The 288,358-nt window shown below is 43.9% G+C and overlaps 9 protein-coding genes across 16 annotated transcripts in view; 8 read left to right on the forward strand and 1 right to left on the reverse strand.

Moving 5' to 3' along the window:
• usp43a (ubiquitin specific peptidase 43a) overlaps window positions 1–7,118 on the forward strand; it is a 105,411-nt gene extending 98,293 nt beyond the window's left edge. Inside the window, exons 15-16 of the mRNA XM_079159432.1 lie at window positions 425–586; window positions 706–7,118. Coding sequence (XP_079015558.1) covers window positions 425–586; window positions 706–1,868 — 1,325 coding nt within the window. The 3' untranslated portion in view covers window positions 1,869–7,118. The remainder of the gene's footprint in view (window positions 1–424; window positions 587–705) is intronic.
• Window positions 7,119–13,550: 6,432 nt separating this feature from the next.
• On the reverse strand, window positions 13,551–15,465 carry mchr1a (melanin-concentrating hormone receptor 1a; the record flags this gene model as incomplete). The annotated part of the gene is made up of 2 exons (XM_079160240.1): window positions 13,551–14,566; window positions 15,390–15,465. 2 exons carry the CDS (start codon window positions 15,463–15,465, stop codon window positions 13,551–13,553), a joined length of 1,092 nt encoding a protein of 363 aa, XP_079016366.1.
• Window positions 15,466–45,221: 29,756 nt separating this feature from the next.
• On the forward strand, window positions 45,222–56,445 carry gga3a (golgi associated, gamma adaptin ear containing, ARF binding protein 3a). 3 transcript variants are annotated; one of them, XM_079159792.1, is made up of 17 exons: window positions 45,222–45,303; window positions 45,980–46,064; window positions 46,217–46,292; window positions 46,398–46,496; window positions 46,592–46,715; window positions 46,930–47,033; window positions 48,561–48,641; window positions 48,827–48,964; window positions 49,288–49,369; window positions 49,606–49,722; window positions 50,564–50,758; window positions 50,860–50,933; window positions 51,028–51,425; window positions 52,575–52,849; window positions 53,678–53,847; window positions 54,025–54,135; window positions 54,812–56,445. In XM_079159792.1, the coding sequence occupies exons 1-17, from the start codon at window positions 45,267–45,269 to the stop codon at window positions 54,920–54,922; spliced, it is 2,277 nt and encodes a 758-aa protein (XP_079015918.1). In that variant the 5' UTR covers window positions 45,222–45,266; the 3' UTR covers window positions 54,923–56,445. The 3 variants fall into 3 exon arrangements, with proteins under 3 accessions (XP_079015918.1, XP_079015917.1, XP_079015919.1); XM_079159791.1 differs by having other exon boundaries at window positions 46,217–46,496; XM_079159793.1 differs by lacking the exons at window positions 45,222–45,303; window positions 45,980–46,064 and having other exon boundaries at window positions 46,234–46,296.
• Window positions 56,446–57,005: 560 nt separating this feature from the next.
• On the forward strand, window positions 57,006–60,391 carry sumo2a (small ubiquitin like modifier 2a). Its single transcript, XM_079160338.1, has 4 exons — window positions 57,006–57,089; window positions 58,052–58,183; window positions 58,906–58,977; window positions 59,863–60,391. Exons 1-4 carry the CDS (start codon window positions 57,069–57,071, stop codon window positions 59,926–59,928), a joined length of 291 nt encoding a protein of 96 aa, XP_079016464.1. The 5' UTR covers window positions 57,006–57,068; the 3' UTR covers window positions 59,929–60,391.
• Window positions 60,392–61,326: 935 nt separating this feature from the next.
• jpt1a (Jupiter microtubule associated homolog 1a) lies at window positions 61,327–69,312 on the forward strand. Its single transcript, XM_079159007.1, has 5 exons — window positions 61,327–61,474; window positions 63,075–63,217; window positions 66,980–67,077; window positions 67,311–67,338; window positions 67,830–69,312. The coding sequence occupies exons 1-5, from the start codon at window positions 61,419–61,421 to the stop codon at window positions 67,961–67,963; spliced, it is 459 nt and encodes a 152-aa protein (XP_079015133.1). The 5' UTR covers window positions 61,327–61,418; the 3' UTR covers window positions 67,964–69,312.
• A 549-nt stretch (window positions 69,313–69,861) lies between these two features.
• Window positions 69,862–80,290, forward strand: LOC306695554 (CD276 antigen). Of its 2 annotated transcripts, XM_079158815.1 has the most exons (9): window positions 69,862–69,971; window positions 74,977–75,053; window positions 75,147–75,470; window positions 75,924–76,238; window positions 76,750–76,869; window positions 77,707–77,739; window positions 78,372–78,415; window positions 78,520–78,568; window positions 78,673–80,290. In XM_079158815.1, exons 2-8 carry the CDS (start codon window positions 74,981–74,983, stop codon window positions 78,538–78,540), a joined length of 930 nt encoding a protein of 309 aa, XP_079014941.1. In that variant the 5' UTR covers window positions 69,862–69,971; window positions 74,977–74,980; the 3' UTR covers window positions 78,541–78,568; window positions 78,673–80,290. The 2 variants fall into 2 exon arrangements, with proteins under 2 accessions (XP_079014941.1, XP_079014942.1); XM_079158816.1 differs by lacking the exon at window positions 77,707–77,739.
• Window positions 80,291–88,324: 8,034 nt separating this feature from the next.
• Window positions 88,325–92,089, forward strand: LOC306696394 (V-set and immunoglobulin domain-containing protein 1). Of its 2 annotated transcripts, none has more exons than XM_079159998.1 (4): window positions 88,325–88,402; window positions 88,547–88,885; window positions 90,625–90,777; window positions 91,735–92,089. In XM_079159998.1, the coding sequence occupies exons 1-4, from the start codon at window positions 88,351–88,353 to the stop codon at window positions 91,749–91,751; spliced, it is 561 nt and encodes a 186-aa protein (XP_079016124.1). In that variant the 5' UTR covers window positions 88,325–88,350; the 3' UTR covers window positions 91,752–92,089. The 2 variants fall into 2 exon arrangements, with proteins under 2 accessions (XP_079016124.1, XP_079016123.1); XM_079159997.1 differs by having other exon boundaries at window positions 90,625–90,767.
• Window positions 92,090–110,885: 18,796 nt separating this feature from the next.
• Window positions 110,886–172,245, forward strand: septin9b (septin 9b). Of its 3 annotated transcripts, XM_079159695.1 has the most exons (11): window positions 110,886–110,973; window positions 125,996–126,694; window positions 153,463–153,648; window positions 158,738–158,866; window positions 159,012–159,093; window positions 159,344–159,481; window positions 163,044–163,161; window positions 165,828–165,923; window positions 166,226–166,322; window positions 169,140–169,191; window positions 170,133–172,245. In XM_079159695.1, exons 1-11 carry the CDS (start codon window positions 110,952–110,954, stop codon window positions 170,350–170,352), a joined length of 1,839 nt encoding a protein of 612 aa, XP_079015821.1. In that variant the 5' UTR covers window positions 110,886–110,951; the 3' UTR covers window positions 170,353–172,245. The 3 variants fall into 3 exon arrangements, with proteins under 3 accessions (XP_079015821.1, XP_079015823.1, XP_079015822.1); XM_079159697.1 differs by lacking the exons at window positions 110,886–110,973; window positions 125,996–126,694 and adding an exon at window positions 142,048–142,094; XM_079159696.1 differs by lacking the exons at window positions 110,886–110,973; window positions 125,996–126,694 and adding an exon at window positions 152,679–152,798.
• Window positions 172,246–252,455: 80,210 nt separating this feature from the next.
• The window catches only part of tnrc6c2 (trinucleotide repeat containing adaptor 6C2), a 47,407-nt gene continuing 11,504 nt past the window's right edge, over window positions 252,456–288,358 (forward strand). Inside the window, exons 1-11 of one of the 2 annotated variants that reach the window (XM_079159102.1) lie at window positions 252,456–253,202; window positions 263,386–263,486; window positions 263,686–263,707; window positions 273,295–273,708; window positions 281,414–284,062; window positions 285,110–285,304; window positions 286,401–286,567; window positions 286,683–286,757; window positions 287,015–287,072; window positions 287,352–287,494; window positions 287,823–287,969. In XM_079159102.1, coding sequence (XP_079015228.1) covers window positions 263,424–263,486; window positions 263,686–263,707; window positions 273,295–273,708; window positions 281,414–284,062; window positions 285,110–285,304; window positions 286,401–286,567; window positions 286,683–286,757; window positions 287,015–287,072; window positions 287,352–287,494; window positions 287,823–287,969 — 3,933 coding nt within the window. In that variant the 5' untranslated portion in view covers window positions 252,456–253,202; window positions 263,386–263,423. The remainder of the gene's footprint in view (window positions 253,203–263,385; window positions 263,487–263,685; window positions 263,708–273,294; window positions 273,709–281,413; window positions 284,063–285,109; window positions 285,305–286,400; window positions 286,568–286,682; window positions 286,758–287,014; window positions 287,073–287,351; window positions 287,495–287,822; window positions 287,970–288,358) is intronic. The other variant, XM_079159103.1, reaches the window with a different exon arrangement.

Raw genomic sequence — 288,358 nt, forward strand, 5'->3', positions numbered from 1 at the left:
GAACAGTGAACGCTCCGAAAGTCTATGATTGCAACACAATTATGCCGCAAAGTGTGACGGTGGATACGTATTTGATGCAAAAATGTCCCCCGATATATTAAAAAGGGTCGTGGCATTGCTACATTTATTTACGTAAAGGATTTTAACAACTACTCCTCTGCCGGTGTAATGGAACTGGAGTAGCTATCTTACCTGTGTTTTTACAAACTTCCTTGAACTGTAATTATATCTGAACTTTCAGTTTTTGAAGAACTGTTTGATGAAAGACAAACTCCATCGATTTTACTCATCAAAGTTTGTTTGAAGGTCTTTGTTTTAAAATGAGTCCGCCAATGTTTTAGGAGTACAATGCCTAATTGGTTGAGTACTCTTATGGTTTGTATTCCTCCTCTGATCCCTCTCTTCCCTCTATCTTGTCTTACAGGATCCACAAGTTCATCAATGTCAGACCACTGGCTAATCCGGCTGACGGGGGACAGCAAGAGAGGCAGTCTGGTCTCTCGATCCTCCACCACCTGCCCATCTTCCTTACCCGACTCGCCTGAGTCTCCGGTCTTCCTTGAAAATGATTCTAAACAGGAAAGAGGTAAGGGGCCAAACTCAGTTTAGTGTCTCTTTAGTTGCTTATTTCAAGATTAATGCTGTGCAAAGGTGTCCCATTTAAGTGTAAACGCTAAAACGTTTTCCTCTCTATATTATTGTCAGGGGGTTTTGAGAGCAGGCCCTTTATCCGGGGTCTTCAGGGACGCAGCGTGAGCATGAGAGCCCCCAGCAAGACCAAGGACACCCTGAGCAAAGTGTTTCCCCTGCGCTGGTCCTTTGGTTCAAAGGACAGACGGAAACCTGACCCAGAGCCCCCGTCTGTCCAAGATCCGGGCCCTGTGGAGCTGGTACAGTACTTGGAATCCGGCCGGCGGCCCCGGTGCACAAAGGATCCAATAGTGTCATTGATGAGCGAACCGCGCAGGACGAAGGAAGCTGCCGAGGGCCGGGCTTCAACCAATGTCCGATCTGCCAGCGTTGGGAGCTTAAGTTGTATCAATAGGGCAGGGGAGGAGCTGCCGCCTGAGTCCACGCAGGTCCCGGAGGGCCAGAGGAAGGTGTCAGATAAGACAGCCAGCTTGAGACGCAGGAAGGGGACCCAGACAAGAGATGAGATGAGCAGTAGCTCTGGTAGTAACACCCTGACCAGCAGGAAGGATGCCGGGAGACAAAGCTCCGCCAAAGCCTCCCAGGACACTACTGAGACAAAGAGGAGTTCCAGTGCCGGAGTTCAGCCCAGCTACAGCACTCCTAGCCTTCACGATGGGACCCTGAGAAGACAAAAAGAGGAGAGGGCTGAAAGGGAACACCACGGTGCAAATGAAGGAAACTCTAAGACCAAGAAAGGAGAAGCGCCGAAGAACCACGAAGGACTGCTCTCCTTCTTTAAAGGTAACTTTCTGAAGAAGGATAAGGACTCGAGGAAGTCCAAGGAGGGTGAGTCAGGGAGAGGAGGAAGTGAGGAAGGAGGCAGAAGAACCCCATCTAGGCTGTCGTTGTCCAACGGAGCCGCTGGAGGGGGAACTGGGGTGGAAAGAGGCAAGTCTAACGGCCCGGGCCATCTGGGCGATGAGCTGGCAAACGGGAAGATGGGACGAACCACGGCGGACATCAAGCGCTCCCAGAGCTCCTGCAGTATCCCCACCAACAAAGCGGAGCACAGCATGCGCAGGACAGCGTCTCTGCATCGCAACGGGATGTCTGCGGCCCCGGCACCGTCACGCAGCCTGACGACGGACAAGCCGTCTTACGGCACCCTGCAGAGGACCCGCTACAGCACGACCTCGCTGGGTCGCAAAAGGACGGTTCCCGAGTCCAGCTTCTGACACGGAGACGCTCGACTCAACCACACGCGCGCACAAAGCCTTTTTTATCTGTCATAAAGTAAATGACGTCCAATCGTTGAGATCAAAGCAATAGAGCTCAGTTCCCAGTGCTTGTGTCTCCATAAAATGAAGTGGCTCAAAGTGGCCCGCACTGTGGAGTGGAGAGACACGTAGCAAATGAAGGGTCCTGTAACGCTGGGATATAATCAGCAGAATGAAAAACGTATTCTTTTTTTTTAGGACTTAAACAAGTGCCTGAGCAACTAATATGCAGTTTAGACCAATGAGTTTGTCTGTTTAGCACTGGAAGCACGATATTACACACACACACACACACACACACACCCATACAAGCACATTATCTGCATTTGTGTCTTATTGCTGTAGTGTGAGTGCTGGAACTCCTTTTTGAACGCTCATGGTTGTCCGCTTACAAGCACGAAGCACTGATTGTGTTCATTTATAGGAATGTAATGTGTCCACTAGATTAGGGGAGTCGATTTGAGGGCTCAGTTTCCCAATTTAAATCATTTATTCATCTTTAATCCCGTGTTTTAATGTTTGTTTCAAGCACACAATCCAGTGTGTCGATGAAGGGTTGACTTGTCCCCGTGCGACAGCAGACTGCAGTTACTGGTTATTTTCGTGTTAACCCTGCAGTGGTTAGACCGGGACCTCCAGCTGTAATAGCTCGCCGGGTAGGAGTGTTATTCTGTGGAGTCGCTGACCTGGGTCTCTTAAACATTAGTTGGCTTAGATGTTGAATCCCCACCAGGACCAGCAACACTTTATCTGTCTACTGTGAAGTGCAATATCGATGCAGTATCCACCCTTAGAAAACATTGTATATCCTTTATGTAACATCGATTAATCATATTGAATGCATTCCAAAGGTTTTTAGTTTTATTTTTTTTCTATCCCTCTATTTTGGTCAGGAAACGGTTGCTTTGTGGTATGTGAAGGCGGTGATTTAGCACAGCGTGTGAGTTTTTCTCCGGACTCGACATGCAGAATGTGGCTGCACCGCATGCTCTTCTGTTGAGGCCGCTTTCTCTTTTATCGAGAGGGATTGTCACTGGGATCTGACATTCGCTGGACATATTGCAGCCTAACGTTGACCACTTTTGGCCAGTTATCAGAGAGAAAAATACTCCACAAAACAGCAAAATGGATGCAGAAATGTAAGGTTAAATTATCCCTCGTCTGAACAATCTAATCCAAAGAAGATTTAAAAGGCCGAAATTAAAACAAATTTCAAAAAGAAATAAAGGGAAATATAATACACATTGTGATGTGTATTTTCTTTTTATTTATGCATTTACTGTGTTTCTTGTAAGCTAACTAACACTAATTAGCTGTCGACACTTGTTGAGACATGTGCCAAGAAGATCCCTCTGTGTCCGGTTGTACACCTGCTTGAAGAGTCCGTCACTTGAAACCGACGGTCAGACAGTCAATCCCAAATGCAATTAAATATACCGTCAATAATAGTGGACAGATGGATCTCAGTCTCCGAAAGGAAAACTTCTCACGGAAACTAAAACAGTTGCCGACATTCGTGTCATGATGAAAAATAATGAATTTGGTTATTAAAGACAAAAAGTTACATGTTGCATAATAATGACACAGTAGATGCAATCATAAAAAGGAAATGCATAGAACAATGTAATACAATTTGTATTTCACTTCATTTCTTTGTTCCACTTGTTTTAATTTTGACACTTTAAATCTTCTATACTAATCAGTGAGAACTTGAATTCAGCAGTTATTTTGTGAATCCAGCGTAGTGTTATGATAAATTATGGGGACACAGGCAAGCATATTTGGTAACACTGTATTTGCATACGAATGACATGACACAGTCAAGAACATGAAGGAGTATTTATGAATCTTAATGACTTTTTTTGAGTGCAAAGTTGACATTTTATGAGATGTCTTGATATCGTGATATTACCTATAAGACGCTGGAGCCGCTGGGAGTGAAGCGCTTCTTTCAAAATAACTTGCATAACTGGTGGAGGAAAGCAGAGCGTTGATTTCATTTTCCTGGCCTCCAGGGACTCCATTAATTAAAATGTGTGACCTCCCGGTCCCAAGTCTGCTTCAAAAATCTGGTGGTAATAACGGTATAACAGGCCGGCTGGATCCCCTCATTTGCACCTGCAGAGATGGTTTCGATGTTGTATGTGTAAGGAAATGTCCCATGATGCTCTACACATGTATAACCCGTCATTGATATTCGCTCTGTAGTTTGCAACTATGTAAAGAGGGAAGCAGAAGTTTATTGACATGAGCTGAATCTCACATTCAGTAGTATTCACATTTGAATATGAGCAAGTCGTGCTTTTTTTATGTTTTCAGACGCATCATATCAGCCTTAGAACTCTCCACTTACTCAGTGAAATATGAAATATATGAGATAAATATTGAGAAACTCTGCAAACGAAACCTTCAAATTGAAGTGTTATTTGTTGCAAATGCAGTATTTTCCTCAAAGCCTGTCATGAATTCCCTTCGCCTCTAGCTTCATTCTCGGCACCCATAGTGTACGAAAAAGTTCAAGAACAATCATAAAGTGGAATTACAACCATTTTCATCATTCATAGATGTTATTCCTATGGTCTAAGACAGTCCAAAAATAATCAGCTAACATGATCAACTCTCCTAAATCCAAAAACTGGAGCACTATATTTATAGAAGTAGAATAGGTCTAGAACGGACATTGCCATTCAAATCAAAGTAGCAGGATGCTCAGAGCGGCGGCCATTTTTATGTGTATAGATTGTATTGCTAACGTTGTAGCGGGTTAATTTCCATATAAACAAAACTGATTTATGGCAAGTAGCGAACTCACTAGGTGAGGTTTTGCAGTAACGACTAAAACAAACAGTGGAGTGCTAACGTAGTACTAACTTAGCTAGCTAGCTAACTAGCGGACAGTTGGCTAGTTCTCTACAAACGTGGAAAGAGACTCTTCTATTCATACTGTTTATGTGAGGTGTGTGCAGCCCTTTTACACAGAAATAAGTCATAAAAGTGTCTGTATATATATTTTTTTTTTATTAAACTAGCGATATACAGGAAATTGCCAGTGAGGGTATTGGCAGTTTGGTTTTGAGTTTTGTTTTTTCCGGTACCAGCTGGCCGTTACTCAGTAACATTAACCCTTACATAGCCTACTGTAGTCTGTAGATGTTCACTTACCCATATTAGGCTACACAAACTCTTGATAAAAAGCTGAAGTTTCACGGCGCTCTGCTAGCCAGTAAAAAGATACATTCCACAGCAAAAAACGCTCGTTAGGCGTTCTATGTCGCCCTCTCTGGTTTCTGTCTTTGAGAGAGAGTAGCTGCGGTTCACAAATATTGATTGAAGGCCATTTAAAAAAACAAACATATAGGAATTCTTAATTTAGGTGGTGTTCCCCTGGCTGAGGTTTCCACAAAAATGCACAGAAGGCATCATCGTTTTAAGGGTCATGCACTTTGACTCACTTTGAGGAGCAGAGAAAACATTTAGGCATCTCATGTTTCTAATCGTTTCTTGGCCAAAGGCGAAAACGTAAAAATCATACACTGTTTCTTTCTCTTTTTTTCAACCTATTTCTGCAACAGATGTGTCCCACACAACACACAACCTTCACACAATTACCAACACTTGAGGTAAGCTGTACGTTTGTTTAAGGCCGTCTCAAGTAACTAAGCAATAATAGTTGAATGTCTTCTTTATTCAAGTTGACCTTTTGCACATCATTGACGTGCTTTTTATGAAACTTGTTCTTTGGGCGAGTGCATGCGTTCAGGCCCAGCAGCTTCTGTTGAATATTAATAATAAACTTAACATGAAATGCACTATTAAAACCACATCTGACGCTTAGTTTTCACCTTGAAACGTCAAATGGAATTGACTTCAGCTACTTTATCGCCGTCCTCTATGATTTTACCAAACCCTATAATTAGATTCGCAAAGGCTGTCTCTCTCAATCAAAGACAATTCTACAAAAAAAGGCAGCTTTAATAACCAGTTGTTAAAATATCACACTGCAGCTGGAGATTTGTGCTCGTTAATAGCCACGTTCCCCTCAACTATCAGTGCCGTGATGACAGCCTTGGCTTTGCATTGAAGACAATAATCGGTCTATTGAGAATCTGCTCAGTACTGTTGCCCACACGGAAATGTAGAGCTTCTTATTGTTCTAAAAACCATAGTGTATTGTAACAGAGAGGAAAGAGCTATTTGACAGAGAACTAAAATCTCTTTGTATGGTTGCTTCAACTTATACATCTGAGCCACCTTTATGTTATCATGGCTGTGATCAGAACATGTTTTTACAAATGATTTTCTGGCCAAAACGTCCGTTTTCAGTAACTTTTCAGAATGAAATGAATTCACAAAGCATTATATTATAATTTATCTGAGAGATCAATTCTGAAAGTGGAGTTGAAATAGGGACACGAAGTCTGTATTGCGTTGTAGGTTTTAACTTTTGCATGGCTCAATCTACATGTGGCCACATACACACAATGTTTACTCTGCCAAACTGAGCACACCTGTGTTAACAACATTTTTTGTGAAATTTGGGTTGAAGATGTTTGTATATGCAATTTTTCTACATTTTATTAAAAGAAATCTGTATATATTTATGGATACACAGACAGAACTGTGTGCAGGTGTGTGTGTGAGAGAGAGTGAGAGAGAGAATAAATAAGCGTATTATTATTGACAGTCAACCTGTGGGGTGTAGTGATTATTGAACAAGATGCCACGGTATCCAACTGCAACCCAGTCGCCAGAAAGTATTTTGACATTGTATGTTTCTGTAAACCACGGTGAATGTTGACGAACCATGGATATGTTCCATAAAGAAGTTTCATAGAAATGCACACGTGGTTAACGTTTGTTAACAGAACTAAGAAAAAAAGCTTAATATAGATAACAACCACCTTTAGGGGACTTTTATTATGGAACAAAATGATGTAACAAGCGCAAAGTCCATGTTTGCCTTTGGTTTCTCGCAAGACACAAACAGCGGTCACTTACTCTGACCAAATGCAAAAACATTGATGTTCAACAAAACTGCGCTTTGCAGAAACGTACAATGGCAGCAATCTTTCCCTGGCAACTGGGTTGCCAACTGAACTCACATGCAATGTATTCCATGTTTTGCATAAGGGTGTATCTATATGCTTTCACTGTAAAACAACAGTTTCTGCCTGAATTGTCTTCTGTACATGATGGATCATTGTTTTATTTTTCAATACAACAAATAAAAATGTATTATTTATGAGTATGGCCTAGAGTCAATGTCGTTTAGACGCTTGATTATGAATTCTACTGAAAGGTGCAACATCTAAAATTGGGAGCATTTCTATTGCCTCTCAACGGCTCTCAACATGGCCGGCATCTCACAGCTAACGGCGCTAACAGTACCAACTACAGCTAAATGAGCTAACAGTTTTTATCTGAGGTAACGGAGGGTGGATGCTATGCCGTCAAACGGGACGATATTATCAGCTGTATCAATTAAAGAGGAGCAAATAAATAGCAGTAGAAGTACCTCAAAAATGTACATAAATGCCAGACAGTACTTGAGTTTATGTACTTACTTAGAGCTTAAGAGATTAGTTGATTGTTTGATTGACAGAAAAGGAATTTATTGAAGATAATTGCCATATTAAACTTGAAACAACTGTTTTTATACGCACTTGGGGACAGTAGAAATAAATTGTGAATAATACATTGACATTTCATCATCTTAGCGAACTTGTTAGCTTAACAGTTGCTTATTTACAAAGCCAGTAGTTAAACCTGTTTCTGGCATAGACTATATAATAATTCAACATTTCGGCCGGCCCCATCTTGGTTTTTTTGCCGCATGGTTTCTGTCCAAGTCCGAGATTCACTCTTTTATCGCTGTCTTTGGTCTCCACCAACTCAATATCTGCCTCTTTAGCTTCTAAATGCTCCCCTATGTTCACCAGCTATGGTGTCTGTCTGCTGTTTAGTGCTGAACAGGTAGTGTGCAGTGGAATTTTAGAGGTTTTTCAGTTAAACGAAAACAATACGATGCGAGCGGTGAGAACAAGGATGTAGAAGGTGGAAGTCACTACACCTGTGAGACATAGCGTCACTGTCACCCGGGCAGGATAGCACGCATCCTGCTTGTACACCCATAACAAATTGATTGGTTTTGCTCTGTCCAGTTCAAATGAGGTGAACTGAACAGGTGAGGGGAACCCCAGTCAGACCTGAATCGATTTACTGCTGGAGACAAATACTGGTGATTTGCCACAGTAAGTATAAAGATTCTTCATTTGGGAATTCACTTTTTTCCTGGTCAAAAGCTGCTGTTTGTCATTGTTTGTTAGCTTCCCGCGGTGTGCCTGTGGTTTTTGGTTTCTATTTGTCTGAGTCTCATTTTCGAGCCCGACTTTGTACTGCTCCAGTCCCTCGTCCAGTCAGTGAGGAGCAGCCCCTACAGAGCGATGGCAAGAAGAGTTCTCTGCCAAATGTGTATTTGGCTGGTATCTATAATGAACACCTACCAATCCATGAAGGCTTACAAGAACACAGTGCCTGTATTGACTTCACTCACATGCTGCCGTGAGCTGCATTCAAAGCAGAAATGATGAATGTTTGCCGTGTTTGCAGCGGTTTCCTTCTTTAACTTCCAGATTTGCCAGAAAATGGCGTCATCACTTGCGTCACATTCCTCTGCAGGGAGGATGATGAAGCCAATGACGGGCTGAGAGGATACAAGCGCCCCCTGTAGAGCCAGACCTCTCAGAGTGTCCTGCTGTTTCTCCTCATCCTGCTCATCTGCCCTCACCGTTGAAGGCTATTTGTGAAGAGAAGTAAGATCACTGAGTCATTCTATTATATCCCCAGTACACCTCCATCAACTGATAACGAAAAGAAAAAAATAACATGAAACTAGCTCTCTGGGTGTAGAATTTGCAACCGCATTATTCCAACTCAATAGGCCCAATAGTTGTTGTTTAATTGTTGTTTATTCACTGAAACATAATATTCTACGAATCAATCAAAGCATGAATTGGAAGTGAAAATTGAGGTGGTTACGGTGTCAGCGATAGCTGATGAGCTATCCTGAGTGGCACAAAGTACTTGTTCTTTGTGAGCAGCGCTCCTTAGAAACCAAATCCATTTCGATGGTTCGTCTTTGCAGAATCTTAACGAGCCAAGCATGCTCCCACCTAGTATCATCCAGACCCTTAAGTGCATGTTCTGTCATAAGACAGGAAGTAGTTTTTCATTACATGACACTCATTGTTCAGGTCTCTACCGGATCAATTATTTCAAACGTTTCAAGGCCACACTGTCAGAGATTGAGTGCCAAACACTCTTCCAGTAGCCCCGACACCCACGGGTCACTAGATATGCCCATAACTATCACTGTGGCGGCACTTAACACGATTGAGCAACTTTCTGAGGGATGCATGGATCAGGAGTACAAACACTGTTATATCTTGTTCTTCCACATTTTCTTTTATGCATCATCTTTGATGTGAGACACGATTTGTAGCCATGCTACCTGCATGGCTCTAAAGATGGGAATGTTTGCAGGTCAGTCGGTTGATCCTTCACTTTCGTCCAGACTGAAATATCTCGACAATGTCACAGAAAACTGTATACTTAACAAATAGTATGATTTACTAACCAAAAAGAAGGAATCTGTAAAGTCAGTAGTGTAGGGAGTGAATGTGAGGAAATGTCCCGGCCTGGGTGTTGTGCTGTAAAAACAAGGAAACACAGAGATATGTGTTGAGAGGAGGGCTGCCAACGAAGGACTTCTTTGTCAAAGGGGCACACCGGGCCAAGAGACAGAGGAATGTGGATGGGTTGTCAGGCACAGAGCTTACAGGAGATATAATGATGTCGAGATGGAATCTTTTGTCAAATGTGACATATTTGGCAGCCATATCTCTGTAAGTGCACACTGTGGTAGAAACAACAAATCTTAACTACAGTCTTGCTGTAAAAAGTAATGTCAAATTATGTTCCATTTTGTCGAGGTCACTCTGTGGTTTTTTTTGTTGTGTTCCCCCTTCCCCTCCCCTGTGTAGCCCTGTCTGTCTGTCCGTCTGTCCGTCTGTCCGTCCGTCCGTCCGTCCGTCTGTCTGTCTGTCTGTCCGTCTGTCTGTCCGTCCGTCCGTCTGTCTGTCTGTCTGTCCGTCTGTCTGTCCGTCTGGCCCGGTGCTGCTGTGGCTACCGCTGATTACCCACACCTGCCTTCCATTAGGCTCATCATGCTGCAGTACAGCTAGTCTTTCATCCACTCATCGCCAGATTCTTTTCACGCAGCTCCTCTGCGGTTGTAGTTTTTTGTGCATTATCTCCTCTCATGTTTGTTGCCCTGCTTGATCCCGTTGTCATCGTTTCTCCACGGATCACCGTCGACAGCCTGCCGCCTCATCTCGTCACCTTGCGTTCCAAGCAAACGTTTCCTTTCTTTCCTCGTCTTCAACATCTCATTCCTTCTGCCCAACTACCCCCCCCTCGTCTTTTCCCCTTATAACAAATTTTATTATCATCCAGGCGACTACAGAGTCCTCGTCACTCTGTGAAAATAACCCAGCATGCAACAGGCTAATGTTATGATTCTGACACCTCCGAGTCATCTTTGTGTTTTTGTAAGGCGAATGAGGGCCTATTGATAAAGCAGCATGGGTGTTGCCGCCCGGCCTCTCATATGCACTCTCTAAACTGCAACTTTTCTCCTCGAGCGCTGCCAAATTACACATCAAACAGAGATCATACAATACAGAAGGATTTTCAGTCACCTCATGCGTCAAATCCGGCAAAAGATCTCACGTGACAATATTTGAAAATATTTAACTGTGGTGAACATCAGAGAGTGAAATCCCAATGCAGACGAAAAAACAAGAGCGATCACTCATCAAGTATTTATTATTAGTATTTAGTATTTATTTATTTTCACAGTATTCATATTTATTTATCAAGCTTGTAATGCTCACAAACAGTTACGCAACGAATTGTTTTCGGCAACGATTAAGCAAAGCTGCTCACATTTCGACATGAGGCTTTATTTTTCTTCTTCTTCTTTTGCTTCGTAACGGACAAGAGCAACAGTTTCACCAGAGCGTTGTCATGTGCAAGGTGTGTTTTGATGAGCAGGTGGGGGTCACTTCTGTGCGCGATCCATTCAGAGCTTCCTTTGCCCTCTTATAAATACTTTACAAAAATAGGCTACTCTTACAACAAGTTCAACAACTCTAATTGCTGACATCAAGTCAGTTTTGACCAGAGTATGTCACCGGCCAAAGAAATGTTGGGAGCCCTGAGTTTTATATAATCAGAGACTAATACATTTTATATAACCCTTCCCAAACATACACTTTCACCATCATCATCAGTCATATTGAAAGATGCCCTGACTTCATTTCAGTACGGCAACATTAACAACACCTCATTTGCAAAATGACTCTCATTTACAGATTTGCCATGTCGGCTCATCCAGACCACACAGCTCTTCATTCATATTCCTGCTGTGAATTTCAGACTGAATCGATACTAAAAGTTCGCTTTGTCTCTGCTTGACAATTTTACTTATTCTGGAGGTTCTTCGCACAACTGTTGAATGTTTCCAGATAGAAAGCATTTTAATGTGTCCTCCTCTTTGGGTTTGTCGACATCGCTCTCTTTCTTTTTTTCTACACATGCTAAATGTGTTGAGTCGTCTTCACCAGCAGTGGTCCAATGGGATCATTTTGTGCGGAATTGCTGCAGGAAATTGTGATCACTAAATTGCAAACTCCTGTTGTGACTAATTTGCCAAACAGTCGTACGAGTTTTTAAAGGAACAGTTAATCCCAAAATCAAAAATATACATTTCTCCTCTTGGGTGTCGTGTTATTTATCAATCTAGATTGAAAGGACAAAAATTCCTAAATGAAACTGCTCACAACAAGGTCTGTGGATCATCTTGACTAGAAAGTCGTGATTTCTAAAGAGTAATTGCGGTTGAGTTTTTCAAATGTGTTTATTTGGCACGTTGAGCTCCAAAAGCAGAGTGCCATATCATCCTATTATATCGGGGAGAAGGCAGACATCTCTACGGCCGGTATTTCCACCACTAGGCAACTCACACCAAAACAATCTATCCTGATAAATAGCACTACAGGTAACACAAAAAATGTGTATTTTTGATTTTGGCGTGAACTGTCCCCTTTAAGATATAATGAACAGACAAACAAGCAAACGGGTAGATCCACAGAGTAACAAAATAAAAGCCTTTTTTTGCACACCTGTAGGCCTCTCACCTTTTGATGCTTAGTTAATGTGAAATCTTTTTTCACTGTTTGAACAACACACAAGTCAGAACACGACTCAAACAGTTCATCTTCCCTGATTGGAAGCCACGTCCTCCACGTTACAGCACTGTTACCATAGCGAGGAGTCATAAAAGCATCTAGGATGAAAGAAACACTTACATTACTTGCTGCTATCAGCATAGCTTTTTCAGTATATTACACCATATGATCCAAGGCATTACGTCCAGTCTCATTCTCCATTTGGGTTTTCAGAAGCTAGATATTCCATCAAAGAATAAATAAAAGAAATCACAGGACACAAGAACACAAAAGAAGACATTATCAAAACCTCAGTAAGATATCTGCCAGTGTTTAAGCACAAACTCTTTTACATGCGTCTCTTTCCAGTATTCGGTCATATACAGATGTCATATCCACCTGCAAGCCACCGCTCGTCAAACTGCATGGATGCACACAGTAGAAATAGACTCCCATCAACACACATAGTCAAGTACTATACCTTAAGCGATTCATATTTACAATGTAGTGTTTAGTCCACCTATTAGGATGTCAGCCAGGACCCGCTGGTATTTAGGTGTAGTTATTTTTACAACATTTTGACCAGACGATGATACAGTCTGGGAGAAAATGCCCCTTGTTGATGTGGTTAAAGGACAAGGTCGCTGTCATGGCCACTCAGGTTGCAAATGTCTCTTGTTTGACATAAATGTGTGATCGCTCAAGCTGCGAGAATCTGCCGGCACACGAGCGTGTGTCAGAATCATGTGGCGATCATGGATTGACTCTATGAACGATTCTCCTCTCTGTTGTTGTCCGCTGGCTGCTTGGTGTAAAGAAACGCAGCTGCGCAACGTATTCTGCTTTGCATTCAGTCTGAACACCTCTAGTGTCGAGAAACTAACCCTCTTAACAGTTGGAGTCTAACTGGTCTCAAACGCAGCCCAGTGGCGCAATTGTTGATACATATGTGTTTGGCGACATTTTCAAAAAGAAGATTACAGGATTGTCAGACATGTGATTATGTTCAACTGAGCAGAAAGGTGTATTGAGTGTTTTTATATATGTGCAAAATCAAGCCAATTTACAGTATGTTTTGAATTGACGGATTCAGCAAATAGGCCAATTTGACTTCGCTGTGAGCTTCCCATCTTTTGAAAATGTGTGTTTCTTTTTTTTGCAGGTGGAAATGAGTAAACTGAACAGTGTTCAAGCCCCGTAGCAGACCGGTATGATTATCAATGATGGGAAACAACGTTTCAATCCAGGTTCTAAGCTGAAGTAAAATGGTCGATTAGAGCTGATGCACAAACTGTTCCGAAACAGCATGTGTTCTTATGCTAATGTCCCATTAGTTTTTTTTTATTCCTATTCACTGTGGGGCCACGTGGGATGGCATCATCTCCCCAGACTCTGGCTCCTGCCGAGCACCTTCGGGTACCATTCTCACACTCACGCTGCCCCCATCCGTGGTGCTCGGATTCACGCGGAACTTTCTATTGACCGGGCGCACGGCCCTGAGAAACAGCCTCTTGAAGGTCTCACTGAGGACGATGTAGAGGAACGGGTTGATGCAGCTGTTGGCGTATCCCATGCTGATGGCTATGTTGTAGGCGTAGGAGAAAGCTAGGCTTGGCTTCTGCACCCCGAGGTGGACCAGCTGAAGGATGTAGTAAGGAGCCCAGCAGATGAAGAAGGCCAGGCAGATGGCCACTGCCATCCGGGTCACCTTCCTGGTGCGCACCCTCAAACTGCGCGGCGGCAGCGGCGCCACGCTGGTGGACATGTGTTGGAGGATCTTGAAGAACACCAGGCAGATGACGACCAAAGGTACGGCGAACGCCAAGAAGAACTGGTAGAGCGTGAACCAGTATATGTCAGTGACCTGGTCGGGCGGAAGGAGAGCGCAGGCCACCAGGCCATCTGACAGAGGCATCAGGCCTGCGTACATCCACACGGGGATGATGGTGAGCAACGACAGGCCCCACACCAGGCCGATGACCAGCGCTGCCACACAGGGCGTGCGGATGTAGTTGAAGCGGATCGGATGGACCGTAGCCAGGTAACGGTCGAGGGTCATTGCAGTGAGGATGTAAGTGCTGACAATTTGGCTGTTGTAGTCGAGCGCCGTGATGACCGTGCACATGGCAGCTCCGAAGTGCCAGGTGCCGTTGCCCAGCAGCTGGTGGATGAGGAACGGCATCCCGAGGAGGAACAGGAGATCGACGATGGACAGATTCAAGATAAAGATGTCCGGAACGGTTTGCTTGGCGCGGCCCTTGGTCTTCTTCATGATGGTGTAGATGACGATGCAGTTCCCCATGATACCCAGGAAGCAGATGATGCCGAAGATGACGGGGAGGATGGCACTGCAGTGAAGGGCCCCGTCTGCAGCTGGAGACAAGAAAAGGGGACGGAGCAGCAGTTGAATGTCAAGCAAATGCATGGAGTGATGTCATACTGCGTTGTGCATCGTGTTAAATCAGGTTGTATGACAAGAAAGCTTTTAATGTACTATCATGTCACGATGTTACATGAAAGAGCAAGAGCAGCAGAGTAATATATCAACAATTCTGGTTTGTTGGGATTATTATGTGGGCTTATCCATCATTGGATACCACAATTGTTCACTGACACATTTTCACCATTTTAATTTTAGGCTGCTGTATAATTTCAGGGTGGACATGATTGATTAAATGTGTGTGTGTGTGTGTGTGTGTGGGGGGGGGGGGGCTCTTTCAGCACAGTGCAAAGCAATGATGATGAGGGAAGAAGTCCATTGTTTGTAATACTCTATATGATGTTAGGAGAATAGACCTGAAAATAGATTGCTGTAAACATGCAATAAGTATAGGCTTTAAACAGGAAAAAAAGTCACAGAAATGTGTAAAATAAATCTTACCAGACCCAGTCATGATTATTTGAACACTATAATGAGGTGCATTCATCAATTATGTACAAATCCTGTTTTGGGGGAACTTGGGGAAGGGAATTCACTGCAGCCTGAATTTGTGCAATAGACAGTGAAGGCTTGTTTGAAGAAAAAAAAAAGAGGAATAAAGGCTATAAGGTAATTTTGGGGGAAAATAAAACTGAAACAAAACACACTTGATTTGTGTTGTTTTAGTTGCATGTTGAATGCAGTTATTGCGCTTATGAACAAGGCGTGTGTATAACGATAACTGGACGATGCGTTGGTTGCTCAACCTACCTGTTGTTGTCGAATTAAAGTATCCAAGATAAAAAATGGAATCGTTTGAGAAATCCATCGGTAATCCAAAGTGCATCCAAGTTTAAAAAAAAAAAAAAAAAGTATCACCAAGTGCGTGCAGTAAAATTCATCTGCGGCAGCTTGTGGACAAAATCCCCCATCCCTATTCTCAAAGAGTGAGTCCAAATATCATATTTTGAATAGTTAAATCATTTATTGTTTCCCCCCTGTCATCCTGCGAGCAGACCAGCGCGCTCTGTGCGGCCAGTGGTAATAAAGCCGTTCCTCGGTGAGCGGGTGAAGGAGAGCCTCTTCACTCGAGTCTGTGACGCTCTCAACGGAGTTGCGTGTCAGTCAAGTCGGCATGAAATCATGATTGAAAATGGATCTGATATTATCCCAGAAGATGTGAAGGTGTGTGTGAGTGAGTGAGTGAGTGAGATGCGTTAAAACGCGTCCCTGCGACGTCTGATCCTAATGTGTTTTTCAACTGTTTTCTCAAGTCAAGGTCGAATGTGTGTGTGCAGCAAATGCAATGAACACAGCCATGAAATAAACCGAAATGAAGAACGCGCCTTTAGGTTTCGAGATGTGCGTCCTGTGGGGTTAGAATACCAGTATGACACACGCACAAAGAGCGCAGATTAAGAAGACGCTTAGCCTATTTGTTTATTTGTATTTCTGCCACTACATGGTGCCTTTACGCGTCCTGTCTCGATAGGCATCAGCCACTCTTTTGTGGGCAACAGGTGTTCCCACTTAGCAACAAATGAATCCACGACTCCCTTGTACATTCCTGTCAGGTTTGAGCCGTTTGAACAGGTCGTTTCCCCCTATGAAAACACCAACGAAGGTCCGCACACCGTAGCTCCCTTTAGTGCACTTTATGGGCACATGGCTTGGTTTCTATTGGTGCGGCACTTGCCTTCAACGGTATTTGGCTGAGAGCGACCACACGCTGTCTGTCGTTTTCCACTATGAACCACTAGATGGTCTCGTTGCCTCCGATTTGGAGTCCCTTCACGTCTCCTTCATTATAGCTGGATGTGACACGGCGTTAAGGCTCATGAATATGCCCACTGAAGCTCCTCTGCATGTATGCGTTTATGCATTGTAGCGATTCCTTTGTCAACTTGGTGGTGACATACACTATTCTGAGGTCAAAACGTGGCTGAAGGTGGAGGATTTATCCTGTGTGTGTGTGTGTGTGTCCACGTGCTACACCTCGGGGAACATTTTGACATCCTGGGGAGTTATCTGTTGTAAACAGAACTAGAGACGGGCATCGACGCTCGTGCATCTTAAATGTGCTGGTTACTAATATGAGCACGAGATGCTACGGCAGCTATAGCAGAGAATGAAAACACAGTGAAGCCCTCCAGAATTAAAGGGCCATGATGTGGCATTTAGGGGGATCTGTTGGCTGGAATGGAATGTGGTATTAATATGTATGTTTCATTTAGTGTATAATCACTTGAAAATAAGAGTTGTAGTGTTTCCGTTACCTTAGAATGAGCCGTTTGGATCTACCTATGCCCGCCACGTTGCTATAAGAGCGAACAAATCAAACACTGGCTTGAGGCTATTTGCATTTCACATTTTCGCGTCCGCAATTGTATTTCTCTTACATGCTTGGCATTTGGGAGAGGTGACAGTTGGTTACAATCTGCAAGCACACCGTTGCACTGTCCCTTTAAGACTTGGATTCCTTTGCTGATAAACCGTTGTATTATTGTTGGACTGTAGTTATTAAGTTAATGAATACTGTGTAAACAAGAATCTGAGAATACACAATCTGCCACTAAATGCCACTAAATCCTACACACTCCTCCTTTAATTTCATGATTATCACTAAATCATATTCACTGTTGTGTGTGTGAGGGAATGTCGAAACTGTTTTCACCAGTAAACATTTTTGAATTAATGGTTTAAAACAGACTATACTGGAAAATTGTAGTATGTCGATTTTGTTATGACGTTATCACGATAAGATTTGTCTTTTCTCGCATCCAAACCCTGTTGCATATTGAAATAAGTTTGCTGTGATGTTTGACAGCATGCCACTGCTACTCTTCCTCTTCTTCTTCTTCTTCTTCTTCTTCTTCTTCTTCTTCTTCTTCTTCTTCTTCTTCTTCTTCTTCTTCTTCTTCTTCTTTTATTCTGGCAGGCTAGATGCAACAATGGCATATTGCTGCTGTATATTTTGGGAACCATCATCTCTGCTTTGACAATATTTGCTCATATTCCAAGCCAGGTATCATCCAGCGGCCTTTTAGTTTTCCAATCATGGCAAATTAATTACTTTCCGATTTCTGAGAGATACTGTGGTCTATTTGAGAAAAACACCCTCAAGCTCCCCGCACTCCCGCTTAACACGGGTACAGGTGTTTATCAACCATAGACTATTTTAAAAGCTAATCTCATTTTTGCCATTTTTACTGAAACCCATTGGTTTAAAGACTCTATTCAGAAATGAGTGCATTAAACTGCATGCCCTGCCCTTTCCCCCCATTCTCTCATGCCTTTAGTTCTTTCCTCGCTCCTTCCCCATGAAGCCAACTTTGCACCAACTTTACACATTTTCTATGTTGTCAGTGACACTTTGTCTCATTTGAGGTTTTCCTACACAATATCAGTAACCTGAGCAATGTACTGACATTTGGCCAGAAAGTCTTTTTGTAGATACGTAAATGCCACTGTCCCACTAAATGGATGCCTAGTGCCATCAGTATTCATAAGATGTCTGTCTTACACTCTTTTAAAAGAGGCTCTCGACCTCCTACACTGCGTCCTCCAACGCCCTTCACAGAATTTAAAATGCATACCGGTGGGCTCACAACTCCAGGTATGCTTGTCCTCCGCTTTTAAGATGCTGATTAACCTTCTCTTGCTTCTTTCCAATCCTCCCAGAACTTTCTAAATGCTGCTCAAGAAAAAAATCTTGTTGAACATTTGAATCTATGCTCATAATCTTTTGTGTGGGGATTTAGCTTCAATCGGTCCATCAGGAGATGAGAGCGGTTTTATGTATTGACCCTCTCTTCTCCCAAAAGCCTAAATGTTTTCACTCCATCAAATGGAAGTTCCAAAATGATGTAGAATATCACACATTTAGTTTTATCACATCATATTTTGAGAACCATTTGGGCAACTAAACCACCTGACCCAGCGCTTTTAGGATTTGCTCTAAGGCTAGATCATCAGAAAATGGGAGACCTGATCATGCTAGCCTTAAGCCCACAATGGGTTAACAAACAACATTTCTTCTCTAGCATCTATTAAGTAATCTAACTTTGAAGTTGTATTTTGCTTCTTCTTTGGCAACAGAATAAGGAGAAAGTGTGGGATACTGTGTGATGAAGTGATGTTTGGAAAAACTGGGATACAACATAATGCATAATGCTGCAGCAGTAGTTCTCTGCAAGGTGATTTTGACAAATGTTAAAAGCAGTTGAGGACTATGGCTTTTGAACTGTTGGGAAGAAATACCTGTGACATTCAGTTCTTCAGATTTTTTCCTGTGCCAATATTTTGACATATCTAAACCGTCATACACTGCTGAAACAGAATAGAATGAAATGATGTTTGTGCTGCCCAGAAAACTGGAAAATTACACCTAAAAAAAAAACACAAGACATTTGTTGTTGTAGAGTGAACTCACCAGAGCACACTGCAGTTTTCATCAGAACAATTTCAATAACTGGATGCACATGTCATCAGCATTCTTCCCCGAAAGCCTCCCTTTGGCAGTTTTCTGGCCACGTCTCACAGAGAAAGGACTCAGGGACGCAGCAGGAACACTGTTAATATGCATTCTTTGGTCATTTGCCATTTTTAGTAAATGGGCTCAAAGTTTGATTCATAATTGTTATTATCATTATCTCCGCAAGGAGGATCATGGAATCGGTTGCGAGTGCGTGAGTGTTCACCTTTTTGTCTGTCCACGGCTATTGCATTCTGCTGGAGCAAACAGCATAACATTTTGGGTGGCCAGTTATGGATGCATTCTCAAGGACCTCTCACAGTTGCGGTGGCTCACACTTTCTCAACACACCTTTTATTGCCTGTTTCATACCGCCATTGACTGCCTGCTGACTCCTCACTCACTATACTCTTAACTGGCCCCCGGCTTGGCTTGGCGCGTGTACATGCTAAGCCTGTGAAGCTCCCATGAATTTTGTTACATTCTTTGGTCTTAATTTGTTGTTTTATCGTGTTTTTTACTGGAGCATCTATTGGCATATGACAGAATACATTCATCAACATCGGAAATTGAAGCTTGGGGATTAAGTGCAGTTGACTTTGAGACGATCACCGGCCACGACCGACCGAGCGACCGACCAGCCAGACCTGCTTTACACCAAACTGCCCCAAGAAGGAGAGGGAGGACAGACGAGATGGAAGCTTATCTAACCCGGCTATAGGACCTAAGGCTACTCTACTACCCAACCTTTCTCCTAGCTGTCTGACGTCCGGTTGCAGAACCCAGCAACGGGAGGTCGGTGACAGTCGTGTCCACATCTTAACAAAGACCTGGCCTCATCGGTGCATCCCAGATCAAGCTGCACTCGACGGGCAGATCGCAGGACATAGCACAGGACTCTGGTTGGACAAGAGATGATGTGGAAAAACTGAACTTTCATCACGTGGCAAAGTAGTCCTTTAGTTGATGAATGTTGTTCATCAACCCCACCAGAGGGGCATATTTTTGTTATTTTGTGCCTGTAGAGGAAATAAATGGACTGGCAGCAACAGATTCTGCTTTTTAAATGGCAAGAGGCTTGTGTATCTCAATCTGTGGTTCACAGATCAGGCAGCTGTTCTTAGTGCTATTGATGTTTACGGGTTACGTTTTGTCTGACATACTTCAAAATAGTGCTTTGGTGTAAAGTGTTGAGCCCTGTTGGACATAGTTACAGTTTTTTAATCACAGTTGATTTCCAAGTTAGAATATCAGGCAGAAAGTTTTATTTCGCTACGTTGTCGGAGCCACCAAAACAGGACCAACTGGAAACTTTATTACCTCTGCACAAATATAACAAAACTGCGTCAGCCCACTGCTTGTCTTTCAGTTATCTTGCCTGTAGGATGCTTGATGCTGTAACACAAAACAAAGAAAAATATAGACACGGCTGAGCATATCTGTCTGATTTACTTACTTTTGCTACTAGAGACACCCACAGCAACAAAGCCAACACATCTCCAGCTGTCACTCCGTCTGTTAGTTGATCAATTATGGCCTCTGAATTAATTCCAGCTGACAAAACTCTTAATTGGAAGCTATTACAGCTACTTGAGAAAAGCACCGGACTGAATGTGTGTCTCCAGGGTCTGTGTGTGTGTGTGTGTGTGTGTGGTACATTTTTTAAAGATCTGCATATCCAGATCTTTAAAATATTATCATTATGGAGTGTGTGTTTTGGATGCAGCAACAATTAATTAGCTTATAATAGCAATTACTACTGAGGCCCTGATGTAAGCTGATATAAGATAAGAGTTTTCCTAAAGATAATGAATTCTGTTTAGGAATGGGTTTTTTGGGGAGTTTTCAGTACTCATTAGGCCAAAACCGTAAATAGCATTCACACACACACACACACACACACACACACACACACACACACACACAGTGTCACAAACACTTGGACCTCCATGGCAAAATGAATAAGGAACTTTCTGCTGAAACCAGTGATGCCTCCCACAAGTGTCTACGATGAACGGTTCTGAGTTATGAAAGGGAACGGGGCTAAACTGTAAGTGGGCAGGGCAAGCCTTCCCTAATGAGAAAGGAGCTCTCCAGAACAGCTCCCGAGTGGAACATAATGAGACAGAGAGCTCTGGAGACAAAGAGAGAGAGAGAGTAAAAGGAGAAATAATACAACTTTCTTGGCTGATGTTCAACTGGATGCTGCGTTTGCGTTTATTGTTTTCTAAAACAATCCAGTCAGGCCAACCTATAAAGAGTTACGTCATTCATGCCAAAAAAAGTTAGATGTAACGCTTCAACGCCGTCAGCTGAGGTTGCGGATGGGGGCTACTTTGTAATTTGCCAGAACATGTCTGACAACTTTAGTTTTGCGCCTTTTTGTTAAGGGCCACTCTCACTCCCACAACCCCTCTTTGTCACAAACGCACAAATCATACATAGATTTATCATTCAGTGCCACCAACAGGTTAATATTTGACTTTGTCGAACTTAATTCCCATGGTAGTCCAATTGACGCATCTTTTACTTGCATTATTACTTTGCACTGGACCACTTTCACCTAGGCTGGTATGACCAAACAAATTGTTAAATGCATAATGTTTCCAATGCTATAATGGAGCAGCCCCTAGTTAGCTTTATGTAGAAGGTGAGGAAATGCATCAAAAATCCATTTCAGGCATGTATCGAGTGTGTTGCAGATGTGGGAATCGATTTTAATCCCCCTCTCTGACAGACTCATGGCCTAATCTGTCCCTCAGACGAGAGCAAAAAACAAATACCGGGGAGGAAGCCGAGTGCATTTGACTACCAATTTTTGTACTGGTTTCTTTTTTACTGAGAAAGAGTAAAAGGAAATGTGATGCCTTGGACCTCTTGCATCTGCAGATTTTGTCCTCTTTTTGTCTCACAAACGGAGGGGCAGAGGAGTAAGTGAATGGACAGAAGAGATTAGTCAAACAAAACACACATCAGTTCATATAAAGACAGGCGACTCGGCCTCCTTGTCTCTCTATCACTATCTACATATTCCCAGCCTTTCAATCCTCTCTCCCAGCTTTCATTATCTGCAAGCACCCAAAACATACTCACATAACAGTCACCTCCATGTCGTGTCATGATAGCGAAGCCATCAATGCCTTCGCTATTGAGCTTTCGATTACAGAGATGGAGAGGACGCCATTAAAGTTGGCTGCTGCGTCCACAAAGAGGCTCAAGTACTGGGAGATGGTTTCTTTCACAAAAGATGAATGTGGCTTGAAACAAAAAAAAGAATGAAAAGCGGCACAAAAACAAAGTGGTTTGGAGATAAGAATGTATTCTTAGCTCTTTCTTCTGCTATTTGTTCTTTTATAGCTGGATGAGCCCGGGAACCCGGTGTTGTCTGGTTATTAGCACGAGTGAGTTTATTATTCTTCCCAGCGCAGTTCTGGACAAATCAATCGCCTGTTTGGTAAAGTGAGCAGCAGAGCTGTTTACTGCACACACAAAGGAAGGAGTGCATCATCAAGGAGAGGAGGAGAGGCGCCTCTTGAGTAGCATAGTTTTAGGGAAAGCATTGCACACTGAGGATACAAGGAAAGGTAACACTAGAGGATGCATAGAACAAGCAGATCAGTATTTTTCTGTGAACGTCAGGGATTTTTTCAATTGAACTGTTTGTGCATATTGTAGCAAATGCGGATCTGAGCAGTTTCTGGGTAAAAAGTAAATTACTTGAGGTGAATTGGGAGACTGTAACAAAGACTGCAGTCACAAACATACTTAGGAAAGGTATCATTTTCTTTGAGGCCCAAGAGCTGCAGGCCCAGTCCCATCATGCGCTTCACTAGATACTTGACAGCGTGGAAACATTCATTTTTTTCTGTCTTGTCAAATGCCTCTTTGCAGACACTGGGAACACTCTGGTTGAAGGGATACAGACTTGGATTTTTGGTTTTATAATGCATCCAAAAGTTAGGGTTTGAAGGTTTGGGGCGGTCCAGTGTGTGGTCCAGATGTACAGTCACACATTTTCTGCCACAGTTAGAACAGCTTTGCTGAGCTTTTAAGTGTGAAACTCTTGATATATAATAACTAGGAATATTTTTCTTCTTATACTATTCAGAAGAGGCATATTCCAACAGTTTTATCAGCCAAGGAATCTGAAATATCGAAGAATCTGAAATTTCAAAACATGCATGGCTGTTTGGGAACAGTGAAAAATTACAGATTTTATAATTTAGGGTATAGTGGTGTCTTTGTAGGTGTGTATGTTGCGGCTAATTTTAAATCACATTCAGACATTTTGGACACTTTTTTGTTCAGACTTTGGTTTGACAAAGTACGTTTTATTACATTATTTTTATTTTACATTCACGTTATCTTTGACAAAGCAAGCAATAATGAGGACATCTTAAAAACAATAGTTGATTTTTGCCAAGTGGAGTGAAGAAACATAATGCAGAAGTTATAGTGCGTATATTTGAGATACAGTTGTTTTTGGGGTTTGTGAGGCAAAAAGATGAACCTACAGACAGGTGAAGTGATGCGATAAACCAGCATTAATCTTATTTTTGTGTGTCTAATGCTTTAGAAAGGATGTCAAACGAAGCTGAAGGCTGGTTTTGCGGGTCCGTCCCGAAAATGCATTAAAGTGAGCTCCATCAACTGACTCAACTTCCTCTAGTGCATCAGCCTGTTCGTCAAACCAAAGACAGACAAGACAAAAAAAAAACTCCATCATCAGTCAAGAAGTGCTCCACTGCTTATTAGAACCATTTTTATCCTATTACTTCCCTCTCTGTGGCCCTGTCTTTATTATTATTATTATCTCAATTGCTTTTTATTTCTCTGGCTCTCTTCTCAAGCTACTTCCTGAATGTTAATTGCTTTCTGGTGAGTCCTCTGCTGTGCAGTGATTGGGTTTCCGATTCGTGAGACAGCAGATACAATTTTGAGACGAGACCTCCATCAGTGATGATTGTGACGATTGTAATCAGTGCTGATCAAGTGGCCGATGTGTTACAACTTACCCCTGTGGTGGCGTTAATTGTAACAAGCAGAGGGTTAGTTGTAACACTCGTTAAAAAAAAGTCTGTTGGAATGCAATTAATTCAATAGATTTCTATTTATATACTATATGGGGATCTGTCTTTGCACCCATATCATTGATTGATAGGCATCCATCCAGGTCTATTCATCCTTCCATCCATATATTCATCTATTATCGATGAATGTAGATAGATGGAGTATATACACATGTCAAAATATAGATAAATACACCGTGAACGGCTTACCTGTAACAAAGTGTCAAAGCTAACTAAGCAAGCTACACTTGCTATGAGTTGGTTGCATGTTTCAAAACGACGCCAGGACTGGCGCCTTGCTGATTTGCGACAAACTGAACTATGGGTACAAATTGTCCAAGTGCTGTGATACTCAACGCCATATGCGCGTGTGTTTTCTCTTGTGACAATCAATGTTATCGTGAATGACCCTGTGCGAACGTTACATGTACTCTTCAAGTATAAAGCCTAGCTCAGTGTTTAGAACTCGGGCAGCCTTGATGCATATATTCTGTGTGTGAATCAATTCTGTTCCATTCTTTTGTGAAGAATAAATGTCCTATGATAAATGATTTTACACCGGTCTTGAGTAGACATTTTTCTAACATAAAGACATTACTTGCGTACGCTATAAACACTCTTTGCCAGAGATCTGCTTGATAATGTGGTTGAGACTTTCTGCTGTTTGTGGTAAACGCGCTGCAGCATGAAGTCACATTGAGCTCTAACACTGTGTCGAGCGTCATCTCTTCAAAGACTACATTATGCTCATCAGATGCTCGCACACAAGAAACTGGCTGGGTGAGTCACCACCATGTGTATAGTTTGGCTGTGTGGCTGAAGCAGGGGTTTTGTGTGTGTGTGTGTGTGTGTGTGTGTGCAGACAAGAGAGAAAATGTTTATTTCTGTTTTTGGTTCCCTGTGTTTCGGCTTCCTTCTACCACTCATTCAATTTCTAGGTTGCTGATGGTTTTATTAAGGGTGTTCAGCATTTCTGCTCAGTCACACAAACCCTGAGAGGAAGCTGGACACACGCAAACACCCCTGCACACATTGAAATAGTCATACCAGTCCAAATGATCACATAAACTCAAGTGGTATGATCCATTTTAAGACACTGATTATAAATTACCCGGAGTCTTGCTTTGGAAACAAGCCACTCATTCTTGCAGGATCAGCTATTTTTGATCACAGGTGGCAAGCAACAAATATATATATGCGCTCATTTTAATCTACCCAGCTGTTTGCGCCGGCTCTGAGCAGGCTGTGCGTTTACACATAGGTCTAAAAGTATTTTTGGTTTCTTTTGAAACTGTGGAGGTGATGAAGGGGAAACACTGCACGGATTGTGACCGATTTCTTTTGCTCCACAGTCACCAAAGTAATTATTGGACCCATTTCTTACAAGCCACATATTTTCAGAATATTCTGTCACTAAAACGACATTTCTCAGACAGACAATTCAGGAGGAAATGAATTTTTTTCAAGACCATTTATCTGTCCAAGCAACAAACTCTCGCGAAATCTGGCCCTCGCTAACTCATTTTCATAATGCTAAATATGGCTGTTAGCTGTGTAAATATCTAATGTTAGCTAAATAAAATATAAATACATTTATGTAATACAACCCAATCTGCTTTCATCCATCCACAAGACGGTCACAACACTTCCGTACGAGGTTGGGGGAGACAGGAAGTGTATACACAGTCTATAACAGCTGACGCAACAATCATCTTGAAATTCTTGTGTGCGTTTTTCTGATCAACATTTTCCTGATCAACTGTTAACTTTTTTGACAGAGCTTCTGTATATTTTGTTATGGCGGAGCCTTTTTTACAAATGTCAGAGGGGCGTGTTGGCACTCGTTTTAAATGCATTTTATTCAAGAAAGGGAGAACTTGAGCTTGAGTACAAGCCTCAGGTTCATTTGTTTTTTGGAACAAGTACACATGTACATACGTAATAGGGAAAATGATTTGCGGGGACGCGTGTTATCATTGCCTGTTAGTCAACACCCACCTAAAATAGAACTACTCATACCTCTTCATTATTGATGCTTGTTAATCTACCTCGTGTGAATGTTGCAGTCGTACTTAGTACAAGTTATTAGCCCCCTGGAAAGCGGTGGGGCCACTTCAACAGGAGAACAAAACGCTTGTTTTGCTGAACCACATGCAGTATTCTCCAGTGATCTGAGTGGTCACTATTTACATCTCATGTTTCACTGTGAGTTATACTTTTAAAGTGCATCACGGCTGGTGGCAGATCACTCTAAGTGAGAGACTCCCTGCCAAACTGAAATGCATTGAAAGTTAGTCATTTGGATGTTGAGTGTTGACACACAGCATAGACTTAGTGTTCTCTTAGTGTTTCAAGATGATACTCTGCCATCTCTGTCTGTATATATTGCGTACTTAAGGCAATTTTGTATAGTCCTTTAACTCCAAAAATTGATTCAGAAATCTTAATGCGTTATTTCTTCAGGGGAGCCTCGGGCTATACCCTTAGGCCAGACATCGCTGCCTGCATTGCTGTATTCACTTTTCTTCGGGGGGGGGGGAGTTCAGGGACTAAAGATAAAGCCCCTCAGTTTATTTGATTTTTTTTTTGAAGGCCACACAGAGCCCGGACTTTCATCCTTTGCCTTCTTATCTCACAGACGCACACTCACCAAAACAACATAACATCTCAAGTCAACAGCAGTGATTTAAACTCCACCAGGGGACCTGGAGGGGGTATAGCTGACTGTGATTCTTCAAAATAGAATTTCCCATTACACAGTCTCTGTTTGTTTTTTGCAATGCCCGTGCGATATTAGAGTTCACTCAGTTCTTGACCACTTTTGAATGAGAATCATGGCAGCGACTGGTGCAAAGCAGAGCAATGTGGGAGAGAAGGCTGGAATCCCACGAACCACATCACAATAAGACAACGAAGGTAAGTCATGATTGAAGAAAATGAAGCATTTCTGTCGTGTTTCATCAACTGGTTGTGATTCTCATTACTGATTAATTTGCTAATTTCCTTTATGATTAATGGTTCTGTCTGTAAAATAGTCCAAGGTAACATGTTCAAATTGCTTGTTGTGTCCAACTAAGTCCAAAGAGTATCCATACAATGATATATCACACTATAAAGCAGCAAACGGGAACCAGCAAAAAAGCTTTCACAATACCATGTGACACATGGAATAACCCAAGACCCAAAGGACTGTTACTGTGGTATAGCTCTGGAAGTAAACAGACGGCTTAAAAGACCTTAGTTTGCACAGTTAGCACCATTGGCTGCTAGGAGGCAAATGCTCCCAATCTCGTGTTTAGCAACTTTAAAACATTATGTCTTTGAAAGATAAACACTTAATTTGTCTTACTCAGACTGCTGAAACCTCATAATAGCTTGAGCTGAATTTAAGAATGAATTTCCCCAAACCCAAATGTAAGTGACGGGGGATTTTATCCCCTGAGGGCAACTTCCAGGTACATTTGGACATTCTGTAATGAGCTGACGAGGACTGTCCACCGTTGCTTTGGTCTGTAGGGCGTCTCATTGGCACCGGTTCACACCTGGCTTTCGGGTCGTGGGAAGAACACACCTCAGCTTCGAAAAAGCTTTAATTGGAGAGCTTCATGGTGGAAAAAGAGAGAACATTGTCCTTTTGTGTGTGAGATTCTGAACTCTGGCTTTTTGTCACATAGTCTTGTTTTTAAAAATAGGACTCCCACTGCTTTTCTTGGCAAGACCCGTCCTGCGTAGCATTTAAGCACTGGAATTGGCCAGGCATCGATGCTCGCCAACTTACCGGTAACCTGATTTGCTCCAGTCCTATGCCCTGACCAATGGGCTATTCTGACCCTGACTACTTCAGGTCAATGCCTCACCTTAACCAATCGTCTCTGCCTCAGCTGGCTACACAGGCAGGTCTCGCCAGAAATGCATGAGTTCATAATTACGCCAGACGGAGAAGAGATCACGCTGCACACACCAATGATGTCATCAACAGGATGCAAATTTAGTGAAAAATGATGAACAAACCTTTTAAAGAAATGGGAAAAACCCAGACAACTGTACAATAATGACAACCTCAAATTAACAGGAATCTTAAGTGATTTTTTTCAAATATTCGTTACACTTTCATGACACTTGCCTCTCTCCACACGCTCCTAATAGAAATCTTAGATCAATGGTCCTGTCTTAGTTCCCTCTACTATTTGTCCATGCGTCCATTATGTGTTATGGTGAATTTCTTTTGTTTTGTGTGACTGGCCTGCCTTGGCCGGGGTGAACTCCTTCTGCCAATCTGACAGCTTGAGCGTTTATCTATTCAATGTTTTGTCAAAACAAGCTGTCACTCTCTCCTGCGTGTGTGCGCTGTAGGAATATGAAAAAGACATTTAATTTGAGCTCTGGCCTTTGCTGGGTCTTATGATGCAACTTGATGAAACTCACACAACCGGCAGCGCTTCATTTCCTCCGTCTCCTTTATATAGTGCAGCCAGAGTTTGAAAAGTTGCCTTCTGCATTTCAGTTGTAATGAATTAACCGAGCAATGTCTGTATTTCATGTGTTTTTATTGTGTCCGCATGTTTTTTATTGTATTCTATATATTTAACCTGTGGATCAATTAGATTACAATCTCAATTGGAGTTCAATACAGATCAATGATAATATTAAAATGCTAAAGTGACGCAACACTATTTTTAATCTATGATGTACAGCATATACATTAAATAACACTTTTGGGTGAATGGCTCATAAGAAGAACATTTTAATCTCTAAGGAACAGTAGCTGTTGCATGATTGCATTGCATTGTTTCACAGTTCTTATTCCTTTCCTGTCACACCCCAAAGGAGGCCCTCCGTGATGCCAGAGCAGCCTATTACTCATCATTAACAGAGAAAATAAGAACAACCCCATCAGACAAAGGACTTGTCTCTGTTATTGTCTTGTTAGACTTTGGTGCTGCGTTGAACACCATTGACCATGTGGAGATATTTGATATCTCCTATGTATATGAGTGTTAAGATTGATAACATTGTATGTAATATTATAGCGATTTATTAGTATATATTTCCTCTTTGTTGTAAAATGACACACACTCTGGTATTCACAAATGAACTCTGTGTAACTGGGAACACTTCAACAGGAGTAAGTGGAGTCAGCGCTTATCTAAAAAGAGACCTATGTCCTGCATGCCTGTGTTCTGACCATCTCCATATACAGAGATGGGCAAAAATACATCAAAATGTATTTTGATACAAAATACAAAATACCCCCAAATAAATGTATTACAACAAAATACAAAATACTGGTGCCAGAAAATGTAACAAAATACATGTATTTTGTATTTAAAATATAGGAAATACTTTTTTCTGGATTTTCTGTTTTCTCACAACTTGGTATAGCAGAGCATTCAGGTTTGGGCTATAATGTACACAAAGCTCTCGTGAACCGCACAAAAAGGAAGAACAGTCACGGAATGTCAGTGTAACTAAGCAAAGCTATTACAAGACAACAACTTGATTGATTATGTATATATATATTTGTATTAATGGGACTTAACAGCCCATAAACTTTGGCGTTGTATCAACAAGAAAATATTCATCACATATGACATACAAGCTCCCAATCTCCCTCTTCTTAAATGATTCTGGCAGTCCCTTCAAAATCATTGCTACTAACAGCCCGTCACTCAATGTCTCACCTGCGTTTCTCAATGCTGTGATGGCGGTCTCTGCGTGTAAAACATACTCCGTCACACTCTCACTGCTCGACTTTTGAAGCAAAGTCAGTTCTGTATACACACTAATTACGTGTGGCTTCCCTTTGCCAGCATAATAGTCTCTCAGAATCGTTAGTACTTTCCGCCCATCGTCTGCCGCTTCTCTCATTACTAGCGACAAACTTTTATCATCCAGAAACTGGATTAGCTCCGCGTATGCTTTGGCATTTTTCGTCTCGTAGGCTGCCGGTTCTTCATCCTCGGTGGGCTCATTTAAAATAGTATCCTTTAGCCCTTGCAACCGAAGATGGCCCAAAAATTTCGTCTCCCACAGTTCATAATTTCGCCTACTCATGGTGCTAGCATAGTATGCGAACTCTCACTGGACACGCGGTACGTTGCGACTTTTCTCTCGGTGGTACTTCGCTGGATAATTTTCTCTGGGTGACCCTGGGTAGCTCTGGATAACTCTGGGCCCATAACCTGTTAGCAGATGTAGATTGTACAGCGATGCTGGCGTGTATACCCAGTGCTAACCCGAATGTAATTACGGAGGAATAAAACAACGTGGGGCATCACTTCTGTTCAGTGGAACTCTTTTTTCAAAGTAAAACTTTATTGACACGTCACCTTCAGCACCTCTTATTGGCTGTTCTCTTTGTCCATCACACAGTATCTGAATTAACTCTATAAAGCCTGCATATGACAATACAAATAGATAACATATAATTGAGAACACATTTCTACGTGCAATGCCTACCCTGTGAACATTGGTTCCAGTGGCGGCTGGTCAATAGGGGGCCATGGGGCCTGACCCCACCTTGAGCCCCAAAAAAAAAGAAGAAAAGAAAATCCTGTGTTTTTATTTTGAAGGGGATTTTGTATGCAGCCTGTCTGCTCATCATCTCCGCTTGTGTGCACGGCTCAAAACGCGCAGCTAGTGGGGCTGGCCCCACCGAGGCGGGTCTATGAAGCAGTTTAGCCAATTGCTGATTAAAGATAGAAATGAGTGACATACAATTTACCCAATCAGCGTCCTCAAATAGATTCAGAGTGGGGCCAAAATGATTTGGCCCCAAGCTGCGCGTTCTCGTCAGGAGAAGTCTCCACAGGCGAGCGCGAGCGCTACTCCCCCAAGACCCGTTTGAGAGGAGAAGTTTTAGGAGAAACTACAGGCCAAAGAGCTGACCCCAGATAAGCCTGACCTCACAATCAGACAGCAGACTAGCGGGAAAAGGAAGCAGTACATGAAGCTTCTCTACTAGCTGTACCAGACAGGTTTGGCTAGCTGGATGCAGTCATGCTAATAACTTAAAACAACGGGAACAGATCCAGCACGGACAGTTACGGGAGTGCGGGATGAGGAGGTAAGGAAACATGAAAAAACCAGGTTTGGGAGTGAGGGATGAGGAGGTAAGGAATCATGAGAACACCAGGGCACACATGAGAACTCTGTCAAGCTACATATTAGGCAAAGTGAACATCTTCCTTCTACATAGTTGTCCTCAGTCTCATCTGCTTAACTTGGTCATGGAGGCATCAATATTTAATTGAGATGGTAAATTAACAGTGAAAACTCATCATAGCTTATATCTATATATGCATTTTATATTAATATATATATTGAATTGCCTGTGAGGGTGACAAAAATAAGATGTTATTTACTGCTTTTTTTCGTGTTGGAATAAATGTTAAATATTTAACTGCAAAGTAGTAATGCGTGTTTGATACCTTAATTTGTTTGCATTAAACCATACTGGGATTTTCCACCAGCCGCCACTGATGTCACAGTTCCGTTGTTCTCATACTGCACACTCACTAAGATAGCAAGCCTGCAGTTTAAGTACTTCAGAGATCCTACAGCATCGTCCTCCTTTACTGGGACCCCAAAAAGAGGAATTTTAGGAAGCTTTCAATTAAAAATGAATATTTATACTAAGATGAGAGTCCACAATACCTTTTACATTTTAAATATTAAGCAGAACATCCTTTGTCGCAAAATAATATGGACCAAGTCAAAGAAAAGTCTTATTACAGTATGTCTAAAAAGTTTAAGTATTGTATATTGAAAAAAGTCATATAAAGTATGTCCAAAACGTTTTTGCCAAATCCATGCAGCATAGCTAAATTGCAGCTAGCTGGCTAACCTTAGCTTGCTTGCTCGCTAACGTTGTAGCTAGAAAAATATGAATTACTTCACAAGCTAAAAAAGTCATAGTTTAGCTTTAGCATGTCGAATAAAGTAATAAATAAGTCACAGTATAGCATATTGAATAAAGTCATAGTAGGCCTATATTATGTCAAAAAAAGTCATAGTAGTAAAATGTAAATTGGGTAATAGAAAGACTTATTATTATTATTTGTCTTAATAACTATTAACCACCAAATACTTCAGTTCAAAACAGTTTTAAGGTCTTAAATCAACTGACTAATTCCCAAACTCAGGAGCAGGTGAGATTGGATGTTGCTATAGTTACCATCAAGTACACGGGATGCAATATATTAGCATTTGAATATGAATTTGCAAACATAGACAGCTTAACAATGTTAAAAGGAGAATTTGTTGAGTTACTTGCAACAGCTTAAACTTTTGTTCTGACTTGTGACTCTGCAAAGCAATAGACACATTTTATTTGTAATATACAGTGTTATTTCATTACTGCTAACAGGTCATAATGTGTGGAGTTTTGTGAAAACTGTGCCATGGAAAACATAGTGAACGCTGGACTAGCAAATAGTGAATTCATAAAAGAAGACATTATCTGCCCTTGAGAATAGAATAGAATGCTGGATGGAACACGCACTGTTCTCTGACTCGAATAAATTAGAATGTTGACGTGTCATCTTATGTATGAAGCCAGGTTAATATGCAAATTAAACTCAGTATCTTCCAAAACTTTACAGAGGACAGCCGGACAGCTCTGAGGCTCTGAGGTAGGCCGTGGGAAAACAACTGCTCATAATTTATAGTACAGTTTTATTTTATTTGACTGTGGTCAGACTTCCTGGGGGGCTCCCTGTTGACGTGAAGGTCTATCATCCGGCTAGTTGGCTGAGGCTTTTCAACCTATTACAGTCGGGTGTTGCCCTTTCATGTAAGCAGATTCATGCTCACTGTGTTGAGCTGTTTGGAGAGTGTCCTGCAGTATATGTTAACAACTACATTCTGGATAGTAGCCCATGGCTTCTCGGAACCAAAGGTGACGGTGAGCGTTCGAACTGTGGGGAAGACTCGGTAGCGCTCTGCCAACTGCAGTTGTAGAAATGTTGTATAGTATGGAAAAAAACAACTCCACAGAGGACAGCTGGATAGCTCTGAGGTAGGCCGCAGCATATTTTCAGAACTGCCCCCAGGTATTAGCTGGCTTCTCGGAGCCAATGCTGACAGTGAGTGTTTGAACTGGGGGGAAGACTCAGTCGCGCTCTTGAGTCCTGCCAATGATAGGTCACTGTGTGGCTTACTTCGCTGGGTGGGGCAAGCCGCAGGCTGCCGTCAGCAGAGTGTAAAGATGGTCGGCCAGTTTTCAGTGCTACCTGGGGGCAGGAAGTCTTTGTGCCAGTCTGCCTCAGAGCTCACTTCAAGCTTCCCGTGGGTCTGATGTAGGATGCTGTGGTGAGATACTTGCACCAAACTCCTGTCGTGTAAACCAGTAGCATATCTGACCTGTAACTTTGGATTCAGAATAGACTTTGACTGCTACCACTTTTTGTTATTTGGCTCAGGATGTTTGGTGCCAGACTGATTTTAGGATTACCAAATCCCTCCTTGAATATCAAATTGTTCACATTGATTATTAACTTAGTAGAATAAAAAAGAGCTTAGCTTACAGGAGAGAAAGGGAAATGTAGACATCTTTATTTAAAAAATATAGTAAAATTAAATGTATTATAGTCGTCATTATATACATATGAAATTCAAGCTCTGCATTTAACCAATCCCTAGCATATTGGGAGCAGTGGGCTGGGTTTAGTGTCTTGCTCAGGTATACTTCGGCACAGGACATGTAGCAGCCAAGGATGAAACCGCCGCCCTTGCGGTTACCGGACGACCCTCTCTACCCAATGAGCCACGGTATTTATAATCACACAGTTGTAGAAATGTTGTATAGTATGGAAAAAAACAACTCCACAGAGGACAGCTGGATAGCTCTGAGGTAGGCCGCAGCATATTTTCAGAACTGCCCCCAGGTAGTAGCTGGCTTCTCGGAGCCAATGCTGACGGTGAGTGTTTGAACTGGGGGGAAGACTCAGTCGCGCTCTTGAGTCCTGCCAATGATAGGTCACTGTGTGGCTTACTTCGCTGGGTGGGGCAAGCCGCAGGCTGCCGTCAGCAGAGTGTAAAGATGGTCGGCCAGTTTTCAGTGCTACCTGGGGGCAGGAAGTCTTTGCGCCAGTCTGCCTCAGAGCTCACTTAAAGCTTCCCGTGGGTCTGATGTAGGATGCTGTGGTAAGATACTTGCACCAAACTCCTGTCGTGTAAACCAGTAGCATATCTGACCTGTAACTTTGGATTCAGAATAGACTTTGACTGCTACCACTTTTTGTTATTTGGCTCAGGATGTTTGGTGCCACCAGACTGATTTTAGGATTACCAAATCCCTCCTTGAATATCAAATTGTTCACATTGATTATTAACTTAGTAGAATAAAAAAGAGCTTAGCTTACAGGAGAGAAAGGGAAATGTAGACATCTTTATTTAAAAAATATAGTGAAATTAAATGTATTATAGTCGTCATTATATACATATGAAATTCAAGCTCTGCATTTAACCAATCCCTAGCATATTGAGAGCAGTGGGCTGGGTTTAGTGTCTTGCTCAGGTATACTTCGGCACAGGACATGTAGCAGCCAAGGATGAAACCGCCGCCCTCGCGGTTACCGGACGACCCCCTCTACCCAATGAGCCACGGTATTTATAATCACACAGTTGTAGAAATGTTGTATAGTATGGAAAAAAAACAACTCCACAGAGGACAGCTGGATAGCTCTGAGGTAGGCCGCAGCATATTTTCAGAACTGCCCCCAGGTAGTAGCTGGCTTCTCGGAGCCAATGCTGACGGTGAGTGTTTGAACTGGGGGGAAGACTCAGTCGCGCTCTTGAGTCCTGCCAATGATAGGTCACTGTGTGGCTTACTTCGCTACGTGGGGCAAGCCGCAGGCTGCCGTCAGCAGAGTGTAAAGATGGTCGGCCAGTTTTCAGTGCTACCTGGGGGCAGGAAGTCTTTGCGCCAGTCTGCCTCAGAGCTCACTTAAAGCTTCCCGTGGGTCTGATGTAGGATGCTGTGGTAAGATACTTGCACCAAACTCCTGTCGTGTAAACCAGTAGCATATCTGACCTGTAACTTTGGATTCAGAATAGACTTTGACTGCTACCACTTTTTGTTATTTGGCTCAGGATGTTTGGTGCCACCAGACTGATTTTAGGATTACCAAATCCCTCCTTGAATATCAAATTGTTCACATTGATTATTTACTTAGTAGAATAAAAAAGAGCTTAGTTTACAGGAGAGAAAGGGAAATGTAGACATCTTTATTTAAAAAATATAATGAAATTAAATGTATTATAGTCGTTATTATTATTATATATATATATATTGAATTGCCTGTGAGGGTGACAAAAATAAGATGTTATTTACTGCTTTTTCTCGTGTTGGAATAATGTTAAATATTTAACTGCAAGGTAGTAATGCATGTTTGATACCTTAATTTGTTTGCATTAAATCATACTGGGAAGTTTGCTGAAATTGATTGGATGGCCCTACCTAGAACAGACGGCGGCGCAGAGCCTTGAGCCTTGACTGCGAAGCCTTGTGCCTTGACGCTGGAGCCTGAGTGTAGACGGCGAAGCCTTGAGCCTAGACGGCGGCCGCTTGAGCCTTGACGCCGGGAGCTTTGCCTTCATGGCTCCGCCGAGCCTGCTCGGCGGAGCAGCTCCACCAATCCGACAGGTTCCGCCGAGCATCAGGCTCGGCGGAGCGGCACCGCCGATCCGACAGTATCCGCGAGCGTCCGATGAGCGGCTCTGCTGATCCGACAGGTTCTGCCGAGCGTTAGCCTCGGCGGAGCAGCACCGCCGATCCGACATCGGCTCGGTGGAGCTTGTCGGCATTGGCGGAGCCTGTCGGCATCGGAGGAGCCTGTCGGCATCGGCGGAGTTTGTCGGATTCGGCGGAGTTTGTTGGCATTGGCAGAGGCCTGTCGGTTCAGTGGAGCTTGTGTGCCAGGCGGAGCTTGTGGCTCGGCGGAGCTTGTCGGCATGCCTGTCGGCCTAGACGGCGGAGCGGAGCCCGTCGAGCCTGTCTGCACTTGACGGCGGAGCGGGGCAGGGTGGGGCGGAGCAAGATGGGGCGGGGCGGAGCCTGTCGGCAGTTGACGGCGGAGCGAGCCTTGACTTGACGGCGAATGGTTTACACATTTGCTGTGTTGTGCTTTTTAGAGTGTATATTGCTCTTCTAATTGTGATATGTAGAAGTGCTTGACGTGTTAAAACCTGGCCACAGCTCACAAATATATATATATATATATGTAGCCAGGCGAAGTGGGGGTAGGAAGGTTTTTGTACTGTCACTTTAAGAACCGTGAAGCGTGAGCTACGCGAGAGGACTGAGTTCACGCGACATGTGTAAATAAAGAGCAGGAATCAGAGGCTGCTGAGGACTGAGCTGATTAGAAATACCTGAACTACGGGTCAGCGTAAGTTACGAATAAATGCAGAATCACCTTGAAATTGGGGTTAACTGTTTGTTGTTAACTGGTGTTAAGTTGTACGCATCTGGTGTTGAGTTGTGTACATCTGCCTCGTTTAGAGGGGAGACGGAAGCTGCCATCAGTTCCATGGGTGTGGATCAGAGCGCACAGGTCGATTGCTGATGAGGGAGTGAGGGAGTGATAAATTGTGTTCCTGTGTAAATGAATGTTATCTGCATATCTTGGAGAGTTGAACAGCATGGCCCAGATGCCGAGGTTCTTTGTTTCTGTTTGGCAGGAGGAAGCCACTACTGTTGTGTTTTATATGTAGCTATATGTATATCGTAACCTTAAATTCAGTAAAAAGCAATGGTTTAGGTTTGCTGTAAATTGTAAAGTGCCTTAAAATCTGACTAATTAACGCTGTACTCTGTGAGTGCAGTCGGGGGGAAATAAAAGACCTGTTATGTAAATACACTTAATCAGAGCGTTATGTGCTAATTAGCGGAGTTGCGAGTTACAGGTTATGAAGGGTTTAAAACTCCAGGCGGGGCGCTCTAGCACTCGCCTGTACAAAGGAATGAGAAAACTGTAACTCTGAAGGACACGCTTGGGCAACTATACACTGATATCAAATCTTGGAGTAAACTGCCAGCTGAGAACAGTACGTACCACAGCTTGAGATAGCAAAACGTAGACGTCACACTTTGGAGCCTGTTAGGCTAGGCTTTCACAACATACACACACACTGAAGACGCATCGAAGGAGGATCCCGGACGAGAGCCAGTGTGAGCGGATATGCTCAGTGCTCCAACCAGGCCGTCGCTCTGCTAAAATCGATCCCGCCTGCAACTTGACTTTGACCAATGGCTCCTCTAAGGAGAACCTACAAAACTTACCGCGCTGCCGTGTCCAAGCGCCTTTTCACGTTACTCTCACTCGGAGAGGAACTGTTAGGACCGTGCACGTTTAACTGCTCGGCTAATATCTCTGTGATAAATAAAACTATTGCTTGAATCTAAGTAAACGCCTCGAACTCGATTCGTTAACCTGTCTACACGACAGACCCACATAAAATCTAAATGGATCTGAGTGTTTGGTCTCATCCTTTTAATTAGGCCACATATATACAGAGGGGACGAGTCAGGGTGCAGGACCCTGGTAAATAACATTCTTGTCTACGGAGAAGAGAACAACCTCATCCTCAACACAGACAAAACCAAAGAAATAATAATAGACTTCAGGAAGAATCCTCCCCCTCTACCGCCTCTTATCATCAAGGGGACCGAGGTGGAGAGGACCGACGGCTACAGATTCTTGGGAATGCAGGTTACTTCGGACCTGAGCTGGACTCCTAACACCACAGCCACAGTAAAGAAAGCCCAGAAAAGGCTTTATTTCATCAGGCTGCTCAGGAAAGCTGGTCTGAGCCGTCGCCCTCTCACCCAGGCCTACAGAGGACTGGTAGAGAGCACCCTCACCACAGGCATCACTGTCTGGTATGGCATGATGACTTCCTGTACGAGCGCTATCGATTCTGCCGACACGGAATCATTTATTTACAAGACCTTCTCAAGCCATACATTTAACACCACACGCCGCATATGAAGGCAAATCACTGTCAAAATCCGAGAGCGCAAATGAGATCCATGCGCGCGCGAAAATCAAACAGCCGCGAGCGTATTTTACTTTGACGAGCAATTTTATATCACTCCGCGATCAAAATTCACTCTCGTGCGAGTGAAAGTCGCTCGCGAAGTTTAAACCTGTTCGCTCTCGAAACTTTAATCTGCTTGCTCGCGAGTCTTTTTCTTGCTCGCTCGTGAGTAGTTTTTCTTTTTGACAGTAAGTGGGCGGACCCAGTCTCACTTGTATCTCTACATATAATTGGTTAAATTCCTCGTCTTTGGATAAACCGGATATCACTCTGACGCAGATGCTAGGTCTGATAGAGGTGGTTTTCACATCAATTTAATCGCGTTATTAAATACAATAATACAAAATGTGTTAAAGTCAAGTTGCTCAGATTGGTTTAAATTCACTCCATCATTCTATTACAGACAATGTGTGTTTGATAGTCAAACCTCTTGTGACACTTTTTGATCTTAATTGATTAAAACATGATGATCATATTTAATCATACTGTTATGTTTACAGAAGTTAAGAGATATAATATGAGCAACAATTTGGACCCGCTCAAGGATCTGGAGCCGAGATTAGGGACCACTATTTGTATATTAACTGTTTGCCCAACTTAAATCACTGACAAGTAATTAGTGGATGAAAAAGTATTCAGATCCTCACTGCAGTAAACGTACTAATAACATACTGATGAAACAATAATCCACTACGAGTAAAATACCTGCAATCAAAACCTTAGTCAAGTATGTTATTATCAGCAAAATGTACTTTATGTGCAGAAAGTAAAAGTACCCGTGCAGTAAAATGTACATTATTTGCCCCTGACCTGTAGTGCAATCTGAAAATCTGAAAAGTCAGAGTGATATCCGGTTTATCCAAAGACGAGGTTTGTAACCAATTATATGTAGAGATACAAGGGAGACTGGGTCCGCCCACTTACTGTCAAAAAGAAAAACTACTCGCGAGCGAGCAGGAAAAAGACTCACGAGCGAGCAGGTTTAAACTTCGCGAGCGACTTTTGCTCACTGAGTGATATAAAAGCGCTCGTCAAAGTAACAGCGCGGCTGTTTGATTTTCGCTCGCGCATGGATCTCATTTGCGCTCTCGGATTTTGACAGTGATTTGCCTTCATATTGACTCACCATTCTGAATAATGTTTTAGTGCTTAGTTTTTACTCGCTCCCATGTCCTCTTGATAGCTGGGTTGCAACTACATGATGGTTGAAAGCACTCATAATTATATGACAGTATTATTAGTACACCATAGCATATCATTATTGTAGAAAATGATTAAGGTGGACTCATGATAAGAATAGAGAGAATCACACACAATTTATTTTCACTGCTTCAATTGATTGAATTACTGATTATGAATAATACATATACTGATACGCCCATACACAGATTCGCACACGCATATTCAAACTCCTAGTTGTATATGGTAAACTACACATACATGTATATACACATATATATAGTACATGATACATAAGCGCATACAGTACATATATCCTCATAAGTATCTATTAATTCGTATCAGTTAGATACTCTTTGGGCTTGTTTTTATCTACTTATTCTGAAAGAGTTGAGATAATAATTTTCACTATCAGATCTCATTGGATGATGCGTTCCATTAAGCCTACTGCCAGCAGTCACATTTAAAGAAATATCATCTGATTGATTGGGGTGATGAGGCACTTAAAATTAACCTATACATTTTCCCAACACTTACGCATTTAACTCCCTCATATGCGTTCATGATCATCTCCTGCTCATCAGCGGACAAAAAAGAGGCTCTTTCTTTGAGTTTATTGGCCGTTGTACTGTTAGAAAATCATGGTTTCTGGTTCGAATTAACGAGATTGTTTGAGCGCGGATCAGCCTTTGAGGACCCGAGATAGCCTGACATCAATCATCGGGTTAATTTAAGCTGGATGATAGGACATTTGATTGACTTAGTTGAACCACGTACGAGGAACGGGGCCCAAGCCAGAAGGGGGCGATAGCGGAGCAGCTGATGTCACCCACTCTGACCTCCAGCTGTTCTGCTTTAGGCAAACATTTCACACTTAAGTCCTTATAAGCCTCACAAATGTGCCTTCTGATACAAAATTGATAACTTAAAACAGATATTTAGTCCTTTTGCACGTTTAGGAAATACAACTTAGCTCCAAACACTAAGCGAGCCCTAAAGCTCTCTCATTCATTGTAATGTTATTTAGTTATTTCACATCTGAAAGTCTGTGACACATTCCCCTGCACCTCAGACAACAGTATGTTGGTTGATATATCTTCTCCTAAAGACATCTAACCAACATGTTTCATTACAACGGCTTACTGACACTATACTCATCTCTACATTTCAGGTTCTTTGGACTTTAGTTGGTGTTAATGAAAGAGGACACAGACAAGACTGAACTCAAAATACTTAAAATCGAACAAAGTGTTTATTCATAACAGGAGTATTCTGACGCAGCAGATCAATACGAGCTCGGACCTCATCAAAACTATCTGTGACAGCAAAGAAAAAGGCGCTCCCCAAGGGGGAGTCACAATGATTTATATGTTCTTAAGGGCATTTTGTGATTGGTTGACTATTGGTGGAGGCGGCTCTTGGTTTAAACTGTCTGAGGGCCTCATTGGTGCACAGGACGTCCGTCCCCACCGGCACACGGATAGCCAGCCGCTCCAGCGATGAGTCAGATCAGTGTGTGTGTGTGTGTGTGTTTGAGAGTTCATTCTAAAGCCAAGGTCGCTTAACTACTTCTTAGTCGAAACTGTTATTTTGTACCAGGCAGTGGCAAGACCGGGGAGTACCTGGTTCCTGTTTTGTATTAGATAATGAGGGGGCCCTGCACAGGTGGAATACACTGCCTCACTCTGTGACTTTACACTTAGAGACATATTATGATTACTGCACATAGCATATGGTTTAAGCTTCACTAAATGTGTTTACGAATATATAGCAGTGTTTACAAATATATAGCAGTGTGTGTTTACAAATATATAACATATTTATTTAAGCTTATTCTTAATGTTTACATTGGCCAAGACTAATATTTAAAGGCAGTTTAAGATTTTATTGTCATGAACACTTGTATACTAAAAGAAGAAAAGTTCTAAACAAGTTAACAAAAAGAAACATGTTTAATAAAAATAATTTGATGTAGATTAGTTCAGTAGACACATCATATGTTCTACAATAAGAACATTTCATATCATTATGCCTTCAACACAGAAGCAGATCCACTCTGCTCAGTTTCTGGAGATTCTCCACGTGAAGTTGCTTTGCTTAAATAGCTAGCTACTCGACTGATAAGTTAACTTGCTAAACACTGGCTATGCACTAGCCTAGACAGCATGCTAGCGTCATTAGCATATTAGCATCAATCGCTCGCATGTTAGCATCGATCGCTAGCTTGATATTATAACCATCACCATGTATATACAATAGGCTATGTAGCCAGACCCAGACATAAGTTATACATCAAGCTAGTTGACATCTGTCACACTCAGATACAATATTTAACTTGACAGACAATCCGTTGAACTTGAAGATCTGAAGACTGAACTCGTGAACTGTTTTTTTAAACGTGGAGAAAGTATTTTGAGTATTTTAAATACAAAATTACTCCACTCTAAAGTATTTTGTTACAAATTACATTAGATTTTTAATCGGCCCTATCAAATACAAATTACAAAATACTCAAAAGTAATTGAAATACGTATTTCAATTACAAGTAATAGAAATACTGCCCATCTCTGTCCATATATGGACTTATGTCTGACATGCGTTTGCCTCAGCATTTCTCCCTGAAAGAATAAATAACCTACCTCCAGGTGTGGACCTACGTTTAAACTGTCTAACATACACGTATGGGCATAAACTTGACACCCCTGTATGTTCCAACCCCCCCCCCCACACACACACACACACACACTCCTGTGTGACGGGAGGGTATAAAGGTTTTACGGTTCCTTCAGAAGAGTTGAAGAGATTCAGCAGTCCAGCAAACTATGCTTTCCTTCCCATGATTCATGTCCAATAAAGAATTCTGCAAAAATTGATCTTCGACTCCAACCTCACCTGTGACCAGTCTTTTCAAAGAAAATCAACCACCACAACCACCACATCCTGTTACAGAGACAAGAACGTTTGATTGGCATTAAAGGAACCGCACTAAGCTGGTTGAAGTCCTATTTATCAGATCGATCTCAGTTTGTATATGTAAACGATCAAACCTCGATGAACACCAACGTTAGTCATGGAGTTCCACAAGGTTCTGTCCTTGGACCAATTTTATTCACCTTATTTATGCTTCCTTTGGGCAAAATTGAATGAAACCAACCATGAAACCAACCAGCTCGCTCAACTTCAAGCATGTCTTCAGGACATAAAAACCTGGATGACCTGCAACTTCCTGATGTTAAACTCAGACAAACAGCAGCACTGTAAAGAATCTCAGAGTTATCTTTGATCAGGATATGTCCTTTACCGCCCAGATAAAACACAGTTCAAGGACTGCCTTTTGTCACCTGCGTAACATTTCAAAAATCAGGCACATCCTGTCTCAAAGCGATGCAGAGAAATGAGTTCATACCTTTGTTACTTCTAGACTAGATTACTGCAATTCCTTGTTGTGCTCCCTAGATTCAGGGTTACTTGTGGTTCCTAGAGTCTTATTAAAAAGTAGCATGGGAGCCAGAGCCTTCAGTTATCAAGCTCCTCTTCTGTGGAACCAGCTTCCCATTTCAGACACACTCACCACATTTAAGAATAAGCTTAAGGGCTGGCTCAGTTTTGCCTTAGACCAGCCCCTAGATATGCTGCTATAGGCCTAGACTGCCGGAGGACTTGATACACTGAGCTCCTCTCTCCTCTTCTCTCTCTCCTTCTGTATGAATTAATGTCCCATTAATGCACATTACTAACTTTGCTTCTTTCCCGGAGTCTTTGTGCTTTCTCGCCACGCAGGTTTCCATGGATCGTGGTTATATCTGGACCCTGGTCCTGCCTCCTGCCGTGGCCCTGCTGACACCTACTGCTACTACCATAATTATTATTAGTCACATTACTATTTCTATTACCGATACCATTAACGTACATTACTGACTTTGCTTCTTCACCAGGTCCTGGGACAGAGGATGTCGCATGTCTACAGATTGTAAAGCCCTTAGAGACAAATTTGTGATTTTGGGCTATACAAAATAAATTGAATTGAATTGAATTGAAAGGGTTCATAATGAAGTTGAAAGTCTGTGACATCCTGTGGGGTGGTTTTGAAGTTTTTCCGGAATCATCTTTGCCATTTCATAGATTTTATCAGCGGGTATAGTTTCCTCTGATGTCTTTACGTGTTTTTCATGTGGAGCATTGAACATATTAGACAGTAATTTCCCAGTGCAACTGCTTATTACTTTTTTTTTTTTTGCCCCAAAATGTGAATCAGTTCCACAGAAGCATTTTGTGATTTTGAAAATATGAAAACAATTTTTTTTATTTGGACTCACTGTACCCTGAACATAAGTTACAAAAGGCCCCCAAAGCTTTAAAAAATATGCAACTCGGCTGTATTCTGCTTACAGTGTACTTCTACTTCAAAGGAAAACATGTACACCGGACAGACAAATGTCCCATGGTTAGATTCAGATCCACAAAATCTAACTTTTAAATTATAATATGATGCATTATTATTCATCAAATTATCCAGCTTCATATTAGAATTGAAAGCTCCACCTTGAACAGACGTTCAGTAAAGTTGGGTACACTGTGCTCAGGTAATCATTGAAGGCAGGATTTTTACAGTGCTGTGTTAATACCTTTACTATTAACAGTCAATAGCTTTTCTTTCTGTCTGTCTCAGTAAGAGCTGAATAAACTGCGTTCGCCACATAAACCACACAAAGATCAAGAGATAAAGAATGCAGAGGACCACTGTGATACATTGTCGCACACACACACACACAAAATGCTGCTTTTTTCACTGTTTAACATGACAAAGCATATTAAATACACACCGGAGGTCCTCTCTGCCACCATGTGGCCACACAGTAAAGGGCTTTGGACTTCTTCTGGGACTTTTGGCGGGTTGTGAAAGCCAGATGTGTTTTGGATTTGGTACCAACGGTAGAGTAGGCCTACAGACGCATACACCTGTGAGTGTAATGACGTTTATTGGGCAAGCCACCTTGTAAATGTCCAATATTCACAGTTTACACATTATATCTACATTTCATTCACTGTTTGTTTACTCCTAAGTGATATATCTGGGTCTTTATATTTTGAAACTTTGAAGAAAAAAAATGAAAGAGAGTTCCAGATATCTACGTATCTCCAACAGGCTGTCCGTCCAAGTTATCAGTTGTTTACAGCAGAGATAGTGGCAACCATCTCTGGCTTGCAGTGGTTTGAGATCTGCTAGGGTGGGGGTTTGCTCAGAGTCAGCTATCTCTAAAACAGTCAACAATGAGGGATGATTTGCTCATTGAAATGTAAGACTGCACAGGTGGTGGAGATGTGCAGTTCTGTTGAGTACCAGCACACAAGTGGCTGAAAGAGAACAAGTGTGCTGATAAGCCAGCAGAAGGAAGCAGTGATTAAAGAGAAAGGAATGGAATTGGGATGAAGACAGAAAAGGAAGCAGGTGTCAAAAAATACAAAAGGCATCGAAAACTGCTCTTAAGAATGAAACAAAAGGGAGGACATCTTAAAATGTAGATCGGTCCACACATGTTGAACAGGCACTTTGTTTGTGTGGGAGAAAAGGAACAAGCGTTGAGTTAAATAACATGTAGAACTTAATTGATTTCACCGCACCGCGTATGGAGTGAACAAATTGCATTGTAAAGTTTTTCCTTTTTTCTTTTAGATAACACAGGTTTGGTGGGGAGGACATACGAAATATAGTGAAACACATTCCTGTTCAATAGGTGGCGGTATGCCGCTCGAAGCTGTTTGCGAGCCGCTGTTCAAACCCGGGAAAGATCATGAAGAAGAACTTGCAATCAGCGACTCCCATTTGTCCGACAGCAAGTGAAGGCAGCACGGGTCACGCGTTGTTTGTGTTAGAGTGGAAATATGGCGGACGATGGAGAATCGCTGGAGTCCTGGCTCAGTAAGTACATACTTAAACTCTTCTTTCACGGCGTTTATTCACATTAGAGGTGCGCACCAATGTGCTGTGTGCCCGCGAGTGTCCGAAACAAGAGTTGGACTGAAATGACATTGCTTGAAACTGAAAAGTATCGAGCTAATTCGCCTGTGTGGTCGGAAAAAGTGGCTAACGCAGACAGCTGCTGGGCAAACGGCGACTGATGCACGTCGCTAGCAGAAATATTGTCTCATGTTCGGTTTACACTTGTGTCCTGGACTTAGAGTCGGTGTGTTAAATGCTCGGGGGAAAAAAAACGTGATTGTTCTGTTAGGCTGCTGTTGTAAACATCTCCGGGCGCTAACGTCAACGTAACCGAGTTAAAACAGGTCTTGCATGAACAAACTGCATTAGTGAAGCGTCTGGAGGCTGTTGAAGAGAGAATCGATAACATGAAGTGAGCTGAAAACGTTGGATAACAGCTGTCTTGGTCGTTGTTGTTGTTGTAAGCTAGTCGAGGAAGCGACGCTTGATTTAAACCTTCATATAGTTCAGACATCACAAAGCTCCAGCCTTCATGAGCCTTAAAGGGGCCGCGTAGACTGTTTACCACAGGTGTATCTATGAAGAAGAGTTGTGCTATAAGAGCACAAAAAGATCACATCCTTATCCTTTTTTTTTTTTTTTTTTCTTTTTCTAGACAAAGCCACAAACCCTTCCAACAGACAGGAGGACTGGGAGTATATAATGGGATTCTGCGACCAAATCAATAAGGAACTGGAAGGGTATGGTCACACGGTTCACCCACATTATTGAATTAAGCCCATCATCTGTGTCTTCATTGTGCTAAACACGTGGAGCTTATTGCACAGGCTGCTCCAGCCCGGACTCTGGGGTGGCTTTTTCTCACCGAGTGTGTTTCTGTCATATTTTCCAGCCCACAAATATCCGTCAGGCTGCTGGCTCACAAGATTCAGTCCCCTCAGGAGTGGGAGGCGATACAGGCATTAACGGTCCGTAAGTGTGATTCCCTTCACTGTGTTTTATTTGTATTCACATATCCAACCCGCATGAAGTGGAAGACGATATTTACCTCAGGTCGCTCTCCTTTTTTGCAGGTTCTCGAGGCTTGTATGAAGAACTGCGGGCGACGGTTTCACAATGAAGTCGGGAAATTTAGGTTTTTAAATGAGTTGATCAAGGTGGTGTCACCCAAAGTAAGTCACATAGAAGTTCCTCTAATGGGGATATTGTTTCCTTGCATTTAGAAGTGTTGATGTTGTTCTAAACTGTGCATCTTGTTGTTTTTCAGTACCTCGGGGACAAAGTGTCGGAGGGAGTGAAGACCAAAGTGATCGAGATGCTGTTCAGCTGGACTGTGTCTCTACCGGATGAAGCAAAGATCTTTGAGGCGTATGAGATGCTGAAGTCACAGGGTGAGACACCAGCCGCGTAAAGACTGAGAGAATATGCGGATACCATTTGATACACGGTAAAACAACATGGTTGCATAATGGTGACATCCAAAAATAAACCGCCGAGCAGTCGGTTATGACAGTGTTGTGCTTTGGACTCTAATTGTGTTGCCACGAAGCCCTGAAACTGTCACTTCCACAGTATAATAGCCGCCCGTTGTCGTGTTTATTTTAGGTATTGTTTTAGCTGACCCAGAAGTCCCTCTTGATGCTACATTAATACCATCGCCTTCTCCGCGACCCAAGAATCCCGTGTTTGATGACGAGAAGAAGAGCAAGGTAAGAAGAGTTATTTCTGGACGTGACCGCCGCAGCTCACTCACTGCAAATACCCTCTCTTTCCCTTGTTTAATCTCTGTTAAACAAGCTGAAAGGTTTTGTTATTACAGTGAATTGTCTGAGTACCTGCATGTTTACTCAGATCCTCCTTGCCGATCACTATTAAAGGAACAGTATGACATTTCTGGAAGCGGTGTTATTCGAGTGAGGACGAGAAAATCAATACCACTCATGTCCAACTTCACATATGAACATGTGTATGTACATGCAAGCTGCCCCCTACAGGAAATAGTCCAGCACATGACTCCCCTTACAATCACAATGTGACGTCTTATTTTTCTTTTTTTTTGCATGAATTAAACAAACAAGATAAAACATGTTGATTTGTGAGCTTTAGGTTTTGTAACTTTTGGGCGGAGCCGAGCTATCTTTATGTAAACTGTGCTAACCATCTCCTGGCTGTAGCTTCACGTTTAACAGACAGACATGCAGCTGGTAACAGTCCTCCCTTCTGACTCTCAGTAAGAAAGCAAATAAGCGTAAAACCCCAAATGTTGAGTTGTTCTCTTTTAACATTTTTTTATGTGTGCGGCCCATTTTTATGAGAAATAAAATCTTTAAAATAAATAACGTAATTAACCAGCAAAACCAGTCTTTCATAGCAATATACCTTCATTTTCATTATTTAAATGCTAACTGTGGTGTTTTTCAACCTGAACCCTGTTTTCCCTCCATTTTTGTGTCCAGTGTTGAGGGATCGTGGTGCAGGCAATGATGGGCTCAATTTGTTAATATAAGTGCAGAGAAATAAGACTTTCTGCTTACATCTGTTTGCTATTGTGTGATGGGACAACAGGTGCCAGAGTTTGTCTTTTTTTTAATGTCATGGCTGAATAATAAGCAGATTTCGACAGTGTGGATGCGACGCGAGATTTCAGAACGAGAAGAACTGTCGGGTCCTTTCCATAATGTTATCCATAATGAGACTTACAATAAGCCCTGAGCTGGTCAGTGGCAAAAACGAGCACTTTTAGAGGACGGACGATAGCATTGCAGCCCTTTAGTGGCTACCGCCTGCAGTGTTCTCGCTCAATACTGGACCACTTTAAAAAAACAATGTTGCACACAAAAACATGGGAAAATATGGTCCAGGTTGAATGTATTGAAGTAACCCTTTAATGGCTGGATTTTCTCACCACATACTGTCCCTTTGAGAGGTTTTAATTGAGTCTCTTTCTTGCCCTCCCTCGCTGTTTCTTCACTGACTAAAGCCTCTAACATCCCACAGAGAAATTGGTCATACTTGACGTGGATTTACGACACTGTTTGTTTGTTTTCCCGCTCCAAATACCCCCCCCCCCCCCCCCCCCCCCCCCCCCCGGCTAGGACACACCGAAACAGGTCATGTTTACTCTGCGTTGACTGCAGTTGATCTCTGGATGGATTTAGTTTTTCCAGGGTCTGGGAGCTGGTGTAGTGGGGTGATCTGTGGGAAATGAGCTCCCAGTGTTTATTCTCTCTCTGCAGAGATTAGCAGAGCTGCTGAAGAGCAAAAAGCCCGAAGATCTGCAAGAGGCCAATCGGCTCATCAAGAACATGGTCAAGGAGGTGCGTCAAGTGAAACGCTTTGATTGTTTGAATTTGTTTTTGGTGGCTTTTCTGACCCTAAACCCCAGTTTGAAGCTAGTTACTGCACACCGTTCTCAGGATTCCTCTCAAAGCTTGTGTTTATACTGACACGGTCAAGCTGAATGAGTAAGTGCAACTCTGCTTTTTTTTTTTTCGTCCTCCAGGACGAGGTGAGAACACATAAAGCAAAAAAGCAACAAAGCACACTGGAGGCGGTCGACAGCAGCGTCAAACTCCTGAACGAGATGCTGGCTCACTTCAGCCCCGAAGACTCCACGGACGGAGACAAGGAGCTCATTAGGGTTCGTTCTCCTTTTAAGACGGGCCCCACATGACCGTTGGAAACAAATTCACTCCCGTCTTTGGCAATTATTGGCCTTTTTGCAAATAATTTGACTAAATAGTTCAGACTTCGGCTGTTCGGTCATTTGCTGCTGTTGCATTCTGAGACCAACCGGTTCGTCATTAAGTATAAAGTGTCTTTCAGAAAAACTCAGAAAGAAGAACATAAGTAATGGTAACATATTTAATATCATAGTCTAAAGTGACATTTATGAAATTTGTGATTCAGCAGTTTCTGAATGAGATTGATGATTGTTTGAAGAACTTTTTTTTTTTTTCCCAGGAGCTGTATGGGGATTGCGACAAGCTGAGACAAACTGTGTTTCAGCTGGCCACTGAGACGGAGGACAACGACGGCTGCTTGGGTAAGAGATCCTGTAATTTGTCCCCAGCTGACTCTGATGACGCGCTCTCGCTCTCCTAATTCAAGGAGGATACGTCTGAGTCATGGCCTCACGCTGACACAAAGGCCGACATCCCATCAACAACCACGTGACTCAAAAAAAAACATCCTGTTCACTGCTGGTTGTTTTTGTTGTTGTGGAAATGTTACAACGCCACTCTAACCTTTTTTTTTTTTTTTTTTAAATGCATTGATCAGGAGACATCCTGCAGGCCAGCGATGACCTCTCCCATGTCATTAATTCCTACAAGAAGATTGTGGAAGGACAGATCATCAATGAGGAAGCACAGCAAACACAATTATCTGTCAGACAAGGTACATTTCAACTGTTTCAAGCGGAGAACTGCATGTCCTCATTGTGTGCTTACAGCGTTGTAATATAATATGGCGATCGGCAATGTGGTTTTCATGAGAAGCCGTCATGGGAATGTGTGAATGAACGTCCCTGACCACTTTTACTGCCATTTCCACGTCACCTTATAGTATCATGAACAGGTTAACCAGCCTTTTATAAGCGATATACATTCATTAAAACACAACTTTTGTTTACACTTTATAAATGAGACCAAATAATTATAGTTTAGGCGGAGTTCACATTTGGGCTCCCTCATGTTGCTCAAAGATGTGCTGCACATTTAAGATGTACTGCACGTTTAATAAGATAAGAGATAATCAGGTATTCCTTTTTAATTGTTAAATATAAAAAGACTACGGGGACCGGGGGACCTCATAAAATCTCCTGCAACCCTCCTGTGTGTCCCGTGACTGCACACTGGGCAATCATGTACAGTAATCCTAAATAAATCCTAATGAAAGCTCATCGTCAGACAAACCTGGCCTAGACCATGACTGGAAATGTATTCTAAAAGTGCAAAGAACACAACACGCTAATGTTAAAAACAGAGATCCAGTCTAACAAGAATCCCTCTCTTAAGAGCATGTCATGTAAACATGGTGTGTTTTCAGACCAGAATGTCAACTAAGCACAGTTCATGTGTAACTAATAGAATAATAATTATACACAACAACCACAAGAAGAAATCACAAGTAAAAAACATTGTAACAAATTACCATAGTTGTTAATTTCTCAGCTTGGTGTGTTATTATTATTATTACAGTTTGTAAATGAGAGCATCTTTGGTTTTCTCACCACCAGGTCGCACCAACCAGTCGGAGGTCCTGATTGACCTGGTGGGTCTGGACACACAGGGCGTCTCTCAGCCCCCGGCATCGTCTCCGTCTCTCCCTGCTGACCTGCTGTGTGGGTCCGCTGCCAGGGGCCCTCAGTCCCCCAGCCCCGACGGTCCCTCTGCAGCACTCTCTCTGCTGGATGAAGAGCTACTATCTTTAGGTGACGTTTTTTTAAATTTATTTTTTCATAGTGACATTGGACATTAACTGTTGTTGTTGTTTTAAATGTAAACATGTTACATGATTTGTGGTCGTTTACAGGTCTTAATGAACCGGCTCCGGCTCCAAGTAAATCAGCACATGAACACCTGAACAATGGTTTGCCGTCTTTACAGGTATTTCAATAAATTGAAAGAATTTCTACTAACATAAAACGTTATCTTATTGGTAATAACAACGTTTTTTTTCTTCTATTCCCACGTATTCCAGGTTTCCAGTCACGACTTTGATTTTTTTGACACCACTTCGCTGTCGACATCGTCACTCTTTCCAGACGCCCTTTCTGTGACAGCAGACCCGGTTAACCCAGTCGGGTCTTCGGCAGCTGCCTCTGGCTTAAGCTTTCCTGGTCCCGTCTTCTCCACGCCTCCAGTTTCCACAGTGTCCGTTTCAACAACATCAGTCGTGTTCCCACAGCCCTTCGGCTCAGTATTGACCACCACGGCCTCTGCTGCTCCTGCCCAGTCATTCAGCGTGGCCTCGCCTGCTCCCTCAGCCCCCTCTCTCACTGCACAACAGGCCTCCGCTTCACCTGGAGCGTCCCACGCGACTTCTCTCAGTCACAATCTGCAAGACCTTGCCTTGCTGGATCTGGGCAGTCCTAAAATGTGAGTAATAATCGTGCTACAAGGTAAATATGGGGATGGAATATGGATCAGCGCAATATTTTAGATTTTAAATTATGTATGAAAGTGTTTTTTATTTCACTGATTGGCCTGATTGGGTGTCTAAGCACTTGAGTTTAAATGTTCCCCGTTCTATCATATGAAAAGTCAAGTACATCTCTTTGCGACAGGGAGCTGAAGTTGTTATCTATGCTTTTTTTTTCAAAGCCCCCAGACTCCTTTGACAAAACAGTACTTTTACCACGACAGAGTTGCTGCTCTGCCGCTCTATTTGTTTCTGTTTATTGTGTGAATTTAGTGCATCCAAACTTGCCCTTTTGAATCGCCCAAAGTACAAACTCACCGATCGAGGCAACTGTAGACCAGCAACTCCCGTGTTCTGCGAGGTGAAATTACATTTCTTGTCAATGGCGTCTGGTTGGCTTTGAAGAGAGCGTAGTTGAATATAACGGCTTCAGTTTCCTGTCGGAAAGGGCTGTCTGACAGCAAAGTAGAGCTGTGAAAATATTCTGAAAATAGCGTACACTTAAAATGACTGCTGCCGTTGTCCAAAGCAGTGCATTGCTTTGCTTCTGTGCGGTAACACTTGTCCGTTTCTCCAAACTGGGGCTGTGCTGACCGCCATCTACTGTAGGCAATACACAGACTACGAATAAGTACCTCAACCCCACTTCAAAAAGTCTTGAAATATATATTCTTGTTATTAATATGAATACGATGAATACAAGCTAAATCAAGTGCTATATAAAGGTTTTATCCGCCGTTTAACACGGAAACCTGGTCCACGTTGGTGCCTCCCATGATTAATGATCATAAGGAGGCGAGACAGTTGAGTCTCCTCAATGTCATGTGCCATATTAGATGTGACATGCTGAACATGACGCCCTGCAAATTCATCAACAAATCATGTTGTGAGCCGTTGTGAGAGGCAACAAAAATGTCCCCAATCTCATCTTTAAGTCCATGTGCTCAAACCTGACTGCACAGTGTTTTGTTTTGAAATTCCAGGTGCTGTCTGCCGCCCTGCTTCTGTTATCTTGTCGTCGTCGATGTTTATGTCTGTCATTGTACATCCGAGCGTTCCGGGAGCCTGTGATCTTTGTGACAAAGACTCTTGAATTCTCCACACAGCACACCTGCTGCGATGGACTTTGGCAGCTTCCTGGCCAAGAGCGAGGACCTGTTCGCTCCCGCTGCCCCGTCCACCACCACCACCACATCCACCTCACTGCGCCTAGGCGAGATGCAGGCCGGGTCCACGCCCCCGCCTGCCAAGAGCCAGGCAGATGACAGCCCTCTGTTACGCTCTCTGTCCCCCATCCTGCCTCTGAGCCAGGCCAGCCCAGGCAGAGGACAAGAGGTGTCCCTGGCCAATGTCTTTGTCCCTTTGGATGCCATCAAGCCAAGTGAGTTCCATGATATAGGCTGCATGTATTTTTGTGTGTGTGTCTTGTGAGTATTTTAGGGGATTTTGTTGCTTTTCATCGTAATTATACGTGGGAGAGGGTTGAAAGAAATGGCCAAGGGCACCACATCGAGTCAGATCTCATTTTATAAACTAATGTACATACTTTGGTTTAATTAAGAGTCCATTATGTTTAAGAAATAAACTCCCTCTATGCAGTAGCAGGGCAGACATACTGTACATACACTCTTTTAATCTCCTTTGCCAGAAATCTAATAAAGCAGATTACATTTCCGCACACATTACAGTGTTTATAAGAGGTGGACTGCCAAGTAGTTCAGTGCAATTCCACATGACAAACAGGCTTTGCGTTCTTATTGTCAACCACAAAGGATTTTAGAAATCGGTCGCCACTTCGACAACGTCTAGTATGAAACTTTTGCCTGACCTCCCATTCTTGAGAGAATTCCCTGTAGAGAGGATAATCACGAATGAGATTAAGTTGTTGTGTCCCTGTAGTGCAGGTAACGTAATAAACATCTGTTTTCTAATCAGAGAATAACACTTTTCTCCTCGTTTGAGAATCATTGGGCACTTTAGACATTACTGCCACTTATTGGTGAAAGTGGCTTAATAAAACTGGACGCTGGGTGATATTTTGTTCTTGGTCTTTTTTTTTTGCAAACATTTTCATTGTGGATCTGAAAGTGATTTTCACACCATCAAACCATGCTTCCAGCACAGAGTACATTGGGAGCAGTAAGAGCTGGTGATTCGACCTCTGTAATAATCACATTTTGCTTTTCCTCTCTGTGTGCCGTGTTTTAAGGTAAAGCGAGTCCTGTGACCGCCTATGACAAAAACGGAGTCCGCGTTCTGCTGCATTTCGCCACCGACTGTCCGGCAGGCCGACCCGATGTACTGGTGATGGTGGCGTCCATGCTCAACACGGCCCCGCAGCCTGTCAGGAACATCGCTCTGCAGGCTGCTGTGCCCAAGGTGAAAGCACCCTCGCTGCATAGGACGCTACAGAGTGCCTTTATTTAAAAAAAATTTAAAAAAAAGTATTGGCAGATGTTCGACTCATTAAATTAAATATTTCACTTCAAATGAAATCAAAGTGGGCTGCCGCTTCTGTTTCATGACCTCGGATATCTGTTCTGCTAAATTCACCAGACGATGAAAGTGAGACTGCAGGCGCCCACGGGGACGGAGCTGGCTCCTTTTAACCCAATCCTTCCCCCTGCTGCCGTCACTCAGGTCATGCTGCTTGCAAATCCTCTCAAGGTAAATCTCAGCCTGGAGCTGTTCTTGGTCTTCATATAATTTTTCGCATCAAGTAATGTATTTATTGACGTTAACACTTTCATACGCCAGCCGTGTTTTTAATGCGTCCACTCAAGCAAACAGCCTTGGCCAGAGACGGTATGTTTTTCGGGTGATCTGTCATTCCGTCCCGTCCGCGTCGTCTCAGGAAGGCCTGGAGGGAATTTCTCCCAAATTTGGCACAAACTTCCAATTAAACTTCAGCTTATTACCGAGTTAGAAGTTGGTGATCAAAGGCCTCTGTGACCTCACAAAACTCGTTTTTGGCCATAACGCATTAATTCACATGCTATCCATGACAATTTCACACAACTGTCTAATAGGATGAAATGATGAAATGATGACATTTTGGACAGAAATGGATGTAAAACTGCACCATGACGGGTTGGTGGGAGGCATACAACCACGACGCGGTAATTCTAGTCATCTATGTTTGAAGTCAGTACTGCACAGTATTGGCACTTCTTACAGTCGCACATGCCAACTAGTACGTTTTAAAGATATAGTGATCACTGGCATTGACAATGCATTAGATATTGTGTGTTCCAGCGAGCCAATGGAAGCCGTCAAGCTGAGTGTGTGTGTGTGTGTGTGCATGTGTGTGTGTGTGCATGTGTGTGTGTGTGTTTTTTTGCAGGAAAAGGTGCGGATGAGATACAAACTGACGTTCCTGCTGGGAGAGCAGCCACAATCAGAAGTTGGGGAGGTGAATGAGTTTCCGCCTGCTGACAGATGGGGGGCTCTATAGCCCGGCCTGCCGTCACTACAAGACAATTTAATTTGTCAGTGAAGCTCAGAGGTCAAAGGGCAGTATTAGAAGACTTCTAGGGAAGAAATTGAAGTTTTTTTCTGCTTGCGATGGCCCACTGAAGTAGCCAATGTCCTGTAGCGTACGTCCAACTTAAACTTTACTACAGTGCCAGAGGTAGTCAGTGTGGTGCAGTAACAAATGGAGTGAAGTTTCTGGTAATGTTAAATATTGCTAAGTTATTATCCGTTTATTATGAGTATTATTGTTGTTATTATTATTATTATTATTATTATTATAATAACCTTTTGTTCTTATTTTAATATTCATATTTACTGTCTCTCAATGCCGGACGGTGAGCAAAAAATAAAAGTTGAAGGAGATTGTGAAGCCAGGGTCTGAACATGTGACCATGACCTGCATTTCACATGATTTGCTGCTCACTATGTATGATAACAACGTTTAACGCTTAAGACATCGGACTGGAGCAGACAACAGCCCCTCTGTTGCTACATAAAAGGCACCCAAAGACTGGCCCATCAAGAATCAGCTACTTTCAATATGCCTCACAGCTACTACTGAATACTTTAACTTGTATTCTGAGTTCTATACTAACTCGTAGCTCAGACTCTTGTTACGCTTTTTACGTCTTTCAGTATTTATTGACATGAATGTATTATTTATTTGGGGTTTGGGAAGAAGGTGTCAGATCTGTGAACTTCCTGTTTGGTGTTGCAATCGACTGCTGCATTCCTTCTGCATACTCTTCTTAGGATGAGCACTTTCAGTATTGCAGTGTGATCGGCACAATTCAGACGGCTTATGTTACATTATGTAGCAACAGGGTGGTTTCTGGGGAATTACATGCATATACATGTCTAGGCTGTGCCCTCTGGATAGCATTTTAATGTAGAAAATGTAATTCATGCAAGATTAAACAGCGGCCTTGTGCCGGAGACCGTAGCTCCTTTTTACTTGGTAGGTGCAACACGAGCTGTTAAGGGCACGGATCAATTATGTGCATAAAGTGGATGTGCTTTAGGAAGTGCTGACCTGCTGGCAATTAATCCCCGGAGATAGAAAGGAATATTGTTTGACGTTAATTAAATGCAGCGCATAGCTTTGCTCTTGCTACCGTTGTTAGACAATGTAGTGGAAACGAAGCCAAGAGGTTAAGTTAATCGCCCTGAGTCCACTGTAAATCTTTAGCTTGTGTGGGACTTTCCTATATCAATTCAGGAAAATATTTCTTTGAGTAAGCCTTGAGAAAATACTGTATATCAATAGAAAGAACTTGATAGTTAATTCAAAGCCTCAGGCTTACCGTGTGTTCATCAAGAACTGTGACTTCTTTATTTTTCTCTTTCTGGGGCTGTTAGAGCTCGAAAGGAGATTCTCTACATATTTCTTATCAAACTGTTTGTCTTAGATTGTTAAATGAATGTGTCATTGCATATTTGGAAAAGCTATTTCTGTGCATGGAAAAATAAAGATGGAGATGAATCTATTTGTTTTACAATTTTCACATGTTTGGCCTCATTTTTCAGTGTCTACGGACTAATATCAATGCAGTAGCATATTAACCACATCATTGTTTAGGTGTGTTTTCATTTAATCAATAGATTAATAGCAGTAGCACACTGTTACTTTTACTTGCAATATTTTACAAAGTATCAAAAGTAAAAGTATTCATGCAGCAGAATGATCCCTGTCATTATTATATAGGTTTGTAATACTGGATTTGTATTCTTTTGGTAACATGTAAGCAGCATATTGATTATAACTACTTTATTGCTGTTGGGTTGGTAATAAGCACATCATAGTTGAACGTGTAAAATTAGAACCTGAAAAGTAACCAGTAACTATAGCACATAAATGTAGTTTAATAGAGCAATGAAATTTAAATTCTCGAAGTGCACGTGCCTCAAAGTACTCTCAGATACATATGCTATCAATTTGCAGGAATAAAATGTCTGTATGAACCAGTATTTAAATGAATTCTCTGGAAAGGTTGTGGGACGAGCGCTCAGTTGATGTGGCGCAGCCGTGTGCGCCTCAGCCCGCTACAGACAGCCCACGCAAAGTGGCGCGCCAGACAGCGCAGCCGCAGCAGAACAGGCGCAGGCAGACAGACGCAGTAGCAGCAATGGCCGACGAAAAACCCAAGGTGAGGAGCGGGTTTTGTACGGGGGTTTTTCATTACAGGGTGTACCAAATCCGCGTGCAATAATTTGTATAGACGAAAAGCCGCCTGTGAGACTTAATTCGTCAACGGTTGCATAATCACAAAGAAGGCTGTCGGCACAAACGGGAGCTAACGCTAACGGCGTTAGCTAGTTAGCAAGCGGGCGAAGTTAGCATAATAAGCTAACGTGGCTAACGCGCCTGAGAACCGGGTGTTATGAAAGAAATAATTCCCTGTCTTTTTAAATACAGTTAATCGACACCTGCTTAAATGAAGATGTCAGTTTAAACATTGTGCATGTCACATGTAGCGATATAACGCTAGTTATTGCATGTCCCATGTAACGTTAGCAAGAACTGCAGAAGTGAGTACCGTTGAGACCATAGTCTACAACAGGCCATAAAATGTATTGTTTGAGCTCGAACCGTTAACTGTTAACGGATATCTTATCAAATATTCATACCCGTCCGCACATGCCAGTGTGTCACAACATAAGAGGGATTGTTGATGCGTCCAACTTGAAATTCCCATTCTGACTAGGCCGCTGGGCATTGTTATAAGGAGTAGGCCATTGCCAATTGACTCGCTAAATGCTAATGCTAACTGCTAACGTTAGTTGTAATGTTGCTCCTTTTCTGTGCTCGGTAACCACCAGCCCTCCAATCTGTGCTCACCAGGGGCAGATGTCGGATTAATGTAACGGTGGAAACGACTTAATTTACACACGTGATGTAAATAGTTGTGTCTATACTTTTGTCATAGGTCATTGAGGTACACAATGTACATCCCCAATCTTAAATAGTGTCGAACCCGGGCGGAAGGGGGGTTTTGTTGTTGAGGAACAAATGCATTTCACATGTTGATTTACCAAGCGTCTTCTTTTGCTTTACATCACTTCATGCAATCAGCTCAACTTACTGCAAACATGTGTTTCTCTCTTTCAGGAGGGAGTGAAGACGGAGAACAATGAGCACATCAACCTGAAAGTGGCAGGGCAGGATGGCTCAGTGGTTCAATTCAAGATCAAAAGGCACACTCCTCTCAGCAAACTGATGAAAGCTTATTGTGAACGGCAGGTGAGACTGCCACACATTTACTACGACTCTTAATAAGAAGCCATCTTTGAGTTAATTGCATTGTTGGTAGCCCGAATGCTGGTTCTCCAACTGGAGACCAAGGACTCGGCTTAGGGGTCCTGGGTGTTCTAGTCAAATGAGAAATACACCTTAATAAGCCCTTCTCACAGCAGCCATTTTGACATGTCATTGCCGGGTAAACACAGGTGTAATGGATATAATTAAGTATGGCCCTGTTTCATTTAGGCCCTGCTATTGTGCATGATGGCTTACTGGACTGTGACACATATTAGAATGGGACCATAATTAACTTGATCTATTACACCTGTGTTTGCCTTTTATATTACACGTCTGTTACTTGTGTTATTTCTCATGAAATATTATTCCACATTGCATTTGTTCAATAAACCATATGCTCACACAATTCAGATATATTGTTATTGTGACCCCCATTTCTATTGTCTAAATTAGTGGAGTTGAATCAATAATTAAAGTGACCGCATATGCTGCCACTTATTATTTACATGGCGCTCTGGGGTCTCGTTTACCAAAATCTTGCCAATTCTTTACCGTTTGTCATATTAACTTGTTGCTGGTTGAAAACGGGTCTCTCTAAAAACATGACAGCTGTGCAGCAGGATGGTTATTTTTTGTTGTCGCGAGTGCCCCATAATGTTGCTTTTTCAATATTTTAAACATTATTTTTCTCTCTGTCCACATAGGGGCTGTCAATGAGGCAAATACGATTTCGATTTGACGGTCAGCCCATCAATGAAACAGACACACCCTCGCAGGTAAAGCTTCACCCTCTTCTGTTCTTTCAGCCTACCAACATCATAATATTTCTACTTTAGGTATTGCAGGACTCTGATTTTCCACATTGTTGTTATGTTATGGGCTATTCCTTTTAGAAATTCGAGAAAGTATGTGCTGTGACGAACAGGATTTACTAAAGTTAAAGGTCAAAAGTTTTTCTCAAACGATGTTATTCCTTATGTAAGATGTATTTTAATAGATTTTTTGTCAGTGCGAACCTGCATTTACAAGTTTGGTACACGATAGTCTGAATTCATGTTTAAATGATCATAATTGGATTTCAAATCCTTGGCAGTAGACCGTATTGAAACAGTCGTAGAAATATAAAGAGCTGCTCCACGCAAACAGTCTCCTCTGAGCACCTGCTGTGAAGCTACTCTTTAACTTGATACTTGAGACTGTCCTGAGGAAGGACGCGCTCACGTCAGCTTTGTCCAGTATGTAATTGGTTACAGTGCTGACTTCACAAACGGCACTGAGCAGCTGTGAACGGATCAGAGTCAGTGCTGTAGCCGTGCTGCTGTAGATCAGGTACATAAAGGAGAAGGTCTTGTTTACTAGTCTCTGGTCGGGAGAAACTCTCCTAAGCTTCTGTTCCTCTTCCTCTTAACATATTTTGTTCTTTTCCTCCCCTCTTTTTGTTTACAACTCGACTTTAACATTTAGTCAGTCTCTGACTCCTTTTATTGTTCTTGGGAGGAGATGCAATAAAAGAAATGTTCATGTTTCAAACTAACTTCCTGGTGAAACGCTTTTTATGAATTAGCTGACCTCACTGTTACTGTCAACACCTCCTAAGTGGCTCCACGGTAAAGACCTACCACTGCCTTCACATCAGCTGACATTTGAACTTTTTCTTACAGCTAGAAATGGAGGATGAAGATACGATTGACGTGTTCCAACAGCAAACCGGAGGCTCTTCTCTTTAAAGACTGTTTCCTACGAACATCCCTACCTCCCCTTTTCATCCCCGACCATCTTTGTTATGCCCAGTCTTCAAACGCTCATGACCAGTGTTGATACCATCCAATGGAATACTTTTACAAAATGTTCAAAGGCAGTGGCACAGTTGCTGTAGATAGGTTTAATCACACTGTCATTCGTATGTTAACATGTTTGAACTGCGCAGTGTAGACAACTTGTAAGCAGTACAGTGAGTCTAATGTGCTGAAGAAATTAAAACCTTGGCATGATCATTTTTTTTCCTTTCTTGAGGTTTTAGAGAAAACGTCTTGGTCCTTTTTTTTTATTTTATTTTTTTTTTTTATACTTATGTCATTATGGTTTTGATTCAGATGGAATTTTGTTATTGTTGTCAATTAAGCCTGCATTTTAAATTCACATCTGTTATGAAAATGTATTGTTGGAATAAATTGAGTCTTTTTTAACATATGTCCTTGCTGTTTGTTTTATAGTTATTAGTCTAAACCAGTAATGTAATATGCTAATTATATCAGTTTACTCTGAAACTATAAGCTGCTCGACCATAGATATGTAGAAAAGGGTCAATTAAGAGGGTTTTATTTGCAATGCATGGCTTCAAATATCTTATCAAAACTTCAGAGCCTTGCCCTTATACTACATTTGTGCAGGATTAAGTTTGTAAAAGGAGTTCCCCTTTACTCTGATGGCCCTTGTCTATATCACTGTCCCACTGTAGTAAAAATAATCTTACTTACAACTTTGAGCCAGACAAAAAAGTGAAATTCGAATTAAAACTGCCTCACTATAGTTACATTTTCAAGTCGTATATTTTATTTAAATGTATATTTTCTTAATACGATTAAAATAAACGGCTGTTTTAATACACGACGAAAACTGATGGTGAACGTCTGGGTCAACGTCACATGAAGTCGGATGCAGAATGTGCATGCCGGGTAAATCATAGGTTCTACATGTCTCTAGATCCAATCATAGTGATAGCTGTACTCTTGTGGGCGGTACGAAGGCTGTAGAAACGCCCTCTCCACAATGGATTCTGTGGCACCCGCACTTGTAGAGAACCGGACAGAAATAAGCAGAGAAAGACCGGAAATACGGCGGGTTTGCTACCAAAATACATACATTTTTGGCTATGTACACTATGGGATTATAAAGAAATTAATCTTTCCCGTAAGTCATACACTGTTTAAATAAATAGTTTGGATTCAAATGAATTGATGCACTTTGATATGATCTTAAAAATAGCCGTTAACTATATTTGTTAGGTTAGCGTGTTTTATTTTGAAAATTTGACCGGATGAGAGACGTCTCCTTCTGGTCACTTTGACGCTTGTCCGCTCAGATTTGAGGCAGGTTGATTATTGGGAACCACGGGCTGCGATAGACAATGATGAGGCGGTGAAGTGCAGCTAATGCAAGTGTAATTCGCGCGTATCCTGTCAGAAACATACATATTTTCCGACTTCTTGTGCAAAAAATGACGACGACCACGAACTATCAAGGGATGGAGCCCGGTTCTAAAAGCAGTTCCAGGTAAAACGCTATGTTCAGACCGCTCCGTTAGCCACCACGACGCCAACAAGTCCAGCATCCTTTTGACGTTAACCTCAACGCTAACGTTACACGGGTTTACCTCAAAATCTCAGACATGTTTGTCCCTCACCCCTGCACGTAATTATTACTTAACCGCTCGGAGATGCTCGAAACTAAGCATGGGGCGACGATGCTCGGAGAAAACTGGTACCACACCTTCCCGTGTTGTCTGATGGGATGGACCATTCCCATTTTTCTTTTAACGTTAGCTAGCAAGATAGCACTCATGTGCTCTCCCTTTTTGTAGAGAAGCTCCTGAGCTAGCATGTGCAGACTAGGCGGCTCAGCACCCAACATCAGGCCTTTTTATCACGTTTTCTCATTACTTTCTCGTCTTTATTGTCTAAATGCGAACGATTTATCACATCTGTCATTCCAGTTGGGTGCGGCCCCCACCCGTGAATTTCAGATCAGCTATCGGGATGATCAGTGAAGTACAACAAGGCATCTAGTCTTCCCTGCATATGGCCCCATTGAGGCGGGGGCCACGTTACAGCATGGCTACACCTGACCATGACCATATAAAGACTGGAATGATGCGGGTTTAACATTCACACTGTTTAGGTGAACGATTGAGCCTCCAGTACGTTATGTGGGTATTATGGGACATCCCATAATAATGTAAAATACAACGATACATAAGACCAATGTCATTTTATTCTTTCTACCACAGAGTTAAAAAATACTATATAGCATTACCTTTCAATTTACTAGAAAAGGACATAATCAATATTGATATAGAATCGTGTGAACTCTGCAATAAGTATTCCAAAGCATAAACAATGTATAGTTGACAGTTTAATATGCACATCTTGTTCAGAATTATAGTCTAATACAACAGCCACGCATTTCATCATATCCTCATAAACTGCATTGCATTTTACTGAGAGGTGTTCTTATTATTTAGTCTACCCTTGCTGATATATATAAATCTGTCCGACGACATATCAGAAAAGTACAGTAGTATAAACAGTAGCCTACATATAAAGTCCACATAGACACACAGGAAATGCTTTTGCATTGTGGTGCTTTATTATGATTTATTGGCAGTAACGGAATGTAATACAGATAAGTATATTTTCTTATGAAAATAAAGAGTTGGCATGTTTTCGTTGGCATAGAATGAGCTGTATACCTCTTCATACCGTCTCTTCGCGGAGTCCGCCGTGTTTCTACTGAAGCCCAGAACAGACAATCCAAACACGCGGGGCCGTTTGCTAGTTGTGTTGGCCCCTTGTGTGTGTGTGTGTGTGTGACGGCTGATGAGCTCAAACATCTGATTGACAGTTTTAAGTCATCACATTGTTATCCAAAGGGTAGCACATTGTTAAATGACGCACAACAGAATTTATATTTGACCTTTTTATTTGGTGAGTGAGCAATCACTTCTCACTCATTCATTCTTAAGTCTGAGCTGCAGCAGTCAGGTTGGTTATTTTACTTCGTTAACCCTTTTGAAATGGAGAGAAGACGCTTCGGAGAAACCAGCCGGTCTGATCCAGCTTTCAGTAACGGTGCTGACTGATCTCTCTCGTCTCAGGGTTCTGCGCCCTCCTGGCGGCGCCTCCAACTTCTCGCTTGGTGCAGATGAGGAGAAGCCTCCCGTCCGGAAAGACAAGATGGCCTCCAGTGTTTTCGCTGAGCCGGAGGACCCCTATGCTAATAGAAGGAACAATCCACCAGGTACAATCTAAACTCTTCTCCAAGCAGCTGTTGCTTCAGTGTGAAAGCTTATAACTCAACAGCTATCTTATTTTGACAGCTCACCACGACCTTTACGGATGGTGCCGCTTAAAAACAAAACCAGTGACCACGAGGAACAAGTTTGAGAATGTCGTTTCTTGCCTTTCGATACGAGTTTGTCACTGAAGGGTTTTTCTCTCTCGCTGCTCTCGCTGCTGGACCCAGCTGATCGTCTGCTGAATAACATTTACCGTCTCCGGTGGTGCTACCTGACATAACGGGTTCAGGTGCCCAATTAATTTCTCTACCAGGCTGTCATTAGATATTCAATCACTGGTGTTCGTGTATGCATTAGGATCGTCTCATGCCTGCAGAGATCTGAAATATTCATGGGGAATTGAGCTGCATCAAGTAAAAAGTATAATCTAAGAGGATTAATAAAACGCTGATAAACCGAAAACACAGTTTCATTGCCTTATATTTTGCCCAGTTTTCAAATACTTCTCTAAATGCAGAATGATAGACAGCAAAATGTGACCAAAAGAGGAAATAAAACACAATAGGAAGTAAAAGTGATGCTAGCCAGTTATGCAGTTTTGATATCGGGCATTGGTTCCTAATTTTCTCCAATAAATGCGGCAGTTTAAGCTAAAAACATCTATTACAAGAGGAATTTACCGTTCACGCCATTGCTGCGTTTTTATAGCGTTTCCCTTCCAGATGAGGCGTTCTGTAGGACCGGTTGTGAAAGCTCATAATCCAAGTAGCTCTCATTGTGCCTCGTGTTGGCCAGTTCGGGTCTGGTCTCAGACTTCCAGTGCTAAGAGGGATCAGCGATTCTTTTCAGTCTTATTTCCTATGACAGAACTCATTTTTCCCATTTGTACTAGTTTAAATTTGCAATATGAAAAATGTATATTAATTTAGTGTATTGTATATGCAGTAAAAGTTAGATATAGCCAACACAAAGTGGACAAATTTCATGGCAACCTACGCCAGCCATTACATCACACCCTTCTAGTAAACATTGAAATGGCTATAGTTAATGTAACCCCACCAATATGAGAACATGTGACGTGCGTATTACTTCGGGTTTGTTTGTCGGAGGCGGGACAAGGCCATACAGGTTGTTGTAAGTGTTTTTGTAGTAGCAGCTTTAACTACATCTGGCTTTCCCAGAATCTCATCAAAGGAGGGGGGGGGGAATGTAACACATCAGTCCCAGTAGACTTTCGGTCACTGGCGTGTGCAGAGTTGAGTTGTCAGTCTGGATTCTACATCAAAAAGGCGGAGGTTCATCAACCAGGAGGCCTCGGTCAAAGAGTTTTGAGTCGTCACCCAAATGGGAAAGTTGCCAGTTGAGGGATGTTTGTGTCATTTTTACCGATATAGACAAACCGTTTTTAGGAATGCAGGATAACTGAAATAACAAAAATAGACATTGTCGTTAAAGGACCAATTTCTGAATTCAAGCTAAAAGTGTAGCCTTACTTCAACAAGGAAGTTGCTAAAAGTAATAGCCTTAAAAAATATATAACATATGTATTGAGACAGTTCAGTGTATATCGTCTTCCTCCCTTTAATTCTCTTACACAGTAGCCTAACATGAACCAGCCTTTAGTCCTTTAACAGTACTAACAGTATTTGGAACCTTGATCTAATAGAGTCCGAATAGCTGTCTTCTTTGAACAGGATCAACGAGAAAAGAAAAGGAAAACAAGCCATCTCCTCGTAGTCACCGAATGCTTTTCTCCCCGTTTTGACCCTCGATGCCGTATCCGTGCTGCCATGGAGAGGCTAAGTGATTGTGTGTTTGTCCGCATGACGGAGCACAATACAGCCTGACAGGTATAGGAGCATCACGAGATCTGTTGGCAGCAAAGTGTCGTCCAAAAAAACCAAACGTCTCAAATTACTAGTTAAGTATAATATAAAAATCTCAAAATGGAAATAATGTTAATATAAAACATAATCACTCAAAAAAAGCACAGAGAAGTCTTACTGACGTGTGTGTGTGTTCGATCAAAAGCTCTTGGGCGAACACCAAACACAGTGTAAATATATAAATATAGCTTGGTTATAAACCACCCGTCAGACAGTGCCAGCAGCACCTACTGGCATCCATCCAAAGTCAAACCAACAGGCTTTTCCTTTTGTAAACAGACAGAGTCTGTTCAACTGTTAACAAAGAGAAACAAAATGACTGCCGGACGCATCCAAAAAAAACACAAGGAATTACTAAAAGAAAGCAGAAATGATCTGCTGCTGAGGCTGCAATGTGGAAGGAGAGAGAGAGAGTGAGCGGAAGCTTCTGCCACCTCTTTATCGGCTTTCCTCAGTCACAGGCTTGTAACCCCGGTACACCTGAGAGGACACGGAGGTAAAGCACGAGTTTAGAGCACATAGCAGCCAGCAGAGGGGGAGCATGCAACACAACAATGTCAAAGTGCGTCATCTGATAGACCCATTCGGTATCAACCAAATAGGTGCACTTACAAACCAGGGGGCATGAACCGGACAGGGCTGTGTCATACAGTTCCGATTTTAAATTGGTGCGGATTGGTGCAATGGAAACATATTTGTTCAGAGAGGCGTGCATATCATGAATAAAAGAAACAATTAAAAACATGTTGGCGGTGTCCATTGACCCCCAGACGCACTCATCTATCCGTCAGTGTAACAATAATCGGCGTGTGTGGAAACTTTTGGACAAGCTCAGAAAAATCCAAACTATTTTCCCCCCTCATTAAAGAGACGTAGCTCATGGATAGTCCCACTCACATGCCAGCGACGACAAAGATCCAAAGAGAAAATGCTTCCACAGCAGGACATGACTGCATGTTTGTAGTGTGAACCGACTTATTGTCAGAATGACATTAAGCATGAAAGTGAAACTTCCAAAGAATTCCCCACAGCTCGAAAGGAAGCTAAGAGGAGATGTAGGAGTAAACGTCAGAGCAACGTCCTTCCCAAGAAAAGTCCGGCATAATGAGGGTCATCGGGTCATCGGGTCAGGCCGTTGTGTCAGTGGACTGCAATGGTCAGCGTTGTTCTGCTCATTGGACCTTCACTTCCCCTTGTTGCCTTCCGATGTGGTCACTGACACACAAAATCCCCAGTTATGTTTAAATCCTTTCTGGGAAATTCCACACTTCCGACAAACACCCTGACGCGACGCTCTGGCATTTGATTCAATGTTTACATTGAGTATGAAGGCTGTGGGCAACGATACCTGTTTTCCCTGTGATCACATGATCAAAAAACATCAGCTCGTTGATGGAGGTAAAGCTGACATGTCATGTACGGCTTCTATTTGCTATCCAAATAAGAAGACTTATTGTGATGAAGAGATTGGCCTTTTGGACTTTTGATCTGTAAAACAAAACCGAGCAAAGGTCTTATGCTGCAGAAGTTCCTTTCTGAAACCTCAGCACCCGTTTCTTTATGATCTGGTCCATGAGTTTTATGATGAGTTAATTTGTTTCTTATCAGGCCAATTATGATCCAGCTACTCAATTAATAGTTTATCAGGAGAGGGAGATCAGATTCTAGTTGTCCTTGTTATCGTGCCCTGTGGACTACCTTCTCTGGCATTCACTCGCCATTTCTTAATTTCATAACTCAAGAATTAGTTAGCTAATTATGACAATTTCACACAAATGTCTAAATGGACGTTTGCGTAGCATTTATTGGATTTTGCCTTTGCACCTCCTGAGCGACGGCCTTATTTATTTGAGCCGGTGCGTCTCCTCGTTGTTCCAGGTGGGAAGCCCACCGGTGTGCTTTGCGGTGAGCCGTCAGCCCCCCGGAGGAGAGGAGGGAACCAGACCTCCGACCCCCCCGCAGACGCCCCCGCCGCGGTAAGATTGCACATCACATCACGAGCTGCGGTGGCAGGAAATGAAGTGAAACCTGAAGGCAGACACACATATGGGGAAGCAATCCAAAAGATTTAACTCTTATCTATTTTGTTTGTTTTCTAAATCTTCCCTTAATGTCTTAATCAGTAGCTTGTGTATCAATTACAGTGGAACATGAGCAAATTAAAGGAGCGCATGCTGATGAAGTACTGACCACCTTTCTGTTTTTGTAGGACGGAGAAAATTCTGTACGCGATTATGGTAAGTGCATGTTTTTTTTTCTGATCACATGACGCGCTTTGATCTTAAACCAGTGGTCCAATATTACAAAGAACAGATTTGTGATACGCCGTCATAAATCTTTCACATTCAACATCACAGATATACAAATGTACATGTGCATACCTGTATACATGCATACACACGTTTTCTGCACAATATTCATATAAGTTATTGTTACACTACCTCTATAATGCCCAGTCAATGTTGAAGATTTAGGTTATTTTGACTGAAGTAAGTCGGTGCTTTCCGCTGACTTTTAATAAGAACAAAGCAGGATGAAAATAAACATTTTTCTCAGTAGTTGATGATGAGATCCTTCCCCAAAACACTCCGACACATTCATGCGGACACACTGTGTCCTTCAATGTCTGCAATTAGAAACAATCTTCCGAGGGTGTGACGCATTCTTGTGGCTGCTTCCCTGTTAATGTTTCCAAATGATAGCCACATGCCTCCCTGCCTGTGTTCAGAAAACAGCGCTCCTGAGCCAGAAGCGGTCCCAGAGCAGAAGGAGGAGGCCCCTCCAGCCGACCATGCCGCTGCAGGAGTACCGTCCGGCCGCAGGAATCCCCCCGGGGGCAAGTCCAGCCTGATCCTGGGATGAATCCAAGCCAACCACCCCTCCCCTCCCTTCATCCCCTCATCTCTGAACTCGTCTTTTTTCATTTTATTTTTTTAACAATGAACCCCCCCGGCCCATTCGTCTGAACCGCAGGAATCCAATCTGGTGTGCAACAGACACCAGTCTCCTCCCCATCCCTTAAGTGCATTGTTTTGATACCTCTTTTCTGAAAGCCGTTTTGTACCGTTTGTTTGTTTTTAGTTTTTGACGGAAGCACTTTATGTATTTCTATGTGTACGGTTCAAAGTCTGCCTTTTCCCCCTGTAACACAGGGTACAAGGATCACATTTCTCATATCAAATAGCGATAAATGAATCTCCCCTAACTTTATTGCGACGGCTAAAGCGGTGTGTGATTGTACGAGCAGTTTCCAGAACACAAGCGGAAAAAGAAGAAAAGAAAGCTGTCACTTTTGCACCGTGTTCAGTTTTGACCCATCTTGCATGCACGTCTGGTCTGTAAACGTATGAATGTGAGAAGAAACATAACTGTGAAGATTTTTTTATTAATATTATTTAACCTGTTAGTTGTTTTTGTTTTTTTACTGTGGAATAATTGTCGTATTGTTGCATGAAGCTGGAATCTTTCTACTGATTATCTTATTATCTACTTATGAGTCCCATATATGACTGTCATTGTGATCTGAAGGGTGCAAACGTGTATTCAGAGGACTTCTGTAGGTCCCGTGTCAGGTGACAGAATTGGAAAAAGCCTTTTTTTATATTGCAGTCACTAACTTTAGATTATTGTAACCCCAGTGCCGGTTTTGAGTGTTTTTTACAGGTCAAATTTACCCTAAAATACAGTGTGCCTGTTAATGTGTGAGGCTACAACATCAAATAAGGTTGGGTTTTCTCAATTGCATGAAGGGGACCTTAGTTTCTCTAGTGCGAGTTAATGGAATGTTGTTGGTCCTGAAGTGTTGCTGGTAAACCCATCCTAGATTTGACAAGTGACCTTATGACAGCTCAGCCTTTTTTGCTATGTTTTTACCCCCCCCCCCCCCTCTCCCTCCTTATACATGTGTTTGTCATCCTGCTCACTAGAAAGATACAACAGCCTTTTTGTATATGTCATCGTCGCATTATTTAAAAACCAAAAGTCAAACTCCCTCCTGCTTCTGTCTTGTTGAGTCGCGTGCGGCGACTGCAGCCGTCACGCAGGAAGAGCTACATTTCAGCAATGTAGGTGTCTTGTTTTTGAACGTGTGATGATGCAAAGACGCGTCCGTTTTGCATCCTATGCGAATTCCCGTCGCTGGATGTTGAGACGCTGCAGAAAATTGAAATCATGAAAAATGGCACAAAGTGGAAATGATTATTAAAAATCAATTTTGACCATGGGTCCATGTGTTTGCTGTGTGTGTGTGTGTGTGTGTGTGTGTGTGTGTGTGTGTGTGTGTGTGTGTGTGTGTGTGTGTGTGTGTGTGTGTGTGTGTGTGTGTGTGTGTGTGTGTGTGTGTGTGTGTGTGTGTGTGTGTGTGTGTGTGTGTGTGTGTGTGTTTGATTTAGAATGATTACACTGTAGAGGTTATTGTTCCTCTGCAGCTCATGGGGAAAGAAACACAAAGAGGAAATGTTCTACTAAATAGATAAGTTTGTAACCTTGGAAGATATTTTAAAAACGTTTAAGCATTTTAATACTCTTTTGCACAAAACTGGATTTTGTATAAACAGATTTCAAACAAAGGTGAAACCTATCCTTCATGTATTTGTAGAGAAAAAGAGTAGAATAGGGAAAAGTAGTAAATCATACCTAAAGCATTTGTTCATAACGTTGTCAGTCTTCACTAACTCGTACAGTGAGTTTGGATTGGTTCCATACACGCAACCTATCAGCACAGCCAATCGCGCGCTTCTCATCATCCCACAGACTCACTCTGAAAGTGAAAGTAAGAAGGAACCTGGCTAACTACACGCTCGATGTCCAGTCGACATCAGACAATTGTTCCAACGCTGGAGAGACGTCGCCTTGTCGAGGAGCGTGTACGGTGAGTTTGACATATGACACATTTATTGTGGTGTGGGCAGCGTGGCGTGACGTATTGGAAGTCTACGTGTTGCACATGTATGTGTGTGTACATTAAGTTAGTGGAGCGGTGACGTAGCTCAAACTGATCCTACATACAATATGCCCAGTTTAATGAATGGCGTTATGTGAGCCTACTTTATTTTGTTAAGGTTACTGAAGCGGCAGTGGAAGGAGGCGAACTTTCAATGTATCTAATTCTCAAATCTATTTTTAAAGTCACGCTACGAGGAAATGGCTCGACTCGCGTTTATTGAAATTTAACCTCGCGAGCTCGACCTCGCTCCAAATATAGCTCCAGAACGTGTCGCCAACGGAGTTTTTTCAGCGCTTTCTCTTTCTATAGAATACACGTTGGGCTTGAGGTGTGTGCAGATAAAGTGTACACAACAGTGTCTGGGGCATAGGTCATAGACACGATAATAACACGGCCCCGGCCGCATTTATTTGCGCAAGGTTGGTTGAACTGTTTCTAAGAGTCGACAATGTGCAATCAATCATTTGCGTTGTGTTTTGGAAGTACGAAGAGACCACATTCAAATTCAACAAGTAAAATCTTGAGTCAGTTTTTATTTTGTTTATTTGTTATATAGGAAGTCTGTTTTGTCCTTAAATAGTATCTGACACACAGTTAGTAGTGCGGATGTTTCCCCCCTTTGGTTTAGCCATAATTAATGATTAGGTAAACGGTTAGTTATTGCTGCAGGTTTGCACCATGATGCAACAAAACTACATCAGATTGCTGCCAATTCAATTTAGACAATGGGAAACACACAATACATCCAGCATATTTTCAAACCCTTCCTTCGTGGGAAAGTCAGCCCAACGTTTCTTCTATAAATAAACATTCCACTTGCGGTGGCCACCCAACATTAAGGGTTGGTAATCTGGGTTTAACTTGAACTGTAATTGCAATGTGTCCGCAGCACAATTGAAGAGCACTTGCGAATGGCCAACTCGGCATGTGCTTATGGGTACGTCCACTCTGTCCTCCGTTGTTTGTGTTTAGTGTCAGTTGGTGTGAAGGTGATGCAACCATCCCGTGGGCCTTCACATGTGTTTCTGCAACCTCACTGGAGGAGTACAAAAGGCTTCTCATTTGACTGTGCGGTTGTAGAGTTCTGACTGAGTGGAAGGTGCACATGGGCATCATGGTGAAAGTGAGGACTTGACTCACTTGACCGACATGTTGACTTCAAAACACTCCTCAGCCAGAAGAGGAAAAGAGGTCGTTGGAAAAAGACAAGAGACCGACTCAATGTTGATGCCAACGTTCCTGAAGGCGCTCCAACACCTCCCCTTTCAGATTCAGGGGTTCCTAACAGTGGATGGGGTAGTCAGCTATAGTGTCGTGTCAGCCGGGCCGCTGTATCAGCTCATATTGTTTTATCACAGTTAGACTGGTATTGTCATATTTTTTGGGCTGATACACAACAAGAAATAGCAACAAAAAAAAAGAAAAGCTAAAGATATCTTTGGGGTATTTTACAAACAGTGACGATATTGCATTGACAGGTTTACTCAGTAGCCTACATGTCTTGAGATTTTTAAATATAATTGTACAGGGTGTCCTGGTGGTTATGTGGTTCAGATTTATGTCATATAGCCGGTTTGTCATACCCCTGTCTTTCCCCTCATAATAATCGTATTATAATTATTAATTTTACATGTAAAAAAAAAAAACCCTTCCCCTACATTTCCTTAACCTCGCAGTTATTAACCCCCTAGAGCTCCTGAGGAAGAGAGGCTGTCAGCTCGTTAACGCTGTTAATATCCAGACAGGAAGTGAAAGGCCACAGAAAGGTCTTAAATGGAGAAAAGGATTAACGCATACCTCGGGATCACTGAGTTTAAAACAACTCTACTGTATGTTTAGTATATTATATAATATGTTTAATTAAGGCAGATTCTGTTCATTAGAAATCAAGGTCGGAAGCTGATAACCGGTATTTGGAAGTGAAAAAATTTAAATGTTAATATAAAATTTAGAATATCACAAACTCCAACACAAAACTTTGTGTAAATGCCCTTTAAGCATATATGTTTAAGTAAATGCTGCAAAAGAGAACGTTTCAATGTTATCTTTAAAATGCAAGATGCAAGCTCCACGAGGCTACATCTTATCGGCTGGAAGTATTTAAACAAGCTGATAAAGGAGATAGACGCACACTAAGTATGCGTCCTTTTCCTCGCGGCAAACTGACATCCTCAAACGTTCTTGGCCCATCCTCGTCTGCGTAGTCAGAAAACGTTGGATGTGCACGTACAGGTGAAAATCCGCCGCGCGGAACGCACATAATTGCAATGGATGGCAGCATGTGACCTGTCCCTCATGACAGTGTCTATCCACAACTCCAGGGTTTGATGAGCAGGATGCGCTGTATATGTTCAGTCTGTTAACAATTCCCTTTCCTGTTTTTGTGGGAGAGCGCAGATGTGTTCTCTACTGTGTCCAAGAGTTTCAGACAGGCATCCGCCACCCCACAGCTGCAGTGGCTCGATTATCCTTTTGGGGAAAGCTCTTGCATGTGATACTCTTGTGCTCCATTTTCGATTCATTGTCCAGGTGGAATGTAGGAATTCCCCAATCACGTCCACAAAGACAGGTTGTTCAGGCAGGAGGAGTGAGTTCACACAGGTGAGGGGGAGGGATCAAAATAAACTCAAGTAAAGTAAGCAACAGTTTATTTTTTAAACGGCAGTGGGTGTGAGTGTGGGAGTGTGCAGCAATCATTCTTAAAGGAAAGAAAAAGGAGGATTGGGGTTGTCAGAGGTATTTGAAAATCCGGAGGATGTTGCCCAATCTCTGGCGACTCAGAAAAGCGGTTTGACAAAACAATCTCTCTGCTTTCTCTTTCAGTATGACCCCTTGTCTGTTTGAATGTGCGGGCTAAAGCGACATTTCAAGTGCAAGTAAATATACACACACTTTAAACAAGCGGGTTTCATGTTAGACCGCCAGTTACAATCTGAGAAACTTCTAGAAACAACAGAAGCGGACTGGGACCACATTTAGATGCATGATAACCACATTATGGGACAAATATGTAAGATCTCAAGAAACCCAAGCTGAAACAGATTTGCGAAAAGGGACCAGGCGAGCAGTAAAGTGTGATCAGAGGTTTTAACTTTGGCTATCATTTACTTTTATTTTATTAGGTCTTTTTTTTTTTAAACCACCTTCTGGAACAAATGTTTCAAATAAAGCATAGGCTGTAAAAAGCTATGACATGAGAAATGTGTTGTCAGTTACATTCTAGTGCTTATTTATCTGTTTCATAAACATCTATTTTTTGGTTTATTTGATAAGGAACAGAGCACATTAACAAACACATTTCTGTAAATGCGCCGGAGTTAGCCAAGAGGCTATTTTTCATCTGTAGTCCCAAGAGGCAGATGTTCCAATGTTCATAATCATAAACCAATGCACACCCACACAGAAGAATGTATGCTCTGGAGACCTCTGGCTTCTCCTTCGCTGCGCAGCTGCAACTGCATCTTTGCATCTTTGAAACCGACAAACCGGTTTAGTTTTGGGAGAACAGGTGTTGTGTCTTATTTCCATGAAATAGCATGAGACGGTTGTTTCACTCTTTTATTATGCAACAGGAAATAAAGGCTGTGCAAAGCTCAATCGTTTTTACCACACATGCTTGTTGTAATCTTCAGTACAGAAGATCCGTGGTTGTTTTCTACTTGGCAGTCGGGCCATTTTGGCTTCATGCGCGACTTTGCACAAACCCCCGCCTCCAACGCTGTATCCACTTCTCTCTATACATCCATGGGACCGTGAGGTCATGAAACAGTTAATAAAACAAAGCTGTATTAGTGCTTAATTCACCTACAGATAAGAACATCACATTTCTTCCCACTTATATTCCATGAAGCTTCACAGCACCGGTCTACCTTTTTTTCCCCCTGTGCGTCATGTCGGCCAGGTGCGTACAACACACCCTCTCTCGAACAAAATGACACATGCATGCAAAGTCTTCACCCAGTAGGCCAGATAAGGTCAAGTTACAAAAAGGCACAAAAGTGAAAATAAAGATCTAGAGATCAAATCAGGAGAAGCTTTCCAACTGCCGGAGGGGAATAAGGAATCCGTAATCCAATTTGAACTAGAAACCCTGATCTCGGTGCTGTGATAAAGTATCCCAGTGTTTCCGTTGTATACATTTTGCCAACAGAGCGAAAGCCAGGCTTAGAGGGAACCAAGCTTCATGCAGATGGTGTCATTATTCTTTCAAGACAAAATTGACAACGAGGGCTGCGCTTTGTCTCCGTAGTTTGTTTGCTCTGTTCCGAATCAGCTGGTGAGTTTGTGAACTTGGAGCGTTTTCCACTTGCTTTCGGTTCCCTTTCACGCAGAGAAAGATCCAACTGAACCAAAAATGCATCACTTCTAATCACTTGAGAACAGTGAACAGTGTGCGACTCACAATTGACCCGAGTCCTGTTTGAATCACTTTCAATACTGAAGGCCAACAAGTCACACAAACCCCTTTCTTTAATTCACATTTAGCTTATTTGTTCTACCTTTATCGTACCTTCTTAAACAAGTAGACATTTGTAATTGCATTTAAAAAAGAAATCTGATTGTCAGCAGATCTGTTATTATTACCAGCATCTGTCACAACAAAACAGCTAAAGGCCACATGCACAGTCATAATAAGGGCGGCAGTTCAGGGTTCCATCTGCAGAGTTACCTGCATTGTAAAACCACCACAGCGCCTGTAAAATCCTCTGGTAACATAATCAATCTTGTGCAACCAGCACAAGATTGTGGCAAAACACGCTGGCAGTACACGCTTTGTTTTTGCAGTACAAATATGTAAGTAAGTAGAACCTGGAGCACCACCCTTTTAAATTGCTCTCATCATGATGTGATTAATGTAATAATCAGACATCTTTGGTGATTACATTTGTCTTGATCAACACATAAAGAACAGTTTGTTCTGTCATTTCAGGTAAATGAACATGGCCTCAATGGATATCCTCCTTATGTTCACTGTCATGTCAATCAGCGTAGGAAACGCAAAGACAGGTAAATTCTGCCTAAATCAGAGAATTTGAAAGTATGAAAGACTGCTTCCTACTGATGTAACGTCTCATCCTCTCATATTTTCTTCCACAAAAGGATTTATAAGTCTGAAATGCGAGGCTGAAAATCTGGGACAGTATGGCCAGCAGTCGCTGCTGAAGTGTTTCATCAACGCCCCAGAAGACACGGATATCCTGGTGGTCACCTGGAAGAAAGCCTCACGTACCTTACTGATCTTTAACAGAGGGGATCTTAAAAAGGAGCAAGGCTATTCATTTGCTGAGCCGTCCTGGAATATCACAAACATGAACGTGTCCCTGCTCATCACCAACACTGCAGTGGAGCACGATGGACGTTACGAGTGCATGGTGGCGACAGACCGCGGTGTTGACAACGTAATCATCAGCCTTAAAGTCACAGGTGAGAGCCTCCAGCCTCGTGGTCGAAACATGTGTAACAAGTATTCGGCACGGAGAGGTGACCGATTTGAGTGTAGTGTTCATCTTCAAAACTAATCCCAACTCATTTCAAAGCTAAACCGTGAGCCAAGTTGATTAAAACAGAAAATGTGCTTGAAAAATTTAATTGTTGCCTTGAAGATTATTTCGAGATCCGGGGGACTTTCCTGACCTATCACATTGTTATTTCACTTTCTGTCTTTACGTACTTTTAGTTTCAGTGTTACAAATAATCACAGCCAGTGCAGGGGCCAGTTTTAATATTTGTCTTTCTTACCACATATTGTACTAGATAGCACTCTTCACATATAATGGTCAACTTAATTTTGCGATACTTAACTGGTGTTGTTTGGTTGACGTCACGGTGCAACGTTCAGCTTAATGATCGTGTGTTTTTTTCGTTTACTCTTTGCAGCCAAATACAGCAAACCAACTATCCTCTTCAACCCTGAGCCAAAAACTCAGGATACAGACGGTACCCTGACATGCGAGTCTGATGGCGGCTACCCAAAAGGCGAACTTCGCTGGTTCCATGAGCGCAACAGGGAGCTGATAGATGACTCTCCGATGGAGGCGAAGCAGACCGAAAGTGGTCTGTTTCAGCTCTCCAGCAAGCTGGTTTTGGGGCGAAGATCCAACGCCTCCGAATACACCTGCAGTGTGTTCAATGCCAGCGGAGGCAAAGAGGAAGAGGCCACATTCAAAGCACTAAACACACCAAAACCTGCAGGTATTTGCTTCACACAATAAAAATGTCACACAGCGATTTCGGCCACTGTCACATGTGAGGTCATGCTTTACTTGAAATTTAAATTACACAAATTACATGTGTTGTGTAGGCGCAGGAGGTCGTTTCTGGCAGAAACCAGAGAGTACAAATTGTTGTCGAATGGAGCTTGTTAAACATGAAAGAAGAAGAAAAAAAACCTCCCTATAACAAGACAGCAAGTTGTGTTGTACAGCGATCTTTGACAGTGGGAACTTGGCTTAAATCTGAAATCTTTGTCAAAACTTCAAAACAATGCTCCTCACAAGGGAAGAAAACTATGCAGCCCTCTGTGAGTAAAAGAGAAAGCGACTGTATTAAAAGAGAAAGCTGAAGTATTACAGGGGGGGACTTCCCATCAGTGCATGCACACCTCATTGGAATGCAGTGCACTTACAACTTTACTCTTTTTGGTCTTGACCTGAAGTATGAGAGCGTTAAAACAATCTTTTTTTGTTCAATTTGTTTCATTCAGAAACGGGGTTTCGGAAGGAGTTGGATCCAGCCACCAAAATAGTGGCTCCCGTGGTGGTCATCGGATCGCTGATCGCAGGGTTGCTGCTAGCGCTGCTGATTTACAGAAAACGATCTCGACGTGAGTACCTACACAGGCCTGGCTCAAAATGAACCGATACATATATTATTGAGTATTAACTCAACTAAAAAAGGTAGAAGGGAGATTAACAAACAGGATTTCATTTATTACTTCCTTCTTCCTCTAAGAAACAAGATTGCATCACATTCACCGTTTCAGACTACACATCATTAGCTGCAGTTTTCTTAAAAAAAAGAAATTAAATCACTGAGATATTCCAGAAGGAACGGTTTACTATTTTTCAAGTCTGTGTTAAAACAATAATCAGGTTCCCCTTAACATTGAAAGAGGTTTCAGGTTATTCTTCCTGTTCATACTTCCTTTAAACTCCGATAAACAGTAGTGCGTAGTGACTCGCAGCATTACTGATGTACGACCAGCGGAGGAAAGAGAGGCAAAAACGGAGCAAATATAACTTGAAGAGATGCCGCAGGCTGAGAGCTAATGTTGGGAAGTTTAGCAGCTCATAAATCCCTCTCAACTATCTATTTTATATTGCTGTGAAAACATACCCAACTGTATTCATTCCGGTGTCTTGCCAACAAACAACATTGTACTAGATTACATTTAACCATACAATAGATGGAGCTTGACATCACAATAGTAGGAGGTGGACAAACCTGTAGAACAACTGGCAAGTAGCCAATACGTGTACTTTCCCATCCTGAATAGTATTGGCTACTATTCAGGATGGGAAAGTACACGCTGCTACGTTGTTTTGTGAAATCAAGCAGTGTGGGTGCTGCAAACCTCTAATGAGGCCAGAACTAAATAGCTCACAAAGATTGGTTTGGTAGGACACGTCTGATTTTCATTCTCTCATCGTTTTCTTCACAGAGGCCCGAAGATACTCCACCACACCCCTTATGGGTACGTCCATCTTTGGACATACTATTGCTGCTGTTTTTGCTCCAAATGTGTCTCTTTTTAGAGGTGTAAATGAAAGGTTCTATCTATTGATTCTTCTACCTATCGACTAGTTTTAGCTGCCTGAAACACGACATATCTGCTGCAGACCTTCTGACAGAATAATGAGTGGTTTAATCGGCTAAAATGAATCGTCTTTTTTTAACTACTTTACTGGACATGTTGTTTGTGTTTCACTGATGAATAGTTGACTCGGTGGCCTCCGAGACAACATGAAACCAAACTCACTCCCCACATACACACACATTTTTTATCTCATTCCAAGCCTGTTGAGGCATGTACTCCCGCTGTGTTTTAGATGTTAGCCGGGAGCACATGTTAATCACTTATTAACTGGTCTGGGGAAGCACAGTGATATTAACTAGGATACACTGCAGATTATAGCCTTTTTCCGTGGCTTGTGGGGAAACATGGGCTCGGTCACTAATCACTTTTTAGAATCTAACCTGACTCTTGTTTCAGACGCTCACCGTACGGGGCCTGCCTCTGCTCGCTTGTCACAAACTTGCTCAATATGGTGATGGTTTGACGCCCTCCCTTTGTAAACCACATTAACACCTTTTGATATCTTCCAGGTGACCATCGCGAGTTCCTCAAATCAGATGTCGAGGAAGGGAAGGTATGTCAGCATGACAGTATTTTGACTCACTGTGTCTCAATAATAAAACTTCAAATACACTCTATAACAAATAATTCTGGCTTTGATATTAAATCTTTTTGCAGGTGATGATAAATGCTAAATAAACTTGCCGATAAAGAAACTTGGCCTGAGGTAATTATAATGCTCTCTATAATATTTGCAGTCTTCAATACAATATCAGATATCTGAAAGCTCTCTCTCTCTCTCTCTCTCTCTCTCTCTCTCTCTCTCCCCAGGAGTCACTGCGAGTCACATATGCTAATTTACTGGCAACCTCTGAAATCAACACTTCCTTGTTTGCTAATCTATCGTTGCACTTTGCCTTTTGCAAACAGCTGGGTCTATAAAACCAGGGATAACTTGTATTACTGTGATTCATCAGAGGAACTGTAAGTGCTTCATTCATCTACTATCACGTACTAAGAAAACACTCTAAAATCAATTGAAAGAAGGATCTCGACTGATTTTAAACCAGTGACGGACTTAAAACTCTGACAACCACATCGGGAGCAATGTGTAACATCACCGAAAAAAACAACCTGATAGTTTGGATGGCGGTGAATCTCGTTTTGGTTGTTGGAGGAACTGTTTTGTTTAATTGTGCTCACGCAGTAACTGTAGCCTTTGGCAGCTTGGCAGGAGTGGCCCTCCTACTCACTTCCTCTTGTCACGTCATGTCAATGTTACGAGGAAAATGTTGAATCATGTTAATATGATGGGGCAGAGGGTCGTGTGTGTGTGTGTGTGTGTGTGTGTGCGTGTTTTCTGGGGAAATGTAACCGAAGTTGCTAGTTTAGTAGTCTGATTTTACAGATTTTTATTTTTGACCTTTTTCACATTCCACAACTTGACAAGTAGCCCTAGTTTTGTGATTGTGTTCAACTATATTTGTCTTACTGTCAACAAATCCCATGAAAAAACATTGACTCAAAGTGTACACTGTTAGAAATACAGGTGCTAATTAGAACCATATAGGATCTTCAGTTCGTCCTCATAAAAGCACTCTTTTGGGTTGCTGGAAGAACCTTTCATAAAGGGTCCACCTGAACCCATTCAGAGGGTTCTACCTAGAACCATCTGTGAAAGGTTCCACCTTGAACCCTCTCAGGAGCTTCTGTAAATAATTCATTTATTTGAATAAAGAGTTCTCTGCATGAAAAGGGTTCTTGTAGAATATCACCAGCCTTTTTCTTTTTAAGGGTCCTTGTTCAGAAGTTTCTCATTGTTTGTTTCCTGCTTAAAGACATATAAGATCAACTGGACAACTTTGAGTGCAGTGTTGCCCCCTCACTGCCTGAGAATAGTCAACCCCAGCAAATCTCATATCCTTATTCTAACCACCGAGGAAGCACACAAGATAGATGCTGGACGCACTTCCGCATGTCACATGATCTTCACTTACTTGCTATTGGAAAATAGTGTGTGGTGGAAGAAAGCCAAAACACATGTTTATGTTCCTCTTACTGTCTTCAATGAAACTGTTGATGTAACTTTTAGCAGCAGTGAGCAACTTCATTTCCAAAGGCAAAGTTGAGAGTTAACAACAGAAGCACAAAATGTATAATCAATCTTGGTCCCTGACACAGAGTGAATCGTTCACTTTTTGGATCGAGAAAAATGCCATTAAAAGCTTTTATTTTGAAAGATCATTCTGGAAATAAAAAAAAAACGTAACAGTAGAGCATTGTTGTTGTTGTTTTTTGTATATACTGTTTTTTATAAATCTGTGAAATTGTAATGCTGTGTGTCTGTAATGGCTTTCACTGTTGTGTTTTTATGATTAACATTCACTGTCACAACTGATCTGTGATTTACTTCCATGTAATAAAACACATTTTGAATTGGAAAAGAGAACCGTGTGAATTATTCTTGTGTTGCTGTATTTCAGACATGGCTGTACTTGTCAACGGGTATTTGTACTGACATGATGAAAACCAAAGTCACTTTTCTGGTCATTCTCCTTCCTCTGTCTCATGTGAACACAGATATTATGACATCATTTCTGATGGAAAATGTTAACACATTGACATCCCCAGATGCATTGGCTGGTTTTCAAGTTTATCTTAATGATTTGATAACAGTGTAGTGTTCTCGTCCTCGTATCTCTTTCTCTTCTCTTTCTATTTAAAAAAAGAAATCTGTTGCATCTTTGCATGCCTACGAAAAGAAATGATCAACTGTCTTATTCCTGCTTCTCTATCAGGCTGAGATGTTTTCAGTCAATAAACACAAATTATATCAGATCATTTTCACAAAGATTTAAGGCGAATATTGGAGAATTCAATCCATCTCAATCCATTTCAATCCTGCCATCTATTGGACAAATAGCATTACAACATGTCGGGGCGGAGCAGCACAGATGGAACGACATTTCCATGCATTTCCACAGTTGACTTTTTCAAATCACAGCTAACATATGAGAACAAATAGATAAAATGCTAAACAAACAAACAAAAACCTTGCACTGACACAGAACAAACTGGCAATGAGCAACATATTGATGGTGCATGTATTGTACAATCATCATTGTATCATCCAGATGTGTTTCGTATTCCATTCCTCACCCGCGACATCTCTGCAGACACTCTCTCTCATCTTCAAAGTTGATCTGGTTACCCAAACACCCTCCGTCCTTGAAGAGTTCACCGCTCATTGAGGAGGAGGAGTTGAGTAGAAACACTGTTGCGTCCCAAAACATGGTCCTGGTATCCGGCGCTGCTTTACAGGCCTCTACGTGGAGAGTGAGGGGAGAGATGTAGCACGAGGAAGGATAGATAGTTGTAGCATCAGAATCAGGTTCTCTCATCTTCCATTCAACACACATACATCTCCATGAATGTGCTGAGATATTGTATCTTCTGCTGACAATATGTTAACTCATGTTCACAATATATTGAGCTAACCAATAGAAATGTCTGCAGTCAGTAAACGGTAGAACACATGTGAGCTCTTATAGTTTGATGCTCAGACAATCTGCTGCCCTTCATGAGTTGTTCGTAGAGGCAGACATTTTTCTGTTAGGGGATTTTTTAAATCTGTTTTATGGTGTTGATTTTGATATGTTATATTATATTAAAGCGTCAGTTTAAATTCAGAAATTACATTGTAACACTTCGTCAAGTTCCCGATATTATGTTTTCATTGTTTTCACATTTATATCTTTTTAAGGTTCACAGTTTTATTTTGTCCCTCACCTCTCGTTTCAGATAACTTCACTTCCTGACCTTGTCACCTTTCCCCGCCCTGATCAGCTTCACCTGTTCCCAATCCTCCTCCTAATCCTCTGTGAATTATTCAGTTGTGTGCTCCCGTTTGTCTGTGCCAGTTTGTCTTAGTACCTCCGTGTCTAACGTTCCAGCACTTTCTCCCTGTGATTTTTGTGACCTGAATTTAGTTTTTACCAAACCTCTGCCACTAAAGACTGTTTGTAGAAGAACAAAACCTTTCAAAAGCCTTTAGTTTTTTTCGATACCCCTACCCGAGGTAGAACAAAGCACAACCAGGTTTTTCCTAACTTTAATTTGTCTAGTTTTTTTTTTTTAAATGGACAGTTGTATAAAATATTTCAAAGCCAAATTAGGTGTTTTTGGTTGATTTGGTCGAGAAACTGCAAATAGTGAAAATGTAGGCTTCTCCAAAAGGGGCAGTGTCTGCCTTATCACATGTATCTCTGTAAATAATGATCAGAATGTCACCAAATTTGAAATGGATGTTCACAGACAGTTATTGCATCAAATAAATGTTTCATCGATACCTTTGTTCTTTGAAATGTATACAGTTAAGCAAACATTAATTATAAGCAGAAAGTGAACAGGAAACTAAAAATCCAAAAGCCATGACTGATTGACTAATTTAATTGACTTTTTAATTTGATTGACTAACTGATTTACTAATGAGCCATGATTTCATTTATATGTACCAAAGACTGTTGTCTTATCATAAAAGTAGGTTATCTGACTATTCACTTCACCCTCTGACGTCACCAGCCATCAACAGGGAACTAGTGCAGCATCTGTATCTATGTACATACCAGAGATGGGCAAAAATACATCAAAATGTATTTTGATACAAAATACAAAATACCGCCAAATAAATGTATTACAACAAAATACAAAATACTGGTGCCAGAAAAATGTAACAAAATACATGTATTTTGTATTTAAAATATAAGAAATACTTTTTTCTAGATTTTCTGTTTTCTCACAATTTGGTATAGCAGAGCATTCAGGTTTGGCCTATATAATGTACACAAAGCTCTGGTGAACCCCACAAAAAGGAAGAACAGTCACAGAATGTCAATGTAACTAAGCAAAGCTATTGAAAGACAACAACTTGATTATGTATATATATATATTTGTATTAATGGGACTTAACAGCCCATAAACTTTGGCTTTGTATCAACAAGAACATATTCATCACATATGACATACAAGCTCCCAATCTCCCTCTTCCTATAGCTAGCTACTCTACTGATAAATTAACTTGCTAAACACTGGCTATGCACTAGCCTAGACAGCATGCTAGCGTCATTAGCATGTTAGCATCGATCGCTAGCTTGATATTATAACCATCACCATGTATATACAATAGGCTATGTAGCCAGACCCAGCATAAGTTATACATCAAGCTAGTTGACATCTGTCACACTCAGATACAATATTTAACTTAATCCGTTGAACTTGAAGATCTGAAGACTGAACTCGTGAACTGTTTTTTGATTCGTGGAGAAAGTATTTTGAGTATTTTAAATACAAAATTTCTCCACTCTAAAGTATTTTGTTACAAATTACGTTAGATTTTGAATCGGCCCTATCAAATACAATTTACGAAATACTCAAAAGTAATTGAAATACATATTTCAAATACAAGTAATAGAAATACTGCCCATCTCTGAGCATGTGCCATCTTAGGAATCACTTTCAGGGACACTTTTGATGGAAAAAAGGGAACTTGCAGATTGACAATTTTATCCAGAGCAGATGCTACCTTTCAAGCATGTTTCCACACTTTTGAAGTGAACTAAGTGTGATTAATCAACATCATTTACATGAATTTGGCTGCTCAAATTTAAAATAAAAACTCCTGGGGGGGTTGAGGGTAGTGTCACAGAAGTCCTACTAATAAAATGCACTGACTTCACAGATATCACTTCAAACTAAATTGAGAACGTGGCGACCTGTATGACAAACATAGAAAAACAAACAGCTGTTGACTTGTATTAATATTGGTTTACTTTGTTTTTAGGTCTTGTTAAATCTTCACCAGCAATGTTTTCTATAAACAGGCACTGATGTCGTCTGGAGGGAGGGAAGCCTGTCAAACCAATCTAATTTGTGACTATAATCACAGCTTCCTGTTACTGACTGAAATAAAGTCAGTTTGTATGTCGAAAAAAGGTAAAAAAAGTTCCAGTATTTTGACAAATAAAATGATAGTATAGTATGTACAAAAATTGCAGTTTAGTATGTTAAAAAGCCATACATTAACCTGACAAACATTTTTTTGAATAAATAAAATAAAATAAATGCAAAGAATTTTGATTTAAATCAGGAACTAGTTGGACCAAAGAATGGATTCACATGATTAGCAGACACTTAAGGCCAGCTTTCTGTACTTCAATACTCTACTACTATTTACATTTGGCACCAAAAAGTATTGAAGTTCACTACTCGGCCATAGTAACTCTCAACTTTGATCCATCAGCAGGTTCAGCAGAAAAAGGGTACAAAGATGATGCTTAAAGATCAAGATCATGTGAAAGGGACCTCTCTGAGAACACAGAGCGGCAAGATGTGGGAGAGAGGATGTAAATGGTTGTGAGGCATTCATTATGAAAGTGCGATTGTGACCTAAACTGAATAAACCACCTGGTGTTGTGACATTTAAAGTGCGTCAGTCTGTTTGGTTTATATAGATCTGATCTCAGCTGAAAGAATCAGCCCGGAGAAATCCATCGTTTGAATATTGAATTTAGCTCGGAGTTATGCGATATACTGTACAAATTAAAAGCAAGACCTTGCTCTAAATTGAGTGCATACAGTAGAGTAGGATTAAGTCTAAATATATCATTTTAATCTAAGCATTTAAGCACACACACAAAAAACAACACGCTTTCTAAATTGTCTATCTTTTGGTACTATAACATCTTTCTGCATGAGCTGAATTAACATTTTGTGATACCGAACTTAAAAATGGGACTATTTTCATCCTCGTCATCTGTACTATTTCCTGACCCTGCTTTCCCACATCAACACCTTCCCTCCATCACTTTTCATAAGAGCACACTCAATGATGCTGTTATAAACGTTGCCACGACAACACCGGTAGTTGATATACGCGATTTGTATTATTATTAGTTTATTTCTGCAATTATAATACATTACGTTTGCTGTAATTTTGGGTACCTTGTGTTCGTGCTCGTAACCATTTTGCCCTTGTCTTACTCATGATAGACGAGCTTTTGTTGTTGTAACATGAACTTTAACCCGGAAGTTAAGCGGAGCTCAGAAAGACGAGACACGGCGGGTGAAAACAGCGAAACTTTTCTTACTCGTCTGTTATTCTACTGCTGGTCTATTAAAGTACTGTTATGCTTGTTGTAGTTGATGAGAGACAGAGTATTTGTTTCTTTGTTGTTTGTACATGAAGCTGTACTGAACATCAGTAACAAGCGTAGACTCTTTTATGACCAGTCTGGCTACAAATACAGCATTAGCATTAGCATTAGCATTACAGCCTGTGGTCAATTGGTCCTGATACTGTCCAGTAAGAAGTACTCAAATTACAGTGTGGAGTTCTCCTGTTAATAAACAAGAGTTCTGAATAGTTGTTCTTACCAAAATTCCCAAAACTCAGTTAATCAGAAAGAAAAATAATGTACAGTGACTTAAAAACTGAAAAATGTAATTTAAAAAAGTACTGCAATTCATCTTGCTATGTCATGTTCTGCAAGGTGTTGTTATATATTCTTGACAGGTAAATATTGTTTTAACCTGATTGTAATCCTTTACAGAACACGTTATTTTCCTGCTATAACAGATTAGCCAAACATTGCTTACACTTTTAACCAGAAGAGAGCAGCATCGTACATTGCTGATGTTAGACAGTTTATAGGTTTCAGATCATTAATGTCCAATGTGGATGTACATAAACTGAGTCAAGGCAAAATGTGTCCAACGTAAACTTTGTTGTGCACTGAGGGGTTTCTCTGGTCACACGCACGTTTATAATAGTAGATTTTATTTCAGACATGGTGGTTCTTGTTCATGGGTATTTGTACCGCCATGTTTGAAATATCATATTGTCTTTTTATAGAGGCTGCAGTTTACGGTGCTGTTGAATTCCATTAGTTTTTACTGACAGGTGCTTATATTATTTTGTTGACCCCAGTAATATCAAATTAGGGTTGGCTAAATAACAGATATTATACATACATACGTGTATATATATATATATGTTTTTGAAAGAAGATATTCCAAGTTTAGTTGTTATAGTTGGGGGCTGACTGCAGAGGGAGTTTGATGAGCCCCAGATCTGCGCAGTCAGATGAAAAGGAAATCTGTTTCTGCTGCTTTTATAGATAAACAAGTGCCAGATAAGCTCTCTTGTACACTGACAGGAATGCACTTTCAATGAGTTCCTCATTGTGAATCTGATTGCAGCGCAATAGGCAGAAGCAAGATGTTTTTAAGGGGTTGTTCCATGCAGATGACACCAGGGCCCAGAGAGAGTCTACTTCTGCTTGTCTATAGGCCCACAGTCTTCAGGGTTTTAATGTGGATGTGCAGATTGTCCACTTAGTGTGAGTACATCCAAACCCACGTACATCACATGTAAGTCCATGTCGGGTTTCAAATCTGCAGGCTACATCCAGCCAAGATCACTTCTGACCGTCACCATAGGCTCAGAACAGGGTCAGAATTCTGGTGTCTTTTCAAGGCAACATTTTAAAAAGTCCGCCCAGTGAACGTATGACCATAGACTTTCAAGTGTGGTCTCGAGAAAGAGGTTTGTCGAAGGCCACTGCTGACCATCTGTGGGAGTTCAGAGCAGAGTCGGGGGCGTTGATTACAGGTTGAGCAATAGATTAGTTGTCAGGACTATTTTTGAATGTAAGGGGATTCTGTCAGAACTTAATTATGTTAGTATTGTGATGTGTTGTAGTATACTGTAAGGTGTTCCTGTTATTTTGTCCACCACCATTATGTTGAAAGATTTAGTTGATGTTGCTGTTTTTCTGTTTTTTTAAGTTATAGTTGTTTATTGCTTTGTACCTGTTGTCTTAAGGTCAAGCCCCCAAACCCTCCACCAGGGGGTGATCTCACCTCATTCGTCATAGAAACTGGACAGATGCACAGCCATGTTATGACTGGCAGTCAGTAGTGGTATAAAAACAGGCAATAAAAGGTGTTTTAAGAAAGTGGGTTTCACCGCAACCACGAGAGGCATGCACGACTTAAACTGGCCACCCAAAAATATGAGGCAGTTTGCTGCAGCAGAATGCGAGTTTAGCCATGGACAGACACACGGAAACACACACACATGCTACCGATCGCATGATCCTCTGGGCGGAGAAAATAATCTCTATCTCTATCTATATTAATGTCAAATAATACGAGTTACCGGTGAGGTAGATATACTGTGGGGTTAATGAGGCAATGGACCTTTATTCCACAGCAGACATCTTGACTTGTCACTGCGGCATGAAGCACAGATTAATAGTGTCTCAGTAGCATCAAGTATCCCAGTAAGTCATGCCAGTGAGCCAGCATGAACAATACCAGAACCCTGGAACTATAGCTCACCTAAATGGAAGGCAGTAGTATTTAACACTTTATTTTTTATTGCCTTTTCATCTTAGACAGAATACGAAAAGGGAAAAACTAAAACATGAAAAGGATCCGGATTGCTCTGTCTCCTCAAAAACGTGATCATTCCTGAGACACATTCAGGGGTTCTTATCTTGTCCTATTATTGACACGTAAACATGGTCCATTCCTCCCACTTCTCCGATGATTTAACAGTTCCACACCGTATATTTTGTTCACAATTATCTGCCATCCATCTTGTGATGGTGGTTCTGCCTTGTGCCATCTCTTTGTAATAGACTTGTTCTTATGACTCCTGCCCTATTACCAAAGTAGAGTAACACATGACTTAGGTATCATAGCCCAGAATTTTGACTGTAACAATATGGACATTTCCCCAGAACTGTACAATTTCAGGACACGACCAAAATACATGTGAATGGTCTACATTGACCACCCCACATTTCCTCCAGCCATTGAACAACAGACAGATATTTGCTTCTAACTTGGGAGGTAATAAAGAATCATATTAAATTCTTCTAACAATGTTCTCTCAAAGTAGAACTGTTGTGTTCTCCAAATATACAACCATTCATCTTCTGTCATATTCACACCTAGTTCTTTTTCCCATTTCAGTTTTGCATAAAATGTTTGTGTTTCCAAATGTTCCATTAGGCGGTTGTTTTCAATGCTTTTCCTGCTATGAAAAGCCAAAATGCCTGCGGTGGCAAAGGTCTACGGACAGTGTGAGGATTAGGTGACTGGGAAAGGCAGGAACACCGTGAGGACCACTGGTGGGGAGGAATGGATCTGAAATGAGAGCAAAGTGAGTGCATTGGTATAATTCATCAGAGGCAGGTGACGTCTATATTTATCTACCACAGTCAAAATATACGCAATTGAAAGACCCTTTTCCACAGCAGACATTTTGACTTTGTCTTAAGTGTTCACTAACACTGGTGTCACCGCCTCTGCTTTTATTCAGTTGTACCAGTAAGACATGGCAGTGTGACACAGCATCACACCACATCAAACAGGAGAGGAAGCACCGTTTGCTGCACTGTCTATATGTGAGAGACAAACACAGCGTGCAGTCAGTGCTGCAAGATGAAGCTCCTCCATTGGTTCTCTCTGTCGCTCTGTGTTTGTGTCAATGCAGGTACACGACCATTTCATTCTCTTAAAACATTTAACGATTTTTTTTTTAAAGCTGTACAATTTTATTTGCCTGCTTCCAGAAATACTGCGTAAATGTTTTTCAAACCCTCTAATCAGACAGTTTGTCCCCCTTTTTTTATGACAGAGAACAACGTGGTGTGGCGGGAGTCTGGCGAGAACGTCACCTTGAGGTGTTCCTCCGCGGGATGTTCCAGCAGCATCGAAGGGTATGACGGGATGTATCTGTATCACGACCACAAGGAGCGGAGACAGGTGCTTTACTACCACCTCAATGAAGGGGGAACTGATCAAATTACACTGACTCCGAGCTTCAAAGACAGGACTCAGGCGGGGGGATCTCTGAAGAACCTCACCGCCACCATCAGCAAGCTGACTGTGAAGGACTCTGGCTTCTACAGCTGTGTCTTCCTCAAGTTTAAAGGTCGTGATGTGCAATGCAGCGTCTACACACTTTTTGTAAGAGGTGCGTTTTTTTGTTTTATCTTCTTAAAAACTCCACAAGGGCAGTGACCCAAGTACAGCACAGCGCAAACATGCAGCAAGGTACCCTTTTTCTGTTATTTAATTCAATACTTCCATCACTCTTCATAAGGAAATACTTTCAAGGGAAATTAACTTTTTACTCCATCAAGTTTGATGGCTACCAGTAGCTCATGAAGATTATACATAGAAAACATTTATAAAATATGATAAGTTCATAAAGATATTAAACTGGATATAAAATGGGTATTGCATTTGGGTTTTGTTGACTCCACTTCTGTATGCGTGAACATATTAATATTTGCCAATCTTGTTCCCTTTTCTTGAAATGTTTTCTCTCCTTTTCTCTGGAGCTTATAAATAGCCAAGACGTAGAAAAGTATGCAAGTGGTATCCCTTCCCTTTTCTACAAACTCAGCTATGCACATTGGAGGAAGGGGATGAAATACAGAAAAGTACCATATATTATCCTACAGAATAGTCCTCTAAGGCAAAAGAATAAATATAATTAGAGACTATTTAAAATAGACAGCATATGAAAAAACATTAGATTATTAATGTAGATACATATTGCTGATATTTCCATTGTGTTCTCACTACTTTCATTGAGTAAAGGATCTGAATTCTAAATACTTCTGAATACTCAACCACTGGAGGACCATGTCTGTTATTGTCCTGAGCCGTTTCCCATGTGCTCGTCTATCTATACCAGGGGTGGCCAACCAGTCAGAGACCAAGAGCCACATTTTTTACTGTGTTACTGCAAAGAGCCACATCATACACATGGGCACACATGAACATCACCCTATCCCTTCCTCACACACACACATACCTTTGCTCAGCCAGATTTATTGTAAATGTCACACACCAACATGATAATGACAGAAATTGACTCCTAAGACCACAGGCCAGTCATTTTCAACAATGAACATTGTGTACACTGTCTCACACAGACAAACTCTCAGTTCAACCAAGTCCACAAACAAAAATATAATAATTTACAATAGTGTTTTTCTTTTACTATGCATGTTACTTAGTGGGACTTCTGGCATTCCTTGCCTTGAACAATCCTCTTCAAATCTGGCTTGTATTCCGTTGTTGCCAGCAATTCTTTCACATGGGTGTCAGTCAGAACAGATCGATGCTTTGATTTCACGTGTTTCAGGGTAGAAAACACAGACTCGCAGACGTATGTTGACCCAAACATTGACAGTATCTTAAGCGCAGCCCGTTTGACATTGGGGTATTTTTTCATTGGCACACTTTTCCAGAACTCAATGGTCCCGTCCCTTAAAGCAGGTTTGAGTTGGTCCTCCTCACAAAGATCGATCATCTCCAACTCAGCCGCATCCTCATCTGTGACTAGCGGGGCTTTCAAACAGTCCGTCTCGGCGTTAAATGGGTCGACGAGGAACGTAATCTGTGGCCGCACATGCGCGTTTGACGAAAATACCGTATTTAACTCAAGCGAAGCGAACACGCACATTAAAAAAACAGAAATACAAACTTCGATATGAACGTAAGAGCCGCATGAAACCGGGCAAAGAGCCGCATGCGGCTCGGGAGCCGCGGGTTGGCCACCCCTGATCTATACAAAGAGAATATCTATCTACATAAGGTCTACGGAGAATTCCCCATCATTATGCTTGCACTTGATGGAATGCTATACAGGAGCATTTGCGTGAAGACATTTTAATTCGCCTTGTCATCCTTTTCACACAGGAGCAGCACAGTGTTCCAATTCAACAGAAGCACTTTGCGCCCTCTGCGATGAGAAAAGTCCAAGTCTGGTGTTGATCATCGTCGCCGCCTGCACCATCGGCACGCTGCTAACCATCATCTTCATCCTGCTGGTCGTCCCGAGAGTGAGTTCAGGTCTCTCACATTTATCTATCACTATTGTCTATCACTGCTGTAAACGTGAGGTTTCCCTCTTTGATTGTGGCAGTCCACGAGCCGGTCACGTAGAATGCTCCGTCGTACTTGCAGCTTCTGTGAGGCTTACTGCACGTCTGTTCACATTTTCTTCCAACGCTCAAGGAAAATATCTTTTCGTTTCCTTGATTTCATAAAGACATCAAACACATTTTTCACTTCGTTATGCTAAACACTCAAACAAGTGGCAACCTCTGCTGCTGGAAAAATAAAGTTTATGCAGAAGTGGCAAATGCACTTCCTCAAATGGACATTTGAGGCTGGTTCTAAAAGTGAGGCAACCCCCAACTTTACCAAAACAATCTAGATTGATAAATAGCACTACAGGTAAAAGGAAAAATATAGGTTATTAATTTTGGGTGGAGCTATCCACTATACAAATTAAACATTTGAATTCAGGAGACCTGTAAACTGTATTGTCCTATTGCATTTTATTACTTTTGTCAAAACAAATGTTTTCTCTCAGACAAATCCAAACTAATGCATTTACCTCTGGTGTTCTTAATATACTCAACTTTGACACAACTCCTCTTAACCTTACCCGCTTTACTTACCTGCAGAGAGAACTTCAATCTCTCTCTATATATACAAGGTTATAGTCTTATAGGAAGAAGTCTTATATACATTTACATTACATTACATTTCCACCAGTGTCACCAGTGACACAGTTATAGCCAGAGCCCTTGAGTTGGTTCCTTTTAACTCATTTTAGTCTGTGATGCGGGATCCCACATTTCCACATTTCTTGTACTGTTAACATTTGCACAAAAAAAGTTCAGTCTTCAGATTCCCAAAATGTGGTCTTCAGAAGGTCTTTAAAAGAATGACTGTTCCTGTTATCTGTACATACCTTCACACTATCAGACAATTTCTAAAGTGATATTTGACCACCAACAGGTGAGACGATGGACTAGCAGCAGAAGAAGCATGGCAGGCGTCCTGCACCAGGTCTCCAATGATAACGTGTATGAAGTTATGACCAAGAACGCAGCAGAAACGGCTCTGGTCGGCCCGCATGATTGTGCCTAGCATTGCTTACCTTGGCTTGGTGGCCATCTTCTTCTTCAGGGCTGGTTTGTTTTTTTTGACTGATTTCATCAACACACATGAGACAAAATGTGAAATACATGTTTAAACAATGGATCAATATTCAACCATTAATATTTGTGTGTTTTGGTGTTTAATAGCATTCTGATTAAATGCTTTAATCAGGTTCTTCATGGTCTCGTACCTTTTTATATACAAAATGGTTTAACTTAAATGATACATACAATACTTTAGGTATTATTGTAAATTACTGTATTTGCATCGATTTACTATTGAGTCTAAAATATTCAATACAATCGAGGAAACAAACCGAGCGAGCGCTATAACAGTAAATGATGGACAGATGAGAGAGGCAAAAGGAAGTATGATTGATACTGAGAGCAAATGTAGCTTTTGAAAAACAAATTTGGGCAGACATGTTTGAAGGTTGTGTGCAAACGCTGTGCGACAGCGCATGTGGGCACCAACCACGTACTTGGGGGGGATGTTTGTGTGGTTGGTTTGCAAGCGTCGAGTTCTCGTTAGAAATACATATGTAATGTGATCCACATATTCATAATGGGGTAGATTGGACACACATATGACAAATTGTTAATATAAAAAGGAGAATCCTGATAGTAAAGATGGTGATGATGCGAATGGTTATTGTAAATCAGTTTTAATGTTAATTTTAATTGTGTATCACCATCAGAATGGTAATACATGGAATAACATGATTTTCATAAATTGTGATAAGTCTGGTTTCTGGTTGTCTCTGTTAGTTGTTTATGCATTTGTTTATCTCATTTCTAACTTACTAAGACTCACGTGTTTGTCAGTAGAGGACAGGAAGTGCATGTCAAACGAAACCACAGGCATCACACAAACAAGAACTGACAGATGCCTCAATAATTTAATACTTACAATACAGTTTCATAGCTTAAAGTTGAGTTGCAACATGTTTACCCCTTGAATATTTTAATAGAATAAATGGTTGATGCTTTATTTATTAAAATGTTCAGCATGTGATGTAGTTTTTATGTCCTTCAGGCACATTCATAATCAGCCACGGATCCAAATAACACGGGGGGATTTGGTTTCACTGTGAGCGTTGATGTATTATTTAATTTACACAGAAACATTAACATGTATTTAAGATGGTAACATTAAAGCACATGAAATCAGAGGAATGCAAGCAGAGGCTATTTTACACACCTGGTTTATTCATCAACCATTTATTTTCATTTTGTTATTTAAGCTGTTAGAAATAGATTATTTGACATTTACCTCTAAGATGTACAGTAAAAACTCACAATGGTACTTAATGTGTTTGGGTGTCATCGAGGGAATGTGGAACATCGCAGCAAAGTCCTGTCCCACTTGATTTTACATCATTTGAAGCCATTGCAGCCTCTCACACTCTACCATTTACCAAGTGATGTCAGGTAAGTCCCTGAGGGTTCAGGGCTTAAGGCCGTAGGGGGGACATCAGTTAGTCAGCTAGCATGTGTACCTTCAGCTTGTTTAGCCCGCCTCTGCCTTTGTTGTATTAAAAAAAGCATTGCTTTGATAAAGTTGCAAAATTTGATAAAAGTGAATAAATCACAATATAACAAAAAGCAACTAGAAAAAGTATAGAAAGAAAAAGCCCAAACTAATGAAACTAAAACTTCTACATAGAAAGTACTAATTTCCAGTTTATGTAAACAAATCCAAACAAAAAGAGACTCTTTTGATATTTCTAAACTCAAGTCCCCCCCTTTTCCGTCTCCCTATTGGCTCCTTCCACTTCCTGTGGACGGTCCTTAAAAGGCCTTCTCAGCAGTATTCAGACCTTTTACCGGATGAGTTCGATAAGCTACAAAACAAAAGTAAGTGTTGCTTGCAAATTAAAGAAGCATGTGACAATGTTAACCAACGTGTGTGCACCCTTATTAGAAAATAAAGCAAGTTGAAATTGAATAAAGTGTGTAACATATGAATACAAAGGACTGTGTGTAGTGTAATTTATTTGGGAAATGTTGTGTTAAAATGTGACCAAATTTAAAGAAACACTGCTGCCACATCCACACTCAAATCACAGTAACACCAGACAAATGCTCCTAAATGCCAAAGCTGACATTTTTCAAGCTCACTTCCTCATATACACGGGCTCAAAATGACGACATGAAATCATTAAATTAAATAAAGGTGCAGTGTGTAGGATCTGGTGTCATCTAGCGGTAAAATAGCAGATTGCAACCAACTGAAATTTCTTCAGTGTGCCAATAGTGTAGGAGAACTACAGTGGTCGGTGTGATAATATTAAAGTCCCTATCTAGAGCCAGTGTTCTGGGTTACCTTAGAAACATGCAGCCGGCTCTCTGAAGAAGTCCCGCTCTGAATGTAGATATAGACGATGCATTAAGATAACAAAAACACGATTCTTATATTCAGGTGACTAGAGAAAACTCATTAATATTATATTTCTTTTCTGCCAATAGATCCCTCTAAATGATGCACAATGTTCCACTTTGAGGTTACTTTCTGACGTGGTCAATGTCACACTTGTCTAAAGATGGCACCATTTCACTAAATTAAATCTGATTTGTAGCCATCAAACTCTTGGATATGATGCTGGGGGCATCGGACGCAGTTGTAAAATCACCCCCCATCAACTTTCTTTTGCCTTTTGTAACTTATAATCAAGAGCTCGTGCTTCATACCAGAAGGTAGCAGCAATAGTCCAACTGACTCTGGACCAAAGGTGAGGAGTTGAATTATCTAAAATATCGCTTATCCATCGGGGTAAGTATTCTGTTTTATCTTTTAAAACCATTTACTCCAGGCATTTATGCTGTGTGCTAGATGTGACTGCTCACTTGTTACAGCCTATTATTTGACCAGGTAAAGATTGTTTTAGCCTGATTTGAATCCTTTACTAAATTTGCTTTTGAGCCGTTTCACATGCAACAATAAGGGTACTACGTTTAGAACTATCAGTCGTTATTGTGTATTTTTTATGAACATGTTTACTGTAAAATTTAATTCTAATGAAAACGAATTGAACCTGAAAGCATCATTAGAGTTATCAGTTCCATGCGTGCGTTTCCTGCTACAACAGATGGCCTGAGCGTTAGCCGCACATTGCTGTAGCACGACATCCATCTCTTTTTCCCCTTTCTTGCCTCAGAGTGAAACATATTGAAGTATTGCCAATCTCACTTTTAACCAGAAGAGGGCAGCATCGGACAGTCGTTTTACTGCAACATACTAGAAACAACGTGTCACTGATCATCTGATAGTCATTATTCAATCACAGGTGTGCACGGTTATAATTAGCAACAAAGTCCATCTGTACACTGTCCACATCTGACCACAGAGAATACTACCATGTGCTGAGCTGAATGCGAGTCTGCTTAGGTGTGTGTATCAAAGTAATGATGAAGGATGAATGACCATACGGAGTGAAGGTCTCTGACAGATTCCGTGTCATGAATTTGGAGCGGTTTCCATCGTTATTTGGTGCTTGAGTCCTCCCCCACATCACTTAATCAAAGTCGCTAGCACACTTATTTATAACAAGTTTACCACAGACATATTGAATAATCCAGAGTTATCCATGGGACGTTATCCGTAATGAACGCAGGATATATATATTGCAAAAATATTCCTCTGATGAGTCTATAGCAATTCATTCTTATTTCAAGGCACTGGCTGAATAAAACTTGTTTTTAATAGTTATTGTTTTTCTTTGCCTAAAAGCCCAACACTGGATATAATCTGTGCGATCTCCAATTGGTATCCGTGCGTAAAAAGCGCGTCATGGAACTCCCCCCTCCACCACCCCCCAGTGCGCTCACATATATTTGATCATGGTCGTGCGGTCTCGGGACTCACAACTTAAGTGCACATCGTCGAGCTGAGTGGATCACACGGCATTTCTGCATCTGCTCTGCCCGCAGTCACACAGTGTCGTCACGCACTGGGAGAGGGCCGCGCAGAAAACAAGTGCAGGGGAAAAACCGACACAACAGAGTCGACTCCGGCTTCCCTGGGACAACGGAACCACGCGAGTGAATAGGACGGTTGCAGGTTTCCTCTGAGGACCAAAGCGCTGCGTTGACTGACGACCGAGAGAACTGGACCAGCAGCAAACCCTGAGCATGAAGAAGACTCCAAATTCAGGTACAGAGGTTTTTAAAAAAAGAAAGAAACTATGCTAGAATACACTTAATTATGGGAACTAATTTAGTCAAATATCAAGTGATCTAAACTCTGCAGAAGAATAATTGTAATCAATTGTGCATAAACATGTGACCTACTTTCGATACAGTCTTAAATATAATTTTTTTTGATATTTTTGCATGTCAAAGTATCGCACACAAGCTTTGTCACAAAATATCTTTCTGTGTAAAAAAAAAAAAAAAAAAAGCACTGCTGAATGTTTTTTATCTCAACTTTATTTCTCTATCTGTTTTTTTTAAAATATCACTTTCCAACTTGCCAAACTCTGTCACTTAGTCGTCGCCCCCCTCTGTTGTTTTGGGCCAGTTTGTTTTTTCGGCTGAGTGTGCAGCACCCAGGGGAGCACCTCGGGGTCCCCTGGCTATTAAAGTCTGATGTGCATCATCATCTGTCCTTCTCAGCCTGACCTTCTGTATGGATGCACTGGCCCCTTCAGGCTGTGCTCTCTGCATGGAACTCACAGTGCTCAGTGCTTTAACAAACATTTTTGTCCGTTTGCTCGCTCACAATATCATTGCGAATGCTTTTTGCCTGCCCGTGTGTGCTTCTGCATTGTACATGCGTGACACAACATGCAAGTGTGTGTCATACAACACTTCTCTGGCTTTGCTCAGCCCCCATCTGTGCGTGCCCTCCCCCTCAACATTTGGAAACACCGGATGGGCTCTGGGGAGAAAAATAAAAGTGCTCGAGATTAAACAGACACAGAAATGTGGCACAAGCTGATGCTACGGACAGTTGTGTTGAACATACACTTATTTTGACTCTGCAGTTTGAAGAAAAAACTTCATATATGCTATAAAAGACTAAAATAGGACCACAATAGGACCATTAAAAAAAGCTTAAAATCCATATCTCATCCATCATCGTTGGAGAAACGCACAAGTCAAATCTTGGATGAGCAAGTTGTTGATTTGCGAGTTTTGGGACATTTAAGCATTTTCCTTTCATAGTTGTGTTATAAGGTTTTCTTTTGTGCAAAGCCTACACAGCCTACAACATCACAAAACGTGAATTGTTTCGCATTTTAGTCGAAAATAAGTTGAGTTATACTGCCAAGTTTCTTGTGACTGAAATTCAAATATTCTCTGCCTGCGCTGTTACATTACCCAACGTCCACATTTGATTTTCTGTTAAAATAAACAGCAAATTATCACAGTATCAACAATGTGCAAAGCAACTATCACAAACACAGCAGCAGTCTGGAGCCGTAAGGAGTCAGTGCTTGACCTTTCAGGGAATAGAAATACGGGAAAGATCATCCTTAGAGGCCAGAGACTGGCCCGCTGAAGAAGTCTTATCACCAACTGTCAGTTTCTATCTCTGGAGATCCTCACCGCTGCACCTGCATTGACGCAGCACTGCTGTGCAAACACCCTCAATCTATTTGCTGCTGTCTTTATAAAGTGGTAGATTGGTAGCTTGGCAGATGGTCAGACTGCTGGGGAGACTGGCAGAGGGCGACGACGGTGGCCTCGTCCCTTTAGGTGAGTGATGAGAACAGATTTCAGGGAACAAAGAAAGTCCAAATGCGACTAGAAAGGTGCAGTCTGCAGATCGTTACCGGGTGTGCCTGCAAAGACCACTGCTGTATGGTTTGATTGAATAAATACAACCTGCATTTAGTAACCCCTATCTAGACACCAATAGACTGTGAGCGTTGTAAAACACTCTTCATTCAAACACAAAAACAAGCAGCGATGTATGCAGCTAATCGGATCGAAGTCGTCGTATAAGATGTGTCGTACAATCTTACCAAAAACAAAACTAAGCTCACCTGGCTGTCTGCCCGCCTATCAGTGGCTGAATAGCGGCGATGTGTAGCAGTGTGGGTACTGGTAGTTGCTGTTAGCTGTTATCCAAACACACTGCAAACTGTTTTCCCTTCCTGTGTCTGAGAGCAGAGTAGCGGCTGGGGGGCAGCGAAGCACTCACTAGTGGCCCCTAGTGGTCAGCACACAGTCTAAGGCAAAACGGGTAATAAAAGACGTTGTGAGACAATTTAAGTCATTGCAACCACAAGAGGTCCTTAAGCATGCGTCCATAACCGGGCACCCAAAATATTAAGCAGTTTGCTGCTGTAGAATGTGAGATTAGCCGTGGACAGACACACAGGTACACACTCACTCACGGACACACAGGACTTATCGCATGATCCTCCCGGCGGAGATAATAATAATCCGTACAGGAGGCTTGGAGGAGCAAGTTGTCTGTCACTGTTGACTGAATAAGGCAGAGTATTTGAACCCTGAGGTCTTTATGTACTTTGATCTTTATTGACTGGCAGTCTGATCTCTCTGCAGGCAAAGCAAAACCATAAGACCGGGCAGCCACACTCAGCTCTCAGCTCGTAGTAGCTCCAGCAGCGTGTCCATGCACCATCTTGACCTCAAGGTGTCAAGTCATCTGTCAGGCTGGAGCATTTCATGGCTGAACTGAGAGAGAACCCAATTAGCACTAGCAAAATGTTTTTTGTTTTTTTTCCGAACAAAGACGCTTTAAATAGGCAGTCTTTTCTACATATCTGTCAACTTATGCGAAGCTAAAGTTCTTGTTTGGGAAGGCTTTCACAGAGTGGGATAATGCTGGAGAAAGCAGATGTTTGAAGTTGTGCAGAGGTGTAATCGAGAGCAGCTATCATCTGCTCAACTGGTCATAAAGAGCTAGAGCCTTGGTGTGAAAAACCTTTTCAAATTAAATCCCTATCAGCTTATGTTGTTGTAATGTCCTACTATCTGAATTGTTCTTTAATAAAGATATACCATAAAAGCAGCACAATACCTCAATGTGTCCAAACAACTACGACTTCAAAGCTCTGTTTTTACCCCAAATGCTTTTTGGGAAGAATGCATTAGATTCATGTTCTCTCCAGTCGCTCGTGCTTGATTTCACTCTCCCGAGTGGGAGCGTTGTGTCGTCCCTCGGATCACTGACAAAAAATATGTTGGCCCCTGTTTAGGAAAGTCCAGTGAGACCTGGAGCTTGTTGGGCTTAATGAACTGGATGTACCCACGTTGTTCTGTAGTTTCAAGTAATGTGACCCTGAATGAACAGGGAGACCCAGTGGAGTAAATGCACTGTTCCTTTTTTTCTCTCTCTGTCTTCCCACGCATGAGAGATCCCAGTCAGCTGTGCTATATATTCTCAGGGCTGGGTCATTTTTCAAAACAGGCTCGTCCTCAGCTTGAATAGACTCCTTTGTGGTGAACACTTGCTAGAGGCTGGTTAAGTGGCTTTGTTGGATTATTTTTTTACGTCTTTGATAGACGATTTGATACAAACCCAGGGAAGCGTTCTTGATGTTGACTCCGCGGAGGGAGCTGACGGATGTGGTATTTTTAGGTTGGTCATGTTAGAACCGTTGACTTCATATAGAACATGGACTGACTACCACAATGTCTTTGGGAAACATACTCATCTCTGTCAGTTTTACAAGGAAATGGCTAATTAATACAATGACTCAACGTCTCAGCGCTGTGCAGCACACTAGAGGGGGCGATGGCCAGGATTTAGCCTGCCGGATTAGATGTGCTGTAGTGGGTGACGTGCAGACTTTGGCCCACACACTACAATATTTGACTTGACTGAATTTTATTAGGGCACGTTAAATTGGGAATGTACTATGTCACTTATATAGTACAGGTCCGGAACTGAAAAGTGAAGCCAATGCTAAAGTGCTTTAAACTTTCTAACTTTCTTTCTAATGGCCATCAGGGGGCGACACCTCTGTTTGCAAAAATAAGCCTGATTGTATAGAAGTCTGTGAGAAAATGACCCTACTTATCACTTGATTTATTACCTCGAATATTTTTAAGTTAATATGTATACGTTTGACATTTCTATGATCAACAAGTATAAATATTAGGTAAATGTTTGTATTAATACCTTTTTTGTAAATATTTTGCAACCACATAACCCCAACATTGTTTTTATATTAATATCTCAAACAATCAATCAGTGTTCAGGGAAGAGTTTCCCAAGTCTTCACTGTGTTTTAAAGCACTTAAACCCCTGTAATGAATTATGTTATTGGCAATATGATTATCTTATATTACGTATTTGCAGGCAACAAAACCATTTACTAAGGTTTCGGACAAGAACATCATTAAAGTTTACTTGACTGACTAACGTCTCACTGACTGGCGAGTTACGATGATGTCATGGGACACTGCGGTTCAGTGGTTCGATCCCCGGCTCTGCTAGTCCATGTCGATGTGTCCTCGGGCAAGACACCTGACCCAAATGGCTCCCGTAGGCTGTGCCTCCGGTGTGTGAATGTTAGATAGTTCTGATGGGCCGGTGGCACCTTGCATGGTAGCCCCTGTCACCAGTGTATGGATTGGTGTTAATTGGTGAATGACATATAGTGTTAAAGAGCTTTTGAGTGGTCGTAAGACTAGAAAAGTGCTATACAAGTACAGTCCAATTACCATTTACTAGCGACTCACGGGAGTCATGTGACCAACGACAGTAACGACTCACATGACGATATGTCAACGTTCAACAACTTTTAGTTCGCATGCGACAGCGGTGTCCTGGACAATAGTCCTGCTGTTTTTTTTACCCACCTTCCTTGTGTGGACTTTTAGGAATCTGTATGCGTTGGAAGTAAGTACGAGTTGAAAGGCTTCAGCGTGGGCCAAAGAAGAACCCACAACATTTGTTTTGGAGAGTTTTGGAGGAATCTTCTAGTTGATTTTTCAAATTGTTGTCAATCAGTTTCTATCTACAGACTAACTGTGTAATGGATTCATTCCTTCAGAGCTTAATTCAAGCAGGTCACGAGAGTAGAAAGACTAATCTATGCCCACTGCCCATCGCTGTGAAAGTTACAACAACACATGACTGAGCTCCAGCTGGTCACAGATCAGCGCAGTCATTCAGTTCGACGAGCTACAGTACCGCTGGGTCATCGTGTCATCCATCCTCCCACTGAACCACACCAGTTAGGTCCCACAGAGAACGAGCAGATGAGGGGAGTCAATGCTGCTCTTTCTTTCCCTCCAACAATGGCTCTTCAGTGACAGCTGAGGTAGATTCCCCTCCGTCTGAGTCATGTATTGGCCCGGACTGCCACCACATTCACCACGACTCCCTGGGATGATCCAGCTGTCTTTATCGCATCGCTATTCATCGGTGAGCGTCTCATTTAATTCACTACCTTAAGAGTCAAGCTGCCAAGCTCTCCGCTCCATATAATCCCCATCACATTAAAACCCCTGCTTGAAAGCCTCCATGAGTATAATACTACCTTTTATCAGACTTCTTTTGTGAGTGCCAAGTACAAAAGCTCCCCGAGGGCTGCCTTAGATACCGGTTACTCTGCAGAAGTTTCTCTCATTGAAAGGACTGAACTTCTTTCCCCCTTTGATACACTTTCCTTCAGCAGCCTAATCCCTTTCTCTCCCACTACAGGAAGTGACACATCCATCTCTCGTGGTTTTATCTCTCAGTTTATCTCTCTCCTCGCAGCTGCAATTCCTATCTGATTAAACCTAACTTTGGGCTCTGAAAAGCTGACCCCATGCTTCATCCATGCAGGCGTACCATGCAGGAGACCTCTCTCCCTGCTGAATAGTCCCGTAGACCGCTCGTGCTGCACACGCACACACGAATGCAAAAGTATGACATCATCCGCCACTGTGTCAGAGTTTGGCTATAAATAGAGATGGCCGATGATGACGTTTTCAGCCTAACAAAGCCCCCTGTGAGTAACATAAGGATGAAAACGGGCCATGTCACTGCTGCTCATCATGATGAGCAGCCGGCCAGCCGTGAACGATTTCGCCCCATGTTCATTAAGGGAAAACACCTGATGTTACAAGCAGATGCCATTAGTAAAGCATCGGCTGATCACAACGAGAGCGTTTGCGCGTCAGTGATGACATGATGTAGTAAAAAGAACAACATTTATGCGTTCTGTCTCATGTGAGAGAGGTTTTGTTTGTGTATGGATGTACAGAGATGGAAAAGGATTCAGAGCAAAATAAAGCTTTCTAACCCTTTTCTAACCTTAACACTAAAGCCACTCATACCATTTAAATTCTAGAAGTTAGTTCACTGTACTTTTCCGACAATTTTGCCGAGGATTTTTACTTGAGCTTTTTGCATTTCCCCATTTATTAAAATGACTCACTTACTGGACTCCTTCAAAGTCATTCAGAGCTAAGCTGAGGGAAAATCCAGAGTCCTGGAGATACTGTAACGACAAAAGATTATGAAAATATTAAATTCATCGTCGGTGAGGATTCGACACGTACGTTTCGGTTAACTGAGGGCTGTAGCAGCATATCAGATATTGTCTCTCCGTCTTATTAACCGGGTGGAGAATTATGCTCAGAAATAGGGAAAATACCTGGACTTAGTGGAAGGTCAAAAATAAAGGCCACAAGCTCAACCCCTCTCAGATGTCGGATCATCTGCGATGACCCGATCGTTTGATGTATTTGGATACATGACCACGGCCAGTGTGACCTTATGTATGTTTCCTTTTATTATAGAATTAGGATCTATTATTGTCATATTGAATATTAGTTATGTATCTATAATAATAAATCAAATTGGTCTATTATTGGCTGGTATTAGCTTTATCACAGATATATTGACCACCCCATGTATGGGAGCCTCATCAAATATGTTTATGTATTTATGTTAAAAACTGAAAACATGGCCGATGTATCCTTATCTGAGTTTTTCTCAGATATCAATATCGGTATTGGCTGTAAAAAAAAATCCAGTTTGTCGGGCCCTGCTTTTTTAACACTACAAGAGAATAAAGCTCATATGGTTATGAAATAGAAAAGAAACATTCTGTCCCCCATTCATTGTCTATGGAGCAGCTCCGGACTTTATACTTACTTCTCTGATTTTGGGCTTTGAGAGAGTGAGTAGCTCATCTTCACAAATGTTAAGCTAACATTCCCAGGGCATGGAAATAACATGTTGGACTTCTTAAGCTCAGTCATCTAATTGGGAAATCAGTTGCTAATGAATTATAAATGCTATTGCATCATGGATCAGTGTAACACTGCATAGATGCAGCATGTTTTTCCACACTCGGTCGTCCATTTATTTGGGACGTGCACTCCGTCGCCAAACTCCACATGCACAGAGATCACCGCAGAGCTCATGCGTCAGGCGCTTGCAGCGTGTATTTGCATGTGCATGTGTGTCTTGTGCGTATGTGGAGTGTGTGTAGACTGTCTGGGTCCGACTTGTGGATTTAGACATCAGGAGCATGGCACGCTGATTACAGAGGTCCAAAGCCACAGGAAACCACAGGAACTCTCTTCCCGTTCTCCCTCCGTTCTCCTCTTTTCTCTCTTGCTCTGGCACCATCTCTCCATCGGTTCGGGCTAATTTGCAGAGATGGAGGTGAAACAGCGGGCCTCGGGCTAACGCTCTGCCTAATGATAATCAGCCAAATCGCATAGCTCTGCTTCTCTCGTCCATGCTCCGTCCAAGCTTACGTTTACTCAATTACCCCATGCACAGTTAAGCAGTGTGGGTTGTAACAGCACACAGCACAATGAGGTATATTACACACTGTAGCAAACGCTAAGCACTGCAGACAGGCTGTTATTGTTCCAGCTTAACTAATTTCATATGGATTTGTGAAGGCAACATTTCTTACTCTTGCCTCTATGCCACTCAAAAAAGGAGTTTTTACGCAAAATCCCGCAGAATGGAGAAAAGAGGCCGACAATTCCACGGCGGCTTCTAATCTATCAAAAATGTCCACATACGTACTTATCAATTGCTACAACAGACTCCTTCTTTCCTGTAAGGGATCTGGAAATTTGAGGGTATCCCATTTTTACGTATCCTGCAGCCAGCTCCCACTCACATCTAATGATTACCTTATGGTGAGGAGGAAATAGCCAGCAGTGTTACCACAGCCATGCTGGGACAGACAGACTGCACTACTAGCACTTTTACACCCTCTGACCGTCCAAATGACCCGCGAGTGGGATTGAAATTGTCAGAGACCTGGAATAGAGGAGCCGTCGTGACTTATAGATTAAAGGCATGGGGTATTTCTGTGAACTGTGAGTGTGCTTATCCATGTGTGTGTGTCTGTGTAATGTGTGTGTCATGAGTAACAGGGTCATGTATTGGTTATCGTCATGATTTTTTTTCTTCTTTTCTGGTTCTCGAAGGGGATTGGCTGAGTGCATCGCAGCGTTGACTGCCAGTTGCTGACTCAACATCAGTAATGAGTTCGGCCATGAATTTCGTTTTTCGAATTTGTTTTGACTACCGACTTTATGAGCTGTGAAACATCTTCAGCGGTTGTGAATTTGTGATAAGCTCTCATTAATTATAGAGGTCAGAGATTCTGTGTGGAGCTCTCGCTTTTCAGTGGATTATTCATGCCGCTCGAGGACATTTAGGTCAGCCTCATTTCAGACGTAGTTGTGTTTTTAACCATGCTAGTGGCAATGTCCCCTGACTTTTCTTCTATATGCCAGCAGGTGTAACCAATGAAGATCAGATCAGCTTCAGCTGATTGTGTTTCATGCTAATTATGAAATCTTAGCATGCTAATATGCTAAGCCTAAGATGGTGAGCATGGTAAATACATAGACTGTATAGATGAAGTGGACGTAGTCACCGTGACGTCACTAATTGGGTTTGTGGACTGCTGTTTTGAAGCCTCGAATTTGGCATGTTGGCAGTCGCCATCTTGTTTTTCTGCAACCAGATGTGACACCAGAGTGTGGAGCTATGTACAGCCAAAACGCTAAATAAGACATTTGTAGGCGACCCAAAAGGTTAAAATTTAACTGAAAACACACTGTCAATCTGTCTATAAGGTAACCACGTCCTAAAGCATACCCTGCTTTATGGTCTATTTTACCCTAAATGGACAATAATTTACTCAATGAACATCCTGCTTTATTGAAGAAGACTTGAAACCATAGCGATTGAGACCATAAACTCATCTTTATAATGTTTACTGAGGTAATAAATCAAGTGAGCGGTAGGGTCATTTTCTCATAGAGCTCTTTACAATCAGACTTCCTTTTGTGACCAGAGGAGTTGCCCCCTGATGTGCTATAATCACAAGGATATAACTGATTATAAGCATTATAAATATGATCAGACTGCAAATCCGTCACATGTTATGACGAATAACGATTCAACGGTAGAGACAGGACTGTACGAAAGCCCACTTAGTTTTTTACGAGCCACGACAGCATGCGGATGGTATTGTTTTCACCCTGTGAGTCTGTCTGTGTCATCATGGCAAAATGTGGTCCTGGAGAGACCTACTGTAGGAGGAGCTAACACGGAAGCGGGTTAGACTACTTTGCCAGGTGTTTATATGTCTGTCTGTGGACAGATTTTGTCCCCACGATAGCGTCACAACTGTGCAAGATGCAGTCACTAAACTTTACAGGCGTGTAGTTGAGATCAAAATGAAGGCAGAGTTAGAAGATGGGTGTGGTGCGGGCAATGCCACCGGACGTAAGAAGGTAGGTAAGCAGGGAAGGGGTCATTAGGCCCACCCTACTCTACGTCCCTGGCCCGATTTGGTGTTGCGGATGGTGTAATCCCATTGCAAAATGGTCTCTAGAATGACTTTATACTGTTACATTTCCCGGTATATGTTAATGAGTGCATGGGAATCGCAAGTGGGTTTCCCGACAAAGATTTACAAATTACATATAAATGATATGTTTACAATTCCCAGACGATCACTCATACCTTTTATTAACTCCAGGCTCACTTTGTTCACTTAACCCAGCAGGTCAGCAGTTCTAAAAATACCACACTCGTGACTGGGAAGCAGACTCAGCGATACGGCTTTCATTTTTACCTGAGATGCATTGAATATGTTTGACGCAATGTAAAACACACAAAACACATCAAGTCACTGAGTTTACATTGAAGAACAGCAGAAGAGCGTCTCTCTCTCTCTTCCGTTTCTCTCCCCTACACTTCCATTCAGGGGGAACCGTTGGTGGGACCATGTGGCTGCCATCAGGCCAGACTGTTTGGAAAATAGAGATACAGTCAGATCTTCAGTCGGTAATGATGTCTACTCACTATCTTACAATGTCTGAATAACTGCTGGACTTATTCTGGGTGGTGCATTGCTCTTAAGAGGACTGCTGGACAAAAACCTCACAGCTGTTACCGTAAACAAAATAGAAAAAATAAACAAAACCTCAAGTTTGCATGGGAACGCGGGGTCCGCTTTTAAATTTGGCTTGTGCGGATGAGTGATGTGAAGAGTTGTGTCGTCCCTGTACATGCCCCAGGTTGGATGTGTAGGCTGGAGCTGCAGCAGCAGCAGGGGACACAAATGAGGAGGACAGTGCCTCTCTCTCTTTCTTTTTGTCTCTCTTTCTCTCCCTCTCTCCCTCTCTCCCTCTCTTCCTCTTTCTCTTTCTGTCTCTTTCTGTCTCTTTCTCTCTCTCTCTCTTTCTGTCTCTCTCTCTCTCTCTCTCTTTCTCTTTCTGTCTCTCTCTCTCTCTCTCTGTGTGCATGTGTGAGGGCACGTTGATGATGAGGCATCGCATTGGGGAAGATGAGTGCCGCGTAGCGCTCTGGTGAGGTCATCAGACTGTGGCTAGCAGCTCCAACCACTCTCTTTTATGTTTTGGAGAAAGTAGGTTTTTTGTGGACTTGAGGGGATAAAGACAGTGTGCAGTGTGTGTGTGTGTGTGTGTGTGTGTGTGTGTGTAGTTAAGCATGCCTGTTAGGCCTATTAGAGCGCCTATTATTACTTGATAATTTGCAACACATCGATTCAGTGGTGTTGTGATAGATTTAATTTGACACCGAACCACAAATCAATACACCGAAGGCGTCTCCCGCAGCGCCATGGCACCCTTTCCAGTTCAGTTTGTGTAGATCCCCCTCGACATGCGTTTATTTCACGCCCGATGACACAAGCGGCTCCTCTTCCTCATCTCCTTCCTCACCTTATCTCCTTTCTTCTTCCCCTCCATTTACCTCTTTCACTACTTCCCCTGCTCGCTCCTCCTCCTCTCCTTTCATGTTTTATCGTCGTCCCACTGTTCTTTCTCCTTCATTGTGCATCGCTGCCCCGCAGGCATCCCTTTAGTGTTGGCTGGCATGCTGGTGAGTTTTTTTGTCTTTGTCTGTTGTATAACAAAATGTAGCATGTTTGAGTCACGCGTTTGGCCATAGGTCGTGCTCTGAAGTGACGGCTTACATTAATGTGCACCCCAAGGCTCACCATCCACCCGTAGTCAATGTGTGATACACTGTTTTTTTTTTGGGGTGTGTGTGTGTGTTGGAGTTTTTCTCGCATGAGTGAAGAAGCACACGTGTCCGTCTGTGCCTCATGACCATCTGCGTTGTCGGCTGCAAATATAGGTTATACGTTTGGTATATGTGAGTCAAAGAAAAAGGCGAGAGGCTGAGTGTGTGTGTGTGTGTGTGTGTGTGTGTAGGTGTGTGTGTGTGTGTATGCGTCTGTGCGTGTGTGCGTGTTTCTTTATATGTTTACAGGGTGTACTGTCATGCGAGAGGAATCTGCTCAGATAACCCATTGAGTTTGTGTGTGTGTCTGGTTTTAAGTGGATGTTCGAGTGTACGTATGCGTTTGTTTTCAGTTTGAGATGGTACGCATGTGTGTGTAGGTGTGTGTGTGTGTGTGTGTGTGTGTGTGTGTGTGTGTGTGTGTGTGTGTGTGTGTGTGTGTGTGTGTGTGGTGGGAGGGTCCGGCTGTATCTCGCCAGCAGGTTGAGATGATGGAGAGGGCAGGTGATGAAAGGTATGAGTAAGGGAGGCTCTCTCAGTCTGTTCTCTCTTGCATCAGTTTGTCTGAATTATGTCCTTTACAAGCTCAAACGGCTTCATTTACTGTAAAACAGCAGGGAACAGTGTGCTCTTGCATCAGGAAACAGGAGGAAGTCAAGTTTACTCATCGGATTAATATGTGGTTGCAAAACCAAAATACTTCCAAAAGATTTAATTCATACTTTGTAATTTATAGCACCGAAGTGACAAGAACAAGAACCCACCTAACATTTATGTTAAGTGTTTATACGAATACAAGTGTGTGTGTGTGTGTGTGTGTGTGTGTGTGTGTGTGTGTGTGCGTGCCCAGGTCACTGTTGTTCTGAGGCCAGAGGAGCACACTGCAGGGTGGACCCGGGGTTCAGGTTTCTGTGTGTGCGGAGATGCCGGGGCAGCAAAAGAGAAAAGAACCTTTTCACTAACAACTTTAAATAAGTCATGCAACAGTGCCACATGTGTCCACACACACATGGCGTACATGTGTTTACGTGTTCGTCGGAACAGTGAGTCAACAAATGCATAAGCACATGTTGTGTGTTTCATGTGTTTTTTTGACCCTGACCCTGTGATTAACTGAAGCGTTTTAAGTCTGGAAAATGATCGCGAGACGGCAGAACTACCCAGCGGCCAAAAAAGACACGTCTCTATTTTTAAAACCACTCTTTTGTCACAGCTCCGGCACATATGGAATTTTTTCTGATTTCATCACCTTGATCAGAATGTAGATGCCGGTTGCATGTGTGCACTTTGATTTACTTCAGCTGATTTTATTTTACAGGAATACAGTACAGAATATGGAAAACATATACCAGAATTAGTTTTGCAGTTTTGTTATCTTTCTTTGCCCTTCAAAATAAAACAATCTGGATTTGACTGTTGTAGGACTATATAGACATATAAATAGGCACCATAATCGCAATTATCTTAGCACTATTACATGTTTAATATGACATAAAATCAATCCAATTCCATCTTGACTCGCACCCTCAAATAGCCATTAAGACCAAAACGTTAACGTTCTGACTCAAACATTTAAAGAGATGGATAAATCTCTCGGCATAGGCTTATATAAATCCTGTTTTATTCTGATCTTTAGAGCTAGTCAGCCTAAATCTACTCACTGTGCAGCCACACTTGAACATCCCTAATCTGCCTCCTCTGCTCTGCTTCTCCTCACGGATGTCAGAAAAGGCCTCAGGACTGCAGGGTTGTGGGAGCTGTATGTATGTATGTATGTGTGTGTGTGGTGGCTTGTATCTCTCAGATTGCTCCACCCATCTACCATTTGTGTTTGTATTATAAATGTATATTTTGAACCGTAAAATCATGTAAAAGATCTTCCTCTTAGACTCTCTGAAATGTGAAAAGTACAAACAGAAACAAACTTCTGGCCGCTCAGCGCTGACTTCATACTAGAGCAGGTGAGATAGAGAGAGGCGTTTGTGATCACTGCATGAAGAAACACCAGGTCATATCGATACTTTATCCAAGTATTAGCCTCATCCCAGATCGATGTTCCTACGGGGTCGTTGGACTGCCTGTGTGTGCTGCTGTGTGAAACATTTAGAAGTGTCGAGGAGGGATGCTGCTTATAAGAAAGAGGAAGAGGAAGTGAGCTGTTGGGCTGTGCCTTCTCTCCCCGACACAAAAACAAAAGATGTGTGTGTGTGTGTGTGTCAGATTGTGTCAATGTGTTGTGTTTTCTTGGGAGTTTCTCACCAAGACGACGGCTCGCTGACCAACCTGACCTGACTCTCATCTCGCCCAAATACCAGCGAGGCTTGGTCAGTGTCCCCTGACATCCTCGTTGACCGGGCTTTCAGCTAACTAGACGGTCAGAGCAGCTGACGTAGTATAAAGGGCGAGATAGTAGAGGTGGATGGGTCAAGCAGACACAGAACTATTGTCCAGGAGGCCGCTATTCGTGTCCCGTGCGAAAGTAAAAGTAAACATTGATATTTTTTGTATATTAATTATAGTAAGTTTTGTTGAATGAAACGTGTCCCCTACACGCCCAAAACTGACGCTCGAGCGTCTTAGTTTGAAACGTGGGGCCGCTGATTGAGCGACTGCTTTTGACAAGTTAGACAACGTGTTGTACCATGTGACTCCTGACTTTGTCAAGTTTAGGGTTAGAGTCGTGTTGGATGACGTGTGTGTGTGTGTGTGTGTGTGTGTGTGTGTGTGTGTGTGTTGCTCTGGTAACAATGGTGATTTTTGCCGTGGACGTTAATTCTCTGAAATAATGATACACATAGATAGATGTCCTGTCATTTCCTGCAGAACTGAAACTGGGAGACGATCAGCTGATGTGCGGGAGGTCAATAAAGTTATTTTTATAAACAATACTTATTAAGAAGCACTATATGCACAAGGACCCTGGACTGAGCATACTCTTCATTTCACTCAGCACTTGTTCGGACGATAACTGTACGTGGGTTTCTACACCCTGATTAGAATGGTGATGATGACGTGTGTTGTTGGTATAGTGCAGGATGTCTTGGTGGACTGCTGGAGTTTTTCTCTGTTTTAAGTGGACTGAGTTTGTTTTCAGATTAGGACCTTTGGCCAAAGGGCCAAGGATCCATTTCAAAGACACAATAGGACTGTATTTGTTTGTGAGGGAGACGAGCTTCAGTATCAAGGGAATCATAAGAAAAACATCGGAGAAAGCGAAGAGAGAAAAAAGGTAAAAAAGTGTCAGCTTGAGTGTTTCTGGGATAAAAAGCCTGCATCGTGTGTGTGTGTGTGTGTGTGTGTGTGTGTGTGTGTGTGTGTGTGTGTGTGTGTAGGAAGGAGAGCGAGAGAGACAGCAAAGAAAGCAACTCCATATGACTCGCACATGGCTGCGGACGTCTGCTTCGTTCACTTGTTATCCTGACAGACTGAAGACATTATATCTTGGAGGAAGTAAGAGCAAGGGAGACGGGGGGGGGGGGGGGGGGGGGGTGACTAAGTCAGGAGAAAGGGGAAGTCTTCATGAAGAAGAAGAAGAAAAAAAAAGAAAAAAGGCTGAAGGGAAGGAAGCAGGGGAGAGGAAAAAGCAGAGGTTACATGTGGCTATTTGAGGTAGCCGTTGAGTTATGGAGAGAGACAGAATAGCTGGTAAGTTGTTGCTTTTTCCAACTCATTTCAATACTTTAACGCTGAGAAGGCTTCCTTTGAGAGGGTCTCTTACTCTTTGTCAGACTGCAGAGGAAGCCGCTATTTAGCAGTGCATGGCAGCAGTCAGCTAGAAGCCACCCTGGTAGTGTTTTCTTTACAGTTGGGGTGGGAGACGTCTGTCTGCGTGTGTGCATGTGTGTGTGTGTGTGTGTGTGTGTGTGTGTGTGTGTGTGTCTCCATGTTAACTTCACCCCTTCAATTTATTTCTCATATAAATATGTTGTCTGAGCTACAAACTGAGCTCCCCACACACGTTTTCTCTCATTCTCATTGAAAAGACAGTTTAGCTCGCGGAGCAAACCGTGAGTAAACCTCATGTGACGGGCTGTCAAAGACGACTTCCCAGAGTCAGGAAACGTAATCTCCCGAACGCAAAGTGGCTACTGCGCCGTAATTGGCAGCCTCGGGGGGTTCGGATACCCCGACTGAACAACTGAACAGCTGACCCGCGTACGCGACCACGATCCGACTATAGACGGATGAAGTTAAATCTTCAAGCCGTCATCACATGATGATGCATTTTAAGCCGAGGAGTCAGATTAATTCTGACTGACACAGATGGTTTATTTCAGGTCGCGGGGAGTGAAGGCAGAGCTCATATGTCAGCTAATGTCGTTTTTGACAGACGGCAGACTCTTTTGAGGAATGTCCAGCGTGCATCAGAGTCCGTTCACTGTCCTGCATCTGCAGCGTGTCTATCTCTGTCCTCTTCTCAACAGAGGTCCTTCTTGTTTCCTTTAATCAGTTGCTCTTTATTGATTTGAATTGTTAAGTACTACTGGAGATTCAGTGGAACTCCTGCTGCTGCCCATATGTGTTCAGTCTGCGCCGAGAGGATGAAAGTAATCTGGCATTTTACGGTGATTAAGGCCGGACATCAAGCTGAGCGACACTGTGCAAATTAGCCTCTAATTCGACCGTTAATAAGGTGGCTGAGTTCAGCGAGCCGTGTGATGCGTGCAGACACGCCGTGCACCCGTTTGTATTACCACTTGGTGGCAGCGTTGTCATTTGTGTCCTCTTTAGTGCAGCCACCGTTTCCCCCTGTGAAGTTCTGTGAAATGTTCCATCTGGATGATTCATATTTTTGCAGACAGAGGGACTTTTTCTTTTTTTTATGGGAGGTGGAGGAATTTAGTAAAGACTGCTGGAGAGGAGCGTGATGGAAGAGATGTGAGGTGTTTGGAGCATTATGTCAGGCATCCCCCCCCCCCCCCCCCCCCCCCCCACACACACACACACACTCCTCTCAGTTAAGGAAGTCCTGCATTGGACGTGTTCCTTCCTGGTTTTTCCAGCCTGTGCTGTGTGGTTCTATTTGGACCCTGTTGCCTCTACCACAGCCGCAGCCCCTCAGACTTTAGTGTTGAAAAGTGTGGTGCACAGGTGGCATTCTTAACCTCTAGATTCTGGGTCCCCCTTGACTCGGAGTGCCTCCCTACTTGCACGCTCGGGCCTTAAATAATACGTTCAATGTGACATGTCGTCTACCATGACCGTCCCGTATGGCCACCACATTTTGACGCACAGCTGTGGCAATACAACAAAGGGAAAGGAAAACAAAGGGTTCAGTCTGGAAATTAGTGAAGCGAGAGGTTGTGTCATGTTGCTTTATGCTCTGCCAATTAAACAGGGAGAAAATCACTGTCTTGTGTGACACTAATTGCAGTATTTGCGTGGCCTGTTTCGCATCAAACCGACAACAATAAAAGATTCAGTAGTTTGAGTTGAGGACATATCTGTACACTCCCTCAGAGAAATAAGTAGATCAAAACGGGGTCGAGGCCAGGAGCCATACATACCCATACATTTTGCCTAAAATGCATAATATTGTGATTCATTATGTATCACTTTTTCTATTAAGGGGTCGACACTTATTTTGGTTCCTCTGGGTCTCCATGTCCAGTGCACATGTAAGTGAACAGGCGGTTGCACATGATGTTCAATGTTACTTTTGAATCGGCCTTTAATTTAACGGTACTTTAACGGTTCGTGAGCTCTCTCTCTCTTTGTGTTTTTCCCTCTTTCCGCACGTGAATCCACGGTTTAAGAAGTGCTGATGTATCCACCCAGGGCCCTGCATGCCCTCACCTTCAAACGCACGAGCACGGATCCCCACCCACTTACACAAACTCGGGGGTTAAAGGGACTGAAGGAAATCACCCAGCTCACCATGTTCCAAAAATGAAGTACACAGGATATCCTCTATGAGTGAACGCCCCGTAGTCCTCCTCCCACTACCGTCACCGTATCTCACCTCATATTGTTTCTCAGATTATTGCTTCATAATGATAAGTGAGGGCGACCGTGAAAACAGCCAGCGACAGGGAGTTCAGGGCTCCGACTGCACCTTCAGTCCGCCCAAGGGAGGATTTGTGACGGGTGAAATTATTCAACATGATGGAGAGACGGGTCAAGCCAGGGGTGGTGTTACAGAAATACATCCTCCGTGAAAGCTCATTCAGGTGGTTGTTTACATGCAGCTGTATTTGTGATCAGCAGGGTGCAAAAGAGGAAATCAGTAAGTGTCAAAAAAGGTCAGCTGAGTGTGGGAACTTGCATTTCATGCACACAGGTGTTACTTTTCATGCCTCAATTTATGTCCATTATTATGCTATCATCACCATTATTATGCTATCAAATGATGAATGCATTTTTGGAACACATTTCCTGAATTTTTCGGCAAACGATGCATTCTTGTGACATAGTAATGCAATTATCTGGCCAGCATTTAACTCACTGCCTTAATGTAACAGTTGTATTATTTGTATATATTGATAACAGTACTTTTATTAAATAATTCTAAACATGAAGTATTTTAGAAAGGTATTTGTGACGTTGGCACGATCAGCGCCTCTTCACCCGAAACGTTTAACGCAAAAGATTCATCACAGACATACATTTTGCTCACAAATTGCTGCACATGACACTAAAAATACATTAATTTCATTTATCTTGAACTATCTTAAAGATAATGTAGAGATGTGTGAAGAGCTTCATCTATACTTTCATCACCTCTCACATTCAAACAGACAGGAAACCAAATGTGCAAGCACTAACCTTCACAATGGCATCACCTCTGTAGGTGTGCAATTTGCATCACTCTTAGAAATAAGGGTTCCAAACGAGTCCTGAAGGGCTGAGGTTCTACCCAGACCCACTTGTTCCCGGTGGAACCGTTAGAAGAACCCAGAGATGTGTTCTCTGCAGAACCCCTCATGGGTGTTGCTGGACGAAGCCTTTCACAGATGGTTCTCGGTGTAACCCCTTATTCTGGTTTCTAGGTAGAACCCTCTGAAAGGGTTCCAGGGGAAACCTTTATAAAAGTCTCTACCAGGAACCACAAAGGGTTCTGTAATGAGGTCAAGTCGAAGAACCCTCTATGGTTCGAGTTTGCACCTTTTATATCTGAGAGTGTACAGATTAATGTTACACTTGGGGGTTTGCTTGCACCACAATGTCACAGACTCCACAGATCCCTGATACACATGACATTAGGGCTGAGTATGACAATTCCCTGCACAGCAAGTAAAATCCAAGTATTAAACCACTGCAGCGATATTGCTGCCAGCGTAAGTTGTCCACACAGCTATTCGGCCAATTTAAAAAGCTTACTATGGAAGAGTAGAGGATAATAGTTTTTCCAAAGAACTGTGAGTAGTGGCATCGATTGAATTGAGTTTAAGTAAGGCCTTATGTGCTACCCTCAATGAACTACCCCTCTGCCTCCCTCAGTCTCACTGTTCTGTCTTCAAACTGTATATTGCTTGTATTGTCCTTTTTATTATTTCTTTGCATTTTTGCAGCGGTTTCACTGCCTCGTCTAATTGCCCAATATTTCTGCAGTGACAGCGTGTTTTTTTGGCCTCTGCTACAATAAATGAGTTTACCCCACTAACATTCAGAGGTGTAATTTGGCCTCCTTCCTAGGTATCTAGGTCAAACTGATCATCTCTAAAAGGTGACATTTGAATAAACGCTGAAACCACACACATGAGCGCGTTTGGGCAAACAAGCAACAAATAGAGAGGTTGGTTTTGTGCAACTTCCTGCCAATAAATGTTTGTGGTTTTGCTGAATTCCTGTTTGTCGTAAACTGACTAGAATCTTAGGTACATAGTAATGTCTCCTGTGTAAACTGCATATCTATATACTAAAACAAAGTGATATGTGCAACTAATAAATTGCAAAAGCAATTCCAGGGACACATTAAAACAACGTTGGAGCTATTCATACAGTGGAAGTGGAAAGAACAAGAATTTAACAAGCTACAAAGTGAACAATAAACCCCACAAAGATGTCTCTTCATTAACCACTAAATCTGACGGCCTCGTGGATGAAAACATGACATTACTTAGGAAACAACAGCTTGTGTATTCGTTAGTAGATTACACACTTTCACGCCCCGAATTGTTGCAATAACGAGGTACACAACAAGCACGACTCTGTCAGCAACACAGCGATATGGGGCTGAAAGATTTTGGTAAAGCAGATTTATCCCACTATGCGCAGGCCTCTGTGTTTACGCTGCTATTTAAAGGGGCACCGAGACACACAAACGCACCCGCGTCCGCAGTCGCAGTCAAGTAGCCACATGTGGACACACACACACACACACACACACACACACACACACACACACACACACACAAATACAAACACGCGCTTCTCCAGATGTTGTTTTGGAGCCTTTCCTCATTCTCTCGCTCAGCTTTGCCTCGCAGCCACCAGCCCAGAGTGTGTATCCATGTTTAGATAAATGCACAGGGAGGTGGGCGAGGTGTGTGTCTCACACACCGTGTGTTTTGGTCTAATTGAGTACTACAGAGGCTTGTGGCATATGGTTTCCAGTGCAGCCTGCAACTTGGTCCTGCACCGGCGCAGAGAGGCCACACACACTTTGTTACGTGTAGCACAGTAGTGTGTATATGTAGATACTGTAGTTAACTCTGTGAATTATTTAGGTTTGGTTAGGTTTAGGATTAGTTTGTGGTTGGGCTTAAAATAACTATGTAAACTATGTCAAAAGTAAACAACGTAACAAAAGTACAAAAACACATCACAAACATCACTAATTGTTTCTTCAAAATAACTCAACGTCATCACATTCCCGGAGCAATTTCTCTGAAAGTCTAATAATGACGCGGATGGACTTACATCGTAGTCACTTGAAAGCCTGTTGCGTAGGTATCGGACACCAAGGGGCCGTGACAAGGCCCTGGGAAATGAGAACGGGCCGAGATAGTGCACCAACTCACATGAGCGTATATGCATTTCCACATGCTTTTTGAGGTGCACCATAAACACGCATGCACCCACAAACTCATTAAGTATAAATGCCCACACACAGCTGTCAGGGTGTGTGTGCTGCATGTTATATGCACTCTTACAACATGCACTCAAAGCTTAATTGCACAGCATAGGACAACAAGCGTCTCAGGGGACAGATAGTCTACCCAGTAAAAATACTGTGATTGATAGATTTAGGATAGAGTGAATGCAAATACTGAGCGTATACACACCACTGTGTGCGCCGCACTCTGTTCTTTATCCTGAGATGCCTTTGCAGCGGTTGTTGTATGAAATAACCAGACTGCAACGTAAACTCACAGTGTTATTCTGTGTTAGCGTCGACCTCTCGGGTGTTAGGGTTAGGGGCCGCCGGGTGGGCTTGGCATCGCATTAGTGCCCCTCAGAATGGAGCTTTTCATTCAAGTGGGACATTTCCAGAATGCTCACATGGCTGTAAAAGTGCCAGGCACTGGTGCTGCACCGTATTGCGATCACCAAGGGTGAGATACTTAACGCGAGCTTCCTGTGGCCCTTGCTTTAGTTTTAAGTTTCCTTTGAGGGCTGATTGTGGACCAGCTTCCATTCACTCTTATGACCTTCACCATTAGTGTGTGAATGGTAAAGCAGACCTGGAATCAAGGGACAATTCATCACAAATCTCATCCCCGGTCACGGCTGGCTCCAAACAGGAAGCTGTGTAAAGCCGCTCACTCATGACCAATCAGTAATTACAGCGATAGCATCACTACTTGTTCCTGTGGGATATTCACGGACAAGGAATACTGTAGCACGTCCCACAGGGAGACAGTGGATGCAAATACCAACTTTGACATTTCATCACTTTTATATATATTGTTTCTCCGTCGCCCCCCCGAAAAGAACACAAGAACTCTAAATTGGCCACAGCAGCTCCAAGGACAAGAAGTGTAACCGTACCCGCCACATCAAACGCTGGCCTGTCGTCACGTCCACCCCCGACAGAAGCCAAAGAAGCGTGTACTGGACTCGCCGGTCAGCTGTGTCCACCGAGCTCCCGTTCCCATGTTTCTCCTGATAATGTGACATCACAGAGGGCGGGTTGGTGCACGAGTCAACCCTCTGATTGCCCAGAGGCGCCGTCGTATATATATATATCCCTAATGTCAACTTTCTCCAAGAAATCTCTCTGTTTTTTTTTTTTTTCTGTCACAGAAAAGCAGCTCCCACAGAAGTGACTGCACTTTAATTAACATGTCAGCCAGGTTTGTAGAGGTTGTTTACTCAAAAAGCTGAAGCCTCAAACTCTCGTTTAAACTGCAGTCCCTCTGCGGCTGTGACAGAGTGAGACGGGCCTCTCTCGCGAGGGCCGTTTGAAGAGCCACAGCTGTAACAGAAGATCCTGTCTGATTGCAGGTTAACTCGGTTAAAGCGACTATGTGACAGATTGGCCACTTTCACCATCTGAAATCAGACCCCGAGAGCCACTTAGGTCGAAAAAGGGGAATGACGGGGTCTGTTGTCTGCGTGAATGCCTGCGTGTGCATGTATGGGGACACACACACACACTTACACACGAGGGAGAAGGGGGAGTGTGTTTTTAGCTGCAGGGAGGGGAGGAGAAGGGAGGAGGCTTGCCCTTTTCGCACTCTCTGAAGTCTGAATGCAGCAATATAGTAAAGTTAGTGGGCAGTCAGAGAAAATAAGTTGCTCCTTTTTAGGAACAAGAGAGTTGTGAGCTCGGACTCTGTTTCTCATTCACTCTATTTTGGAATTTCTTCAGCATTAACAGGGAGCCCACTATACGTTTTTGTGAAATTTCATGCCTGAAAAGATGTCCGATTCTGGAGTCAATCCACACTTGGAAGGGATTATTTCAGATTTTGAAGGTTTGTAGTTTGTTTTCTACAAATTCTTTCACTTACGTTACTGTTGAGAGATTATAGTGAGCAGCAACATCTGTCAGAAGCTTGTGAATGGTATTAATATTGAACAACATCTTTCCATATTGCATGTGCGTATGCCTGTGTACTGCGTATGTGTGCTTGTTACAGTTAAAAACAGGGTGTTGAGCATACGCTAGCCAAGTCCCTGTAGCCTTTAGTCTGCTATTGATTATACCCAAGTTACGTCAATAATAGAAACAAATACAGCACTGACACCAAACTATTCCAACCCCGGAAAGCCCTCAGCAGAAAGCACTACGAGGGAGACAGTGGAAACCTCAGCGTTAAGAGACAACATCTGTCTCACCTCCTCGTACAATATTCACAACGTTGTCTCTCTTTTGTTGGCTAAGCCGGTGTGGAGCTGGCATTAATTCCCTTTGTCCTCCTCTTCCTCTTCCTTCCCTTGTTCTTTCCTGTTCCTCCTCCGGTCAAACCGCGTCCCTCCAGCTGGTCTTTGGCCTGTTGCTCACTGTGAGATGTCATGGATATCAGAAAAAGTATCGATCCTCACCGGTATCCCGATTACTCAAAGTGCTCTTTCAGCCACACTTCTAGCAGGGTTTGACCAGTTCAGGTAGCACAACATCTGTTGATTCATTTAATAATCAGTGGACTGCTTGCTCATTCAGTGACTTCATCTGCGTTGCCGTCATCTCCGTCTCATGTCTTACTGACACGCACAGTTTCGATAAGCTAAAATATACCTTGCTGGGTTTTTAAATGCTACAAAATTGACTTGAAAAACCCTAATAATTAATAAATGGATGCGTGTCAGCTTGCTTATGCTTGTTTAGTTTGTGACTCTACTCTTTCATCTGATTACGATAATCATAATCATCAGATTGAAGTTTTTAATGTGACATGTATTGCCTCAATCAGGTAAAGAGCAAATTCTACACAGAACAGAGATCTCTGTTTCAATCTTGTTACTGAGATCATCTGGTCTTACCTTGTTTACATCATGAGAAAATCTTCACCTGTACTTCATTATGAACTGGTCAACTTGCCGGACTATTCCCATATTCAGTTAAACTATTACTGTGGATATGTCTATGTAACATCGTAGTTACCGTTATCCTCATGTGATCTCTTACCTCTCCCTATGGTTGGCTTTTAGCCCTGCTGAGTGAGGCAGTCTAGAAAGGCTATAAACACTTTAGCCTTTAGTCGTGGTCATACAACAAACCATACACACTACTTCATCTCACGCACACCCCGGTTTATTTTGTAAGCAGAAAACATGGCAGAGCCTTTATTTTTGAATTGATGATTATATAAGATCATATGCAGCATATGGGAACCAAGTCCAGTGGCCTTAAAGGGCCGGGGCCGATGTGCAACCCAGAACAATGGTTCACAATCACATTTTTTGTGGATGTGGCTGGGAGGATCTTTTTACACCCACGCTTTCAACAAGAACTCTTTCTTCCAAAAAAGGCATTGTTGGATGAAAAGGGTTCTTAATGGAACCCTTAGTCTTACAAAGAACCCTTGAAAAAGCCTTTCCTCTAAAAGGGGTTCTTCAGAAGTATATGGTTTTGGAACCCTTATTTCTAAGAGTGTATAGTACTCAGTCAGTGGTGGCCAAGCATTGTCATATGCTGTGCAAATGGGATATTACAGGTGTAGGGAATTTATGTTAAGTAGTAGTAAAAATGACATTGAAAGGCAATAAATCCAAATGTTAGTCAGAGTAAGGTCGATACCAGGTTCCTCCCGTATGTTCTCTTATAATGTAGTGTCAAAGATAGCATTAAGTACGTACCAACGACCTACACACAGAAAGCACCTGCTGTATCCAGTATAGTGACCACCACAATCTACCCCACCAGTAGATTATACTGGTCATTACGAACCATTCTAGTGTTTCCATTCAGAGCAGAAACAGCTATAGAGAGAGGCGCATGGCAAACACTTGATGGAGTAAATCTCCATTTGATGCCAGATCATTATGTTTTCTAGTACATTGCACTGCACTGTATCGCACGCTGAGGAGGAAATAGGCACAAAGAGGGAAAGGCAACGTAATTGGTGAGCACGCTTAAGATGTAATAATGCCTCTCGGATGGACTCGCGTGTGGGACTATTATGGAAAAGGGTTGATAGAAACCACCATAACAACTACACGCTGAAACAATATTATGATTTTCTGAAAGGTAGAAAATGTCTCTTGTCTGCTGAATCTGAACGAGTGAGTCACCAGAGAATAAGCCCAGAATAAGCCCATATTTGTATATGCACAGAGACTTTGTAGAGTCGAACATGGGCTCCCGGTATGGTTGCCAACCTAAACTGAGCTTTGAGTCCAATCCAAGGTATTTTGCACTGATTATCTGCCTTAGGGTGCCATGTTGTTGCGGCAGAGTGGCACTTGGACACGGACAGGAAATTAACCTTAAAAATGGAAGAGAGTGCATGTGTGTGGTACAATTTGTAAACTTGGCAGAAAGGCCAGTGTGTTATTAAGTAGGTTATGTTCGTAAATACAACACTTTCCTAACAGGCCTCAGTGGTCCTGTTTGTTCTAAGAAGTATATTAGACCAGACTAGTATGACTGTGTCAAGCCAGTTGTGTAAAAGTTGGATTTTTGCAGAACACACTGACTGACTCACCAGATGTAGACTGAGGATATAAGCCTGCTGTTTTGGCCGGCATTCTCCCGGCACGGTCGCTGCACCGTGGGCTGAGCGCAGCCGTTTGTTAACAAGTGTTAAGCCACTGGCTTTACACCTTCACTGGTCACTGTTGTAAATCAATCTGTTCATGAAGTGGATAGTTAACCAGTGCGTGATCAAAGGGACAGAACAAGGCTTTGCCTGTCAAAGGTTGAGGCCTAAAGTGCCTGAAGCTCAGCAGCAGGACAGCTATTCTGCAGCTGCCTGAATGACGTTGTGAATGTGGGCGTGCAACAATCCTCAATCATGGGTGAAATTGTCTCTTGCTTCTGATTAGGGTTGAGATCCTCCAGGTGCTTTAGCATAACAGAAGAAAATGGAGGATTTTGACCAGCACCAATTTGACCTCTTTTACCAAACGCCTCCATCACCCCCCAGTATTCCTTGGTGCTGGACACAGGGTGTCAGCCAGACCAGCAGGGAACTGCGCAGTAAACCTGAAACGGTGAGCTGTGCCGCTGCCGGTCAGCAGTAGTAAACCCAACGACATGAGTGGGCAGCAAAGGGAAATGTGTGTTTGACAGTGTAGCATTAAGGTTTGGTCTGGCCAAGCAAAAATACCGTAGTGTGGAATTATATCGCTCGTTGTTTGGCCTTGTCTTGTCAAATAGGATGTTTTTCCTGGTTCGACCACATCGACTTGTATTCTACGGCTACTGACATCTCATAAACTCCACTGTGCACAAACTGGTTTTGTGTAACCCATGTTTGACAGAGTAACTGTCTTAATTACTTGACTTATTGCCTGAAGCTAGAATTACCAGACCGATGAGGAGTTCAGGGCTGTGTCCAGTACAGTACATATTTTATTGATTAAATTCCAGGTGCAGTGGGTTTCTTGTTGTTACTGTAATGTATGTGCAGAGTTCACCTTCTAACAAAGTAATGAGGTTAAATTATTTGTGTTTACAATTGTGAAGTAGACAGAAAACAGAACCCTGATTGTATTTTCAGAAAGACCTTTTATTTCCAAATGTTCCCTGTTTTATAATGTTAATGCAAAGTTGACACTTTGTTCATCTGTTTCACATTAAAAGCCTTCCAGCAGTTCAGGGGCACTTCACTTGGAAGGCTTTTATTGTGATACATCTGCAGGAAGCGTAGGGATTCATTATCGGCATCTTCACGCCAATCATCAGAATGAAACGATAAACAGTGAGTGAAAACGACGCATCTACATGTAGCATGTGTTGAGCTCAAATTATTTCCTTGCTTTTATTTTAAGATTTCAGTTTTTTTAACATTGACATCATTGTGTAGGATGAATAATTTGGGTTATGATTATTAATATTGTAACAGCATGGTGTAATATAACTTTGCGCTGGCCCGATCTTAAGTTCTTTTGAGCTTGTCAGCCTGTCCCAGATGTTTCGATGAAATAACACTGCATTTATGTCTGTCTGTCTGGTCAAGTCCACACTGCTGATGCTTTCCCCTCTCAGAAACAGATGTATATTCTGAAGAAGGGAAATAAATATTTTTACAGTGCATGAGATGTGTAGAGTAAGGTATTTGGTCAAAAGACTATTAGAGAACACTATCACATAACTTGAAACTTATCAGTAGTGGAACGTTAGCATAGCTAATCTTTGTTAACTGCTGTCCGTCCCGTTTTTACTTCCCCATTTCTTACTGTGCACCCTCTTTGCCTCTCTATCTCCAGTCTCTTTTCCCTCCTCTCCCTCCTGTCTCTCTGTTTGTTTTCCTCCCTCTAACTCTCTCGACTATCTCCCCTTCGTGCATCTGGGCTGAGATGATACTGAATGTTTTGCGTTCGTCGGTTGGGACGTCCTTGAGAGGAAAGTGATGACACCGATGATAAAGAGTCGGCCTAGCCTAACACCTGGGCCGCATTATGGGACGAAGGACCATGAACCAAAGCGAGGATACAGCTGCCTCCATCTTTGTTTTTGTTGCGCCAATAACCCTTTGCAACATTGTGCTGTGCTGCATTATCTTCCCAAATGGGACGGCGTGAGATACCGGACACTGGGCGGTGATAGGTAGCGGTGGGATGGGGGGAGACAAGACTCCTGTTAATGAGAATCCTCCGAGGTGGACTCGACCTCTCACTTCCAGCTCATAGTCTGGGAATGCTGTTTCACTGGGAACGATACTTATTCATCCATCTGTCAGTACCACACTCCTTCCTTCTTCTTCCTAATGCTCTGCGATCCCTATATACTTACGACATTCATGCAAAGAATATCCTGGATGGACCTAAAAGACATGAAGAAGAAAGACCCAGGAGACGGGAGGAAGCGTGATCCTTAAAAACATGGAGAATTGAGCGATCATCTGAGTGAGAGATGCCCTGTATTCCCAGACAAGCATTAAAGCACAGAAAGATTCAAATTCATCTCTGCTCCTAAATCATGTACACTTGGCTGCACGGTCTCTAAATACAAACAAACGGCTTGAGAGGAAAGCACTCGAGTCCTCTGCTGTGGTCCCGCGGCTGTGGCCATATAATCACAAAGCAGCCAAGAACAGAAATACTAATCTAAGATCACTTAACAGGTCACTGGCAAAACAGCGCCTTGGCTCAGCTGTCTTATTTGGGCAAAAGCTTGTGAATAAGAATCCTGATAACCCCCCCCCCCATGTTCAGCTTTGGTTCTCACAGCTCTTCTACAACGTAACAAAAGTCTACAGCAAGTGTCAGGAAGTGTTTCGGCTTTCGGAGGAGACTAGAATGAGCATCTCGCTCGTTACACAACGCAGTCTTAAAGGGCGCTTCGCAACTCCTCAGCTCCCTTATGAAATCTGCAGACCAATTTTGGTCGACCCGACTTATTCGCTGGCTGGAGTTGAAAGTGGCCACGGCCTTGGACTCCCTCTCAGCAATCGTAAAACACAAGACCGAGGACAGCGGCGGTGAGAAGGACACAGTCCAGTGGCTATGTGGGTTCGGGCGCCAGCCTACAAATTGCAAGTTTATTGTGTATAATTCTTTTATGTGTGTCCCTATCAAAGGATTGGCTTTGCTGGTGCCTCGCTGGATAATGAACTCTGTTCGCATCACAAGTTTACCACTGAAAATATGCGATGGGAGTGTGAGAAAAAGTATGTTCAAGTGGGTTTCTGACACGAAGACTTTTTTTTGTGTGCTTAGTGCAGATCATCTCATGCGTTCCACACATAATGTAGGTACTTCTACATGTAGAGCTAGCCTTACAGCCTCAGCAACAGTCTCCTATAGTGCAAGAATGCCAAAAGATGAAAGGTAACCGCGCTTTACGGTCTAGGTAGAGGGTGCGCGGGGAGTAGTGGAGGGGTTAAAGCGATTTGCAACACAAATCACCATGAACTCCAAGACGTGAGTGCAGATCCGTTTATTCCCGTGGTGAACAAGAATGTCCTCGGTGTGTTCGACTAACACGAAAACAGAATAATGCTTTGGCTCTAGCCTGAATTTTTGTTCGGGGCTAAATTGTATCAAATGTCCTCTATGTTGGAGTGAAGCAGCTTATAGCAGTAAATTATATTAGCGGTGCAGGCTGGTGTATGTGTGTTTGTGTGTTTGTGTGTGTGTGGAGATGGCTTTGATATGATTGTGTTGAGCTCTGCATCCCCTGACAGAGTTTTTCACAGAGTGCAGTGGGGCTGGGGCCCCCAGTCCCCTCCCTGTGGGTGTAGTCGCTTAAAAATAAACAGGAATACATTCCCGTGACACACACATGCTCGTTTTATTTTATTTTTTTTACGAGCACTTTGAACAAAACTACATATAGTTACATAAAGACGCGTGCACACGCAGACGCACCGCAAGCCGCAAGCAGATCAAATAATCAGCGCTGCGTCCCGGATTGGAGGAAACAGGAGATGCTCTTAAGGGTGTGCTTGAGTGGACCGGTCTAACTAGTTTGTCATTATGATACCAGCTCCTGGCCCTTCGCTTGGCACGACAACTCCACGATGGGAGTCAAATTCAAGTTGACTTTGAGCCAGTGCACTCTTCCCAGGGGGTGATCCCATCCCGCAGTATCTTCATCTTGGACAGTGCAGCTATTTTCCTCACGTCACGACTAACCGAGGGGAAGGATGTGCCTCTATCTCTGTGCTCGTGTTGCTCATAAACAAGGAGACTTGGCATTTTTTTTTTTTCTAAACGCTTGCAGGGGACAATGCTTGGCTGATTGCGTGCATTGTAACATGTCGTGATGCGCTTCGAATGGCTCTGCGTGAAACCCTAGAATTTTAGTTAGTAGTGCACCACACACACAGACACACACACACACACACACACACACACACAAACACAAACACACACACACACACGTCATGACAAAACAACATAAATCGACTTAAACATCAAGGCTTCGACAGTGCAGTGAAAAACCTACTGATGGTGAGGGGGATGTAATAAAGTCACATAAGTATGGCTTAATGGCGAGTGCATGCTGTTTCCTTTGTGTTGCCAAACAAAATTGCCTCATGACCCCACCCTCAAACCTCAGGCGCTTTACTGCAGTACTTGGATACTGTTCATAATGAGTTTTAGAAAAAAAAACTTCTCAGTTCATTGATACAACCTTTTTGATGAATGTTTTATGATATTGTTCAGATTTACATGGTAGAATGGTGACGTATCTTTGTGGGTGGAACACAAGTGGAGGCATAATAATTAAGTTTGGTTGACTTTTTTTAATAATGACTGAAGCAAATAAAAATAGTCTTCGGTTTTGTGCACTAGTGAATTTCAGTTGAAAATATTGTTATTTGCACTCCCATACATTTACTTGTTGTTGGTACGTTCACCACTGTTTTTACCTAGTTAACAATTAACAGTCATTTTCATTGGCCAATATTTGTTATGATTAAACAGTCTATGGCCCAAAAACCTAAAGGTAATCAATGCGCAATAATATAAAAATAGAGAAGCAGAAAATCCTGATACTGGAGAAGCTGGAACCAGAGTATGTTTGGGATGTTTGTTTTAAAATGACTCACATGATAAATAAATTATCAAAATAGTTGCTGATCCATTTTCTGTCAGTGAATCAACTAAGTTGTTTTCCACGGTCAAATGACCCCACGACTATGTTGTGTTTGTCCCTCACATGCAGCTCTGAAGAGGTCCTTTGAGGTGGAGGATGTCGACACCTCATCTCACTTGTCCCCCGGCTCCCGTCGGACAACCAGTTCCCCTCACCGCAACGCCATGTCTCCCACCAGCATCTACTACCGTGACCTGGGCACTGCCGCCCCGGCCGCCCCGGCCACCACCACCACCAACAACAACAACCTCAACTTCACCCAACCCCGCTCCATCATGGGCGGAGGGGGCTCCAAGACCCCCGAGCCTGTGTCACGGCGCTCCGAACTCTCCATCGACATCTCCTCTTCCTCCAGCAAGCAGGTGGATAACGTCACCAGCCCTGCTTCCATGCGCTTCGCGGCCAACAGCGCCCTGAAGCGCCCCGAAGTCCTGGGCCACTCCAAGACCCCCGAGATGAGCCACAAGAGGGAGGTCACTTTTGCTAAGACGCCCACCGATTCCCCAGTGATCCGCCGCAATGAGGGCAACCACAACAACAACGGCACCAGCCGGACCCCTGAGCAGAATCACGCTCGCAAGTTTGAGCCTCCTTGTCCCGGAGACGTCCGTAAGCCCGATATCAGCATCACCAGAGCTCCCCCAGAAAACAATGGCCACCACCTACCAGTGCACCACCCGCACCACCCTAATCCTCACCACAACACCATTGTTACCACCTTCCGCTGCTCCTCGCCTAGTCATGGACGTAAATCCCCCAACCCTGACAGTAAGTCTGTTTCAACATAATATACTAACCCATACTCCTTCCAGTCATATCCTCACACTGAAATACTGTCCGTTTTTGAGAACCTCAAAGTGGAAACAAAAGTTATGATTCCATTCAGTGTACTTAAACACATTCTGTGTGTCCTTGAGTACAAACAAATGCATTGATTGCAATTCTTTCCTCATAGAACATGTGAAAAGTGTTTTATATCCAGCGTTGTTTACATCTATGTCTACTAAGTAGCAATGCTGTGTATCTTGATGCATTACCGCCACCTGTTGATCAGTGAAATAACGTGAAACAACGAGCGGGAATGTGCATCGTGTCAAGCTCACATGTATCCTCTTGCAACAACACAGAAAACAACGTAGAAAAACAGCTCCATAGAGCTACTGGAGTTCAAAAACTCCACAGGAAAAAAAATTCGGAGGGTTACTTGTTCACTTCCCATTGATCTTTAAGGCACTTTCTCTGTTTCGGTCCAGTTGGTAATTGATACGACCCAGTTCTTAATCTTAATGTTCATTAGGGGTGGGAGAAAAAATCGATACAGCATAGTAACGTGATATTTTGCGTGGCGATATTGTATCGATACACGGAAGCCAAGTATCGATCTTTTATTCTATAAACTATAAACTTTTTGGTACTAGAAAATTCAAATCAATTGCTTTTTCAGTCCACTAGATGGTGCTGAGTTGTTTTCTGGTGGGGTCAGCAGAGCCCCCGGGTCAGTGTGACTGGTAGGAAGTTGGTCAAAACAAAGTTAGAGACATCGGAGAAAGAAATCCAAAATGCGCCGTCCGCGTTTGAATCAGACATCTGGACTTATTTTGATGGTCGCGGCGTTTTTTCACCGACACAGCCGTGCCCAAGCTCTACAAAGAAGTGTAGCTTAAAGTGGAGGAATCTTTGAGTACAGCAGTAAGAGTTGCATTAACTCGCGATGCGTTGACGTCAAGCGCAGTGGATTCCTATGTGACTATAACAGCAAAATATCTCACAGAGGACTGGCGACTGATGTCTCGCGTTCTCCAAACTAGAGCAGTACACGTAAGTCACACCGGGTCAAACATGACAGACCTCCTGCAAAATGCAGCACAAGGATGGGGGATCGCCGACAAAAACCTGGTGGTTGTAACTGACAACGCTTCTAACGTGGGCGTTGCCGTTCAGTTAGTGGGATTCCTGCATGTGAAGTGTTTCGCTCACACGCTCAATCTGGCCTCACAACGGGCGTTAAATCTGCCAACAGCAGCCAGGCTCATGGGGAGAGTGCGGTGCATAACTGGCTGTCTGCCGTCGACGTCCACGCATCGCAAGTTATACTGAGTTATACAACTCTTATTTCGTACTTATAGAAGTTATAGACACGTTTGCATTCAGTTAAGTTGGACTATGTAGACTGTAATACAAACAGTTCAGTTTGTCAGGTGCAACATTTATGACAGGTTTTTATGACAGTGTTGGTCAATCTGTCTGCTTGACAATCCTCTTTTGCTGCAATAAAAATGATTGAAGTGAGATGAACAGACTGAAAACTTTATCTTATTAGATAAAACATGTTGACACAGTTTTCCCTTGGGGACATCATTTGCGGTTGAAAAAAGTAAAAAATCGCAATATATGTTACCGCAATACTATATATCGCAGTATCGTGATAATATCGCAGTATCGTGATAATATCGTACCGTGACCTAAGTATCGTGATAATATCGTGTCGCGGGATCTCTGGTGATTCCCACCCCTAATGTTCATTCATCAAATTCCTGTTACTGCCGCTGGAAAGTAACCCCTCAGCCTAAAATATTGTTTATGATGACCTTCAATGGTTTTATACCTTGCTGCAGGGATGCAGAAGTGTATTCAGGGGAGTGTCAATACACTGATGGTCATAGGTGTCACATAACACACTGATGGTCACATGTGTCACATAACACACTGATGACCAGCAGGTTAGTCTTTTAAGACCGAGTAAACACCGAAAACAAATCTGTGGAAAGTCCAACATCTCGCGGCAAAAAGCATGCAACCTAGCAATGACGCAAATCCTAGTAATATGCTGTCTAATAAAAGGTCATCATACATAGAATATGGGGCCGTTGTTTAACAATGTAGCTGCATTCAAATAGCAATAGTGAGATTATATTTTCAAACCCCGCTTCTTTCTTTAAAGAAGGATGAAGTGGGAATTAAATAACTGTTTTTTTTTAGGCCAAAACTTTGACGTTGATGTAAAAATGCATATAAATCACGTTCAGGGGACCAAAAGACAAACTTACAACAAATTACAAATTTGCCTGCTTCATGTGATGACTTTAGTTCTTTTTTTAAGTGTTTTTTATTTGTTGTGTGTAGACACAGCAACAAACAACTCCTTATATTGTATAGATTTATCATAAATAGCTGCTTTCTGTACTTGGGTACACTGCGGCTATCTCAAGTTTATACCATACATTTCTATAGTGTAGCTTGGTTGTTTTGCTATTTAATTGTATACTTTCTGGGACATTGGTTTTTGATGATTAAGGATTAGCTTGTGTTTGCAGAATGTTAGCTGCGAACCGGTCTGCTCATACATTATTTCGTCTGGATCTCTTGTAGAATCTCAGGAGGTTGTTGGCTTGTTGTGTATAAGCTAAATCAGAGAATTACTATTTTAGCAATGCAGTGCTTTGGTCCTGTGATTTAGCTCTCCAGCCTGTATGATTGCGTCAGCACAGACTTACCAGTTCGACGTGACACATGTCATCAGTGGGAAAGCTTTCTTAAACTCAAAAAAACCAACTAATTACATTTAATTATGTGTGAAGGAAGGGGAAACGTTTCACTCTTGACTGTATGTTATTCTACATTCAAACCCCACTGGGTAAAAAAAACGTCACATTTTCCAGATTACATTTCATTTTGACTCTGATTCATTCTTTTTTTTCTCTTCTGACTTCATATCTTCCTGCTCCTTCTCCACTCAAACTGAGGTAACAGACTAACCCCAGTATCAGATATCTCACTAAGAGAAAGGTCAGTAACAGGAGCAGCTTTTTGATTAGTCTGATGTCTGCATGTCTGTCGGTAACATAAGTGGCCGTGTCCTTGAAGGCCTGTCTGTCGGTAGAAACAGCAGACTGTATGTCTGTATTTGTGGTTACCCCCGTCTGTTCTTAATACAGCATTGGAGCCGACGTGGTTTTCGTTATGTGATGAAAGCCTGACCTTGGCAGCACAGAAACAGTAGTATGGTAGTTAATAGTAAGTAGTGCTACAGTTGCAGTAAAGCCATATGGGTAGATTTCTGTACACAGGGTTGCAGCAGTTTCTCTGATGCCGCTTGTGACATGCTACAACATACAGAAGACTGAAAGAGAATACTTAGTAGTGCAATATACAGTATTCAGAGCATTAACATAGCAGCAAACAACTTTTTGCTATGTAACAGTATAGTGTAGTAATGTCTACCTGAGCAGATAATTAAGCTGCTCTCCCTCAGCGTGTGTGTTGTAATCCGAGCTTCTCCTTGCTTCTTGTTTGTGCCTGTGAGCGTGCCCCACTGACTAGATGCTCAGCACTGAATTCATACGGCAGTTACAGCTGACAACGTACTTAGCACTATTAGTACTGTTAGCACCGTTAGCTGTGAGCCGCCGGCTCAACCGTCGCCATTCTTTTTTAAGTTGACACGGTGAACTGGTTAGCAAACGGTTGCTTATTTACACATCCACAGCAGTGAAAGAGCAACATAATCGTCCGTTTTGAGTTGTGTTTTTTGCCACCATGCGAATCTAAATCCAATATTCGCTCTCTTTTCGCTTTGTTTTTGGTCTCAACCAACTCCTGAGGGAAACATCTGTCTCTTTAGCTGCTAAATGCTCCACTATGTCCACCAGCTACTGTCTAACTCTGTCTGTTTGCTGTGTGGGGCTGAGCACTAGTGTTCACTGGGTTTTTCACTGAAAACAGCTGACTATTGTGACCAAAGATGACGCCATGAGAACGGTTAGAGTGAACCTAGACAGTAAAGCTGCAGATCGGAAACTTAAACAATGGGCGGAAATTCATCATAAAGCTGCCGAGGGGAGCTGCATGAATCAGCATCCCACTATTATTAACCATCTTCTCAAGTGCTTCATATAATAACATATAATATAATTAGCTCTAGATGTAATGTAATGATGGTGCTGTCTTATTGATTTTGCCCATTTTATGTGATATGTTCCTGGTTTGTTCTTTATACCGATGAAATACTTCACTTTGTCACTAGTTGATGCTTGTAGTCACATTTCTCACATTATATTCACTGTCTGTCTCCGTGTGTCTGTGCTTCAGCGCTTCATGTTGTACCCATAATATTTCTATGTCAAATAACTATAAATATCCAGTCCGTTTCTGAGCTGAAGGTTTAACACGGTTCTCTTCTAGCTCATGGGGGTGGTCGCCACTTATTTGTCCACAGAGAGAGGCCCTGGTCGGGGTCTAAATGAAGGGTGACCTGCCTGGAGGGCCCAGGGGCTCTGACTGAGCCCACCCAGCTCTGCCCTAACAAATCATCAAGACAGCTGAAACAAACCGAAAACATATAGTAGCACTGCAATCACAGATTTGAAATCAAAGTAAATTTATAATAATTAATAATTTGCCCTTATTGCTCCATTTTAAGTGCTTTCAGTTGATTTTCTTCAGTGGCAAGAATTAGAAAAAATGTTTTTTGTTATTTTTCCATATGGCCATATTTTTCCATATTTGTGTCTTTGGGAGTCTATTAGATGCGCTGCTTTCCTGCCCATTCAGTTTTTCCAGGAGGAAATGACATCACACATCATCCGTGCACACACACAAAGGCACACAGAGTATATCCTGTGCTTCCTTCCGTGTTCTGTCAGCGGGATTGTTTCCCCTGCTGAGTGACCTCACCGCAGCGTGCTTCCTCTCTCAGGGGTCATGTGATCTAAGTTAGTCAGCTTCCTAGCAAATATCCCCCCTGTACTTTGATCACAGCATCGCAGGGAGTGAGTTACACGGGGGTGTTTATGCAAAAGGTCAACATGAAAAGGATCGTGGACACACACACACGTGCTGTAGAGGGAACTGCATTTGTAAGATCACTGACAGACGAGCAAATACGTCATGTTTTGTAGCTTGATGCCCTCAGTCAGCGGAGGTCACGCACAAACACAAACACACAGACTAACCACTGAACAATTAGTCGATTAGACGACGGACATAAGCGATTAATTGTGTACACATGCTAAATATGTTCTTATTCACACTCCTCTCGTGTAACGATTTGATGCTTCTCTCTTGTTCAAACTAAATGTCTTTGGGATTTGGACCGTTGTTTGGACGGAGCAAGACATTTGAAGATGAATTAATTAATTTCCTGAAACATCTAACGTTAATGCTATTCATTCTCAGCAAGTTGACACTCAATTCCCCAGGTCAGCTTTGTTTCCACCAATCCGACAGCATCCAATCAAGTTGCAGGAAAGAACCACAAAGATTCAACGTTACGTTATAGAGCGGCAAAAAGAGGATTACGTTTGCATACAAAAACTATGCGGAGGTCAAAAACAAAAAACAAAATTCAGTATGCAAAACGTGTGAGTTAATTTCCCTGACTTGGGACTTGACTCATGACTTGAGTGACTTGACAAAGACTTGGTGCCACCTCTTGTATACAGTATAACCTCTTTAATCTGATGTATGGTTTGGTGGATCCATCATTGTAAGCTTGTGTTTTATAGACAAGTATTGCCCAAAGCATTTGCATTTTAGTCAAGATGCCAAAGTTTCCTATATATTGAATTGTTAATTCAATTGAATTGCGGAGAAATGTGTGTAAAATAAGTACAAGACAACCAGATTTTTTCCATTTGGTATAATGTGAAGCCATAAACTTTAATATTCCAGTCAGTTTAACTGTGAAACAGCTTAAAGTTCTGGAAAAGGCAGATACAGAATCTACACGTCATGGACTCATTCTGATTGGTATCGGGTCTGCTCTGCTGCGTTGTTTTTAGAGGTATGTCTATTTCGGTTCACACTTACTTGGCCATTAAAGCTGATTCTGATTCGACGAGGAATGTTATCTTGACAGGCAGGTCTGCTGTTCACCAATCCATCGAACACCACAGAACGAACTCTATCTGACATCTAAGCGTAGACCAACTGTGGTCAGAAATAGCTCTTCTTATCACTTTTCAGACCAGATTTCACATTTGAGAATCTTTGTTCAACCTTTGTGTTGTTCTTCACGTGTAGGAACCTAATATAGTGCTGGAACTAACAATTCATTCTATAATCTCTTGATTGATTACTTTGTCTATAAAACGTCAGTAAACAGTGAACAATGTTGCCTGTTATCCTTTCAAACAGCTCAATTTCTTCTTTTATCCACCCAAATACTTGTTTTGATTTTAACACCAAAGATGGACTTCTTCTCTTTTACTGTTACTAGACTTAGACAGAGAGCTTGACCATCAATAGCATAGCTATCACTGGGCTGATGGGACTGGTGGGTCATCATTGGGGTCACATAACCTCATTTAGCAACTCCTTCAGTGTTTTTTTGGGGGATATGGGGAAGAAAAAGATGTCCATCTCAGCTGGATTACTGTTACAGCACTGAAGAAAATAGAAAGGAAGTCAGGGCTACAATAAAGGCAGAGCCACTTTCTGCTATAGAGAAGAAATGTGCATTTAAAGGGATTCACTTCTTGTGGTGCCATTGTGTCCCGTGTTCCTGTTGTGTGACGGTAAAGAACAAAAGAGAAATCCTGATTTCAATAAAGCCAGATCATGTACGCTAAACTGGAATCTGTCTTCATATTGCCTAAATAAACAGATTATCTTGCAGCACATTTGTTTTCCTAATTGAGGTGTAGTCATTATGGAGGAAAGAGCGAGTCAAGCCGTTTGTCTTTTCTTTGGATTGACCTTCTGAAAGTGGGGAGGTGGGGACAGCGGACGGCGGTGGGCGATTTGTCTCTGCCTGTCCCATAGGTCAGGAAAGGACACACACACACACACACACACCTTCTTCATCTCAAATTTGTAATCTTACTTTTGTTGTCTCTTACCGACACACCTACAGAGGCACGCACGCACACACACACACACACACACACACACATACAGGCAGCCTCAGGCGGAGGCATATCCGAGGTCAATCCTCACTCTGTGTAGTTAATCTGCGCTGATCCCAGACCATTACTCAGCGTGACCTGTGGGCTAATTATCCCGAAAATAAAAGCGGAGAGAGAGGCTAAGAAAAGGAACGAGAGATGTTTTCTTGTGATAGGGAACTGCTGCTGACATTGTTGCTAAATTGCATAATGTGGCTGCAGTGGTCATATCTCTAAGATGTGGTCTCACAATACAAAGTCTCCCGAACAGAAATCAATTCAATCAACTATAATCAATCTCAAACTTTGGAGCACTTTCTCTTGTGGCTGGGAAATAATTATAAATACACACAGTATAAATCCTATCATCTTTCAGTGGAATCATATTCTGATGATGCAGTCAGATCATGTAACTGGTCAACAAATTCATTTTTCCAAATGAATAATTCTGCGTAAACTGAGATTAAATGCATCAAAATGAATTATTAAAGCTTTGGTTTTACAGTAAAACCAGAACCACTAGACCCCCCCTGCCACCCCTCTTACATGTTCAAATCTGCTAGTTGTACTGCTCCAACACCTTTGTGTACATTGTACAAGTGGATGAATTAATAGGATGGATAAATCAGTGGATGCGATGGGTAAATAGATAAAGTCACGTCTGAATTAATAGTTTCATACAGTTCTTGCTGTTCCATAAAGAGCTGAGATGTTTGATGAAGACAATCACAGCAGATGAGGTAATATCTATTACTTCAGTCGCAACCACATTTTAAAGGGATAGTTCAGCCCAAAATGCCAAATACATATTTCCCCCCATACCTTTAGTGCAATTTATCAATCTAGATTGTTTTGGCGTGAGTTGCATAGTTTTGTAGATGTCGGCCGTAGAGATATCTGCCTTCTCTCCAATATAATGGGACTATATGGCACTTGGCTTGTTGTGCTCAAAGCGACAAAATTACACTATTAACCATAGTTCCTACATGAAACTGCTCACTGCTGTACATAAATAGCATTGCAAAGTGAGAGAGAAAATATGTATTTTTGGGGTGAACTGCACCTTCTAGATGCAATGTTTTTTTCTGGGACCTTTTCTTTTTATCTTTGCCTTAACATGATTATGTTACACTGAGGCACATATTGACTGTGTCTTTGACTAAGCTGCCAAAAAGCACTCAGTTTTGCTCACTTGAAGTCTGTGAGCCTCCATACTGTTACGTCCGTCTGTTCAGTTCAGAAATGTCCCACGGTAATAACAGTGACAAGCGTCACTTCTCATTATTTTGAATGTGACTTTCACTGTTGTTGTATTTCCTAAACAGGCCACCAGGAGGCAGTGTATGACAGGTGGAAATCTGTTGAGCCAGTGAACCTGGTTTTGCAGGTTAAATAGAGCTGTATTACCTATTTCCTTCAAGCCACTGTCATTCACAAAGGAAACTCCAAATGAGTTTAGTTGTTCTGTCCTTTCTCTCAGAGGATTGATACAGTTTCCTCAAACAACTTCAGGGTCAGAAGCTCGGACCAGACTGGTGTTCTGTTGCAGAAAAAACATCGAACACACAGATGTCAGCCTTTTTTCTGTTCATGTTTTTAACGCTCCAATACATCACTAGGAAACTCATTCAAAACATTATCTAGCAGCTCTTTGAAGTGGGGACAATAAAAAGAACTGGACATGAAAGGTTTTTTTTCACTTTTATATTGGAGGAGGAAGAGGAGCTGAGAGAAATGGGAAAGGATCAGCCCTTTAGTCCCAGATAAATAGACTCCAGCACACACACACACACACACACACACACACACACACACACACACAGCTCCTCTCTCCCCCAGATAAGGCTTTCGGAAGTTAAAGTTTACATTGAGCATCTGGGGGAAGTCAAGGGTTAAAGAAGTTTCCCACCACTGCAGAAAGACCTTTGTCCTCTTCCGTCATCTTGCCAAATCCCACAACTTCAGTAAACAGTCCATTCACTTTCTCCTGCATGCACTAAAACCAACACACTCCCGCATTTCAGCTTAACATAACATGTAAAAGCACATAGATGTTCAAACACACACACACACACAAACACACACTTCTTGATATTAGTTTGACAAAACAGCGTAACTTCAGACACACTCACACAAATGGCCTTCGTCGACCTTTTCATTCACCATAAGATAAAAGACAAATAGTAGGATATGGGCCATCAGAGCCCGATGGAGCCGACTTTTTGTCTCGGCTGACGTTATCTTCGTTTTTCGGGGTGAATCCTCCCTCTTGTTTATCCAGATGTAAGACTCCGCTGTGGTTCCTTTGTCCAAGTAACTGATGGGAGAATCGTGTCCCTTGTCTTGGCAATGGGAATGAAGAAACGAAGCCACAGTAGTGTAGGGCCTTGAAATGGAAAGAAAACGCCATGCCAGCATGAGCCATACAGTGTTTGTTTTTCTCACCGTCATCAATCAAACATAATTAATCAAGCAGACCTGAAATGCAAATGTCTTCTTTAAGAATAAACACAATGAAATAAGTGAATTTGGTCTTTCTCAACGGGATCAGCGGCAAACTGTTTATATTCACGCCTAGAGTTGCTTTAATGAAGAAGAAAGGTTCACATGAGGTGAGTTGTTCTCCACATTCTCTGCTAATTATGTTTGGCTCGCTTGTTGGCTGACAGAGGACACGCTGGAACAACATGAATTGTTTTTTTAACGTGTGTGTGGACAGACAGATGGCCATTTGTGCCACAGTCCTACTGTACCATCTGCTGCTGAAACGAGGAGATGAGAGTCGATGAGGGGGCAGAGGGGTTCTTGTGCGGGGGTGTGAGTCTGTCTGAAGTGAGCATGTGTGGAAAATGAAAACTGAGACGGTGCAGTCTTGTCCCTTATGTTACACCAACTGCAACTGATTACGCAGTTGAGTTTGTCCACTAACATCACGTTGAAGCGTTGTTGTTTTTGACTCACCATGATATAGACCATATACGTTTTGGTCACATAGACCAGTGCAACAGATCCAATATGTGACACTGCTGTTCCTCCGTGCTCCCAGCAGCTAATGGAGATGGATTTCATAGCATGTGCAGATTCTTGTTGTATAGAAGTCCCACTTTCAACTTTTCCCACACTTGTAAACAAACATTGGAGTCAAGAGTTCCCATTTAAGTACAAACTGTGCAGAGGGGCAGATCTGCTTTAACTGTGTTGACACATAATCACAATTTACAGTTAATGTAAAAACATCATGGTCCACTGAGCAGTGACCGTGATGCTGGAGTGTAGTTTCAGTGCTATTTACTCTGTTTCCAGCCTGTCGGCTTCGTCGAAATTCAACTGTGCAAGCTCTCATCTCTATCTCAGCTGGGAAGCTCTCAGTGTAAAGATAAACCCAAAGAATACAAAAAAAACAGCTGTACTGTTTAACCCTGCAGCAGCATTGGTTCCATGCAAGCTGAAGGGGAGTCATACAGATTAATGTTTCAGATTAGCCAAGTAATTCTTGTGCTGCTGAGCTGATTGGTCCCTCAGTTGCAAGTTTACAGGCAGCTTTTATTGAATATTTAAAGGCACTCATGTCTGAACTTTTAACACCTAAACACACTGAAAACAGAGCCGGGATCTTCTGTCATAACTGAGGTTTGCAGTGATATTTTAAGGGTTAAGAGAATATAACGGCAGCTTTGTGGTTTACGGGCAATTAGCTTCTTCGTAGAGTACCATCATCGGCGGGGGAGCCCGGAGGAGCTTTGGGTGAACTTTCCACCCCAAGCCTCTATGGCGTGAAGTGCTTCGTGATGCCATGCAGCAGACTGCAAACGTCACCCTCACTCAGTGGAAGAGGAGCCAGATGGAGGAAGCACACTTGCAAGTGAAGATTCGGGGGGAAAGGGCAAGTTGCCACAGATGAGTTCCTCTGCGTTACGCTTCTGGCAAACTAAATTCCCTTGCTGTTGAGTCCTGGCAAACACATTGACTCAAAAAGATGCTGCTTCGTGATCTCTAGAAGTCTGCTTCCCTGTCCCTGCACAAGGTTTACATTATAGATAATCAGCATCATAACTGGGCTATAGATGTTTCTGGGAGACGTGCAGCGGCCGCACAGAGTTTAAATACAGAGCTCCTTCCTGTCTTCTCTTAGTTTTTGTTGCGTTGAGTCATCGCTGTCCCTCGACCCCCGCACATGTAGCGAGGGGCCAGGGATTCCCCAGAAGGCCGATCCCCTTGGAGTCGCCGTGTTTATTGTTCATCAGGGAAGGCTTTGACTCCGGAACATCAACAGAAATAGAGAGTACATGTTGGTGTGTGTGTGTGTGTGTGCAGTTTGTGAGATTAGCTCTTGTTCATTTTCAGAATAGTAAAGAATTTAACAGCAGCCACCACAGGCTGGGAAACAGTCAGAGGATTGTTGTTTTTTTTAGTCTTACTGGAGTTTTTCCTTGTTAATTACTGGAAGTAAGAGGAAAAGGGCTGACAGAGGAGATGGCTTCCACTTGCAGTGAGATGCACAACAACCACGAGATGGAAAGCCTTTGTGAGTATCTGTTTGGTTGTCTTTTGTGTCTTCAGGGGAGCTCAGCTGTTTTAGACTATCACGCTGCAGAGGCAAGAGGGACAACTGGTTCCCATTAAGGCCAATCAAGTCGAGGCACGATGTGCCCTCTCTTTCTTTTCATGTAATTGCAAACCTTTTTTTTTTTTTTAGTTGAAACAAATCTTCTTACTGAACGCTGTTTTTCACTTCCTCATGAAATTCCTTGTGAGTTGAAGAAACAAGTTGTCGTCCCGGTGTCGCTGTGGTTTGATGCTTAACGAATGGTTTAAAGAAACAATGCTTTCATTGCGGTTTAAAAAGCAGTGAGGGCTACTCGTCCTCGCTGTCTTTTTCAGTCCTTGACGCTGCAGTAGCGCTCGGTATTGAACAGTCCAGCTGGGAAAGCTTTGGTGGCTTAAAAGAGAAAAAGAAAAAAAAAAACACTTCCCCATAAACAAACTCTCTAGGCCTCAAACATCTACCCAGTTTATCCTCTTTGCAGTCATCACTATGCAAAAAGCACTGAGTGTTTACTCGGTACGGTATTGTTGTAAACTTCAGGGAAAATTTGCAAGCTGCAGGGGAATAAACCTGGAGGAGTGAAGTATTTACTGTCTTATATACAGTATATATTACAGATTCATACATTTGTTCTGTTAAATGTATGTGCAGTGGTTTCAGTCAGAGGGGGGGAGGAGGTTCAGTCCTGGAGGCCACTTTAGGGTGCTGAGATAAACCTCCTCCTCACTCATCACACACATGCTGTCTCCATTTGCACAACAGGGGAGTAGAGCAACCACTGCAAAAAAAACACAACAGGAAGTCTCTAACAGTCCCAGCTATCTCCCTGTAGACACCCAGGCCAAGCCAGATGTTCTTCCTCTTTGCCTCGTCTCTCTTGCTTGTCTCTTCTGACCCCTCCTCCTGCTCCTTCATCTCTATTTTTCTTTGCCTCCTCCCTTCCTTCTTCCACACTGAGGATGTTTCACCGAGTCCCTCGGTCAGCTGAGTCACGGAGGAAACTCTTTTAATCGGCTCCACATGTGCGCTCTGCCCTGATTTGGTGACCTTGCAGCAATCGGCCCCGGCCTTAGGGCCAATCACAGAGCTCCCCGACAGGGCTCACGGCGCGTCATTCACCGCCGCATTTTCTGTCTTTGGTTACCCCTCCAGCCCACGTCATATCATGCTGCCAAATGTGAGTGTTTTGAGCCCAAATGGCCGCTGTGTTTAAAAAAAATAATAATGGCAAAACACAGCTAGAATCTCTTAAATTAGGATTTGCAGAGCCGAAGTAAACTGATGACTTCACTGCAAGAGAATCTAACTCAATCAGCCTTTGGTAGTTCAAATGTGGAGGAACATTTTGATATTTCACTCACTGGTTTTCTGAATTCAGTCAGTGAAGAAGTGCCTGTTCTCGTATGACTATGTAAAACGAATGCATACACATCACAAAAACGCATAGTGTGTGTCCTCCTGCCTTTGAATCACCATACTTGGATTATAATTGAAGTAATTTGCCATGAATATTTTAGCTCAAAGCTGCTTTTTAGGCTCTCAGGAAGACTAATAAAGTCAGACCTCTCCTTTAATCTTTGGTTCCCACAAGAGGAAATGGTAACTTCAGTCACTGGTGGGTCATGAATGTCACTGACAACATTGTTTATTGTTTAGTGAGCGCTGTATGAAAAATCTCATTTTTGCTGAAAAGAGATATACAGCGGGAATGTGTGTTTTTTTTTTACCCAAAACCCCAAAAAGGGTGCTCTTCAGGCCTGCAGGGCGGTAAAAACATTTACCTTTTGCCCCGTTTCCACACTGGAGACGGCAGATTTAATGCCCTGATCTAGCTGATAAAATATTGACAAGCCGGAGCAGTGATAGAAACTGAACCAAGGCCCATCAAAATGTTTAACTTATGAAGCCAAGAGGCTGTGGATGAAAAATGAATGTCTCGCAGACCAGAATATATTTGCTAGATACTGACATGAGATCAGTTTATCAACCTGGACATGGGGAAATCATTCTACACCGAGAGTCAGTTGTGTAAAATGATTCTAAATTTCATTTTTCTGTGTTGAATCAAGCCAATGAAAACGGACAACAACATTGAATGTGTTTCAATAGTGTGCAGCACCGATTACCTGATACAAGCACATACATTGGATGTATTCTCGCTTTCGCACATTTACATTCACAACAAGGCGTGTGTGTGAGATTCAGCTGCAGCTTTGACAGGAAGGAAGAAATTCGGCTGAATGTTGTGAACATCTCTCTCAGGCCCTCAGTCTGTATGCTGATGGAAAAACAAAGGCACAAATAAAGCACTCTCTCTTTCCAGTCAGTCGAGATCAAATCTATTTTATAACCAGAATCTTTCTTTAATCATGAAACTATTCTTAGACAACATCTTTAACATGTCGACTGCATTATGGTGTTGCAGTCAGCGGGTTGGCGGTGATAACTATGAATCCCTCTGTTGTGGGTGAACTGGGAGACAGGAAGCCCACCAGAGCGATATACTTCCCGGGAACATTTGGGTTTTGCAACCACTTTCATCCATTTTGTGGCCAATGTTGACCTCAGTGCAGCTCGATTCGCTCATGATGTTGTGAGTATTTGATATTCCTGCAAGCGGTCACCAACAAAAAGGAGAAATTTAAGCTTAGCTTAGCATAACGACTGGAAACATCGGGCAATCACTAGCCTGGGTCACTCCAAAAGTACAATTCCTGGAGTCTTTTTGTCGAGACTAGTTACTACTCACTACACTCGGACAAGAAATAGTCCAGCACCCCCCCACAAATAGTCATTAATTAGAGAGGGGCTGGTAGGAGTTTTTATTTGTATTATTTGGACAGAGCAAGGCCAGCTATTTACCCTGCTTCCAGTATTGATGCTAAGCTAAGCTGAGCTATTCGCCTGCTGGCTATAGCTTCATGTCCAGCGCAAAGACAAGGGTGGCATCCATCTTCTGATCCAACATATTTCCCAAAATGTCGAGTCATACCTTTTAAAAGTTTTTTTCATTATCTAAACTTAGCGATGTTCGGTTTTAGTCACGACTTTAGTCATGAATCAACCACAGTTTTGAGGGTCGGAGACTTCTGTGTGTTTGTCAGAGAGAGAGAGAGAGAGAGAGAGAGAGAGAGAGAGAGCGCCCTGGAGGATTGAAGGCGGGAGATGACCAAATGCTTTCAGTGCACGCACACACACAATCACACACACACACACACACACACACACACACACACACACAATCCAATGCTCTCCTCTGCGAAACAAGGCAGTGGGAGGGAGAGAGCAGATGGACACACACAAGGGCTGGGAAATGAGAAGCATATTACCTCTTGTCTTGTGCAAACACACACACACACACACACTGAGAAAATAATGAATATAAATGTTCCTGTATTCTGACGCTAACACACTCTCCCGCTGTGTTTCATTTTGATCAAACTGCACACACAAACACACAGCATGGATCTCCAGTGGGTTTACCTAATCGCACGTGGTCTGAGCTCCACAATGTTCCCCATTCACTTTCTCTTGAATGAGGGGTGTGGCTCCCCAGCCTCTTTGGAAAATGGCGGTCATGTGACTGAGCTGTGGGGGGTGGGGGGCGTGGCCGGGGGGGGGGGGGGGGGGGGGAACTGCAGCAGCAGCAATACTGCCTCACCAGCTGGAGCTGTGATTGAGAGAGGAAAGGGAGTGCAGGAGAGGAAGAGTGAGAAGAGAAGGAGAGGAAAAGGGTTGGGTGAGTTGTTGATTTTCATGTTTGTCGTGTGCTTTCCTGTCTTCCAAGCAGAGCTGCGAATGATTTTGGCAGGGAGGAGATAAAGAGGGGGGGAAGGGGATCTGGTGCCCTGAGGCCGTTGGTGTCAAAGTCAGTTAGCCAGGTGTCTCGTGTATGCTGTGTGAAGTTTTGAGGCCATGAGGTCGAGTGTGTTTCTGGCCAGAGATCTGTAGAAAACCTTTTATACCATTTCTTTTATTTTTTTCTCTCTCTATCTTTTCCCATTGTTCAGCCATTGGGAAGAGTTTGGGGGGCGGGGGGGGGGGGGGGGTCAGCCAGCACAACCACTCTTAACTTTCCTCCTCCTCCCCCCCTCCTCTCCTTTTCTTTCCCCCTTCCCTTACCCATTGTGTCTTCAACTCTGGAGCACGCATGGCTAATCAATCGGCCATAATGGGACGGAGTGTTGGCCAATCAGGATAGCCCGCCATCACTCTCCGGGGCTCTCTCTGTCTTTCTCTGGTCATGTTTTCTCCTTCAGCGTCGCATCAGACGGCGTTTTCCAGCCCTCACTTTGATCCGGTGCAGTGGATTAGCCAGGCACTGATGGAGCCAAGCTGTTTTGACATGATTTAAGTTTTGACAATCCCCCTGTGTCTGCCTCTCCGTGCAGAGTTTGATGCCAAGTTCAAGGAGAGTTAAAGAGTCTTGTTTTCAGTTTGGGTCTTTCTCTCCCACAGGGGAATAGTAAGAACTGATCTCATGTTAACTCTTGTCGGTTGCTTCTGCTGGGAAGAAAATGAGGTTGGCCAGGTTAGCTTTAATCTTTATTTTTCCTCACATGGTCTTCTTTTACCCAGTTTGCATTACGGTGGCTGAATAGCTGCTTTGTTGGATGCTGCAGCCAGAAGACCCAGTGAAGTCTTGGCTTTATCGGACATGTTGTGGACGTACTCGCTTTGCACCTACCTGCCACCTTGCATCTTCAAAAAACACACTTGGGTGCTTCCCTCAAGTCCCTGCAGCAGCGTCCAGCAGAGCATTAATGAATTAAGAAATGAATTTCCCTATTTATGTCCCCCGACAGTGGTCACCCTGCAGTGTCAGTGTGCTGGAGTTTAACATACACTATACCAGAAAAATTCCCTAATGCTGCCTCATATCTGATTTACATTATTACAATACGCTTCACAATAGGCGCCAGTTAAAACCACTCAGCCATTGTTTGCGTGTTGCTAATCAGATTAGCTCGTTGATTATGAGTAATTCAATCACCGAAAGATAAACACTTCATTGGGATTGTTTGGGACCAGCGGCGTGAAATAAATAGTTTTTTTTCTGTCAGTCAAGTCCTGATATCATTTTCATGAAATCTTGACTGCCGAAACGAGATTTTTAGTTTCAAGTTTTCAAACCCGCTTCCTCAAAGGGGAATCCACCCCTGCGTGGATTGAACCTGTTGCTGTTGTTCAGCACACTCCCCCCCCCCCCAAAGTATTTGCCCTGAAGGCAGCGGAGTTGAGAGGAGGAGAGGCGTGAACATGTTTGACAGTAAACATCCAGACTGTCTGTAAATATCCGTCCCCACATCGCAGTACGTCTTCATCGTCCTCCGGCTGATTGTATCCATGTGCATGTAATCTCATGTGGTCTCGTCTTCGCTTCCTGTTCCGTCAGCGAGTGAAGAATGTAGTTCTCATGTGATGTCGCCACGTTGGTTTCAACTCATCAGCACATTGAAGTAGAAAATGACCAGAAAACGGCCTTTTTGTCAAATACAGAAGTTGGTCAGACACCTCTGGCACACTGTGTATCACTCTAGCTGCCCGCAGTGGGAGGGTGTTTTTTTCTGTTCTATATGTACGCCACAAAGGGGAGGAAGTCATACGTGTCACATCCTGTTAGAGGGGACAGGTTGTGGGCCTGCCAGCTCTGGGGGAAGTGGAGGGGAGAGGGTGGTAAATGCCAGTCTGTGGTGTCCTCAACTGCAGTGCTGTGGCAGTATTATGCCTCAAGCAAGGCATTATGGGTCGTCCGTCACAGCGTCTTTTGATTCTGGGACGATAATGTGAAGTTACAGAAAATTGGTGTCTGGCTTGCACAACCACGGTTATTTACTTGACACTCAGTTGTTTGTTCCTCAGAAAGAGAACTTTCATCGTTTTGTCGCTCTTGCATCCTCTGCTCCTCTGCGGAAAGGAAAATGTTGGTCTGACAAAGAGACCTAAATAGCGGTGCATTTAAGGACAACTTAGTGGTGCTACTGTGAGGAGAAAATAACCAACAACTTCAAGAGCAGAAGTCTGCTCTGAACAGCCCGACACTTCTCATTTCCTTCTCGTTAAGCGGCGTGCATCGCTAAAACATTCGAACCAGCCGGCCCCCCCCGCTTCATACTTGGTGGTTGTGTGATTCGCTGCACCGAGGGTTTGTGCTTGGTCCTGAAAGCTGTCCTGAACAGCAGGCTCTTACAGTTGTACTCGGCACCTCGATGACCGCTCTCACTGTGTTGGGCTTTGCTTTCCCCACACTCTCAGTCCATGCTGGCAGCTATCGATCCAAACTGTGCTCACTCGTGTTTTTGTTTTTGTTTTTTTAGCCCATCGCTGTTTCTGTAGCATTTATCTAATGTCTCCCCGGTCATGCCCTTTTACCTCAATGACCCCTCCCTCCACAGCTCTCTCTCTCTCTACCTCTCGTCACTCTTTCAGTCTTTTTTTTTTTTGTTAGGCTTTTTGGGACAGGTCATTATCAACACCACCAGAAGAGAGCTGTATTTCAACACCGAGCAGGCACCATCTGCTTCGCTCCGCGTTGGGGGCCAGGGGTCACATTCTCAGTGGGCCGACGTGAGTGACGAGGCTGAAAGATGATGTGGGCCAGTAGCTTTCTTCAGACCTTTTTTTTGTAGCCGTTATCGACCTCACCGAACCTCACCGAACCTCATCGTCTTACACTGCGGTGGGGAGAAAACCCGTCTTTTGTTTTTTAAACCGCAGCGTTCCTTTGGTTTCTAAGTACAGATGGGGGACTGAGTGAGAGGGATTTCCTCTTAGATGTTAATGACAGGCCAGTGCGACCCTCCTCCATCCTCCCAGCCCCCTTATGTCGACCTCCCTCTGTCACCATACCTACTGTAAACACACCGCGTCGTCTTCCTCAAACACAACGCAGTGCTGCATTAAGCTAGTGGCGTCTGCCCCCCTTTTTTAAAATGTGCATACACTTGGCATTGAATTCACCCCACTAGGCAACAACTGGCAAATGATATCGTAGCGATTTAGGTGTTTTAAAACACGCTTCAGAGTTGTGGCCCATTATCAGATCATTAAAAAAGTAGACATAATATTAACGCTTCTTGGAGAGGGGAAAGGAAATTTCAAGCCGGCACAGTAAATCTCATTTGTAAGCGCTGCCACAATATAGTATCATGTGTTTAAGGTCTGTCATTGTTTTGACTCTACTACCCGACATGAATACTTTCGCTCTTCTTTGGCCTAATGCACCTGAACGATCACCTGATTTGGCCACAGATGAGTCATGTCTTGTGTTTCTCCGAAGACATGCACGCCAAAGGGGCGACTGCCACGTCTCAATATACGGGAGCTGACAAATGCTGCTGCTTGGCGTCAAACCCAATACGGGCCGCCGGAAGCAGTGCTTGCACTTATGATTGCTTCAAAGTTGTTGTCTATGAAGCTTTTACATATTTAGGTCAAGTGTCTCCAAGTTAAAAAAAAGAAGAAGACAATATTAGTACTAATACCAGTACCCTTAAAGTACTACTGATAGCAATAGAGTACTGAGTTCGATACCCATCATGTGAATGGAAGCTGTGTGGGTTACCGCTGTTTATGGCGGCCCACGGGGGAGGGATGGGGTAGTTTTTAGTTTTTTTTTCTAGATCTGGGTAGAAAACGATCAAATGCAGTTTCTGATCTACTTGATACTGGGTTATTTTGGTCAATACTTTAAAGGTATCGATACCTAGTGGCTCCCCAAGTTCAGCTTCAGCAATAAAGTATTTTTTTAAAGTCCGCAAAGCCTTTATATCAATATGTTAAAAGAAAAAAACTTACTGACATGACTTAGATATCAGGAGTCTGTTTTTATGACTGATGTTGTATTTTTGAACAGAGCTCTTCCTGTGAAACGCGTACATATTGCTTTTGCCATCTGAACCTTTGTTTCAGTAGATTACAGCTGAATATGCACTGTGGGTTTAAGCCATCTATTCACTCTGCATAACAGATTGTGTGTCTTACTGTCACAGTTGGGGGTAAGTTCCATTAGTTGGTTAGTGTCGGTACTCATTATCAGGAAAACAAGCAATTAAAATAGGACTGGAAATGGTGGCGATGTGCTTTAAATTAAAATGAATGTGTTTTAAAGTGCTTGTGTCCCAAGATCAGAGGGTGTAGTTCTCATACCTGACTGTAAAACTACATATGTTAATCCTGTATTCCTGTGACACACTTATAACTGTCAGTCAACTCTAGTGCATATAACTTTCTTTCTGGACCTTCCATCAGGCTCAGCAGGAGTAAAACTTAACGATCTCTTCCTCTTTAGAGGGAGCCACCAAAGCACCGGTGGAAATGTCATCTCCGGTTTAAAAAAGAGAGAGAGAGAGAGAGGGGAAATCTACTTGCATAGACACACAGAGACACATGCAGGAAATATGCAACTGAACTGCACCAGGGCAGAGACTCGCCTCATGGGAGCCATGTTTTTCTTCTTCTTTTTTTAAATAACAGAGCTTTCAAGTAGCAGACAGGGTTTAAGAGCGGTCAGTAACGACGTGTGAGTAGAAGAACAGACATGATGCCTTCTTCTCCCAAAGCACAACCCCCTAAGGAGTGACTGGACAGCTTCTGAACATATGCTTAAGACAGACTGAAGACGGGAGGGGGAAGAAAACCAAGTACCTTGTACCTCGCAACAAAAACCGCACTTTTACAATACATCAACAACAATACAAAATATAAAGTTTTGGGTATATTTAGGTGTCCGACAAAACTTTTCATCAAAGGGCAGTAATGTTCTGTAGAAGTTAAAAGGTTAAATTTGTGGTTAACAGCATTACTCATGATCCATATAAGGAACACATTTTAACTCATAGATATCACCATGATGAAACCTCCCCAGTTGATTAGTTACATTCAGACAATTCTTTTTTTGTTAATACGTTTCCTAAATGTTTATGTTGAAATGTGCAAATAGGGCAATGTCTTATTAAATATGTGCTCATTTTCACAGAAAATCTGAACATTGGATAAAGCCAGGTTTTTTATAAAGACAGTTTGGATAGCCCTTTGTTTCACTCCATGAATCAGAAAGATACTGTCAACAGTATAACACAAGTATATAGAAATATATACATTATTAGATTATATTAATGATGTATGATCAAACACCTCTGTAGAAGGTGAAGTGGAGATTTACGGCTCAGAGTTAAAAAACTAATTTACTTACATTAACATTGTTTTTATATTTTCTGAGCTGTTATGTTTCAATATGCAAAACATATTCTCACTAGTCATTATCTAATACTAATGTTTGGTGCATTTAGGAGAAATCTAGAGACAAAGAAATTCAAATTTAAGTAAAATGAACACCTAAATATGTATTTTGGATTTGCTTTTTCTTTCCACTAGTCTGCAGAGAGACATGTTATGAAAGCAATAGCCAGAAATCTCAAATATAATCAGTGCATATAAAACAATGTTTTCACTCGGGGTGTGTTGCCTTAAGACTTGGACATAATGTGACGTTTGGTAGATTTCCTTTATACATTTTAAAGACTGAATCTCTCTATTTGGTTCCTGATTTGGCATTCTGAGGTGTGTCAATGCAACGACTGTGGCTGAGTTGAGAGCAGGGCCGTCTTTCAATCAGAGGGTTGGCGGTTCAAAACCCGGTTCCGTCACCACTGGTTGCATGTCGATGTGTCCTTGAGCAAGACACTTAACCCCAAAATATTGCTCCCGTAACTTGCCTACGGTATCATAGCATCTGCATTGTAAGTCGCTTTGGATAAAGCGTCCGCTAAATGACTGTAATGTAATGTAATCAACTCCAGGTTCCAGCTACAGAGAACACAAGAAACTATTTAATTATCGCGGAGGTCTCATTTCTTATTCTGCATGACAGCTGCGAGATTTTCCAAAGTTTTTATTGTGGAGGGCGACAAAATCTGTGAGAGGAACTGTTTGAATCCAGAACTGAAAATAAATTATGGTCAACTATAAAGTAAACCAGTTCCGCATGTAGAGCGTCAGTCATGGACCACATTCATTTAAACAGTTTAACTCATCTGCACTAATTACAAGTTGTGCATGCCATGATTCATTCTACTTTTTGTCTCCTTCACCCCCTCTGCTTTCTTTCCCTTTCTGCAAGTTTTTTTTTATTGTACCGATATTGTCAGAACAATAACGTACAAAAACCTACTTTCTCATGAAATCTAGAGCCGGGCTGAAAAGTGGTGAAGTGGCTTCTTCGACTCGAAGGAAAGTGAATTTCTTTGGTTTTTAAGAGGCCACTCAAGAAGACAATGAAGGCTTTGTTCCAGGCATCGGCGCATTCAAGTTTCACTCTGTGAATATTAAATGTAGAATTGGATGAGATGTGCCTGATGGGATTTTAATGAAAGGCTTGAGAGAGGGGAGTGTTGAGTTATGCGTGAGTCTCGAGTGGGAAGGGGATTCTCTGTTACAGCAAAATACAAAACTGTATCTGATCGGAGGGGAACACTTTGTGTTGGTTTTCCAGGAGGATTACATTACAGGTCAGTTTTAAGGAAGCGGGTTCGATGCTTCGGGATGGTGGTTATTGATATCCGTCAGCTAAATATTTACATGTTGCATACCTCTAGAAATATTAACATGATGCATGACTTCTCTGTGAGGGCTGAGGCCAGACAAGAATGCTGCCTGAAAGCAGTTTTGTGTTTTCTGGTCTGCACTCAGCTATGCTGGCGTTCAGGATTAACAAGAATAAAATGTCGGACTGTAATGTTTTCCAGGGAATCTGTTGAGCACGCTCTAACTTTAACAGTGTACACTTTGTCACTTTTGTCCTGCCTACGATAATGCAATTACAAGAGTTGTTATTGTCACATGAATTTGAAGAACATTCTGAAGGAAATGAAAGCAGCTGAGGGCGAGATATTGGACTTTTAGTATCCAGTGTGGGTTTTGATCCACAAATACTGGATCCTTTATGCAGCTTGATAGCATTTTTTTTTTATTAGTTTGTAATGCAAGCTTTCTAGATTTCACTGATTCTAGACGGGGCCATTCGCATTTTCACATTTTCTGTGTCAGCCACCGTAGTTGTCCTTGGCACACGGGAGCAATTTCAGTTGGTTGCACTCTGCAACCTCACCGCCAAAATGGCGACGAATCCTACACGCCGCTCCTTATATAGCAACAAACGTTTTTAATGTGGATGTCGTCTCGCATAGCCCGACCTATGTCCACACTGTTATAGCACTTGAGAAAGGTCCGTCTGGCCTTGCAAGATAGATGGCGCAAGAAGCGGAAGCGGAGGATTATCCACTCTGAAATGAGCAATGGCAGGCTTATAAGCACATACATCCTGTGAGTCAGACTGACACGGATGTAAATGCTGTGGTTTTGTCTGCTGTGAAGTCCTCGGTGACAAACAGGAAACTACCATAATGCAGATAAAACAACCAACAGACACACATTTTTTTTCGTTACGCTTTTCACCAACATGACAACCACCAGCGGTCTTGTCTTTCAGACAGTGTTAATACACTGCAGAGCCTGAATAAACAGCGCAGTGTCATCTTCAGATATCTAAAGATGAATATAAAAAAATGCCAATGATGAAACTTGAAACAGCCCTCAGTGTTAAGTGCCCTCATTTGAAGATGAACGACTAGTCTTCTCTTTGATGGGATCTATCCATTCATGCAAAGGGAAAAACCTGAACTTGTCTCCATTCGTTAAACAAATCTCTCTAATCCTAAAATACCGCTTTTGCATGTCATGAGGCCCAAAGAAAGCAATCTTCGCGCGTAGCGTCTGTCTGCCGTTTAATACAGTTATTTTCATTCGGGTCAAATGTGTTTTCTCAATGAGGGGTCAGTTGAGGTTCATTGATGCACCTGTTCGGTCCTCTGCACAGGTCCGGTTCCCACATCATTCATTTGAATGAAATGTGCACCCCACCGACTCACCGTGTCTCTCCCGTTCAGGCTTCATTTCGCTCTTCAAAGGGAGTTTATTCCAGTGAAGTCTCACATGTCTTGTTCTATTTTTAAGGCACCCGGTCTATCTGGTTGGAGAACAGTTGGGATCCAACGGTCGAGGCAACTGATCTGAGTCATACTGTACTGTCTGTAATGAGGTTACTCATCCAGAAACGTGGCTCGTCGCAGCGAAGGTTATCGACGCTGTCTTTGTGGAACATCATAACGCTCGAATGCGGATCTGACTCATTAGGAGACACTTTGTTGTGGATGCAAATGGAAAAACTGTCGCTCTGATACATAAGGGGCATAAATAACGATTGCGATTGCTCCTGGCCGGCTCATCCTACGGTCCCCGAGAATGAAGTCATTGGGAAATAATGCCGATGAAAGTGAGAATGCTCAGCTGGACTATTCAAGAAAGAGAAGTGAACGTCACAGCAACAGAGTGGTTGTCAGGCTGGGTAACATTTCTGACATCTTGTTCTTCCGTTTTCCGTTGCAAGTCGCCAGTTCTTGTTACTACGCCCGTGTGGTTGCTTCTGCTACAGTGTGACCGTTTGTCTACTCTTAGAGAGCAGCCGTGTGAGGCCAGCAGATGGCTCAGGGCTTGGCATTGTCACAGCGCCCGGGAGGCATTTTTGGCTGCAGACCTGGAAGTATGTCATTAGAGCTAATCTGCATTCTGTCATTCAAGAGGCTACTGATGCAATCGGGGCTCGATGTAATAAGAGTTGAGCGCGGCGTCGGCCAAATGACACTATGCAAACATTTGCAAACATCTCACAGGCGAAAGATAAATCGATCCAAATACCTGCAGGGATTATTGTATCGCTTTCCGAGACGCTGTGTTTCTGTGTCGGGTTTCTTGAGGACGGCGACGCTGCACAGATCAGCTTTAGTCCACCGGGATGCGGCATTAACAGGAGGTTCACGTTACAGCGTGGATTAAACCATGTCATTGTTTTGTTTTTTACTAATGGTGGGGGGGGGGGGGGGGGAGTTTCTTATTCCTTGAGTTTTGTTGAGTTTTAGCCAAGCCACACGTGGCATCACATCCCAGTTCATCTGTGACTGTTGAAGGTGTGGTTCCCTTCTCATGGTCCAAAATTGTAGCTTGGAGAAGGAAAAAAAGGGTATTGAGTTCAGAGAGGTTCAGCTGACTTTTCTTTTTTTCTTTTTTTTAAGTGCAATATACAGGATTCAGAGCATGAGGCCTGGGCGATGTGGCCAACATCCTCTATCACGCTATAGGTCATTTCATAAGTCGATAACAATATATATCACTGTATAGCATGTTTTCTGCTAATTCGATAAATAAATAGTTTATATGAAATGACCACATTCACACTTGTTTCACACTTGTCCATTAAAAAACAATAAATGATCATATTGAATTATCGCCCAGCCCTATTTAGCAGCTGTTAGCATCGTTAGCTGTGAGCTGGCGGATCAGCAGACACGATGTTGAGAGCCGTTGAGAGGCAATCGAAATGCTCCCAATCTGGTATTTACGTAGCACCTTTAATGTGTGTTAAGACGGTGAGATTGTGCTCCAACACGTGTGATGTCTGAGGTAGAAAAGGCTGTGATTATAGTGTACACTCATTCACATTGTTTCATTGAGAGGTGGTTGAACTGAATCTTTTGATTACATCGACTGTCAACCTCCCTCATGGTGTAAATGTGTGTTTCTGCTTCCTGTGAGACAGGTGGTCCTAGTTGTGCCCTCAAATTAAAAGCACCCACAGTGATTATTAGCAACACCTTTCCCAGGACAAAGTCACAGAGAGCCAAATAGGGCCTTTTCCTTGTTTCTTTGTGGATAGTCTGTGCTTCATAGCTGCAGTAAAAGCTGGAAAATGTATACTCTTAGCGAGATCACATGCCTCTCTACCTCCGTCTCACACTGTCCGTCTTATGAGGGCCCAGGAAAAAGCTGTCATGTGTACTGCATTCAAATCCTTACCACCAATGTTGCATACACATATTACAGGCAGGCTGTCTCTGCGATACGACAGACAAATCAAAAGCACAAAGGCTTCTATGTTCTTCAGCAAAAACAGCTTTCAGATGCTGGAGCCTTGAACTCTCACTGTTATATGAGAAAACATAATCGTCCCAAAACAGAGCCTGAATCCATCCCAGCTGCAGTATACCGTACCAGTACATAGTCAGGACCACTGTCAGCTTCAGGTGTGTGTGTATGTGTGTGTGTGTGTGTGTGTGTGTGCGTGTCTGTGGTTTGTAGTGTCTGTGACTGCAAACCTCACACAGACAATACCACAAGTTTCTGAAACGCAGCACAGGAAATGTTGTCTCCTCCTACATTGAGAGAAGAGTGCGCTGCTGCAAGCACATACTAGCACATTTGGCAGAGCGGAGTTGTGTTGCAGAGGTGCCTTGGCACACACGGCCTTCGTCTTCTACACAACCATCTCCTCCTTTTTTAAAGCGAGGTATAAGCCGTGATTTGTTAGTTGGCAGCGCTTTCTCCCCACAAGGTCTGTTCATTTTGTCTTCCTAATTATTTTAAGAGCTCCAACTCTAATTTCCAGATGTTCTGTTTCACTTTGGTCACAACTTCTACATGTATTTCTAAAAAACTACTCTCGAAGGCTTGTGCTACTAACATGAGGTAGTTGCTAATCGAGAAATGTATGCAACATTAGTGAGCAGATGTCTCTTCCATGTGATTTACTGGTGAGTTTTACAGTTGGCTGCTTGCACTGGACCACTGGGAAAACAATTCTCAGCTGAAGTGTTATGGGAAAGTCTATCTTGTTATGTTATGTGTGCATGCACATCTGCACATGTGTCTCCCTGCTGTTGGGTTTTTGGCGGACAGTGCAAATGACAGATTAACAACTTCTCAGTGTTGTCTTGTACAAAGGCAGGCGCTCATGAATGTGAATTTAAAGCCTGGTGTATCCTGTTTCACACAGGAAATGAACTGCTCAGATCGGTATCCTCGCACCGAGCTTTTTGTACTCTGCAGTTCACATGATTTCACATGCGGTATCTTTTTTCAGTCCCTTTGTACTACTAATTTGTACACTTCACTGCTTAAAAATCTAACTTTATGCATGTGCATTGTATAGATATCATGTAAATCTATCTCATTAATTCATTTTTATTTGTCTTCTCTCTTCAACCTGCATCCCTCAGGGTCAGAGGTCAGTCTGAGCCACAGCAACATGTCGGAGTCCGCCAAGCCCCACCACCCTAACCCGCAAGGAAAGGGGGAGAAGAGCCATGCCAGCGACTTCAGCTACGTGGGCATCGATGCCATCCTGGAGCAGATGAGGAGGAAGGCCATGAAGCAGGGCTTCGAGCTCAACATCATGGTTGTGGGTGAGTTTGACGTTCACTAATTTAATTTAACGTTTCGAGTCCCAGTGAGACGGAAGTTAGAGCGTCTTCAGCATACGCACACCTCTCATTGAGGCTAGAAGTTGCACATTGATTGATGGATGGATGGATGTCATGATATTATTGGTTGGTTCTCTTACGTGAGCCCTCGTCATATTTTATTTTACAGGAAGAAAAGATGATTGGATTTTGATACAATAATACAAATAAATTGATTATTTTAGTTAAAAATAATTTGCATATATTGTTAAATAGTGGAAATGTGATCTAACAAGGTGAGAAAAACATTTTTCATTTAATCTCGAACAGTCTAAAAGTTTCATTGTTCACCTGCAACTTGGAGAATATATACACACTTAAACCACCCAGAACAATAGCCATATGTGCATGATATTTGCTCTTGTGTTCCAATTTGAAAAAGAAAATCTCAGTCCAGTCACTTCAGAGAGCGTTCCATCCCCTTGACTTTTCCTTCCTTTTGGCGTGTTATTTGTGTTGTTAACCCTGACCTTGTCTCCCTCAAATTACGATCATATGCTGCTAATTTGCAGTTTCAAATCACTTATTTATGCTTTAGTTGCAATGAGTAATTATTATGAAAACATGTGCTATTAATACTAAACAATGGCATATAAAAGATATTATCTATGAGAATTATGGTCACCATAATGTATGACTATGACTATACTGTGGTATGATGTAAAGAGTAGCTTAACTGCTCCCATCCAGCCTGACCTTGAGCTCGATTCATGTTAGATTTAAAGTCTAAACTGACACAGATGTATCCGAGAAGACTTGAGGCTGTAATTCCTTCCAAATGTTTGCAACAGTTATTGACTCGGTACTGAATTCAGCGAAAAGATAAGAAGGTAACCATCTCAAACATTTTCAACGTCTGCAGTACCAACACAAAATGCAAAACCGCACATAAACAGGATGTCATACACAGCATGCTTAGTTTGCAGATTCTCTCACATGGAAAACACATTTCTATTATGTTTCTTCATTACATTCATCGTAAAGCTTCTCCTCAGCTGTTGTCTGAAGTAAAAAGAAAAGAAATCAAAAACACGTGTGTGGTTCTACTGCAGTTTGTTAGTGAAAAGTCATGGTGCCTTCCAGAATTAGCTCTCTTATTTGTGTGTCAATGATGTAACAAACACACACGCTTGAGCGCACTAAAGAGCGCTGTCAGGCTGAGAAATTGGCGCAATGATGGCGACTACTCTGACAAGATGAAACTCACAGTTCCTTAGAGAGCAGCGCCACGCCACCAGTTATTGTAGATCCCCCACATCGAGTCCCTGCACACACACACGATTGTCCATGAATGCACCTGTGTACGTGCATGCAGCAAGGGGCGACCTCCGGGTCTGAATAGTGAAGCCAATGCAGAAGGGCCTTCAACTTGCATTCTTTCTAATCGCCATTCTTCTGGTTTGAATAAGAAGTCTGATTGTATGAGAAAATGACTCTACTCCTCACTTGATTTATTACCTCAGTAAACATTGTAAACACGAGTTTTTGGTCTCAATTGATGGTTTCAAGTCTTCTTCAATACAGCATGATGTTCATTTAAATGATGGTCCCATTTAGAGTCAAATAGACCATAATGCAGGGTATGCTTTAGGGCGGGGCTACTTTGTGATTGACAGGTCGCTACCACAGCGTTGTCCGGTCTGTTTTCATCTTACACCTTCAACCCTTTCAACAGCCTGTTTTCAGTTCATGAAAGTTAATTGTAACATTTTTGGTCACCTATGTCTTATTCGGCGTTCGGTTGTTGTTAGCTCCACCCTCTCGTGTCACTCATGGTCGCAAAAGAACAAAATGGCTACAGCCCAAAACCAAGATGGCGACGTCCAAAATGCCGAACTCAAGGCTTCAAAACATCAGCCCACAAACCAATGGGCAACGTCGCGGTGACTTCTTATATACATGCAGCCTCTATGGCAGGGGTGGCCAACCAGTCAGAGACCAAGAGCCACATTTTTTACTGTGTTACCGCAAAGAGCCACATCATACACATGGGCACACATGAACATCACCCTATCCCTTCCTCACACACACACATACCTTTGCTCAGCCAGATTTATTGTAAATGTCACACACCAATATGATAATGACAGAAATTGACTCCTAAGACCACAGGCCAGTCATTTTCAACAATGAACATTGTGTACACCAGGGGTGTCAAACTCATTGTCGCTCTGGGGCCACATCAGCATCATGGTTGCCCCCAAAGGGCCGGTTGTCGGCGGGGGGGGGGGGGGGGGGGGGTGCTGCTGCTCCTTCTTCGTCGGCGGGGAGGGTGGCTGCTGCTGCTGCTGTCACATACGCTGGTGGAGGTGTGCGCGGCGCGTGCGGATCGGGGAGGAGCTCCGCCTTGCGCGATACAACGGATATTTGTAAATTGTCCGACTTTTACATTTTTACTTAAAGCGGGGCTTTCAAACAGTCCGTCTCGGCGTTAAATGGGTCGACGAGGAACGTAATCTGTGGCCGCACATGCGCGTTTGACGAAAATACCGTATTTAACTCAAGCGAAGCGAACACGAACATTAAAAAAACACAAATACAAACTTCGATATCAACGTAAGAGCCGCATGAAACCGGGCAAAGAGCCGCATGCCGAGCCGCGGGTTGGCCACCCCTGCTCTATGGCACGCAGGCAGGACCGAATGTTGCCGTCAGAGAAAGGAATGTCAGAATGTTATCACACACTGAGATGCAGATGACTCAACAAGAATAAGTGTTGAAAAGCGTCAGCTATGAGTTATAAGCCTTGGTGTTTGTTTGGATCATATTGGCATGGTGGTAGTTATAGAATGCCGTTAGTCTGATTTCATGCCCCGCGGCGCAGAGTTTTGTGCACAAAGCCAGACGGCATGTGGGCACAACTCCAAGGAGGACTGATACTGTTCATCACAAGAGACATATTGATATATAGATGTTGGAGTGTAAGAGTTTTAGTGAGAAACGGGCGATCATGACTCAGTGAATGTTCTATCTAAGATACGCATTTTATGTTGCTGCAGATTTCTACAGAACGCCGACATGTATCCACTTGTAGGGATAACGTGTGTAATAATACCCTCACACTCTGCACCCCGGAGTTCACAATAGAAAAGAACAGTAGACATTCGTGAAGGGATTTGTTTGCAGGTCGGCGCTTTGACATTTAGTACTACAGCAACGTATCAAGTTCTGCTGGGTAATGCGTTGGCAGATACTTGACTAACACCTCATTGGAGTCCTGTTTCTCACTGTAAGGCCAGTATTGACCTGCCTTTAGTGCTGGGTCTATAAAATCCTGAGAAAAATATCTCGGTCCATTCAGCTTATTAGATGTTTGACTTTCTTTTTGCCACATTCTAAGATGCTGGGGTTGCATTCGTGAACTAAGAATAAACTAGGGCATCTTTTGGAGTCTAACAAAGTTTCCGTTAGCCAACCGAGTTGTCCCTCTGGTGTCGAGCGAGTTGCGTGAAAGGTTACAGCAGCCGTGGTCGATTGTGGTCTCCTCTATGAGATGCATTTGCCTAATCCCTGCCCTTCAGCCAGCTGACCTTTACAATTTCCACCACGCAGAGAGGGCAGCCAAGGTGTGTGTGTGTGAGAGAGAGAGTGAAAATGTGTGTGTGGGTGAATAAAAGCCACTCAGTAATGAATGTAGAGTGAGTGTGTGTGTGTGTGTGTGTGTGTGTGTAACAGAAATGGAGAGAGAGAGAGAGAGAGAGAGAGAGAGAGAGAGAGAGAGAGAGAGAGAGAGAGAGAGAGAGAGAGAGAGAGAGAGAGAGAGAGAGAGAGAGAGAGAGAGAGAGAGAGAGAGAGAGAGAGAGAGAGAGAGAGAGAGAGAGAGAGAGAGAGAGAGAGAGAGAGAGAGAGAGAGAGAGAGAGGAAAAGGCCGCCCTGGGTGTCACAGAGGGCCCTGGCAACTTGGCAACGCTCCACACGCCACGGTGAATGTCCATGGGGGCCGTGAACAGAGAGCGACGGAGAAATGTGGAGGGAAACGAAACAGGCTCGAGAGTTGATGTGTTTGTGTGTGTGTGTGTATTATTATTTTTTTATGCAAGAATTATTCAGTCACAAAGAATAACATTTTTGAAGGTTTCTTAAAGGCACAGTGTGTAGGAGTCCAGCGGTGTGGTTGCAGATTGCAACCAACTCCCCACAGCTCGCTCCTCCCTTTCCAAGACTGCAGTATTGTGAGGCCGCCGAGTGCAAAAACGTGGCCGTCCATACCATAATAACACTAGTTTAGGGGCATCGGGTCGGGCGGCGGCTGGCGGTTCGACGGTTTTGCACTCTGCGGCTAACGTTACCGCAGTTTCACAAGGGTGTCGGAGAACTTATGTGGCCTTCAAGTAATGTAAAAAACGCAAAAGGCTCTCTTTAGAGCCGCTGTTTGGTTTGTCCGTTCTGGGCTACTGTAGCAACATGGCGGTAAGACACGGCAGACTCCGTGAGGAGGACCTGCTCCCTATATAGATATAAAGGGCTAATTCGAAGCGAACGAAAACACTTTGATTCTTGGCTAATAGAAAAACGATAGAAAAGATCAAATATTTATTTTACCAATTTATATATATGTATTTCTTCCACTGCATCTGGTTGTTAAGCACAAAATGTCATCAATGTATGGAGTCAAGGCTTCTGGAATTTACTCCCTGCAGACTTGTCTTACTTGTATAGTGTCGTCATGCATCTTGAAATAGTTAAAAACGATTGTAGACATTTTTGTGTGTGTGTGTGTGTGGTCTATACGTTACATCTGTCCTCTTGGCCTCCACAGCTTGCCTGCCTGACCCTGCAGCTGTCCTGCTATGCTCAGGGTCTATTGACACACGCACACACACACGAACACACGCACAATGCACAATCCATGCATTAGAGATGATGTCATGTGCATACTCGATCTCACTGGGTTTTTGAGGGAAAAACCCTAAAAGAAAACAGTTTGAGTTGAATGAGGCTCTTGTCCTTGTGACCGTCCGAGGTTAAAACCACTCAGGAATGTGTTCACAGTTTCTCTAACAGTGTGTTTGTGTGTGTTTTCCCTGATCAGGGCAAAGCGGCCTGGGGAAGTCCACTCTGATGAACACGCTGTTCAAATCCAAGGTGAGCCGTAAGTCGGTGCAGCCGAATCCGGAGGAGAGGATCCCCAAGACCATCGAGATCAAGTCCATCAGTCATGGTTGGCCAGTGTTCATGTCCAGTATAGCCTACAGCCCAAAATATTAATAGTATTGTTAACGTGTGTTATCATGATACTTATTGTTTTTTTTCTGTGTATGCGTGTCCAAAAGAAATACAAATTAAATAGCCTGTCTTTTGTCTAGATATCGAGGAGAAAGGAGTGAGAATGAAGCTGACGGTAATTGACACTCCGGGCTTCGGGGATCAGATCAACAACGAAAACTGGTGAGCGGAGGATACTTTATCTGAAGGCCTCAGTAGCTGTTACGAAGGGCATTTCCATCACTGCATTCGTATGGTTACTCCTTCATTCTGACCCGGTTATCAAAGCCAAAGTTCAAAGTTTGGTCTTTTTTATTATGTTATATAGAATATGAAAGCAATAGAAAATGCTTGCTTAGCTTGAGTAACTGTAAGCAGGTTTGGACGGTGGGCTGACCCAAACTTAGCTTCTCATTCCTGTTTCCTTTGCCAGCTGGCAGCCCATTATGAAGTTCATCAATGACCAGTATGAAGCCTACCTGCAGGAGGAAATCCACATCAACAGGAAGAAGAGGATCCCGGATTCCAGGGTGCACTGCTGCATATACTTCATTCCTGCCACAGGCCACTGGTAAGATCCCATGTTAACGGGGCGCTCGTGCGCCCCACTTTCTGCCCCCCCCGTTCCACCGATTTCTCCCACCGCTGCGGTGACTAATCAGGCCTTCTGGGAATGTCCCGCTGGACCCCGTTGTCTGTACACAGCTCTTTAACCACATTCCTCTCCAGCTCTTCTTTATCATCTCTCTCTCTCTTTTTAGTGACCACATGTGGAACTCATCCCCTCCTCAGAGACACTGAATATCCCTTGAAGAGTAGGATTTTACAACGAAATTGGACTCTACAGTTCTCATAGTTGAGAGAGGTAGAGAGACATGGGAAACAATTATCAGGATGTAAAAGTGAGATATTACAAATGCCTTTAATATTCATAGATATATATATATATATTTTAAAACCTGATTCAATCTAGTGAATCACTACCCCTGAAAGTGTTTTTTTTGCTGAATTCATTTAAAAAAGGGGGCAGCAGATCTGGATTTTAATTATTGCTTCAGTGCTTTATTCATCTGGAATATGTTGTGAAACAGAGAGATGGGACACCAAGTGGTTCACAGATCCACCCCAGGTGGAGTCCGACATGGCCCTCAATTTGGCACAAGATTTTTCCGAGTGCGAGAGGCTTGTGCAGAAATAAAACCGGTCGCGGCAGAGCACACGGCTCTTTTTAAAACAACCAGGCTTTGATTCATGTTGACACACTCTGCTGCTGCAGAGATGACGCAATACCACATTTCTCCTGCTGCTTTTGCCAGTGATTAGGGTCTTTAAGTTTAAGGTCTTTTAGGGTCAGTAAGTTTTCTTCTCCAAGTCCACTCTGTAATTTGTTCCATTTGACGGCGATGATTGGTCTGTCCGTATGTGCACCAAGGGTCAAGGAGGGAGCACAGCAGGGCTCGGTGCTCACACACAGGATTTACCGTCGATAGAGGAACCTTGGAAGGAGCGTTGTATTGTACACATGTGGATAAAAGCACACAAAACACCCACGCGCACCAACCGTCTAAGTAGCTCCGTGAAGGCTTAATACTTCTGTGCACCAGCAGCTCAACAGTTGTCCAGTGTGTGTGTGTGTGTGTGTGTGTGTGTGTGTGTGTGTGTGTGTGTGTGTGTGTGTGTGTCCCACTGTTTGACAGACCCCCTCATCATCTGCTCACGTCTCCACAGCTGCAGCTTCTGAGAATGTATGTGTGTGTGTGGTGCGTTAGTGTGTCCCTGTTCATGTAAAGAAGTGCGTGTCGTGGACTGAAGTGGGCAGTGGGCATGCTAACACTTGTAGCCTGTAACTACACTTGTGTGTTTCTGTCGCAACTTACAGCTGCTCAGTTCAGCCGGTTCAACGTCGCGCACAAACCGCTCACCTCTATCTCGTTCATCCACGCCGTATTCAAAGTCTCGCTGCCCACGCGCGCATCGACGTCCCCGGATATACACCGAAACGTGTCCACGGAAGCATGAAAATACGCACTCATTTTGAAAAACAAAGATGCAAACATCTGTCAGGAAGTGCTGTCTTCCTCGCAGCCAACCAGAGAGTTGTAGGCAGCAGGACGAAGGAGACATCTGTTGGGGCAACTGGTGTGACCTGGCACAGAGATGAATGCATGTCAAAAGATGTAGTGTTGTTATATGAGACTTAGAAAAGGCATCATATGGCACATACTTGCAATCACATCTTCTATGTACCCAAAAATGGGTTTGAACCTTAAATAAACAACATAATAACACTTTAATTTGTGCAAAATTTTAGCCTGTTTCAAGAGGGAAAAAAGTGCTGGAACAAATCTTAAAACCTCCGAAGCACCAAAGAAATGTGTTCTCTACTACTCTCCTTTTCACAAAGTAACGCCAGTGGAAGTTTTAAATTATGCCTGTAACCAATTACGGAGACGCAGCGCCAGAAGCCTCTTAAACGCCTCTGCCATGTGACCACAGGCCTCTTATCATTGCAGATAGCTTTTTGGATTGTCGTCTTTTTTTTTTTTTTTTTGAGGCGCCCTAAGCAGCAGTTTGTATTTATCGAGGCTCGAATACAACTTGCGCGTCAGCAATTTGCTTTTAAGTTGCTTCTGTGGGTTTACCGACAGATGAACGGCGCTCGGTGAAGCAGAACACGCTCACGGCACCGACAGCCATTTCCGATGATGGCAGAGTCAGCCACGCTGTTTCTCCCTTCTAGGCCATCTTGTTGTTTCCTTATTTAGCATGCCCTCCTGAGAAAAAGAACGTCCGCACTTTGACTCCCATCGACCCAGAGCTGCTTCCTGATCCATTATATAAAAGAGGGAAAGGAGCGGTATCTGCGCTTGTGGTTGGCTCTTCTCTCCACTCCTAATTTGACCTCAGCCTATTCACATATATATATAATTCACATAAACATGACTTGAATTTGTGCATGCGGGCATTTAAGTGGACGTCTGTGCGTGCATGCACGCATACTCATTCCTCCTCCATGTGCAAAGATACATGTGTACACATGAAAGTGTGCATGTTTGCTCAGCCATGCGTGTGACGCGGCTCGCATGCCAATTTGTACGTTCTAGCCTCTGCACATAGACAATTTACTGAATGCGTTTGCGTAATTTATACTCGGTAAACATTCACACGGCGAAATCTTCCACTTTTGATTTGTCGCTATCCTACCTCTCTGCATGCACGCGACACATGCCACTTTTCCACTCAGCATGAAAAAAATACATAAAAACGTAGTGATGTTCGGTTGAACGCACCGCTCACTGTGTCACCTCTCTTTACCTTTTGTGCAGCTCTTTTTCTTCTTTCCTCTGTATCGCTCCATGTAACATATGCCCCCCCCCCCCCCAACGCCCTGTGTTTCCTCCTATGTTCACGGTGACATGCTTGTCAGTCACTGTGGAGAGCCAGGCAGGCCTCTCCTCCGGCTGCCCCTGGGTCTTTGAAACAGGCTCGCCTGGCTTGGCTGGGGCTAATTGGAGGGCAGAGCAGGCAGCGTGAGGGGGAGCAACTGGAGGCCACGTTAAGACGGGGGGGGGGGGGCACACTGAGGGCAGAGAGAAATAAGAAGACACACGGGAACAGAAGAGCAGTTTAGAGTAAGCAGTAAGGCTGTTACAAGAGAAAAGTAAAAAACCTTACTTGAAATGACAATATGTTTTCGTCCAAATTTGCTTGAAAGCAAGAATATTAAACACAAATGGACAAACTGCAAACAAAGACCTGACTGTTTTATCCATTAACCCTAAAAAAATGAACGTGCAAACTCTGCACTTTCCTGAAATCACACCTAGGAGAGTGTAAAGGAAAATAAACGACAGCTCATGTTTATGCACCTTGATGAGTGTCGACATGAGAAACCAGGGTCGACCGAATGTAATGGAACAGACCGTGATTGCCCTCTAGTGGTTTATGTTGTTCATTACGTTCATTTTTAAGAATTCACACTTTCTGTAGCAGGTTTTTTTTTTCTCTGTGCCACAGAGGAACAAAAAGGGAAATAATACAAGTTTTCACAAATCTGCAGTGCTGTGTAACCCATAGTGACAATGTATGAGCGTGAGATGAAGCTGTGCTGTCATCTCTATCTTCCCTTTCAGCCTGAGGCCTCTGGATGTGGAGTTCATGAGGCGTCTGAGCAAGGTGGTCAACATCGTCCCCGTCATCGCCAAGGCCGACACGCTCACCCTGGAGGAGAGGGACTACTTTAAGCAGACGGTGAGAGGAGTGTGCGTGTTTAGATGACAGAGGTGCTTTTACGAGGCTAGGTTTTCACATGTGGCTCTGGTTAATGTCGCCCTCCCCCATCACACCTGCAATAACCTGTAGCGGGTCTTTAAAGCTCGAAATACGCGGATGATGAGTAGGTTAAACCGTCGGCGGATTACCCCCCCCCCCCCTCACAGACGCACGTGTTTATGCACATCCACAAACCACAGGTCGGTAACACGTGAAGAGCTGCCAGGCACCACAAACAAAAGCCATCTGGGCAAACCCACATTGTGCACCCATCCCGGGGATTAGTCTGCCGTATCATCTCTATAACTGCAGCGCTTCCAAAGTCCCGCTCAGTCCAGAAGGAAACATTTAAGAAGTCTTTATTTGAAGCATTTATTTACTGAGCAGCGCTCTTCAACTCTTAAGTCTTGGCTCTTTTTCAGATGACGAACGTCTGCCCGGTTGCCATCCGAGCAGGCAGGCCCTTCATTACCAGTGAATTACTTGGTGATCGCAACGTCTGAAAGTTCAGAGAGGTCTCGTGTCTCAATAAACATGGCCTCTGTGAAACGTTAGCAGATTCGAAAGAGCTGGAGAGAAACATTTTGGTTAACAATGAATATCATCAGTTCCTACAAGTAATCCAAGGTAATTTATCCGTTTGTGATACTTTGGTGATAGTCAAAGCTCTTTTGAGTTTGCTTATCTTTGCTTTAAACTACTGTACATGGTCAAAGGCGTCAAATGTGTACAGGCTAAACATTGGAGAGCTGTGAAGGTTTTCACTTCAAAGGCATGTTTTTAAGCAGAAGGCCTAGTTTAGTAAGGCATGATAATATCCTGTTAATAATCCAATGCCTCTTAAAGAAGTAGTGTGTACAATCTGCCGTCATCTAGTGGTGAGCTTTCAGATTTCAGCCACTTGGAACTTCTCCTGCATGCCAAGCGTGTTGGAGAACTACGGTGGCTGACGGAAAACCAGAAAACCAAAGAGAGAAAATACAACAATTATTATTTGAAGGTGATTTTACACTAAAGAAAACATGCTTATTAATATTATCTTCCATTGCTGCCAATACATTCTCCTAAATGCTACACACTGTTCCATAAATCATGCTTTTTTTTTTTTACAGACTCTCTCCATCTACCTGCATTCATATTATGAGTATAATTAGTTTGTTAAAAATGACTGATGGCATTATTCTTTTCTTTTTCAAATGTTCTATTCTATAGATCTATCGCGATAATATCGCTATCGTGAATTCTTTGGGCCGCGATAATCGTGTAGTGAAAATCTGATATTATGACAGCCCTGCTTGGTATGTGACAGTAGTCTGGCTCCTCTGGCTGATAATCCCCCACTGTAACCTCGCCTCCTTATCGTGGCTTTGCCTGCTACAACACATTCCCGCTCCACCTGGCTTGAGTCGTATACGGTCTCCGCTGCATCCCTTCCTCAGCCTGTTTCTGTTGGATAATTCACAATCCACAGGAGGCAGACAGCCACCTGCCTTCCTCCACCATTTCCTTTTTAAATCTCCATCCCTCCTTCCAAGCCTTCAGACTTCCCTAAAAAGCTTTATTCATTTTAGAGAAGCACGATGGGTGTCTTGGCTACCGTTTCCTCCCCTTGATGCCCGTAACACCGTCCAATAAGAACAAAGCAGGGATTGGACTGGGCCCTGGCAGAGAATGGAAGCCGCAGGGCTTGTAGCTGGATTGTTTTGGTTGGCCGCACATGCTCTGTGTGACCCTGAAGAATATTGACTAAAAGCCTCCCGTGCCAAGTGTTTTTTTCACTTTCCCTGCAGCAACTTGCAAACAGAATAAGACGTTTTTTACTATTGAATGTTCAGCCTCAGCGTGTCCAGCTGTGAGTGTCTGTTTGCATTCCTCTAACCGACAGTTGATGTGGCTTTTTCACTTGGTTTGCGTCCTATGTGAGCCTGAGAAAAAGCTTCCAAGGATAAACAACGGAGTGTTTGATCAAGGACCAAGTGGAAATTGTCAGAGTAGTAATTGTGGGAGTGAAGAGTCATTCATTAAAAGGACGTTTCTCCCAGAAGCTTGTCTGTCTATTTTTCTGTTTAAGTCATTATAAAGACGTATAAAGAAAAGGAGGGGCCATTCAATAAGCCATACCGCTGTCTGGATGTCTTTCTTTTTTTTCCCCCTTCGAGTGGTGAACCTCCATGTTAACTCCTCCGTGTCAAGGATATTAGGAGTCATTTCATGTCAACACCAGACGGTATAACGTAAGCAATTATTTATTTAAGTCCTAGTGGGTTCAGAGCTTCTATTCAAGTCTCCGGCCCAGACCTAAATACGATATGTAAACAGGATTCAGTTCAAGCATCAAGTGGTGTTTGCATGTTACGGCGACTGATTGATTTCACATGTTTGGCCGGCATTGTGAGACGATGGATGAATGGTTTGGTGCGGTTTTGTTTTCATGCCAGTCGGACCTTCCTTCAGTGTCTGATTCAGCTCTCATAGCAAAAAAAACTTTTTACAACCTGTAAGGATTCAGCAATTGTGAAAAATGTGAAATGTAATTACCAAGACTCGATTGATTATATGCTCCGTAAGACAACTTTGAGGTGCTGTGTATATTCAGCCAATTTGATTTCATGTTTTCGCGTGTCACTGTGCTTGGCTCTGTGCAGATTAGGGAAGAGCTGCGAGCCAACGGAATCGACGTTTACCCCCAGAAGGAGTTTGACGAGGACGCAGACGACAGGATGATCAATGACAAGATCAGGGTGAGTTCAGTAGAGGGCACATCCTCCTGTGGCTCGGGACATCACGGCACTCACAAATGTGTAATTTGCAGGTTTAAATGAGGTTTTCATGTGTAATTTGTTTTCTTTTTGAATCCTCGTTTCCTTTTTTTTTTCTCATTGGAAATATTCGGAAGTCACGAATTTGTCACAAAAAAAATAGAAAAAACAAGTCAATAACAGCATGTTGTTCTAGTAATGGTGAACAACCAGAAGCATGACCTCAAAACAAATCGCTGTGTCGCTTCAATGTGTGTGTTTGTTTGCATGTGTGCACTCAACAGGAGATGATCCCTTTTGCTGTTGTGGGCAGTGACCAGGAGTACCAGGTGAACGGAAAGAAGATTCTGGGAAGGAAGACAAAATGGGGCACCATAGAGGGTAAACACACACACACACACACACACACACACACACAGACATACAATTGCACAGCTGGTTACTCATCCTGTCAAACAGACAATTGAAAATGATTCACCAGAGAATTCTCGTGAAGGTCTGAAGACCGACCAGCATCCCAGATCAGCATCAGTTAAAGCTGAAATCCATTGAGGTTTTTAAAATAACTCGTACATTTATATAGTACCGATTGGCCTTATCATATATTATAACGTCCATCTGCACGGCGTAATTCTGTTCAAACACTAAAACGTCTCGTTTACCGAACTCGCACCTGGATTCACACCTGTTCAGTGCGGAGGGCTTTTAGCTTCATCACTCTGATTATATCTGATAATCCCATTCAGCTGATGGCATTCGCACAACGTACCAGCAGCAACAGCTTCGCAAGACAACAGACTCATTTTTTGGTGTATTTTCTCAACATGTGAGAATTTACGAACTGCAGCTTTTAAAGTCCGGCCAGCTGGTTCAACCATCTGTTGTTTGACTACCAGGCGTTTGTGTACATAAGTCTTCTCTGAGTCTGTAACGAGGGACACGATCGAGACAGGAGGAAGAGATTTGCACGGACTTCCTGTGTCCTCTGGGATAACGCGGACGCACTGCCTCACACTCACTTGCGACTGTGATACAGTTTACATTTTTGTTGGCCCGTGCTGCATGCTCACACTGCCAAGGAGGTTCTTAGCAAGCGAATGTTCTCACCTCGTGTGTGTGTGTGTGTGTGTGTGTGTGTGTGTGTGTGTGTGTGTGTGTGTGTGTGTGTGTGTGTGTGTGTGTGTGTGTGTGTGTGTGTGTGTGTGTGTGTGAGAAACAGAGAAAGAAAGAGAGGGAGAGGACATCTCTCCGAACAGGGAGTGAAAGTATGATTGGAGGACTTTTACTGTTAAACAAACACTGTTTCCTTCCCAGGATGCACTTCAGCACCCTCTTCTGCAGTGCATACTGAGCTGTAGTTTATTGGCCGCGCTATGACTGCATTGTAAAACTTAAGTATCTCACTAAAAATGAACCATTTTTATATCCTGTAAATTATTCAGACTCTAGAATCCAGAAAGCTGCCTGTCTATTTCATCTGTGATTTAGTGTTCACTGGGAATATGACCGTCAGAGCGTATCCATGTAAAGTTAGCTCAGATACTGTTAAACTCCTAACTTTCTCATATTGTAGAGAGTGAGATTTCCATGTCTTTTTGATTTTAAAGCAATCTCGTTGCTATATAACTACTGCGAAAGCATCACAACGCTCAATCCACCGAGAAATGTACACAGTCCATCTTCAGAGACTTTCACTTTAAAGGAGCCGTTGCGACTTCATTAAGGTTGTGATGTCACAACTATGCAGTCTTCAGTAGAAATGTTGCTAATGTCCGTGTAGTCGACACACCCAGTGACGCTTTGAAAACAGTGAAAGGCGAAAGACCTGAAACGTTGACCAATCAGAGCAGGCTTTTCTCGGGATGGGGGCTTAAAGAGACGGGCGCTAAAACGGAGCGTTTCAGACGGAAGGTGAATACAGGTATATTTAGACACACAGTATGAGAAAAATAATGTGTCGTCTGAATATTAAAGCATGTAAACATGTTCTAGTAGAAACCCAGAATACAAGTATGAATCTGGAAATAAGTATAATATGTCTCCTTTAAATTCTTTCACCACATTAAAGGGACATACTGGATCACAAGACTCCTGAGTGGGCAAGTGAGCAGGAAGCAATCTAATCAAGATTTAAAAGATTATAGACATGTTGCTGTTGCAACTTTATATATATATTCCTATTATGTTACTTATAATGAATGATTACATTGGTCCTACTTGAACCTCATGCATTTAGTTCAAGCTAAAACAAAGCACTTGTACTCCCTGAAAAGATGACATTTCCGAGGTAGTACCATGAGCCCTTTTAGGGGGTGGCTACACTGCTCTCTCAGCAGGCATTATGAAATTCACTCCACAGAACGGCAGGGCGAGAAAAGGTGAAGTACACCGACTGCCTTGTTCTGCTAAAAGAACAATGGCTCCGTTCTAGTAAAGCCAGGCGGCGGGAGAGAGGGAACAAGGAAAAGGAGGAGAGAAAGAGGCTGCTCGGGCTGCTGAGTGGAGACTTTTCAGGGGGTTTGGGGGACAAGTAGAGATGAAAGGAGGAAAAGGAGTAGAGTCAGGCATTTAAATGTATATACCGTATATAGGGTCTTATAGGGACGAGAGAGTGGAGATACCAGCAGTGCAGCTCGCTTACAAGTAAGTAGCGCTTTCCCTCAACGCCACTAATCAACGCTCCCAGACCCAGCCGTTATTCCACTCTCCTCCTTTCAAAGAGAATTTAATTTCCTGCCCATGGATTTCAAAGCTTTACATAAATAGCACCCTCCCTTTTTTTCATTTACACTCTTGACATAATCTATAATTCAAACATGTGTTAGCTCTACCGGAGGCACCAGCAGCTTGTCACGGGGAGTTTGTTAAAATGTCTCACTTAAAGTTCTCCAATATAGAGGAGAGCCGAGATGTATTAAATTACTCAAAAGTGTGTTATCTTGGCTTAAGAGAATTGCCGGAGATGTCACGTTAAGAGGACGCCCTTCAGGCGACAACACTGCCGTCCTGTGGTGCTTTGAGGAATAGCAAGTGCAATCACTGCATCACTTCAAACTATTTCCGTGAGTGCGTGAGTGTGTAAAGTCGAGCCTAAATCATCTTGACTTGCTGCATAAAAACAGTCGAGATTGTTTTCATGAGTCTTTCTCAAGTTATGTGATTCAACTAATGTTTCCTCTTTCTCTCCTCTCTCTGCAGTTGAGAATATTGCACACTGTGAGTTTGCTTACCTGCGAGACCTCCTCATCAGGTGAGCATCCATGAGTTGATTGAACGGATTTAAAGATATGCAGGAACTGATATCAAAGACCTGTTATGGACCGAGTCTCCTGCTAGATTGGAAGCATCTCACTTTATTTGATGAAATGAATTGGGGAACGGCGCGGAGACTCTACGAAGCTACACTTCCCTACTGAAATCAATACTGATGAAATTGTTTTAGATGGCTTGAGTGCTTCCCTAGACGGTATTACAACAGGCGTGTCAAGAAAAGCTTCTCCATTTGATGTTAGCATTTGAGCTTGTTAGTGCAGGAGTCTCATATCCGTAGGCCGTGGACGTCTGATGTAATATTCTATGAATAAAATCCTGAATCGTATCGGTTTATTCTCAAAACCCAAATGAGTCAAACTGATTGGTATTGGTCACCGTCACCCACTCGTGTCTATAATACTGAAGCAGAGTGGAGGAGACAGACAGACGCACAGAACGCATCACTTAGTTTGGTTTCTTAGTTTACTCGCTTTACAGAGAAAATGAACAACATTTTGAATAAATGAAATAATATAGGCCTTCTCTGTCTCAAAGGTACTTTTTTAACTTTTTTGTTTTTTCAGGGACACCACACACACACACACACACACACACACACACATATGATTGTGCTTTTTTATTTGGCTCTCTTACATGCTTGCAGAGCTCACCTGGTACCAGTGGTGCAGTGTACTGTATGCTCACCTTGCATTCCTGTGTGGCAGCTAGCTTGCCTTAATCACAAAAAGCTGCGGGCCAATTAAGTGTAGTTAACATTTACTGCATAAAAATGAACAAATCATGCGGTGCGATTGGCCCGCGCCATGCCACTCACTTTGGGAACCACTGGGATGAAACGTCTAAAATAACACAAGAGCTTGTAAATCTGCTTGTAAAGCTATTCTTATTGGTTTTGTAATACCGTCTTCTGTCTTTCAGGACACACATGCAGAACATCAAGGACATCACCGGCAGCATCCACTACGAGACGTATCGCGTCCGCCGGTTAAATGAGTCCAACGGCCACTTCAGCTCTCAGCTGTCCGACCATCCAGCTGTTCAGCCGAAGGCCAACGGTCAGCCCGAGGAGCAGCCCGGCAGCGCCCCGCAGGCCAACGGGGTGGCCGCTCAGCACGAAGTCCGGTCCCACGAGATGTAGAGTGAATATATGATGTCAGGACCCAGCCAGGCACGAAACATACACCCGCACATGTGTTCTGTTTACATGAACAAGCCCACATGCACACACACACACACACACACACACACACTCATGCTGTGAAGCCTATCTTTTTACCTAGAAGGACTAACTACCTAACCACAGGAAGTTCCACGACACATGATTCAGACTAAATCCAACATTTTCCCTCCTTTTTTCTTTTTTTTCATTCATTACAATTCTGAGCAAAATGATTTCTTTCCTGCAAATCCACATACTGTACAGGACTTTTTTTTTCCCCCATCTGTCTGACTGCACAATGCAAACTACATCCAGAGTTGTTCACAACAACAAACCATGAAACTCGTTGTTAATCAAAAGTAAATCTATACGTTTCGATGCGGAGCTTTAAGCTGCTGGGTTTAGTCGTAGAGCAGTCACTGGAGTGCAGCACGTCAAATGAAAGTAAATCGTGAGTGACACAATATTCCAGATTTTGATCAGAATCAATGAGTATGATGGAAAAGGGGTGCCCATAAGAAAGATTAAAAAAAAGGCCTGATGTGTTCAGAATACCTTTGCAGGATCTCGGGTTGACAGGTTTAGCCATTCAGGGTTGTCCAGATGAGGAGAAATGGCATAATTCAACATGAAGTACAGCATATCAGATACACGTTAGCTCTAAACTAGGATTAACTGTTAGTGCCAATGGCCCGGTCTGCTTTGTGTTGTGGTGTATAGTTTTGTATAGAAACCAAGGTTAAGTAGGGATATTTAGATTAGGTTCATAGTATCATGGAGAAAGTAAAGATATTGTTGACATCTCCGCACTGCAAAATAATAATAAAAAAACTAAAGCAGTGGCAGTGTGGAGCAGCTTTCGGAAGAATTAGTCCCCATTGTCATTTTTCCGTCGTGTTATGTTTTTAAACCACCCTTTTTGCCAAACCACCCCGTCTCTTTCTATATAATGCCAATGTTGTGTAATACAGTCATACCTTCTGCCTTTTACATTTACTATAGTATTTTTATTGCTGTTGTTCATGTTCTAATGTTATTGTATACAATGGGAGTTGTGGAGGAATCTGTGCAACTGTTGTCCCATGCATTCGCTTTGTCCATTTTTATCCTGACCAAATAAAAGTCATTTTTTTCTGTTCTAAAGAGAAGCACATACAGTACATAGAGTTGATTTATGAATAGATATTTATGTGTATGTTAAGTGTAATCAGTTTAATTCAACTTTCATTCCAGCTGTTGGCTTCCAGAGGTTTGTTGCAGGTCTCTACCGGTGATTATCTTTTAGCTTTAGACGGTGTTTGTTTCTAGTGGCCTGCATTCATACACTATGTTGTACCCTGTTGGCTCGGCTGCACTATAACTAGCACCAGAGTGCAAAAGTTGTCTATATTTGTAGATTGATTATTAACGATCTCAAACCAATCTTGCCAATAGATAACGGTTAGAACAGTGATATTTACAGTGCAAGATTATGTGGACATATTACTACCACTGAGGGGAAGATTTTGTGCCAAAATAACCCATCAAATTACAGAGAGAGCGTTTTTGTTCATATTTGGGATAAATGTGCACATTGATACAAACTCATGGGATATTTTATAGAGGCTACATCTAAATTTTAAACTATCATATTTTCTAACAAAAATAAAGTGTTTTCTCTCTAAGTCACAACAAAAATATGTTCCATACAAATATACAGAAGAGAGAATACATTCAAACGCCAAGAGAACTATTGTCTTTTATCCAGAGGAAGTTATTGGGTTACACCTTGTTTACTGTTGTAAAGTTCTTGTGTCATTTGTTATGGTATCATAGATTAAGGTTCTATCTTTGATATGCTATCTTAAAGAATAAAGATTGATATTTTTATTGTTAAAAGTTGATTGTCTTGATTGTCGAAACTTAATTCAGTGAAAGACGGGCAGCTTTGAGCTGATGCTCCTCTGTGCCGACAATTCCCCAAAGTTCAGAGCAATTTTTTAAATGTCAAACCCATAAAAAACATGCCAATATTCAGTATATCAATATCAGTTTGGTGACAAAGTTAAAAATAAAATGTTTTAATTTGTTCAAATATTGTTAGTGTATCCTGTTTTCAAATATATTCTTTTACTTTTCACCTCCAGATATAATTGATGGAACCAAATATTTTTCATCATTATTTAATAACTTCAAACACTTTTGAACGTTGAATGAATCCCTTTAAGGGATAAGCCAATAAACACATTGCTTACTGCAGTAAATTTAGAACATCTTAAAGAAGTCCTCCAATGTCTTTTACCGTCCTCGAATCAAAGACCTACATTACTTGCTTTTCCCTTTTGTCAAACATTTGTCAATTTGGGAAAAGATTCCTTCAATAAATGTAAACTAGAATCACCGCCCTGCGGTTGTTTGCCTTCGCCAACCAGTGACCTCCCAAAATCGAATCAGGTCAGCGGGCGTTTGTGCCAAGTTCACTTGAGGTGTTTCCGAGATATCACGAGAATGGGACAGACGTGAGGTCACAGTGACCTTGACCTTTCACCTTTCACCACCAAACTCGAATCACTTCATCCTTGAGTCCTAATTTGAGATGTCACGTTCACCAGAATGCACCGGACACACGTTCATACGTAACGGAGGCATACAAATAACTGGCAAAGGGTGTAGTTGTTGAATGGCATGCAGCGAAACATGGTGAAGACATTCAATCTTTATTTTTTTATTGGTCGAGAAATATGTTTGTAAATACTACGGTATCGGCTCTAAGCATGTATTATGGAGACTTTGGCCAACTGTCAACAATATGCTCAGCTATGAATTTGTTGAGGGACGTTATTTTCAATGTGATGACACCTGCTCACTTTACTTGAGCTCAGGTCATAACAGCTTTGCATATACGTATATATATATAGTATATATAAACAGCCTATAAACACAATACAACCCCAACAGAGAGGAAATGTGCACTTGTAGCTTTGCGGTGGCATCACACCTCGCTCACACAGCCGTGGCTTAATAGGGCTTCTCATTTACGCCTCCTGTCGTACTCTTTCTCAACTACCCTGCTGATCGTAAAGTGTTGACAGTGTTGTTCGTCAGTCAGCCTTTCACACGTTGGGGCTCACGCTGTGGCTTTTCTTGCCGTCTCTGTGTCGGACTCATCGGTTTGAAACTCCTCTGTGCCGAGGACGCCGCCGCGCCGCGGCAGGGTGACAAATGACAAAACGTGAAGGTGAGAGACAATGAAAGTTACAGAAAAATGAGTATATATCGAGCACTCACCTGACGTTGACACTTCTATACAAACTGTTTCCCAGACAGCCACCCAGAAACATGAAGGGGAGTGATAATGACAACTGTGACACTGCTATGACAGGTCCACTGGCTGGCACAGGTACTAAACCAATTTGTTGTTGCGTATGAACTGACAGCTGTACTTTCTCACTGATACAGCATGTTTTCCTCTTAACTTTATGACTTGGCCCAATGGAAATGCATGTCACAGTGCAGTAAATTAGTAAGTAAAATGTGCTACAAAGATTTAAACCTATTAGTATCTCTTGAGTGTAATCAAGAAAGTCGACACAGCATTTCACAGTGCAAAGACACCAGGACAGATTTGTTCAGAAACCAGACGGATTACCTTATGGCACAAAAAGAGACCGTCTGAGCCAGACTGAGCTTTCAGAGCTTCCTCTTGAAGTGGCAGATTGTGGAAAAACAGAAACAACTGTGGGGAAATAAATCTTTTCCAACATGTGTAATCTCCTCAGAAGAGACAAATAGAAATCCTTTGATCAAAGACGCAAAGATTATGTTAGACTTATGGGAAATGTGGTCTAAATTTTGACAGGCACTAACGATATTCCTGGTGGTGCAATAGATACAGTGAACCCACCTGTGACCTCATTTAATTATAACCCTTACAGTTAACATGACAACGCCTATTAATCTAGAAGAGTCTGTACTTAATTAAGCCAATGCACTTCTGTACATGACCTTCAGTTGTTTTTTTTTATTGGGTAAAATAAAATCACAACCTATATACACTGCAAGTTTATTAGGTACCAAAACTAATCCATTCTAATACATCAGAAAAAAACTACAAAAAATCCATTACAATCCATTCTGCAGAATCAAACTTTTATTTTGAAAATCTTCTGTTGGAGGCGTAGCATCTTTCCGAGGCCGGCCTTCGGTATGTCCAGTCCTCATTGGATAATTGAACCGGTCACATGTGGTATTTAAAAGGCTGTGCTTCTGCTTTTTCTGTAAATCCCTGTCGAAACCCTGAACAGCGCTGTGCTAATGTTACTTATTTACGGTCTCCTCGGTGAAGTCCCCGGCCTTCTAAAAGTAGCAGTTTTTAGTATTTGCATTGTTAAGTGAGTTTGCTGTCAGTTGAAACATTTCAGACACTAGAGAAATGGAGCCTTGATGACATAAAGGTGTGTGTGTGAATTAGCAGCAATTGAAGATTTGGGTTTTTATCATTTTTATTTTTAATGTGCAATAATGTTGGAATTGCAGAAGGATAGAAGTGGACAACTGACTTGACACACACACTGCACATATAAGTCATTGTTACTGTTACAGGGTGGGTATGTAGGGTGGCAATCAGAGATTATCATGCAAACTCGTATCTTTCTCCAGATTCATGAGATTATCACGTTTACAGAATTCTTTGAGGTTTGATTTGTATACTACTGGGCTGCTATAACCTACTGTTCCAGATTCCCCATGTAATGTCCAAAATGGCTTCTATGTGAGTAAAGCACATTCATAATGTCATGATAATCCGGAAGGAGTATTATCAAGTGAGCACCATGGTTTGTTGATTTGCAAGGAAACCCCCAGAGGGCTCAAAAATAGATTCTGCACTCTCCTTGAAACCTGGTGTCAACATGCCAGTCAACCATCCATCCACCCATCCATCCACCCATCCATCCATCCATCCATCCATCCATCCAACCATCCATCCATCCATCCCTCCATCCATCCATCCATCCATCCATCCATCCATCCATCCATCCATCCATCCATCCATCTATCCATCCATCCAGCTCGCCGACATCATGCTTTGAATGCTGGCTCAGAATGACGTCTATTCTAATCATCTGAACAGCAGAAGTTAAAGGGATGGCTGACTGTGAGAGCTTGAAACCTCCCCCTGGCGTTGGCTTTATTAAACATGTTTCGCAGCGTTTTGCCACTAATGGCAGATGCAACTACATGCAACATGTGGCAGCACACTGCGAAACACTGGGGGGTCTGAATCAATTAGCTTATTCAATAACTCCCAGCGACACGGCGAGATTTAAAGTTGTACCAGCTCAAGCGAGGTGGATCTGACGAGCTTTCAAACGTGACGCCGAGGTGAAATGTGTTTCACTTCCTCTCAGATGGTGAGCCGTCTGTCTGCAGGGGGCTGGCTGGGCTCTGTGATGATGAAGTCTGCTGGATTGACAGCATTGCCGGGGAAGTTGAAGATTGGCAAGGTGTGTGTGTGTGTGTGTTTGTTTTTTACCCCAGTTGATCTTGATAATAATTCACAGGGGCTATAGCTATTTCAATGGGTAAGTCTGTACTGATTAATCCTCAGGAAGTAAAGGGCAGCTCGCCTCCTCCCTCCACCACAGAGCTGCATCAGAAATATAGAAATCCATGCCAAATCTAACAGCAGGTACATTATGTGTCTCAGCTGGATCATACCGCCTCGTATATCATTGCACTTCACCCGGCACCATATTGCTCCACGGCGGCACGTTACCAGTGTCTACTGGCAGGGAAATAGTGATTCACCTTGCGTTTGTAGGATTGAAGCCAGTATAGCACAATACACGCTACAGTACTATACGTTTGTGCAGGAATTAACCCCCGAATGCAAAAGGAAAGATCAGAGTCAGGTTTTAAGAAAAGAAAGAGAGAGAGAGACGGAGCCTCACGGTGTTGGAAAAACACAGCTTTGCTTGTTCCTTCACTGGCTCTGTCGTTACCAGGCAGAGTTCCTCCATCCAGACAGCCAATGAGCCACCGGGCCAGCCAGCCAGACAGCCAGCAAAGCCAACCAGTCGGCCAGTTCACCATCTGGCTGGCAAGCCTATCGTGGAGCGAGCCAACGCCTGTCTGTACTGGTGTGGCACCAGTGGCTAGTGGGATTGCTTCTCTCTGTCCTAAACATACACACACACACACACACACACACACACACACACACATAAACACACACATGTTTTCGTCTGCCTCTGTGTCCTTCAGAGCTGCTTAACAGGAGAGACCCAACCCAAAACAAAAGACCGCTACCCGTTGCCCAGCTCACACACTCCCCGCCTCGCTGCACATGTGCCTCCGCAGTAATTGACGGCAAGGTAATTTGGTAATTAACCGCCGTTGGTTAATGCGTTCATTAAAGCTGCGCATGCTGACGATTGGGTTCCGTGTCGTCCCGTTCCCTCCGGAATAATAAGCACCATTTTGTTTTTTGCTTTTTTTTCAAATCACCAACTTATTTACACGAATGCAAATATGTGTGCACACACACACACACACATGGACCACTAGTACTCTCTAACCTTCTGCCCGATTTACCCTTGAGCCCTGCCAACTCACTCTCCTGGACGCGGAAGCATAGTTTGTTGTTGATGTATGCTAATGCTCAACATCCATCTGCTCGTGTGCTTAATTTGGATTTTGCTTGTTTCCAGCCGTGTTCCCGCCCCTCCTACTCCACCGTTCCCTCCCCCCCGCCCCCATCCACACCACATCCTCCCCCTCCCATGCCACCTCTCCATCTCCTTCCTGCTGCCCCGACATCAGCGGGCAGCTCGTCTTGCCTGGATGGCGGCCAGGGCGTGGAGGGGGAGGAGGGTCCACCCCGCCCCTTCCTGTCCGGATGAAAATTAGCCTTGTTTTGATTAAAAGACAGCTGCATATTTCATTAAAGTCACCGGCGAAGGTGGCAGAAGAGAAGGCGCACCTCTGGGGAGGCGAAGGTTGTTTAGCTGGAGTGAATGTTGCTGTTTAGTGCCGCTGAGGGGAACAAATAGCGAAGACAAAAGAGCTGCCCGGGGACTGCTTTGGGGTTTAATGGGGCTGACTCACTGGCACATCAGTTAAAGCTCACACTGATGCAGAGCGTGAGTGAATGTGCGTTGCATGATAACCGGAGCAATTGACAATGAAATATAGACACCCCCCCCCTACCTCCTCATCAGCCATCAAGGTGCTTCGGCATGCCAAGGCAGTTGCTTTGAGACCCACCGCTGCCAGGCTGCTGAGGCAAACACAGCAACCGCTGTTTCTGAGTAATAAAATGAGAAATGGGTTCTCGTGTGGCCATCTTTTACTCCTTGGCAGATAGGCTGCTCCCATGTGGGCCGGGGAAAAGGAAAAAAACGTTCCCCGATACATTTTCAACTCTTTCAATGAAATAAGTTGCTTCTCTCAAAGTTTTCACCTCGCCTTCTGCCTTTTCACTGCCTCAGCAATGGCACAAATGTATCATCTCCTTTTTTGCCTGTGTTTATTACCGTGAATTGGGGACTTTAAAAAGGCTTTCTTCTTCTTTTTTTTCTGGTTGAGGGTTGGCAGTCGCCCTGCAAGAGGTGGTCGAGGGCGACCTGAAGGCGGCTGGGCGCGCTATGAGGTCAGAGGTTAAGGAATGGGAAGGGTGGTAGGGGAGGATCTCTTGGCTCGGAGCCAACTCCGGTGGCAATCGAAGACGTGGGGAGGCACCAGGAGGGCGCAGTGTGGTGGTCGCTCTGCATAATCAATCAGAAACAATAGAGGAAGAGAGCAAGTGGTTCCTGCCTTTCTTGACAGGGCTGATTGTATTTATGCAGGGACGGAAGCGAGGGGGGGAAGGGGGGGGGGGCATTAAAAGGGATTGCGTAGCGAGATGTGGGCAGGTGCAGGGGAGCGCTGTAATGGGTGGCCCCCGCCGCAAAGCCAAGGACATATACCCAAGAGGAACTGATTGAATGCCATGCCAATAAAAGGAGGCAGTTTCATGCACCATTGACCAAGTTGGCATCCTCGCAGTCACACTACGGTGAAACCCTCCCCTTCGAGGTCATGATAATGTGAATCACATTTCGTACCCCTGTGGGCTTGTACCGCTCTGAGGAAGAATTAAACCGCTCCCTTAGAAAACCCAGATTTGTGTTATTCTTCTGTTTGTCTTACGGTTTTGTGGCATGTTTCTGGTTGTATTCGTTGTGCGTCAAAACGCCGGGGAAAAAAAAGCATGATTGAGTGTTTGTTTTGACAGAAAGGGAAAAATATCAAATTCAGTCACGATAGGTGGGGGAAATAATCAGATGTAAGCCCGCAGTGCGCACACAGCCAGAAAGAGCAGCGTCTCCCGGAGTGGGCTAATAGAATGCTTGTCTTGTATCTTCCTCAAAACTTTTATCTGTTACAATTACATTCAGGCTGGAAGCCTGCGCGCCTCGCAGCCAAATACAACGCATTAGCCGAAAGCGAGGCAGTCAAACGCTTACGTTGAACTCGCCAAGGACTCTCGTTCATATACCTCTACATCTGATCTCAGCCAAAAAGTGCAGCGCTATAGCTTTATGTTTATGTCATGAGTTGCTGGAAAACGATAACGAAGAATGCAGTTTTATTTTCTCAGCGCCGTGTGCAACTCTCAAATCCACTGCTCATTTCCTGATGTAAAACACGCAGAAAGAAATGTCTGAGACAAAGGTCGTAACCTTTCAAAGGTATTTGTTTCACAGGTTCCAATAACCTGTTAGTTGCATGAAATAAACTGATGTGAGTCTTTCATTTCAATTATCAACATGTTCACCCTCACAATGAGACAACATGCTGCCTGTGAAGACGTCACGCTATAGTGACTTATGACTTGTGACTTAAATGGATTGCCGTGACCGGATACAGCAGAGAGAAATGTTTGATCGAGCAGTGAGGTGTTGCAGGCAGTGTCCATTTTGTTTGTAATTTATATTAATGTGTTTGCGACATTTCTTTTCCTTCACATTTATTATTACATTTTCTATTTTGCATCCGGCACAGCATGTGAACAGGGAGAATTATGTATGCCTGTCTGTCATATAGTGACACAGTAGATGTCTTACTGTTTTATTCAAGCAATGATGAAGAGTTAGAATGTGATTACATTCAATGTCTGCAACAGTGTTTAAGAAATTGAGAAAAATCTGTAAGACGACAAATCATCACAATAGAGGCGGGCAGCAGATGGGAGCAGACAGTGAGCAGAAGAAGCATGTGTTTGCGTCTGTGCTGCTGATGCTGCACCACTGCCTCCTGCTGTTTGTCTTCAGCAGTAACATATTAAGCCCGTGCCAGCATGTGCATAAGAAGAAAAGCTAATCTTTCCATTGTCGGGCCCTGACATTAATGCATGTACGGATCCACCAGCCCCTTTGGAGCCCTCTCCACTCCATCCAGCTCGCCTCCTCCGCCCGCTGCGCACTCATGTTATAAATTCTCTGTTTTCTCAGGGAAAATATAAGTTAAGCTCACCTTATTTACATTTATATGATCAGATTTTCTTCCTTATGGAAGGTATGCAAATTTGCCCTTTTCTTCGAGTCTCAGCCACTGAGTGCGTAGATTTGTTGCAGGGATGGAAGGGGGGTGGAAAAAAATAATAACATTGCCCTCCAGGAGGAAAGAGACCCAAGTTGGGATTTCTGGACCTCATGAATTTTGTAATGATCAATTTTGTTTACCGTACCCCCTCTGAGACTTATCAGGACATTCTGAGCTCGGGATATATAACATGAGATTGATTTACACTTGGGATGTCTGTATTTCTTCTTTTTGTTTTTCTACTCCGTATATACCCTTGGTTGATGTCGCTGCAGTGCTCCCCCCCCCCATTTTCTTCATCTGATGGCCTCTGAATTCCACTATCAGTTTGAGAGATGTGGGGAGGGGGTTTTTTGCAGGGTGCATTCTGGCATCGGTCACGTCTCAAATCCTCTGTGTGTTGGAGCAGAGGGGAAATGAGAGCCAAATCAAAAGGGCTGGCTGGATGAATGCAGTGAGCTTGTGCTTATTTGAAAATAAATAGATAAATAATCCTGTCCCAATCCTGTACGTGTGAGTGAGAGCGAGACAGAAAATGTGTGTGTGTGTGTGTGTGTGTGTGTCTGCAGGTGAGTGCTTTACCCGAGTGAATCTCCTGCACCCGTTGTGAATCGAATGGCCGGGCATTGCACTGGTTTGGTGTGTGCGCGTGTGTGTGTGAGGGAATATCCCTGGAGCAAATTGCTTTCTGCCAGCATATTGCCAGCGCCAGTCTTTATTCCTCGGGATGGGGAGGCACGTCTCAGACGATTACAGCCCCCACGATTCAGGCTCACGCCGCTGGCCTGCCCCGGCTCAACCCGTGGCCCCGCTTTACAAGTGCGCCACGCCACGCCATGCCCTGCGCCGTGAAATGCTGATGTGGAATATTCAAGTGACACTCCAAGCGAAACCTAATAATATAATCAGGTAATAAGAAATTAATTTTCTCCCTGGCTGCACTTTGACTGGGGTGTTGATACAGGGAAGGGGAAGAGAAATCACGAGGCAAATGTTGGTGAGGGAACGCCGTCGGTAGCCTGGACTTCTCTCTCTCTCTCTCTCTCTCTCTCTCTCTCTCTCTCTCTCTCTCTCTCTCTCTCTCTCTCATGACGCACTCAGGCGATTCGATAGCCCCCCCCCCCACGCTCCCGTTCACAAGGCCCATGCTCCTGCACATACAAATGTGCCCAGACCCACACAATAACAAGGACACCTCCCTTCGCCACGCCACAGAGCTGTAAGTGACCAAAGCAAGAAGACCCCCCCCCCCCCAGGCTGACATTGTGAGTGGCGATGCCGGCATCAGCCTGCAGCATCAGCAGACAGATGTGTGAATGGACGATTGTTGGTTTTAGAAAAAGAGTGAAGTGTCTTGCTGGCTTGTGACCCTCTGAATGTAACTCCTCTCAGTCTTTCTATCTTTTTTTTTCTCTCTGCATGCATCTCTCTCTCTCTCTCTCTCTCTCTCTCTCTCTCTCTCTCTCTCTCTCTCTCTCTCTCTCTCTCTCTCTCTCTCTCTCAATCTTGGGGCCTGTCCTTATGTAGTTAATTAGAAGGCAGTAGTCCATCGATGGCGGTGCTCTGGTGTTTTATTGCCCCCCGCTCTGGCCCCCAACGGGGTGACATCAATAATCCTCCCCCACAACACACACATACACACACCCACACACACAGACTACGTGCCTGACTTTCCGCGGCCCTGCCCGCTCCTGCCTGGCACAGCCATCCATCTCCCCCCTTCCACCTCAACTCACCACCCACCCGACTGCCGCTCTCTCCTCCTCTTCCATCAACCCCCACCCTCCCTCCTCCTCCTCCCCTCTCTCCATCCCCTGCCATCGCCTCTCTACCTGAGAGCATTTGTCATCCCGTCGCTCTGCGAGCCGCGGCCAACGTAAACGAAAAAAAAAAAAGAGAAACAGGAGAAAGAAAGAAGAAAAAAAACTCAGCGGCAATATGCAAAAATGCAAAAAGGTAGATGCGGGTTGCCCTGGCAACGGCTCCGAGGTTATTTCCAAGAGCTGATGGAAATCAATGTCATGTGCCAGGCAGGCAGGAACCTCCGTCCTCAGGAAAATTAGAAAAAGAGGGAGGAGGAGGAGGAGGAGAGAGGCATGGAAGGACAAAGAAAAATGCAGAAGCACAGAAATCCGTTTTTCCCTTCTCTGAACCTTAAGGGCTCCTTACTCTTCTTCAAAGGAGCTCTGGGTGTGCAGCATGTATGTTTGGGCGCAAGTGGGTCACTTTTCTTTTGCTTTTGTTCCTTCCTCTGCACTTACCATAGATGTCTGCCCCTCCTCTGCACACGTAAGGCCGCCAGCGGCCTTTTCTCATCTATTTATGTAGAAAGAGGAAAAACAAACTCTCTGGCAGCAAGGGCGCCAAATCAAAAAAAAGATAAGGCTGCTAAGGGCGTCTGATATGCCAGGATTAGCTGTGCTGGGCGAACCAAGGATGATTTGCTTCCTGACTTCTGAACGGCTGCCCACATCTCTGATTTCTTTTGAGTAAAAATAAAATCATGATCCCGTCTGATCGTCGGGGTAGACAAGGGATGGAAGTTACACTGATCGTTGCCCAAATCGGCAAACTCCAGTGCCAAAGGGGCTGCAGTGACAAGTGGAACATTGTGAAGTAAGAATAACGTGTCCTCAGATTGTGATGCAGTATAGGTGACGTTAATGACCTCATACTTATCATTCATCCACTGCTCAGATGTAATCCAAACTGTCTGGACTCCATTCTAGGTGTAGTTGCGAACAGAGGTGCGAATACACCTGAAACACACTGAGGATGCACTGATTTAGGGAGGCACTGACACATAATATATATCAACATATAGTGCACTTTCAGTGCGCATATTGCATGACAAACTACCAATTATTATTTCATTGATTCGTTTATTCTACGTCGACAGTATTGTATTATTGTCTTGCATGTTACTAACAAGTTACTGGTGTTAATGCTGCAACATTTCTGAAAACATTCGCTGGTGGTGAGCGATGCATAGAATTCATTTCCCCAGGTTGGAATCAATAACCCATTAACTCTAGTTTATAGTATAAACTTGCTGCGACCACCACAGGCTATCTCTGACGAGCCTTGCATCGCTGTGGCAGGCTGCTGTGGAATAGATGGCCCATGCGAGCCGAGCCAATAGGTTCTCTTCTTCATTTGCATACCTAACATGGCGTTCACACTCCAGTTGACACATTTGCAAGCCGCCACTTATCCCATTACCGCCTGTCCCCGGTCGCCGCATTGTTTGCTGTGTCGGCACTCTTTCTTGCTGGCTGGCCAGCTCATTTCCCACTGTGTTGAGGCACTCACAGGTTGTTTGGATGCAGCTGAACTCGACACAACTCTGCCAACAGGCACGTGTGTGCAGACACACGTGCCAGCACACATGCATATATTCTCAAAGAACACACAGTATGTGCACAGCAGTCACTAATCCAAGCTTTTCTGCAGTACATTCCAGTTTATACTATTGTTATTGAGGGATGACCAAAGAAAAACAATATTCAAAATGTAAAATAAAATGTACAATGTGTTAGTTTGGTCAAGGTTTTCGTGTTTTTGCGATTATGGTTGCTTCCATGTAGTTTAAATAACATCATACTTCGACTACACTGTAGGCTGTCTACTAGTACAGTCTTATTCTTATTTGCCCCTTTTAAGTAAATACTCCTGAAACTAGAACGGTGCACTCAGTAGAGGGCAGATCTTCGCCAGGTGTGTCTGCAAGGACCACGGCTGTATTGTGTGATTGAATGAATAAAACCTACGATTGGCTAACCCCCCTGTCTGGACACCAGTAAGCTATAAGGCGTCGTATAACACACTTCATTACAAAACAAGCGGCGGTGTGTGCAGGCAACGTGCTCCAAGTCGTCGTATAAGACACGTCATAACATCTTACCAAAAACAAAATGAAACTCACCAAGCTGTCTGCCGGCGTAGCAGCGGCTGAGTGGCTGCAATGTACTTGGCAGTGTGTGTACTGGTACTTACGTTAGCACCCTCCGAAACAATCAAAGTTAGCCAACGGTTATCCCCCCAATGTGGTTGCAGAGTAGCAGCTGGGGGTCGGCGAGCTATGTATCACAGCTAAGAGTAGTGAGTGAGGTGTCAGTGGCAGAATATGCAACAAAAGGTGTTTTGAGAAAGTGTGAGTCACCGCAATCACGAGACGTCTTTGAGCATGCACGCCATAACTGGCCACCCAAAATAGTGTCCAGTTTGCTACAAACAGGATAAGGATAAGTATGTGAGATTAGCCATGAACAGACATTAAGGTGCACACTCACTCACGGAAGAGATTATAGGAACACAAATAGGCTCAGGGCAGATCACTTTAAAGCAGTGGTCCCCAAACTACGGCCCGCGGGCCGGATGCGGCCCGCCTCCACATTTGGTCCGGCCCCCTGAACAATACCAGAGACGCATTATGATTTTTTTTCAGTCTGCACAATTGATCGAATTTTAATCAGCCAACCACCAGGGGGCGAACGAGATGAGAGCTGTCATGCGCGCACCCTGTAGAAGTAGAAGAGTAGAAGAAGTAGAAGTGCCAAGAGACGGGAGCTTGAAGGACGAGTACTTGTGCATTTATTTACACGCCGGCATGTCATGTCTGTCACTACATGGTCGCGCGTTTTCAATTCCCCTGCTCTCTGTATCGCGCACGGCGGTGTTCCGCCCCGATCCGCGCGCACGATGCAACGGTCGCTCACCTGCGAGTAGCACGCGAGTAGCACCCCCCCCCCCCATGATCGGGCCCTAGGTCAAACGATATGTTCAGTGATGTGGCCCTCACAGGAAAAAGTTTGGGGACCCCTGCTTTAAAGGTTTATCACTATAATATATATATATATATATATATATATATATTTTTTTTTTTTTTTTTTTTCAGTTTAATGGTGGGGCATATGAGAAACAAAGCTGATCAGACTACATTATCTCCCCTAAACACACGCACACACACATATAAGGTCTCCCAAGCCCCCCTCCCTCTGTGTGTCTTTTGTGAGTTGCTAACAAGGGGGTAATAATTTGTCATTAAAGGTTTAATTTTTGTTGGCGCCTTTGCTCTGGATGTTTAATTTCAGTCTTAAATAAACTCCCTGGACCCTACAGCCATTTTTTCCCCATCCCTTCCCTCACTCCCTCCTGCACTGACTCCCTCCCCCTTTCTCCTTCCCTTTCTTTTGGGAGGGCAGAATTACAGTATAAGTACAACTGATTCCCACAGGCAACAAAGAGAAACACCGCTCCCTCGCTCACCTTCGACATCGCTGCAGGATAGTCCGTTTACCGTCTCAGAGCCACAGTGACATTTTGCCTCTTCACTTACAGGGAGGGCTAAAGTATGTTGTTGTGCAGTAAGTCTCTCAGAGTTTCCCTTTACAGCGGGGGGTCCTGGTATCTTTCACACAAGACTTACATGATATTGTGGAGCGCTCTTATCAATTGGCTGCGTGTAAACCGGCTTACACCAAGACTCTGAACTCAGTGAACTTAAAATCACTGAGCAGGTTCTCCATGGTGGGAGGCTGCAGCTGAATGCTGCATGTCGTCTGTGGATTTTCTGATAAGATCATTTTTCTGCCCCGCACATCTATTTGTGATGTGCCGCGTTGGTGGCGCACTGAATAGATGAATATTCATGAATGTGCAGAAAGCCTGTATATGTTTCGTAGTGATTTCCACCCGTGTCATCAAGCTATGCAAATGACATCCTCACATCTCCATAAAACCATACCGCCCCCTCTTTCTCCTTAATTAATGACGCTGAGAAAATGTTTTTTTTTTTTCTTCCAAGGAACAATTGCTCCTTCAAGATAGAATCTGTGCAGATATTAATGAGAAGTGATAATCCTGAAATGGTTTTGACTTGATGGCTTAAGGAAATACATATTCCCCATCAGATGGTCACACCTCTTTATGTGACTGTGTTCAAAATGAAGGCTGCAAATACTTGCGAATAAATAGATGCGAATTTACTCTAATTTGCACACCAGCTGTGAAATCTGACTGGATGGATCCTATTGTTACACCGATAGCATAACATTTACATTAAAACCATGCATTCATCTTGCATTATTCATTGACAAACTAAAGTCAGCACAAAACCACAGACTGTATGTAAAAAGTCATTTTCTCATAGACTTCTATACAATCAGACTTAATTTTGCAACCAGAGGAGTCGCCCCCTGCTGCCCATTAGAAAGATTGCAAGTTTAATGCACTTAAGTTTTGGCTCCACTTTGCAGACCTGGAGGCAGCCTCATCACTGGAATACAACGCTGTCTCCTAGTAATTTCTTTTATATACTGATAAATTCCAACAGCCACCTGAATTGTGTTTTATTTTTCTTTACAATGTGGAAACACTTTTAATGAGCATATCTGATGATTTAATTGATCATTCAAATACCACATCCAATTCTTGGGGATATTTTTATATTTTCCTCTCAACAGAAAAAGCATATTTTTGTGACCAACTTGTCACTGATAAAGAAAGTTGTGTCTCCTGATTCTTGTATGTTGCACATTGCTCTGCTGATGGTAGTGATTTTTACTGAGCTATACTCTATGTGATAGACCCACCCACCCTGCACTATCTTAACATAGAACATACCTGACAGCGGGAAGATTTGCTGAATTACAAGTCATGCGTGGGCCAATGTGGGTGACGAATCTCGTCTTCATCTTCAGAGATGAAATTAGATGAGAGTAGGGGGGGACAAATCGTGAAGAAAAGAACAAAGTGCAGAAGTGAGGATAAGCGGCACAGCTGACAGCAGGGTCAAGTGCTGATCTGGCATCACATTTCCCTTTCAAACTCATCTATATGCATATGGTCACATGCACACATAAGAGTCTCTATAGCTGCACGTGCGTTGCTGCACTCCCACATGCTCAGCCGGGAAACCCGCCAGAGAGAGTCACACGGCGACAAAAAGCAGATTGAAGAAATCAAATGAGTAAAGGGGAATATCGCAAATTGTTTAAGTGTGCGCACAGGTGCCACACAGAGAGAAGGCTCTGTGTGTTGGTGAGGAGAGGTAGAGGCACAATGTATTCAGGATGGCGTTAGTAGCTCACTGACAGACTGCGCTGCCATACTCAGCCAGTTCATTGCTGTCATTCCTTACATCTTTTGACATTTTCAATTATGTCTTTCACACATGGCTGGGCGCTTGTTTTTTTTCTTCTTCCCGCTATGGTCCTCTCATCATCCTCCTCTGCTTTTCTCTCGTTCTCCCTCCTTTCCTATTCTATTCCTCCACCTTCACTTCATTTCCTTTTTAAGTGGCCGCTCCCGTCTTGCTTTGTGCGTCGGCCCTTTTCATATGTGCGGGGGTCAGGTAGCCCACGGATCCCATTACCCCCCCCACTCACCCCCTCGGCTCTGTGGCGGATGGAGGGATCAGGCAACGGTGGGGTGAGCGGGGGATACAGGGCATGCCGAGGATGCTGTCAGACATGTCAAGGACTCCTGTTCAATTTATCCGGTGATCCTGAGGGGGACCTCACAGGGCGAGGTGCAGAAAGTAGTAGATTTTTGGACGGCCACAGCCAACCTGACAATAATGGAGAGATTTATATTTGGCGGTGAGATCTGTTCTGAATGTGTTTCCACTGTGCCATTTATTCTTAGTTTTGTTTCCTGTCCTTCCTGTATTCTTAGCTTGTGTGTCAAAGCTGGACTTTGATCATAACAATATGTATTGTTGCAGACAGCACGGCTATGCAGTTACTGGACTTTTGAGGGACAGTTGTTGGGGTACTAAAGCCCTGATAAACCCACGGCACACTACCAGCTCAGCACCAAACAGCACACAGACAAAGTCAGCAACAAACATATGCTCTTCTTATTAAATATGATTTACCACAAAGTAGAAGTTTAGCTGCTTACACATCCAAGATGGAGCCCATTCTGCCTGCATAATGTATTTGATAACTTTAGATACCATACGCATATTTAGCTGTTAGTATTAAAATGTGTTTTAAGTACATAGCATGGACCAATAAAGTACCACATGTATAGTCTTAAGTTGTTTGGAATTAGTTAGACATTTTACATTGTGGATTTACTGCTTATAAGTAAAGGTTATTAGGAATGTTATTGACATGGGGATAGGATCACTGTAAAACACAGCAATGTATGAGGAAAAAACAGAAAAGATGTCAGTGACTGTAGAAGGCATTCCATACTGTAAACACCAAACACTGATGGATGGATTGCCTCTGTGATTGATTATCTGACTGACTAATTGATTGAGTCATAATGAGGACATGATGTTTTTCACCGCTAAGAGCATCAGAGGATGCACAACATCCATAATGCATGATCCATATTGAGGGGGAGCAGGGATCCTTTTCCTACCAGACCAACTGATGGATTTACTGATTGATTGATTAGCTGACTGACTAATTGATTGGTTTTGTGATGAGGGGAAAACACATTTTTCTCCATTAAAGTGAACTAGGGAGGGTGGGATTCCCCTCGCGGGCCGGCCGTGATGTAATGCGTAGGTTCCTTATGACTTCAGCATAATCAGCAGCGTTATGAAACAGGCGCGCAGCTCTCAAAAGCACTTCATCATCAGAGTGTTGCCTACTCATGCCTACAGTACAGCCATTGCTCATTCACTCCTCGCTCCTCTCTCTGTCAGCCGAACAGATCACCGACGTTGCTGCCAGATCACAGCGGAAACGTGGCAGGCCGCCAACAAAAGCTGAGTTTGGATAAGAGAGAGAGAGGGAGGGAGAGAGAGAGAGAGAGAGAGAGACTTTTGGTGGAGCCAAGAGCCGGTCGAGGAGGTGGGAGGCCAGGTTACTGTTTTTCCAGGCTAATCACAGGAGTAAGGTTGCCAGGTCTTCTCCCCCCCCACTCCTGGGAGTCTTAACCCTCCTGACCCTCCAGCAGGAGATCCTTCTCTTTTGCAAGAGGGAGGTAGAAAACGAGAAAGAAAAAAACAAATGGGGGGGAAGTCAGTGGCGTGAGCTGAACAAGAGAAACGGGGGGGAGTCATGGTCACGGGCTGATTAATGAGCCTTTAATTTAATCAGCAATTCCCATCTCGCCAGGGCCTCTCCACACGGCTCTGTACGCCTTATTATTTTTAACAAATCTGTGATCTCCCGCTTTTCCTTTGCTCTTTTTTCTCCCTTTTTCTTGTCTTTCCCAGTTCCTCTATTATACTGAGCTCTTATCTGTGTCAGAGTCGGGGATGTGAATAGAGAGGCAATGATTAATGAAGATTTAAGACCTATGAAGGATGTCTAATCACTCTCCCTCTCTCTCCCTCTCTCTCTATTCTTTCTCTCCGTCTCCCTCTCTTTCTCACTGCTTAAACAAAACTGACTGCTGTGGAGTGGGTTTCAGACCGGACAGCTGCTGTTATGTAGCCAATTACAGTGATGAATGCTCAAAGAGGGCCCGTGACACTCATTTTATAATGTAAGATCAGAGGTGAGATAAAAAAAAGTGTGTGTGTGTCTGTGTGAATCCGGCTCTGTACGTTTGTGTCGGCTGGGTGTCTTCTTCTGTCCAAAGTTTGTTTTCGTTGATTTGTTTCCTCACACAGAGCAACGTTCGTTTCACACTTTGCCCTCACATTTCCAAAAACAGACAATGACAATGATTTAGTTATGTTTAGTTATTAGCTTTTCTTCCATACAGTCCTTTCTACAGTGCCTGGGTCAGTCACTGTTATTTCTGCACTTAACCACAAGCCATGAATTTTCAGACTTGAGCATTTTTTTAAACTGGATTAAACAATTTTGCAAGGATTTAAAGGATTACAAGGCCAGTGTTTAGCATTTAGGGGGATATTTTAGCAGTAATGGAATGTAATATTAATGTTTTCATCAATGTTTAATCACCTGAAACAAAGTTTTAATTGACGAGTCCTCTTCACCCCCATGTTGCATCGTCGGGCTGCTACAGGAGCCCAGAAGGGACAAACCAAACAGTAACAAGATTCGTTCAGGGTTTTACGTTACCTGATGGCTACCAGTCAGTAGTCATCTTGTAAAGGGAGGGGTGAGCGGAGGAATATTCAGTTGGTTGCAATCTGCAACCTCACCACTAGATGCCACTAAATCCTACACACTGCTCGTTTGGAAGTATATGGCGGTGTATTACAACATGGCTCTCATTTAGCCAAAGTTCAGTCAGGACTACCTTCATGCTCAACCCTTTTATTCTGATTTTTTTTTTTTAATCCTTTAATCCGCTTTCAAAACAACCAGCTGACTGAAGGTGTTGACACGTTTCCCTTATTAAGCCAACCAGATTTTGCTACAGGCTCCGTGAGCCAATCCTTTCTTTCCTGTCAAATTTTAATGATACTGATTCTCTGCTGCTTTCAGCTGTTATTTCAGTGTCAGGTCGATGCAACCCACCACAACACAATTCACCTCAAGTTAACCTGTCCAAGTCCACAATACTTCCACCCAGACCTTCAGCTGGGCTGCTCTTCACTCCCTCATCTAAAACCTTCACCTTTTCCTTTTGCAAAATGCATATTAAATCAATACATTTCTTAATAGCTCTTTCAGCCCTCATTTCACTCAGACTTGTTGAGTATAATGTTATTTTAATCAGCAGAGAGTGAGATCTGGGAACATAGAGACATCGCTAACAAATCAGGTTGGGCAAGAAGTAAGAGTGGTCAGATGATCCGTGGAAACAACAGATTGGTCCATTCTACAATAAAAACAACTATAACAATTATACTGTGAAAGTATACTGTATGTTTTTCAACTGTTGAAACAGCAGTGTATATCATCTTTGCAGCCCTCCGTTGACAGTCAGCTAAAAGAAACCTTTCACCCTACCAGTCGCTCTGTGTGTTGTACATTTTGGCTGGATAAAACAGCACACACAGCACCTTTTCTTTCAAATTCAAAAGTAATTCATTTATTTCTAGATAATTAGAAATGATGGCAGCTTTAAAAAAAAAAAAAAAAGGAATAAGAAGTGATGGAATAAGAAAGGCTTTGTAGTCAGAATGGAGATGAGAGAAGCTCTTTAATTCTACCTCTGATTACTAAGTGGCCCTGTCCATTATCTTTACACACTGAATAGCAGAAAACCATAAAGGTAAAATGTGACTCATCCATCCCCACCGGTTATCACTCTCAATGGATTACGGGAGCCCCCTCTCCTCCTCCTCCTCCTCCTCACCCCATCCTACCCCACACAGATTGACACAGCCCTTCAGAAAGTGCTTTTAGATGATCGTTTGTCCAGAGGATGTTTACACATACAAGCATTTTGCACTGGATGCCCATGGATATGTTTTCGAGAGGGACTTTTGTGTGCGTGTGTGAGTGTTTGTGCATGCATGAAAATGTGTCTTTTATAAGGCTGTCAGGTCATTTCGTATGTGTCTTCTGTCAGCCGGAGACAAGGGGAGGAGTATGTGGGTCCCCCGTCTCTCTCCCATCCTCTGCCATGGGGCTGTGAGAGGTATTGCCTCCCTTATTGCTGTTGAAAAGCCCCATCAGTGCCAGGCGTGCTGATTTATGTCTCTGAACCCCTTCCACCTCCAGCTCCTTTCCATTAAGCTTTACAATATTCCCCCCATTGTTCAGCTCCCGGCGTTATCGGCCCGGCCCAGGCCTGTCAGCAAGACCTGCCCCGCACACAATCACACAGGAGAAAGAAAAGGCGGGGGGGGGGGGGGGGGGGGGGGGGGGGGGGGGTGGCTGATAGGATGGAGCGAGAGATCGAGGAGGTGGGGTACGACAGATAGGAGGAGGTGGAGGAAGAAGAGGAGGGAGAGTGCCAGGATGAAGAGGGAGATAGAGAAGTGGCAGCTAGCGATGGGATGAGAGGAGGAAGAGGAAGGTGAGGTGGAGGGAAGCATGTGCAGAAATGGGAGATGTCCATCTAAGCCTTGGTTTTATTGTTCCTGAAAGGGCGGAGGTGGAGTTTGCAACGGCGGCTCAGGGTGATGGGAGGGCAGACATAAGTTAGGCAAAATGCGAGAGGGTTGACTCTAACGACGAGGGGCCTGGGACGCCATTTGGTTGTATCACCGTGGGACATTCTGTGATAGCACGTCCATTACGATATAGATTTTATTGCCTCAGAATGGGCTGGGGTCGCCGAGTGTTCGGCGCAGTGTCTCCGAGATAAGGTGACGGCGGCGGTGCCATGCAAGTGAAGGCTTGCCTTTGATATGGAGCCCACTCTGTCAATTCCAGTCAGTTTTATTGCCCCCCCCCCCCCAGAAAGAAAGGTTGGCTGAAGCGGGAGTGCGTTGATGCACTTGGTTAAATGTAGGTGCCTTTCACACTGAGGTTTGGCGATACAGCGCATGCAGACGCGACGAAGTCGTTATTAAGCGCAGGCACAATGAGCGCTTGAAAGGCAGCCTTGGGAAAGGTCGAGAGGGCCGCATGAGCGGAATGTGAATGAGGGAGGGCTATTTAAAGAGAATCGGGATCGATGCCTGTCTTGACGGTGTGCGTGCAGAGACGGGGCACAAAAAAAAAAAAAAGGTTGTTTGCAAGGGTGAAGCACCGAAAGTTCCAGCTGTCTCAAAAGAAGTGTGCGCTGGTTAACTTTTCAGCACTTAATAATGCAAACGCAGCCCGGTGGAATGTCATCGTAAATCTGAAATGCATTATTTCCCCCTACCTTCTGTAAATGGATGCCACCTTGACTTACACACCCCCTGTTCTAATTGTGACAAAAGACAATCGCTCACAAATGGCAAAATGTTCCCATTTGTTTCAGTGCTGCATATGCCCACCCAGACAATGACATGGTAAATTTGATATGAATTGCAAATTGCCCTCATTTTGCATGCAGGGGGGGGGGGGGGGGGGGGGGGGCTCTACTTCCTTGAAGAGATGGCTCGCTCCTGTGAAAGATCTTTCTCGACATTTACCTTTAAGAGGAGGAAGATGAGGAGAAAGGAAGAAGAGGAAGGAGAGGGGAGGCTGGGAGGGTGGGGTGGGGCGGCAGATAAGCTTGCTTGCTTTCAACTCTGTGGAGGATGAGGGAGAAGAAGTTTTAATATCTCTAAATCAGCGGCTCGATATTGAAAGTGTCATCTAATTGAAAATGATTTAGGACACCGGGCCCGCCTGGCAATCATATATAAATTCACTCCTGACACCGGCTCCAAAGTCTCTCTATTTCTACTTTATGAGTCATTTGCATGGTGGGGGCCTTGGAGGGTATAAACCATGCAAATGATATGGAGCGCTGCACAAGGTGATGTATCCCCTCCCCGCTCCCTCCCTCTCCCCCTCCATCTCTCTCTCTCTCTCTCTCTCGCTCTCGTTTCTCGCTCTTAGCCTCAGGAGAAATGCTTTCTGCTTTGCTGCTGCCTTTGTCCAGAAAGTCATTTATTTCTCTTGTTGTTCGCTCGCTTGCTATTTTACAGCTTGCCGCATAGGTTAGGGGGGGGGGGGAGAGAGCTGGCTGCCACCCCGTTCGGCTGAATAACTGTCGTCTCCCATTTGCGAGCCCATGTCGTATGCAGGAGTCATCTCCTTATTTTGTAGGAAAAAGACAGATGGAGATACCCACAATAGAAATGGTGCTGTGTATCCCCATATAACGATAAATAAATGCGCTTTCATGTGACACTGAAAGCCTGAGAGTACATCTTTGCACTCTATGAAGTAATACCTGTGCCCGTCTACGACTTGAGGCCGTGTGAAACGTTTTGTTTTGTGCTTTTTTAGCTTTCGTCTCCGAAGCAAAGCTGTTAACACGAGCGTAAGGCCAAGTCACTGCACACGCACTTGGCGGGCAGAATCAACACGAAGGGCATCACAAAATCAGAAGCCTTGAAACAGTGCCGCTATAAACTGGAACACAGAAGTTGGACAAAAAAAACAACCCCTGCAGGCTGAAAAGAAAGGTCTTTGCTATTAGATCTATCCTCTCAGATGGATATAAAGAGCAGGGAGTGAGAGTTCAGAGGGGCACTGTACATGCTTACCCTTTACGGCTCCTATAAAACTTTTATGACTTGAAAATCCTCTGTTTCTCTCTCTGGAGAGAAACACGGAGATTGAAGGATGAAAGGATGATGGAGAAATGGAGACAGATGGAAAGAAAACAAAAGGAGCATCTTTGTTGCTCCTCCCCTGTACTGGAAATTAACAGAAATGTGTCGACAAACTCCTCTCGGTGTCGTGTCCCACCGAAGCGGCTGTTGAGGCGTGAGTAAACCGCCGTTCGGGGAATATAGCCGTACGCACATTATCATCTAACACTGTGTGGCCCTTTTGTCATAGAAACGGGGCTAAGTTATCCCACAGGGTGTAATTTGTGTGTAAACATGTGTGCCACCCCCCCCCCCCCCCCCCCCCTCTGGATCTGTGGTTTTGGTCCATTTACCAAGAAAAACAGGGCTGCGCTATAATACTCTGTGTATGTTCGTGTGCATGTGGGTTATGTTTTTGTGTGTGTGAATCTTACACAAACGTGTCTGTGTGTGTGTGTGTGTGTGTGTGTGTGTGTGTGTGTGTGTGTGTGTGTGTGTGTGTGTGTGTGTGTGTGTGCATCTGCATCTCTGCATGCATCATAATTTGGTGGCGAGCGCTAGTGTACGTGTATGTTTGTATTTGCGACTATATGCATCAGTAAGTTTATGCAAGACTGAGATGTAGGGACTGCACGTGTGTGTGTGTGTGTGTGTGTGTGTGTGTGTGTGTGTGTGTGTGTGTGTGTGTGTGTGCGTGTGCGTCGAGGAGCTGGTGAGTGAGTGACTGCAGCACTCTCAAGTGTTGCCCAGGGAGCTCCTGCGTGTGGTGGCAGTCTTGTTTGTCTTCCGCTGCTGCTCAAACAATGGCTCCCCACGGGCCCGCTCTCCGCCTAATTGAGAGACTACAGAGAGGGAGAGAGTGAGAGAGGGGAGTGATAGGGCCGGCGCTTACACCAGCTGAATTACACGCACATCCACTCACACACGCGTGCACAAGTAAACACCAACACACGTACACACACACACACACACACACACAAGCAGCCGCGTGAAGAAAGCATTGCAACCTGGTAATAGAGCACATTGTACATGCCCTATTATGTGTCTCAACACACACACACACACACACACGCACACACACGCACTAATCACATCTGATGAAGAGGCAGCTGCACTTCATATATCAGCACTGCAAGGCCTCTCAGCGCAGAGCAAAGGTAAACCAAATAGTCGATACAGCGTTGTCGCTGCCAGAAATGTCTCCGACGCTCTCCTTGAAATGGGACTCTTCACTCTGTGAACGGTCACAAGAACCTGTGATTCACTGCACCAAGAGCAACGAGAGAGCACACTGTAATTATAATTATGAATCTGGAACATGTGTAGATTCAGAGATATTTCTACATATTTTGTCGATAGGCCGCTTAATGGACTATAATGAAAAAGACTTCTTGAAAGCTTTGGCCCAATTTCATACTATAATCTAAAATATATATATATATACACATAGCAGTTTGAGAGTACGTAGCATGTTCACGTTGGAAAAGTGACAAGATTGAACAAAGAAAATGAGCTTTCTGCTTCAGTTTTTTTTTCTCAGTATTAAATCTTTAAAAGGTCATTGTTGCTTTCTGTTTGTGAAGACTAACTGGCAGCGGCGTTCCAAAGTCATAGTTTCATTTACGTTCCTTGCCGGTCCGTCTGTATAAAATGTCCTGCATGGTAGTGAACAATAAAGTCTATTTATTTTTTTATTTTTTTGTATACAAACTACAAAATCAGTATGACAACGTGTATTGAGTACATAACGTTTACATGTTCACGGTTCACAACACTGAATCAGCTACATGTAAAATGACAGAATAACTGTTTGGGTATATTTAATACGCACACACACACACACACACACACACACACACACACACACACACACACACACACACACACACACACACACACACAGAGTATGCAGTGAGCTCTGTGGGCCCATTAGAGTGTATAGTGCAGGGTAACTACCAGGAAAATAGACTGCAGAAACAAGTGGATTAGGACTTTCTAACGAGGACAGGCAATACCTCCTGATGGATGACAGCCTTCACACTGTACTGCTGTGCTTATAGGATGTGTGTGCTGGGAGGGGGGGGGGGCGGTGTACATGTGCATGTTCGTGCGTGATTAAGTTTGAGTGTGCATGGCTGTGTGTATTCTGGTTGGAATGTGCGTGCCATTACTGTCAACGCTCTCCACTCCCAGAAGGAAACTGTGGAAATGATGTCCTTGAATTTCACATCCTTATAATCAGGTTTCTTCCTTCCATTTATATATTTATTTTTTGCATCAAAGCCGAGGCATAAAAGACCAGCTCACGGGTGTCAATAGAAATATTTGCCGCACACTTACGCTCCAAGCCTATTGACAAAATAAAAAAATAAATTAAAAAAACTCACAGGATATTGTTGAATATCTGTGTTCGTCCGGTATCGTTGACACATTCACTTGGTAGCACAATAGAGGCAAAAGCGAGGAGGCATGGAAGTGTCGGGTGCTTGTGTAGTCAATGGGGCCCTTTTACAAGCTATTTAAGGGGATAAAAAGCATGTCCTTTTCAGCGTGACACTGGTGTCAGTGTGTTTCAAAGGCGCTCCAGGGCCATTTAGGAGCGGTGGCAGCGCCGCCCGCTTTGATTAAAGCGCTACAGTGCAGAAAGGAGAGAGAGAGAGAGAGAGGGAGAGAGAGAGAGAGAGAGAGAGAGAGAGAGAGAGAGCCAACACTCTGCTAAGTGAATATGGAAATGACCTCCGCCATCCTCTTTTTTTTTTGGCTCCTACACCAACCTCTCCAAACGCACAGAACAGCGTGATAGGGATGAGCATGTCACGTTTCTGTTTGTGTCTCAGCGACGGAGCGTTAAAGGAGCATGTCTGTACGTTTCTGGTTAAGATGTAGCACACGGGGAGGTGTGTGTGTGCGTGTGTGTGTGTGACAAATGGGGGGGAAAGAGAGAGAGGGACAAAGTGTGATGATATGATGGGACTAAGGAGTGGTTGCGACCGGCTCAAGTGTCCCGGTATTGATTCAATAATATGCTTCCAATGACAGCAGCCCCCTGACAGACTGAGACTGACCTCTCCTTCTGGTGGAGCCACCAGCTTTACACACCAGAGACTCGTATAACTACCCCTGAGAATGCATGCAAACATAAATTATCTCTCCTACTCCCCTTTTCTCTCTCCATAAATAATTACTTTGGGGGCAATATATTCACACGTGGACAGGACAGGCCCGAAATGCACATTCAACCCCAACCTTTACACCTATGACTTGTTAATAAATTACCGTGAAAGAAATAGTCACCAGCATACTGATACCTCATCCATAACACAGATCACAAATTCTAGCATGGCTGTGTCCCGTACTGTAGCTAGGTGAGCTCATTTGCATGTGCGCTCTGTTACGTGCCATTGGCCCTTAAATGGATGTGTCCCGCCACAGAAGATTCCAGTAATTAACCCTACACAACATGGTTGTCATCCGCTAATTGACCTAATTGTTTGGCTTGTCAGCTCCCGTTCTACGCATTAAGCATTAAATATGCTGGGTGTCATTAATCAAAGGATTATCACATATCCGGGGGAGGGCCAATGCACATGTGTCTCGTCCTTGTTTAGCAGTGTGAGGTGTTACAGAGCGTCTGCAACGTGTTGTGTAACCCCACTTTTCTCGGTGTGTTTTAATCACCATAACATATTTTTTACAAGCTTTAAGCCGTTAATAGCTTGTGAAACTCCTTGTTTTTTTACAGCCCAGCAACACTCCATCAAATGATCCACAGGTTTTACAGTGTGCCGTCCACACTGGGCAAAGTGGGCTTCTTTGAAAATTGTGTAAAATTGAATTTTGTTTAGCCCGGGTAAATCACAAATCAAAATCTGCTATTCCCAACACTCTCATCCCATTATTGTAAAGCTCCCCACTCCTAGCCTTAATGTACTATCTGTGAGTGCCAACATCAGCTTACCAGCCCTGATACCTTTCTATAGGCACTGTATGGAGGTGTGTGTGTGTGTGTGTGTGTGTGTGTGTGTGTGTGTGTGTGTGTGTGTATGTGTGTGCCTGGAGGTGTGTTTGTATATGTGCGAGCAGGCAGATGGCTCAGGTCCAATTCGCACCTGATTCACGGCTGAGGCTTATGTATTTAGAAGCAGATTGCCTCCAGGTTGCTATAAAAGGTGTTGAGCTGCCACTTTTATTGGATTTTTAAAGTGAGGAGATTACATCCCGTATATGTCTAATGGTTCCCCACACACTGCTTATTCAGTTTTGTCTCTCTCTTCTGGTCAGGTTTTTGTGTCGTCTAGAGCGAAAGGAGGAGGGGTGTGCTCCCTCATACCCGATGCGCACACCCAGTGCATTAATAACAATAACAATAAAAAGGTAATCAAATCTTTAAAAACAATATGTACTTAATGTTGGCCCAGGATCCACTGCTAAAAGCCCACCTCATCAAACTGCAAATTAGTCTCGGCCGTAACTTTATTACGGCGTGGCCCGGAGACGGGCAGCCATAAATAATTCAACTGCACCGTCTCTGAAAGCGGGGAGATTTAATTCTACTGAAGGGAAAGTGTGTGTGTGTGTGTGTGTGTGTGTGTGTGTGTGTGTGTGAATATGTGTGGGCTTGCTTAGATGCATGCATGCCTGCAAGGTTTTGTTTGAGCTGGTGTGTGTATGTATTTGTGAAATTAGACAACCCCTCCTCCATGCAAACACACACACACACACACACACACACACACACACACACACACCGCCAACACCACCCTCCTCTTTCCCTCTGTTCTCCCATTGGCAGGCGGCTGGCTTTAGCCTCCCATTGCAGAATATTCCCCACCAGGTAGCACCATGGCAACGTGCTCAGCCTCATCTATCAGCCAGCCAGCGCCCCAACCCTCTCAGCTACAACCACCGAGAGACAGAGACACACACACACTCACACACACACACACACACACAGGGAGAGATGGAGAAGTAAATGGGTGGAGAAAGAAAGAAACAGGAGAAGAGATAGACGAAAACGATAGACGATGGGATAATAGTTGAGAATCAGACTAGCAGAGGGTCAATCGTGTCCAATATTCTTATCGTCTATCATTCCTATTGTAATAACATTTTACTCGCCAAGTTATTTCTGAAATCTTCAAATGTGGTAACAACGCTAAAACAAAGTCTGGTTAGGCATTCAAAAGTGTTTAAATGAATCCACAGTTAAGCCAGACATGGAAGAGAAAACAAAGACGAATGGTGAACATCTTGCCCTAACAATGAGGTGCTGAGGTGCTCCCCAAAAAAAATTGTACCCATGAATATTGTGGTGTAACTTCAACCTAAGCAAGGTTGTAAGGTGCAATGCTGTCAATGAACATTGTGCTTGCATTCTCTTTTTGTTTTACTTCCAAGTCATGACCATTGCATGGAACCCACGCCGGCGTCCTCAATCATAACGTAGTTGTGGTCTGTGGTCGCGCCATCTGTGCACTGTACCACGTTGATGATTGTCTCGTGAAACACCCGACCCGATCATTTCTTCTTCATCTCCTTCGAAAACACATTGCTGATCAGACAATCAACACATTTATGAAGGCAAAGGGGAACGAGGAAGCAAGTAGAAAACAACACAAAATACAGTCATTGTAAAGGTTTTGACAAAAAGTCAGTCACGGCTGTGCCTGTTGAAGCGCCCTGAACTTGCATTCTTTCTAATGGCCATCAGGGGGCGACTCCTCTGGTTGCAAAAAGAAGTCTGATTGTATAGAAGTCGGTGAGAAAGTGCCTCAGTAAACATGACTTTATGGTTTCAATCGCTAGTTTCAAATCTTTTTCAATGCATGATGTTCATTTCGTAAATTATGGTTAATTTAGAGTAAAGCAGGGTATGCTTTAGGGCGTGGCTACCTTGTGATTGACAGGCCGCTACCATGACGTTGTCTGATCTCGGAGTTGTCCCTGTTTTCGTCTTACAGCTTTAACCCTTTCACAGTGTGTTTTCAGTTCAAATGTAATTGTTACATGTTTGTCTTCTTCAGTGTTCAGTTGTAGTTAGCCACCCTCTCATGTCTCTTTAAAAATATATATATATAAATAAATAACCAAGATGGTGACAGCCAAATGTTGAACTCGAGGCTTCAAAACCGTGGTCCACAGACCGGTGGGTGATGTCACAGTGACTTCGTCCACTTCTTACATACAGTCTGGTATGAACACACCAATTGTTGACAGTGCACGCACGCTGACAGATGAGATGGTTCGCAGGTAGCCGCACAAACCATGCCGTGAGCTGGAAGGGAGGTCTGACTTTGCTGATGCAGTGTAATGTTGCTGCATTTACGTTTCTCTTTGGTGAGCACATGTTCTTCTAACACGATTGCCAAAACTACAGAAATATAGCCAAGTTGTAACAAACGGAATTCTCCTTCAATAGCTTATTGAAGGAGTTTTTTTCGAGCCATGCGTTCGTGCCAGAAAACAATAACATGAAATCATCTTGTCACAACTTGTGGAGTTTTTCCATCTGACAGCACACACACCTCATTTACCTAAACTCCTCACTACCTGTTTCTCATGGTGTCCGAAAACTATGGACTTGCCAAGTCAGCGAGCAGACAGCCGTGGTGTGAACCGATGCCTCGGGACAGATGGGAGCTGCCTGCTGCCCATGGAAATGTCATTACTCCACCTGTGCCATATGTCTTCATTAACACAGCTCAGATAGGCATCGGGGGAAATGTCCACAGTTTGATGGGAATGCTCAAGTCTCCCCAGAATTGTGAGTGTGTGTGTGCTTGCAATTGTTTGCATGGTTTAGCGACACATCACCTGAGCGTGGTGACGTGTGGGACCGTATAGCAGTGGTGCACATTACCAGGCTCCTGTATTCTCTGACATCTGCACCTTGTTTACCGAGTTAGAGAGAGGGACCCTCTGGGTGGGGGTGATGGGGGGGTGGGGGGGGGGGCAAGGGGAGCTCCGGGTTTCAATTGTAATTGAAGAAATGAGAAAATGTGGACAGGAAAAGTGAAAATAGTCATAGAGGGAGAAAGGGTGTTGGGGAGAAATGTGAAATGATTTTTCCCTTGTGTGTGTGTGTGTGTGTGTGTGTGTGTGTGTGTGTGTGTGTGTGTGTGTGTGTGTGTGGTGTGTGTGTGTGTGTGTTGCTCGCCTAGTCGCTGGAGCAGAGGTTGTGGGTGCCTTGATATGGCTGGATAGCAAGTGACAGCAGTGGCCAGATTGAGGGGAATGCAGGACGTTCAGAGATGTGTGTATGTGTGTGTGTGTACGTACTGTATGTGTGTACGTATGCGTGCATGTGACACTTGAGGGATGTAACACCAAGGCAATATCAGTGGCAATATTAGGGGGCTTGGGTTGAGCAGGACCTTGGGGAGTTTGCTTCTCTCTGTTTGTGTGTGTTTGTGTGTGTATGTGTGTGTGTGTGTGTGTGTGTGTGTAACACCTCGGTGGCCGCAATCAGTTCCGCCAAGCTGACATTCCACCAGCACCTGCCTCGCCTTTCTTCACCCCCCCCCCCCCCCCCCCCCCCCCCCCCCCCCCCCCCCCCCCACGCCCTCCTCCTCCGCCGCCACCACAGCCTCCTCCCCGTGGCTCGCTGAGTCTAGGCTTGGATGCAGCGGCGTGAGCGATAAGGCCAATATTACTCGGGGATAAAAGTGGAATTAGCTACCTGCAGTGGAAAACGGGCACCGCGAGCCGTGATGGAGAGCCAGGGGGTTTTAGGTGGGTTGGAGGAACAGAGTGTGGGAAAGTGTGTGTTGGGGAAGGGTTAGGGGGAGGGGGGGGGGGCTTCTGATAATATTGGATCGCTGTGAGAAAAATGGCTTCATAACGTCCCTTCATCTTGTAGGCTCTCAGATGCTGACCCTCTCTGCTGCACTCTGATGATTTCATCATCCCCTTATGTTTTGTGTTTTGGGCTTCTTTCTTTTACCTTTCACACTCTCAAACAATATTAAGAGGCGGTTCCCTGAATAAAAACAAACAACACCATTAGCCGTTTCAACAAATGCCACTAAATGACATATGTTAGTGTTGAGGAGACGAAGCCCTTTAGTGGCCGTAGTAATAATGAATCGTGTCCGTCTGGATAAGAAGAGGAAGTCAGTTGACGTTATTGTACAGAGACAAAGTCTGAGTCCTGATTTCTATCGACAGTCAACTTTGGTTTCCTTAAAACCATGACCACGATCGGTACATAACCTTAAACACGTACCTATTATTGTTACCAGGCAACAACGGTCCCCTAACTAAACTAAACTAAAATGTGGTGTCCTTGATAACTATGATCTGACTCAGCATGTGATAGGTCCCACCCACAACAGGGGGCACACTCTGGACCTAATCATCACCAAAGGTGTAAACTGCTGTGACTGATGTTGCATTTTCTGATCATTTCTGTGTTTTCTTTGAGACCCTCAGCTCCTTTAAATCCAGATTGAAGACTTTTCTTTGCTGCTGCCTTTAATTGAACCAGATTCAAGGATATGAATCAATCTCCTGCATTTCTGCATTTTACTACTGTATTTTTTTTCTTACACTGCTTTTTTGTGTTTTAATGAGTGTTTTTAATGTTTCAATGAATGTCCTTCATTGTTTTTGAATCTCCTTTTCTTTTGCCTTATGTTTTGATGCTTTTAATAGTTTTATGTGAAGCACTTTGAATTACCTTTGTGTTGAAATGTGCTATACAAATAAACTTTGCTTGCCTCACCTTGCCTAAACCAATCACAGTGGTTTTGGAAGGCACAGATAAGCTATGGCATCTTTGATGGATGTTTAGCGTGGGTATTAATGTTCATGTTTGCCTTCATTTTCTCTTCCAAATAAGGTTGGCTAACCTGGTTGTGTGTTTAAAACCTGTCCAGTCATCTGACTGCAGCATATAACAATTGTACTATTACCGCCAAATATGGTGGCCCAAACAAAAATGAAAAAACCTCAAGTTGAAATAAATTGGAATTATTCTTTAACTGAGAAGAAGAATGATACGGAGAAATTGGAACACGAAGGAGAGGAAGAAAAGGATTTGTACTTGTGAAACAAGCCGGGCTGCTGGAATCCAAAGACGACAGCCTGAGGGTCCTTTTTGTGGCTCAGCAGCAAAAATCCCCAGAGATGGACTTGTCCTCACTTATTGGACATACTTAAACATGTCGCTGAATTCAGGTTCAGTTTGAGACAGTGTAGCCATGGCTCCCCCCTAAAACACATAAAACGCATCAACACACCCACACACTTCAGCGAAACCCCGTCTGTGCCGTTTTGCTGTTGCCCTCGTTCAGGTGTAGCAGCTCATTTCCTAACATGACCCGTTGCCTGAGGGAAGGGAGGTTGGAGGTGTGATGTGGCCTATCATTGTACTGATAAGGGTAAATACAGTATAAAGGAAAGGAGCTGAAATATTGATGAGGGCCCGACATGGAGCCTGCAGCTCCGTAGCCCGGCTACTATATGAGGTGCTTTATCATTCCCGGCAGTAAATGAGCAGAAGGAGGGAGAGAGAGAGAGAGAGCAGGCCCTCAGGGCAGCTTGCCAGAGCCAGCAGCCAGACTCCTGCTCCAACTATGGACCTCCCTCAATGCCTCACAGACTGAAACAGAGAATTGTGGGGAATCTACTCTCCGATCTCGCATTAATTGGACCTCATTTATCCTTCCAGTGCTCCTAAGTCCATCTCCACCGGGACCCATTGCAGCATTACCCCCCCCCCCCCCCCCCCATCCCCCCCATCCCCCTCTACGTGACGACTGTCAAATATGTAGGATCAATCTGATCAAATTTATCCAGCGAGTGGGACCGGGGGAAGTTGCGATTTCCACATCATTTCCCAAAAATATGTGGCAGCCAAAGGGGATTAATTCATTTTGTGCAAAAACAAAGAAACTGCCTGTGCTGAAACTGCTGGAGGCAGGACTGTCTATGAAACAAAAATTGTCACTCAGACAGATTTTGTTACATTTCATTTTATGGAAATGAGATTTCATTTTCGCAGTTCCCCCATTATCCCGTGGCTGTTGGCTCAGTCTGATGCTGAGATGTCCCCCAGACTCTTCAAATTGTAATTTTGCACTTTTACCAACATCAGACGCTTTGACATCAGGACACGGCTCTCTCTCTCCTAACACTCCCTTCTCATTCTTGCTCTATGACACTTTCAACATTGCTCTCATTTGCATATTTAGCGTAATCCCTCCCTGTGGAGCTGCCCATGAAAACGGCCATGTTGTGAAATGAGCGGCTGTGCCAAGGAGCCATGTGGGCACGGGGGCACGGTGGCTTGCCAGTTTGGCGGGGCGAAGAGGCTGCCTGGGTCGATGACTGTAATCAAATAAGTCAGCCGTTGTGTTAGAGGGTAGGAGAGAAGAAGAAGAAAGGGAGGTAAGGAGAGATTGAGTGATAGAGAGAAAGTTAGCAAGTGTGAGATTGAGATGGTTTTGATAGGGTAACTGGTGGGTTGGAGGATTTTTGGAGGAAATAGGGGGCGGAGACTAGAACCCTGTGTCACTCCGCTACGCACTCCCATTCAAATCCGTTAATTAGTACAAGGCTACATTGAGGGAGATTGACGAGTGCGTTGCCATGAGACGACTTGGCTGCTAATTAAGACGAGCTCTGGGAGGGCGGGGGATGACTCTGTGAGTGTGAGTCAACGCACTCTTGCATGAGTAACCTTTTGCATAAATCGGCGTCCATTTTTTTTTTTTGTGCTTGTGTACTCCGTGTTGTGTAGGTACTCGTGAGCGCATGTGTGTTTTCAGGGAGCGCAGGGGGTTAACAGTCGCAGAGGAGAGGAAGGGCTGATGGGAGTCGTTGTAATCTGCGGGGGTACCCCCCCGTGAAACAAGCGTGGAAGGTTGAGAGGGAAAATCTGTTATTTTGCGTAATTGCCTCATAATAGTGTCTGTGACTGTTGGTGATTGCTTTGTTTATTAGAGGGAGAGGGGTAAATGAACTCCTGGTGGTTTGACTCACACCGTCTCTGCTATTCCTGGCGTCTGTATTTGTCATTAGACGTGTGCGCCTCGTGCTCCTGTTTGTTAACGCGCAGCAGACGGCTGGTGTATTCGGGAAGCGGTGAGAAAACGTAACCTCAGTCGGCTTGACAGTGTGTGGCAAAGTAGAGGACATTTGTGGCTCTGTGGTGTGCTGTCATTGCCTCATAACAATTCAGTTCAGGTACGCCTCCAGTTATTGCCTGAACTGAAAATACAAGCACGGTTTGTACAGCAGGTGTTCAGTCCGATTTTGTGTTGGATCGCCTACTTGATCAGTATCCTCTCGAGGTAAACAACATATACTCTCTGAATATAGTCCAGTGGACTGCAAATGCAGCTGTAATCTATCGCAATTGAACTCCACAGAAATACCATTTCAGTGGAGTGGTCCCCTGGTTGATAAAAGAAGTCAGTTTGTATCGAAGTCTATAAGAAAATTATCCTACTTTTAACTTGATTAATAACCTCAGTAAACATGAGTTTAAGGTCTCAATCACTAGTTTCAGGTCTTACAGCATGGTGTTCATTTAGTAAGTCGTTATCCCATTTAGAGTCAAATAGACTATAAAGCTGGGTGTACTTTAGGGCGGGGCTACCTTGTGATTGACAGGTCACTACCGTTACCAGAGCCACACACGGTGCCTCTACGTCACTCCACCGCAGTCCAAATATGGTCACATCAGTTCACTGGTTGCAAAAAAAAACAAAATAGCAAAGGCCAAAACGCCAAAATCGAGGCTTCAGAACCGCAGTCCACAAACCAATGGGTGACGTCACGATCATCACATCAACTCTTTATATACATCTATATATAATACATGGTATTTACCTCAATAGTTTCTTCATTTTCTCTGCTCACATTGATTCTTTTTTTTTCCTTAACAAAAGGGCAAGACCTTCCATATTCCCAGCCTTTGTATGAGAAATGACTCATTTTTTTCTGAGCAGCATTGAATTGCGGGACATCGTAAATGCATAGCATTAAAATTGGATTGCTGGAAAAAAGAAAAACGTCTCAGGACCGAGATTTGTCCTTGTTCAAGGCATTTCACCGGCTGAAACGATCATGTGCTTCAGCAATCTGCCCCCTGATGGACCCACTGAAATGCTTCTGTCGCGCTCATAGTCAGTAACTACAACAATGGGGCACCATTTGGTTGCTCAGGCAATTGAACAAAGCACCTCACGATGTAGATGTGGATTTTCAGTATGGGCGGCTTACCTGTGAACGAGCCGTGGTGTCATTGCCACATTATCTGTTACAGTGTGCGTGCAGAGCTCTCAAAGGCTCATTAGAGAGATGAATTCACGACGACACACAACGGGCTGTTGCTTCAACATGTGGCATAGCGAGGGGCCCACAAAGCAGTATTCTTTTCTATTATTTATTTTTTACTATTAAGTAAACTCTTAAATCATCTTCTTTTCCAGTTCTTCCCCTGTAAAACGCCATTCAGTATATTGCAAGAACAGCGCACATAATTTAGTCTTAAATTATTGAATCCACATGTAAGGCTTTTGCTTTTGCTTCACTCTCCATCTCTCGCTCTCTCCCTTTCTCTGTTACTTTCACACATTCTGTTATAGGCTCTAAGTGAAAGTACCAAATGACCTTCAGCTGTCTCTCTCCCACTCGCCGCTTCTCCTCTTTCTGTTGTCTTCTAAAAATAGAGCCCCCCACCCAATCATCAGAGGAGTGCTACGACTGGCCCTGTGGGCACAGGATTCGGCAAGAGGGTGCCAGAGATGAGCCTAATTAACTCATTGAGAGGGAGAGAGCAAGGAAGAGGAGAGGAGGAAGAAGAGAAGGAAGAGAGGGACAGAGGAGGTGTGGGTAATAATGACAGAGAGGTGAGGGAGGGTGAAAGATGGAGTGGTGCAAAAGAGGAAGACGGGGAGGAAGAGGAGGAGATAATGAGAGGGAGGGGGTCAGAGACGGAGAGAGGAGAGGCGAGGCGAGGCGAGGGTCTCTGGGGTGAGGATATAGGAGTGAACAACGCAGGGGGAGAGTGATGGAGAGGAGCACTAATTAGACATAGGACCAAAGCCCCCTTCTCACTTTACATGGCAGTAGAGGGGGAACGGAAGAATGGTGGAATGGAGATGGACGGCTCAGGCGGCTGCAGCACCGAGATATGAAAAGGAAATATGTAATCTTCACTATAGAGAGAGCGAGCCGAGTGACGGCAATCTTAGCCAACTCAATTAGCCCACGTCCATAAAACAAACTGCTCTTAATCGCCTCTGTCAGACACTCATAGGCAAATGAACAGGCTGCTTCCTGGAGGGAGGTGGAGGAGAGATAACGGCAAAAGATGGAAGCACCCCGTAGGCACTGCCGCTCCACCTCTCCTAGCACTTATCTGGTGCCCATTCAAGGTGCTCAACAAAAAAAAACCAAACATGTTTTATCCATTCTTGCCTGCTCCTTCGCTCAGCGTGTTCATGTTTTTCTACACATATTATCTCTTTGTCACCTCATTTATTCCCCCTGTGTACCTTCTTTAAGTTAAACAGCCACGGTGAATAACATATTAAGCCTTTTATGTTTTCTCTTTCAGTGCAGTATTGTATTCTCGTAATGCTTGAATACAAGGTTTTTTCTCATGCTTCTTATTTACATATTCTTCATACTACTTTCATTTTTGTAATTTTAAGTGTAAACATGTACAGTTTGTCATGTTTATAAACATCTTTTGCTATTTCTTTTACATTCTGAAGATATGCCCATTGTCAATTAGCTGTCACAATTCAATAGCCTTAAAGCACCATCTTAGTGGTATTGCATGTTTTATTCAATTTACTACAAATACAGAAAAATACATCACAAGTACAATTTCATGATTTCCATTCATTCCCATCTAAAATATATCAGCACGCTAATATTTTTCTTAGTTACATTATTGTAGCGATGTAATGCAGTCGAGACTTTTGAAATGAATGTATGCTCAAACTGCAGTACCACTCAATAGTAATGTAACGTTGATATGAGTTATTGCAGACTGGATGTTCACGCTAATGGAAGTCAATGGCTTTCTTCAAATGCAGAAAAAACACATTAAAGAATTAAAGCATTTGACCGGAATGTCACCGATGTTCCAGCTTCCAGGGAGTGTTTAACTGTGGGAATAAAGAGTGATAAAGAATCCAAACATGCCAGTGTGGTCCTTCAAGTTGCATAGAGTTTACTCTCATCTTGGATTTCTAGTCATGCCTTATTTCCACTAGATGGTTCATCTGGACTGGTCCCTACACGACTCACTTTTGGTACTTTTGGTAAGTGCTTATCTAAATTTTTTTTTCTACTGCAGAGAGTACCCCTGTCAGTGTTATTGGTTTTTGTAGCCGATCATCACGGCGACGCCTCGTGAAACCGCTGTGATGTCGTCTTCGACGCTACACAGTCCGTGTTGCTCGCTTCATCCGGCTCTCACTGGATCCATCTGCGAACAAAGAAAATCTGGGCCGAGTGAATAAAAACATTGCGACCGCTATTGACGCTAGCTTGGCTTTTTATAAGATGGCGGATTTGTGCGGGATGTCCCGAGCTGCACAAGTGACGATTCTCTGACCAGTCAGTGGCCTAACTTCTACTGTCGGCTCAGCTCGGCTGAGGCGGTACCAAAGACCCCCCGGTACTATCCACAACTTTTGCCAATGGAAAGCCAAAAAAGGAACGGTTCCAGACGAGTTGATCCGTGCCATACCATGCAGCGGAAATGATCACATTAGTTTGGATAGTTCTCTAACACTCTGCACTCTTGGGGTATGTACCACATACCACCTCAGCCATATGTCCCCGTACTAACCCTGCCTGCCCTGATGTCTTGCGATCAGTGGCCCTTGATGAGTGTCCTGGCCCAGGCTGACTGTAATTACCCAACAGTAGGAACAAGTAGGCTAATTAACACGTTAAGGAGCAGCAGCCAGCCAACAAGGGCCTACAGCAGTGCCAAGTGTGGGTCTGACAACTTCATCCCCCATCTGTCAACAGGCACACACACACACACGCAGATATGTACCTTTGTGTGTGTGCCGCACAGCATACGACAGGGTCCACCCCTTCTGCACAGAGGAGGTGAACAGAGATGTTGATGGAGTGCGATGAAGTTAAGTGCCTTTTGTTCGTCAGACTGGTGGTACCCCCCCGATGCCCCTGAGCAGGGGGGGTCCTGCCGAGGCAGCGCCATACATCACAATTGGCATCAGCCAGGTGGCACGGCTCTCCGTGCCAGGCCCAGCCTGTGCCGCGCTGTGCCGTGCTAAGCTGAGGAGAGGCAGATCATGTCTTGAAAGTGTTTTTCTGTGTTTGGTTTTCGACCAAAATAGGATTTTGAGGGGATTTTTATTTTCTGGAATAATGTGTAATAAACTGCCATCACCAGGCCATGATGAAACACCACAGTTGAAACTGGCATTATAGTTGAGAAGTAAAGAGTCAGTAGAGATGTCAGTGCCATTCTGCATTCATCGAGTTAATTAAGCAAGTGTTTATCTTTTCCTCCCTGCCAGGTTCAGCCAGATGGGCGCTGCTGCTCACCACAGAACCTGAATGCACAGAAAAGACGATTTAATTAAAATCACCTGGCTGGCGAACATATTGTTGATGGAGAAGAGTGTTATGCAAAAATGTAAGAAGTCGAACAAGTGGCGGTGGAAGAAGTTGAAAGTTGAACGGTCTTGGATTTCTCCCATGACCATCGGTCCTGGGTGCAGTGACCTGTTGGTGGACCAGGATGTGGACCAGGATGTTTTTTTATCAAAGTTAGCAAACGTTGACATGCAGCATTCCAATATTAGCAATAGCTACATCCTCCTACTGACCAAAAGAAAAAGTCACTGCAGTGGTGGTGAGATAGTATTTTCACCATCATCCGTCCTTCTTCTACAAGCTCAGATCGTCCTGCCAGCTGTGCCAGCTGTGTAATGCCACGGCCCACACGGTTTAACCAGCAGCAGCTAATTGCAAACACTGGTAGCTGGCACCGATACAAACCGCTCACCATTACTGTCACGCTGGTGTACCATTACATAGAGACGAACACGTCTAGACATGTAAATAGGAAAAAACACTGCATTGATACCAAACATTCACTCTGCTGCACAACAAGGTTGACACCAGTCTGGACTGCAGTTCAGACAGGTGTCAAGGTTCATGTAGGTAGTCTGATCAGGATATAACGGCAATGAAGGATAATGGGCAACTTTTTGGTGCATTGCCCATACCTCATTTAGCATTCTGGGAGAGGCAGCTGGGATAACATAGTGGGGTGTATGAGCGGTTTTGAAATAGCCGTCTCCATCGCTTCATGTTGCCTGTGTGCCCTTGCCTGCTGGAAAGAGAGATTTATTTGGGTTTACACATTGCTTTTTTCATTCTTTTTCGCCCCTTCTCATGTCTGAGTCCAGGGTGCTGCTCTCGTTCTGTTGTCAAGACAACTGCACACAGCGGCTCTGCCGTCCATTTGTCCGTCTGCCTGCGCCCGTCTGACTACTTTTCACGTGGCCGGTACTTTTCACATATCCGAGTACTTTGCAGACCGAGAGCGATATGTGGTTGCAGTTCGGCAGCCGCATCGGCGTGACGGATCGCGGCGAGGCTGCGTACTGACTGATAAACTGGTCAATTTTGGAGGCTTATGCTGACGCTTACATAAATAGAAAATATCTTCTTTTTTCCCCCAAGTTGCGAATGTAAACTCAAAGAACATTTCCTTTTTTTTTTTTTTTGCATGACCCTGTTGTTGCCCAATCAGCGCCTCATTGTGTCTGTGCCTGGAGTCTGCCGTATCACACTGTTTCAGCGAACAGCACGCTCTCCCCAGCGGCTCGGCTATGCTTCGTATCCAATTGGTTTGATTTCCTCTGTGAAGGAATACAAGACTCAACCCCCCCCCCCCCCCCCCACCCCCCCGCAAACCACCCAACCACCCACCCACCCTCCTGCCTTCTGAAGTGTGGCGGATAGTCTTTTCACACAGTGTAGACCAAGCATTCCTCTCATTCATCAGCTTGTGTATTTGCATTTTCAATTAATTGCCGGCGTCACGCGCCTCGACTCCGAAAGCAGCCCCAGCTTTGTTTGCGACCCTTAATTGCAATCATTACGCAACGCAAGCATCCCGCCTTTGAGTGTTCAATTGTACACTGGGTTTAATTATGGGAACTGAGTTAAAAGCATTACTCAACAGTCTAATAGACCAGATACTGGAGCCGTTTTCTCTGAAACGCAATGAAATGATGGTCGAATACTGAACTGGTAATTGCTCACGGTCGTGGTTGCTGATTTGCATAGCCGCATGGTTTCAAAGAGGATGTTTGAAAACAAAGACGCCGATGCAGTTCGCAGGGATACTCCAACATTTTGGCAAATTAGCTTATTATGCATCACTGAGAGTGAGACGAGAATCATATAATCAATTTCATCACTATCAGTACAGAAGGTTGGCGAGCTGCTTCTCGTCTTCATGCTAAGCTAGGCTAAACACGTCCCACATTGAACGCACAAAGATTAAATTAATATTGTTATGGGCTAATCGAATTTTGCAGAGTTGGGTGCTAGATGTTGGGAGTATCGCTTTCAACGCATTGTGGTTCTCATATCCATGAAGACGCAGATACTTGCAGACATGTCTTATTTATTCATATGCATGCGGACACACACTCACTCACAAATAGTTGTCGCTTCTTGCGTGTGAGCGGTTAGGAACAAAGAGGCGACGTGATGCAAGGGCTCTGTACCTGGGGTTAGAGCCTTGCATCTGGAGTAAATAAGTCACTGGGAGAGTGTGTGCTCACGTCGCAGATCTAAGGAAGCCGCGCGTGCATGCGCATGCAAACATACACACACTTATGCGCATACTCCCAGGAGCAGGCACGGACACACTAATTCAATTTGGCATCTTGCTACAAATGCAGTACACACACACACACACACACTGCCCATCCTGCCACACAGATAGCCGCTGCGCTCCAGTAATGAAGCTCTGTGTGTTGCATTCACGCTCGGCCACTGAGCCAATAACACAAAGGCTGCAGCAGAGAACCCCCCCCCCCCCCCCCCCCCCCCCCCCCCCGCTTCTGCTCTACAGCTCCCTTTTTCCTCCTACCCTCTTACTCTTTTAATTCTCTTCCTTTTTTCTTTTTTTTTTCTCGCTTTACTCCCACCTTTCCGAGCCCCGATAAGGAATCGTCCTGTCGGTGCCATGAAAGAAGCAGGGACAATTTGACTTGAAAGAGAGAGGGAGAGGGAGAGGGAGATAGAATGAGTGCGTTTGAGAGAAAGAAAGACGGGGAGAAGAGGGAGCAATTGTGTACTTGTCAGCGTACGACCAGAGTCTCTGATATAAATCTTAATATCCTATTTAAGGCTTTTCTTCATCACGGGCCCTGATTTATTAGCACGGCTTCCCCTTTCAATTCTTCAGAATAAACTATGAGCTCGCAGTCATGGCCCGGCAGGGCAAATTAAAGCAAACAACAGACTGAGGCGGGCGGCGGTGGAGGGGAGGAGAGTGGACAGGGTTGTATGGGGGGGGGGGGGCGCACTCACACATGCAATCATACCTCTCTCTTACTCTTCCTTTTCCTCACCTCTCTCCATGTGTAAACGGCCGAACATCCGCTAAATGGATATGGACAATCAAGACACGTGTGTGTGTGTGTGTGTGTGTGAGTGTGTGCGTGTGTGTGTGTGTGTGTCTGTGTGTGTGGAGGGGGGGGGGGGGGGGTCTAAGAGAGCACCGGGGAGAGCTTTGTGTAAAAGCTGGATAAATTTGTTTAGGGATCTCCAGTGTATTAGTTGTGAGTAAGTCTGAGAAATCTGAAATCCGCTCAATTAGTTCTGTGTGTGCATTGCTGAGGAGGGTGTGTGTGTGTGTGTGAGCGGGGAGCGAGTGAGGCGTTTCAACTGATGTGTGTGAAGATAATATTGTTCTATGCTAAAGGCTATATTGTATTTGATTACTGTGCATGTCTGCGTGCCCTAAATGTACACTTAATTATGCACAAACTTCAGTATGTGTTTGCGTTCGGGAATGAGGGAAAGAGCGCGGTTTATTCGATTATGCAGAACGGCACCCCGTCGTCGTTATTGACATTGTCATTACTATGCTATTGAACGATTATTGCATCGTATTCATTGATGCATTAACATGTAAGCAACACTTGAATGTTGTAGCTGGTTGAGGTGGGGCTACTTTTAAACTGTTTTGATATACTTTAATCTATATCTCTAGTATAATCTAAACACCATCTATAATACAATAATAACATTTTTTTTATAACTGATTGTTTTTGTGTGTGTGTAAAAATCTTATTTTGAAAAGTAATTATTGCTGTGGGCAAAAAAAGCAGTGGAGCAAAAAGTATGATATTTGCCTCTGAATTGAAGTAGAAGTATAAAGCAGAGAATCTAAACATTCAAGTAAAGTACAAGTATTTCAAGATTGCAGTTGAAAAACACCTCAGTAAATGTACTTAGTTAACTGGTCACCCCTCTTATCTAACAGTTAATGAAGCTTACCTCAATGTCACCTTTTATTTTGGCGCTCCGGGGGAAGTCTACTGACCTCACGTCCAAGAAAATACCCATGCGACACACCTTTCAAAGCCAATCGATATACAGCCGGGCATTTCCTCTGGGGAGGCCTGCCTTTGTGCGTTTGTGTGCGGCGAGCAAATGCACAGTCAGCGCACGGGGAGGGTCGGTATGGGGAATAAATGACGGGCAATGAAAGACACCAACAGAGGGAGCAGGAGGAGAAGATTTAAATGATACACACATTGAAATCTGAAGGGTCGAGAGTGGAAGCACGGAAACTAGAGACTTCTGGATGGAGGGATGAGGGATAGAGTGATCTATAGTGACACCAGCAGACGAGGGGAGGTCACTGAATACATTCTGATATGGATCGGGGGAAGTGTCTGCTCCATTTTTCATTTCAAATATTTGGAAAACCTCTTACCATATTCCTAATACAACTCTTGCAGGATCAATCGTCTTTCATTTTCCCCCTTCTCGGACAGTTGTGATTGCATCAGCCGTGATTTCCCTGCGGGCGAGACGCAGCACAGACTTCACCCGCCGGTCAATCAGCCGCGAGCTAACTGATCACCATCCAATGGCGAAAAGGCCAGTGAGGTCAAAGACTTTGTCACCCATGACCCTGCGCCTCTGATCCCTGGGTCTGGTCCGGCGGGAGTCTGGCGTAGGGACGCCGGTTTAATCAATAGCAGGGCCGGCGTGCAATAAAACGAGGGCTCTCCAGGGAGGACTCAAATAAACCACCAGCATCCCCGAATGGCCAGGCCGTCTGTCAATCAACTAGTTTTGCCCCTGTTCAGCGTTTTTTTTTACAACCATGTTTGTTTTTATGAGCAGTGACAGAGAGGGGATTTGAACAGAGCGTAACAATTATGTGACGGGAATAAACTCAGAGATGGTGGTTTCCCCCCTGCTGTTTGGAGTAATTTATCATTTTAACAAGTTAAACAGCAGTTAAGACAAGCGTATCAGCTGACCCAGTTCATCTAGACCTGTCATTTGCTTAGCCAAGGGTGAGGACACAATAAGGTCAGATGTCCAGAATATACATATTTATAAATCCAGCGATTCAACACGTTCATAATAATGTTAGTATAAACCCAAATATGAAGAAGAAATATCAAATGTCAGTAAAACATTTTCTTTTCTTATCCATAGTCTGATATTTGCAGTACATTTTTAACCCCAAAAGAGTACGTGAAAGTAGTATAGTCTTCCTCAATCTATAGGTTATGGCCGCATGTATGTTGTCTATGAGGCAAAACCCATAGTGACGTAGTATTAACAGGGAGAGAGACTACTCGTGGTGCTTGAGAGGGGAGGTGGATGGGTCAAACAAACGCAGGACTTTCAGGAGACCACTGTGTTCAGGGTCCCAAAGTTTTGTTTCGTTATTGTGAAGTTACGTTCGTGACGTTTTTTTGTAAGCTTAACTAAGTGGTTTTGACGCCTAAACCTAAGTTTACGTATCTATTTTAAGCCCAACCATGAGGTTTTACTAAACCTAACTATGTGGTTTCCTCACCTAAATCTAACGTCCGTTGTGTTGCCTAAACCTCACGTTGAATTGTTTGAATTGTGTGGTGGCGGCACCTCATTTTACACATTACTCAATGAGGTCATTTTCCACGTATTTCTGTATCGCTGTGAGCACACAGAGATGTTACAACATTTTTATCAACTTAGATTAGATGTTGGCGCTTAAACAATAAGATGCACCTGTTTAGAGAGATTGAATTGAGCAAATCAAGCTAAAACTGGAAATAAATGGGGGTTAAAGTATGCTTTTAGAAGTGGAAACCACGCCCTCATGTACAGTTGACAGACCCATGAGTGATTCTGGGTTTATATGGAATTGTGTTTGGGGATGACAGAAACAGCATGCTTGGATCACAATGGCAAATCACATCAGACTATTTGTCCTGCATGCTCCCTGCTCCTATCAAATTACTGTTTCTAGGCAGTTTTATTTTCACACAACCGCTCTCTCTCTGTTCCCTCTCGCCTCCTTTTTTTTTTTTTACCAAAGAAGCAGTTCACCTCTTCTCGTTTCCTTCTCTTCTCCTGATCAAACCTGGGGCCCAACCTTCCATCCGATCCTTCCCTTTCTCTCTCTCTTCGACCATCTCTCCGTTCATCTTTCTTTTATCTCCGTCTCATCGAGGTCTCCGGTGGGAGCAGAAGGGGTGACAGGCGTGTGTCTGCCTGGCCCTGCTGTCTGCCTTTCTAATGAGCCTGAAACACAGGGGGTCAGCCTATTATGGAGATGAGGAGATCCAGGCAGGCCAAAAGGTGACGGACCTCGCTAATAGGGGGCCCTCTCCTTCCCTCCGCCCCTCCCTCCTACCTCTCCTCTCCTTTCCTCCTTACTCCTCTCCTCTCCTAAGTCTAGCCTGTCCTGCAAGGTCTAATGAAGAGGGCTCATATGCTAAACAGGAGCTGTGGCCTCCTGCTCATCCTTCCTTCCCTTTTCCCCTTTATCTTTTCATCCTGAAGGTTGTTTGAAGTTTCTCGCCGCTCAATCATCTCCCTCGGCCCAGGGCCACCTCTGTTTGTCTGCTCAGCCTCAGTGGGGTCCCTTTGTAGCCGGGCCCCGGCGCCGGAGCCCCGCTTTACGCTCCCTCCGGTAGAGGGAAGCGCGTGCGTCCGCACGAATGCACTTGCGAGTGAGCTGTATTTTCTCCAGTCTCTCCTTTCAAATCATATGCAGCCCTCGCCTTCCTCTTTCTCTTTGGCCTCAGTCAGCCAGGGCAGCTTTGAAATGCAGCCGGAGCTCAGCGACACGGGGACGACAGAAGACAGGGACTTCGACTTTTTATAGATTTGACTTTGAAGCTGGGGATGGCACACACACACACACAAACACATATACTGCACGGGCATGAGCACCTTTTTTTTTTCAGTGGTAACTCATCATCGGATATCACCCCTCCTGCCTCCGCTCAGGATTTTTATTGTATTTTAGTAAGCAATCCAGTTTATTTCTCAAGGGCAAAAACGGTGAATTAACCCTGGGTAAATATGGACCTGTGGCTGTTTAATATTGAGTTGTTGCCTTGATGAATCCGGGGGGCTGCATTCAATAGCCCTTGGTGCAAGGTGAAGCAGCGGGGTCAAACCTCCTCGGGTATAGCGGCTCATTAAAAAGTAAAATAAAAAAAAAAAGTCTCCCTAACCTGCCTCGTTAGCTCTTTCTTCGATGCTTGATTTTTCTTTCGAGCTCCCACAGATGTCTTCTGTTTTACTGTTCGCCAGTCAAAAGCTGCCCGGGTGCTTTCGGTTGCTAGGTCAAATGGAATGATTTAAACAGGATGCCATTCATTGGTCAGATCAGGTGATATGCAGATCAAAGCTGCCACGCTGTGCCAATGCCTGGCAAAGAGAACCACATGCCAGGAATACTCTGAGATGGTTGTTGCTAGGGGAGATTTGGGGGTTCGGGGAGCTGCGACAAATACACCTGTATTTATTTTAGGAGGCTTTGTGCATCACTTACTTGGCAGTTTTTGGGTATTCCTGAAGATTTTTTCCCAAATCCAATAAAACCTCATGCTCACTCAGGCTGCCCATTGGACCGGAGAAGTACTCCCCGATGAAATTATCCGTATTTGAGAAAATTAACAATCAATAATAGTGACAAAGGGGATGTTAGCACTTCTGAGGCCATCCAAGTGTCAAATCTAATCACACACTCCTCAGCTAGTATTTGAGACAATTTATTAATAAAATTGTATTAATAAAATGCTCCAGGCTCCTGTAATTATCTGATTGTCAGTGCCTGAGGTTCCTGCCTCTGAGGGATATTTAGTGTCATAGCTGAACTCACAGTGAGAGGTGGTCCCGATGATTAGCCCCTGTTAGCGTCAGGTCTCATCTACTTCTCTGTGTTATTCCTTAGCATTAGTCTAATGGCCCAGGAAACGCAGATAATGACTCTCAGCGCAGATTAGCATCTGCCGCTGCTGCCGCAAGACAAAGAGCACACACACACACACACACACACACACACACACACATTGCACATATGTGGACATTGGCAGACAGAGGCTATGCATTAACACATAATCACACATACACATAGAGAGAGGTGCAAATGTACCAATGGAGGCTGCGGAGCAAATTACATGCATGGTTTAGCAAAGGATCCTGGAGACGAAAACAGGTGTTTCTCAAAATCAAGAAAGGATCCTTCAACGGAATCCCACCGAGAGACTGTTGAAATGTTGAGGATCCTTTGATTTCTACCGAGGACCGAGTCCTTAGGTTCAGGGGATTTTCAAGGACCTCTTAAAAACACTCACACTCCTATACGCATGAGGCATTTCCTGTCCCCCGATTTGGAAACAGGGGAAACATCATAGTGAACTTTCAGTTGTTTCACCTCAGCAGACTGACACAATCTGTTTCTGGACACATTTTAGGCCAGAAATTGCCAATCCAGTTGCTGGATTCAATTCGGTTCAATTTATTTTGTAAATAAACACAAATCACAAATTGGCCTAAGAGGGCTTTACAATCCGTGCACATACGATATCCTCTGTCCCAGGACCCTCACATTGGTACAGGAAAAAGTCCCCCCCCCCCCCCCCCCCCCCAAAGAAAATGGAAGACACCTCAGGGAGAGCAACTTCCAAGAATGGACAAGATAACAGAGTTACAACACATTCAATGCATATGAAAATGATTCATATAATGAGAGTAGTTAGCATGATGGAAAAATGACGACCACTAATAATTACAGCAGCAGTGGATATAATAATAATAATGATGATAAAAGCATTAACGGTATCGGCAGCAATAGATTGGGACTAATGATAAGGATGGGTCGCAGTAGGTGTCAGCAGGGCCACGGCAAGACCACGGTCCAGAAATAACCACGATCCACGGAAACCTGCGAGGCGAGAAAAACACAAACACTACGGGGAAGAAGCAAAGTTAGTAATGTGCATTAATGGGACATGAATTTATATCTTCACTCATATTAGATCTACAAGGCATAATTTAAAAGTTTGCTGCGACTTTCGTCACACAGCGACAGACTTGCTCAGCGAGTTATTAATAGCACCGAGGCTAGCAGAGAGAGAGACAGCGGGGTAGAGGCAGCATATTTTCACATCTAACTCTGTGAGTTAAGTCTTTATTTTGACCAAACCACAGCTGGTGATTGTATGAACAGTGGAAAGACTAACCAAGATAGATGTGATGAGTGTCATTTTGTTTGTGTCGAGTTTGAACGAATTGTGTATTTTGGTTATAGATTCTAATTATCGTGTTGATTTAAAAAAAAAAAATCCATATTCTTAGAAACTGTAAAGTCCTAAGCTACACACATCAATGCTGGTGCTCTTGTTGACATTTCTTACCAAATTTCTCTCCTTTTCATGGTTTTTAAGGCTCAAAACGCCCTCTACTGCTTTAAATCAGCCAATGTGAGATAAAATCGACCGGTTGGGACAAATCTACGTCATAAAATAATAGGATAATCCCAACACCCCCTCCTCACCTCTCTCCACAGCGTCTATCTTTTTATACTTTTTCCGTAACCGGCTGTGTAGCATTACCTTCACAGCAAAGCGAGCGGCGGTCCGTCTCCAAAGCTGCCGCCCGCTCTCCTCCCGGCGAAGTCGTCTTTCAGCGACGGCTGAGTGAGGCTGAGGGACCGGATCCTAATTCTCGTCTTATTTGCGGTCTGATGAACAGTAAACTCATCAAATTCAGTGCAGGACTTTTACTTGTGATGGAGTATGTTTTCACTATGTGGTTTTAGTACTTTCAAGCATCCCAATACTTCCATCTAAGTCAAATTACATTTTTTTTCCAAGAGTTTCAACTGTATATAAAATAGTGGATGAAAGGGAAAAACGAAACTACGGAATATCCATTTAAATGAAGAAGTAGAGCTCATTTATTCTATCACTGAAATGTCATACACGCATCCTTAGCTTCCTCTTAACTGATGGCCACTGGCAGTACTGCTGCTGCTGTGAAATAGAGCAATACAGAGAGCAGTTACACACCAGCCGAAAACCCCAAAATGTACTGTGTGTGTGAGCGCTTGGAGGGGGCCCAAGGCTTCGTCTGTGATGTGTTTTCTGAAGGACTCCTCGTGTGTGGGTTGCAATGCAAATGAGTGTGTGTGTGTGTGGGGGGGTTTCTAAACGTTTCTCTGCCCCTGCATGTGTTTGAATGTTTACAGCCAGAATGGTTGAACTCTGTGTGTGTGTGTGTGTATCTGCTTGCTTTTGTGCATGTATGCATGAACGCAGGCCTCTGTGGGCATGTGTGAGGCGATCCCTCCTGCAGGGCGGTGGAGTGGGCAGAAGAGAGGAGGCATTTCTTTTTTCTCTGTGCCGTCTGAAGTCGAGCCGCCTATAAAGAGGCCTCTTCACGTGCGGCTCGCCGGTGATAGATAGTCACTTATGCTGCGGCTGACATCCAATCTGGCATCAGTGATTATAAAGCCCTCACTTCTTGATGTGTCCCTCCGTAGCAGCCGGACCCCCTCTGCTCAAACACAGAAATCCCATTTTCTATCAGAGGGCAGTGAAATGAGATTGTTTCTAAGGCTGTGCGTGTTTCTTGGTGTGTCTGCATGTAGGAGAGCGGACAACGGAGAGTCCACCGGGTGAATGCATGCGCGCCGTTGTGTCGTTTCTCCCTAATCCAGTCTGAACTAAATCATAATGAATCCGGAGCAAGTGCACACTGTTCAGGCTTTATTCTCTTCTTCTTTCTCTTTACTTTTATCCCCCTTCTTTTTACAGAATACCTCAATCTCTTCATAACCCCTCTCCCTACACTAATCTCTCCTCACCTGACCCGTCCTGTAGCTTCTTGATCACTAACTATCCCTCTGTGTGGCAGAACCCGCCGCTGTGATCAAGACTTGTGCACACACCAGGTTGGCATTCACCAGGAATCTGTAAGCCCAGCATGGAGGCTCCTTTGAGACAACTACACAGAAATACATACAGACTGTGATTAGACGGTGCCGCAGGGTGCTGTGTGTCTGCATGTATCTGTGTGTGTGTGTGTGTGTGTGTGTGTGTGTGTGTGTGTGTGTGTGTGTGTGTGTGTGTGTGTGTGTGTGTGTGTGTGTTGATATGGTGCCTTTGTGTGTGCGAATCAGAAGCCTGTGTCTTCTGTGGGTTTTTTGTTAGCCGCCTGCAACACCAATCTCACTTGATCCGGAGGGAGTCTGGTGCACCCTTAATAAGCCTCTACTCATACAGAACAAACAGCTCCAGAATTAGCCATTATACATGGACACCAGTCCAAACCCCCACAGCCTGGCTCTGTGCCATCTCAGGCCAGTCATGTATGACTTCATGTGTGTGTGTGTGTGTGTGTGTGTGTGTGTGTGTGTGTGTGTGTGTGTGTAGCACAAACACCAGCAAACTACCACCATGCAGAGAAAAGTTAGATGAATTAAACTTCAATTAAAGGTCCATGAATCAAATTTTTCTTTGTTTGTTTTTTAACATTAGCAAAGGATTATAGTATAACTATGTGATACAAACGTAATGTTGAACCCACCCAGCTCTGAGCCTTTTAGGCCATTTTCTATCATTGTTTTTGCAACCCCGCTCTATTCATAACTATCCAAAGCGGACAGCGGTTTTCAATAAGAAAAGCTCCAATAAACCCACTGTACGCTACCTGATCAGCAGCAAATGGCAAACCAAGCTAACATAGTGGAGCATTTAGCAACCGAAGAGCCAAATGTGTTGTCTTGGGAGATGGTGGGTGACCAAAACGGAGAGTTGATATTCAACAGAAACACCATCTCTGAATGAATGCTAATTTAATCTTTTTTTCTGCTGGACATGTGAATAGCCAACTGTTTGCTAACACGTTTTCCACAACAACTTCATAAGGTAATGAGTCAGTTTTCTGTTTACAGCTTGTTCCAAGTGGTCCAGAAACAATTAATGCAGCTTAAAATCTCTTTAATTTCAAGTGTATCTATTAATGTTAAATGTCTCCATAAAGGCAAATCCTGTATTTGTTAATAAGATCAGTTTTATTTGATCAATTTAAATCGCCTTGAATGATGAGGATCCGGATCAGAGATGTTACAGAAGGAGCTGTGTGGCTTATTCTGTATTCTGTGTAAATGTCTGATTGTCTGCCACTGAATTCTCAAGCTCCTGGTGTCCCTCTATGTCAGACTTGTCAAATTTGATTTTCCTCTGCTCTGATTACCGTACACCAGAAACAGAAGTATCCGTGCTGCATAATACTCTTACAAGGTCAGAAATATGTCCTGCTGCAAAGCCGACATGATTGCTAATGGAAGTACTTCATGTCCTTTCAGCAGAAGCATAAAAATGTTTTTTTAAATACCACATCCCCACGTCCTCCATTAAAGAAACCTTTCCTCCTCTACTTTTCCTATTTCATGTGGTATTTTGAGACTCACCTCAGAAGAAAATGCCATGAAGACAAAAAAAAAAAGTCAAAGCCTGGATATTGTATGCTTAAGCAGCTGGCGATAATGATGCTGCTTTGAGTCACTAATGGATTTTCAGAATAGCTCTTGTCTGCCAAGTAACAGCTTGACCCCTCTTTTCTTGTGCTTTTTATCATCCGAGGAAGGAAACAGCCCAAGTGCGTTGTGCATTCTTTCACATTTCCTCAGTGTGGCTGTATGAATTCAGAGAAGAAAGTCTGACATTGAATCTGAGATTGTTGAAAAATGACATTCTGAGATTAAAGTCTCTTGAGAACAGTGACGCCTCTTAAATTAAACATCATTTTTTCAAATTGGCTGTTGCAGGTGTTCCCTTATTTTTTTAGGCAGGTGATTGGCGCGGTTGTGGCTCCGCAGGTAGAGCGGGTTGTCCTTCAACCACAATGTTGGCGATTCGATCCCCGCCTGCTCAAAATACCATGTATGTATGATTTGGCAACATGAAAACAATGCAACAATGTGAAAAATCGCTCGTATTGATGGACCTAAAAAGAATTATCACCTGAATCTCACTTTAGTTTTGCAGAGCTTCATGGTGAGCTCAGCTGATTTGCAACTTTACTGTTTTAGTTCACTCTCGCTGCTTTCAAAGCCTTGTTTTTGACCGCGGCATGCTGCTGTTTTCAGAGGGGGAAAAGCTCTAAAAACACTGTACACTACCTGCTCATCCCCAAACATGAGTTAGGGACTAGCTGGTAAACATAGTGGAGCATTTAGCATCTAAGGAGACAGATTCTTCCCTCAGGAGTTGATAGAAAACAAAAACAGAGCTGAAGGAGACTGAATGTATAGGACTGACTTTTGCCAAGTGGGCAGAAACACGACTCCAAATGAATGATAATGTTAATGTGCCTGCTGGAGTGGTACATAAGCAACTGTTCACAACAAGTTTGTGGTATCAACTTAAAGGGTGATTTTTTCAAATTGTACTCGTGTTGCACAACTTGTTTCTTCTAACCCCCAAGTGTAAAAAAAAAAAAACTATTGCTGTTCTTTCCTCATAATCATCATAAGAGTTCAGCGAGGGTACCAAACCGCCACTGTTCATTTTATAGTAATTTATGGTTGTAAGAGACATACAATTGCGGAAAATTCTATAAATGCCAGTCTCATTATCTTTTCAATGCTCTGCAGTAGCTGTGAGGAACTGTTAATTAAAAAATAAATAATTGCGGTTTCAAAAGTGCAAGTTGCCGGAGCACTATTAAATACACACAAGCACTCAAGCCTACACGTGCACGGACGCTCTCTTTCTCTTAAGCGCACGCACGCACACACAAACACACACACACACACACACACAAAGGGTTGACCCTGTCCTGATGATTTTGAAGAGAGCGGGGACAATAGAGCTGATTTATAAAACAGTGAAGAGCTCACGAGAATCCCACATCCTCGACTAAATGCATCTTCTTCTTTTATCACTTATCACTGCCGTGTTGACACATTACCTCGTGTTAGTGGGAATGTCTATTGATGGGTTGTGTGTGAATGAACAGTACGTTTTTGAACCCCCTTCAATGTGTCTTTGTGGTGAAATGTACTTGAGGAAAAAGGAAAACTGAGGTGCAGAAAAGTTTTGAATAACATGAGACATGAAAAACTATGAAAACTATTTAACCACATACACACAAACGCTTGTCAATACTGTATTTTCTGAGGTAAGTCTCAGCATCTTGTACTATTTTGTCACATCATAATTAAGGAAATGAGAGATGTATGATTTTGGTATTTAACGCCAGACAGCCTGTTGTTTTCGTCCCCTGTGGATGATTCCTGCCTTCTTTGATTAAAGCCTCCCTTGTAATTGGTGTCACAAGTGCTGCAAACACTCTGTGTTTATGCGAGTAATCAGTGGAGGCAGTTTTATACAACCACTGCAGGATTCGGTGAATCTTTCTGCAAAGATCACAATGCTCACGGGAGCCATTTTTGGTTTCCACTAATGAAGATCACACCATTTCGAAAGCTGATGATCATGGGTATCATTTCTGGACGGCTTTTGTCTTTTCACTGTATAGCGCTGCAGAACACAGCGATCACAATGCGTTTTATTTTTCAAAACCTTGAAATTTATGGTGAAAAAAAATTGGCAAAAACTGATTTTCAATAACACAAAGATGGGACTTGGATTTAAACAAAAAAATGTATGTGCTGCGCAAACATTCTTGAAACATTTATTGATTTGGTAATTATTCTGATAGACTCTGATACATAATCAGCGGCTAACTAGTGCTTTCTCTTTTTCCATTCACTTTCTTTCCGTGGATGTATTTTCAGCAGGAGACAGGCCTCCCTGTCTTCTTGCAGCAGAAAACACGATTGTTGACATAAAATACTTCGCTCCTTTTAAAAACTATTGTTTTAGTCCACTAAGAAGACATTTTATCAGGGACTGATATTCTGTGGGATAAAAGGGAGAATTCATCTGCCTGTTATAACACGTTAAAGGGACAGGTCAACCCACTTCCCCATATAGTCCCATCATGTTGGAGAGAAGGCGGACATCTCTACGGTTAATATCTCCAAAACTTGAAAACTCACTCACACAAAACTCACACAAAAACAATTTGGATTGAGTGATAGCACTGCAGGTACAAGAGGAACATTTTTGATTTTGGGGTGAACTGTCCCTTTAAGACTTTGAAATCAGTTGAACACCCTGATGGATAAAGACAAGTTCCTGTAGAGATAGGATGCAGCTTAGCACGCTATCTCTCTGGTCTCTTTGCTCAAATAGACCAGGTACGCTGAAAAAACAGCTTTGCATCCGTGTCAGGCATCCGATTGTTACAGTAATGACCCCCCCCCAAAAAAACACCCAATGTGGGTGGGGAAGATGATCAAAATGAGATGCCCCATAAAGGACCTCATCATCGAGCCACCTTGGCTGCATGAACAGCAACACACAGGCGCACAGAGCTCTCTTTCACACCAATTTTCCGGCCATCACAGCGGTGATAAAAGACACCGGGGCACAGGAGGGGAGTCTCCCTAATGCGCTCTCCCCACAGCGGGGAGCACCATCTCCCCCTACCTGCTCCCCCCCCCCCCCCCCCCCCCCCCCTTTCCCCCGTAGGCCCCGGCTAGATACATCCACACTAATTGGATTAGCCCCTGACAGCAATGCACTGCTGGGCCTCGGTAGCGCAAACACGCGCTAATAAATTGCGCGGGGAGAGAATTAGCGCTTTTCACTATAATTTACGAGATTAAAGGAGATTATGAGTGGCAGAATTAAGTAAGTGTGTGAGCCCCTCGACGAGAGCGGGGAGAAGCTTCTCTGACCTTGGAGCTGTGGACCGGCACCGTGCCCCGGACAGTCAGACACACGGTAATTAGCCTGCAGACGAAGTAGCACGCCAGCAGACAGGCTAATAATAGTGTCATTGCTATTAATAATGAGAGTGATAATGGCGCTCGTAATTATGACAGTCATAATCATAATGATGTAAATCATGTTGCCGGAGTTAGCGCTTTAATAGTTGTTGTGCGTGTGCGTGTGTGTTCGGAATAACATGAAGGTGATAGATTAATTTGAGGGTGTGTTTATGATTTAATGTCATTAGAAGCTCAGTGTGTTTCCATTGGATTATTGTAACGCTGCCTTGTTGTCGGAGTTGCAGCTCATCTGTCTCAGCAGCGTCTCGCTGTCTATCTGTTGCTCGTGTTTATGGAAAGTAGGCCATTTCCTCTGCTGCTCTCATTCTTTTTTAAACTCTCTTTCACACACAAACAGAGAAAAATCACACGATGGCTTCGCACTTTTATTGCAGCCCATCACCAACTCCATTGCTCCTCTCATGAGGCATCAGTAACCCTCCTTCCCCCCCCGGGCCTTCCCACTGAGGTTAGAGAACACAACGCTGCTCCACATTATTTTGCTCACATACACCTTCTTTTTTTTTTTTTTACAGGTGCCGGCCGACCTTTTCCCAGTCCCTCTCCTCCTTGACCTTTCGCTGGTCGTCATTTCTGCTTTGTCCTTTTGTTTCGCCCCGAGGCAATATCTCACATTTGGCGCTGGGTAATTTATTTACTGCCTCTCTGAAGACTAGACGCACACACACACACGACTGCCCATAACAAGTGCATTTCTGTCAGTCCATCTCTCTTTCACTGTCTTTTGCCTCAAAGGCACACAAATGCACACTTGCAGGAGGTGTGAACGGAGCAAACTCCTGTCATAAAAAAAATATTAGCGCCTCACTGAAATAAACTCAGAGACGTCCTGTAATCGGCAGAATTATGTTGTTCCTCGCATTTGTGTTTCTCTATGGAGGAAGTTCAGCCTCTTCTGTGGAGTGCCATAATCCTGCAGGACTATTGTTGGGTTATGAGACTTTCGCGATTGTTGGGATTTTATGCGGAACGACCTACTAAATAAGCGACTCCTCCAATTTCACCTTCTCCAACTCCATTTCCCCCCTTTTACTCTGGCGACGCATGCCTCTGTTTTGACTGACTGTCAGTCAGCCTAAGTAGCGTATGATTGAGGTTTATTGCAGCAGATTTAGGAACCTCTGTTCATATTTGCCGGAGGCTCTTTTTCTCTGCTGATGGGTGTGTGTGTGTGTGTGTGTGTGTGTGTGTGTGTGTGTGTGTGTGTGTGTGTGTTGCTGAATTCATTACCAGGCACTGGCTTGGTACATTTCTGCTGTAGGTGGCAGCATCTCTCAGTAGCTATACTGCTCTGCCAGAGTTGAAGTTTGCCTCAGGGGCACAGTTCAAATCAAGACTTACTTTGATTTCTGAGAGCAGATCTGCTCAGCTGTTGACCCAGACCCACTGCGCTCCCTCTCATAGATACCTCACGTTAAACATCACTGCTCCATCAAGGGCCTGCGCGAATACTACTGAGCGGGAGCAGTACAAAACTCACATTAGAATAGCTGGCTGCCAAAACCAATCCTTAAATCTCCTGATGATAATCAAGATAAAAAACCGAACTTGCCAAACGCTTTCTCTAACGGGAAAGTAGCTAAAGTCTGAATTGATCCTGACGATATTCACTATGAGCCATACAGTTTCTCAGCTGAGGGGAATGTTACATATGCAAACTCATTGAGCCATACGTAGTATGCCACACAGAACGAAGCAGTGCTATTACAGCAGTATGTTTTTATATTTTTCTGAGTAAGAATACTGTATGACACACTATTTGCCAATTTTTGCTCTTACTGAGCCACTGAATGTGTTTGGAGTGCTCTCTGACCATTAGCCCTGCATGAAATCACAGGTATCACAGATTAATAGTTCACTCTATTATTAAATCAGTATGATGTTTACGTGCATATGAAATACGGTATAATTCCTTCATTGGATTAGGGTCATAACTGCAGTTGATTGCCCACACATGCCCATCACTGGGGCCTTGGGGGAAAATGAGGGCAATTTTATTAATAGAGAGTCCTTTCACAGTATCAGTTGTCAGTCTTCCTCCTCTCATTTTTCTTTGCCTGTTGACTTCATGTGATATTAACACTTTACATCTACGCAGCATCCTCCGTACACCAAAAGAAGGCACAGCAACTAAATGCCATTTTGGATTTGCTGCCAGGTCCGTTTTACACTGCTGGTACAGAACACCAATTAGAAAATTGATTATTGGTATTTATCCAATTGATAAAAAAATTGTCAAAAAACGAAAGGGAATTTCAAATTTCAAATGCTAATTTGGTTTCTGGGGGTCCAAAATCTGAAGACTGTATGATACACTTACTCACAAAAAGCCACTGATGAATTTGTTCAAGCATTCAGATAATCGTCTCCGTCAGGCTGTGTGACCGAGCAGAATGTGTGCATTATCCGTACTACAATACCCATAAGCCCTAGGGTTTACACTGTCAGCCAACCAATTAACTCCAAATGCTCCTGTCAGCCAATTATGCTGAAATAATGATACTTTGGAATCCCCCAACCACCAGCGCGCACACACACACCCACACATAAACACACACGCACAGATGCCACCTTACTTCATCAGCATGCCAGCTACCCTGTATTTGTATATGTGTGTGTGTGTGTGTGTGTGTGTGTGTGTGTGTGTGTGTGTGTGTGTGTGTGTGTGTGTGTGTGTGTGTGCTGATGATGAAATAGCCATCTGCCACGGGCAGGCGTGTGTGAATCCCAAATGAAGATGAGTTGCTGGCTTCAAACAGCAGCAGCCTGTAAATTGTAAATGAACTGAGAGAGGCATTGCTGCCTCTGGGACAACCCGACCTGTATACCTACACAGCACCAGAGCCTCACACACCCGCAGATAAAGAAACACTGGTCAATTACTCCCTTTTCTCCAATTTAATCCCTTCTCTCCCCTTCCCGTTTGATTTTTTTTCTCCTCCACCCTCCCTCTATCTCTCTCTCTCTCTCTCTCTCTCTCTCTTTGAAGACGATACCATCGGAAGTGGGTCAACAGAGAGCAATGTCAGCTGTTTGCTGATATTTGTAGAGCGAGAGTGCGATGTGTGTGTGTGTATGTGTATGTGTGTATGTGTGTGTGTGTGTGTGTGTGTGTGTGTGTGTGTGTGTGTGTGTGTGTGTGTGTGAGTGTTAGAGAACGAGAGAGAGAGAGAGAGAGAGAGAGATTTACATTGTGTTTGATGTGAGTAAGCCCGGCGCTGTGTTCATTAAGGTGCTCTCAAGGTCTTGCGTACTCATGATCAAATGATATGATGATAACAGTCCAGCCCTAATAGTTGATGGCAATTTACGCTCTTACTGACAATTTGTGTCTATTAGAGGCACTCCATAAAACTGAAGATATACAACTTAAATCAATTTCAATGTCGCCCCCCCCCCCCCCCCCCCATTACAAATGAAACCTTTGATTTCAATGAATTTGACACTCGAACAGATTTCTTTTTCTTTTTTTTTTTCTTTCATCTACCGAGGGAAATTATACATTGTTGAAGCACCGAGCTGAAGTTCCACCTCTTACTACAAAAGACATTTTGGCATGAAAATGAGTCTTGCGCTGAAACATGACTGTGATTGCTGCTAATGTGGTCCATTTGCGGGACCCTAAAGTTGCCGAGGTAATCGCTCATAATTGTCAAGCTATACGGAACAATGAACACCAAGTTTTGAAGTGACTCTTTCACCCTAAAAACCTTTCCACTAGCAGCAGCATTGGATTCGATAAACAGACGTTTTGGTTTGTCACAGCAGGAAAAGCGCAAGTGAAACCAATTTCTTGAGCGATGTCTCACATCCACACCAAGTGTCCCAGTTGGCCATGCCAGTCAGCCACTATGCACAATACCAGGAGCTACAGCTCACCTCAACAGATCACAGTCGGTCTCAAGCTGTGAAAAAAGCTCTATCAGGAAAGTGAGCAACATACCAAAGCTCCATATGGATGAAAACGCTTTTTTTTTTTCTTTTTTTTCCTGCAAGGTGTGTGTTGTGAGTGACAGAGCTCTAATGCATCAAAGTCAAGCAAATGCATTAGAAATCATGAATGTTTGTGTGAGACCGTGCAGCTACGCGGCGACAGCAAAGGTGGGACGTCTCCCTTCACAGCTCAGCGGTGTCAATCACAGTCAGGCTGCTGTGTAGCTCCCATTATACAGTCATATCTGTGTGTGTATATGTGTGCTTATGTGTGATTACATTTGCTATAGGAGAGCTCGTGTGTACAGTACATGTATGTGTTTTCACGTCGGGCTGCGAATGCATCCTGTCTTGTGTGTGTGTGTGTGTGTGTGAGTCGCCTCTGCACATGCATTGGCGTAGACGAGCACCACATGAGACCCGTCAGACACAAAGGGGGTAATATATGTATAGAAGGGCCTCCGTGTCCCAGTCTTATGGAAATACAGTCTAGCTCACTGTCTCTCCAGCGCCCTGCTAATGCCTGCTGCTAAACCCCAAATGGACCATTATATGTCTGCAGAGTGGGGAGGGTCAAGAGACCCCTGATGGAAAATGGGAATGGGGGTAGGGACACATTAATTCAACTTAAGTCGAGTGACGCGCCACGTGACGAGCACTCAAATGGGATGCGCTCGTGCGGCGGGGTGCGCACAAACTACATCCGCCGCACCTAGCAGATGCACAGATCCACCTAGAAAGGGCTAAATATGTACACACACACAACTGTGTGACACATGTGCATCACGCAGGATATGCATGCATGATTAACTGCACTGGATTCAGAGGGACACACACACACACACACACACACACATATAGACACACTTATCTTGGACTCCAAAGCCCGTGATGGACCTAACTCTGTCCCATAATCTACACTGGCCACATGCTTAGGAGATCAATGCCGTGATTACACCAGAATGGCTCCAGCTCTGTGCAGCGCTCAGCTCTGCTCTGCTCTTCTCTCCTGTGCGACCTTATCTCCCCGGCTTAATCAAATTGCCAGTTAGAGGTAGAGGCCGGTGCTGAAGGTTGTGGATGGGAGATAGCCCAGAAGAGAGAGAGTGTATGTGTCTGTGTGTGTATGTGTGTGTGTGTGTGTGTGGGTGTGTGTGTGTGTGTGTGTGTGTGTGTGTGTGTGTGAGAGAGAGAAAGAGAGGGATAATGAACACCAGCGAGCTGCTCCGCTCCGCCTCAGAAAGGGAAAGGTGTTATAATAGATGTGGACAGACGTTCTCTGTCAGCAGCCGGTGCTCAATTCAGCCTCTCATCTCCTGCATTAACACCCTCGTGCCATCCCTTCCCTTGCCCCCCCCCCCCCACCCCCCCACACCTCACCGCTCCGACAGTCCTCCTCTGTAACCTCTCGCTGTATCTGGCCATCAACCTCCCTCCTTCCCTCCCTCCCTCCCTCTTCCCCCGTCTCTTCCCTGCTGCAGTCTGACACCCCATCTCTTTTTATTTGCCCCCCCTGCAAACTCTCTTCCTCTTTTCCCTGTTCTCCTCATCCTCTTCCCCTGCTCCCTGCAAACTCTCTTCCTCTTTTCCTGTTCTTCCTCATCCTCTTCCCCTGCTTCCCTCCCTCTCTCTATCTGCAGTCTCTCACTCAGATCTACATATCTTCAGCAGTAATTGACATTTTCCATTTGCCAGCCTCTTTCCCTATCGGCTGCCAGCCAGCGTCACCAAGGCAACTGCGATAGGCCCCTGTGCTTGGCAAGAGAGAAACACTGGGAGGAGGAGGGAGGAGGGAGGAGGGGGGGGGGGGGGGGGTATAGGTCTGCCTCTGCACTGGCTTCTCCTCTCCCCTGGCACACACACACACACACCCACCCACACACTCCTTTGACCTGACAGGACCCTCGGCAGCCCGCAAAGGGAATAATTATTAGGCAAAAGAAAAATCATGAAGGTGGCGTCCAATAAAGGCATTTAAGCTAATTTAAGGGATTAATGAGCATTTTATGATACCCCAGGGCAGAAAGGGTGAGCGAGAATGGCCATGTGCTCTATGTACACACATTATAATCCTCCAGTATGTTTTGTCCATATGGATTATGATATAAAGAGCTATTAAATATAATAGGCATTTCATGTCTTTGTTGGAAACATAAGAGCAGTATAGCTGGTTGATGTGTGCATGTGCGTCCGGATGGACAGATGGTACATCGGCCGATCTTTTGATTGGTCTGTGCCTCCGTTTTTTTCCAATCTCCTCTTCGACTTTCTTCTCTCAGCTCTCGTGTCACTTTATCTCTCCTTTTCTCCCAAATATGTAAAGTGACTGATGTCCTCATTGAGTTAATTTGTGACTTTAATTACCCCAGTGAGTCTGAAAGGCAACTTTGTTAGCCAAATAACTAGGCAATGCTTCAGTCTGCTTCCCTCCAGCCACGTTCCAGCTCCAGTCATTTTGAACCAAAGCACATGATACATGGGCATCATTCTAAAGACATTAAGATGAACAACTCTCAGTTACCATCATTTCGTCTGTACTTACTTTATTCATGAGATTCGGCTGTAGTGTCTGCTTGCCTTTTGGAGTCGGCCAATTGCATGCTACTGGAAATGGAAATGCCTAATATTACCGTTTGCCTGGGTGGAAGTTAGCAAATGAGATAAAAGAAGAGAAAATGAAACTACAACGTGGTTGACAAAGGAACAAAGGTAGAGTCAAAGGTTTGCCTTAATTGATGACAAAAATGTCCCTTTATAACGCAACTAAAAATCCTGCCCTTCCTGTCTCTTATTCTAATGATCTGCCAGCCATTACTGCCAGACAGTTTTCCAAGTCTGCACTGAATGCGATGGCAGACAACCCAGAAGAAAGATGAAGATCAATGTGAGCAGTGCGGGATAAAACGTGCTATTGTACATTTGTGTTCTTGTGAGTGTGTGAAACAATGTGCTGTCATCTCACCATATGTCCCGGGGCCGAGTAATGAGAGAGTATAGTAGGGAGATCTGTCACCGTTCTCTGTCGTTCAATAGTTTTTTCTTTTACTCATTATTTTGTTTTCTTTCTCGGGTTAGTTTTGGTTCATGTCGCCCCTTTTCAAGATGTTTTCTTTTTTAAGTATAATAATCTTTCTTTAAATTGTGCACAGGTTAAAGTTGACTCTAGATCAATCTTAAGGTTACAAATAAATGTACACATTTCATCTAAATAAAAAGAAAAGGAAGAAGCTCGTATTTGTGGATATATTATGAGAACTGTGTTTCATAATGATGCCCACCCATGGAAGTTGCAGTGTGAACACCAAAAAGCATTAAAAAGCTTTCATCTCTTCCTGGTTTGATTCCGCATTGTCTGGCCCACCATTACTGCCGTTTGAGGTTGTCCTGTCAACAGTTTAGTACATATTTTCTCTGTAAAGGTAACCCATGGGAAAAAAGGCTTTTGGAGTGCAAAGGTTTTTGTAGCACCGCTACTGAGACAAATTTGCAGAGTGAAAAGTCCCAATTGCAGTGCCAAACTGCTCTTTTGTAGGAATTCATTTGCATCTGAACTTTGTTTTGAGCAGCTTCCAGTAAAGCATACCTTCCAGCCTGACTCAGACAGCAGCTCTTCTGATTATAGATGCCTTCCCCCACCTACTCACGACTTCTGTTACCAAGCTAACAGAAGCACGGGCACTGCCAGTGACCTGAATGGAAGCACTAGAGTCTACGTTCAGTCTAAACAAACGTAACCACTCTAAATTAATTATGGTGGTAAAGTGTAGCTTACTCTTAGCAGTGTATGTGGTGATGTGTGTTACCCGCCTTGCATCTCAAATCCGTATCAGACTGTGCTGAGACTGACTAGTGCTACCGGTAAACCACTTGTCCTGGAAGCTCATACCAGTTGATAGGCCTCCTTTCACAGCATCCTACAAACACGAGTGCTGAGACCAACATGTACTTTTTGTAAGCGAGTGTTTCGGCCAATCAAGTAACCTAATGGCGACACAAAGTTATCACTCCAACAGACTTGTTAAGTTGCGAGACATTTCAGTTGTCGATCGACGGACGGTACAACCACCTAGTGAATCCAAATTCACTGTTGTTACATAACAAGATGTGAGCAAGAACTTTTGATTGAAAGCTGATCCAAATCGTTGCAATGGTCGGTGTTACATATATGCATTGGTTTCATGAGTTTGCATGTTCTCCCTTCATCTGTTTTTCTCTCACAGTCCACAGACATAGGTTAGATGAACTGGAAGCTGTACATTGCATGTACTGTAGTTAAAAGGTTTGTGCTTAGGCCCCCTGTAACCCTGTAAAGGTTAAGCTATTCGGAAAATGACTGGATGAATTTTAAAAACAGCTAAATACAGTAATACAAAAATTACAAGTTGGTCTCAGCACACGTGTTCGTAGGATGCTGCGAAAGGAGGCTTATTGCATGCTCCATTTATTAATAAAATGAATAAATGGCTGAAATGGCTTTAGTTTTCAGGGTCCATGCTGGCATGTGCATGCTAGTATATGCACAGACAAGCATTGTTTAGGCGCGCGCGCCCCCACACCAGAAAAAGACATAATTACGGCTGGCTCGTGGTCCGTAAGTGGTCATGGCGCTTGGTTGTACACTTCTGAATTAATGTAACTTGGCGCGCAATTACGTGACTGACACAAATAGTTCACTTATAAAAGCACTATTCACATGTCGAGGGATTATACAAAGAAGGACAATTTGTTTTTAGATTCTTTAGAAACAGGAGGTCTTCAAAATCTTCATTTGAGCATATTTATTATATATTAGCCAAATCAAATTGTTTACAGGATATTCAACCTTTGTTTCTTTATAATGTTTTTATTACTTAATGTCTTTCTTTACAGGGCTCGTACAAAGGCAATAAGGTAGTCCATGAATATGATATATGAGTTTACAGATAATTACAATCCCTCCTCAGCATTGTGGAGGTTGGTTTATGGCTTTTGGCCGGTTACACCTACAGTCTCTGGGTTACACTCATTGTCTTTTTGATTCTTCACAGTTCATTTTGTTTGTATGCCCCATGGCGTTTTGGACAAATAATGCAACATTGAGCATAAACACCTCGTACATGCTCGGAGCTCGCGCGCCATCTGCGGAGGCTATAGCGCTACAGTGCCAAGCGTGAGGACAAACAAAGCTTCAGGAGGTTAGCAAAAGGCTGAGCTTAGCTATTAGCAGCATTTTCTCTCCATCTCTGAAATGTTTTGCCAAGATTGTAGCTCGCTAGTGCGTCCTTTATCATCTAAAATAAATGCAATATTGATTCTGGCACCCAACAACACAGCAAGATGTCTTTCCTTTGTTTTGAATCCAGCTAACACTGTGACATAATCATGACGTATATTGTTGTTGATTACTAAATAAGATGATTCATGTGCAGAGACATAGAAATAGCCCTAGTGTATGAATCATAGAAATTTGCCATTGCAACCTCTGTAGCAGGCTAACTTCAGTATAAACTGAGTTCTTGCAGTTTTGCAGTGACTAACCAAACGAGCAATTTTGTGCATTATTGCCTTGCTGCTGGAGAGGATTTTGAGGATGATGAGACAAGGGGCCGACAAAAGGTAAATGCCGGGTTAATGTGGTCCATAGGCTAGACAACAACCTGCATTTCCTTTTGACCTATAGTCAAATAACCGCGTCAAACAGATCAATGTTCGTTCTCCGAGTCTATCTCTATGGTCTGAACAATGACTTTTAAATCTCTGACACACACACACACACACACACACACACACACACACACACACACACACACACACGTGTCTTGATTGTCCATATCCATTTAGCGATGGCTAAAGTGAGGACCGCTGCGATTTCCGTCTCCACGGGGCTTCACACCGCAACCAGCGGAGACGTTGTAGCTACGATTATGGAGGAGATGTAGGCGATACGCCTGTTCTCCCTCTCACACACGGTCCTTATCAGACTCATCTCACACAGTGTGTCTTGTCATTAAAAATGCATCAATTTGGTCACTGTGGAATGCAATCCCACTGAATAGGCCGTTGGCATGGCGAGGGCAAAGCTCCGAATTACTTTCTCCTCTTCCATTCTGTGTAATAAGAAGCTCTGTCAGCACTGTGTCAGATTTTACTTGCATCTGTAGGGCACTGAGAAAAAGGCTCCTTCCAGGTAAATTGCTCCATTACTCTCTTTGTCTGTGTTTTCACGCACTCGCTTTCTCGTCTCTCTCCTGCTCCCCCACGTCAAGGCCTAGTCTTTCTCCCTTAATGAGCCACTAAATATTTCAATTAAAGTGTCACCTGTCAGTCAGACAGCTCCAGGTGATGTTTTGTACTGTTGAGCCAACACCAGAGATCCCCGAACTCAAACTGCCGGCGGAATTCATTTCAATCATCCTCGCCCGTGCGCGGCTGAACCCGGGGAATGAGACAATCCCCCAGCCTCCACGGATACACTCATCTCCTGTAGCCTACTGTCTTACCTCCTCCACCACCACCACCACCACAACCCATCTCGCTTGTCTCCTCACTTTAATTAGCTCCGGATTAAATTAAAAGCTATATGTTGGCGTTAATTGATTTATCATGAGACAGGGTCTATAATTACCGGTTCTCAATGGAGAGATCTACTCTGTGATGCTAGAGGCTTCCCTCATTTCATTGTCTGGCACTGTGCGTGCCGTGCGTGCGTGTGTGTGTGTGTGAGTGCGTACTCATTTGCGTGTTTGCGGTGTTTGTGTGTGATCACCGCCGTATGCATAATAAGCATTGTTTGAGCCAGTCGGAGGTTAGCGTGCAGGCACCACTCGATGAGCGAGGGAATAAAAGATGATGCAAATAGATGTCGTCTCGCCATAATGAAACACAATTACAGCTTTATTAGAAGATGTAATTGCTTTGTTAGAGCATCCCAATTTGTCCTTGTTGTGCGCCGTTTACTTCTGCCATTACACAATGCACACGCTCATCCATACTTGACCTGCTGTGTAATATGTGACACCACCCCCTTCAGTTATTATTCCGCAAGCATGGCGAGTTGTCTTTATTGTTTATACTGAGAGAAGTGGGCTTTCACCGGTGACGGGTGGTTTGCTGTGAAGTACAAAGAGGGGAGCCCGAAGGCTTCGGCTGTATCGCTGGCAATTGGTATTCTGCGGCGCAACACGCGCATTGCACACACTGAAATGTGCAGACACCTCCTGTAGCACACTGGTATCAGCATGGATACACGCAATTTAAATGCAGATGCACGCACACAAGCATGCAGGCCGCCACAAAACTATAATGCACACTTTTTCTCCATCTCGCTACCCAAACTCGTCTCACCGTGGCTCATCTAAACGGGGGGAGAAAATGAACCTGCCTCACTTCAGCGTTTCCTTTCGCCTCCCATTCTTACTTCCAGTCCACCGTATGCATCCTAATCAGGGACCGGCAGAAGGCCGAGTGCTGCGTGTCTGTCAGTTGTAACACCACGCGTCGGCTGACTGGCTGGCATCGGGCCTGGAGGTGTGAAATGAGCCCACTGGGGGCTATAGTCTGGCTTGAGCACTAGTCAAACAGCTCTGGACATCATGGGTGAGGGAGAGAGTTGGGTTGGGCGGGGGGGGGGGGGGGGGGGGGGGGGGGGGCTGAGTGAGCGCAGTGAGGTGGAGGCGAAAGAAAGAAACGGACGATATAAAAGATTGTGAGTGAGAGGAGAGAGAACAAAGGAGTGAAGGAGAAAGGAAAAAAAAGAAGAAGAAAAAAAGATAGAGGCCAACTCATCTGGAGAATGAGGGAGGGAGGAAAAGAAGGGAGGAAGACGGATAGAGAGAGCGGATGAGGGATGGAGAGACATGGCTCATCTGCTGCTGCTTTCTGGCCGCTGCGAGATTGCAGGATTTCCTAGATCAGCCAACTGTAGAAGTGAATTTTTCCACTGCTTGTCTCCCCGCACTCCCCCCCTCTTCCGCCACCTCTCTCTCTCGTGCACTTCCTCCCTCTCCCTCATCTTCTCTGTCCCTCCCTGTGACCGAGCAATGGATTATATTCCTATTTCCTTTCCAAAGCTGTTGTGATGTCAGATAATACTCCCTTATCCTCTGTCTGTGGTACCTGTCTGTCTTCTCTACATGCCTCTCCAGTGTCAATCTATTCCCTGTTTTTACAGTTAAAGCCTTTTGTAAATTGAAGGGTTGTTACCAGATATGTTGTAAAATATATGTAACCTGGGGGTTAGTTAGATGGTCTGTTCTGTGGTTGGTTAATCCTTCTGCCCATCAAATACTGACAATAACCAGAATGACTGGAAGTTTGATCATGGACGAGTATTTTGTTTACCTTCACTTTTCCACAAATGTATTTCTTTGGCAAACACATTTCTGACTTTTTTGTGCGTTTTTTTTTTTCAGGTTTGATGTGTTTATTGTCTTGTCGTAATATGTTGGTTTTTTTCATAAGAATGGACAATATCAGGTGTTACAAAAACAAACTGCAAAATTGGATATGCAGGTCTGTCAGATACTGGAATTGAAACAAGGATCTCTCCAAAATACCGAGAATTCAGCAGCTTTAATTTCATCCAGTGTTATTCCTAAACAGGTGAATGAGTCTGGCGTCCATACATAAATACATACATACAACTCTATCATAAGCTGGCATACGGATCACAACCCTATTGGTTCCAAACACATGAAATATGGATGTGTCTGGGACAAGGGCCTCTCGGCGGTTACATGTTTCTGCATCCATATTGAGCTGCCATTCTGCGTGAAATCCATCAGCTCAGCTCCATTAGAGGGCACCGCCTGGGTAATAAAAGTCCCTCCAAAACTCTCTCCCCCTTCTTCCTCTGAGAGCGTGTGCTTCAGACAAGAATGACAATAACCAGGTTTCTCTCTCTCTCTCTCTCTCTCTCTCTCTCTCTCTCTCTGAATGTTGAAGCAGCCTGTACGAAGAACTGTCTGTAAATTCCTGCAGGTTGTACTGTGCATTTTCGGGGAAAGTATAGTCTTCTGCTTTTGACACGTTTGATTTAGGAACAGCGGATCACGGCTCAGCATCAAGGGGGCGAGACGTCACTGCCTTTAACCCTGACCCTTAAAGCCGATGGCAGGAGCATTGCTAATACCCAACATGTTTTGCAAACTCCACAAGCAAAGGCCCCATTCACATTTGATCCACGGACCTTCCTTCTGTGAGGTGATGATGCTGCTTCTCTCCCTACGACACCCAATAGAGCTGTATATGTTGTAATAATGTAATAACATTAAAAAAAAACAATATTGCTTTGAATTTCATGAAAAATGCTGTTATCTGTCCCCATGATTGGATGTTCTCCAAGGGCCTGCTGAGTAAAGCTGTAAGCTAGTGACAAGTGGTTAGCCTCAGCCATTCCATATCTGGCGAGCTGTCAGAAACCAAAGCCAGCTCCCCATCTAGATTACAGTTTGCCAGCCGGCCTCCATCCATCTCTCTCGTCCTCCTGATGGACTGACAGAAGATTAGGCCTGCTTCCACTGCGGTACGTTATGCCCCATACTGCGCTAAGTGACCTATGATTAATTGCACATTATTAACTTAACAGAGATTGTTCTCTAGATACGTAGGCGTCGATAATGTCTGATTCCTCTTTAATAGGCCACTTCTGACAGTGTTCATAATGTGCCATTTTCCCCTGATCCCTCCCTAATGTATTCCCGCTTTCTGAAAATTTCACTAATTTAGGGGGGAGGGAATGGGGCAGAGGGAGCGGCGGATCGGGAGTGGGATGATTCTCCCATCGGTTAGCTAGCCCACGGGCACAAGGGGACGCCTTTGGGGAAGAGGAGCAAAAGAAGCAAAGTTTGTTCATGTGTGAAATCCCCATCCTGGGCTTTTTTCGAGGAAGAAGATAAACAGAGTTCAGTTACCCTTTAGGTATACAGCATACAATCTCACCAGATATTTGAGAGGTATTTGTAGGTAATTGATGCATCACATTGCCCATTTCTGTTCTCTTGTGTATTTTTATATCTGAATGGGGGTTTTATGCTGTTCATGACTCGGAGTGAAGCAGAACAGGAGACATCAGCGTCTGTAATTTAAATGGAACAAGTCCAGCACACTCTTAATTAAAATCTAATTTAAACCATTTCCCTTTTAATATAGTGCATACTAATGGTATCAGTTGAGCAGTTGCTGTGTGCTGTTACTTGCTGTAACAGCAAGTAACAAGTCATTTTGAAAAAAACTTCTGTAACTTGTCGGATTCTTTCTCACCTTCTCAGTAACCAACCTTCCTCTCTCACATCTCCAATCTCAGCCCAACCACCTGTGTCTCCAAATTGATGTGCTCGCTGCTGTCGCACACACACACTCCGGTTGACCACCTTCTTCTCCACTTTCGTTAATCTTTCGTCTCTCTCTGCTGTGGTTGTGAACCCGTACACCCTGTATCTCCAAATGAGATGTCCACACAAGACTGACTTCATCTCACGTCTCCTCATGCACCCTCACCACACACACACACCCTCACCACACACACACACACACACATTTGAGTTCCCATCTGTCCACCACTAGCTCTCTAATTCTACTTCTCTCTCTGTCAGGTGTGTTTGTGTGTCTCTGTGGGTCTGACTGTGGATTTTAGTGTATCCTCGCGTATGTGTGTGTGACGTGAAAGGCAGCAGGGCTTATCAAAGGCAACGTCCACGCGGCCCCAGCCCGCACTGCAGCAGGACTTTAAACAATGTGTTACTAAAAAGGGAAAACCCTCACTGCCCGCCCGGCTGTGTAAATCCCACTGCTTTCCCCAATTAACACCAGGGAGGAAACTCACCGTTCTGTGTGCAGTCTGCTGCTGTTTGCAGTCGAGTAGAGGGAGAGAGAGGGGAAACATATTGCTCAGTTGTATAGCAACTGTGGTACAATATGCTGGAGCTGACGTTTATGACTGTTTAGATAGCCATAACCACAGCAGGTGGTGATGGTAATAAGGCTGTGTTGACATTAGTCCAGGTGGGAACATGTCGGCGTTGCGTCGCACTTCTATTGTTGGGTAATTAATGCTTAATTAGAAAGCTTGCTTCAATCAGTGGCAGGGTCGTTAAGAGAGGTGTCGCAAGCGCCATAAACAAATGTTACCTTTATGAATGCAAATCGAGCTGCTGTTTTTTTTTTGTTTTGTTTCTTTTTCCTATGCCCTCTTTTTGTCCTTGCGCCGCCAAGCGTAAGGAGCGAGGCATCCATCTTGAGCTGGATGTGGGTGCTAAAGGATTGAACGGGGACACAAGGTTCCTTCTCTCTGTCGCGCTGCTGCTGAGTTGCTTATTTGGTCTCTTTGTCTCTCTTCTTTTCCTTTTTTTTTCTTTACAACGCAGCTCCGATGTGGTTTATTATGTGCTCTGGGTTGTTATTTGGAGATGGATCTCCCATGCCACTGTGCTGTCACACTCCAACCTATGGATGGAGAGGCTGGGAGGGGCCACAGTCATTGGAGAAAGGGTTGTGTGTGCGTGTGTGTGTGTATGTGTAGAGGGGGGGTAAAGCTTAGTTGGGGGAGGAGAGCATGCAGCGTGCAGCTGGAAGAGGCAGAGATGAGCGGAGGCGTGAAATTGGCAATGCACCGTCCATAAACCCACAGCCCCCTCTCAATCTCAGCCTACTGCCTGCTTGCCCCCTCCGCTCTGTTCCATCGAGGAAGGGACCACGCTCCATGTGTACGTGAGTATGTGTGTGTGTGTGTGTGTGTGTGTGTGTGTGTGTGTGTGTGTCTGTACCTCAGTAAGCCACATATGACACATCTGCTTGCTATGCCCAAGTGATGCATTCTCTTGCTCCCTCCCTTTGCACGTACGTCTTCATTGACATGCACACACACACACACATACACAAACACACACACATCACCTCCAACCTCCCTGCCTGCCCCTCCTATAGAGTGGTCATAACTCACCTTAATTGTATTTCGTAGGTGGTGCTGAGACGTAGAGTGCATGGTGAAATGTAGCTGGGACCGTGAGAGAGCAGTAATGGGAGTGAGGGCAGGACACTGGAAGGAGGGAAACGACCGACCTACTGGCCCCTGAAAATACACATTATGCATTTAGGGTGGACACACACACACACACTCTCACATAAACACGCACAGTGTAAGGGTGGCACATGTACAAAAACACAGTATGGTAAAGTCTGCACATACATGGAGCACTTGCCCGTTTTACGTACGTCTGCATAAATTATGAGTTGTGCGTGAATGAACTTGTGCAAGAAAGAGTTATTGCACCCCTTCTCCTTTATACCTGGGCTATTTCCGTATGCTGGGGACCTTGAGACGTCCCAGTCTTGGCCGCACAATGAAAATACTAATAACATGTTTGCACCTCACATGCATTTATACTGCCCATATGATTTCAGTCATACCTTCAAATGTGTCTGCACACGCGCGCACTCCCACCTTTTTCCTCACAGACAGCCTTGTTAATCAGTGTCATAGTAAGTCAGAGGCCTGGGGTGTGAGGTTGGGTGGCATAATAAGCTCATCTGGCCAGTGACAAGATTTCTCTGCTGCTGTGTTGACTGGTCTCAGGTAATTAAAGCAGCAGCCACAACTGTGCTGGTCCATGCCCCTGTGAGTCCTCCATTGTCACTCCATTAGCAGCTAACCTGGACAACGAAAGTCAGTATGACGCTAATCAACTTCGTTGGGGAGTAACTGTTATGGTATTTAACTGGACATGTCCAAGGGAGGAGGATGAGAAACAAGAAGAAGTCCCCCTCTTGAATCACCTCAATAAGAGCAGATTGATGCAAAGGCAGAATACTTGAACTGTCCGTCATCCCGTTTGTTGAGGTAAACAAATTGTACATGCATAGTGTTGTTTGTTTCGCTTTCATCGAAACAGAGTTAAGCCATTGAGTCTCGCCCACACCGGAGGGGAAAACCATCCATCGCTCTCCATTGACTTTGTATTGTGTGAAGGTGCCGATCCTTGTCACTTTCGTCTGTTGGCAAAAAAAACAGCAAAATGCCTAAAAGCTGCTGTGTGGTGGGATGCATACCAACAGGGTAAATATCCCAGAACTTAGCTCCTTTAAACCAATTGATTCCTTATTTATAAATAAAAAAATGTTAAACATTTGACGAGAACTATTAAAACTAAAAGAGACACAAAAAATAAATAAACACAATGATATCACAAGTTTTTTTATAGGCCAACAGGAAGTTAGCATCACACTGGTTCCTTCCACAAAAATCCGATGGGATTTTTCTATTGGAATTTGGATTATTGCATCACAACACAAACGGCAACAATCTACTTTGTATTTGTTAAATCATTTGGGGAAATATGCTTATTGCCCCCACAATCACAGTGGCAGCGCATACTGCTTCACTCCCTCAGTTCTTACCTTTCACAATAAAAGCCCTAGACATAAATGATGCATTACTGCTTACCAGGGGAACATCAATTAATTCAGAGCACTTAGCTAAGAGGCAAGGCAACACAATAGTTTACAATATGTAATTATTACAAAAAAATTATGTCTGTATTTACAATGCATGGACGTTAATCTGGCATGTTTTAATTGTGTGACAGCAGTGACCGTAACACAGCAGAGCTGGGTCCCAAAGTCTTTTTTTCATTTTGCAGATGAGCTCACTATATAGTCATTTACATAGTCCTGTACATCACTGCATAGTGAGTAGGGAGTGGTGAATGAGTGAGTGATTTTGGATTCAACCCAAGTCTTTAGCTACAGTTCAATTGTTTCAGGGAACTTTGATAAGCAAATACTGAAATGTTCCTGAAATTGTTCCTTTGGACCAAAGAAATCTGAGGCCATATCAAAAGTTTGAAAACTTGCATGTATGTGTATATATACGGTTATAAATGTATGTATGTGTATAGTCTAATGTGGGTGTGCGTATACACCATGTGTGTGCATGGCTGGATAATGAGGGCAGTTAAAAGGGCATACTTTAGATTTGTCTAACGGGGGGGGGGGGGGGCTTCCATCAGACAAGGTCCAGTAATGAGAAGCCAATTGACTTCCCACTGCAGCCTTCAGCAGCCACAAAGAAAAAGAACAAACCTCTCCATTGTTATCTCTTCTTCCACCCTCTTTTCATCCCTCCCTCGATGGTCAAAGGGAGGAATGTAATTTCAGCCAGGTCCTACTTCACACCTTCAATTTGTCTTTTTGCTGCTCACACCCGCGCCCTCCCTCCTTGCCTGCCCCTCCCCTCCCCTCCCTTCTTCATTGCCTCCCCCTCCATCCCTTTGCATGTCTTCCTCTGTCCATCCATCTTTCTGGCTGTCACTCTCTCTCTCTCTCTCTCTCTCTCTCTCTCTCTCTCTCTCTCTCTCTCCCTCTCTCCCAGTGCAAGGTGATGGAGGCGGGTGTGTGTGGGTCTCAGAGAGCACGCCTCAGGGATTATACAGCCCGCTCGCATGAAAGATTCATGATGCTCGGGATTGTGTGTGTGTGTGTGTGTGTGTGTGTGTGTATGTGTGTATGTGTGTATGTGTATCCCTCATGCTCAGGCACTGACTGGAAAAAGGGAACAGAGAGAGACAGAGAGAAAAGGAAAGAGGGTGGGGGGGGGATGGAGAGTACAGAGTGTGAGACAAATTGACAGTGCACAGCAGGGCTAACTCTCCAGGCTGCGATTATACTACTGGCTTATTTTTTTTTTGCACACTTTCAGACGCCATCTTGGTTAGGCCCAGAAATAACCAATTGCAAAAGTTTTGAACACAAGTTTTTGAATGTTTAAAATAAACTGAAGCCTTGACGTTTTGGAGATAAATGGTCTTGAGGTGATTTGGCAATTTGGAAATCATTCTAAATTGACAGACGCGTGCCCGCTATTCGCTATCAGCATACTGCCGCGCACCCATTTCTGTAAAGAAATACGTCTTCCTCAAGGTTTTTCATGGAGAAAGTGGTTAGGTTGTATAAGACAAACGTGGCCCCTAAAGCAAAAATAACAACAAAAAACTGAAGAAATCGAGACAAAAGTTTTCCAAAGTGCCTCCACAGGAATGATGATGACAAAAAACAAAAAGAGGCTTGGGCTGCAATAACCGAGGCGGTGAATGTTGTGTCCCCTGAGATAAGCACTGTGGCTCAAATAAAAAAGAAATACTTTGATATTAAAGTTTTGGAAAAAAGGAATGACAGACCAAAAGAACAAGAAGGAGACAGGTGGCTGAGAAGGACAAGGACAATCTGATTTGTCAGCCCCGGGACGAGAGACTCATCGCAATAATTGGACAAAAATTCATAAGTGGGCCACGTCCAAGAAATAAGGGTGAAAGTGATGACATCGAGCAAGGACTTTCACCCAGAGCTAATTTATTTCTTAACTGTATTAAGGCTGCACCGAATAAAAAACAGATTTTTACCCAACGAAATAATCTGCTTCAATCCATATTTGGGGACGTTAATCCTCTCAAAAACATATTTTTTTATTGCGGTCAAAAAACGGATGGATGAAAGACATTCAAAGATTCATTCCAAAAAATCTCAATATGTGCTTTGAAATAATGCATTTTAATTGACAATAATAGTTTTTTAATATTGTCTACATCAAAACAGTCAGTCGGGCCTATTTGTGCGCACGCATGGTTTAAGGCAAATCTAAATTTGTTTGCAGAGTGAGAACAAGTTTAAGTTTAAGTTTGTGAATGAGGCTCATTGAAATGTGTTGTAGTTTGGTGGCCACATTCATTTCCTGCACCATGAACAAATCATTCTGTAGTCAACAGTGCTGTTGATAGAACAGAATCATTTTCTTACCAATTTAATATGTGAATTAATAAAAAGTCATTCAAAAGCATAAATCTTTTACATAGCCTAATGATTTCCTTAAATATTTTCTCCCGCAGTGATCATGACAGGATCAAAGCTGATGGTACTCTGACACACATTTGAATCTGTAAAACTGTGAAACAAGACACTACCCCACCCATTTACACGGAGTATAATTTGGACCCGGTCCAACCAAGGTCCCATGTCAGTTCTCAGTTCCACAGAATAGAGTGGACTCGACAAAAACCTCCCCAATATATTTTTTACAGGACAGTGACAATGCCGTTGCCATGCTGTGCATACAAATAAACCAACCTGTGTAAATCCAACCTCGAGTTGCTTTCCATAGAACTAAGTGGGCGTTCAGACCAAAAATAGCACCTGGATCAAAACTGCAAGTTGGTTGGTGCGCGGGCGTATTGCTACAGGTGCTGGTGAGATGAGACACAATCCAGAAGTGCAGTTTGAGTGATGCGTCCGTGAGTTTGAGCGCTAATCAGACACGGGAACACTACACAGCGGTTTATGATTCTATGAATCGGCACCCCCACTGTGCCAACTCACCGACATCAATGAGGGGGCTGCGTGTGTCTTTTTTAAATGCAGTTATGTTTATCTGGACACGGCTTAACACGTAGAGATACACAACACAAATACTCTGTTTATCTCTCTCTCTCTCTCTGTAACTAGCCTCTTGTGCCGTCAATTACCGTTCATGAACTCGTTCCTGTTACTGTGCAGCTCGCCTCAGACAGATGCCAGCCTTTAATTGTTGGCGATGTGCAGGAGATGTCAACACAGAAGCACATGAGTCGGTACGATGCTACAGCAAATATAATACTGTCTCAACAAAATGGTTTGTAGTTAGGAAAGGTTGTTGGTCATCAATACACAACTCTTAAGTGATAGATTTAGTGAGGTTGGCACACTTCAACCCCCCCCCCCCCCTCTCTCTCTCCCTCTCCCTCTCTCTCCCCCCCCCCCCCCCCCCTCTCTCTGTATTTAACTCCCTTCTCGCCAGATCCATGCCAGGAAAGACCGGCTGGCACAAGACTTTGCTACGAGCTTGCTCAGCCAGAGGAAGTGTGTCATTGCTAAGTATCTATTGGTGTAGGACAACTCTATTCATGTGCCTTCACCTTGGCTGTCTGTCTGCGAACAAAGGGAGAGGAGTGGGAGTGGGAGGAGGAGGAGGAGGAGGAGGAGCGGTGGTGGTGGCGGTTGTGGCTGTGCGCGTGTTTGTCATGTGTATGTGTTTATCCAAACCTCGCTGGGTGCTCTAAGAGCCCCTCGCAGGCCTGTTACCCCCCCCTTCTCTCTCCAGCATCTTCAAACACATTACATTATTGCCGCTTTTGATTGCATTTCAGATTAGAGAGCGCTGGTGGGAAGAGAGCAGAAGAGTCAGATAGACGGGGATAGAGAGAGAGAGAGAGAGAGAGAGAGAGAGAGAGAGAGAGAAGTGATGGCCGAGGGAGAGGGATGGATGAGGATGAGAGATATAGAACGCTAGGGAAGAGAGGGAAGGGCAGACCAAGGGGAGGCAGACAGGGCGGATGAGAGAGAGAGTTTAAATGAGAGACAGACAGTGAGAAGAGGGGAAACAGAAAAGAAAGCAGAAGAAAAAAGCGGCGAGGAAGAGCCTCTGGGGGAGCATATTATACGGCCGTTACCCCCCCTCCGGTGCGGCAGAGAATGGGAGAGGCTGAGTACCCACTATTCCAGTGACCTTGGAGGTCAGTCGGAGGAAAGCAGCATTAATCAAACTGACGCCCAGGCTGAGGCGGATGATAGCAGCAATGTTCACAACAACCCCCCTCCCTTCACCCACACCAAACACTCACCCACCCGCCCATCAACACCCAGCAAACCCCTCTGCCACATGTATTTGCATTCTTTCTCTACCCGCTTAAATGTTTTGTCTCTCTTACTTCTCATTCTTTCCGCCTCTCTTTTTTTTCCCATCATCCATCTCCCTCCTCCCCTCCTCTCCGCGTGCCCCGAACCCTCTCCGGATCTCCGGCTACAAACAGTGAATTAACCCATCTCCACCCTGTGTTAATGGACTTCTAAATATCAGCCAATGCCTGTGGATATGCCACCAACATTTACATTGGATGTGGGATTGAGTCAGTTGCCTCCCGGCCACTAGCAGACGCGGCGTAGCTATCGATTCGCTTGTTTTGCTCTCTGAGATTGTGCATATTTCTGCGAAAATGGCTGATGGGGAGGCAGATTGTCATGTTTGTCTGAATGCGTGCATGTAATGAATGCCCAGAGACATGTGAGAAAAGAAAATGCAGGGCCAGACCTAAGATATCGATGCCATTCATATGGCCTTTATCGTGCCCTTTTTTCTAATGTCAAACACGCATGTAAATGCAGAAGCAATCATTATTTTCACAGCATTGCACAGTTTTGACCTTGAGTCGGATGTAAGTAACTCATTGTGAAACTTCTTTTAAAACAATTGCTGAAAATAAATCCCATTTATATACAGATGAGGATCCATACAGCCACGATAGGACTTCCTTGGCCCAAATATACAGCTTTAACCCGCCACCCTCCCCACTGTTCAATGCCAGCCAGCCAGCCAGTGAAAAATACAGTCTACAAGCAAGTGTGTACATGTGGTACTTCTGTGTGTCAGTCAATACAAACCAATCAATACACCCAGGGCCTTTACTGAATCAGGTGTGTGAGAGGGAGAGGGAGAGTGTGTGTGTGTGTGTGTGTGTGTGTGTGGTTTGGGGGGGGTTGTTAAAAGAGGCCGGGTTAATCTGTGACTGCTCGTCTGCGCTGATGATAGTATTGATCTGGTGAAGAGCATCTGAAGGTCAGGATATGCGGTCTCTGTTTGGACCGTCTTGATCTTAATGCACTGTCTGTCCTTTCACTGCCGGTATACAACAGCACATACTACTTCATTTCTAATAGAAACATCAAGTATGACACGGCGGAGGGCCCATAAAGAGCAAACGGACAGAAAAATGAATCTCTGGCTTTGGGTTATAGAGTTCAAAGCTCAGGTGAAACAATGTGTGCGCGTCACTGTTTTTGAGCGATGGGCCAGGAGAACGATTCATGCGCGGCATTATTATAAGCAGCTGCTAGCAAGCAGAGGACCGAGGCCGAACAGTGGTTCCTGTGATGTTAGCGTTTTTTTGATTGACACTTCCACTACCTTCCCTCTCTGCGGGTCATTATCATCATCTCTGAATGATGAAACAGAAACTAGGCTTGTTAGCACTTAATTATTCATTTGAATCCATAAAGGCAATCAATTAAGCTTAAGTGTGCAATAAATCTGATTAACCAGTCAGTTCCCAAAACACCATAAAATCCACGCAGGTCTTATACCCTGGTAATGAGTTTGCAAGCGGGGAGGGGGGAGGGGGGCTAATAAGTGTGGGTGCTCACACACAAACACACACACACGCACACACACGCATACAAACCACTATTGTGTTGTTTTTTTTGTTTCTTTCTTTTTTCCGGTGATAATTTGACGTATTAGCATTTGGGGATGAAAGATAAGCAGGGCTTAATGTATGCTAATATTAAGGTCTGCAGCTTGCAACAAAATAAAGCAAGGTCATCAGGAAAAAGGCGCAGCTGTAATTAATAGATGAATTCATTAGAAAAACAATGACTCAGTTTAAAAAAACACTCATTAACAAGATAAGGGGTTTGAAATGAAAACAGGGACGTTAATGTGTTGACAATGAGAGTGACTGCGTTCAACCTTGGGATGCTGTGAACGCAGTGTGTCTGTGCGTTTGATTGGGCGAATCTGCCGGCCTCTTTTCTTTTTTTTTTTCAACCACCGCTGTATCATTCCTCATTATTCTCTGACACACTCGCTCGCTGCCTCTCTGCCTCCCTCCCTCCCTCCCTCTGTTTCCAGCCTCCTTCTATCCCTCCCTCCCTCCCTCCTTCGCTGGCCTTTTACCTGCTCGCTCGCCTCGGGGGAAATTACCACAGCTCAGAAACGCTGTCCTACTGCACTGCATCGCTCCGCTCAGCCCTGCCTCCCTCCACAGCACACACAAATGGACACACGCACAAACTGTGGACATGTGCTCACTGTTTCTTCTCACTATTGTCCCCCCGCAATATATTATGTACTATACGGAGGCCCAGCAGTATGTGGAGGATTAGAAGCATCTTGTTGCCAAGGTCTGCTCCGTATTTGTATGCAAGACTCTAAAAGTGCGTCTGTGTTTGTATGTACATGCGGGCATGTGTGTTTTACTGCAGTGTGCATTCATTTCCCTACCTAATGGCTTTTATGTGTCAGACCTCTTCTGTTCAGGGTAATTCATTCTTTATTCTTAATGAAAGTTAATGAAAAGGACCCCTTCGCCTCTCAAAGACTACCATGCCTTCAGCTACGTGCACTCTGTCCTCATCTCTCGATGCAACGCTACAGACCTTGGAGATGAGCAGCTCAGCTGGGGGTTTTTTAACCACTCTTTGCTGTTGTTTAATAGGCGCTTCAATCACATTGGAAAACTCACAATGGACGTTTCAGCTTGATCGCACACAGCTCCAACTTGCTATCTATGCCTTGAAGTAGGCAGACTGGGAGACTCGCCACGCTGCGGTCTTCTTACATGTGCAGTTCGGGGATGGCTTTCATTCGGCTCCTTCCTCGGTCAGAATCACCGTCATGACGACCTCTTTTGCATATGTCAAGTCATGCCTTTGGAAATGTCACTTTGAGCGAGGCGGCAGTGGCTCGCTGTCTGCATTTCGATTACTCACATGCATTAAGTCCAGACTGTTGGGGAGGGCTGCGTATTCATAATCAATACCAAAATACTGACACCCCCCCCACACACACACACACCCCACCCCTTCCCTCCGACTCATCAGTCATTCTGCATCACACAGCAAACTATGAATGTCTTCTTCTCCTGCTAGAATGCAGTCACTGGGGAATGAGGATTTGAACCAAGATCTGCTTTTGGATTCAGTGCTGTCATGAAATGTTTGGCTACCCCCCTCAGATCATGTTTGTCTGGTTAATTCCACAAGATTAAACGTTAAGCATTCGGATAGGGGCTTTGTATTGGAGAGTAAGGCCAAGAAAGCGCGAAAAATTCATTTGATGATCCCATAAATTCTGCTAGTCTGTCATAAACTATGGAATCTATTTTGACTGCTGAGGCAAAATATGATAATACAGCCTGTTGGGATTCTTTTTATGTAATTTGTCTGATGACTCGTCTGCCTTTTATGAATCTGTGTGATTGTTAATGATTCTGGATGGACTTGCTTTCTCTCATGGGAAACACGTTTAAATGATAAAATGTAGCCACAGAGCACAATGCATTAAATATGCATGTAGCCACGTAACACACAAGTGTGCGAGTGTGTATTTGCGACGTGAGAGTGAAGCCAGTGCGCGGATGCTTTGCATACGAATCTGCGGTTTCGGTGTGTGCACATGCGTTCTTGTCTTGAATTTGTGCATGTGTGCGTGTCAGTCTGGCAGACTCCGGCGGCAGGCTTGAAATTAAAACCTTATGCGTAACGCGGCTCATGATTGGACTGGAATTAAAACAAAAGGCAGAGGAGCGCACTGAAAGGAGCAAAGGAAAAAAAATGAGAGAGGAGAAAGGGAGAATGGCGAGAGCAGGAGGAGGAGGAGGAGGAGAAGTGTATTGTCTGAGAGGGGAAGGAGTGAGCGATTACCTCTGCTGCAGTCCTACGGCTTGTGTCTGGGCTGCTTCCTATCAGAATGTCAGAGCGGACCGTTCCCATTGGCTCGCTGCTGTCAGCAGTCTGCTTAAATGTGAAAGCAATTGGGGAAATTGGTCGAGTCAAAGAAAACTATCTCAGAATAAGCCGTGAAGAGCCGGAGAGTGGATGTGTAGAAGGAAGTGAAGTATGTGTGTGTGTGTGTGTGCGAACACTCACGTATACACATACATGTCTGCACACAGAGACTCACACACACAGACACACACCAACATTAACACGCACACAGGCACCTGAGGAGCCTTTGATGGCTGAGATCATGTCAAACCACGTACCGTTTCAAGTCTCAGTTGTCCTTTGCGGTGCACAGATTTCCATCTTCATCTTTGATAACTCATGCGAGACTACATGAAGGAGAGTTTAAGCTAAATGAAGGTACTTTAGCTCGCAAATCACTGGAGTGATGCTTCAAGTATAAGGCACATTCGTTCGAGACCCACGTGGAACACAATTAATTTAGGTGGCATGAATGAACAGCAAATATCTGCATACAATTTAATAGTCTGTGATCTGCAGTGAACTACATATCCCTTCAGGCGTTTCTGAAGGCATTCCCCTTCTCCTCTCACCTCTTTTAACCCTGAGTATGGAACATCTGCTTTCTCCATTCAGTCGGAGCTTGCTATTTTAATAGCTCTGGGCATCTTGCCTTGAAAAGGAGAGAGAGAGAGAGAGAAAAAGTTTTGGGCCGGGGCCCCTGGCTTTCTCATTAGTAGTCTCTCCCAGTTGATGTATAGTAGCCCAGAGCTTTGCTGAAAGAGTTCTCACTGGTCAGACTTCCCCTTTGTGGACTGCAGCCTTGACCCCACCTCACTGTGTGTGGGTGTGTGTGAGAGAGAGAGAGAGAGAGAGAGAGTGTGTGTGTTTGTCTGTGCACAGAGCCGACATTTCCATAAGAAAAGAGCGCAGAGAATGGACAGGGGCCACACATTTTCTTTCTCCGAGGCGGCTGCAGACGCGGTTCAGGGGGTGCGAGGGCGACCTCATCCATCATGTTGTGAATAGCCTGGAATGATCGCCACATGTTTCTGGACATCATGTGATCGAGAGTTTCTTGACAAAGGTCATCTTGGGTAGAGAAAACTTAGCGTGGGCCCTTTAAGAGACATTTGAGTCTGCTCAGTAGAGTCCATGATGTAAAACTGCTTGTAGACGTTTTTTTAACTTATCTATTTCTGTGTCTCTTTTGCACTATTTCGGTCTTGAATTGTGGAGTCTTATTTCACCGTAAAGTATTTTGTGTCACTACAGGAGAAAGTGTTGAAGTAACTATTTGTAGGTACTTTCGTTCCCTGCAACATCATCCTCCCAAAATCCATAGCAGGATTATTTATAAATCACGTTTGTTTCTTTTTTTAAGCTCACAGTATTCGCTGCATGCTTCCGCCACTACATTGGAAATAAGAGCCGCCTGTCTGTGCATCCTCCGTGGACGCCGTGGAGGTCTGGCAAGCGGAGGAGGGCGGGGCCGGAGGGCGGCGGGCGGAGTCGGCGTCCTCCGTTTTGGTTGGTCGGGAGTGACGTGTCTGGAGGCACTTCCTGGTCTGCGTGCTCCCTGGGAGGAGGAGAGCGAGACTGCGGTGTTGTTAGTTTGAACAAAATGGCTGCGAGACCACTGTCAACGAGAGCTCACTGAACGCCTACCATGACCGTCCGCTCCGCTGTCTGGATCCACACAGAATGTATTTACCCGGAGTCGTTTCTCACTTTGCATTCGCGGTAGTCAGCCCGTCGCTAGTCGTCCAGCTGGCGACCTAAACAACAACAACAACAAAACATTTATTTTGCACTTTAAAACAAGTTGGCTGGCTGACGTGCCGTCGGCTCGCTCTTTTACGCCGATAACCGCCTGATTTTTTTTCTCCGCTTTTGCAAAACCTCGCAACGAGTTACAGCGTCGAGCAGCTGACGCATTATTTCGCTGCTTTTGAAAGTCATTTGTATTCGTGTTTGGGGTTTTCTGTTGTTGTTGTTTTTGTTGTCAGTGGCGTTTCGTTCGCCTCCCCGCCCCCTCCCCCCATTATAGCGTGACGTTTTAACGAACTGTTTTTTCGACGATTTTTTCCCCCGTGTTGGTTTTGTTCAAAGCGTGAATTACCGTACCTGCTGTGTGTGTGTGTGTGTGTGTGTGTGTGTGTGTGTGGCTGAGGAGCCGCTGTTTACCTCGCGATCTTGTCACCAGTCGGCTTATCTTGCCAAGTCCGACTCTTAACTGCGACTGAATCTCTGCTCCATCTCTTTACGGGTAACTTCAGAAAAGACATTGGAGAATGCTTTTCTGCATCTTTTGTTTTTTCCTGCCATGAACCGACTCTACACTGAAAGCTGCCAAAACTGTGGTTTAAACGCAAGGTAAGTGTCCTATTCAATGCTCTCCTCTCGTGCGATAACTTGATGAATGCCGCTGATGCCGATCAGTGTTTAAAAAAAAACCCCAAAATGTGTCCAGAAGCTAGTTGCAGTGTCGCATAAATAACGCTAATCAAACTAATGTCACATCGCGACGTTGGTTTTTGCAGGGCATTGGCTAACCCGTGGCTCTATGAGGCAGCCTGTCTCCGTTACAACCACTTACGACGTTAACACTACAGCAATCAATGTCAAGTGTCGCGTAATTAAAAACAGCCATTAACACCGACCTGGGCTTATTTGTGGTGTCACCGTTAAGCCATTTCCTCACAATATTCGTGTAGCCTGGGCTCGCTGTGTGTGGATCTGGTTCAAGGTGTTTCTGAGAGGAGTCCCCTGCCATCAGATGAAATGAGGAGCAGTGCTTTTATGTGACGCTGGATCGATGAGAAAAGATTTGATCCGGTGGTATTCTTCTCCCCTGTGCTGCTTTTGGGACATTCGTCGTGGTCCATGACTGAAATGTAGTTTTGTGTTTATTTGAACGTTGGTAACTTTTCTGTTATATCACAGCTCTTTCACGATTGGCCGAGTGGACAGGGAACACACTCGGTACATGTGAGCGTGTGATGTGATGGTTTCTCCAACCGACTGAGAGAATTGCATTGCCCCCCCCCCCCCCCCCCCCATGTATCTGTAGTAATCAGGTTAGAGGTAATGGTGATTGGCTTTAATCACACACTGTTATCTATAGCGTGATCGGTGCCAGTGTTACTGTGTTATGACAGCAGGACGTCTCGTGCCCTGCACGTAGAGGCTGCGGTGTTTCCTCAGTGTGACACATTTTTTTTTCACCCGATCGTTCCGTTATCACTCCTCTTCACTCTTTGGTTCATTCTGTAGCGTTATCGCATCCTGCATCTTGCACACCATTGTACATTCCACTATACTAATTCCAAGTAATATTAAACATAACTGTTCTGTCCCCCCCCCCCCCCCCCCCCCCCCTTCTTGATGAGAAAGCTGGAGATACTGATTGAACTGTCGCCTTCCACCCCCCCACCCCCCTCCCCTCCTGCATCCTGTCCCCAGGCACTGGAGTATAGCTTTTAATATCTCCTCCGCATGTCTTAATTGAAGTACATAATTTCCTGTTCAATTTCGAACCCCCCCCCCCCCCTCCTCCTCCTCTCTGACATCTCTGTCACCACTGTCTTATCTCTATCGTCACACGCCAGTGAGGTGATGAAATGAGAAATGCGTGCGTGCGTGCGAGCGGCGGCACACACGGCGCGTGCATTTGCAGTCGGCTCTGGAGACTGTTGGGGCTTTTATTTGCGCGTACGGTTACATTCACGTGTGTGTGTGGATGCAGTCGTGCCCGCTCAGTGTGCATGTCTTGGAATGTATAGTCGCAAGTGTTGTGTGTTTGTGTCTGAATCGGCCAACGAATGCGCACGTGGAATGTTTTTGTTTTTTTGCCATAGGAGCACATGGCCATTTAGGTCAAGCTCACAGCCAACTGCAGTTGGTTAATGCCCTGCAGTTGTTCAGGTTGTGAGCTGCCTCATGCATACCCTAAAGTACCCAGCTGATTCCCAGACACACACACACACACACACACACACACACACACACACACACACACACACACACACACACACACACACACACACACACACACACACACACAGAGCCCTGTTCTTACCCAGTGTCAGGGGTCCTCCTCCCTGCCATGCACACGCCCGTCAGTCCAAAAGTCTGAAGAGCACACAGTAAGGGGGTGGCCGTGAAAAGATTTTGCAGGGGCCCCTGTGCGGAAAATGAGTGAATAGGGAGAAAAGAGAGACCTAAAGCCTGGTAAGAGGGAGGAGGGAGTCTGCTAGTTTTCTGAAATACCACACAGTCAGACTCACCCCTTCCCAGACGTAACTGCTTTAGCACCATAGCTACCACTGCAGCCACAGCAGGTGGCTTATCTGGAGGGCACCAGGTCAAATACAGGGTGTGTGTGTGTGTGTGTGTGTCTGTATAGGCCTTAGGTCACCGGCACTGGGGGGGGGGGGCGGGGCAAGACGTGTTGTGTTTTGCAATGAAGATGTCAGCACTGCTTCTCTTTTTGAACCTTGTTGCAAATGTTTTGTCTACAGAGCAGTATGAAAGGTTTGGCTTTGTTACCTTTTGGTTCTGAGGGGAATGCATAAATTACCCACCGGGAGACACACACGGGTAGCGCTGATGGAGGGCATGGAATGTCTATGAACGCACGCCAACATCTGCAAATCCACACACAGAAATTGCACAGAGCTCTATAAATGATCTCCATCTATGATTGGTTCTTTCTCAGTGCATCAAGACCCAAAATGAGAAATGCAGTCTCTCACTGGGGCCCAGACTCCATGAATTACATTACTACTTGTGCCATTTTGGCAGCGCACTTGCAGGGAAAAACCCATAACCCACGTTGGCTCTGGATGCAACCAGGCTGTAGGCTGTTGGCATCCAGACGTTGTTTTGATTAGAGTGTATTATTACAAAGCCACGAGGACAAACCCTCCATCCCCAGCTCCTTATCACCGAGGAGGCGGGGTCGTTTGTTTGAAGGGAAACTGAAAGCCGGCCCGTCTGACCCTTTGCAGACAAAACATGGCCGGTCCGGTCCTCGGGTTGCTATCATTAGCCTGGTTTCCACTACAGGGCTAAATGTAACTGGAGTGAGCCTACTTGTCTTCTGTCACTGTATCCCTTATAAACAGTGTTGGTTCTTCAGTTTAGAATGTTAATTTATGCACATTAGTTAGTGTATTACCCCCCCCCCCCCCCCCCCCCCCCCCCGCCCCCGGGGACTGCAATATCAAACAAACAAAGTTCTTTCCATCGCCCGTCAGACATTTTGTGTTTGCTCTGGTAAATCCCACTTAGTTGTGCTTTGGAAAAGTGGCTTGTGTCGTCTATCCCTTCTCGCCGTCATTGACCTTAGCCCAGGTCTGTCCGCGGTAGTCACTGAGCCGGTGATTATGTGGCTTTTCAAACCACTGGCACAGTGCTGATAGATAACGCGCTTAACACTGCCGCAGGGTGCTGCTGCAGTAGAGGGGGGGTGGGGGGGGGGGGCAGTAGAATCAGCCGGATTCAATGGGAGGCTGCCAAAAGCTGTTACCTTCTTCCTCTACTCTGTGGATGACTATTTTGAAGTCAAAGGATGGGGGGGATATAAAGACTTGCCAGCCAGTTGTGTTTGGTGTGGCAGTTGTTTTAGATGAGGGGGGGGGGGGGCATGTTGACTGTGGTGTTGGCAGTAGTAACCATAGGTTAGCCAGGAAGCCAGGCATAGTTGTAGTATTAGTGACCGGGTCTACACGGTTTACGCAACATGGGTTCTGACACTAATCAGCTTTGGAATGAGACGGGGATCTCGTGTTATGATAGTCATAATCTTATCTGCCAAAGTGGACCCTTCCAAGTGTGTCAAGAGTGTGAGCTGCATTCACTTTTCTTTTTTTTTAATATGGTAAAACAATGCATAGTTCTTGAGAGGAAAGGTAGTATAGCTGCAGTCCCATGTGAAGGGCAGCCACCGGGTATGTTGTGGTGACCAGCAGTACTCGGGTTCACCTCCTGCTCCAGTACATTAGTATGTCATATACATGTAGTATGTCATATACATGTAGTATGTTATATACATGTAGTATGTCGGAAGAGGTATCGGAGCGTTGTAACCAAAGAGTCCAATGTGTGTTGGGGGGGTCCGTGTAACCCCCCCCCCCCCCCCCCCCCCCACCTTTTTGTCCGACTTGTGCGCCACCGGAGGGGGCAGAGCTTAAGGGGGCCCCACCAAGGGTAAGCCAGGCCCGGGGTTGCAGGCAGTGGGGGGGGGGATGCCAAGCTGGAACTGTCGAGCCGCTTGCCTGTGAGTCTTGGCAGGGGTCCAGGGGAATGTTCAATGTGCCCGAGGTTAGGTGGGCCCCCCCCCTTTCCCAACCCCCTGCTCTGTGTCGGCTAATTGGAGGGACGTGGGGAGAAGGAGAGGGTCCGTCACATGGAGGATAACGGAGAATATGCAGGACTACAGTGTTCCCTTTTTTCCTGCTCGGCCGAGCTGGTTATGTAAAAGGACTTAGGCCCCACGGCACTTCCAAAGCCTTCTGTTACGTCTGTGTGAATAGCACCAGCATGCTCCGCTCGCTCCTATGATGAGGCCATGGCTAGTAAGCTCAGGCCATTATACATATTTTTTTGCTGTCAATGGGAATGTTTGTTTTATTGCCATAAACAACTCGAGTGCAGTCGATGAAGTTCAAGTGTTGTCATTCAGTGTGTTTTCAGGACTTAGCTGGAGATGACCAACAAGCCCTCTCTTGTGATGTTGGAGTTGTGACCTCGTTAAATTGCGGGAAGATTAAGTTTTAACAACAGCCAGAGTTTGACATAGGCTCATTTTTTGGTGATTAAGACTCTGAGTAACTGAGGATACTAAATAATTTGTCAAGTAAGCTTTTAGCCTGACGCATCATCATATTGTACCTTCTTCACTGATGTTTTGCTCCCAAAATTGCTGTGATAGTATTATCTTTATATTAGGAACTACTATATCGACATGATATAAGATATTGAGAGGGTAGGTCTTGGGATGCCCATTCTCAGTAGTACAATAAAGCAAACCTAGATCATTTCTTGCTCAACATGGAAACATGTCCACGCTAGCTTTCCCTGGTATTTCTACATCTCTACCGTCCACCTTGCAGCTTCACAGAGGGGGCCGTTACTTCCATCCGTCTCCCTGCTTTGTCATGTCCTCGCCTCTCTCCTCCGAAGCTATTTCCGACTCTGTGTTATTGCTTACGCTGTTGACTGACGTGTATATAGGCCTGTACGGTTAGCTGCAGCCTGATATACTGTCGGCTGAATGGTGATCAAGCTGCAGTTTGAATCGCAAACAGCCAATCAAAGCTCTTATGTGGCCTCTTCGGCACAAATTTCGAGGAACTCAAGGTTAATCATTGTATTAACGCTAATAGCTCCTCATAACTATCCAGACCTTCTTTTTTTTTTTTTGACAGGGAGTCACCTCACAGCCTCTATGCTGCCAGGCGGCTGCACAGATTAAAACAAATAAGCAAAAGATGCAGGCGTACGCAGACCACATTTACTTCTTCTCGTAAAGCACAAAGCAGTCACAAGTACAGAGAAACGCACACACCGACGCTCTCGGCTTGACAGCGTCTCCTTGAATTCAATAAGCTTTGGCTGCGGTGCTGGCGGGGAGCAGGCCTGCTTGGTCTTGTGCGTTGTGCTGTTTTTCCTATTTAATGAGCTGCCATCGTGTTAAAGTTTCATATCGACTTGGCAGAGGAAGCAGGCGAGACACCGAGAGCTAATTTTCTGGAGGCAAACCTCAAAGCTGTTATTTATAACACAGGTCTGCCTCTCTCGCCATCTGATTCTTTGACACTCTCTCTCTCTCTCTCTCTCTCCACCCACCCATTTGCCCTCAATCAGTCCCTCGTCTACGGACTCTAACAACCAAGAATATTTCTGCCACAGCCCATTGAGCAGGTCCGGCCTAGTAGCAATAGCGTGCGCTGCATGTGTCTCCACGAGGTGCTCTCCCCACCTGCTGAAAGCTGTAGCTGGTTTGCACCGAATGTTCGCTAACCAAGCGGCCGGCGGCGAGGCTGTCGGCGTGACCGCGGGATGGAAACGCGCACAGCAACATTATTGTAGCTCGCTTATCAACTGTAGAATTTACAGGCCCAACACAAATGCACACCCACACACACACACGCACACATTTGTGGGGAGCGGTTGAGGTCGGTAGTGGGTTTTGAGGGATTATTCCCCAGGTACGGATGATAATGTTCCATGTAATAAGGCTCTGGAGAGCCCTGTGGCTTCCCCAACGCCACAGGAATGGGCGGCTGGCTGAATGGTGATGTTGGTGGAGAGTGGATTTACCACATTCCGTGGCCACGGACCTGACCATATTACTTTTGCTGAGAGAGGAAAGTCTCTCCTTCCTCCTCTCCCCCGTGCTTTGTGATTGGTGTTGTGTCTGCGGTTGATCTGACAGCCTTTTCAGAACACGTGAAGCTGCAGGTTTTCCAGCTCCAACCCCCCCCCCACACCTCTCTCCCTCCCCTTTCGAGTTCTCTCCCGGTGTCTCTCCCTCTCCTTTTGTCTCGCTCAGTCTTCACACGAGCGCGGCTCTTTCTACTCCCCCTGTTATTCTATTTTTCTATCACCCTTGCGTGGTTTTCCCCATCACCCCTCGCTCTTCTCTGCATCTCTAGATACTAGCGATCAAGGTGTGCGGATATTTTGGTTCCTCTTTCTCTTCCCCCGCACACGCCCATCTCTCCTCGTCTGCCAGCCTCAATAGTGCAGTCCCCCCCCCCACAACTCCTCCACTGCTCCAGTGAGGATTCTTTCCCCTCTTCCAGTCTTTCTCTCTCCTCTCTCTCTCTCTGTGCCCTGTCTGGTTCTCCGGCGGCTGTCGTTCTTAATTGGTGTTGCTCTGCGTCTGCTTTCATCCTCCGCCTGTTTTTTCCCGTCCTCTCATCCCCCCCCATTCCCATCTCCCCTTCTCCTCCTCCCACCTCCCTCTCCTCTACATCCTTGGCAGAAAAAGGGACAGGCATCAGACAGACTGCCTCCTGTTTGTGTACATCAAGCTTCCGTGTGTGTGTGTGTGTGTGTGTGTGTGTGTGTGTGTGTGTGTGTCTGTGTGTGTGTGTGTGTGTCTGTGTGTGTGTGTGTTGTGAGTTTCTAGCCCCCTCGTTCCCGTACAGTGTGTTCCTGTTGTCATGCCTCCTCCTCTATAGCTTAAGCCCTATAGTCCCGGGGTATGGAGCTGTTTCTGTGCAGCACAGGAAGAGAGGATACTGCCTCATAATGCAGTTTCTTCACAATGTCCCAGCGGCCCCAATTTTGGGATGTTTTTCCTACTCAAGTCTGTTTTCTTAAGAAAAGCCAGTAAAGCCGGGCTCAGACGAGCCGGGCCGGCCCCCCCCCCCCTACCCATTCGCCCCTCCCAAAATTCAGTAAAGAACTCTGGTCTGGGACCTTGGGGGGTACCGTGTTCGACCCACGTTATCTGATAATGTGAGGGGGTTACAGATCCAACCTTAAACCACAAGTTTTCACGGACTCATCAGGCTTAAAGCAACTGCCAGCTTTGCAAACAGTAGCTACTTAAGTCTTGGGACAACACACTGCTGCATCTTGGACATGTCGATGAGCTAGCTAACATGATTCATGTCCAAAAAACCAATGCATGAAGCATATCATTCTTACTTTTAATTGAGGCTAGCCTACGGTTTTAGTATTCATGCTAAGTTAAGCTAGATGTACCACGCATTCATTTCTGTCTCCGTTGGCTGTGGTGATCTAAGCCTCTTTAATGTAAGGAAGAGGCTGAACGACACGCTGGTGCTGTGTAGGTCAGTAAGCCTCAAAACGGGACATATTTTTGCCGAACTGCAGTGGCACACTGCCAGTGAGGGTGAACCTGATGCCGGACGGCAGCGCAGGAACACCCCGGGGTCATAGCGGAGGACGTGCTGGTGTCAGCAGCACTGAGTGAGGGGGAGGTACGGTTATATGTGGGGCAAAGGAGGTCAGGAGGGAAGCTAAGTTCGGCACTGGCTACGTCAGCTCAAAAGACAACTGTTATCTACCAGGCTGCTGCCACCGTGACAGTAAATAACAAAAAAAACAACCGTTTAACCAAAGGCCTTCTATATTGTATTGACATCTCTGGAACGAGATAGATAACAAATGTAAAGCCGTATAGAGGCTCTGGCTACATCCACACTAATACGTTTTGCTTCTGCTACGTTTACGCCTAGCGTCCATGCTAATCTGGTGTTTTCGAAACCCCTAAATGTAGACTTTTGAAAAGCGCTGCTGACCCAGATTCAAGTTTGCATCCCGATTTGGTCTTATCGGTCATGAAGCTCCCTTTGCCTGATTCGTCACAACCCCGTCATGTGACACTTTACCGGAAGAAAACAAATGACATCAGCTCCGACCGCCAGTTGGTTAATTCAACATGGAAAACGAATGGCAGGCGTTGCAGACCTCGTCGTCTATAGTGAGCAGCTGCGGTAGAATTCTGCATTTCATAACAGCGCTGCTGCTGCCGACATTCGGAGAAGGCATGCTGTGTTATCAACCTGCTTACTTTGTTGCACCGGCACGCTCGTGCCCAGTGTACGTGAATGGTCACGTGATGCACATCATTTTCAGGCGCGTTGGCATGGATGGAGATTGTGTGCACGGAGAGCAGAGAGATCAGAACAGTAGTATTCATGAGGGTGTAGCCTCTGTCACTAGCAACTGATGGCGACATAAAAAAAAAAGAATCTAGCACACAGTGTTGATAGCAAAAGCCAGTTTCTTCCCGATTGTACCCTCCCCCCCTTCTCTCTCTCTCTCTCTTTCTCTCTGCCTCCCTGCCCCACACATAATTTGAGCTCCTATTTATTACCTGAGGGCGGCCTTCCCCTAGCTGCTGAGATAGCACAATGACACACACACACACACAGACTCCTCAGTATGAAAAATAGGACTGTGTGAATGTAAGAGAGATAGGGGGAGAGAAAGAAAGCGTATTAGAGAAGCAATGAAAAGGGGAACAGGGAATGAAGAAGTGCAAAATAAACCAACTTTCTTTCATTTCACCCTGCTGCCATGGCCGCTAGTCTGGTCTTCTGCTGGGTTTGGCTCTAAACTCACCGTTGATAAGTGTTCAATGTCCGTCTTCCTCCGTCTCTCTGCCCATCTGTATAGTCCAACCCATAGCAAGAGAATGGGAGTATCGCCAGATGAGTGACATCTTTGTTCAGCTCATTTTGTGTAGCCAGTGCAGCATTAAAGCATGGCGGAGCTAGCCTACAGCTGGCGAGTTAGCTTCATTGCTCTCTTTCTCTCCCTTACGGCCGTAGAGACATAACACCACCACCAGGGAGTCTCTCTGATGGACAGCTCCATCCTCCTGCCGGTGGGCAGCACAGTGGGAGGCGGGCCTTTCATTACTCTTCTGTTATGAGCGTAATGGTTCATTCATACATTCAGGATTTGATTCATTTCCAGGCCCAATCAACGTAAGGGCTTCACCGGAGGAGTTCCATTATCGATTAATCTCTCAGCTTTTTGCTCTGCTCGTTTTGTCTGATCAGCACTTTAAAATCATAATGATATCAACCTTGAACCAGTAAATATTTATCATTTGTACTTGATAAATTGCTATTAATTGTCGGACCACATTTGGAGATCATACTTTAGCTATTACGCTAACAAAGTCCATTATTAGGTGAGATGATCAACCAACAACTGTTAAGAAAAGGACACACACTTGGAAATTCAGTACAAATTTTAAGAGAAAGTCATGTTCTTTAAGTTCACAAGGAAGAAGTACAATGGCTTATTGTATAAGGTGTGTGTGTGTGTGTGTGTGTGCACTCTTAGCAGGATGGCCAACAAATAGGAACTGACCATTATTTTAGACTGGCATGAAGATGAGTGATTGTATTCGCACATTTTGGAGAGTGGTATCATTGATTTGATATGGCGCAGTCCTGTTTCATAGATTAGTGTCCATTGCACTTAGTGAAGCGTCAACACACACACACACACACACACACACACATTCAGTCCCTCTGGCCCAGCTCATGCCTCTTAATAGTTTCCAGGAGCTGTCACTAAAGCTGAGCCAAAGGAAAGACGGACTGAAAAGAAGCACTTAGTTTCCGTGGCCCCTCGGGCTATCTATCTAGCTAGTTTGACTCGCGCCCACTGGAAACACTTTTTCTTTTTCTTTTTTAAAGACCTTGTTTCCTATTCTGTCAGTCTGTTGGCCTTTTACGTTGTCGTCCTTTTAATCCCTTCCCCCTTTTTATCTTCTTGCCATGTCCTGCTGTCTTTAAAGCAGCTCTTTACACTCTCACCGTTCTCTCTTTCTCTGTATCTATCTCTCTCTCTAACTCCTGTGTGCCTCTTTTTTTATTTGACCGTGAGGGAAAGTGTTTCTCAGAAGCACCTGACATGATTTTTGTTTGAGGTTGATGATTGTGAATTGGCTTAAATCAAAAGGGAAGGGGTTGAAAGTTAACATGCGCGATATTTCTCACCAATACCAGCCCTTCATGTTTCATTCATTGCTCCCTCTCTTTTTCTTTTTGGGCAGCTGAGAGAAGCTAGCGACCGAAGAAAGAGAACCATTTGATGGAAGAAAAGAAAAAGAAAAAGCAAGAAGAAAAGACCAAGACGGACGTCGCTCAGAAAAAGGTGACGATGGACTTTTATTACAATCGGTAGCAAACAACTGCTGACTTCAGCGGCTGAAACACGATCGGATCACTTTGCTCAGCAACACTAGTCCTTTTACTCTCGAATAAAGTCTAGAATTTAGCACGACGCTCTTCATTTTAGTCACAGGTTTGAATGAAGTTCCTAAATCCTTTTCCTCTCTCTTCTCTCCCTGCAGGCTGCCGATCAGAAACCCAAAGGTGAGTGTCATGATCACGTAAACTGCCCCCCTCTCATTTAAAACTACATTCCAACCACTGATCTGCATTAATCAGCTCTGATTAACAGCACACTGACCCGTAAAGACACACACACACACACACACACACACATTATTCATGCATTACACACACATAGCATTTAACATTCTCGTACACAGATGGACACACACGTTTTGCACATGCATGCACAATTGTGCCGTTTGACTCTCTGTTTCTCGAACACACACGTACACACACACACACACACACACACACACACACACACACACACACACACACACACACACACACACACACACACACACACACACACAGAGAGCAGAGCAAATACAGTGGAGTGTAATGCAGAGCGATACAGAGTGACGGCCAGTACGCCCGCAGCGCCAGGCAGTGAAGCGTGAGGGCACCAAGACAGCCCACTGAGTGTGGTGTGGGTAAAGAGGAGTGGGGGAGGGGGGGACAGAGGAAGAGTGGAATAAAAGAAGGGCATGGAGGTAAGCTGAAAGGCACAGCGAGTGAATCTGAAAGAACGGTGTCCTCGCGTGCCCTCGATGTCGTCTTACGACGCTGAAATAGCTCTTAAAGGAACACCGCTGTGAAATGGATCTTTTTAGATGTTTACGAAACAGCTGGAGTTGCCGCTGCTGTCCTCAGTTGCTTTCAAAAATAGAAATGGTTGTACCCGTGATCTTTCTTAAGACATCTATATATATCAATACATTCAAAATAAATGAACCACCGTGTGAGCGAGTGAGCCGGGGCCCAAGCAGGAGATCCTTGAGTCCACAGCTCCTCCGTGTTTTGCCCTTTCCTCTTCCTGTCTGTTAGACCTGGATCTTCATGCGATTCCTGCTTTTACAGTTGGAGATGAAGCAATTCATGCAGAATAGCTTGAGATGAGGTTTTGGCACGATCGCCCACATAATTTGAGCAAGGTGGCTACCTTTTTTTTTATTTTTTAAATCCTCCCCGTGGACCCTCCAGCAGTGCGAGCAACAGCTTGGCCATCTGGGTGTAGCTGTTGGGCCTTTTAACAAAGGTCACCACGGCTCGCCTCGAACTATGACCCCGTCTATTTAATTGCCCTCCCTGTGTGTGTGTGTGTGTGTGTGTGTGTGTGTGTGTGTGTGTGTGTGTGTGTGTGTGTGTGTGTGTGTGTGTGTGTGTGTGTGTGTGTGTGTGTGTGTGTGTGTGTGTGTGTGTGTGTCACCAGCCTAGACTGTGAGCTCGGCCTATTATCCAAGTTTCAAAGCCTCCACTCAAAGCTAGCTGCTTCGGATTTGAATACGCATTTAATGCCACTGTCCTTGTGCTTGAGTGATTTTTTAGATGGAAATAAATTCAGACCTCTCCAGGCGTCGTCATAATTCAGTCCAACATGTGTGCGCTCTCTCTGTATGCACAATACTCTGTCACAAATAGTATTCAAAGAGCAACAGAGAACTTAAGGAGAGAAGAAGAATGTTTTATTGTGTCGAGCTTCTGTTTTTTTTTATTTTACTGTTATTTTACACAGGGCAGAGTTGCTTTTCCAGGAACGTCCTGCTTCATAGTTTACATTCACACCTGGAAGCTGTCTTTTACAACCACATTCTTACCTTTACTTGGAGCAGTTGGGCTTTAAAGGCCTCGCTCGACGGTGCGATGGTGGTGGTTCGTCGAGACTGTTGACTGAGAAATGGCTGGTGAGTGTTTTGTGGTTGTCAGACGGTGGAAAACCTTGTATTTTAAACATTCAGTTGTAGCAACAGGGCAGTATTACAACAGTGATTTTTTAAATTTTCTATTTGGTTTGGCTCTGTGTTGCAGCACGTTGGAACTGAAATGAAGTGAGCAGACGTTTGGTGTCTTCCCCTGTGGTGCTCGTATTGCTTGGTTCAGGGACTTTAATTCGGGTGGAGGTCAGGTGACTGGCATTGGTTCTGGTTTGGCCGTTGAACATCGCGTTTACTGTTTCAGTTCAAACCCGATGTGCCCGGATTAGAGCCGAAGCAATGGAAAGCGTTATCCCAGCCTTCATACTTTCTGATTACAGTGTGCGACGTGTTACACGCGGGCTGTACCAAGTGTCGCTGACGGGAGCGGCAAAGGAAATGCCGAGAGTCAAGAGGAGGAGATATTGAGAACTCTGCCTGTGAGAGAGGCCCACGGACAGGGCTACAGCTCCCAACTAGAAAGATGGAGGAAAAGGAAGGAAGGGAGGAAAGAAAGTAATGAAGCAGTGAGCACTTTAGACGAGTGCCAAAAATGACCATTGGGAGTCAATGACGGTGCTCATATAGAATAGGGCTAATGACGTGGACATTTGTTTTATGGTATGTTTAATGAGAGATAGAGCGAGAAAGGGACATAGAATGAGAAACTAATTGTGTGTATGTTGGCGGCGCTCATGTAGACCGAATGATAAAGAAAATAGGGCGGAAGCCTGTTTGAAGACTAATCGTTCAGTGAGCCATCAGGACCTCTGAGTTTGCTCACTACCTCCCATCGGCAATATCTTTTAAAATCAAGCGGAGTGAGTTTTCATCCGTGACACTAAATAATAGAGGTGTGTGTGTGTGTGTGTGTATGCAGACAGGGAGAAAATCAGTATGCGGTTGTGATTTGTGTCTCTCCATCCATATCGGAGAATTTTGCCTTCCTTATACACTCTCAGAAATTCATAGACACGTGCACATTGCACAGCACCTCCCCCACCTTTCAACGCCTTTCTGTGCGTTCCTCTCCGCAGGCCTTCCTTGGTCCCAGGCATTTCAATTTGTTTGCGGTAATCGATCTCGGCCTGGCGCGCGTTCATATGTATGAAAATGAGATAAAGCTTCGGCACAGCGGAATTAACTCCTCTGCCCCCCATTAGGCATGGAGCTTCTCCGAACGCAAGGCTTCCAGGAGGCACACACACACACACACACACACACACACACACACACACACACACACACACACACACACACACACACACACACACACACACACACACACACACACACACACACACAGACTGGACCTCTGATGCAGGGGCCCTCCCTCCCGGTCCCCATTACCTCAGAGGGATGCTGATTATTCTCCCCCATCACAATCGCTGCCGCCACTGCAATCACAATCAGTCAGTTTGACTGCTACACGTACCTGACAAAAGGCCACACAGAGGAGTGCGCGAGGAGTATCTGAAAAGCGAGTGTTCTGCCGAGCAATATTAAAAAGGCATGCGCATTCCTCCCGACAGCGACTCGGAGCCTTTCAATCTGCTCTGCGACTGAAGGAAACGCTCACATTTTGGAATCGCAAAGCAGCACGGGCCATCGCAAGCGCGTGCGCACACACAAATAGTATTCAGGTTCGCAGGAAAGTTACACAAACAGGCACAGGAAGTCACAATAAAACCACAGTGCGTCCGTCGCGTCCCCGCACCCCGATAATCAGAAAATCTGCTCGCGTGTTCTTCCACTGCTGAGTGGGTGGAGAACAAATGCGATGCCTGTCTCTGCCTCGTCCCCCGACTCTCCTCCTCACCCACAGGCATACCACATCTGAGGAGAAGCCCTGTTTGCACGGTGTCACGTTGGTGATAACTGCATTATGTTGTTTTTTTCAAAGCGCTCACAAACACGAGTGCGTCGTATTCTACGCCGTTGGATTAACTCGTAATTTCACATGCTATTAATTGCGTCAACACTTTTGAAAAGGCTATTTCATGAATCACAATCTAATTAGAGGCCAATTTGCTTTAGCATTCGGGCTGCTTTTCCCTTCTGTTAACCACAATTTACAAACACTCCATGAATTAATAGTGAATAGCTTGTGAATTACATCCTGTGGATTTATGACTCCCAAGCATAATTTCTTTCTCTCATACCCCCCCACCCACCCCCCTGTGTGCTCACCCGGCGTGCATGTCAAGTGGGAGAGGCGAGTGAAGGATGGAGGGGAGAGACAGGGGGCAGAGAGAGAGAGAGGAAACAAGAGGGGAGTACAAACTCAAACAATGCTTCCCTCTCTGCGCATTCGTTGTTGTATGATCACTCACAAGCTGCTGACAAGCGAGCCCATTCGGGGACTCTTGCCCCTCCCCCGTCACCTCCTCCTCCCCCAACAGTGAGCCGCTTCATGTCAAATATCAGGGCAGATTAATAGGATGTAGCTCGACTGATATGAATGGCGATTCGGCCTGCGCTTTGAAGCAAAGGTGTTCACCTACTAAGACTTGGCGGTACGCCGTCATAAAGGGGCTCCTCCCACTCGTCCCTCTGGCCATAGAAACCAGTACCACCTTACAGGTTGAATTTGACCCTGTGAGGTTATTTCAGTGGATGGTTATAATGCTATATGTTATATACACAAACGTGAGAACTCACATTGGTTGTGTTCCCTATGCTCTTTGTCCCCGGGGCTCTGACTGTGGGAGAGCCCATCTTCAGCCTTAACAGGTTTAAGATAGCACGCGTCATGCTTCATATCTATCAAGTTCAAAAGACCTCTCTCTCCTCAGGCAGTGGTTGCCCTGAGGCACTGACCTCGGACGGAGGTGTAGCATGATCCTGTTAAGCGAGTTAGCAACTATTAGGCCCCCCCCCCCCAGAAAAAGGGGGGGGGGGGGGGGGGGGGGTTTGTCCGGGCGACTCATAATCTTAACAGGCTGGAGAGGCACAGCTGAGATCAACTACCAAGAAAAGAGCTGAGAGAGAGAGAGGGGGGGGGGGGGAGGGGGGGGGGTCACTAATTAGAGAGAGAGGGTGAAAGAGGCGTGTTATGGGAAGAGGTCACTGGAGGCACAGGCGAGGGGGTCACGAGGCAAATGGAGGTGCGTACGGCAACTGTCAGTCCCTATAGCAACGAACCCCCGTTATAGGAAGGGTGAGGGGTGAGAAATGTTTGCCTTTTTTATTCTGTGTGCGAGCGATGGTGTTTCTGTTCCTCTCCACTAATACTGACAGATGGGACCTCATAGAGGCGCACCCACTTGACCCTCCTTTGCCTTCTGTGACCGAAAAGAGAGTCAAACGTGTCTTTTGTGAAAGAGAATGTAGTCGGCAGTATCGTGGACCAAAAGTATCGAGTAGTGTGATGACTTCCATAGGAGGGGAGGCAGAAATGAGCAGCGAGCCCTAAATCTGCTTTGCAGAAGGAAATGAGGAAGCGTGGTCCGGAGAAGGTCGTGAATGTATTTGTGCCTCTGCCGCCATGTTGTTGTGATGCGATTTCTCCGACCAAAACCTGGTGGATCCTTGTCTCACTACTTTATTTAAACTAAGGCACAGAAACGCTTCTTTTCTCATAAGCTAAAAAAGAAAAGCATTGCGCCACACGACCGCGCGCCTCTTTAAAATCACTCCAGCAGCATGTGTACAATTGTTGTACACAGACAACACGCTGCATATCCCTTCCTCCACCTCGTAGCTTTTATTGGATCAAGAAGTGCACCATTGTGTGGGGCATACAGGCCTGTGTGTTGGCTACATCCCTCCCCCCCCTTCTATTAACATGGCTGCATAATAAAGTGGCTCTGCAGACAATAGACAGAAGGGATGTGGGAACCTGCGCCGCCTGGCACTGAGCTCAGGGAACCAATCACGGTTGTTCTCATGCGACAGTTGTTCTTGTTCGATAACAGAAACCCCACCGTCTTGCCCGCCATGCCTCCGTATGGATTATTAACTCTATATCTGATTTCTTTATGCATTTCCCTCTGCCTTGCATGCCCCCCCACCCCTCTCTTCATCTATGCTCACTTGCTCTCTATCCGTACGCAGTTGCTCTTTCCGTCGCTCTCTCTCATTGTGTGTAATTAACCATTTAGTGTGAAGAAGGGCTATAATTAAAAGTTTGGTGCAAGGTTGCAGTGAGCACCTCAGCTGGAGGGTTTAATGGAATTTGCAGTGCACTTGATACAAAATGCTAATTTAATTGGCTCTCCTTTTCAACTACAATTAGCAGTACCAAGGCCACAACCGCATTAAAGTCTAAATTTGGCTTTCACAACACCGCTCTCGCTCGCGCCGCTGTAACTTAAACATGTCTGCACTGCACTCTGCCAGTGGAGTCGGTAAAGTGATTATTTTCAGCAGTCTGTTTTTGTCTCTCCGCGTCATGTGTTGGTTTCTCCCCAGGATGATATCTAACCGTTAGTCTAATGTAGTTGGAAAGATTGCTCATAGTCCAACTTCTTTCTTCTTCTACCGCTTCATCACTTTTGTGGTCGGAGGATGATTTCTGGTCACTTGCGAGCCCCTGATATGTAGATATAGACGTGAATAGAAATGTAAGAAATATGTTTTTGGTATTGGAGTTAATAGTTCTAGGAATGAAATTCAGCCCCCAAAGGAAGCGCTCCATAAGCAGAGAGACCCCGTTCGTCATCCAGTTGAAATGCAATAAGCTTGCAGCTTCACTAATGCACTGTGTGGATGATTCTTCGTTGCCTCTCGCTGGCAGCGTGCTCTTCACTTTCCTCATTTAATCTTTTACAGACGCACTCTCTCATCTGAGGGGTTTCCCCACGTTTCTCTAATTCGTTCCTTGGTAGTCTTTTTCGCCAACCCCCCTCCTCTTCAAAAGCACTTACCCATCCATCATGGATTAAGAAAAAGATCTCTCCTCTAAATAATAAGGGCGTCTCAGTAAATGTGTTTACGTTTGTTCAGGGCAAGAGGGGAGCTGTGTGTCTCTCACACATACTGCTGTCCTCCAGTTTTGCCATCTCATTTGTGTGTGTGTGTTAGCGTGCATAGACACACTGCTTCCCTCTCAGGAGAACATTCATTCTCACTGATCCACTTGTTAAATACAGATGACACCATAGATGGCTCCGCGTTACCCAGCTGGATCGTGTTACAGCAGCACTGTTCATGAAAGATGACAGATCATTTTAGCTTCATTTTTCTTCTCTTTTTTTTTTTTGCGAGCACAAATTAATTGAACAGGTTAGTGTTAGGTTATCGTGATTATGTTAGAGACGGATGCCATTGCTTGTGCAGGAGAAACGTGCTACATGAGGGAGTTGCAGCATGGATACATGTAGTGTCTGTGTCGTTACTACAACAACACAGACACAGTGTGGAGCTGCAGGGTGTGTGTGCGCTAAGGGACTCCTGTGTTCTGGGTTCATCCGAGAAAAGTGGAAGAAGACAAAGAGCTCATCTTTGAATTAGTCCACCTGCTTTAGTCCAAATAATTTAGTTTCTTGCTTGTCATCTCGTCGGGGACGTTGGTACATTAACTGTCATTTAAATCTCAAAAGATATTAATTAACTATTCCTCTAATTTAAAAGACTTCTGCACACAATTTTGCAGTCGGCAGGCTTCTGTTTGAGCAGCGTGCAACAACCCTATAGTGCAAACTGCATCCCGGTAGGTCCTGGGCCATTGGAAAGGACAGTGAGGAAAGGGGGCAGGGCAGCGAGTATTCACCGTCCAGCTGTCTGATTGGTCGAGGCAGCGTCAGGCGGGGGCCGAGATGGATTTAATCAGAGATGTGCGTCACCAGCTGCAGTTCCAAGCCAACAGCCAGCCTGATACTGCTGGAGGGGGCCGTCTCTTTCTCTCTCACTCTCGCTCTTTCTCTCTTTCTCTCTTTCTCTCTTGTATTTTTATGTTTTTTGGAAAAAAGTAGAGGCGCACGTGTTTGTGCCCGTGTGGAAGTGAGTGTGTCTGTGAAGGGCGTCTTCAATGGAAGAAAGCAAGGTTTTGCCTTCAAATACTGCACTACATATGTAGTTCCCTCTACGCAGAGGGCTTTTATTTTGGAACTTTATCTGTGTTGCCGCATATTGAAGTTTGCTACACATCACTGCCTTCTCTGTGTGTCAGCAGGTCGGCAGCCTTCTGGATTAGTGTTGTGCTCACCGAGAGGGCCTCTGTTTTTCAGCTTTCAGACGAGCTCTTGGCAGGCACACTGAATACCTTTGGCACTCTGAATGCACTTCCTCCAGTGTGGCAGCTTTGGCCTGTGTGTGTGTGTGTGTGTATGTGAGAGACTTTGTGGTTAATTGGCAACACTGCAGTACAGCACTACTGTAGGAAATAGTTCTCACACTGGACAAAGTTAGGCTTCAATGAACAAATTATTTCCACTGCATTAATTTCCCACTATTTCATGCTCTCTCTCTCTCTCTCCCCCCCTCCTCCCTTGAGTGAAGGCAGCCTCAGCTGTTGTGTAGAGCAGCCACATCTATAGGGAGTATAGAAGACAACATCATCAACGCATTTACCCATGGACCAGGAAACTGCAATTCACGGCAGCTCTTAGGTCACTAGCAATTGGCAGCCATAATGAAGGCAGCCGCTTCTGAGCAGCGGGGAGTAAAAGCAGCGCCACACTGGATCTCGTTAAGGTTCCTCATGGGAGCATACAGCCACAGACACACACCGACATCCTCTTCAGCTTCCTCAGTAGGAATTATTCGGTGTCAGACAGTATTTTTTTTTTTTCCTCAGCACCCCGGAGAGGAAACTTTAGCCAAGCCAATCTCTTTGGTTGCTAGCTGTCCAGGTCCTGCTAATAATAACACCACTCGGGCTAACGCTCAATTAGATGGCTGGCCGGTCACTGGAACCACAGGGAAAGGGTCAGGCTGAGGCCAAACCAGCAAGGAAAGGTGTGTGTGCGTGTGCGTGTGTGTGTGTGTGTGTGTGCGTGTGTGTGTGTGTGTGTGTGTTTAATGAAGAGGAAAGGAGGTGTCTCCATGTGTTTGTGTGTTCAGTCAGCAGAAAAAAATATGACCTTTCCATGGAGTGCGTCTGGGCCAGTAACATATGTTCGACAAAAGGATGCATGAGGCAGTTCATTTAAAGGGACAGTCCACACCAACGTGCAGTGCATACTGAAAGATTCAATTATACACACCTGCCGAGTACTATACATATAATAGAATGCACAAACTTACACTTCTGGAGACTTGGTGAACATTTGTCTGTTGCACATTCATCCCAGCAAATTGGGCCGTTCCATCACACACTGCTGTAACGTAACTGGGCAATATTACAGATATGATGTTGATATCGTGACGTGAGACTAGATATCGTCTTAGATTTTGTGTATCGTAACATGTCATAAGTGTCATCTTTTCCTGGTTTTAAAGGCTGCATTACAGTAGAGTGATGTCATTTTCTAAACTTACCAGACTGTTGAAGCTGCTGTATTATTTGCCATATTCCACTTAGTCATTATAGCCACATTACTGATGATTAATTATCAAAAATCTGATGTAAATATTTTGTGAAAGCACCATTAGTTAACCCTACAATATCCTCGGCCTATCGAGGCATTTTTTCCTATTATGAAGTAATAATATAACATAAAAAAACTTGATTTGGGCTACCAAGGAATTGATTAAACTGGACTAATGCTCAGGAAAACCACACTTTCAGTCATGACAGACATTTCAACTGCAGGGTTTACTTCCCCCTCCCATAATTTAAGCCACTATTGTTCTTTTTGTCAGATGTCAGTACTACCCAGTCAAATATATTTTTGGTTATATAAAGGTCTAATAATGAGTTAACCCAGACATTAATACCTTGCTACCTGCGTGTGTCTTTCTGTGTGCCCGTGTGCTGTGTCCATCCAGTGCCAGAGCCTGCTCCCACTAAGCCCAGTCCCGGCCCGCCCCACCACCTCCACCCCGCCAGCCCTACGCTGCCCCTCTCCTCCTCCTCCTCCTCTTCTTCTTCTGGCAATGGCAAGCGCGCCTCCTCCAGTAGCCAACTCCCGACCCAGACTCCCCCTCAGCAGCAGTGCCAGTTGTCCTCTGCCAGTGCTCGCTACCCGCCCAGAGAGGTGCCCCCGCGCTTCCGCCAGCAGGAGCACAAGCAGCTACTGAAGAGAGGCCAGCCACTGCCTGCAGGAGCCCTCAGCGCTCTCACCCTCTCCTGTTCCTCTTCCTCCTCCTCTTCGCCCTCATCATCTTACTCTTCTTCTTCTACGACTACCAGCAGCACTTCCCCAAACTCTGCCACGTCCACTGCGAGCAAACGCCACCCAGGTTTGTGTAAATACAGTAAAAAATATACATTTTAAATTGCCCTGGATTTGATTCCTGATTTTTTTTTTTTTTTTCATTTAAACGCTTTTTTGGGGGCCGTGTACAAATTGTTTCACCCTTTAAACTTCGGTGTGATTTTGTTTTCATTTTAGTATATTTTGGCTGCGTGTTGAGTGATATTTCACTCAATGAGCTAATTAAGTTGTCCTTTAAATCCATCACTCTGCTTCCACCTTTGTTACATTCCCAAATGTTGAGAGAAATGCAGTAACATGCAGTTTTATTTTTTTAGATCCCACGTTAAGCTATATTTCAGGGTTTGTTTGCACAGATACGGCGGTGTGCAAAGCAGCATTGACAGATTTACTGCACTGTAAGCATAATAAATTACGGTGATTATAATTGTAGTTTAACGGCGCACCTTCACTTCCTTCGGTGTTAAATAATGTCCAGATACAGCTCTTAAATGATGTGGGTAGGCTGACCAGCAGTTTTCAATTGGCTGCTGTCCTTACTTTCCATTTCTTTGGCCGTCTTATAGCTATATGCTCGTGTCCAACTGTGCTATTGGTGTGCAGGTCTGGATATGCAAGTGCTTCTAACATTGGCAATAATAACGCCAAATTCTTTCCACGCCTTGGAAAAATCCTGGTTGGAGGTTTTAGCCTAAGTCAGAAGAACACAGTTGAGTTCTTCAAGCCTCTGCGTGCTCTTTAGCTCTTTAGCTCGACTCACAGGACCACACACACACACACACACACACACTCACACACACTCACACACACGTACACTCACCTCATCTCAGACCTCCGTAGCCAGCGGTAATCTTTTAATGAAGTCACCGGTGGCCCCTAAGATCACTAATACTGAACCTGCCTCAAGGTGCTCATTGTGAGGCTGCTCGTGTGTATTTCTATATGATAATAAAGGATGGCCATGATTTATTTATATCATGGCAATTATATCTTTTTTTTTTCTCTCACTTTATGGACACCCAAGATTTTTCTTTTTTTTTAAATTGCTGTCATTATTTCTGGGTGCGTTCGTCCAAAGGTTTTTTTTTTCTTTTCTTTGTAAAGCAATCACAACCATCTGCTTGATGATGTACACACACGTCCTCTAGCACAGGACACAGTGAAGAGCATAGATTTAAGGATGTCTCTGTAGCACACCACGCAATGTTTTCATGTCCAGGTTAGCAGGAACGCACATGAGTGTCTGCTTGCATCAATGCTGCTTTGCCGCCTTTCAATTACCGACTCAACATTCTCGCTCGTCGGCAAACTACAGCCCTCTGCATCACGGAGGCAACTGGTCCTTGTATGCTCTGTCGCCAATATCCTCGTACTCGGGCCACCAATCACAGCATCAGACTAAAGGGGAGGCTTTATTTTTTGCTTTTTTTGCAAGTTGTGCCTTATTTAGTGGCTCATTCAATGTAGACTTTTTCTTCGGTGCAGGGATTCCCCAGCTGTGGTTCAGGCACTACATTTGGCTGCTCACTCAAGAGAAGCAATACCTCTAAACCCTTTTGATTTCAAAAGAACATATCTCTCATTTTGAGCTCCCCTGGTTGAGCGTATTAACCCATAATGTCATTATTATTGTCCGAGTCCAGCGGTTGTTGTCCTGTCTGGCCTTCACCTGGCCCCAGTTTTCCCAGGGGCGTCTCAGTACAACCCAGCCAATGGCGTAGTAGCCATTGGCTGGGTTTCCACCTCCTTCCCCTCTCGTTTTTTTTTGTCTCGAGGGCCTCCCCCTCACAGCCGGTTCTATCCCCCCCGCCTCGCTAATAGCCTCAAGCTAGTGGCCCTGTTGGTGCAAAGATTGTGGCATACATAATTTAGAGAGAGGACGTTGTAGTTCAACTTACTACCCTGCACTTCTGCACTGCCTCTGCTATATTTACATAAAACATTACTACTGTAGTAGTAGCAAAGCTTGGTAAATAACTTAAAATTGACACAAATGGAACTAGACCAGGTCTTTCTCTTGTACGGCTGTGGTGGTTTTTGTAGCGTTATGAAGGATGTGAAATGGAAATGGAGTTACAACAGAACACCTTATTTACGCATGACTTCTATGTTTGCCAGGATACATATTTGCAACTCTGTGCTTATTATTATGTGCATCAGTATCATAGATAAGATAATAATTTATAGCCTTTTCTCAATCTGAATTTATACATCAAAATGTATTTTGTCAATCCGGCCTGCAAGCACGGATGGAAAGTTTTCAGTGTAACTGTTGGTCAGGGATGAATCCTGTTTTGAGGACATTTTTTTTTCTGACCTCTCTGGTGAGGTTACTGTGGCCCAGAGGGATGTGATGATGTTCCTTCACACACTTCCACTCGCACATGCAAAGACGAACACATGTACATAGATGTAGTGGCTGTGCAGCAGCAAAAGCACACGAGTCTGACCTAGTTGTGTCCTCTCAGATCTGTGTCTGCCTTGCAGGCCAGCTGGCTGAGTTTAAAGGGTATGCAAGCGCACACTCACACACACACACACACACACACACACACACACACACACACACACGTTTAGTTTATAAGCCACTGCAGTAATATTGGGTAGATATCCTAAGGTGGTTGAATGCACTTCCTTTGACCCATTTTCTGGTTACTTTCCTCACATTTTGATAAGAAAAAAAACCCATACTGGATTCATTCAGAAGCCATATTGAATTTAAGTGTGTGTGATTTATAACATTCCCGCTGGCTATCCGCACACACTGCCCCCATCCACAAAGTCTGAAAAGGTATCCCCCTCTTAATTCAAGGGGCATTCACACCACTCCCACGTAACCTCCGCTCTCCGAACCCCATTTAATTGTCCCAAACACCAGACAGACACCCCCTGTCCCCTCTCCCTCCCTCCCCCGTCCCACACCCACCATCCCAGTCTCTCCAGCTGACTGGGGACCATTAAGTAGTCCGGACCAGCCAGCAGCCATCCAGACAGGCTCCCCAGTAGCAGGTGCTGGAGGGGAGGGAGGGGGGGGGATTCTCAAGACTGTGGGAACTGCGGACCAACAGCTGTTTGTTGGTCCCCCAGACAGAGCATGCAGCCAGAAGGCACTCTGCTGGGTGCTGTTAAAACACTTGGCCCTTTCATTTGGGCCCTTTTGATCTGCAGGTAAAGCAGTTGTGTTGGTTTCTTTTCGTAAAAATAAAAAAATCTGTATAATGTTCTTCAAGTACCATCTCACGGGCATGTAGGTCTGCCTCTTCAAACATGGTGCCATTTAAGATGTAAAAATAACTCCCACTTAGATTACTTTTTAAAATCATAATCACAAGAGCACTTGGCCCTAATGAAGCCAGGGAGGTATAGATTGCCCCATGTGCACACACACACACACACACACACACACACACACACACACACACACACACACACAAGTGAGAGAACCCCCTAGTGGCTTAATTAATCCAGCCTCTGTCAGGGAAACCGGAGAAGTCACCATGGTCTCGCTCTCCTGTTTTTCCTCTTCTCTCTGCAGAGGTAAACAGACATGAATAATGAGCTTTTTAAAGCCTCCTGTGACCATTTCCTCAGTCTTTCTTTTCCTCCCCGCTTCCGGAAAAACAAGTACGCCGTCTTTGATACGAGGGGGGCGTAAAGCGCCCCCTCAAAGGGAGACGGAGAGGGTCTATTTGAGGACAAAAGGCTCCTAAACGTCCCCTCCTGCTCTCGTTCTGGTCTTGCGTCACCCGGCGGTTTGGAAACCGAGCAAAGCCTTCGGCTCACAGTCGAACGGAGGATTCCATTTATTGCCACACTGTATCTCGTAGTCTGTTCATGTTTTCTCCCACCGTCTCCCTTTCTTTTCCCTCGCCACTGCAAGTGCCGACCCCTCCCCCCAGACTATCCCTCGATCTCTCCCTACCTCGCTCTCTCTCCATGTCCCCTTGCCTCTCATTTCTTTCAAAGGGGAGGGGAGGCATTTCAATCTTGGCTACCTGCCCGTTTCTATGATGGCAGCGAGTCTCATTATCAGAAGCTCATCTTCTTGCTTATTTCTGCTATTTAGCTGCAGTGCAGGTTCTCTGAGGAGAACAAGCCTGTATCTGAGCAGCCCTGCTCCCTGTTGGAAGCATGAGGAGCCATAGAGGGCCACATAGTTTTTTTATTTTTGACCCTTTTTTCATTCACAAAGCGTAACAGGAGACTGCCCTCCTAATTGCAACCAGAGTGAAAGCAGCAACACATTACTGACACATGGTTGCAAATGGTCGATGGAAATAATTGTCCCCTTTTTTGTTGCTGTCCCCCCGCCACCCCCCTTCCCCCCCCAGCTAAATCAAGGCTTTGCCAAGAATCAGCAGACCTTTCTATTGGAATGTCTGCGGGAGTCCAAAGGGGAACAATCGGGTCATGTTGAGGTTTGCATTAGTCCACATGTGTTCATATTTACAGAGGTAGACACAATAGCACTAGCATCCATTACAGTACAATGCAATCCAATGCAATAGTCCAGCGATAAATACCTTCTTTTGTGGAGCTAATACTGTTCCCCTTTTGTTACCCACGTTATTTGCACTGCACTCAGTTGCACAAATGCCTGCACACACTGCACATGCTATTAATACAAGCTCGGCCTGCCAGTAGCAGTGGTGTACTGGTGGGTAGTTAGCTCTCAGACATGCTAAGAGGATATCTGTGTGAGCGCTCTGAGAGTGGCGCTGGGGCACCTCTCCTTATTTTTCCACTCTTCCGCACGCTATCTCGTTTCTCCCTGACTGACCCCTTTTTATCCACGCACTCCCTTTTGCTGTCCTTTTTTGTTTTATGTGAGTTTTGCTGCTTGGATTTTGGCTTGTTCACAGTGTCTGTGACAGGCGTGATAAAAGTATGGCTGCTTTCCAGGCTTTGATTAACTTATCATGTAACCTATTTTTCAACTCTTCAGGAAACAAAATGTGCAAATGAGACCGAGACAAAGGGAGAGAGAGAGAGAGAGATGCACCGGGTGGGTGAGGGGTCTACCGAACAAAATGTTCCTGAGGCTGCAGTCTCTGAGCTCCCTGGCTATGCATGTTTCAGGTCTGATAAAATGGCACTTCTCTTTGCTCGCAAAGATAGAATTGACAGAGCTGGGACTAAAATGGAAAGACGGGGTAACGTCAGTGGCTTTTTAATGATGCTGTCATAAACAAAACACCTACAAGCCACTGACAGTTTGAAGTGGTAACTGAAAGGACCGGCTGTTTTGGTTTTGTCCTTTTCTTTACAAATTCACTGGGGGGCATGCCTGCATGCACTAACTATGAAAATTGTAGAGAAAGAATATTGGTTATTCTCAGCATGACTATCCCTCCATGTCAAAACACCTAATCAACAATTGGAACGTCTTTAACCCATCTGTTCAATGAATACAATAGTTCAGTTGTTTCCAAGTCCCTTGAATATCTCCCAAAATTATTCCTTAATTCACTTCAGCTTGCTGTATTTTGGGCACCGGGCAGTTTTCCGCCTGACTATTTTTTTTTTTCTCTCCACTTTTTAAGAATGAAAGTTTGCTCGGGAACATTTCTGTGAAAGCATTACTTGGACATTTGTCATGCAAACTGAAATTAGGCTGTCGCCTTGACTCTCAAGCCCAATTTATTGTCAGATGGCAGAAAAAAACGGATAAAAAGTCCAGTTGAAGCTTCCTCATTGAAGGCTCACATCTGTCTTGTTTTTAAGTTCAAACAACTCCTACATTTCCTCCAAACCAATTGTCACGGTCACAGCAGTTGTGAGGGATCACTTTATGGTGGTGTTTCAGTTGTTGTTGTTTTTTCTGTGCTTAACTGATTGTTAACGGAGTGCAGACTAGTGTTTGTGTGTGTGTGTGTGTGTGTGTGTGCGCGTGTGTGTGTGTGCCATCAGTCTGACGACCCTGAGCGATAAAGCTGCCTGGGGAGTGGAGATAAGTGTGTTCAGGCGAAAATTGCATTCGCAGGCACTCTGTGGCATGTTGCGCAGTATCTTAAAGCCACATATCTGCCAGCGTTTTTTAAAACCGACTCTTCCCTCATCTGACTGGATTGTTTTGACCACTGGGTCTTTATCTCATGATGGATAACGTATAGCTATTATGGAAATCACTGCAACAATCTGATGGAAACTAATAGCAGAGTAATGGAAGGTAAAACAGCTTTAATTACCAAACAGGGCAAATATTTTACGAACCCAGCCTGGGTCTTCTAATTAAAGGTTAGTGAGCCACGCTTACTGCAGCTGCTCAGGAGGGTAGCCGGAGATGTATTATTGTCTAGTAGGCTTCTAATGCTTATTAAAAACGACTGCTTTTGTTGGATATGGTTTGGCATCACGCTTTGTTCATTGCGTGGATGAATTTCTCCCTTCATACCCTTGCCTTGGCATGTGCACTTCTTCAGATTTCTAGCAGTTGAGGCCTAGTGGTTAGGATGTTTGCATGCAGGATCGATACCCTCCCTGCTCTCACCCACTAGCATTAATAAGATCATTGATTATCTGCCTCCCACTGATTGATTACCCCTTTACAGCATTGAATCAGTCTATTATTACTCCCCCCTCTAATGAGATGCTTTTGTGGCTAATGAAAGTGCTTGTGTGCGATACCATGTTGATAAGAGAACTGTTGGAAATGCTCTGTTTTTTGGCAGTGTGGTATTGAATTTGTTAATCGTGCTTAATGCCTTTAAGTAGTAGGACCAAGATTTAGATGCAGTCTTTACTTCCCTGATTGTGATCAAATATTTATCCACACGCATATGCATTATTATGTATTTGCAGGTAGTGAGAAGCTGGCAGACGAGCACACAAATACAGTATCCACACAGGCTTGGAGGAAGTGTTTTGTGGTGTCTTAGTGCGGTGCGGCTGGAGGAGGAGTAGGCCCAGCGGGGCGTAGGGAGTGATGGATGAGAAGCAGTCCTGGTTTCATTCCAATAAATGAGCGGCGTTCCACTTGGGCTTCCCTTCACATCCCTAGCCAGTGAAGCCACGATGGAGACGGATGGGCCGCTCTCTGCTGGGTGTTAGAGAGCAGAGGGGAGATAGGGAGGAATTAAAGGGTGAGGTAAGAGAGGGGAGACATGGACAGAGAGAGAAAAGGGGGAAGAGAAGGAATAAGGGCAGCTTGTTAGTGAGAGGGATGTAAGGGGCATTGACAAGACAGCTAGGGAAGAGGAAAGGAGTTGGAGAAAGAAGTTAGGGGAAAAGTTGAGAAGGAAGAAAGATGGATAAAGGAAAGAGAGAGAGAGAGAGAGAGAGAGAGAGAGAGGGCTCCATCTCCCCGTTTCTGTTTGGCCGACCAGGGCAAGGATATATATATGTCATATATGCCAGAGCTAATATGACATGTGGCACGCTTGGCTGTGCATTTTGATTATGTGTTGGATTGTGGAACGTGCAAGTGTGACCATTTCCTGCCAAGGAGTCTGATTGCTAGCATTAACCAACCAAGAAGATAAAATTGTTCCAGGGGACTTACGGCGCTAGTATTACATGATGTTCTTTAGTCTAACTTAATGTATTTTTTCTTTCCCCATCCCCTTTTTTAATCCCTTTTTATTTTCTCTACCCTTTGTCTCTACTGCTGTTTGTCAATCTCATCTTCATCTTGAATTCTCTCTGACTGACTCATCATCTACACCTACTTTCTGTGTTGTATTTCTTTGTTTCACTCAACCATTGTTTTTTTGTCTCCCTTCTCTCTTTAGACATATCCCTCCAGAGTGGCTCTGTTGCCCAGTATGAGACCTCTCATTGGGGAGACTCTTTGCAAGTTGACAGCTCCTCCAGTGCCAACAGCTGGGACAAAGTGATTACTGACACACGAAGTGACACAGAAGCTTGGCCCTCCATCAGCCGCAGTAGTGACCCCGGCCACCTAGCAGCACCAGAATGCTCCTTGGGCTCAGCGAGCTCTAACACAGACACAAGTGCTGTCACTACCACCAGTAGTAATAGTTTTCTGAGAATGGCCACTGGTGCCGCAGGCCAGCAGGCCCACTACTCCTCTCTTAAAGCTAACAATAACATGATGACAGGACCTGGGTCAGCCAACACATGCGGTAGTAGAGGCTGGGGCTCAGATGGAAAACAAGATGGTATGAATGGTGGTCGAGTAGGGGCTCCCAATAACTGGGGCTCTACCAATTTTAACTTGAACCTCAATCCCAATGCCAACCCATCAGCTTGGCCTGTTCTGGGCCAGGAGGGTGTTGGAGGTTGTGGTATTGGCCCCAATGCGGTGTCAAACTCCCCATCCCTCCCACCAGGTATTAATGGCAATGGAAACATGGCAAATGGGAGCTTGGGAGGTGCCGATAATGGCGGGGGAGGTTGGGGTGGCATGATAAGTGCTAATGAAAATGATCAACAGCACCCTTCAACTAACACAAGCATGTCCTTCAAAATGGAACCGTCTAACCTTAACACTGATGGACCAAACCACACTAAGCAGCAGCAGCAGCAGCAAGCTCAGGAGCCTATGAGCCCTATCCATGGGATAACTGGCTGGGGAGGCCAGTCACCCACTGAATCATCCCAGCTCAATGGGGACACAACAGGCAGCTCTGTATGGGGTAGTGGAGAAAGCAAGGCAGCTGACTCTCCCAAGGACTCAGGCTGGGACTCAACTCCCTCTGGAGGCCGTTCTGCTTGGGGCCGGCAAGGCAGTGGCGGTGGGAGTAGTGGAAGTGGTGGCTGGCACGACTGGGGGAAATCCTCTGGCGGCGGAGATGCATCTAAAGGCTGGGACTCAGTAGATGCTGGTAGCTCTGGTTCAGGCCAAGAGCAACAACCTAGCTCATGGGGCCAGCAGGCCAGAACAGCCCCAGCGAGTGACGGTAGTGGGGACAGCACCGAAAGTCAAACTGGCTGCAGAGACAGGACCTCCAGCACGGATTGTGCCCCTCTGCTACCCCGGCAGGACCTGGACCCTAGGGTGCTTAGTAACACGGGTTGGGGACAGACCCCGATCCGACAGCACACTGTATGGGAGATGGAAGAAGCCAACTCGGATCAAGGGAAGAGCAAAAGCAGCTCAGCCTCCACAGGAGGCCCTAGCTCTCATGTTGGACCCTCATCCATCAATGGAGGTACCATAAACCCGAAAATTAGCCCCAGTCAGAGGCCTGGGTCTGGAGAAAAAAGTGACAGTGAAAGATCATCATCCTCTGGCTGGAGAGCCCCTCCGCCTCAGCCTATCCAAACTGGATCAGGGTGGGGGGACCCCCCACAGTCACACAGCAAAGCGCTGAATGGCACTACCAGTGGCTGGGGTGACCCTTTGCCTCAAAATGGTCCCAGAAATGGAGGCACACCATCCTGGGGTTCTGAGGAAAAGTCATCCAGTTGGAACGATGGCCCGACGAAAAGTCAGCCGACTAACTGGGGAGAGGGCCCCAAAAGCTCCCATGGATGGGGCAACAGTAACGGCGGCCCCAACGGCCCCAACGGCCCCAACGGTTCCAATGGTTCCAACGGTTCCAATGGCCCCAACGGTTCCAATGGCCCCAACGGCCCCAACGGCCCCAACGGCCCCAACGGCCCCAACGGCTCCAACGGCCCCAACGGCTCCAACGGCCCCAACGGCCCCAACGGCCCCAACGGCTCCAACGGCCCGAGCACAGGAGAGTGGGGAGAGGCGGAGGTCAAGAAGAATGGATCATCCAGCAGCATGTGGGAAGGAGAAGGAGGTAATGGAGGAAGTGGTGGATGGAAGGAGAGCCCCAGGGGAGGAAATAGAGGAGGCTGGAATAAGCCTGCTCCTGCTGTGAGTAATAGCAGCTGGGGGGAGATCCCTCGTGCAAACGGCCCAGTGCAGGGGAGCTGGGGCTCTTCCAAGCCCCAGGAAAGCAGCAGCAGCAGCAGCACTGGCAGCGGAGGAGGTGGCAGCATGGGTTCATGGGGTGGTCCTGGTACTGTGAAGCAGAACTCATCGAGCTGGGGAAATGGCAGCAAACCGGACCAAGGCATGGATCCCACTGGTTGGGAAGAGCCCTCCCCTCCCTCTATCCGCAGGAAGATGGAGATTGACGATGGAACGTCCACCTGGGGCAATCCTGGCACAAACTCCAAGACTGCCAACCAGTGGGATCGCACCAGTCCCAATAACAACCCAGGCAACAGCGGCCCACCACCCAGTAAGAGTGGTGGAGTGATTATCCCCAACAATAACAACAATCACTCTGTCGGCCCTGGCAACAACAATCACCATCACACTCACCACATGCACCACCATCCCCATCATGGCCAGCCCCCAGCTCACCTGCAACACCATGGAAACAACAATGGGTCATCCAACAATGGCCCCCCACATCCAGGTGCAGGCCCCCAGGGTAGACCCCCCCTCGCCAACCCAGGTAACACAGGATGACAGTGCTGTTGTGTTAAAAACCTAAATTAAAGTAATGATTGATATTCAGAAAATGTTACAACCAATGTTTATGTTTAGAAGAAAAGCCAAAGACACAGGAATGTTTAAAAATGCAGTATGTATGTATCAAGAAGATTGTCCTAAAAAAAAAAAACAACCTAAAAACCTCACGCTTTAGGGATCCAAAGTGTTTATATGACCGCATACGTATGTTTTACTTAATCGTATTAAGCCTCAGTCTGTCTTGATCAGGAGTCGAAATGAAATATGGGGAGAGACGATTGCTTAAACAGAGTTGTTTTCACTCATTGACACACAAAGTGATACAATTACTAATTAAAAGCATCAATGATTATTCCATTCAAAGATTATTCCTTAAAATAATTCTCTCAATGATTACTAAGCAGATACTGTTGGAGGTATTTAAGGCTTCATAATGGTCATGCATACATAATTAAGACTCTCTGCAGCCAGTTCAAATAGGTCTGTTTGAAGACAAAGGCCATGCATATAGAGATGGCACAGCTCCAACACCCAACATTCTCCTCTCCTTTTGATTGCGAATGAAACCATTGCCCCCTGCTGTTTACGAATTGCAGTGCAGCTACCAAAAGGCATCATGGCCACCTTAAGACACATTTGTGCTGATCAGTTTTACCTAATCACCTAATCAGACTGAGCTTGTCAAGGGCTTGCTGTGGTCAGGAGGAGAGAGAACGGCACTATCTCAACTGGAAAGCTTACTGCTGGTCTCTTATTAGCGTGCCACTACAGTGCTGTGGTTTTCAGTTGCTTAGATTATCATAATATAGTTTTTGGTAAAAGCGATCTGATTTTATATTGACACACAAAGTGTGTCAATATAATATAATATAATATAGATTTCAAGGTCTTCAATTCAAACTCTTACTACTTGGGATCTTCCTTCCATTGTTAAATACTCAAGGAAGGACTTTGGAGAAATGACGTATAATTGCAAGTTAAAAGTAAAAATTGCTATTTTCTAATCCACCTCTTCTTTTTTTTTTCCCAGGTTGGGGAGAACTTCCCAGTGTTCAACCCAAGTCGGAGCCTGCTTGGGGAGAGCCAGCCGCTCCGGCATCATCTGTGGACAACGGCACCTCTGCCTGGGGCAAGCCCTCAGCAGGATGGGGAGACGGTGGCCACGAGTCCTCTGGACCCTATGGCAGGGCCAACGGACCCACAGGTTCTTCAGCCTGCAAGCCAGGTAACACCCACACACGATTTACATGGACAGTGGTGTATTATGTCAAACATGGGAAGTAAACATATACCGAGATGCAGGACTACGGTACCACCTGTTACTGATTATACTCGCACACCCTTTCTGGCTGCTATATTACAATAGCACACTGTTACACGGAACATATTATACAGGACTGTCTCCGAAAATTAGAATATTGTGATAATCCCCATACGTGTGATTTAGTTTACTGAACCAAGCTGAGTGTTTTTCAAGGCTCAGGAAACCCTTGCAGGTGTTTCGAGTTAATTAGACGATTCAAGTGATTAGTTGAATACCCTACTAGTATACTTTTTCATGATATTCTAATATTTAGAGATAGGATATTTGAGTTTTCTTAAGCTGTAAGCCATAATCAGCAATATTAAAAGAATAAAAGGCTTGCAATATTTCAGTTGATTTGTAATGAATCCAGAATGCATGACATTTTTGTTTTTTTAATTGCATTACACAAAATAAAGAACTTTATCACAATATTCTAATTTTCTGAGACAGTCCTGTGTATATATATATATGATATAGTTTTAGATGTGCTGGTGTACAAGACAAGTCTATCTAGACAATACCACACATTGATTCCTTGACAATTATGGCATTTGAGATTTGGGTTGTGTCCAGTGGCGCCACACCCTCCAAAAAGCTGATTGACGGTTACTCCCAGTATGTGTGCACTACCTCACTCCAGTTAAGGGAACAAAAGCAGGAGGTGTCTTCAGACCTGTATCATTTGTGCCAATTAAGGTTTTTGTCAGTGCTACTGTAGTGTTGCTGGGACTAAAGCAATTCCACACCTCTGTAGGTCTTGGTTATTTGTGCAGTTGGTTTGCAATGTTGGAAATGGTAGAGGGAGAAGTGGGGGGGGGGGGGAAATGCAGCATGTCAAATGGCAACACTGGCACCAAGTGGTCAGGTTGAAAATGACCCTTTTCTCACCCGCAGAAATAGCAGAATCTATTCTCAACGTGCATGTAGGATACGTCACAGATACTAAAACACCCTGACAGATAACCAACTAAATGCTTATTGCTGTTATTAATATGTTATTTCATCTCTTTCACAGGTCCCAAACCTATGCAAGATGGCTGGGGAAATGGAGGAGAGGAGATGGGCATGTCTACCGGCCAATGGGATGCTGAGGATGGGGACATGTGGAACAGCCCCACCTCCCAGGAGAGCAGCTCTTCTTGCAACTCCTGGGGCAACGGACCCAAGAAGGGCCCGAGCAAGGTCAGAGAACACACTTCTCTCTTGTCATAAATACACGAGCAGATGTTAATGGTAGGATTTAATGTCATTTAAATGATAATTTAATATTTGTTATGCTTTGCTTGTGTGCTGTCAGGGTAAGATGGGCAAGCCAGATGAAGCTTGGATCATGAACCGTCTCATCAAACAGCTCACTGACATGGGCTTTCCGGTAAGTTCGAGTTTTTTCCCCCCCAACCAAGCCAAAAATATACCACCTTTTTAAAGTTCAAAAATTTTGATTAGATACAGTATCCTCTAATTAACAGTGCAGAAACACCTGAGAACATACATGATCAATTAAGGAGGGGATTATACCATAATAATGATTATTATTATTATAATAATAATAATAAATACAGCCATATAAACTCATGAAAACTGTTCAACCATGGTCAGTGACAGGCTCACGTTATCCTTGTGTTACAGAGAGACCCTGCTGAGGAGGCTTTGAAGAGCAACAACATGAACCTTGACCAGGCCATGAGTAAGTTCACAACATATTTGTGTCCTTGTGTGTGTATTGCAAAATACTAACATGAGACGCTTTTAACTCAATGTTTCGTGGAATTAAAATCAGAATTCAATTATTTTGCCATATTTCCACTTCAATTCAACCGTGAATAATACAGAGCCACACTTTTCTTTGATATGTGGCATTTAAATGACGTCACTTTCAAATGCATAAAAAAATATCATTGTATTTTGTGACACTGTATATTTGCTTGACTATACTGAAGTCCGCTCTACTCTTTTCTGCTCCCAGGCGCCCTGTTGGAGAAGAAGACGGACCTGGACAAGCGGGGCATGGGCATGTCTGATTACAGCAACGGCATGAACAAACCCATGATGTGTCGGCCCTCTGCTCTCTCCAAAGACCCCTCCGACCGCAATTCCTTTCTTGACAAGGTCAGACATTAAGCAACTGACCAGCAATCAGGCCCTTTCCAAAAATCTGTTGGAAAGGATGAGTGTAGTAGGAAAAAAAAGTGGTTTTACATTTAATATTTAGGGGTATCTACCTTTTTTACCTTTTACATTGTAACTATTCTGAGGTGCTTCAAAGACAGGCTCTAGGTTTTGACTTTCTTTATCTGGGCATTTTCAGTTGTCAGTACCAACTTTTATATAATCTTGCATCCGTTGATCATTCATGTTTGTCATGTGTAATGATGAATGCTTTTTTCCCCTCATCTGTTTATTGTCCCCATTAACCATTTCTTTTGCTCTGGTCCAGGATGGTGTTCTGTCAGATGATGCCTCCCCATCACCGTTTCTGCCTTCCCCCAGCCTGAAGCTCCCCCTGGCCAACAGTAGCCTTCCTGGGCAGGGTCTGGGACAGGGCAACCCGGGGCTGGCCATGCAAAACTTGAACAACAGACAGGTAACAAATAACAGAAACACAATCTTTAAACGCAAAACTTACACAATCCAAAAAATATACCTGCAGTAAAAACTGTGAACTGCATGTGCATATAACAAAGTTGAGATTGTGGGAATTTTATGATAATATATAGAACAGTATATATATATTTTGTGAAATGGTCATTTTCCCTCTCTTTTAATGTATAGTATAAATCAGAGTTTATAGTTCCAAAATGGATAGCAAATTTGCGCCAGCAACATTCATACACAGCATTTGTGGTCCGCAATTTAAGACAAATAACAAAGCATTTCAGTACATTTGAACAGCTATTTTATTAACAAGGGAACATGCTGACAGATTGTGCTACCATAACATATGCAGTGCAAAACATTTCTGATCAACAGTCT

Source organism: Pholis gunnellus (assembly GCF_910591455.1).
Source record: "Pholis gunnellus genome assembly, chromosome: 5".
Taxonomy (NCBI): domain Eukaryota; kingdom Metazoa; phylum Chordata; class Actinopteri; order Perciformes; family Pholidae; genus Pholis; species Pholis gunnellus.

Excerpts from the sequence above, each read along its gene's own strand:
- LOC306695554 (XM_079158815.1), top strand. The coding sequence starts at position 74,981 with ATGAACATGGCCTCAATGGATATCCTCCTTATGTTCACTGTCATGTCA. Across the intron at positions 76,870-77,706 it reads TTACAGAAAACGATCTCGAC|AGGCCCGAAGATACTCCACC; the intron begins GTGAGTACCTAC and ends TTTTCTTCACAG. Across the intron at positions 77,740-78,371 it reads CTCCACCACACCCCTTATGG|GTGACCATCGCGAGTTCCTC; the intron begins GTACGTCCATCT and ends GATATCTTCCAG.
- septin9b (XM_079159695.1), top strand. The coding sequence starts at position 110,952 with ATGGAGAGAGACAGAATAGCTG. Across the intron at positions 153,649-158,737 it reads GCTCAACATCATGGTTGTGG|GGCAAAGCGGCCTGGGGAAG; the intron begins GTGAGTTTGACG and ends TTCCCTGATCAG. Across the intron at positions 158,867-159,011 it reads GATCAAGTCCATCAGTCATG|ATATCGAGGAGAAAGGAGTG; the intron begins GTTGGCCAGTGT and ends TCTTTTGTCTAG.
- gga3a (XM_079159791.1), top strand. The coding sequence starts at position 45,267 with ATGGCGGACGATGGAGAATCGCTGGAGTCCTGGCTCA. Across the intron at positions 49,723-50,563 it reads ACAATTATCTGTCAGACAAG|GTCGCACCAACCAGTCGGAG; the intron begins GTACATTTCAAC and ends TCTCACCACCAG. Across the intron at positions 53,848-54,024 it reads TGCAGGCTGCTGTGCCCAAG|ACGATGAAAGTGAGACTGCA; the intron begins GTGAAAGCACCC and ends TAAATTCACCAG.
- jpt1a (XM_079159007.1), top strand. The coding sequence starts at position 61,419 with ATGACGACGACCACGAACTATCAAGGGATGGAGCCCGGTTCTAAAAGC. Across the intron at positions 61,475-63,074 it reads GGTTCTAAAAGCAGTTCCAG|GGTTCTGCGCCCTCCTGGCG; the intron begins GTAAAACGCTAT and ends CTCTCGTCTCAG. Across the intron at positions 67,339-67,829 it reads AAATTCTGTACGCGATTATG|AAAACAGCGCTCCTGAGCCA; the intron begins GTAAGTGCATGT and ends GCCTGTGTTCAG.
- LOC306696394 (XM_079159997.1), top strand. The coding sequence starts at position 88,351 with ATGAAGCTCCTCCATTGGTTCTCTCTGTCGCTCTGTGTTTGTGTCAAT. Across the intron at positions 88,886-90,624 it reads CTACACACTTTTTGTAAGAG|GAGCAGCACAGTGTTCCAAT; the intron begins GTGCGTTTTTTT and ends CTTTTCACACAG. Across the intron at positions 90,768-91,734 it reads TCCTGCTGGTCGTCCCGAGA|GTGAGACGATGGACTAGCAG; the intron begins GTGAGTTCAGGT and ends GACCACCAACAG.
- sumo2a (XM_079160338.1), top strand. The coding sequence starts at position 57,069 with ATGGCCGACGAAAAACCCAAG. Across the intron at positions 58,184-58,905 it reads AAGCTTATTGTGAACGGCAG|GGGCTGTCAATGAGGCAAAT; the intron begins GTGAGACTGCCA and ends CTGTCCACATAG. Across the intron at positions 58,978-59,862 it reads AAACAGACACACCCTCGCAG|CTAGAAATGGAGGATGAAGA; the intron begins GTAAAGCTTCAC and ends TTTTTCTTACAG.